Raw genomic sequence first — 288358 nt, forward strand, 5'->3', positions numbered from 1 at the left:
TTGTTTGTGGATGATAGGCCGTCGTCCGGATCTTTTTGCAACCATACATATTACAGAATTCTCTGAAGATCTCTGATTCAAAGGCTGTACCTTGGTCGGTGAGAACCTGTTCCGGATATCCATGGGGTCTACAAAAGTACGTTTGGAACGCTTTGGCTGCTGTTTTTGCTGTCAGATCTTTTACGGGTACTACTACCAAGAAACGTGAATAATGGTCCACGATGGTCAAGGCATAGACATAGCCGGCCCGGCTTGGTGTCAACTTCACGTGGTCCATGGCTACAAGTTCAAGTGGTTGTTTGGTGATTATGGGCTGCAGTGGTGCTCTTTGGTTCTTTTGATCGTTTCTTCTGAGGTTACACGGGCCACAATTTCTGCACCACTGTTCGATTGATTTTCTCATCCCGGCCCAATAAAATCTTTCTCTTAGAAGTACTTCTAACTTTTTCCAACCGAAGTGACCAGCACCATTATGGTAAGCTTCGAGGACCATCTTCACATCTTGTTTAGGCACAATAATCTGCCAAACCAATTCATGTGTTTTCGGATTGGTGTATCTTCTACAGAGCTTCCCTTGATACAGGAACATTTTGCCTCTCTCTTTCCAGAGTTGATGCGTCTCTTCTGGGGCATCCTCATAGGGATATGCACTTTGCTCAGTCAACAGTTCCTTCACCAACTTCACAGCCGGATTGCTGTCTTGGGTGTCAGCCCATCTATGGTGTGCTAACGGATTAAAATTCACCTCTTGTTGTTTCTGATAGGTACTTGACTGATGATGTTTTGCCTTGGGACGATGGAAGGCTGGTAGTTCAATTTCTTCAAGCTCCCCCGTTTCCTCTTCTACATCTCTCAAGTGTGGCATCCGGGATAGGGCATCGGCATTTCCATTCTTGCGACCTGCTCGATACTTGATTATGAAGTTGTAATTAGATAACCGGGCTATCCATCGCTGTTCTAACGCACCTAATTTGGCTGTGTCCAGGTGGGTCAACGGATTGTTGTCAGTATAGACAATAAATTCTGCAGCGGCCAGATAGTGTTTGAAACGCTCCGTCACAGCCCAAACTACTGCCAGTAGTTCCAATTTGAAGGAGCTGTAATTTTCTGAATTTCTTTCAGTAGGCCGGAGCTTTCTACTTGCAAAGGCGATGACTTTCTCCCGACCTTCTTGCTTTTGTGACAGCACCGCTCCTAGTCCCACATTACTGGCATCGGTGTAGAGGATGAAAGGTTTATGGTAATCTGGGTATGCCAGAACCTCTTCTCCGGTTAGTGCCTTCTTTAGTTGTTCAAAGGAGTCTTCCCTTTCGTCGTTCCACTGAAAAGGAGGGTTTCGGTTTGAAGGTTTCTTCGTCTGCCCTACCAAGGTGTCTTGCAAGGGTGCTGCCAACTTGGTAAATCCTTTTATAAATCTGCGATAGTAACCCACCAATCCCAGGAATTGTCTCACTTCTTTTGCGCTGGTAGGTCTTGGCCAATCCCTTATGGCGCTTATTTTCTCGGGATCTGGTGCTACTCCCTCCAAACTCATGATGTGTCCCAGGTACTGTACCTTTGGCTTGAGAAGGTGACATTTGGATGGCTTGACTTTCATGCCATACCTGGATAAGGCTTCGAACACTTCTGCCAGGTCTATTAAGTGTTGTTCGTAAGTCTTTGAGTAGACGATCACATCATCTAGGTACAGGAGGACGGTCTCGAAGTTCTTGTGTCCGAGGCAGCATTCCATCAGCCGCTGGAAGGTACCGGATGCGTTGCAGAGTCCGAACGGCATGCGATTAAATTCACATAGACCCATTGGTGTGGTGAATGCCGTCTTTTCCTTATCTCTCTCAGCCACAGGGACTTGCCAATACCCGCTTGTTAAGTCTAAGGTGGAAAAATAATTAGCAGATTTCAAAGCAGTTAAGGACTCTTCTATCCTAGGCAAGGGGTAGGCGTCTTTATGGGTGATGTTATTAATCTTCCGGTAGTCTACGCACATTCTCATGGTTCCGTCCCTTTTTTTGACAATCACTAGAGGGGCCGCCCAGGGGCTACAGCTGTCTCTTATTACCCCGGCCTGTTTCATTTCCCTCAGCATATCTTTTGCACATTGATAGTGAGCGGGCGGTATGGGTCTATATCTTTCTTTTATTGGGGGATGGTCACCTGTGGGGATTGTGTGTTCTACCCCTTCTATCCGTCCGAAGTCCAATGGGTGTTTACTGAAGACTTGTTCATATTCCGTCACTAGCCTATACACCCCTTGTTTTTGATGGGTAGGTGTTGAATTTATGCCCACGTGTAGCTGTTGGCACCAATCCTCCATTTCTCCATCTGAGCCATTGCCTTCCACCTGACAGGTTGGTTCTAAGGGCTCAATGGTTGTGATGGCATTGTTGTCAACAGTATATAGCTTTGCCATTGTAGCATACCTTGGCAAAGTGACCTCTTCCTCTCCACAGTTCAAAAGTCGTACCGGCACTCGTCCCCGGTGTACCTCGACTATCCCTCGTGCTGTGAGTATAGTGGGCCTGCTGTCGGTGTACACTGGTTCTATTAAGGCTTGATAATCTCGTCCCTTAGTACCAATGGCTGCTCTACACCATACCAGCATTTCTGTTTTTGGTGGGATTACAATAGACGTTGGATCACTTACCCTCACACTGCCGATTTCTCCACCTGCAACTTCTACCTGTTGCCTTAACATCAATACTTTTATTTCCCTCCGGAGAACTCTCTGCTGGCAGGATTGGGCAGTTTCAGCAATTTGCTGTAAGACAGAAATGACTTCGGAAAAGCAGTTCTCTAACACATTCATTCCTATCAATACAGTTGGTTCACAGTTCCGCCGGTCAACATCAACAACAATTATACCCTGTTTCTTCAGTTCTACTTTACCAATCTTTATGGTCATCTCCCTGAATCCTAGTTTCGGTACCAACTTACCATTACTGGCCCATATATCTAGTTCAACATCAGAGGGCCCTTTATCAATATCTGCATCAGCCCAGTACCTCTTATAAAGGATATACGGTATAGATGAAATCTGGGAACCTGTGTCCAGCAAAGCGTTGAGGGGAATTCCGTCCAGCACGATAGGGATAATGGGTCGTCCTCCGATGTACCTGTCGTGCCAGGGTGTTGGGCCTTGAAAGTTCATTCCTGCGAAGCGGCCCGCATTCCCAGGGGATTCCCGTTTAAATCACAATCTCGTGCAAAGTGGCCCGGCTGCTGGCAACGGCGGCAAATGGGCTGTCCATCCGGTTGGTAGCGGTCGCGGGGTCGTCCTCTCCATGTCGGGTATCTCCGGGGTCTCATCCATGGAACATCCTCTCTACAGTTTGCCAACTCCATCTTGTGTCCTCTCATCTCCTGCATGGTTTTAGCCATTGAAGCAACAACATCAGCTAAAGAGTCAAACTTTTGTTGAAGAGCCTCATTAGTACTGGGCCCCAGGGGCTTAGCAATGGCCCCAGACATAGCTGATGTCACTGGCACTCCCTGTTGTTGAGGTGCCTCTGCCATGGGTTGCGCAGGATCCTGATCCCGAGGTGCCTCTGCCAGCTGGAGACGTATAGCGCTCTCCTTTAATTGGGCAAATGTCAATTCAGGGTTCTTAAAAACAAGCATGCTCACATGCCCCCGGTGAGAAGGGGTGTAGAGTCCCTCAATAAATTGATCTCTTAGCAGTTTATCCGCTCCGGTGTTAAAAATGGGTTCAGCCAGTGTAAGTGATTTAAGGGCTTCCTGCAGGTTTAAGGCAAAGTCTCTCACGCCCTCATTAGCTTTTTGTTTGCAACTAAAGAATCGTATTTTAGCTTTGCTGCTGGCCGTGGTTTCAAATGTAGCTTTTAATCCAGCAAATATGCGTTCAACAGTGCCTTTTAGATCAGCTGCCCATGCTGTGACTTCTCGCTTAGCATGGCCACTTAACTGCATCATCAGGAGACTAACACGCTGAACTTCACCCACAGGGAACATGTCAAAATGGGCCAGCATCTTTTCTCTGAAATCGTCAAGGGTATTAGGCTCACCTTCATACATTGGAAGCCATGGGCCACCCGGGGTATATGGCATCAGCACCGGCATGATGGGCGCCACTCCTTGCACCGCTGCGCTGCCGGACTCTTTATTGACACTCTGTCTTTCAGCTGCATTAGCGTTGCTGAGTGCTGCGGCGTCTCCGTGCTGCGACATACTGTGCCCCCTTAGTTAATCCGGACCCTTCCGGTCCTCCGCTTCCGTCGGGATAGTGTAGATTCGTTCCGCTGTGCAGCAGGATCGATTTTCCCCTTGCTCTGATGTCAGAGCGCTCAGCTTGGTGCCGCCCACAATGACACGCCCCCTGCTGCTCCCACCCACCGCGCTCTGTAATGGCGGATTCTGAAGTTTTTCAGTTAGACTGGGGCTCAGGTGATGGCGTAGCTCAATTAACAGTCTCGTGCCTAACGGTTATGAAGTGATTACCTCAGGGGATGGCGGCCATCTTTACTCCATTATAACCAATGGGGAAAAGTCACTTTCAATAGTTTTCAATGGGGAATGGATTTTTCTTTAATAAAGTCAATTTTCAAGATTTTTCATCCCAGTTTTCACAGTTTTGGGCTCCAATCACGGCACACAATACCCGGTATACGGGCTGGCTAGATCCTGTTCGTGACGCCAATTGTGACGCCCAGGAGACCGGGATACCCAGCACCGGACCAATGGAGTCTGTCTCTTGAGGGGGATGTCACGGGTGGCTTGACCCGGTGCTGTGGCCTCAGGCAATGCACAGTGTAAGGGGTATCATGAGGGGACAGGCACTTACTTGATCAGCAGCAGGTTCTCCCAGCGGTGACGATCTCGATCCTGGATAGATGGCTATTGTCCAAATGAAAGACTGAGGCACTGAAACGTTTAACCAGTTTACTTTAACATAAAAGGATTTACAACCAGTCCTGTCACCGGAGTCTGTATGGGAACTCTGAGTTACTTTGACCCTGCCGGGGTCTTCGCCTCTTATTGTGCGCAATTTCTGTGTGGCCCTGCTGCTGTATGTGAACTGGCTGCCGGCCCAATCTGTCCCCTCCGGGTCCTGGTTCGACGGGCAACCCGAGTCCTTTTATCGGTTTACCCCCTCTGGGAGTACCGCTGAACTCTGTGTCTGTTGCTGCATCCGACCCTAGTGAAGCTGATATCACCTCACGTTTTTCCGGTTGCTGTATTATATATAATGAATACAGCCACGGATCCGGTATCCGTCTTTGCGCCTGTTCTGGGTAGTGATTAATGCTACCCGGTTCTCACAATGTCCTTTTTCTCTATCCCTCTTCTCCTCAGGCCGGTGATTTAGGCCTGGTAACAGTCACAGGGCTGTTAGAGATTCAACTGTATGACCTCTCACTTTCAGCTCCTTAGCCCAACTGCCAGTTCTTCTCTCAGACCAGAATGGATCAAGGGGAGTCTCTGGAGCTCCCCCTTCTGGCCGGAGGTGGTAGTGCAGTCTTGCTATTTTAGTATTTGTACTTACTGCCAGTAACTATTTTTGTGGCAAATACCCCTAGGGGTGCCACACACCTATAACTGAAATGTGTTTTGTCTGGATTTTATGTGATTTACAATCACAAAGGAAAAAGTATTTGTGAAGTGTAAAAAAAAAAAGATACATGGTTTACTAAATATCTAAAAAATATAAATTGTTAAACTGTGACGTGCATTCATATTTAGCGCCCCTGATTCAATACTTTGTAGAACCACTTTTCGCTGCAATTACTGCTGCAAGTCTTTGGGGGTCTGTCTCTACCAGCTTTGCGCTGAATTGTTTGTACATTATTCTTTGCAAACTACCTTTAGCTCAGTGAGATTGGATGGAGGCGTCTGTGAACAGCAATTTTCAAGTCTTGTCACAGATTCTCAATGGTATTACTATTTAGGTCTGTGACTGGGCAATTCAAGCACATGAATATGCTTTGATCTAAACCATTCCATTGTAGCTCTGGCAGTATGTTTAGGGTTGTGGTCCTGCAGGAAGTTGAACCTACGCCCAGTCTCAAGTCTTTTGCAGCCTCTAAGTAGGTTTTCCTAGCTCCATCAATCTTCCCATTGACTCTAACCAGCTACCCTGTCCCTGTTCAAGAAAAGCATCACCACATCATGATGCTGCCACCATCATTTTTCACGGTGGGGATGGTGTTTTCAAGGTAATGCTCAGTATTAGTTTTCCACCAAATTTAGCGTTTTGCAGTTAGTCCAAAAAGTTCTACTTTGGTCTCATCTGACCAGAGCACTTTCTTGTACATTCTGTGTTCCTTACATAGCTTTTTGCAAACTGCAAATTAGATTTTTTTATGGCTTGCTTTAAAAAAAATGTCTCTCTCCTTACTACTCTTCCATAAAGTCCAGAATGGTGTAAACAACTAATAGTTTTCTTGTGGACATATTCTCCCACCTGAGCTGTAGATTTCTCTGGCTTCTCCAGTGACCATGGGCCTCTTGGCTGCTTCTGTAATTAGTACTCTCCATGCTTGGGATGTCAGTTTAAGTGGATGGCCATGTCTTGGTAGGTTTGCAGTTGTGCCATACTACTTCCATTTTTGGATGATGGATTGAACAGCGCTTCGTGAGATGTTCAGATGTAGCGCTATTTGTTTTTTTTACATAACCTAACCCTCCTTTACTGTTCTCCACAACTTTTTACCTGACCTGTCCTTAATGAAAATAAATTGTACGCAGGTTGACTCAATTATCTAATTACCGTATATACTCGAGTATAAGCCGAGATTTTCAGCCCAAATTTTAGGGCTGAAAGTGCCCCCCTCGGCTTATACTCGAGTCACGGTAGCGGTGGGGTCGGCAGGTGAGGGGCTGAGGGCGCTGGGGTATACTTACCTAGTCCCAGCGATCCTCGCGCTGTCCCTGCCGTCCCACGGGCTTCGGCGCTGCAGCTTCTTCCTCTCTTCAGCGGTCACGTGGGACCGCTCATTACAGAAATGAATAAGCGGCTCCACCTCCCATAGGGGCGGAGCCGCTTATTCATTTCTCTAATCAGCGGTGCCGGTGACCGCTGATAGAGAAAGAAGCTGCAGCGCCGAAGACAGGAGGGGACAGCGCGAGGATCGCCAGGACTAGGTGAGTATGTTATATTCACCTGTCCTCGTTCCAGCCGCCGGGCGCCGATCCATCTTCCCGGCCGGCGCCTCCATCTTCCCGGCGTCTGCGCTCTCTGACTGATCAGGCAGAGGGCGCGATGACGCATATAGTGTGCGCGGCGCCCTCTGCCTGATCAGTCAGAGCAGAGATGCCGGGAAGATGGAGGCGCCGGAACGAGACGCTGGGAGCTGCAATCAAGGGAGGTGAGTATGTGTTTTTTTTTTTTTATTGCAGCAGTAGCAGCGGCAGCACAGATTAATGTGGAGCATCTATGGGGCACAGTGAACGGTGCAGAGCACCGTATAAGGCACAGCTAGGGGGCACAATGAACGGTGCAGAGCACCGTATAAGGCACAGCTAGGGGGCACAATGAACGGTGCAGAGCACCGTATAAGGCACAGCTAGGGGGCACAATGAACGGTGCAGAGCACCGTATAAGGCACAGCTAGGGGGCACAATGAACGGTGCAGAGCACCGTATAAGGCACAGCTAGGGGGCACAATGAACGGTGCAGAGCACCGTATAAGGCACAGCTAGGGGGCACAGTGAACGGTGCAGAGCACCGTATATGGCACAGCTAGGGGGCACAATGAACGGTGCAGAGCACCGTATAAGGCACAGCTAGGGGGCACAGTGAACGGTGCAGAGCACCGTATATGGCACAGCTAGGGGGCACAATGAACGGTGCAGAGCACCGTATATGGCACAGCTATGGGGCACAGTGAACGGTGCAGAGCACTGTATATGGCACAGCTAGGGGGCACAGTGAACGGTGCAGAGCACTATATGGGGCACAGCTATGGGGAAATATGAATGGTGTAGAGCACTATATGGCACAGCTATGGGGAAATAATGATCTATTTTTATTTTTGAAATTCACCGGTAGTTGCTGCATTTCCACCCTAGGCTTATACTCGAGTCAATAAGTTTTCCCAGTTTTTTGTGGCAAAATTAGGGGGGTCGGCTTATACTCGGGTCGGCTTATACTCGAGTATATACGGTATATGACTTCTGGAGGCAATTGGTCACTCTAGATTTTATTTAGGCCTATCAGACTACAAGGGTAAACTTTCAGCTGAGTCCCTTCACATTGTGCTTTGCCCAACTGGACATAGTCGAAGACAATGTTTTTGTGCCTGTCTGAAAAAAGCACAAACTCAGTTTATTTGAACTCCATTTGTCCTACTGCATACTATAGTTCCACTGGGATGGGGAGGAGGGAGTCTATCTGATTCCCATTTTTCAGGTATTCACATGAACCAATGGAAAGAGCAAACCGCAACATGAATAACCTTACGGAGATATTCTGCTTATGGGGTATATATCTGTGATATATTGTCCTATGGAGCAAGCCAAAATGCTCTGTGTGCTTAAGTATTAATTTAATTATTTTTCATAGGCTCTGTATCACATTTCCATAAGACTGGACAGTTATATGAAACCATAGGTACTGCTAAATAATAAGACTAAGAAAACCGAAAGAAATGAACGGGATACACATGCAAAGTGCAGGAGCACGTTCACACTAGCCATTAAACAGACAAAACCTAAGATAGAAACAAAGTAAACATATGCCTGCTATAAGTTAAAAGCAATAGTGCATATAAATAACATTGGGTACTTAGTAAGCGCAGTTCTTGGAAAAAAAAAAAGGGTAAAAGCCAGCGACAAGGTGAACCTAATAGGAACAAACCTAAACTCTAGAATTAAAACATTAACATGTGTCAAAAATAATTCGGTGTAGAGTTATTCAGGAAACTGAGATAACTGTGAGACAATCCTGTTTAGAGCAGCCATTTTGCGTGTCACCCAGCTCTCCTAGAAAAAGACCTGACTAAGAAGCTGACTGAATTTAACAACTCATCAGACTAAATCATTTGAGGGTAACATCTTGATTTTAGAGGGAAATACCCTTTAAACTGTTTTATTTGACATGAAATACAGCTTCCTGGTCGTATTCCGGGGGATTGATTCATCTCGGAGTGTCTGGGAATACTCGGAGTTTGTGAATCATCTCTACATGATCAGAGTCTGCAGTTATGTCTCATGCGAGGTCATTCTCTTCTCCAGACATAGACTATAAGGTACGAGCTAGACGTCTGTGACGTCCTCAGGCCTCCTTACGTCCTCCGCCTCACTGCCGCATTCCAGGTGATTTTAATTAAAGTACAAGCCATTAATGGAACTACCGAGGACAATGTAATTGGATGCCCTGTAGGCGGCTTTAGTGCGTAGGGGAAGGACACAGCTTAGTATTTATTTAGGTAAATGAGGGGCTTTAATATATTTTGTAGCAGCAATGCCCAGACCTGAACCCAAACACATTGAGTGCTGGCTTATAGCCATATAAAATCAGAGCAACACAAAGCAGCAAGATCTCCTCAGTGTGGATAGGATCCTCTGCTGAACTTTCATTTGTCCTGACTCCATCCACATTAGATCAGTGATCCCCAGCCTGTGGTTGTTGTAAAGCTACCATTCCCATCATGCTGTGAAAGTCTGTGTTGTAAGGGAATAATGGAGCTTGTAGTTTTCAAATTACTGGAGAGTCACATTGGGAAACCTTGCATTAGGTCAGAATTGTCCAAACCTTCAGATTTTGACCACATATCATGTAAGGGGTGTGACTTACGGTGTTGAAAATTGTATGCGGTACTAATTATATAATTAAAATAATTAACATGATGCTGAGTGTCGATGGAGAATAATGGCGGCCACAGCAGCCTTTATTGATTGCAACTAGTGATGAGCGAATATACTCGTTACTCGAGATTTCCCGAGAATGCTTGGGGGTCCTCGGAGTATCTTTTAGTGCTCGGAGATTTCGTTTTTCTTGCCGCAGCTGAATGATTTACATCTGTTAGCTCATCACTAATTACAATATAAAAATAATAAAAACTTAAACCACCCTTCTTTCTGAGGAGATCCTGGAAGGCCAACCAGAAAATACGGGGCAGTACAAACTAAAACACTCCCCAGACACACCACTCCAACTCAGGGTTGACAAACTGTCATAGTACTGCCCACATAACCTTTTCTCTGTTTCCCAGAAGCCATTCCAGCAGAAACTAGCCGCACTGATTAAGGGTCACCATCCCTCTGATGTGCCCAAACTCCAATTAACCAAGACCATCCCTGACCTCCTCACCTCCAGCTTCCATGACTAGACAAACATAACAAATTGAATCCCGCACCACATCACCAAATATGGTCAATGACACCACCAAAATAAAGGGCGGGTGGGAGCGACGTTCACTGGTCCTGAATCCTTGGAAGAAGTGTTGGTCCAGGAGTCCTCCTCTTCTTTATAAAGGCACCCCACATTACTCTTCCCCCTGTGGAGATCAGACTGAACTAAAGGAATCCATCTTGTCTTCTTCCTGAGAAATCTCGCTTACAACAAGATACATTTCTGCTGACTTGACATTTCCTTTTATGGAAGTAATCATGTGTGCATTCCTTCTTTCAATAGCAGCCTTTCATTCACCTTCCAGATGATGTAACTTTCTACTGATAAAGACTGGTATAGATTGTTTATGTAAGAGATAGTGAAATATGAGCGCTTGTGCGCATGTCTGTAAAAGAATAATTCTTTTCTATATAAAGGGAGGGCAAAGCCCAGAGAGAGAGATGTGCTCCTGGGCTTCCCCTGTATATGATCACACAATACCTTGTTTGCGTGTCATTTACTCAGGATCCCTACCTCTAGTAAGCCAGGGACTGAGAAGGACTTAACACCCCTATAACTTTCGCCCAATGAAACCTAATGCCCCTTGTGTGACCTTTCCTTTTAACTCATGCTCCCCTTTTTCCTCCCTCTTCATGCCTACCTGCAATAGCTATACTTAACCCTTTCCTTACCTCCTAATTTCAAACTCCTGTCATGTCCGGGCTTCTACTAACCGCGCCCATTACAGCCATATCTTTCCAACTCTCCTCCAATAGAGGATGTCAGCGTAAATAAGGATGAAACAGTTTTAAATAAAATGACCAATCCTTTTATGCCTCAGGTAGATAAACAGTTACCAGCTGGCGTCTGGTTGTGGGTTAAAGCTCCACTCCAGCGGGTGGGATTTTTTGGCACTCGAGTGGTGCTTCTGCTGTAAGGTCTTTGCCCCCAGTCTTATACTCACCCTCTAGCATCTTCACATTTTTTTCAGCGTGTTCTGGTCCTGCAACGCCATCTTCTTAGCGCACCTTCTTGCTGGCCAAAAATCAGAAGTTACATCACGAGCTCTCAATACAAGTCTATGAAAGCCAGAGGCTCCCATAGATTTGTACTGAGTTGTGACCTCTGGCTTATTCAGCAAACACTGAAGCAGCCGGCAGGTCACCAACTGCCGGAGACTGAGAGGAGCGGCGGTGATAAAATTGCATTAGATATGGAAAATCCACATGTGAAAAATGCATATGTACTCACATGACTGTATCAATAAAATTTAGTCAAAGCCTAATACCAGGAAGTATCAAAAACAAATCAGCTTTAAAGCCTGACAAATCAGCGGACAAAAAAGTATGTAAAAATTGCACTCAAAAACGCAATAAAAAACTTTATTGCATTGTTTAACTGTATTTTTTCACTTTCTTATTCCTTTCTGTGGGTGAAAAAATGGTGCAAAAATTCTAGAAGAAATTACGTGGCTGCTTTTAAAAAATGCAGCAATTTTACAATTCAATCAGAAAAAAGAATGTGCATGAGATTACTGAAATATCATAGCTTTTGCTGTAACCATAAAAACAGCTCCTCTGTCAGTTGAGACACAGGTCTTGAGGTCGGTGTTTCTTCAGACTGTAGCCCATTATCACAGGTAACTAGAATAGGCAGCTGTTTGATTTATGTGACAAGGGCCATTTTTTTACATTCTTGCAAAACACCTTTAATTAATTTCTCACATCTAATCCGTATCTCACACTTTGACAGAAATGTTACTCTGGAGTAACATTTTGGGTCTATGGAATGGCTTCACTTTTGATGAATTTGTCGGTCGGGTGTTACCTGTTCTTTTCCACTCTGGCTCTGCCCAAATTGACCAAGCTGGCTGAAAGTGGCCTGAAAACGCCATAAGTTGCCATATTATTTTTTTGACAACTGAGCGTTGCACAACAATTGTGCGACTTTTCAAAGGGTTTTACACTGGAATGACATAAACATATTGAGGCTATGTGCACACGTAGTCTGGGTCCACTGCGGATTTTCCGCAGCGGATTCCAGCAGATTTGATAAGGGCAGTTGTAAATCCGCTGCGGAAAATGCACAAAGAGGTGACATGCTGCGGATTGTAAACCGCTGCGTTTTTTCCGCAGCATGTGCACAGTGTTTTATGTTCCCATACGTTTACATTGAACTGTAAACGCAGGGGAAACTGCTGCGGATCCGCAGCTGCGAAAACTCTGCGGATCCGCAGCAAAATCCTCATCGTGTGCACATAGCCTTGATGATTCAGTGTCATAATGTAACTCAAGACTCTTCTGGATAAGTGTGCCCATAGTCTCAGGATAATATCCTGCTATGAAATAGGAGTCCGTCCCACCAAGATTGCCACACCAAGACCATCGCCATCTTTCTCCTGCCTAGCAGAGCTGCCATATACCAGAACATACTTTTACTTCTATAATGATTGCACATTATAAGTAACCAGATATAACCATTCCCAGGTACAAGCAAACACAGGTTGGTAGCAATGTCTTCATGCAGTTTATTTGCGGAGAGGATTAACCCTGTGTTATCTTACTGTCCACTTCCAGAAAACTTCACAATCTCTGACATCTGTAGTCCTTTTTTTATCTAGTTCTAAAGACCAGCATCCCAGCAATCTTGGTCATGCATCAATCTGAGCTCAGTGTGATAAGTCAGGGAGTCTGGCTGTCCTGCTCTCCACATGCACAAAGTGTCTGAAAGCTGTGACTCCATTCATTCCCTCTGCAGAACAATGAAGCCCTATGTGCCTCAAGCTGTATGTCCCCCAGCCTTATTTTGTGGATACAGTAAATTTCCCTGCAGGGATGCTGCTGGATGTATATGCTGTCTGCGCAGTACATGAATGCAAGATAGTAAAATCCAACAAGCAGGGTTCTTTATTCTTCTGATTTATTATTGTAGGTATGAAAATTGGCTATTTTTCTGGGTTCCTTTATAATGAACTATATATATATATATTTTTTAATGAACTATATGATTGTAGTTTGCCCATTTGTGAATATTAGAATGTATTAAAGTAGGTAATACACAGCACCCAGTGCAATGGATATTATGACCTATATGCCCTGTTTCCGTGCACTTTCAAGCTGCTCTTTGCTTAAGGCCTCTTACAGATGTCCTTTCTTGTCATGTACGAGAAAAACGGACTGATTATTTTGATCAGAGTATGTTCCAAGTGTCATCCATTCTTCTCGTACCTAGAGAAAAAAAAATAGTTCCTCTACCCTCTCCTATGTTACAGTCCTTGAAAATCGGACAGCACTTGGATGGCATCCAAGTACAGTCCAAATTTTCCACTTTAACATGGACCAATAAACTTGCATTGCTGATTTTGATTCAGCTTTCTTATCGTTAAGAGAGTGCGTTGCAACACATTGTGTGGCCTCCCAGCAGATCTCACAAGCTGGTAACATGGATGCATCCGGCCTGTAGTACATATGTATTCCAGATCATGGGCCTGAAATTATACAAAAATTTGCCCAAATTTTCTGCATGAAACTTGGCTGACTTTTCATATGCCCGTCCAGGGCCGCCATCAGGGCATGACGGCCGTGACTGGCGTATGGGGCCCGGTGAGCAGAGGGGGCCCGCATCGGGCCCCGTCTTATCTGCTCACCGGGCCCCTACCGGCAGCCGCAGGCTGAACCGGGCCCTTAGCGCCGACGCTGCAGCTGTTTAAAGCTATTGACGTGCGGGCGCGGGCCCGCACGTCAATAGTTAACAGTCGCGGCGCCGCCAGCCAATCTGAGGCTGGCAGGCGCTGACGTCAGCCGCAGCGTGCGTGCATGTCGCCGGCGTCTGACATCATTGTCAGTCGCCGGCGAGTGCATGCACGCTGCAGCTGCGTGGAGACTTCGCCCGCCGCAGGACCGCGGCAGGTAAGAAGAACTTTTTTTTTTTTTTTTCTTGAGAGCGGCGATCCGGGGGCCCAGGGAAGAACGCTGGGGCAGAGTGTGCTGGACGCAGAGGGGGCAGAGTGTGCTGGACGCAGAGGGGGCAGAGTGTGCTGGACGCAGAGGGGGCAGAGTGTGCTGGACGCAGAGGGGGCAGAGTGTGCTGGACGCAGAGGGGGCAGAGTGTGCTGGACGCAGAGGGGGCAGAGTGTGCTGGATGCAGAGGGGGCAGAGTGTGCTGGACGCAGAGTGTGCTGGACGCAGAGTGTGCTGGACGCAGAGGGTGCTGGACGCAGAGGGTGCTGGACGCAGAGTGTGCTGGACGCAGAGGGGGCAGAGTGTGCTGGACGCAGATGGGGCAGAGTGTGCTGGACGCAGAGGGGGCAGAGTGTGCTGGACGCAGAGGGGGCAGAGTGTGCTGGACGCAGAGGGGGCAGAGTGTGCTGGACGCAGAGGGGGCAGAGTGTGCTGGACGCAGAGGGGGCAGGATGGATACGATGGAGACAGATGGGGCAGGATGGGGAGATCATATGGGGCAGAATGGATACTCATGAGGGCTGGATGGGAGAACATATGGCTGGAGCCTGCAATGAGATACACGGGGGCTAGGATGGCGAATATTACCATAGGGGCTAATTAAGGGATATTATTATTGCAGTGATGTATTTATTTTATTTTTTGAGTATACTGTTTTAAATGGGGGGAGGTCCTGTTACTGTGCAGAGTGATACTATGTCACCTTCTTTATGTGGTGTAATGTAGAGGCTGTGAAAATTAAGTAATGTATTCTGCAAGTGGAACTCAAGATAACTGTGTTATTTCTGCAGAGACGAGTCCTGGCTGGAAGAAATGATGGCGGTCTGTGCTGGATGAAAGATGAAGGACTTCACCTAGAGACGTCACTGGTGAGTCAGTGTTAACTATACACTGACACTATACACTGTATACTATATACAGAGCTCCTGTGTATAATGTCACCGGTGATCACTGTATTACCTGTAGACACTGCTTACTAATTACAGATCTCCTGTGTATAATGGCACTGATGGTGATAGTATTGTGGTTTGTTTTTTTTTATTACTGATCAGTATTGTAGTATTCAGTCACAATGTGGTGGTAATATGCGGTCTGGTCATGGTGTTGTGGTATTTGTTCCTTGTGTTTGATATTATTCGGTCACTGTGGTGGTAATATGTCATCTGGTCATAGTGCTGTGGTATTTGTTCCTTGTATGTAGTATTATAGGTCATTTTAAAAATTGAAAAATAAATAAAAATATACCTAAATTGTATTGCATATTTTAACAAATATTTAGTAGGTTACAGTAGAGTAGGGCCCGGCCAAAAGTGTCTACCGTGTTCTGGTGGCGGCTTAAAAAATCTTTTGGCCAAAACAAAAGCTGCCGGCTATATGTGTGATCTGGTGATGGGAACTGTTAATGTGTGATAGGTGAGAAGTGAAGATTTTCCAAGAGATGGCGGTGGGACTGTGGACAGTTCGAGGGGTGGAGCCTGGAGGCGGGGCTGGGGTGGAGCCTGGGCGGAGTCTCAAGGGGGCCCTGAAAATTTTGCCAGTATGGGGCCCCGAAATTTCTAGTGGCAGCCCTGTGCCCGTCTGCAGGAACCCTTGCAGTTCAGTAAAATTGCCCTTGGACGGGTTTGTTTGCTAGTCCAGAAAAAGCGCCATATCGGACCTCGTCTGTTAGCTCACCTCCAGTGACGTGCATGACCTGTAAGGCTACTTTCACACTAGTGTTGTTTGGCCTCCGTCGCAATGCGTCGTTTTGGAGAAAAAAACGCATCCTGCAAAGTTGCCGCAGGATGCGTTTTTCTCCATAAACTTGCATTAGCGACGCATTGCGACGTATGGCCACACGTTGCATTCGTTGTGAGACGGATGCGTCGTGTTTTGCCAGACCGTCGGCACAAAAAAAGTTGCATGTAACGTTTTTTTTGTGCGTCGTGTCTGCCATTTCCGACCGCGCATGCGCGGCTGGAACTCCGCCCCCTCCTCCCCGGACCTTACAATGGGGCAGCGGATGTGTTGTAAAACTGCATCCACTGCCCCCGTTGTTCATTTTTTCGCAGTTTGCGTCGGTACGTCGGGCTGACGCATGGCGACGGCCCCGTACCGACGCTAGTGTGAAAGTAGCCTAATACGACGCTCCACCTGTGGACAGGAGTGGCAGACTTTTGGGACTTTTCTGTGTGGGATGCTGTTTATCTAAAATCCTAAAATGAATATATCTTTCATTTAGAAAGAAATTTCTGGCTCTGAATTTCTTTCCATGAATATGTTGCTTCCCGTTACGACCGAATACCCCGGTGCTCTATATAATTATTGATAGTATCAGTATTTGGAGAATGGATCCATCACATCTTGTGTCCTCCATCACTAGCACAGCCAGCATTGTCCCCGTCACCTCCTGCCTCCATGTGACTGAGGTGGATCCCTTCACCTTCCTCCCCAGTCACACGTGTGTGATTTCATTTACAGTTTACCAGAGACAAAGCGGTTTAGGATAATTGCATTAAGCAGCCGCCTGTGGGACTTTGGGTTATTAGACTTAGGCCTAATTGGCTCCACAGACGGGAGCCGCTCATTGAGGAGGTGGGAGCAGCGCTGACCGCCCCTCTCTGGCGCTGGGGAACACCCTGCAGCTCATTTAGGAGGGGCTTCCCATTGGAGTAGTTTTGGGGTTTTTCAAAGTCAGCTCGCATCCTAGCAGCTCCACTTCACATGGTCCCTTCTCCTGTGAGCCATGCAGCCCCTCCAGGAGACCCCCGTGCTGCTGCCAGCCTGCCTCCTCCTCACCTTCATCTCTACTCATGGATTTAATCTGGACGTGGAGCGGCCGGCGGTGTACTCCGGACCAGAGGGCAGCTTATTTGGGTATTCCACGGATTTCTACTTCCCGGATACAGAGAGGTTAGTTATACTGATCAATACCAGAAATTACCCCGGGATGTGAGTCTTTACCTGTCATTTATATAGCACCAACATATTCCACGGCGCTGTACAGATAATTTTCTCACCTTTGTCAATGTCTGTCCCCGAGGGGCTCACGATCTAATTTCCCCATCTCGCACAGGCAGAGCCCGACATTAACCCTTTGCAGCCTCTGTTGGCTCTTGGCATTGTGTTGTTAGACTGTTCACATCCTTCGTAAATCCCGTTGACAAATAAGTGTGAAAATCCCTGGTGGAGGAGAGCAGCCTGGGCCATGTAGTTCTCCTGGCTCACAGTGTGTGCGGTGCCTGTTTGTGATTTTAGTATTTGTTTGTTTGATCTTCGCAGAACTTTTGAGTCTTTTTGTTCTTCTGTTGCCACCCTGTGTCCTCCCGCCCCTGATTCTGTTCCGTTACTTACACACTCCCTTCCATAGTCTCATTTCCCTTCTCTCCCCACCACCAATACATTTTCTTTTTTTTCTTCATGCTTCCTCTCTTGCAGACATTGCCTCTACCTTTTTCCTCCCCTCGGTGTGTATGTATGTGTGTATATATTATGTGTATGTATATATATATATATATATATATATATATATATTATAATATAATTTTTATTTTTTTTTTACACACTCCTGTATGTCTCGCCCCCTCCTATTACTGCTTACTAGTAAACTCCTGGGCAAGTCCTATCTTTTGTGTCTGGATTTGGAGAGGGATCCTGCTCTCCCCATCTGTTTGATATTACCTGGTGACGACCCAATTCCCAGTTTCCTGTAGTTTTTAGGTACAACTAGAGTCTGTGAGAGAGAATATTTTACGGAGCGCTGATGGCTATAAACTTCATATTTTGACCCCAATGTTTTCATCCTATTGGCAATGCAGGGCTTTAGGTGTTTTATGTAGTGACTACGTGGTTATTGTACTACTGGGCAGTGCCAGGCATTAAAGTGGCAATCGCCCTGCATTATTTTTTGGGGTTGGTTCACACTGGTGGGAAAAGTCCGTGGCACATCCCCATATTACTTTCAATGCGCTGTAAACTGTGATGCTACAGATTTGATAATCTCGGCAGCACGTGGGTGAGACGGACTGACCCAGATGATTGGTGCTGTGATCTGTGCATGGACAGTCTGCAGTATATGCGTTACATGCAGGAACGGACATGCCATTGGTGCAACGTATGGGGCCACGTCTACTGTCAAAGCAGGTGGAGTTGTGCATTATGATGAGCTATAAGACTGAAGACTGCTCCTATATTCTTGCACAGGGGCTGCTTCTGTCTGTCCACCTTTGGTTACGTGTGGCCATTGTAGGCTGGAGAGGACCCTGTACAAGAACAGTATATAAGCCCTTTGCAGTCCAATAATAATGCACAATTCCACCTGAATTTGGGGGTGGACGTGGGCCCCCTACCTCTTGGGGCCCCTGTGTGTCTGCATTGGTTGGACCAATGGTTTGTTTGCCCCTTTGGGTGGATATGCCCTAAAACACAGTTCTATAAATTTCAAGAGCGCCTATTGGTTGCAGTCAGAGAACCTGACAGCATATTTTCCTTATTTGTGAAGGTAGTGGTGTCTGTGTAGATGTTGTCCCCTAATACAACTACAGTGTGTCCCTAAAGTCATGGTGTACTTTTATGGTTTACATTTTGGCGCCCTTTCTCTGGCCCAATCATATTAGACCTGTTCATTAGGAAAGATAACAAGAACCAATTAAACACAAACTCATTTAAGCTGTTGCTGAGCCCCCAATCAGATTAACCCCTGATAAAAAAGAACTCTGATTTATACACTGGTATAAAGTGCACCATGACTTTATGGACACACTGTATTTTGTAGAGATCTGATGTGCCGGTCGTGAGAAATCTAGCATGGAATACATATGCAAATTTGCCTGTAAGTGCACGGACACGCCCTCAGTGCACTTCTAGCCTGATTTGCACATGTAGTGTAGATGATTAGCAAATTAAATGGCTATAAAATAGGGATCAGATTTTTTTTTTTTTTTGGGGGGGTGACAGGCGCCTTTTTAGCCATATCACAACTTCCATATGTAAAAAATGTGCCAGTGGGTTCAGTTTACCACATCTATAGCAAATGTAATCGCTCTTCGTGATTTTAACGCTCATCTGTGGGCTGTAATATTACGCGATGACTCCTACCTTCTAAGAAAATCAAAGGTATTGTCATCTAGTACTAACTGTACTGTGCCCAGTCAGCTCTGTGGGCGCAGGACCTGAGGGAAGCGAGGGCTTCTCAATACAGCTCAGAGCCACATGAGGAAAGTGAGTAATAATGTTTAACAGGACAGCGCTTCCTGAAACCGGACACGCAGCAACAGTGAGGATTGTGTCCAGCCCCTGTATGGCACCCACAGGAATCCTGAGTCAACTGTTCACTGAGCTAATACAGACGTTGTGAATGGGAATCTACACTGTGTGATCTACAACGTATTATTGCCACTGAAGAACTGTAATATTTTTGCTGACAAAATATTTTTCAAAAGTTCATTCTTAATCGTGCTTTATCAGCGGTAATTACATCTTTGTATTTTCAGAATTGTTCTGAGCTACGATGTTTTTCTGGAGGACACCCTAGATTGCAACATTAAAAAGTTAACTTTCGACGTGGTATTACTCTAACACCCTTCGTGTTTTGCTGATTCCCCAAAGTTTGTGAAAGTCACCATTGGCTGCAACTTTGGTATAAATTGCTGCAGTGTTCGGGCTCATTCAGATGTTGGCATTTCTTGTATGACTTCTAGCCTTGTTCTTCATGGATAGAACTTGGGCCTAATTATAATCTATGGAGACCAGAAGTGGTGCACCAATTTCTATTACGATTTTCCTCTGATTGTTCCACTCCTGATTTTTTTTTTTCTGATCTGAGAAAATGGCAAATTTCTTACCAAACTCCCTAGGGTGGAGCTTACACAAGGACGTTTGAGTGAGTCCTTACGCTGGGTTCACATTGCGTTAATGGGAAAGCGCTAACGGACAGCGTTGCAACGCGTCCGTTAGCGCGCCCATTCACAGCAATGGGAACGCGCAGCACTAGCGCGTGCCATGCTCGGCACGCGCTATGCGACGCGTCTGTGTTTTCTGGCGCGCCGCGGACGCTGCTTGCAGCGTCCGAGGCGCGCCCGCGGTCCGTTCCCCGCTCTCGCAGATCGGGGATCTGCGAGAGCGGGGACGTTACCGCGACCCCGGGACGCGGCCCCATTAAAAACATTGCGTTAGCGCAACCCGCTAGCGCTAAACGGGTTGCACTAACGCAATATGAACCTAGCCGGGCTCCTTTTGACTTGCGAGACATACGGCCGTGTCTCGCAGGTTAAAACCCTCCTCTGGCGCCGGCACTTGGGAGCGGAGCATGCAGCTCCATGTGTTGCTGTGCGGCCGCACGCTCAACTCTGCAGTGCAGGCTCCAGAGGAGGGTTTTAAGCTGGGAGACGTATGTCTCGCAAGTGAAAAGGAGTCCATAGGCTCTGTTCAAATGTTCCTTGGCCTATAGAATCTTTTCCGATATAATCGAAACCTCTTTTTGTCGATTGTACCTTCAAGCTGCCAACATTACTGCAACTTAAAATCAATTCAGTTTATTTTAATCAGTCTTTAGTGTCTGTGAAATAGTCATAGAAATTTCTGTCACAAAATCTGAAGCGTGTGATGAGGATTAAGGTGGAGTGGACAGGCAACTTTGGCACCTTAATAAGTCTGGATGTTAACTATGGATGTTGCATGTTATGCAATAATCATGTTTATACCAACCTGTTATGTAAAATAGCTGAACGTAAGCTACAACTAGTTCCAACAACTGACTATCATGCATTGACAACCCCTTTAATAAATCGACAGCAAAGAACAAGTGCTGGCCTTAATAATAAGCAAATGTAAACTTCATGAATTAATCACGTGCATAAAAAATACATGAAGAAATTGTGACAATGTGCATCGGAATGTTGGATCATGCTTGGAAGCCTTTGCTGGACTTGATCTGACTCCATCACTAGGCTGCGAGTGTGGGGCTCCTTAGGCAGCGTTTCTATGGATGTACAACCAACACACAGAATGAGCAATGGATGGCACAAATCAATATGGACATTCACTCCTTAAAGAACATCCGAAAAATACGCAGGTGGCACGTATGTTCTGGGTATACGGTGCTCAGCACTGATAAGCAATCCAGAGTAAATACGATGAAACAAGAAAAGAAAACAGTGCGGCACACTCCACCTCTGCACCCTCCCGCTGACCTGATGCCCTAATGGATGATTTATACATTTTTCTTCAATAAAGAGCACGATTTCACAGCTTCAAAAATCAGGGTGAGTGCCGTACTGTTTTCTTGTTTCATCGTTTCTATGGATGTCTTTATTGACCAGTACTCACATGAAGTGATTTATCGGATAGCTTAACTCGCCTGCAGATTCCTGGAGAAGTTTATTGTGAAGCTGAACTCTTGTGTTATGTAATAGCAGTAGGTAAAAAGACTATTCTGAACCAGAGAGAGATGTGGAGATATGAACCTCTGAACATGGCTGACATACACCAACTGGGGAAGAAGGGAGGGGTTACTTACATCAGAGCTGGGCTACAGGGAGAGAGGGAGGACAAACTTCTACACAGGAAACCTGATTGCGTAGCCATTTACCAGAAACCATACAATGATAATACAATACTGTATAACTCCCAAGCTGTGGGAGAATAATGCAGAACTGGTGGCTTGTTTCTATTATACTTTTTCTCTGAATGTTCTACTCATCGTTTTGCCTTACAAATACGAAGATAAAATACTGACCGTGTGACCATGGTCTTAACCCAGTGACTCTGGAGATGGCAAATTACTCCACCATACAAACTGTGCTCCACTGGGAACCGCTGACTTCTGACAGCCCAGGTACTGACCACTGTAAAAGGTAAGATGTCATGGCTGCAGGACATTATGAAGAAGCCTGCATCAATAAACACAAAATATTGTTAACCCATTCTCTGATACTTGACAGAAGGGTATCCATGACTCCTAGTAGCTTCAGATGCTACTTACCGTATATACTCGAGAATAAGCCGAGATTTCAGCCCATTTTGGGGGGCTGAGAGTCCCCCTCTCAGCTTATACTCGAGTCATACCCAGGGATCGGCGGGGGAACGGGGGCTGTCTAATAATACTCACCTGCTCCTGGTGCGGACTCTGCAGGTCCCTGTCTCCCCAGCGCCCCAGCTTCTTCCTGTATTGAGCGGCATAGGTGTGGAGTCGCATATTCATTACTGTAATGAGCGGTAACTGTGACCGCTCAATACAGAAAGAAGCTGCAGCGCCGGGGAAGCAGGGACTGCACCGTGCCAGGAGCAGGTGAGTATAACGGGGAGGGGAGCGCAGTGCTGCACGATATTTACCTGCTCCTCGTTCCAGGCACCGCTCCATCTTCAGCGTCTTCTGCAGTGACGCTCAGGTCAGAGGGCGCGGTGACGTGGTTAGTGTGCGCCCTCTGCCTGAACGTCAGTGCTGAAGATGGAGCGGCGTCGGAACTATGTCAGGTGTATTTTGAAAGTGCTGGGGGCCTGAGCAACGGAGAGGTGAGTGTGTGTGGTTTTTTTTTTTTTTTTTTTTTTTTTTTTTTATTATCGCAGCAACAGCAAATGGAACAAGTGTCTGTATGGAGCATTTTATGGGGCCATAACATTTGTTCAGCACTATATGGGGCAAGTGTCTGTATGGAGCATCTTATGGGGCCATTATTAACCTTTATGCAGGATTATATGGGGCATATTTTAATATGGAGCATCTTATGGGGCCATCATGAACTGTATGGAGCATTATATGGGGCTCCTGATTCAATATGGATATGCAAAAACACTTAACCTACTGATGTCTCAATTAATTTTACTTTTATTGGTATCTATTTTTACTTTTGAAATTTACCGGTAGCTGCTGCATTTTCCACCCTAGGCTTATACTCGAGTCATTAAGTTTTCAGTTTTTTTTTTTTTTTTTGTGGCAAAATTAGGGGAGTCGGCTTATACTCGGGTATATACGGTAATTTCAGGTCAAAGCACCTGAAGACCCACCTCTTCCAGCAAGACTACAACCTGCAGTAATCACCGATCGACCAAACCACTGCACGACCAGCTCTACCCTCACCTACTGTATCCTCACCCATCCCTTGTAGATTGTGAGCCTTCGCGGGCAGGGTCCTCTCTCCTCCTGTACCAGTTGTGATTTGTATTGTTCAATATTATTGTACCTGTTTTTATTATGTATACCCCTCCTCACATGTAAAGCGCCATGGAATAAATGGAATAATAATAATAATTTTTTTCTTAACCCTTCCCCACACACGACCCCCACCCCAAATACTTGTTACAGTGACCATCCCAAAATAAACATTACAACTTAAATTGGATTAAATGGCCACAGCAGCTTTTTTAACTTTTATTAAAACAGTTTAACAATAATAAAGTCCAGAAAAATGATGGTCCTCTAAGCCTCCAAAACACATAAGCCAAAATATCCAAAAGCCCACCATGGCCCCAGGTCAAGTCTTGCCCCCAGCCGCCATACACCAGCTCGGGGGCAGCTAACAACCAACCTGGCTGAACCACTGACCAAATAAAAAAAAAAAAAAAAAAAATTAAATATATAAATAAATATATATATATATATATATATATATATATATATATATATATATATATATATATATATATATATATATATTTTTTTTTTTTTTATTTTTTTTTTGTAAATTGTATATGGGGCCTATCCTATTCTGACTGGAGCAATATATGGGTCCATCATTTTGTATGGGGGACTATACTGTCTGGTTTTTGAGCTACTGATATCACTCATGTAAAGGTACCGTCACACATAGCGACGCTGCAGCGATACCGACAACGATCCGGATCGCTGCAGTGTCGCTGGAGAGCTGTCACACAGACAGCTCTCCAGCGACCAACGATCCCGAGGTCCCCGGTAACCAGGGTAAACATCGGGTAACTAAGCGCAGGGCCGCGCTTAGTAACCCGATGTTTACCCTGGTTACCATCCTAAAAAGTAAAAAAACAAACGCTACATACTTACCTACAGCCCTCTGTCCTCGGCGCTCTGCTTCTCTGGTCTGGCTGTGAGCGCCGGGCAGCCAGAAAGCAGAGCGATGACGTCACCGCTCTGCTTTCCGGCTGACCGACGCTCACAGCTAGAGCAGGAGGAGTGCAGAGCACAGCGCTGGAGGACAGACGGCTGTAGGTAAGTATGTAGTGTTTGTTTTTTTACTTTTAGGATGGTAACCAGGGTAAACATCGGGTTACTAAGCGCGGCCCTGCGCTTAGTTACCCCATGTTTACCCTGGTTACCAGCGAAGACATCGCTGAATCGGTGTCACACACGCCGATTCAGCGATGTCTACGGGGAGTCCAGCGACGAAATAAAGTTCTGGACTTTCTTCCCCGACCAGCGATCTCCCAGCAGGGGCCTGATCGCTGCTGCCTGTCACACTGGACGATATCGCTAGCGAGGACGCTGCAACGTCACGGATCGCTAGCGATATCGTCTAGTGTGACAGTACCTTAATGTAAGAAGTGAAATCTTTGGCATTGTACTATACCTATATTTCTCTGCTGTACCTGTGCATCATGAATTGTGGGATGTGTTAAAGGGGCACACTGAGTCTTTTACCTTGAGTCCATGAAAACCTGGAGCCGATCCTGCCTACCATTGTGCTTCCCACCAGGAGAGAACAGGGAAGCTATGTCCACTTTTTCACTGATTAATGATGCAATTAGATCAGTCTGTAACTGGGGACCGAACCTTTGTGGGAACTTTTTCCTGATTGTCCGGCAATCTCCTTACAAACAAACAAACAATCAAATAAATCGACTATTTGTTGGGTGATCAGAAGTTTACATTCAATTGAATCATGATCAGTAACATGTCGCTGTTTGACTATAACAAGTCGCTGTATGGAGACAGAACCACAATTTTTATCAGTTTGTTCCCAGCATTGTTTCTGTCCATGTAAACCGTCTCTAATGGACTTGTTTATTGACCTGAAATCTGCCTGTGCAAATGCATCATAAGATGGCCAAGTGCTGCGATCGGCTACTGACGTCATTCCTATACTCCAATGAATGAAGCTGGAGGGGGGGGATTGAAGTCCAGTATTCTAGCAGTCGGTGGAGGTCTTTCTATGTATAACTGATCGTTTATGTTGACTGAGAACACTATAAATCCTAAAAATGATACAAAGACTACAGGTTTCTGTTCTGACATTTTCTTTTGCATGTTGAACTGCGTGTTCATTAATATAAAGCTATGAGGCTATGCTTACTATATTGGGTATTTTATATTTTGCCATTTTTAGAATCCCACAATTTTCTGTTGAAGCTCTTAATCTTCTTTGAAGTTCTTGACCACATAGGATTGGCCTATTCCTGTGGGTAACGTCTCTTGAAGTGGTAGAAATAACTGAACCCCAATCTGTAATTCTTTGCCACAAAATTGGTATCTTAAATCTGAGGTAATGCTGAGGGTAGAAATTTTGAGAATATATCTGGCTGTCTAGTAGGGCTTCCACATTTGTAAGGAATGTCTATGAATAGACCTGTAATGTGATCGGCGCTCCATGCCATTCATTGCTCCCTGTAAGATGCTGGGATTCCTTGTATGCCTTTTCTAATTTCATCTGAATATCTCCTCCTGTAAAGAGTGAGTAATGACGTGCACACGGGTCTTTAGACCCGCCAGGTCATTTATCTTGTGGCCTGTACTCTTCTCTTGCAGATATCAAGACTACAATTCCTCTTCCTAGAGGGTCTGTGTGCTTGCTTTGTCTGGCTGGTAGCATTTTTGACAAGAGGCAATAAAACATATGACCCTGGTTGCTTTACTACTTCTTTAGGAATGTACTTTCTTATCAGTACAAAATGAATGATTTTTCTCCACAACATACCTGGGTTATTTGCTTTTCTTTAAATGTTGGCCACTTTTTGGTATGATGCATAGTTCCCATGAAGCATAATGTATGGTTATAGAGAATATAATATAGATAAAATATATCTTCACATTGGTAGGATCAGGTTAGAAAGGTCTATAAAGCCCATTTAGATGAGCTGATTAATCTGTAACGAGTGTTCACTAAACCACACGTTTGCTAACTATTGGCATCGGCTTTAAAGTTATTATTATTTATTGTTATAGCGCCATTTATTCCATGGCGCTTTACATGTAAGGAGGGGTATACATAATAAAAACAAGTACAATAATCTTAAACAATACAAGTCACAACTGGCACAGGAGGAGAGAGGACCCTGCCCGCGAAAGCTCACAATCTACAAGGGATGGGTGAGGATACAGTAGGCGAGGGTAGAGCTGGTCGTGCAGCGGTTTGGTCGATCGGTGGTTACTGCAGGTTGTAGGCTTGTCGGAAGAGGTGGGTCTTCAGGCTCTTTTTGACGGTTTCGATGGTAGGTGAGAGTCTGATATGTTGGGGTAGAGAGTTCCAGGGTAGGGGTGATGCGCGAGAGAAATCTTGTATGCGATTGTGGGAAGAGGAGATAAGAGGGGAGTAGAAAAGGAGATCTTGTGAGGATAGGAGGTTGCGTGCAGGATAGTACCGGGAGACTAGGTCACAGATGTATGGAGGAGACAGGTTGTGGATGGCTTTGTATGTCATGGTTAGGGTTTTGTACTGGAGTCTCTGGGTAATGGGGAGCCAGTGAAGGGATTGACAGAGGGGAGAAGCTGGGGAATAGCCGGGGGACAGGTGGATTAAGGTACATTCACACTAAACGACGCTGCAGCGATCCAGACAACGATCCGGATCGCTGCAGCGTCGCTGTTTGGTCGCTGGAGAGCTGTCAAACAGACAGCTCTCCAGCGACCAACGATGCCGGTAGCCAGGGTAAACATCGGGTTACTAAGCGCAGGGCCGCGATTAGTAACCCGATGTTTACCCTGGATACCATCCTAAAAGTAAAAAAAACAAACGCTTCATACTTACCTTCCGCTGTCTGTCCCCGGCGCTGTGCTTCTCTGTACTGGCTGTGAGCACAGCGGCCGGAAAGCAGAGCGGTGACGTCACCGCTCTGCTTTCCGGCCGCTGTGCTCACAGTGAGTGCAGGAAAGCACAGCGCCGAGGGACAGACAGCGGAAGGTAAGTATGAAGCGTTTGTTTTTTTTTACTTTTAGGATGGTATCCAGGGTAAACATCAGGTTACTAAGCGCGGCCCTGCGCTTAGTAACCCGATGTTTACCCTGGTTACCAGCGAAGACATCGCTGAATCGGTGTCACACACGCCGATTCAGCAATGTCAGCGGGAGAGCCAGCGACCAAAGAAAGTGCTGGCCCTCTAGCCCCGACCACCGACATCACAGCAGGATTCTGATCGCTGCTGCGTGTCACACTGAACGATATCGCTAGGCAGGACGCTGCAACGTCACGGATCACTAGCGATGTCGTTTAGTGTGAAGGTACCTTTAGTCGGGCAGCAGAGTTTGGAATAGATTGGAGGGGTGCAAGAGTGTTTGAGGAGAGGCCACAGAGCAGGAGGTTGCAGTAGTCAAGGCGAGAGATGATGACAATGCCCAACGATCAAGCAAAATTCTCATCCATCTGATGTTTGGATTAATGCCTGCAGTAAAATCATCGTTCTTGCAGTACATTGTCCTGTGGTAAGAAAGCAATGATATTCCATGCGCACTGAACAAACGCCGATACAGTTTAGAGTAGCGATAGATCTGTGGGACGCCAGGCGACTGCCACCTGGTAGCTACTCTACTGATTCCTATGCATGGTGAGCTAGGAGAGATTGCCGTCAGTCGAACCATAGTTTGGCCAACAGCTATCTGATGTGTAAAGCCAAGTTGTGCCAAGAATAGACTTGGAATGAAGCAGAGACAACTGTTTTTAAGATGCCAGTTTTTTTTTCTCTAGTATCCCCCCACGACAGCACACCTGGAGGATGTTACCCCTTTCCTAATAGGGACAGGAAATGACAAGAGGTTAAATAACCCCTCCCTCATCCTCCCCTCAGTGTTCTTTCCTGTCCCTACTAGGGATGAAGAGGTCATCCCAGGTGCACTGTGCCGGCAGCGGTCACCGGGGGGAATACAGATAATCTGGCCGGGCAGCTGGGATCAGACTTACGTCCATTCCCTGTCGCTGCTCCCGTCTCCTCCGACTCGGGACTCCTTCGCCACCATTCCGCGCCTGCGGGTAAGGTCTGGGGCGTTCTTCGGCTGGAGGCCTCTCTGAGCTCTCCAGCCCTTCTCCTCCTCCGCACCGCGCGCGCGTGTGTGGGTACTTCCGGTCTGAAGCCGGCGGCCGGATGTGACGTCAGACGCCGGCCGGCTTCTCTGAATCAGGAAGTTCCTCGTGCGTTCCAGCCAGGAACGCTAGGAGATAGCATGGAAGACGTCGGCATTCTCCCCCCACGTACTTCCGGACACCGGAGGAGGAGGTCCTCATCCAGGAGGACAGGTGCTGCGTCCGGTCGCCTATATATTCAGGCCCTGGACAGGAAGACATCGCAGGTAGGACCACTGTGTGGTGAAGACTATGGAGATGTCTGCTTCCTCGCGCTCTGCACCTGCAGAACACAGCACCATCCCGGCCCCAGTGAGTAGTCTGGCCCCGGGTGTCCATTCCCTGATGTGGGTTGTAGTCTTATGATTCCTTCTCCACTTTCTTTTTAGGGGGACAAGGAACCCACATCAGGAAGCAAAACAAAAACTACCCGCAAATGCGCAGTTTGTATGAAGAAGCTGTCCTCTTCATACAAGAAATCATTGTGCAAAGAATGCACAGACAAAATTATCAGCGAGGAACGGCCATCCCTGATAGAGGAGATTAAAACCTTAATCCAGCAGGAGATTAAAACATCTCTGGCCACTCTTTCTCAGCCTACACCATCTCCTAGTGCCCCTCCTGAGGCTAAGAAAAGGAAACTTAATCCACAGGAGGAAGAGCAGGAGGACTCTCAGGGAGAGACGTCGGACGAACCCCCAGAGGAGGGTGAATTATCCCTGGACTCTGAAACTGTCCAGCAAGAGAGATACTACTTCTCTTCATCTGATATAGAAGAACTCCTTACGGCTGTAAGGAAAACTAAGGGTACCGTCACACAGTGCAATTTTCATCGCTACGACGGTACGATCCGTGACGCTCCAGCGTCGTAGACTGCTGTCACACTTTGCAATCTACGACGCTGGAGCGATAATTTCATGACGTATGTGCGATGTAGAAGCCGTTGGTTACTATGCGCACATCGTATACGATATATGTTACACCATGCAATCATGCCGCCACAGCGGGACACTAGACGACGAAAGAAAGTTTCAAACGATCTGCTACGACGTACGATTCTCAGCAGGGTCCCTGATCGCAGGAGCGTGTCAGACATTGCGATATCGCTCGAACGTCACAGATATATCGCTCGAACGTCACGAATCGTGCCGTCGTAGCGATCAAAATTTCACTGTGTGACGGTACCCTATGGAGGTTGAGGAAGAGAAGACGGCACAGTCCGTGCAAGAAGAGATGTTTGGAGGACTTCGTTCTAGGAAGCGTCAGGTGTTTCCTATTCACCAAAACATCCGAGATTTAGTTCTGGATGAGTGGGAATCCCCAGAAAAGAAGCTGACTACTCCAGCGGAAATTAAAGACAGATTTCCTGTGGATGCCGAGACAGCGTCATGCTGGTCAGAAGTCCCAAAAGTGGACGTCCAGATTGCCAGAGTAGCCAAAAAGACCACGCTACCATTCGAGGATGCCTCCCAACTGAGAGACCCTCTGGAACGTAAGATGGACGGACTACTAAGGAAGTCGTGGGAAACGTCAGCATCTTTACTGAACATCAATTCAGTATCCACTTGCGTGGCTAGATCGATGCATCGCTGGCTGGGGCAGCTAGAGGAGCACTTGTCCTCAGGTACTCCGAGAGAAGATATTCTAGCCTCCTTGCCTATCTTCCAGAAAGCAACAGGCTTTTTAGCAGATGCTTCTGCAGAATCCGTGAGAGTGATGGCGAGATCATCCGCACTGTCAAACTCGGTAAGGCGTGCACTCTGGCTAAGATCCTGGTCTGGGGATATGACTTCCAAGATGAGGCTGTGTTCTATTCCCTTTAAAGGAAAGTATATGTTTGGACCAGCCTTGGATGACCTTTTGGAGAAGGCTTCAGACAAGAAAAAGACCTTACCAGAACCTAGAAACCCTAGGAAAAGACCCTTCCGCACTCAGCAGGAGCATACTCCTCAATACAGAGGAAAGGGTAAAACAGGTCGCTGGAGCTATCCGAAAGGAGGGAAAGACAGGAATCTTTTTCTTTCACAACCCCAAAACCAGAGAAAGCAATGACGCAGTCATAGTGGGGGGTCGGATTTCGAACTTCCTCCCAGTCTGGCAAGAGATCGGTGTGGATCAGTGGACCTTAAGATTGGTCAAAGAGGGGATGAAAATAGAGTTTACATCATATCCCCAAAAAAGAATGAAAACTACAACTGTTGTGAATTCTGTGGCTGAGTTCACTTCTGTGGTCACAAGTGGTATTGCAGTCTCTGGGCTTCCTCCCTCAGGTGTTTTGGTGAGCTCGTTGGCTGCCTTGCTATTTAGCTCCACCTGAGTCTGTCTTCCTTGCTCCTTGTCAATGTTCCTGTGTTGGATCTGAGCTACTGCATCTTTCCTTGGGCCTGCTGCTCTGCTAGATAAGTGCTTCTAGTTTGTTTTCTGTTTTTTCTGTCCAGCTTGCTATTAACTTTTGCTGGAAGCTCTGAGAAGCAAAGGGGTGCACCGCCGTGCTGTTAGTTCGGGCACGGTGGGTCTTTTTGCCCCTTTGCGTGGTTTTCGTTTTAGGGTTTTTTGTAGACTGCATAGTTCTCTTTGCTATCCTCGCTCTGTCTAGAATATCGGGCCTCACTTTGCTGAATCTATTTCATTCCTACGTTTGTCTTTTCATCTTGCTAACAGTCATTATATGTGGGGGGCTGCCTATTCCTTTGGGGTATTTCTCTGAGGTAAGTCAGGCTTGTATTTCTATCTTCAGGCTAGTCAGCTCCTCAGGCAGTGCCGAGTTGCATAGGTAGTTATAGGCGCAATCCACTGCTGCTTATAGTTGTGTGAGGATAGATCAGGTACTGCAGTCTACAGAGATTCCACGTCTCAGAGCTTGTCCTATTGTTTTTGGTTATTGCCAGATCTCTGTATGTGCGCTGATTACTGCACGCTGTGTTGCCTTATTGCCAGCCATAACATACAACGTTATCAACACCGAAGCTACAGTCCACCCTGATAACTGGGATAGAAGATCTCTTAATCAACAAAGTGATCTCCACAGTCCCAAAAGACGAAAGAAACAAGGGCCATTATTCCAGCCTATTTCTGATAAGGAAACCAAACGGAACCCATCGGATGATAATCAATCTGAAACCGCTGAATCAATATGTAACCTACAAAAGATTCAGAATGGAGTCCGTCAGATCGACAGTACCCTTAATAGGGCAAGACTTCGTCATGGCAACCATCGACTTACAGGACGCATATTATCACGTCCCAGTCCATCCAACCTATCGGAAATTTCTAAGGTTTGCAGTCACCAGAGGAGAAGTTATAGACCACTTCCAGTTCAATGTCCTCCCATTCGGACTATCATCAGCTCCAAGGATCTTTACAAAGGTCATGTCCGAGGTGATGGCGTACATCAGAAGTCGACGGATATGCATAATCCCATACCTCGACGACCTCTTGGTAGTGGCTCCCACGGTTCCAATTCTACAGGAACATCTTCAAACAACAGTCCAGATCCTGTCATCTCTGGGTTGGGTGATAAACCCCAAAAAATCGGATATGGTTCCGTCCACAACGAAGATCTTTTTAGGGGTCTTATTAGACTCCCACAGACAAACATCTTTCTTGCCCGAACAAAAACGGTCCCTGCTTACATCAAGGATAAGAACATTGCGGGACAAGAAGAGAGTATCTCTAAGATGGGCCATGTCGGTTCTAGGTACCATGACATCTTGCATCCAGATGGTGGCATGGGCTCAAGCCCACACCAGGATACTTCAGACTCATATTCTGTCAAGCTGGGACGGATCCCCAGGTTCTCTAGACAAAAAGATCCGGATACCACCGCATGTAAAGTCCTCATTAACATGGTGGCTACAAAAAGAGAACTTAATGAGAGGAGTTCCCTGGTTGCAGGTCCCAGCAGTGACCATAACAGTAGATGCCAGTGGAAAAGGTTGGGGAGCTATGGTAGACCAGCACATATTCCAGGGATTCTGGTCAGCCGAAATAACACAACAATCCTCGAATTACAAAGAGCTAAAAGCAGTAGAAGAAGTTCTCAAAGCGGCGGTAACTCTTGTACAAAATTCCCACTTAAAAATATACTCAGACAACATGACAACAGTTGCCCACCTTCGCCACCAGGGAAGTACAAGACACGAAGATCTAAAAAGAATATCAGCAAGAATATTTTCGTGGGCCGAAGAACATGTTCTCTCCATATCCGCCCTACACATAAAAGGGGAGATAAACGTACAAGCCGACTTCCTGAGCAGAACAGAGGTCCATCCAGGAGAATGGAGCCTAAACCCAGAAGTCTTTCAGATACTAGTCAAAAGATGGGGACAGCCAGAAGTGGACTTGTTCGCGAACAGTCAGAACGCAAAGGTAGACCAGTTCTTCTCGCTAGATCCGATGAATCCGGGGTTAGCTGTGGACGCATTGGTCCAGCCATGGACATTCTCGCTAGCATACGCGTTCCCGCCATTGCCGATCCTACCAAAAGTCCTGCAGAAAATAAGGGCAGAAAAACTCAAGGTGATCCTAGTGGCTCCACTTTGGCCCAAAAGAGGTTGGTTTGGGGCCCTCATCAGTCTAAAGATAGATGGGCCAATAGCACTTCCACCGGTCAAAGACCTTCTCTACCAGGGGCCAATACTGCATCCAGATCCCGAGAGGCTACACCTAAATGCCTGGCTTCTGAATTCTCAATTCTGAGAACTAGAGGACTATCAAAGAGAGTAATTGAAACATTACAAAAAAGTCGCAAAACGGTAACTAATTCTATTTACCAAAAGATCTGGAAGACGTTCATCACGTGGTGTGCTCCTGAGCAACCTAACCCAGATAAACCAAACCTAGCCAATATCCTGGATTTTCTACAAGATGGGCTGGAGAAGGGTCTCGGACCCAGCACCCTCAAGGTACAAGTGGCAGCCTTGAGCTCTTATTTTGACCAGTCTTTAGCCAACCATAGATGGGTAAGAAGATTCATGACGGCGGCATCCCGCATATCTCCAAGACCCATAAATATAGTTCCATCCTGGGACCTGAATATAGTCCTGAAAGGACTTACACTGCCACCATTTGAACCCTTATCTTCCATAACCATGGATAAACTCGCTTGGAAAACCACCTTCCTGGTAGCTATAACAACAGCCAGAAGAGTGGGTGAACTACAAGCCCTATCAATCAACGAGCCCTACATGAAGATTCTTCAGGACAGGCTTATCCTACGATTAGACCCATCCTTTCTCCCAAAGGTCGTCTCCGATTTCCACAAATCGCAGGAGATAATTCTTCCATCATTCTATCAAGAACCAAAGAATGAGGAAGAGGAACATTTCCATACTTTGGATGTTCGAAGAATGGTACTCTATTATCTTCATGCATCAGAAAAGATTAGAAAAGATCAAAATCTGTTTATTCATCTTCTCGGCCAGAATAAGGGGAAGAAGACTTCCAGATCCACAATTGCAAATTGGATCAAAAGAGCAATCCTGGAGGCTTATCAAATTCAAGGCCTTCCACCACCAGGAAAGCTTACAGCCCATTCTACTAGAGCAACAGCTGTCTCCTGGGCCGAGAAAGCCAGTGCTTCCATCGAGCAAATATGCAGAGCGGCCACGTGGTCCTCGGTCCATACGTTCTCCAAACATTACAGGCTTGACCTGATGTCAAAAGAAGACTTAGCCTTCGGAGAAAAAGTCCTTAGTGCTGTAGTCCCTCCCTAAAAATTACTCTTGGGTACTGCTCCAGGTGTGCTGTCGTGGGGGGTTACTAGAGAAAATAGAATTATTCTTACCGTTAATTCGGTTTCTAGTAACCCACCACGACAGCAGGAGTAATCCCTCCCTTTGCTTAATATACGTTCTGAAAAGAATAAATATAATTTGAAGCATTCATTCTCCTGTGGTCCTTTATAATAACACTGAGGGGAGGATGAGGGAGGGGTTATTTAACCTCTTGTCATTTCCTGTCCCTATTAGGAAAGGGGTAACATCCTCCAGGTGTGCTGTCGTGGTGGGTTACTAGAAACCGAATTAACGGTAAGAATAATTCTATTTTTTTTTTTTTGTTTGGATGGTTTCCTCCAACAAATCTATTTTTCACCCTTTTTTTGAAAGCAGCCTTTAAGCGCATTTGTATTCTTTTCCTCCCATTAATTTCTATGTGAACTACCAAACTTGTTGAGTCACCTTATTGGCCAATTCATGCCTCCCTGTGTGAACTAATGGAGAGGTGTTTTATGGGTAGTAACCCCTCACCCACACCTCCTTCCCACTAGATCAGGGGTGAGGAACCTCCAACCCGCTGGCAGATTCCCAGGGACCGCAGTGCTCAGGCTTGTGGACCCATTTCCCTGGCCACCATACCTTAGTTTTGTCTTGCACTGCAAGCACACGCATGCAGTGCCAGGGTCAAGACGTTCTTTGTGGGTGAGGTTAGTGCCTGTTGCTCTCCAGTCCCACAGATTAAGATGGCTTCATATGTACCTATTTTTAAATTGATAGTTTTGTACAGCCCCCATGGAAGGTATGCATATCCAAATGGCACATGGCAGAAAAAATGGTTACCTACCTCTTCACTAGATAATGGCTCCTTGTTCTTGGGATTGATTCATGTCCCACCACCAGAATCATATCTGTCTCACATTTGACACATCCTATGGACAACCTCTTTAACCCCTTCCCGACCTTTGACGCCACGTAGGCGTCATGAAAGTCGGTGCCATTCCGACCCATGACGCCTATGCGGCGTCATGGAAAGATCGCGTCCCTGCAGATCGGGTGAAAGGGTTAACTCCCATTTCACCCGATCTGCAGGGACAGGGGGAGTGGTAGTTTAGCCCAGGGGGGGTGGCTTCACCCCCTCGTGGCTACGATCGCTCTGATTGGCTGTTGAAAGTGAAACTGCCAATCAGAGCGATTTGTAATATTTCACCCATTATAACGGGTGAAATATTACAATCCAGCCATGGCCGATGCTGAAATATCATCGGCCATGGCTGGAAATACTAGTGTGCCCCCACCCCACCCCTCCGATCGCCCCCCCACCCCCCCGATCTGGCCGGTACACTGCTCCGGCTCCCCTCCGTCCAGTGCTCCGCTCCCCCCCGTGCTCGTGTCCGCTCCCCCCCGTGCTCGTGTCCGCTCCCCCCCGTGCTCGTGTCCGCTCCCCCCGTGCTCCAATCACCCCCCCGTGCTCCAATCACCCCCCCTGCACTCCGATCCACCCCCCCCCCCCGTGCTCCGTTCCACCCCCCCGTGCTCCGTTCCAGCCCCCCCGTGCTCCGTTCCACGCCCCCCGCGCTCCGTTCCACCCCTCCCGCGCTCCGATTCCCCCCCCCCGTGCTCCGATTCCCCCCCCCGTGGTCCCCCCCCACCCTATCATACTTACCGATCCAGCCGTGGTCCCGTCCGTCTTCTCCCGGGCGCCACCATCTTCCAAAATGGCGGGCGCATGCGCAGTGCGCCCGCCGAATCTGCCGGCCGGCAGATTCGTTCCAAAGTGCATTTTGATCACTGAGATAGATTATATCTCAGTGATCAAAATAAAAAAAATAATAAATGACCCCCCCCCCTTTGTCACCCCCATAGGTAGGGACAATAAAAAAATAAAGAATTTTTTTTTTTTTCCACTAATGTTAGAATAGGGTTAGGGGTAGGGTTAGGGGTAGGGTTAGGGTTAAGGTTAGGGGTAGGGTTAGGGTTAGGGCTAGGGTTAGGGTTAGGAATGTGCACACGTATTCTGGTCCTCTGCGGATTTTTCCGCTGCGGATTTGATAAATCCGCAGTGCTAAACCGCTGCGGATTTATGGCGGATTAACCGCGTTTTTTTCTGCGCATTTCACTGCGGTTTTACAATTGCGATTTTCTATTGGAGCAGTTGTAAAACCGCTGCGGAATCCGCACAAAGAAGTGACATGCTGCGGAATGTAAACCGCTGCATTTCCGTGCAGTTTTTCCGCAGCATGTGTACAGCGATTTTTGTTTCCCATAGGTTTACATTGAACTGTACACTCATGGGAAACTGCTGCGGATCCGCAGCGTGTGCACATACCTTTAGAATTAGGCTATGTGCACACGGTGCGGATTTGGCTGCGGATTCGCAGCAGTGTTCCATCAGGTTTACAGTACCATGTAAACATATGGAAACCAAATCCGCTGTGCCCATGGTGCGGAAAATACCGCGCGGGAACGCTGCGTTGTATTTTCCGCAGCATGTCAATTCTTTGTGCGGATTCCGCAGCGTTTTACACCTGTTCCTCAATAGGAATCCGCAGGTGAAATCCGCACAAAAAACACTGGAAATCCGCGGAAAATCCGCAGGTAAAACGCAGTGCCTTTTACCCGCGGATTTTTCAAAAATGGTGCGAAAATATCTCACACGAATCCGCAACGTGGGCACATAGCCTTAGGATTAGGGTTGTGGTTATGGTTAGGGGTGTGTTGGGGTTAGGGTTGTGGTTAGGGGTGTGTTGGGGTTAGGGTTGTGATTAGGGTTATGGCTACAGTTGGGATTAGGGTTAGGGGTGTGTTGGGGTTAGTGTTGGAGGTAGAATTGAGGGGTTACCACTGTTTAGGCACATCAGGGGTCTCCAAACGCAACATGGCGCCACCATTGATTCCAGCCAATCTCGTATTCAAAAAGTCAAATGGTGCTCCCTCACTTCCGAGCCCTGACGTGTGCCCAAACAGTGGTTTACCCCCACATATGGGGTATCAGCGTACTCAGGAGAAACTGGACAACAACTTTTGGGGTCCAATTTCTCCTATTACCCTTGGGAAAATAAAAAATTGCAGGCTAAAAGATCATTTTTGAGAAAATAATTTTTTTTTTTATTTTCATGGCTCTGCGTTATAAACTTCTGTGAAGCACTTGGGGGTTCAAAGTCCTCACCACACATCTAGATTAGTTCCTTTGGGGGTCTAGTTTCCAAAATGGTGTCATTTCTGGGGAATCTCCAATGTTTAAGCACACAGGGGCTCTCCAAACGTGACATGGTGTCCGCTAATGATTGGAGCTAATTTTCCATTTAAAAAGCCAAATGGCGTGCCATCCCTTCCGAGCCCTGCCGTGCGCCCAAACAGTGGTTTACCCCCACATATGGGGTATCAGCGTACTCAGGACAAACTGGACAACAATATTTGGGGTCCAATTTCTCCCATTATCCTTGGCAAAATAGGAAATTCCAGGCTAAAAAATCATTTTTGAGGAAAGAAAAATTATTTTTTATTTTCATGGCTCTGCGTTATAAACTTCTGTGAAGCACCTGGGGGTTTAAAGTGCTCAATATGCATCTAGATAAGTTCCTTGGGGGGTCTAGTTTCCAAAATGGGGTCACTTGTGGGGGAGCTCCAATGTTTAGGCACACAGGGGGCTCTCCAAACGCGACATGGTGTCCGCTAACAATTGGAGCTAATTTTCCATTCAAAAAGTCAAATGGCGCGCCTTCCCTTCCGAGACCTGCCGTGTGCCCAAACAGTGGTTTACCCCCACATATGAGGTATCGGCGTACTCGGGAGAAATTGCCCAACAAATTTTATGATCCATTTTATCCTACTGCCCATGTGAAAATGAAAAAATTGAGGCGAAAATAATTTTTTTGTGAAAAAAAAGTACTTTTTCATTTTTACAGATCAATTTGTGAAGCACCTGAGGGTTTAAAGTGCTCACTAGGCATCTAAATAAGTTCCTTGGGGGGTCTAGTTTCCAAAATGGGGTCACTTGTGGGGGACCGCCAATGTTTAGGCACACAGGAGCTATCCAAACGCGACATGGTGTCCGCTAACGATGGAAATAATTTTTCATTCAAAAAGTCAAATGGCGCTCCTTCCCTTCCGAGCCTTACCATGTGCCCAAACAGTGGTTTACCCCCACATGTGAGGTATTGGTGTACTCAGGAGAAATTGCCCAACACATTTTAGGATCCATTTTATCCTGTTGCCCATGTGAAAATGAAAAAATTGAGGCTAAAAGAATTTTTTTTGTGAAAAGTACTTTTTCATTTTTACGGATCAATTTGTGAAGCACCTGGGGGTTCAAAGTGCTCACTATGCATCTAGATAAGTTCCTTGGGGCGTCTAGTTTCCAAAATGGGGTCACTTGTGGGGGAGCTCCAATTTTTAGGCACACGGGGGCTCTCCAAACGTGACATGGTGTCCGCTAAAGAGTGGAGCCAATTTTTGATTCAAAAAGTCAAATGGCGCTCCTTCCCTTCCAAGCCCTGCCGTGCGCCCAAACAGTGGTTTACCCCCACATATGAGGTATCAGCGTACTCAGGACAAATTGGACAACAACTTTCGTGGTTCAGTTTCTCCTTTTACCATTGGGAAAATAAAAAAATTGTTGCTAAAAGATAATTTTTGTGACTAAAAAGTTAAATGTTCATTTTTTCCTTCCATGTTGCTTCTGCTGCTGTGAAGCACCTGAAGGGTTAATAAACTTCTTGAATGTGGTTTTGAGTACCTTGAGGGGTGCAGTTTTTAGAATGGTGTCACTTTTGGGTATTTTCAGCCATATAGACCCCTCAAACTGACTTCAAATGTGAGGTGGTCCCTAAAAAAAATGGTTTTGTAAATTTCGTTGTAAAAATGACAAATCGCTGGTCAAATTTTAACCCTTATAACTTCCTAACAAAAAAAAATTTTGTTTCCAAAATTGTGCTGATGTAAAGTAAACATGTGGGAAATGTTATTTATTAACTATTTTGTGTCACATATCTCTCTGGTTTAACAGAATAAAAATTCAAAATGTGAAAATTGCGAAATTTTCAAAATTTTCGCCAAATTTCCGTGTTTATCACAAATAAATGCAGAATTTATTGACCTAAATTTACCACTAACATGAAGCCCAATATGTCACGAAAAAACAATCTCAGAACCGCTAGGATCCGTTGAAGCGTTCCTGAGTTATTACCTCATAAAGGGACACTGGTCAGAATTGCAAAAAACGGCAAGGTCTTTAAGGTCAAAATAGGCTGGGTCTTGAAGGGGTTAAAGTTGGCAGATTGACAGGGACTGGTTTACTTACACATTATCCATGGATACCACAAAAGTCTTCCTCTGTGGTGGAGCAGACACTTATTACATGGTCGCCTAATTATTTTAATGTGATGCCAGATGATATTGAGCTGCAAGTTCAGCAGTTTCCTATGGGAAATAAAGGTGCAAAGAACATTTTGTGCTAGTTAATTGCTTTCTCATAGGAAAATGCTTAAAGTTGTGGCATGATTTTGCAGTTACATTACATTCCCACAATGAGTATTTGCTGAGTTATTGATGTTCATACCCAAGAGAAAAACAACCTAAAATGAGCATATACCCTGTAACAAGTAATGGTACATGTAAATAACATGCAGTAATGGTTAATACGATTTTGATCAAAAAGTGTAAGACATCCCACCGTGCCAAGGTGTACCAAATTGTGACCAATCCTTTGCTGAAATGCCTAGTTCAAAAAGGGAGACACGTCCATGAGCTAGGCATTTCATCTATATACAGTGGGGGAAATAAGTATTTGATCCCTTGCTGATTTTGTAAGTTAGCCCACTGACAAAGACCTGAACAGTCTATACTTTTTAAGGGTAGGTTAATTTTATAATTGAGAGAGAATATTTAAAAATAAAATCCAGAAAATCACATTGTATACATTTTTTATATAAATGTATTTGCATTTTGCAGTGTGAAGTAAGTATTTGATCCGCTACCAACCATTAATAGTTCTGCCTTACATAGTTACCTTTTATAAAAGGCTCCTGTCCACAGACTCTAATAATCAGTCAGACTCTAACCTCTACAACATGGGCAAGACCAAAGAGCTTTCTAAGGAATATATTGCTCCAAATATTAAAAAAAAAATAAAAAAAATGCTCACCTCTCGTTGCTTGTCGCTGCTCTGTTCTGGACTCAGTATTGCATCTTCCTGCTCTCTGTGCTGTGACTGCTCAGGCAGAGGGCGCACACTGGTGACGTTCACGTGCCCTCTGACCTGAATGTCAGTCAGAGGATGGAAGACTCTGGAGCCGGAAGAGGTAAATATTGCAAGTTCTGGGGCCCGCTGCAGGGGTGTCTACGAACAGGGGCCGGCACCAAGTTCCTATAGCACGTCGGTGACCCCGATGGTGAGTGGGCCCCCTGGTCTGCTCAGGGCCCCGGCACTTGCCCGGGTGCTGACGCCAGCCCTGGTCTTTGGTATTTAACCCCTTACCGGCATCGGACGTACTATACCGTCCGATGCCGGCTCCCCTGCTTTGATGCAGGGCTCCGCGGTAAGCCCGCATCAAAGCCGGGACATGTCAGCAGTTTTGAACAGCTGACATGTGCCCGTAATGGGCGCGGGCAGAATCGCCATCTGCCCGCACCTATTAACTAGTTAAATGCCGCTGTCAAACGCAGACAGCGGCATTTAATTATCGCTTCCGGCCGGGCGGCCGGAAATGATGTCATCGCCGACCCCCGTCACAGGGGTCGGCGATGCTTGTATATTGTAACCATAGAGGTCCTTGAGACCTCTATGGTTACTGATGACCGGTGGCTGTGAGCGCCACCCTGTGGTCGGCGCTCACAGCACACCTCCATTTCTGCTACATAGCAGCGATCAGCATATCGCTGCTATGTAGCAGAGCCGATCGCGTTGTGCCTGCTTCTAGCCTCCCATGGAGGCTATTAAAGCATGGCAAAAGTAAAAAAAAAAAAAAAAAAAAGTTTAAAAAAATGTGAAAAAAAAACAAAAAAACATAAGTTTAAATCACCCCCCCTTTCGCCCCAATCAAAAAAAATCAATAAAAAAAATATCAAATCTACGCATATTTGGTATCGCCGCGCTCAGAATCGCCCGATCTATCAATTAAAAAAAAAAAAAGCATTAACCTGATCGCTAAACAGCGTAGCGGGAAAAAAATTTGAAACACCAGAATTACGTTTTTTTGGTCGCCGCGACATTGCATTAAAATGCAATAACGGGCGATCAAAAGAACGTATCTGCACTGAAATGCTATCATTAAAAACGTCATCTCGGCACGCAAAAAGTAAGCCCTCAACCGACCCCAGATCATAAAAAATGGAGACGCTACGAGTATCGGAAAATGGCGCAATTTTTTTTTTTTTTAGCAAAGTTTGGAATTTTTTTCACCACTTAGATAAAAAATAACCTAGTCATGTTAGGTGTCTATGAACTCGTTCTGACCTGGAGAATCATAATGGCAGGTCATTTTTAGCATTTAGTGAACCTAGCAAAAAAGCCAAACAAAAAATCAATGTGGGATTGCACTTTTTTTGCAATTTCACCGCACTTGGAAATTTTTTCCTGTTTTCTAGTACACGACATGCTAAAACAAATGATGTCGTTCAAAAGTACAACTCGTCCCGCAAAAAATAAGCCCCCACATGGCCAAATTGACGGAAAAATAAAAAAGTTATGGCTCTGGGAAGGAGGGGAGCGAAAAACGAACACTGAAAAACGAAAAATCCCCTGGTCATGAAGGGGTTAACTTGCCATGTTTGGAGGAAGAGAAATGCTGCCTCTGACCCAAAGAACACGATCCCCACTGTCGAGCATGGAGGTGGAAACATTGTTTTGGGTGTTTCTCTGCTGAGGGCACAAGGCTTCTTCACCGCATCAATGGGAGAATGGATTGAGCCATGTACCATAAAATCCTTTCCTCCACCAGGACATTAAAAATGGGTCGTGGCTGGGTCTTCCAGCAAGACAATGACCCAAAACATACAGCCAAGACAACAGAGTGGCTCAAAAACAAGCACATTAAGGTCATGAAGTGGCCTAGCCAGTCTCCAGACCTTAATCCCATAGAAAACCTATGGAGGGAGTTGAGGCTCCGAGTTTCCAAGCGACAGCTTCAAAATCTTAATGATTTAGAGATGATCTGCAAAGAGGAGTGGACCAAAATTTCTCCTGACATGTGCGTAAACCTCATCAACTAAAAAAAAAATGTATGACTGCTGTACTTGCCAACAAGGGTTTTGCCACCAAGTATTAAGTCTTGTTTGCCAGAGGGATGAAACACTTATTTCTCACTGTAAAATGCAAATTTATATAATTTATGCAATGTGATTTTCTGGATTTTATTTTTAATATTCTGTCTCAATGTTAAAATTAACCTACCCTTAAAATTTTAGACTGTTCATGTCTTTGTCAATGGGTAAACTTACAAAATGGGCAAAGGATCAAGTACTTATTTCCCCCACTGTAGCTTCCCATGGGCATGTGTGAACAGTTGGGCTTGTATCCTGCTCAGTCCTTATCTACAGTGACACTAGTTGACACTATGAGGTTTTAATGCTAGAGATGGGATAGGACTGTCCTGATTGGGTACATCTTGTCGCGGTGGAATGGCTTTGTTTTTTTTTTTTTTTTTTTTTTTTAAATGGCGGTAGCGATGTGCACTGTTACTTATACTATAAAAATTTACGGTTTTTCTTTTTTTTTCTCTGTGAAATGGCCAGTGTAAGGCTGGTTTCACACTTGCGTTTTGATCTGCAGCGTTTTAAACGCAAACGCATTTGGTGCAAAAACGCGTTTAAACGCTGCGTTTTTTAGGCGCATGCGTTTTTGCATGTTTTAACGCAAATGCGGCGTTTTGATGCGTTTACAAGCGTTTTTTCCTGCGTTTGCGTTTTTGAAACACATGATAAGAAGTGTGTGACAGCTGCCAATCATCAAAATCAACTAGAAAACCCACTATAAACAGAAATACTTAGGGTTAGGATCCCTAGTAACCTAGGGATCCTAACTCTACCACTCTACCGGGGTGGCTTATCAGTGTGTATTCTTGTTTTTCTATAAAAACGCATGCGTTGCAAAAACGCGTCAAAACGCATGCAAAAAAAAATGCATGTTTTTAATGTTAAGTATAGGAAAAAAACACCAAAAAAAAAAACCACAAATGTGAAACCAGCCTTAGTGTTCTAATTGCACGTTTACCAGCTGATGCTCTGGCTCATGTCCTTGGTTTTGCGGAGTCTTTTGATGTTGTAGATTTACTTTAGTTGTGCTGATTAGTTAAATTTGTGTTTTTTTTTTAATATATCTAAAGCCTACTGATGGGGGGGGGGGGGGGGAAGGGGGAATGCAGTGATTACAAGACTGTACTTTGAGTTTCCTAAATTGCTTTCATTGATAAGTGCATATAAACTAACTAGATGGTGGCCCGATTCTAACGCATCTGGTATTCTAGAATATGTATTTATGTATGTATATAGCAGCCACATAGTATATAGCACAGGTCATGTAGTATATAGAAGACAAATACTACGTGGCCTATGCTATATACTATGTGGCTGCTATATACATACATATTGTAGAATACCCGATGCGTTAATACAGGTCAAGCAATATATAACACAGCCCACGCAGTATATAGCAGCCACGCGGTATCTAACACAGCCCACGTCGTATACAGCAGTGTGGGCACCATATCCCTGTTAAAAAAAAAAAAATAAAAAAAAAAAATTAAAATTATAAGTTATATACTCACCCCTGTAATCCACCGAAGCTCCGGCGATACGCGCGTGGCTGCCGCCATCTTCCGTTCCCAGGATGCATTGCAAAATTACCCAGATGACTTGGCGGTCTTCTGGGTAATTTTGCAGTTCATCGCCGGGAACGGAAGATGGCGACAGGCAGACCACGGGGGGTGGGAATAGCAGGTTTTTAGTGTTTTTATTATTTTTAACATTACATTTTTTTTTTTTTACTATTGATGCCGCATAGGCAGCATCAATAGTAAAAAGTTGGACACAGGGTTAATATCAGTGGTTACGGAGTGCGTTACCCGCGGCATAACACGGTCCATTACCGCTGGCATTAACCCTGTGTGAGCGGTGACTGTATGGGAGTATGCGGGTGTCGGGCACTGACTGCGGGGAGTAAGGAGCTGCCATTTTCTTCTGGACTGTGCCCATCGCTGATTGGTCGTGGCTGTTTTGCTCGACCAGTCAGCGACTTGGGTTTCCATGACAGACAGAGGCTGCGACCAATGGATATCTGTGACAAAGACAGACAGAAGGACAGACCTAAAGATGGAAGTGACCCTTAGACAATTATGTAATAGATGGTATAATATTAAAGCGCCACTGCAGCTTTTTTTTTTTTTTGCAATATAAATTTCAGTGTTGGAGTGTTGTTACTAATGGCTTGGAACTTACCCTAGTAATATATTTACCAGCCGCTTTCTTCATCTATCGGCGCCGCTCCAGTGAGTCTCTACTGGGTCCTGCAATTAAAGGGAGGCCGGCATGACCAAGTTTGGGTGTGAAACAGTTACTTTAAAGGGGTTTGGCCATTGCAATTAAGAAAAAGGAGTGGTAGGGGGTCGTCACCAGGTGGATTGGTCATATGGGTAGATGGGTTTATAAGGTGACTTCCATTAGCTTGAGGGTAGCCATTTAAAGGCTCCACCTCCATTGCTCATAAGGCGAGAAGAAACTTGCCAGGTCCGGCATCAAGAGCCCCCTCTCAGGAACATCCAGGCCAGGTCCGGCATTGCGTCAGGAGCCCCCTCTCAGGACCATCCAGGCCAGGTCAAGGACCATCCTCTATTTTATTATGGTTGATTTGTTCTTGTTTGCTTTAATAAAGCATGCTGTGGCCAATTTAATCCATCCCAGTGTGTAGTCTGTTTATTTTAGAGGGGGTTAAGTTAGTTGTAACATCATGCTTGACTTGCCAATATCCCTTGTCATGTTCCTATGTGCCATCTTATGACTGCAGCTTCTGAATCTTACTGAAAGTCGGATTTAAGTCACAAATTCTCAATGTTAGGCTGGGGTCACACTTGTGAGTGTGATGCGAGAAACTCTCGCATCGATACCCGGCACTGCCGCTGGCACTCGGGACCGGAGTTTGATGCAGCATGTATTTCTATGCAGCTGAACGCTCCGGTGGCAGTGCCGGGTATTGATGCGAGTGACTCGTGTGAGTTTGTCGCATAACACTAGCAGGTGTGACCCCGGTCTTAAGGTACCTTCACACATAACGATATTGTTAACGATATCGTTGCTTTTTGTGACGTAGCAACGATATCGTTAATGAAATCGTTGTGTGACAGCGACCAATGATCAGGCCCCTGCTGGGAGATCGTTGGTCGCTGAAGAAAGTCCAGAACTTTATTTCGTCGCTGGACTCCTGCTGACATTGCTGGATCGGCGTGTGTGACGCCGATCCAGCGATGTCTTCACTGGTAACCAGGGTAAACATCGGGTAACTAAGCGCAGGGCCGCGCTTAGTAACCCGATGTTTACCCTGGTTACCATGCTAAAAGTAAAAAAAAAAACAAACACTAGATACTTGCCTAACGCTGTCTGTCCTCCAGCGCTGTGCTCTGCACTCCTCCTGTACTGGCTGTGAGCCGGAAAGCAGAGCGGTGACGTCACCGCTCTGCTTTCCGGCTCACAGCCAGTACAGGAGGAGAGCAGAGAAGCAGAGCGCAGCGCTGGAGGACAGACAGCGTTAGGCAAGTATCTAGTGTTTTTTTTTTTTTTACTTTTAGCATGGTAACCAGGGTAAACATCGGGTTACTAAGCGCGGCCCTGCGCTTAGTTACCCGATGTTTACCCTGGTTACCGGCATCGTTGGTCGCTGGAGAGCGGTCTGTGTGACAGCTCTCCAGCGACCAAACAGCGACGCTGCAGCGATCCGGATCGTTGTCTGTATCGCTGCAGCGTCGCTTAATGTGAAGGGGCCTTTAGTCTGAGGGTCTTTTGCCCTCGTTGTGGCTCTGAGACTTGCATTGATTAGTGACTTACGGGATCACTGAGCAAACACTGGAGCGATACGGCAGATGACAACTTGCAGAAGCCTGACTGTAGCGGCTGGTGAGTTGAAGAATAGGGGCAGAGATTAGTGACTCCACTCCAGCAGTAAAATAAAAAAGAAATGCCTCTGGAGTGGTGCTTTAAAATGGTTGTGGTGGATCTGGAGAAATTGGTACAATAGAGTAATGTACCTGCCAGGGCCGGACTGGCCATCAGGCATTTCTGGTAAATGCCAGAAGGGCCGGTGGCAGTCGTGGGCCGCTCACCAGCGCCACCACATTCAACTATACCGTCATCTATGACTCTGGTACAGTTGAATGCAATGATGGAGTAGAGAGCGTCTTCTGATGCTTCCTCTCCCATCATTCCCCGCTCTGCCTCTGACACTGCAGGTGCATGATGACGTCATATCATTGCGCTCCTGCTGTGTTGGGCGGGCAGACTGCAGCTGCTGAGACTGGAACCGGGAGCAGCGTGGACACAAGGAAAGGTGAGGAGAGTGTTTTTTTTTTTTTTTTTTTTTTTTTTTTAAATATATCAATGAGTGATAACTGGATTGTGGGGCTATGGGGGGGGGGTGGCTGTATTACATTCTATGGGGGCTGGCTGTGCTGTATTACTATGGGGGAGGGCTGTATTACATTCTATAAGGGAGGGCTGTATTACATTCTATGGGGGAGGGCTGTATTCTATGGGGAGGTGGGCTGTATTATGCTCTGAGGGGGCTATCATATATTATATATGCAGGGGCTGCATTATATTCTCTGGGGGGTTACATTGTACTCAGTGGGCTACAACATATTCTGTGGGGTGGCTGCATTATACTCTGGGGTGTTATCATTATACTATGTGGGCTGCATTATACTGTATCGAGGACTATGGGGAATACATTATACTATATGAAGAACTATGGGGTGCATTATACTATGGGAAGTGAATTGTACTACATGGATGACAATGGCGGGGCATTATACTATATGGAGGACTGAGGTGCACATTATAATATATGGAGGACTATGGGGTGTATTGTACTAAACAAGCAAAATGCTGCTTATTCATCGAGTGATTGGATTGTTTATGTGGGAACAGAAATCCTTGTTCTCAGCAGCACATCGCTGGTGTAAACTGTAGGTGTGCTGCTAACATGATACTGTATGGGAACAGATTGAAGGGAACAGAACAATGATCTAATTGTGATTCTTTCTCAGTTGGTGTAAAGAGGCCAGAAAACAAGCGAACGACTTCACTATTGTCGATCACACTCGTTTAGCAGCCTGAGATCAGCGCATGTAAATACAGCAGAAATGCTTCGCAGGGAGATCAGGTAAAAATGATGACAGTTGTATTTAGCGCCTGGGAATAGCGCTAACTCTACTGCTTTTCCCAGCCACCAGAGCATTTAATTCTGGTATGTGTAATGATTTTTAGGGTTGATGTCAGCTGCGTAATGTCAGCTGCTATCAATCCCTGGTGTAAGTAATGGAGAGGTGTCTATCGGACATCCCCACTACTAGCCCAGACCTGGTGAGACTCAGCGACTCTGAAGAGTGGTGACGGCACTAACAGTACCACTCTTCACAGTTGCTGAGCTCAGCGCAAGACCCGAAATATCTGAAGAGCGGTGACGTTACTGAGATACTGATGTCACCGCTCTTCAGAGTCACCGGGTCTCGTGCTGCGCAGCAGAACCAAAAGTGGCTGTAGGCAAAGTTTATGGAGCATCAGAATGAGGTTCCATAACCTTTGGTCATCTCATCCCTTCATTATCTACGAGATCCAGTTATGTAGGTAAAGTAGCGGCTTTTCTTGGTACTGCAACTAATGGCAATAAATAGGACTGAGCTGTAATGCTGGATACAGCTGATTGTTATATAGTCGTATTACACTCCCCTCACTTCTTGTAACCTACAAGTGTACAAAGATATTATACAGTCACGATGTGACAAGTGGGCCTGTCTAACTTCAAATGCCAGGGCTGAATTTGAATCCCAGTCCGGCCCTGGTACCTGCCGTTTTGTCATTATTTACATTACTACATATTGTTACATTTGCGTTGCTGTTTGTTCTGTGTTTTCTCTAGGGTGGTCTTGGTAATGATATCTGCTTAAAAGGTGGTAAATCATAGAAGTAGCTATAGGGGGTGCATAAGTAATAACACCTGCTGCCTAAGAGACGCCACCAGTAATGGCACATGGTAGGTGGGGGGGGGGGGGGGGGTCTGGTTTGATGATTTTTTTTTTTTATTTTATTTAACTTGGTGCCCTATAACCTAAAGCGAGATAATGCCAACTTGTACTTTGGGACTCTAGTGCTAAGATTGTGTTGATGTAAATCTAAAAAAATAAAATTAGCCATAACCTTTTCATGGAAGATTCCCAGATAGTTTTGTTGCAAGAAGGTTTGTTTTCAGAAACTGATACTTCTGATGCACATTTCCCATAAACTGTGCAGTTTACAATTGTCAGAACTTCTTCCTTTTATGGGATCATAAACTAGAAAGCAAATTGGAAACTGATCTGGCTAGTGGTCTAAGTGTGAATTTGCCCATCTAGATGACTTATGGTTTTATTTATTGTATTCTGAACACTTTATTAAAATGGTCTTTTTATTTGAAGGCCCTTAGCAGCAATATTCCTGAGCGAATTTTGCTTCCTTGTACTAGCAGGACAATTTTAGCCTTTACTTTTCGAAGAGTGTAGCAAACTGTGAGTAGCTCTTAAACAGCTGGAGATGGGTCTTGCTGAAGCAAGATTTTTTTGTTGTTGTTTTTTTTTTGACTGTTCCTCAGCACTGAACAGCTGTGGAAAAGTAGTATTTAAAGGGTTTTTGGGAATAGAGAAAAATGACTGAGGGTAGGTGCACATGGGCAGTAAACGCTGCGGGTTGGACGCTGCTTACTTGCGCAGCGTCCAACCCGCAGCAACCAGATGTTATAGCCTAGTGGATGGGATTTCAAGAAATCCCATGCCCGCTATGCGTCCAGAGTCCCCTGCGGAGACTGACATGCGGAGCATCTTTCCAGACTGCAGCATGTCTATTTATCTTGCGTAGATGCTCAGTCTCCACAAGATAAATATCACCCACACAATGTATCGAATGCGGTCAATCCGCATAGTTCAATAAACACATGCGGATTCTCCTGTATTCAATAGCCGGCAGCGCTCTGGATGGAGAGGACATGTGCTACTTCAAAAGCGATGCCAAATACTGAACGTCTGCACATACCCTAAAGGAAATGACGTTGGGCATAACTTGTTAAATACTACTTAAATTAGAAAAATGCAAATCCTATTTGACCAGAAAGATAAACCAAAATGGAATTCAAATGGCTCCAGTCTTAAGGTACCTTCACACTCAGCAACTTTACAACGAGAACGACAACGATCCGTGACGTTGCAGCGTCCTGGATAGCGATCTCGTGTTTGACACGCAGCAGCGATCTGGATCCCGCTGTGCCATCGCTGGTCGGAGCTAGAAGTCAAGAACTTTATTTCGTCGTCAGGTCGGCGTGTATCGTCATGTTTGACATCAAAAGCAACGATGCCAGCAACGTTTTACATGGAGCGAACAACCAGCGAGAACGATAAGTGAGTCGCTGTTGCGTCACTGGATCGCTCCTGCATCGTTCTGGAGCTGCTGTGTTTGACGTCTCTACAGCGACCTAAACAGTGACGCTGCAGCGATCGGCTCGTTGTCTATATCGCTGCAGCGTCGCTGAGTGTGACGGTACCTTTATTAAATTGACAAACCTGTTCCAGAATTTGATCAGATTATGATCAGAATGATCTGACCGAGGTTTCCCTAGCCTAATCACAAAAAGAGCCCAGGAAGCCAGTGTTCGGATGTTGGCTGAGAAGGTCCACACTGCGTTGGTCCGGCTACCACAAAGTACTAATCTGGATGTTGGGCCAGGGATCTTTTTGCTCCTCTACTCTTAAATGTGCCTATTGGGCACTGTTGCCAGAGTGTAAATGTTCTGGACCTGTTGCACCTGGTGTGTGTAAACAAAAGTGGAACACGTAGCCAATGTGCTACTTTAATTCATGCAGACGTTGCTCAAATCTGCTTGTATCCATCTTCGGCTACAAAATTGCCTAACCTGTAGTTGTCATTGACAAGAAATTTTCAAGCAAGTGTTGTACTAATGTTTTGAGAATCGAATGTCATATTTTTTTATTTTTTATTTTTTTTTACCTTCACTTTTTGTTATGCACGTGGGAATTCTGTCTTTCCACAAGGCTAGAAGCCCTCTGATTAACCAGGCAATTAGTTACACATTTCTCTTTGTGTAAGGCAGATAATGTCTAGTTGAGGCCAGGTTACAAACCTTGCCTGGGATGAAGCCGTGGGAACTGTCTGATTTAGTTATCAGTTGTCAGGGGCCCCAAAGGGAAATTTGACATCAACACATTGCCACTGTACAGCGCGAGACATGCAACGTGCTGGTACCGAGGCTCTACCCATTGAGAGCTTCTGTGATTCCTATAACTTATCCCTCCTGTGACACACTGGGTGGCCAACGTTTGGCCCACTTCACACTTCAGATGTTTTTCCTTTCATCCTGTTACTTGCATGCGTAGACTGTTAATGGAGAGTAGCTCCACTTTTGCAATTTTAAACTACTTTCGCATTATCAGTTTTATAAAGTCAACATTGATTTTGTAAAATTGCTACCAATGTTAATAGAATGTTTATCATTGTAACTTCCTTATTACCGTAATTACAGTTCATCTTGAGTTTTTTTATATGCATTGTTCGTGGCTTCTTCTTTTTTTTTTTTTTTTGTGATTTTGCGTTAACTACTGATCCAAAGATTGACATACAGCCGTGTGAGTGTGAACCAGGACTTGGAGGTCTATCACCAATTTTTCTATTGTGACATTAAACTGAATCTGCCAAACATCCAACATCCCAAACTGTATAATGTTATGAAACCTAATGTCATCCACACCTGGATTTGTGCCTACCTTAAAGCGACTGTCGCCCTCCGGGATGCTTTTAAGCTACAGTATTTAGTATTACTATGGGTGATAGAATTGTTGACATAGTCCTACCTTTATGCCTCATAGCTGCTGTCTTGTTGCTGAGAAATACTTTTAATCTTTCATGTTAATTAGTTCTTCCAGGCTCTGGGGCGTGCGGTGTGTGGAAGAGAACTCTGCCTCCGGTATTAACTGTGTACCACCCCCCCTTTCCATGCCTGTCACTGTGCCGTGTGATGTGAAGTTGTGGCACCAGAATCGCACGTGATTGTGTACCCCTTCCTCTTTGCAATGGGCGTTGACCTAATTGTTCCTCTGTGCAGGAGAGTCACTGTTGCTGAAGTAGCAGTGACTCGCCGATGCAGAAGAACAGCGATGAGACACTGCCCATTGCAGGGCAGAAAGGGTACGCATAATCGCGTGTGGTTCTGGTGCCACAACTTCACATCATATGGCACTGTGACAAATTAACATCAGAGGCAGAGTTCTCTTCCACACACCGCACGCCCCAGAGCCTGGAAGAACTAATTAACATGCAAGATTAAAAGTATTTCTCAGCAACAAGACAGCAGCTATGAGGCAGACAAGTGGGACTATTTTAACCATTCTATTACCTGTATGTCCATAGTAAATCTAAGATGAGCTAAGCCCACCGGCATCAGAGGCTTATCTACAGCATTCTGTAATGCTGTAGATGGGCCCCCGATGTATCCTGAAAGATGAGAAAAAGAGGTTTTATTATACTCACCCAGGGGCGGTCCCGATGCGGTCCGGGTCCTCCATCTTCTTACGATGACGTCCTCTTCTTGTCTTCACTCTGCGGCTCCAGCGCAGGCGTACTTTGTCTGCCCTGTTGAGGGCAGAGCAAAGTACTGCAGTGCGCAGGCGCCGGGGCCTCTAACTTTTCCCTGCGCACTGCAGTACTTTGCTCTGCCCTCAACAGGGCAGACAAAGTACGCCTGCGCTGGAGCCACAGCATGAAGTCAATAGGACGTCATCGTAAGAAGGTGGGAGGCCCCGGACCGTGACGCCCATCGGATTGGACCGCCCGCCCAGGTGAGTATAATCTAGAAAGCTGTAGATAAGCCCCTGATGCTGGTGGGCTTAGCTCATCTTGGATTTTGGGGGTGACCGATTCCTGTTAAGCCTTATCAGAGCTCTTCCCAAGCTTCTGCCTCCCTGGATCTGCTCTCCACCCTTCCCTGGATCTGCTCTCCACCCTTCCCAACCTCCTCTGCTTGACTGACAGCTCACTAGCTTTTTAGTTATGCCTGATTTTAAAGGAGGGGCAGAGAAGGTAAGTTATGGGAGAGGCTTGATCACAGCCAAAGCACTTGTTATGTTTGCATATAAATTAACAATGCAGTTTTTTTTGTAAGTGAGAAAATGATTGCATGATTACAAGTATGGGTAACAGGTTTAATGTGTGAGTAAATCATTCTGGCAGATTTGCTTTTTAATTATTTGTACGGTCCTTTTTTCCTATGTAGTTGAGAGAGCAAAAATTGGTAGATTGATGCAGTGGGCCAGAGAGAGGCCCAATGAACTCTTGTTCTCCACCTGATAAATGGAGGGGCCTGTGGAAGTGTTAACAAAGCTATTCTTAGCAAATATATGGTGTGAACTTTGTCACATCCCAGTTTCCATCAGGGGCCTATGAATTCATGCTTAACTTTGGGCCGGCGCTAGAGGATTTATTTTTGACCAACTCTTTGGCTCTTGGGATGAGTAGTTTGGCAAGGAGTTGGTGCGATTGTTAATATTAATTGAGCAGCAGAGCATGGTGTGATTTCTGATTTGAATATTCTGTAGTGGTGCATTGTATTTATTTATTTATTTTTTTAACAATACAATTTTGGAAACCTCAACAAAACTCATCATATACATCTGTGAACTGAACCTAGATCAGCGGAAAAGTGTGTGTAACCCTTCCCTGCCTACAGAGCCTTTCTTCCATAGCAGAATGTTTGCACAGACCTTTAGCTCAGTCTCTGGATATTTTATAAGCTCTTGTTGCTGTAACTAATCAAACGCGGCAAGTGTTGGCAGAAGGAGTGAGCTTCTGCGTGTAAGAAAACATTCTTCCATAAATGCCTATAGAGCTATACCGGTCTCGGGGCAGTCATCCATCCCTGATTAAAAATATAGAAGTTTTGTGTGACTGCAATACATGCTCGTGGTCAGTCACCCTGTGCACTTCCTAGAGACAGTCCAAAGATTCCTAGAAACCCCTTTCCTTGTAAGGCATTTACAATACACCTGATCCACCACAAAGGAAGGGAAGTCACAATGGCAATGTTTGTAGGTGAAGATATGATGTTTGTTGTAGAAAACATCGATCATGTCGATCCTTGTTTATTACTTTTAATGCTTTCATTAACTTAAGGTACCGTCACATTAAGCGACGCTGCAGCGATCTAGACAACGATGCCGATCGCTGCAGCGTCGCTGTTTGGTCGCTGGAGAGCTGTCACACAGACAGCTCTCCAGCAACCAACGATGCCGAAGTCCCCGGGTAACCAGGGTAAACATCGGGTTACTAAAGCGCCGGGCCGCGCTTAGTAACCCGATGTTTACCCTGGTTACCATTGTAAAAGTAAAAAAAAAAACAACAAACACTACATACTTACATTCCTGTCGCGTCCCCCAGCGTCAGCTTCCCTGCACTGTGTAAGCGCGCTGGCCGGAAAGCAGAGCGGTGACGTCACCGCTGTGCTCTGCTTTACGGCCGGCCGGCGCTGACACTGGGGGACGCAGGAAAGCTGACTCTGAGGAACGGGACAGGAATGTAAGTATGTAGTGTGGGTTTTTTTTTTTTTTTTTTTACTTTTACAATGGTAACCAGGGTAAACATTGGGTTACTAAGCGCGGCCCTGCGCTTGGTAACCCGATGTTTACCCTGGTTACCAGTGAAGACATCGCTGAATCGGCGTCACACGCCGATTCAGCAATGTCAGCGGGTGATCCAGCGACTAAATAAAGTCCTGGACTTTCCCCAGCGACCAACGATCTCCGAGCAGGGGCCTGATCGTTGGTCGCTGTCACGCATAACGATTTCGTTAATGATATCGTTGCTACGTCACAAAAAAGCAACGATATCGTTAACGATATCGTTATGTGTGACGGTACCTTAAGTTTCATTTATGAGAACCTCAAGTATACTTGGTGATGTCATTGGTTGTGCACACGCCTATGGCAGCATGTTGTTTGTTTAGGTTCCCCAGCATTGTGAAGAAAATCTTGACGTCAGCATATGTCCATTTGTGTTCGTGAGTTCCCCATTTCTGGCACCCACAACCACGTACTAGTTTCATATGATACTAATTGGTTTCTCAGAGGAATTTCTACAAATATGTGGAGAACATACAACCTCAATGAGACCATATTATGGTCAGATTTGAAAACATTAGTCTAAAGCTTGCATATACAGTACTTAGTTTTCTTAACCTCTAGATTTCTGCCGATTTGGCATATGGTCTAGGGCTTCGTTCACATATCCAGTTGTTAATCCTTTGTAATGTTTTCAGTGCTCTAAAGAAAAAAAAATAATAAAAAAAAAATCCATTGTAATACAGATTACGATCATTTCCTATAGACTTTAAATGTTAAATGGATAGCTATTGGATCCGTGTGTGTTTTTTTTTTTTTTTTTTTTTTTTTTTTTTTTTTTTTTTTTTCTCTTTTATGGGAGGGTGGATAAAGTAATTGTGCAAATTATATTCTAGATAATGCTGGGGGAAAAAAACGGATTGCAGTCAAGCAGAACACATTTTTATCCACGGTCAAATGAATGGATCCTGTACTGATTTTTTCTTTTATCCTACGAAGTTTCCAAACAATATTTAAAAAAAACAAACAAACAACCCACCCCCCCAAAACTGGAAAGTTCTAGTTTGTGGAACATCGTGACTGTCTCCTTTGACAGCAGATGTTGAGTGAAGAGGCATTGGACACGTGGGATTTTAATACGACCAATGCTTTTCTCCTGGTTGGAGGTGAGGCCTCCATAGACATTAGGTTAAAGTTGATGAAGATGAAAATGTTCAACCAAAAGGATCATTGTTTCTTAACTATTTACCGACAATCTTCTTCTTTCTCTGGCTGGAGCTATATGGCGACTTTAGCCACAATCTGTCATGCGACAAAAGTTGACTGATGTTGCTGATACATGGCAGTGCAATACAGGCGACCATGAGGATAATGCGGCAAACAAGTCACCAAAAATCTGACGCAGTTAGACTATTTGCAACTTGTTTAAAACAGAACTTTTGGGACCACGTTCAGTTGAATTGCGCTTCAATGTAGTAGCAGTGTGAGGGGCAGCGCCAGGGCCATAGTCGTGTCTGAGCATATCTGATTATGCGTGCCCTGGCCTCCCAACACATATATAAACAATGTCCCTTTTCTTGCATACCTTCTTCTGCACAGTCGGGGTCCCATCGGGGCTGCTGAAGTTTGGCTGCTGGTGTTGTTGAGCACAGACAGTCCAATTTTTAATCTAACGAAGAACTTTACTTGGTTTCAATCGCAGCACATCCACATCAGTTACAGCATCGGCACAGGGTATGGCATCGTTCACATCTGTTACTTTTCCTGTGTCTTCACTTATTCCTTCCAGGGGTTCCCCGGGTCGTATGAACTGTTCGGTACTGTAGCGTCCTCCCTGTCCAGCATAACAACTCTTAGGAGTTCCCTTGTCTGTTTCGCACCCAGACAGAAGGGCTTCAGCCCATGTAGATAGCTGCCACATATTCGGAGCGACTTGCGTCTTTATCCTGCTGCAATTCTTTACTGTAACTCTCTAACCCACTGGCACTGGACGGCTGGGCCCTCTTCATAGAATGCTGCATAGCTGCTGCACTGTCCTGGGCTTTTAAGCCCCTCGGGACGCCTGGGGCTCCCTGGGCCTCTGAGCTTTCTCAGTTCCCAGTCTTCACTAAACTAGAATCAGGAAATGTTTCGGTCTTACCCACAGCTGGCTCCTCCTATAGTTAACTATGCACACTATGGTGTCCAATCTAGTGTCCCAACTGAGGTACTTCACTTTCCCTAAAATAAAGTAGTATACACTGTAAGTACACAAAATGGCATAGTAAATCTGATATTATAGCAGCAAAAAGGTACATAACAGCAATTGTAATCATATACGTGGCATTCGTATTCTACAATGAGAACCAAGTCGGTTCTTAAAGGGGTAGGGGCGAGTACCAGTCCTTAAAGCCCTTTACAGCTGCACATAGTGAATTTTGATTGCAAGACGGGGGCCTTGGTCAAACGTCACCATGTAACCCCGGTCTTAATCTATTGTGTGGGGGACCTATAAACTGCTGCCCAGGGGTGTATGGTGACTGCATGTTCCCATCCCACCATGTTTATGGCGGAGATGGGATAATTGTCATCTCGTGTATATGGCCGGATTTAATGGAAACCACTGAGCCTTTGGTAAATGTGCTTTGTATAGGAATTTTATGTTGGACTGGAAAAATATTTTTCTTCTAACATGTGAATGTTATATATCTGGGCCTGGCTTACACTTCTGGTTTAAGACTCTGCCAGAGCACTGAGTTGTAAGAAAATCTGTTCTGGAAGAGGGTCTGGAGAAAGATTTATTTAAAGATGTTAACTCTTTTGTTGCTAACTTTCCATGTGTGCGTGTGAAAAATGGCCACATGTAGTGGCTTCGGTTCAGCCTTGCACACAATATGGTCATTTGTGTCTGTGTGATTGTCTGGGATGAAATATTTGCATTGCAGGAATAATACAGATGTTAGTTACACCACAGGTGCTAACCCCTTTTAAAAGAAAAGTTGGATTCTGCACACATATACAGAATATAATGAGACCGATGCTTTCACAATGGAGCAATGGAAACCTCCTATTGTACAGTACAACCTGGCCATGACTATAACCGTGTTCTTGAGGCCTTAGGACCCACAGAGAAACATCAGTAATGCAATCGATGCTAATCATTTAATCGAACGTAGTTAACTGGGGAATATAGATTTCCTTCCGTAGAATGTCCAGATACACGGCGGTCGTGGCCATCTGTCAAGATATTCTGCGTGACAATGCACGAGATAAGCGTTTGCATTCATTATTTTACTTATTTACAGAACGCCATTAATTCCAGAGTGCTTTACAGACCTCAGATGGATTATCTGCATGTTCTTTTTAATTGGGAGGGTCCGAATTGTGGAAAATACATTTGCCACAAGTTTTTGGCTCTTAAAACTATTTGACAAATCCACATGGAGTCCCTATATGATGGCACACGAAGGCCCAATACATTATGTATGGTATGTTTTTGGTGTTGCGTTCCTTTTGTCTTGTGTTATTGCTTGCCATTTGGGCACAAAATTAATCATTGCGTGGATCTGACAGTGTGTGGTTAAAAAAAACAAAAAAAAAAAACAAACAAAAAAAAAACACTTTCCTCTTGTCTTGAACTGTTAATGGCTTTTGGTGCTGAAAGTCGCAACAATTGTGCCAAATCTTTGGCATAATCAAAGAAAAAAAAAAAATCGGGGGAGACATGGACTGGAGCGAAGTTGTGCCAAATTTTGCAACTGGTGAATCATGTTAAAACACCTAGCCAGACTCTGCCACAAAATGGACAACTAAGCAGGTGAGCACACGTAAATAGAATTGGGTTAATACACAAAAGGTGCAAAAACAATGATGAATCAGAGCCAAAGTCCCTAGAAAAACAGAAATAGTGTTTTTTTTTTTTTTGTTGTTTTTTTTTTATGTATAAATAAATTAAAATAAAAAAATAAACTGCAAAGTTAATCATTGATGGCACATGGATTGTATGTGGCTGACTTGAATTGATACTTTTCATCTGTGACACTGAGATAAAAAAACAAAAAAAAACAAAGCGAACTGGAACGTCTCCATGGTTTTTGCATGGACACATAATCAGCAAGAAGAAAACAAACGATGGACATGTGATATATAGATAAACTGAATGAGGCATGAACACTGATCCATTATACAGCTGTGGATCCTGACTTCTGAAATAATTTTAAATATGAAAACTCTTAAGATCTTAGGTGTTTCCAATGATGATCGCTGTTTAATAACTACTAACTTATCCATTTACTAACTGGATTTTACTCTAATGGTGGATATGGACGATTGGCTATATACATATCGCTTGGCATTGTTAATTTGATTGTCCCCGTGCAGCATCTTGTGATTAGCAGCTCATATTCTGTTTAATTCGGGTAATGTGCTGCTAATAAAGGTTATTTTATACTGCCATAGGATATATTTTATCAACACATGTGTTTTTTGCATTTTTACATGGGCTGTTAGTCCGGAATAAACACTGTTTTGCCGAAAAAAATTTTTATTTTTTTTTTTTTCTTCTCCCCCCACCTAAATGCACCATCACTTTTCAGTGTTCCACATTTAAATATGATGCACGTAAGCGGTGAATTCATGATTTTTTGTTTTTTGGAAACCTTTGAAGATATGGACACCTTGAACTTTGGATTATTAATCATCCTTTGATCTCATTCAGAGGACTCTTCAACCCACAACTGCAAGTAATTAACAATAATGGTGGTTGCACTCTGTTGGTGGCATTACGATATCTGTCATCTAGTTGGTATTTAACCAAGGTGGGCTTGTTTTGAAATAAGATATCTAAATGTTTCAATTGGGTTTGACAAGTTGGTTTTGTACAGTTAAAACAATATTTCCACTAATTTATAAATGAGCTGGGATAATATTATTGGCATAAAATTTAGGTTTTGACATTTATGGCTGGCACAGTATGCCGAACTGCGTCTCTAGTTTCAACGATCACACAGCCCTCACGCAACTAAATGATTTTCTTGTAGTTATACACAAATTTCCTATATGGCTGAAATATTATCTGTGTAGTACAAGAATATACCATGTTTTAGCATACTTTCTAAAGGATAATGGAAGCTGATTTCATGGCCTCAATGCCTGCTACAAATGGTGTTCACAAATTCCAAAAGATGGTGGTGTCCTCCACTGTAATGTGTATATATATATATATGTATATATATATATATATATATATATATATATATATATATATATATATATATTACAGTGGGGCAAAAAAGTATTTAGTCAGTCAGCAATAGTGCAAGTTCCACCACTTAAAAAGATGAGAGGCGTCTGTAATTCACATCATAGGTAGACCTCAACTATGGGAGACAAACTGAGAAAAAAAATCCAGAAAATCACATTGTCTGTTTTTTTTATCATTTTTTTTTTTGCATTTTATGGTGGAAAATAAGTATTTGGTCAGAAACAAACAATCAAGATTTCTGGCTCTCACAGACCTGTAACTTCTTCTTTAAGAGTCTCCTCTTTCCTCCACTCATTACCTGTAGTAATGGCACCTGTTTAAACTTGTTATCAGTATAAAAAGACACCTGTGCACACCCTCAAACAGTCTGACTTCAAACTCCACTATGGTGAAGACCAAAGAGCTGTCAAAGGACACCAGAAACAAAATTGTAGCCCTGCTCCAGGCTGGGAAGACTGAATCTGCAATAGCCAACCAGCTTGGAGTGAAGAAATCAACAGTGGGGGCAATAATTAGAAAATGGAAGACATACAAGACCACTGATAATCTCCCTCGATCTGGGGCTCCACGCAAAATCCCACCCCGTGGGGTCAGAATGATCACAAGAACGGTGAACAAAAATCCCAGAACCACGCGGGGGGACCTAGTGAATGAACTGCAGAGAGCTGGGACCAATGTAACAAGGCCTACCATAAGTAACACACTACGCCACCATGGACTCAGATCCTGCAGTGCCAGACGTGTCCCACTGCTTAAGCCAGTACATGTCCGGGCCCGTCTGAAGTTTGCTAGAGAGCATTTGGATGATCCAGAGGAGTTTTGGGAGAATGTCCTATGGTCTGATGAAACCAAACTGGAATTGTTTGGTAGAAACACAACTTGTCGTGTTTGGAGGAAAAAGAATACTGAGTTGCATCCATCAAACACCATACCTACTGTAAAGCATGGTGGTGGAAACATCATGCTTTGGGGCTGTTTCTCTGCAAAGGGGCCAGGACGACTGATCCGGGTACATGAAAGAATGAATGGAGCCATGTATCGTGAGATTTTGAGTGCAAACCTCCTTCCATCAGCAAGGGCATTGAAGATGAAACGTGGCTGGGTCTTTCAACTTGACAATGATCCAAAGCACACCGCCAGGGCAACGAAGGAGTGGCTTCGTAAGAAGCATTTCAAGGTCCTGGAGTGGCCTAGCCAGTCTCCAGATCTCAACCCTATAGAAAACCTTTGCAGGGAGTTGAAAGTCCGTGTTGCCAAGCGAAAAGCCAAAAACATCACTGCTCTAGAGGAGATCTGCATGGAGGAATGGGCCAACATACCAACAACAGTGTGTGGCAACCTTGTGAAGACTTACAGAAAACGTTTGACCTCTGTCATTGCCAACAAAGGATATATTACAAAGTATTGAGATGAAATTTTGTTCCTGACCAAATACTTATTTTCCACCATAATATGCAAATAAAATGTTAAAAAAACAGACAATGTGATTTTCTGGATTTTTTTTTTCTCAGTTTGTCTCCCATAGTTGAGGTCTACCTATGATGTAAATTGCAGACGCCTCTCATCTTTTTAAGTGGTGGAACTTGCACTATTGCTGACTGACTAAATACTTTTTTGCCCCACTGTGTATGTATGTATGTGTATGTATATATATATATATATATATATATATATATATATATATATATATATATATATATATATATATATATATATATATATATATATATATATATATATATATATATATATATATATAAATATATATAATTTTTTTTTTTTTTTTTTACACCTTGAATTTCAAGGGTCAATTAAATTTTAGAGGCTCAATTTTCCCAATACTTTTGAACCTCTCTCCCTCTATCTCTGTATACAGAAGCCTCCTGTCCATCACTGAACAGGGTGATACTGATGTTGACAACCTTGTTTCCTGCCACTTTCTGGAGGTCAAAAGGACATTAAGTAGGATTGGCCAGGAAATGGTAAGGCCAATGGTTTTCTGAGCTCAACAGACCCCAGGAAGGATTTTCTTTTGATGGCAGATTAGAATGAAATTCCAGTTCAGGACTAAAACAACCTGTTTAAGCCTCTACATCATTTGTTCATATGTGACCGCTGCTGCGTTGATGCACAAACTCTCCACAAAATCTGCAAAGAGAAGATTTCCACTAAAGCAAAAAAATTATCAAATTGTAAATCTATCTGGTTTTGCCATACATACAGTATATTAAACTAATGTTTAGGAAGGCGTGCACAAGAGGTGAATTCAGGGGACAGTATAGTTGAACATTGAGTCTCCACAACTCGCCAATGTGCCGTCATACCGTGAATTGTCAGGTTCCATAAGCCCATAGCTATTTACACCTTGATATTGGTATAAGGACAATCAAGTTAATAAAGAACAAGGGTGCATTCACATATTCTTTGTGCACATTATTGTGCGGTCCTTTTTTAAAAATTTTTAATGGACAGCACAAATCATTTATCGATAAGCAGATCGATTTGCGCATCGCCAGTCTATTGTCCAGGTCAGTGCTCTTTGGCCATGGGTAGGAGCTGGGTGAATTTCCTGAGCTTCCAGGTTCCCCGCCATGGTGTTTTGAATTGCCAGCCTGGCATGACATCTGTTGTGTGGTGTGCAAGGCACAGGTGACATCTCACCGGCTTGACTATAATAATAATCTTTATTTTTATATAGCGCTAACATATTCCGCAGCGCTTTACAGTTTTGCACACATTATCATCACTGTCCCCAATGGGGCTCACAATCTAGAATTTCTATCAGTATGTCTTTGGAATGTGGGAGGAAACCGGAGTGCCCGGAGAAAACCCACGCAAACACGGAGAGAACATACAAACTCTTTGCAGATGTTGTCCTGGGTGGGATTAGAACCCAGGACCCCAGCGCTGCAAGGCTGCTGTGCTAACCACTGCGCCACCGTGCTGCCACACGTGACTAATCTTAACATGATCATGGCGGATTAGGAAATTCATGTTGCTACTGTCTACTGCTAGAGAACATTGACCTGGAATGTACATTACATGGGAATCCGTGAAAAATTAATGACGTGTTTTTTAAAAAAAAAAAAAAAAAAAAAATTTTTTCCTTAGTGTTTTTAGTGTTTCATCCTCTTTTATCTGATCCGTTGCAAAGTAAATGGATTAAAAAAAAATGGATGGGGGGAAAAAAGACGCAAAATTGACACGAAGAATGGTCAGATTTTCACACATGTAAAAATTGAAATGGAGGTGGCAATGTAGCCTAATCCTCAGTATGAAATTGTTGGTGTAGTAAAACCCTAAGCCATCTTGTTGGAGCTATTGTAGGGCATCATGGAAAGCGGTAATAGAGTTTGAGGCCAAAAGGTGGTATTGCTTAGAACTAAACCTCCTGTGATATAACAATTGTGCGCTAGTCTTCAGAGTCTGTAGACTGTGACTTCATGTGGAATTAGACGTAGCTGCCCAACACTGCGGGTGCCTACAGCTTTTATGTATATCCGAAGAGCTGTTTTCTGTAAAAGCACAAAGATCTGAATGTGATTGAGTGAACAGATTATTGATTATGTCTATGTAAATAATTAGCAGTGCAAATCCTTTCCCTTTTAGTCTAGGCAACCAAGAAATTTGACCCTCTCCATGATGAATTTCATGGCTTGCTCTGCCAGCATTATTCATGCTTGCTTCTCGCTTTTCAAAGTATCATATGAAAATCTGTTTTTGTTGCGGTTGGTTCCAATCAAGTGGGGTGCCGTGAAGGTCTCTGGCTGGAGTAAAACAAAGGCATGTTAAATTAACTGCATAGCTACCTGCCAAGGGAGGATCACAGGGTTTTAGTCCAGTTTGTAGGATCTGATTTCTTGACATGCAATCAAAGTGAAGACTGTCCAGAAAAAGACCCTTATAGCCCCATTAGGGGTTGTTGAAGTTGCGGTCATGCATATATGTTTGTAATACACCGTGTGGCATATTTACCAAAACTGTCTAATCCATAGGCCACGAAAGCTTGGGCTAGACAGTCTGAGAATGTCACATTTATCATACTGGTTCATAATGGTTGATAAATTTTAGACCTTTCGTGTAACTGTACACCACCTCTTTGTTGTTTTTTACCATGTTCTGTGAGGGTTTTTTTTTTTTTTTTATAGGGGGCAGGGCGTTACCTTCATGTTAATGCACTTTGCTGATTTTAAGCCACACATGTTCCATCTCAATGAGGCCCCACTAAGGAATGAAGAGAAGGATTACCTCTGTGGTGTGATGTGCATGGAAGACCTCCATAGCAACTCGTCTCCACCCAGCAGCTCAGTCACTTGTAAATTAAGAGGTAGATCTGTAGAGGTGTGAATTGTTAAAAAGGCATGATATGTCATATAAATGGTGTTATCCCGTGTACACAGGACTTGTTGAGCACCTTGAACACCGGGTCATGGGGTTTTCCTTGGAATTCATCAATGCAGAATTAACAGACCGCAATTATAGATGCCTTGGTTAGGCTGCTATTTATTGGGATTGCATGGATATTAATGATTTCCAATTCCATTAGTAAGCATAGCAAACTGTTCCTCTCCAGATGTTGATATCTGTCGGATGCGGAAATGAGGCCTGCAAAACATATGTATAACATTCTTAAAAATGAATATATCTGATACTGCAAGTGTATTACAAGTGTTGATGCAGTGGGTTTGATGCTATGTTTTTCTATAGAGCATAGATCTAAATGCCTAAAACTGCATGGTACCATATGCAGTCATGTCTTGAAAGGCACGGATTGTGGATAACTGTTCAATTTGAAAGCGGTTGATAGAATTTTAATGACTATTACATTAATAATTTGGAGATCTACACGTGCGGTTTTGCTTTTTCTGTGTAAAACTACAGTAGTGTTTTTTTCTGTTTTTTTTTTTTTTTTTGGAGGGTGGCTTTTAGTACACATTTCTTTTGCTGTACAGGGTCTCTTTTGAGTCTTAAACATTTATACAACACTAGATGGTAGTCGATTCTAACGCATCGGGCATTCTAGAATATGTATGTAGTTTATTTATGAAGATTATTCAAATAATTGAATACACAGGATTCCCCCGATCCAGGTGAGGCATTTACCGATGCTCCTCGCGACGCTCCGGTCCCAAGAGTGCATTGCAGTCTCGCGAGATGACGACGTAGCGGTCTTGAGAGACCGCACGTCATCATCTCGCGAGATCGCAATGCATGGAGCGGTCACCGGAGCGTCTTGAGGAGCGGGAAAGGCCTGTTCTGGATCCGGATGGTGAGTATATAACGATTTTTTTTAATTTTTTTAATTATTTTTAACATTAGATCTTTTTACTATTGATGTTGCATAGGCAGCATCAATAGTAAAAAGTTGGTCACACCGGGTTAATAGCAGTGTTAACTGAGTGCGTTACACCGCGGCATAACGTGGTCCGTTAACGCTGCCATTAACCCTGTGTGAGCGCTGACTGGAGGGGAGTATGGAGCGGGCACTGACTGCAGGGAGTAGGGAGGGACTAATTCTCGGCCGGACTGTGCTTGTCAATGATTGGTCGCGGCCTGGCTGCCGTGACCAAACAGCGACGTGGGATTTCTGGGACAGACAGACGGAAGTGACCTTTAGACAATTAAGGGCAGCACGGTGGCACAGTGGTTAGCACAGCAGCCTTGCAGCGCTGGAGTCCTGGGTTCAAGCCCCACTAAGGACAACATCTGCAAAGAGTTTGTATGTTCTCTCCGTGTTTGCGTGGGTTTCCTCCCACATTCCAAAGACATACTGATAGGGAATTTAGATTGTGAGCCCCAATGGGGACAGCAATGATAATGTGTGTAAAGCGCTGCGGAATATGTTAGCCCTATATAAAAATAAAGATTATTATTAATGCAATTCTTGTGGGTTTTATATGGGTCATATTGTCCATAAAATTAGGGGGTTACCTTCTGACCACTGGTAACCCCATTGCTTAATTCATTTGTACAGGAGACTGCCACTTCATGCATTTGAAATGGTAGCGATGGTTATGCATCAGTAGCTGAACACATTGCTGAAATATAAGGGGATGCGTGTACACAGGAAGCATCTGCAGATAAGCATCCACAGTGTATTATAGTAGCTTCACTTTGTGTGCAATCTTACAAAATCTTTAAGTACCCTAGTATTAAGAATTTAAAACCCTTACCAATTTATGCATCAGATGTAAACCCCCCCACCCTCTTTCCCCCCCCCCCCAAAAAAAAAAAAAAAATTACCATCTTCAAGACATACATATATGCTAGCCACCTTAGGGAGAGACCCAAGTTGGGCTAAATGTAGCGGGACGAAAGAGACCGAAAAGCCCTCTACTTAAAGGAAATACATAGTGGATGCTTTCCTGAAACGGAAAGTACTTGCAAGCAGCATAATACAAAGAATAGCAGGTTTACCCAGAATCCTTTGCAGTAGGCGGAGCTATGCAAAAGCCCGAAACACGTGTCCACAGGTAGGAATTGGTTGGCTGTGTAAATTTAGAAACTGCAGCATTGCACGCTTGGCGGTTCCAAGCGCTGTGGATTAGACTGGGGTGGAAAGAGATGATTTGCATAGCTCCGCCTACTGCAAAGGATTCTGGGTAAACCTGCTATTCTTTGTATTATGCTGCTTGCAAGTACTTTCCGTTTCAGGAAAGCATCCACTATGCATCTTCAAGACCGTGTGGAATGTACAACTTTAACCATTTAAGCAATGAAATTCACAGTGATATTAATGGGATCTTCAACTGTGGGAGGTCTGCAGCAGAAGTTAGAAATGACCTGTATTCTTTAGTGATGTGTTGTTGTAACGCTCCCTATTCTAGAAGGCGTCATGACCCCTCCACCAACATTTGGGTGGATTAATACTTGTGTTCAAGCTTCCCCTCTGTCGGGGCGATAAGTGGAGTTTCTCCTTTTATTTCTATATGCAGAAGACCATCCGCTATTTACCACTTATGTTCTTATTGGCAGCAGTCTTGTGCGAATAGTTAAGCTGCTCTTGGCAGGAAATAACTACTTTGATGGCACAAGTTGTTCAGAAAATACCAAAGTATGGGTGAGACTGTAAGGAAAGTATGAGAGGGGTACACCCAGCCACACATGGAAGAGGAGAATGCATTGTGCCTGCAAATTCCATGTGTGCGCCTGTCAGGAGTAGACTGATCCGAAGCTGTGCTTATTCACTTCTAAACATTTGAAGACCATTTTGGCCTGAAATCGCCCATTGTAACATCATATAGCATTACAAAGCAACCTGTTCATGGGGCAACTTGTTTTTGTGGCAAAAAGTGTTTGGGATCACCTAACTGCTGCCATATATCTTGCGCTTGTATGGAGTTGCTTATAGTCCTCGGTGGTACTCATTGTGGTCTCATACAGTAAAAATGTCTACATTTCCAATAAGCCTTGTATTAGACTCCCAAATTGTTCTCCTTGTGAGCATTAAATTCATCCAACAAAAACAAACAGGCTGCATAATGGAGGTGATCAGCCAAGGCACTAGACTTGACATGGGCCAATAACTGGACCCGTGAGGCCTAACATTATAGAAGAAAGTATATCTAGTAGGTTGGCAAGTTTCATGCTCTGAACCAACTGTCTTCTGAATTAGTAGGCAGCTAATGCTTGGCTTGTGTGCAAACGCTCACACCCTGCCACCATGCACATTATATGGGCAGTACGGGGCATGTTGGGTTTTCCATATCTGATCCTTTTTAATTGTGTAAGAGCAGCTTCTACCATAATCTCCTTCTGCCAGGGGCTTGGTAGCTCCCATGTGTATAAACATTTTAAAATTGTCTGATTTTAATTTCTATCCATCGAAAAGGACAGTTCCGTCAATTTTGTTAGAATTTAACTGACTCGCGTGTAAGGGGATGTCTCAATTGACGCGCACCAGATCCTTTATTCTCACAGTAGCTTCCAGGTGTCTAGCAATAGCTTATTTCCCTCTCTCCCTCTAAATATTTCTGGAGTTTTTTTGTTTTTCTTAAGTCATCGAACAGGTAGGGCAACAATACACACATTTTTTTTGCTTTCCATTTGTTGTAAGTAATTTTAAATATAAGGTGCAATTGGAACCATAGAAAAATAAATTGCCGTGAAAACCCTCCATGCCTCGTACCAGCAGCTAGAGGGTTAAACGCGAGCTCTTCCTGTGTATGTTTTTCTCTGCAGTCACGACACTGAACATTTCCTGCGACCATAATGACAGGATGTAAACTGGAGGCACAGACACCGCCAGCTATGTACCTGGTGTATTATGATGCCCGAGATTTAGAACTTTCACTTGTCTGAAGACTGATGGAGAACCTCAACTTCTACTTCTGGTCCATTATGCTATAATAAAATCTTATCTATAGTTCATCCTACACACTCATTTCTTTACACTCTGATCAGACAGCTGTCCAGGAAAGGGTGAAACAAGAAAATAAAAAGCCCTAAGATTACTCAAGACCTTACATAGCTGGCTGCAGACTTCTGCTTTGAAACTTCACCATGTGTAGAGATTTAAGGGTGGAAAAAAAAAGTTTACAGTGTCATAAAATGCTATTTTGAAGTGGGAGGGGGGAACCTAAACAATCCTAAATATATGCAGCCGGTACATGGAATGTAAGGACAATCCTGAACTCCGCTGGTAGGAATCTGATTAAACTTTTATAATACGGTAGCAAATATATATATATTTTTTCACATATCACAGATTTGTTCAATAAATTTCTGCATTTGAATATCAGTAACCTTCCTCTGAATGTGGCCAGTCTTATACAGTGCATGCAATTCTGCAAGTACCATACAGATGAATGTTAAAGTTACAGCAAGTTTTACTTTTTCTGCTAAAAAAAAATACGCATGTGAATAATCCCAAAGAGATAAAGGGTAAATATTCAGCAGAAATTGGCTCCATTCACCACTCCATGTTTCTGGGTTCAAACATGATTAGCATGACTGTTGTTTGCAAGCAGCAGATGTGAATATACCCATTAAAATCAGTTGGCAAGTGACAGAAAGAAAGCTGTGAAACTCGTGCATATGTCTACATACCCTCCAACTTCATAAGCCCGGTGGAGTTTTGACCACACCCTGTGCACACCCAAGTCCATGCCCTATTAACATTTCTTTCTCCCCCGGCAGGAGGAGATGTCAAGAGGGATGGTGGTAGTGAGGGAGATTCAGCAGACTCCTGGGATGGCTTCGGAGAAGAAGTGGAGACAATGTAGGACTTGGACCCGTGGAGGCACTTGCAAGAGCAAAATGGCTGTAGTTCTATGTTGTCTCCACCTCTTCTCACACCGCATTGCTTTCACTTGCTTGTGAATAAAGTACAGACACCTGAAATTGAGTGCTGCCTCCTTTCTTCTTGGACATTCATGCTGCACTATTTTCTGGCTGGCAACCCTTGCACTGTTTCAACCACATCGGTTGTTCCAGGCACTATCTCGATTAGGTGCATTTGGACCCGCTTCTCTGCCTGGTGCTGGGGCGTACAACACTCTACCCACTGGAAATACATTGTTATATATACAATGTATCTCTGTACATGTACAACCTGCTTCTGGGTTCATTGCTTGCAATAGAGGTCAAGATAACCAAATTCTCCTATCTACATGATTATTAGCTGTGGCTCATTGCTAGAACTGCAGCTTGTAAAACATGGAGATGTGAGTTGGTTATGGGGAGACCAAACACAAGAGGGAGGGAAGCGGTAAATATATTTTCTTCACTGAACATGGAAATGGCACTGGCCCCTGAGGAGAAGCTTCAGAGTGATGAAGATGTGAAAGAGAACAGTATAGGTTCAGTCAGTAAAGAAGCCAGGAAAAAAAGTTTTTAAGGGACGTGGGACTGAGCCCTCAAATGTTTAGGCTTGGAACCCACAGTGCCGTTACTGCAGGTGTCCAATAACCATGCCATGATGTAGAAAAAACTTCTGGAACTACTGGAACATTCCAGAAGACTGATGGTCTACTTGTTGGGGTGGGCCAGGGCGGTAGTCATGGCTGAGAGCAATCCCTGTATCACACCCTGGCCTCTCCCCACAGTACAATAGTACCTCTTCTTCGGCATACCTGCGCCATCAGGTTCCTCTCTGGGCTTCTGAAGGCTCCTTGTCGTCGGTATCGCACAAAGACACAGTCCAGCTCAACTTTAACAACTGCTTTACTGGGTTCTTTGCACAGAATATCCACATTCTTCCCAGCATCAACATCTGCATTCACACCAAGCAACTCCTATCCTGTCCCTGTCCTTCTCTCTGTCGCTAAGCTCGCTTCCGTGACGGACCATACTTTTCGATCTCTTGGGGTCCTCTGTTCAGCCTTACTCCATTTGGGGACCCCCTCAGCCATTTCACACTGGTTCTGAGGGCGTTGGCCCATGTAATAAGCTGCCACACGATGAGCGACCTGCCCATACTGCTTAGTCTTTTCTAGCAACTGCAGTCCCACTAATAATGCACCGCTAGAATTTTCTGTTGCTCCTTCTGATGAGGTCCTGGCCAGAGATGCTATATGGCTGGGCCTTACACTTCTAACGATGTAGCCCAGGGCTGACTAGCCCAAGTGAGCTGCATGGGTTCCCTGGCCCCAACTAACTTCTATAAGGAAGTCCTCCTTGTATTATCCACCGTGGCCCTCCTATATTAACTATTTGCTACTTGTAATCCCAAACTCTGTGCCCCATCTTGTGGCTTAACCAAGCACTGCACTTTCCCTACAATAAGACAATATACATTGTGCAGCAGCTGAAATACTGACATAAGTACACTTGTCACAGATAATATAACTTACGGTATTAAACAGCAATATGCATACAATGGTAATCGCATTTAACCAAGACTTAATTAAAGGGATAGGGGCGCACCTCAGTCCTTGTAATCCCTTAAGGCCCCTTCACATTAAGCGACGCTGCAGCAATACCGACAACGATCTGGATCGCTGCAGCGTCGCTGTTTGGTCGCTGGAGAGCTGTCATACAGACAGCTCTCCAGCGACCAACGATGCCGGTAACCAGGGTAAACATCGGGTAACAGCGCAGGGCCGCGCTTAGTAACCCGATGTTTACCCTGGTTACCATCCTAAAAGTAAAAAAAAACAAACATTACATACTTACCTACAGCCGTCTGTGCTCTGCACTCCTCCTGTACTGTCTGTGTGAGCACAGCGGCCGGAAAGCAGAGCGGTGACGTCACCGCTCTGCTTTCAGGCTGATCGACGCTCACAGACAGTACAGGAGGAGTGCAGAGCACAGCGCTGGAGGACAGACAGCGTTAGGTAAGTATGTAGTGTTTTTTTTTTTTTACTTTTAGGATGGTAACCAGGGTAAACATCGGGTTACTAAGCGCGGCCCTGCGCTTAGTTACCCGATGTTTACCCTGGTTACCAGTGAAGACATCGCTGGATCGGTGTCACACGCCGATCCAGCGATGTCAGCAGGAGTCCAGCGACGAAATAAAGTTCTGGACTTTATTCAGCGACCAACGATCTCCCAGCAGGGGCCTGATCGTTGGTCGCTGTCACACAGAACGATTTCATTAACGATATCGTTGCTACGTCACAAAAAGCAACGATATCGTTAACAATATCGTTATGTGTGAAGGTACCTTTACATACTCTTGACTGAAAGTTTCTTTATTGTGTTTGGAATTTCCTGCAATAAGAAATACACTTTTCGTTACATCAATATGAGCACCAAGTTTTTCTACATCATAACTGATGGCTGAACACTTCCTCAAGGGAATCCACAATGAAGTGCAGGGCTCATTGATGAGAACCAGTGAGTCATTGAGAACCAGAGGGTTTTTTTTTTTTTTTGTTTTTCTCGTCAGTACAAAAATCACTTTGTAGAGACAACAGTATATTACATTTGTGCAAATAAACGAAAAGAAAAAAAAATGGAGGCACCGCAAACCACTAATAAGTTTAAAAACCATTTATTGACACAATTCATAGAAAATTACCATCCGTTTTTATAAATGTGTTGCGGTAAGGAGAAATGATTGAGAGCAACAAGTAGATCCAGCATGTCAAACAGCACAAAAGGTGCAATACACCTACGTAATCAAGCTCCGTGTACCATATATATAGTGAAGGGCAAGATAGCCAGAAGTATGAAATTGCATACCCATAGTAAGGGAGGATCAGTATTGGCCTGCCAGCATGGCCCCGACGTGCGTTTCGCTTGTAGCTTTCTCAAGGGGAGGTATCAAAATTTGTGCAAATATGTTGCAATTTTTAGGAAGTTGCAAAAAATATCTAAGATACAAAAATCCTAAACCTACACCCACAATGGTGTACAAGCGAGAGAACGAGAATAAATAAGTGGAAAGGCTTTAAAATTATTTAAAGAATTAGGGATAAGACATGGAAAAACTAGCCAAAAAAGGGCAAATGAATAAATTAATTGGGTCCAAACTTTTTCTTTAAAAAAAAAAAAAAAAAAAAATACAGCAAATGCATAACCCTGAAAGTGATGGTGATCTAGTGAGATGTTTTGGCTGCCTGCTGTAGGTCTGTGGTTTCCCACACCTGTTGCTTTTCCTAATATTTGTAGCCTTCAAGGACAGGCCCTGTTTGTATATATCCCCTGTTCTGTGTTGTAACAAGTAACCCTTCCTGTCCTTTTGGCTACATCACAATAAGAAACTAAAATGTCTCGTCTGTAGGAGAAGCTAATTAGGATCTTGTTTCCTTCAATTAGTTTTTCTTGGTAACTTAATTTTAATACAATACATTCTTGTAAATGAGGGCTTAATACATATATTTTTATGCTACGTTTAACACATCTGTTGCTCCTTGTCTTGACAAGTCCATATTCTAATATTGGCTTACTTTCTACGGTTTCTATCGGCAGGTTAAAGGTCGAGGGACAGCTGGTTGTTGGCAATGAATGTGTTAAGTTTGCAATGTGAATAAATACTCAACGGAGAGTATGTAATGGAGAGATGACTTTGGGAATGGATGGTGAGCACCACACAATCTTTAACTACTTGGCAATGTTCACCATACTACGTGCTATAGAAGGGAAAAAAGAAACTAAACCTCTGCAAATCTGAATGTAACTCGCTGGATTTTTCTGCCGTTTCATCAGATATTTTCCACCTTCAATTTTATATCCTCTGTGAATGAACCATGCTCACTAAAGGAATATCTTTCAAGAGTAACTAAACTTATACTTCAGTAATAAAGCTATAACCATGTTCTTCAGTACCTAATTTTGCTTCCTTTCCTCCCCAACAGCATGCTGCAGTTCTGTTTCAATTCCGCATTTACTCTCCTTTTAGAAGCTGCTTTCACCTGCTGCTCGTCAAGATCCATATGCTATGTTCAACAAGTCTGTGTATGGTTAAGTACAGGGGAGGGGAACTGAGAGGCTTGGACAGGAAAAACCTTCTACAATACTGCATAAATAAAATATATACAGACTTTGCTAAGCGGCAGTTAAAAGCAGCTTTTGAAAAGGCGTGATTTTGGAGTGGGGGAAGCAAAATAAGGTTATATATATATATATATATATATATATATATATATATATATATATATATATATATATATATATATATATTTATATATATATATATATATATTTATATATTATATATATCTCTATCTTACAAAAACATAACTTTTGCTAAGTCTGGAAGAGAATCAAAACTGAACTTATATTTAAGTCCTATATGTCCCTATTCTCTGGTTATGACCAGGACTGTGTAAAATATGCAATATTTGGAGATGGTTTGATACTGGGTTTTTGGGCCAAAGTAAAAATCGAATCGTTACTTAAACCAAATTCTAGAACTTTCATGTAAACATTCTCTTGTAAAAATGTATCAAAATGGTTTTCTTTTTGATCCCATGACCTGAAAAAGCATTGGCATGTGTATGGACCAGAAGTCGCTGTCACAATAGGTTTTTGGAGCCTCGTTCTGTGGCTCCATTGGTATTGTTTGAAGTAAATGGCCCTGTGTAAACGGCAAAGTGGAGTGATGATGTTACCCAGAAGGGGTGAAAATTGTCAATCGGTGCAAATACTTACCATCTCATACATGATTTAGGATGATTTTTAGGGGGGGAAATTACTGAGACTTCTGCAAGATTGTTAGAATGTTTATTCCTGCACCTTTTTCCACAGTATGTAAGCAGGGTTGCTGAATCGCCATTGGCATACCAGGCCTGTCTAATCTGAAACATCTGAATGGAGGCTAGATCTTCTCATGGCTATCCCCATCATAGAACATGTGCTATGAATTTCCTCTGTTGGTTGAAAACCCCTTTTTTAGATTGCAATCATTTTCCTGAAAATTTAAAGTGATAGTCCGCTACTTTAGCATTGATGACATATCCCTAGAATAGGTCCTCAATGTCTGATCAGTCGGGGTTGGATACCTGGCACCTCCGCTGATCAGCTGTTAACTGTGTCGGCGGTGGTTGCTGGAAGTACTCGCAGAACTGGTCGTCTTCTAGTAGTGGCTACGGCAGGGAACTGCACATCTGCCTTTAATCGAGTCAATAGGAGATAGATGTGTAATACCCTGGGCAGCTACTATCAGAAGACTGCAGCTCCGCAAGTGAGTACTTCCGGTAGGTGCTGCAGACCCCTATAACTGCTGATCGGCAGGGGTGCTGGGTGTCGGACCCCGACCGTTCAGACACTGATGACCTATCCTAAGGATAGATCATCAATACTAAAGTAGTGAACAACTTCTGTAAGTCTCTGTAACTAAAGCCGCATTGAGCTGATGGCTGGAGATCACTTGTTATGCCCAGTAACCCAGTAGAAGTTGGATTTCATTTGTTTGGTCTATGTGGTGACCTTTAATCTTCTCTTAAATTTCCTGTTCCACTTAAGGTACCGTATCTTTTTTTTTTTTTTTTTTTTTTTTCTGTGAGAACACATGATGGTGAGATAACAAGCTGCCTTCCTATGCTCTTTTTAGACATGCAGAAAAAAAAGCTTTTTAATGCCAACATAGTTCTCAATTTGCAGAGATACTATAGATTACAAATTTTCGCAGTCCTATCCTATAGGTGGAATTTCCACACAAACCATTGATATTGTATGTTTCCTTATCTTTCTGTATGTTCTGTTACTATGAAGATAGTGGTTTTTTTAATGCAATGAAGGATTGTATCAAAAGAAAAATTGTATTGTCCAATCATTAGAGCAGGGGTCTCAAACTGCGTTCCTCGAAGGCTGCAAGCCATGCATGTTTTTCAAGATTTCCTTAGCATTGCACAAGTTGCTGGGATCATTCTCTGCAGGTGATAATTTAATCACCTGTGCAATACAAGGAAATCCTGAAAACATGACCTGTTTGCGGCCCTTGAGGAATGCAGTTTGAGACCGTATGCTTAACTACCTAATCTCCTGCAGATAATAACAGTGATTTTGCCAAAACTACACTAAGCAGCCTAGTAAGTGACACATATCACTGGAATCTGGGTCTCTGTATCTACATCATGCTACTCTTAAGTTTAGGTAGCAAAAACTTGATGACCTATTCCCATTTAATGAAAAACTTTGAAAACCTCATAGATTGTTCAGAGATGTTTTCCTGTAGAATAAATGATTCTTGGGGAAGACTTGGCCTTTTGCACAGGGATTCCAATGGTGTATGCAACTTTTTTTTTTTTTTTTCTTCTTCTTTCATACTGTTATGGAATTCAACAAACCTGAAACCAAAGGCTTTGAGACCGAGTGGAGGGCTCTGGGAAAGCCACATTATGGCTCAGCACAAAACATAACAACAGTATAGCAATGTGCACGAGTGCACCCCCCACCTCGTATAAGGGCAAGACATTAAGATCAGACATGCTTGTTATGATGAGATTGGACGTCCTTGTATTTCTTTTCTTTGAAGATGGAAGGGGACTGGACAACCCCTTTAAGAACAAAGCCTCATGAATCCTTACAGCGTGCACACTGTAAAGATTATCCAGTGTTGCTGCGGAGTCGGTTTTCCTCAGAAGACCAGACAACCCCTTTTAAAGGGACTCTGTCACCAGAATTTGGAGGGAACAATTTTCAGCCCCAGGGGCGGAGTTTTCGGGTGTTTGATTCACCCTTTCCTTACCCGCTGGCTGCATGCTGGCTGCAATATTGGATTGAAGTTCATTCTCTGTCCTCCGTAGTACACGCCTGCGCAAGGCAATCTTGCCTTGTGCAGGCATGTACTATGGAGGACAGAGAATGAAGTTCAATCCAATATTGCAGCCAGCAGGTAAGGAAAGGGTGAATCAAACACCTGAAAACCCCGCCTCCATGGCTGGACATTGTTCCCTCCAAATTCAGGTGACAGAGTCCCTTTAATGACAGATGAGTAGATCCTTCACCTTGATGGCGCTACATGATGGATGAGTCTGATTGGCTATGGATTTACTGGTGGGCTTGTACACAGCAGCCAGTCTGAACACTGCGCTTCAGCAGCCACAATGTTTTTTTTTTTTTTTTTTTTTTTTTAATATATATAAAGTGTTTTCCAGAATAAATTGATACTTTGTGATTTCTATTTTTTTTAATCCCGCATGCCAGGTCTGTTTACGCTGAGTAACAAAGCACAGTGGGCGTGAGATTTGTAGAAATCCCATCCACTTTGCTGGACTGTAAGATGCTGCGTTTCTGACACGGCAAAAATGGTGTCAAAAACTCTGTAAAATCTCATTGTGCGCACACCGCCTTACTCTAATATAATCTGCCAAAGGAACAACTATACAGTGAGCAATTCTATAACCTTAAAGGGTAAAAAAAAGCATAAATCCTATGCCTCCCAACTAGTGCAGGAAACTGTACGGATGGCGGTACCGGCTGGGCACACCTTGTGTTGGATCTCCACTTACATGTAGCCTGCAGCTGTACGACCACAATGCCTCCCGCCACCCTTCACACCCAGTAAAGCAGCTGTGTCCATGTGACCTCTGCTGACTATTTTGCTTGGAATCAATTTGAGAAGTTTTGTGTTTTTAGGTTAGTTGTCATGACAACAGGGAAACAGCTGGATGAAAGGGGCACATTGTATGAACACAGGAATCGGGCCAGTGGGGATCCCATGACTTAAAACGATAAGTGTGCGGTAGAAAAAAAACCAAACATGAATAATGCTTAAAAAAAAAACTTTTTAAAATTTCCTTCCCTTTATAAAAGGAACATGTCAAAATAATAAAAATGCAGGCCTTATGTTGGAGAAGGAAGATCTGAACAATTTACACTCAATTTTATGAGCAAAGATGTGCTACAACCTGTGTTTTAATCATTTTCCTCTTCTCATTCTCGGCTTCTGATTTTATTCGGTGACTGTCAGTCTTGCTTATAGAAGTGTGCATATGGAGTAGCTGTAAATCACTGATAGGACCACCCACTTAACTAAAAAGATCAAAATAAGGCAAAGCTAAACTTTGTAAAATATGATGCGTGTGTGTATATATATGTATATATATATATATATATATATATATATATATATATATATATATATATATATATATATATCTATATTTTTTTTTTTTTTTTTCTGTCCCATAAAACTAACATCCATCTTTTCTCCCTCCTCCTACCCTATGACCTGCTGCCTGCAGATTAGTTTGCACTTTCAATGTTCCCTTTAATATATATATTAGAATTTACTCCATACCATTACGCAGTGGTCTTGAGATGCTTTCTTATTTCTAGAAGGAATCCCTCTGTAGGAACGCCGCCTTATTCTGCGGCTCGCCACCTTTTGAAGTTTCGCTCTTCCGTAGCATTCCAGAACTCCCCTATCTGTATCTCTCTGGTCATGTAACAGCTGTAGGAAGCTTTGGCAGTAGGTTACTGGTTTGGCTCTTGGCGTGTTTTTTGTGGCGAGTTACACAAGGGGATGATACGTGTTCTTCTTGGCAGAAATGCAACTTTTGTGGGGATTGATGCCGAGCAGTTGCAGTGAAAAAAGGCCGAAGAGATTCCCCCTCGTGCATCCTAACACCCCCCTTAATGGCACGGTATTCAGATTCCAGGCGTCTCTGCTCATATTTGTGTGTCCCCAGGTGACCCATAAATGGGAACGTGGCATGTTCTCTGCTGTGAATGTATAGACACTTAAGCTGCTCCTGAATTTAGTTTCCTGACCTAGAAGTAACTTCTCTTACGGATTAGGAGTGGATAAATATTTTGGACTAATATGTCAACTTGCAATCATGGTCCCCGTCTGTATTTGAGTTTTGGCGCACGCGAGAGTCTAATGCTTCATTTTAAATGCTACCTTTATCACTGTCGAAAAAAAACCATTATTGCTTCACAATACAGTACGTGTTCCCCGGCTAGCCAGATAGTAGAGACCTTCCCATAACCTATCAATGTGATATACAAACTACTGTGGCCAGCACATCTGTAAATGAAGATAAGAAAATCACTTTGAATTCCTGATGAACTGATGTTGGGTTGTGTTCACACTTCCATGAGCTGGTCAAGATCTGTTGTAAAACACAACCGACGCTTCAGTGATTAGAGTTCAAAGGTTTTGCAGTCATTGCGTGTGGGATCACGACTGACCAGGGTGCCGAGTTCATGAACGCTTTGGCCCTCAATCATCTGTGTTTTTTCGCCCAAATTCTGGCTTGAAATGCCTTGATGAGTATGTACAAAAATTTTGCAACTAGAGTTGTGCTAAATATTTAATGACTTTTGGCTACAACATGCCAATTTTGCCCAGATTTGCCAAAATAAGTGAAATGGGGGTTGACTCCATAGTTCATCAAATTCATGTTAAGCAATGGCATTCCTTATGCCAGAAATTAAGATTGGTGGCGTGGCACCCCAAGACTTAAATAAAATAAATCACCAGACAGATTCCCTTTATTTAGAGGAGTCATGTACTAGCCATTCACACCCAGACACAGTCCTAACCTAGTTGTCCATTTTTCTTCCTTGCATGCTCCTTTATCCAGGATGTCTGGTTTATGGCGTAGAGGTGTGAGGAGGCCAGGGTGGTAGGTTGTGATGAGGAGCTGTTGCATTCCCACACCCTGGCCCCCACAAAGTCCTGTCTGCTGTGTGTGACATGTGCGCAGTAGCACACTCACATTAGACTCAAGAGTTTCTTCTGATTCTGTAAATTCAGCTCCAGATTCCCGGTTCACACAAACACCTCCAGACTCCATGTCCATACTTAACAGTACAAGTTTACTTGTATACTAGTGTCTTCAGGAAGGAAGTTGTATCAAGAACCCTGTTTTCATGTCTCTTCTGACAATCTCTGTCCAGCAGACGCACCTGTCTCTTCTGTGGCATTTGTGCCCCTAGGTCCACCAACTTTTTCCCATTCCCCCTGTCCGGTTTCAATTGGAAAAGGTAAAAGCCGCTCTCATTTCTGCCTAATCCCAGCCGTAGGCCCCGCATTCTCTTTGGAATGATTACTTCTTTATATGGTGACAACTCATAGTAACATAGTAAGGCCGAAAAAAAAAATTTGTCCATCCAGTTCAGCCCATAACTCGCGCGCTGCTTAGCCTGGGGCCCCTTATTGCCTCAGCAAACATCACCCCTGCGGGTATCTATGTGTCCTCTCTAACTGCTACATCACTTTTGTCTCTACTAAACAGGAAGTCTCGCACTATAGCTCACTGCTCTGCACTACTCCCATCTATAACTTCTCCCAGCCTGGAAAACCCCTTATTCTTACTAAGTTTATTCTAACACTCGCATTCCCTATCTATATTATGCCTCACTAAACTATTCTCAATATTGACCTATTCTACCACCTCCTATATTCTCTCTTCCCCTAATCCTATACAGAATACATGTACATACACATTAAAGGTAACCTGTCACCCCGAAAATCGCGGGTGAGGTAAGCCCACCGGCATCAGGGGCTTATCTACAGCATTCTGTAATGCTGTAGATAAGCCCCCGATGTTACCTGAAAGAGGAGAAAAAGACGTTAGAGTATACTCACCCAGGGGCAGTCCTGCTGCTGGTCCGGTCGGATGGGTGTCTCTGGTCCGCTGCGGCGCCTCCCATCTTCATTCCATGACGTCCTCTTCTTGTCTTCACGCCACGGCTCCGGCGCAGGCGTACTTTGTCTGCCCTGTTAAGGGCAGAACAAAGTACTGCAGTGCGCAGGCACCGGAAAGGTCAGAGAGGCCCGGCGCCTGCGCACTTCAGCCACGGCTCCGGCGCAGGCGTACTTTGTCTGCCCTGTTGAGGTACTGAAGATCAGAAGAGGACATCTTGGAATGAAGATGGGAGGTGCTGCAGCGAACCAGAGACGCCCATCCGACCGGACCGCAGCGGGACCGCCCCTGGGTGAGTATAATCTAACATCTTTTTCTCCTCTTTCAGGTAACATCGGGGGCTTATCTACAGCATTACAGAATGCTGTAGATAAGCCCCTGATGCCGGTGGGGTTACCTCACCCACGATTTTCGGAGTGACAGGTTCCCTTTAAAATAACAGTAAACTAAAACATTCATAAAGCTCTACGGAACAGCACATATTTAATGTGAACATTGTTTGAGGGGGAAGCATATAATGGCCTCTGTCATCCCCTTACAGGCTGTCTTGCTGCTGACCTGTGTGCTCCTCACAGACCTGTTGCTGTATTGTGTATGTTGGCAGGTGATTGTGGTTTGGAGCTTGTCCTATCTAAATGTTTTTGCTGTGAAGACTTTAACTCCAGCGCTGCTAGAGCAGCCTGCACCCTGTTGTAGCACTGAACCTTAGGCTATGCATAATTATTATCCAAGAAGTGTTCCCTGCATTGCTTTTGTAATAAAGCATTTTCACGGAAATTCTTTGCATTGGTATAATCTGTGCTCTGCAGGGATCCGGCTATGGTCATTGCAAAATCAATGTTGCCTCAAAGGGGTTGTCCACTACTAGGAAAACCACTTCTCATTCCCCGTATTTGACCCTGATTTTAAAATAAATAAATAAAAATAACGCCTATACTCTCCTCCAGTGACTGCACCGTGCTGGCGCTCGCGTTCCTGGGGATCACTTGCGGTGGTTGTGACAGGTGATCCAAGAGCCCAATCAGTGCTAACGTCACCGTCTCCGCCTTCAGACGTATGTGTGATTTAACAGGGAAGTGAGTGGCCGGCCGCAGCGCTTGCTTCCTCTTGATTAGGTATACATCCGAAGGTGGGGATTGTGATGCCAGCACGGATTGGGAGCAGGGATTACTTGTCATAACAGACGCACGTTAGTCCCATGAACACAACTGCTGACACTGTAGCGGAGTGTTCTTAATTTTGGGGGAATGAGAAGGGGTTTTCCAAGCAGTTGACAACTCTTTAATCAAGTGATGTTACGGAGATTGTCCGTCAACTTATTAAAAAAAAAAAAAAGTGTGATTGGGCGCACACGTTTATTTTTTTTTTTTGCCAATATATTTCAAGAATCAAATGTGCATCACTCTTGAGTCAAGTTGTCATCCAATTATGACTGAAGGGATAAAAATGTGACCACAAATACAATATAGGGAGAGTATAGGCAGGAGGTACTCCTGCAGTAATGGTGGGAGGTCACACTGGGTGGTCGCTGTTACAGTAGAAGGAAGAAAAAGGGCAGGCAGAGAAGATGCTGCGAAATATAGCTTGGAAGCAGTCCCTTTTTTTATCTAAACAGGAAATGTTCCTGATGAGAAAAGTGGTTACAAACATCATCTGAAATCCATAAAATCCAATATACCCCATTACCAGCAGACTAAAGACACAGGCTATTTACGGTACTTTTTTAAAACTTGCTGGATAAAAGCTTTTCAGAAATGTGAATAAGAGAATATAATATTGTACATGTTCTTTAAAATTTCTCGTGTGTAAAATAAGCAAAAGGAGCCAAATGTACATGGACTCTACTGCTGTTGTTGCATTAATATAGTTACTGTTACAAAGCATGCCTTGCAAACTTGTAGATCAATATCTTTAATTGACAGATGTACAGCTATCTAAATTTGTAGTGTAGCTTCCCTAGAATTCCAGGATTTGTTAGCACTGATGTACTACAATGGCATTTCCCATTGTATTCACTTCCTTGTTAAGGGTACCGTCACACAGTGAAATTTTGATCGCTACAACGGTACGATCCGTGACGCTCCAGCGTCGTAACAATATCGCTCCAGCGTCGTAGACTGCTGTCACACTTTGCAATGTACGACGCTGGAGCGATAATTTCATGACTTATGTGCGATGTAGAAGCCGTTGGTTACTATGCGCACATCGTATACGATATATGTTACACCATGCGATCATGCCGCCACAGCGGGACACTAGACGACGAAAGAAAGTTTCAAACGATCTGCTACGACGTACGATTCTCAGCGGGGTCCCTGATCGCAGGAGCGTGTCAGACATTGCGATATCGCTCGAACGTCACAGATATATCGCTCGAACGTCACGAATCGTGCCGTCGTAGCGATCAAAATTTCACTGTGTGACGGTACCCTAAGACTTGGGACATTTTTTTTCTGTACACAGATTTCATCTCGGCCAGAATTCTTTACATTGTTGTGTTGATTGGGGTTCCATGTCTCCCCCTCTTTTCCGAAGCCCAGGGTTACGATCCAGACGCTCTCCATAGGATCATGTTGCCATTTCCGTCTTTTCAGTTGAGATTGCTGTTTAGTAAAGAAAAAGAACAATGCATTTCTGGACATTAACCCTCCCTAAGCAGGTTTCTTAGTTTTCAGCCTCTTCGTCAACACAATGCATTCAGAATCGGGGAAGGATGTTCATTTTGGCAGCTGATTGTTGCTATGCTGATGCAGTGGCCCAAGCACGTCTCTGGATTCCAGGGGAAATAGGAAGCTTGGCTGTTTCCCGTAGGGAGGAGACTGTCTAGGTTATCTTAATGAAGTTGGTGATTGATATATGCACTGATTTTCAAGTGCTTAATTACTTTTTGGAAGACCCTTGATAAAATATAATTTTGAAGGTTGGTATTAAAAATTTGTGATCTCTTTCCTCCTTCTAGAAATAGACTTATGTTAACATAAGCCTCCAGGTGTGAACATTACATGGCTCATCATAAGGCTATTGCTTGGATGGCGTGGTACATATTGATAAAATACTTTTAATTGTAGTCCTTTTTAAGAGGTGTGGTAGATCGACTCACTCGGTTACTTAAAGAGGTAGTCATAAGAACATTTTCCGTTTTTTGTTTTCTACTGGTTTATCACCTGTATTGCATAAACCAGTCCAAAATTACCGTAGGTAAACAAACACTGCCCTCCTGGCATAGCAGGAAAAACAAAATGGCATGCAGTACAATCTGTGTGGTGAGGGGATATGCCTGCTCAGTGCAACAAAAACAAGGTTCAGTCCTCTTTAACACTAGCACAGATTTGGAGCTCTCATCTCCAGATACACCTAGCACTGAATGAATCCAAAGGCTCTGCATTTACCTTCTGGACCAAACCCTGGGGTGGAGATATGGTCAACAACCTCCCACCCACTCTTCATATATTTACAAAAACCCAGCCTTTATTATGGCCAATTAGTCCCTCTCCGCTCTTGCCATGCTGAAGCATTTTTTTCTAGGTTCATAGAACTGAAACGAACATCCTGAGTGACATTTCTCCACTACAGTATTTTACTAGTGACTGTCTCGCATATCCTTCCCCCATCCCTCTGCCCAAAGCTGGGGGTTATGGCACCTTCAGTGACAGTCTAGACAAAGCATCTGTGTTGCCGTGTAGTTTCTCTCTATGCTCTACAAGGAAGCTGAAGTCCTGGAGCACTAGAAACCACCTAGTCACCAGGGCATTCTTTTTCCTTTCTCTCATCCATCTCAGAAGTACATGGCTTGACACTAACCTGAACCTTCCGCCTAACAGTTAGTACCTCAGAATTCTTGGCCTTTAAATGGGCAGTTGACACTTTCTCCACAATGGCATTCTTTTCACAGGAGGACAGTTTCCTACTTTGGTGAAAAACACGCAATCCTATACCACTCTATTTTCTGGTACAACACGTCTCCTAAACCCGACCTCTGAGGTGTCTGTCTGGACCATGAACTCTTTATTGAAGTCAAGTGTGACCAAGGCCAGCTGAGTACACAGGGCGAGCTTCAACTCTTGGAACGCCAACTCTGCTTCGGAAGATCACTTGGCCATCAATGTTTTAGTGCCTTTAAGGAGGTCGGTCAGGGGTGCGGCTATCATGGTGAAATTCAGTACGATTTTCTTCTCCATCGCTGGTAGACCTTGGCATTTCCGTCACCCATCTTTTCAAACACTTCGTATAGCACCTGCCACTTGGCTAGAAATTTACTTGTGACAGTGGGAATCTGAGCCAATGCCTCATCTCCAGGGTTAAACTGTCTCATCCTTGCTGATCGATTGTAGCCTCTTGTCCTGAAGGAGGCTCTTTCATAATCTGCATCACTTTCACTATCCTTCCCTGCAGCTGGTCCACATGCTCGATTTATGATCTGGGGAGGGTGTAACCTCTGCTTCCCAGGTCTCCTTGGCAGTATCCAGAAGTCCACGAGGGTTCTGGCCATGCAACAGGTCAAATGGAGAAGGGCCTGTAGAGGCCCGAGTGACTTCTCTAAGTAAAAACAGCAGATTCAGGACTAGGCAATCCCAGTCTAGGCTATCCTTCTCCATGACCTTCTTGAGCATTGACTTAAATGTTTTGTTGAACCTCTCCCCCAGGCCGAGGGTCTGCGGATCATTCACCGATGTCATGAATTGCATAATATGAAGAGCCTTACACAAATCCCTCATCGATTTAGACATGGTCCATCAAAATCTCCTCTGGCGGGCACGTCTGGGGAAAAATATGGACTTTCGGTATACTCTGGGAGGAGGAGTTTCTATTGGTGATCTCTGGTCGACTTAACTAGGGGTCTGACAAGATCCATAGCAATTCGGTCAAATGGGACCTCTATAATGGGTTATGGCATTGGGGGACTACAAAAGTGAGACTCGAGCAGTAAGCTGACAGGTGGGATAGGATCGCCAATGGTTAAACTCTGTTACATCCAGGCCAATAGAACCTCTAAAGCTCTTGAGATTTGTCTAAACCCAGCCAGGTTGAACACCCTACACCTATAGGATCTCGCTACTAACAGTTGCTTTATAAACTCTCACCAACTCCTCCCTCAGTTTAGTTACTCTGTATAGCAAGTCCTAATTTACTGTAAGGTATGGAAACCTGGTGTAGGTTCCCCTTGCTCTTGAACGACTCCATTTAGAACAGTAACATTATCAAACACTTATTTTAAATGTAAGGTCCTTCATTTGAGCAGTCTCAAAGTTTTTCACAGGCCACCCATAACTCAGGATTATCTGCCTCCAAGGACACTGTCCTTCTCCCCCACAAGGACACAGAAGTGAAACCCGTCAGACTCTAGGGTGGTGACCCATCTTTTATCCTAGCTCTGTCTCCTTCCCCCACAAGTCCCAAAACAAAAGTCACGGCCTATTATAGTGGGGTGCAATAAGTCCTGGACAAGCTGACCTCGGACTCGATACCTTGGGCTGTTTCAATGTTTACTCTAGCCACAGGATAGTCTTTAGCATCCCTGTGGATGTAGCTGATGCCAACTTTCTTCCCAGGGATCGGCTGGAGGAGGAGTGTGGCGCTCACTAGGGTCACTAAACTCCCAGTTTAGCAGTCTAGTCCCATTGAGACCATTCACTTTTTTTATGGGACAAGCTTGTGGCACCTCGCTGAGTGAACAGTTCACACTGCAGGCCGGATAAGTACAGGTCCTTCTCAAAAAATTAGCATATAGTGTTAAATTTCATTATTTACCATAATGTAATGATTACAATTAAACTTTCATATATTATAGATTCATTATCCACCAACTGAAATTTGTCAGGTCTTTTATTGTTTTAATACTGATGATTTTGGCATACAACTCCTGATAACCCAAAAAACCTGTCTCAATAAATTAGCATATCAAGAAAAGGTTCTCTAAACGACCTATTACCCTAATCTTCTGAATCAACTAATTAACTCTAAACACATGCAAAAGATACCTGAGGCTTTTATAAACTCCCTGCCTGGTTCATTACTCAAAACCCCCATCATGGGTAAGACTAGCGACCTGACAGATGTCAAGAAGGCCATCATTGACACCCTCAAGCAAGAGGGTAAGACCCAGAAAGAAATTTCTCAACAAATAGGCTGTTCCCAGAGTGCTGTATCAAGGCACCTCAATGGTAAGTCTGTTGGAAGGAAACAATGTGGCAGAAAACGCTGTACAACGAGAAGAGGAGACCGGACCCTGAGGAAGATTGTGGAGAAGGACCGATTCCAGACCTTGGGGAACCTGAGGAAGCAGTGGACTGAGTCTGGTGTGGAAACATCCAGAGCCACCGTGCACAGGCGTGTGCAGGAAATGGGCTACAGGTGCCGCATTCCCCAGGTAAAGCCACTTTTGAGCTACAGAGAAGCAGCACTGGACTGTTGCTAAGTGGTCCCAAGTACTTTTTTCTGATGAAAGCAAATTTTGCATGTCATTCGGAAATCAAGGTGCCAGAGTCTGGAGGAAGACTGGGGAGAAGGAAATGCCAAAATGCCTGAAGTCCAGTGTCAAGTACCCACAGTCAGTGATGGTGTGGGGTGCCATGTCAGCTGCTGGTGTTGGTCCACTGTGTTTCATCAAGGGCAGGGTCAATGCAGCTAGCTATCAGGAGATTTTGGAGCACTTCATGCTTCCATCGGCTGAAATGCTTTATGGAGATGATGATTTCATTTTTCAGCACGACCTGGCACCTGCTCACAGTGCCAAAACCACTGGTAAATGGTTTACTGACCATGGTATTACTGTGCTCAATTGGCCTGCCAACTCTCCTGACCTGAACCCCATAGAGAATCTGTGGGATATTGTGAAGAGAAAGTTGAGACGCAGGACCCAACACTCTGGATGAGCTTAAGGCCGCTATTGAAGCATCCTGGGCCTCCATAACATCTCGGCAGTGTCACAGGCTGATTGCCTTCATGCCACGCCGCATTGAAGCAGTCATTTCTGCCAAACGATTCCCGACCAAGTATTGAGTGCATAACTGAACATTATTATTTGATGGTTTTTTTGTTTGTTATTAAAAAACACTTATTTGATTGGATGGGTGAAATATGCTAATTTATTGAGACAGGTTTTTTGGGTTATCAGGAGTTGTATGCCAAAATCATCAGTATTAAAACAATAAAAGACCTGACAAATTTCAGTTGGTGGATAATGAATCTATAATATATGAAAGTTTAATTGTAATCATTACATTATGGTAAATAATGAAATTTAACACTATATGCTAATTTTTTGAGAAGGACCTGTATAGTATGAACAGCAACGTCACGGGCTACAGTCAATCTGCTCAGAGGTCAACAGGCGGCAATATGGCTTAGGCTGTGACATTTTCAGCATAGAATATTGTCAGCTGGGACCATTTGGCACGATCTCACCCCTGCTCCTTTTGGCCCTTTGCCCCATGTTGGGACCTTCCACTATGGAGTGGATTGCCTACTCAAAGAACCCTCAACCCCCTTCTTCCCGATGCCTTTTGACCAGTCCGATCAGGTTTTCGGTGTTTCGGGAAACCCTGGGCAACCCAAGTCTGTAATAACCTCAAAAGGGAGTGCCCAAACCGGTCCATCACCATACGCTCTTTTATCTGCGCGGAGGTAGAGGATTCTGTCTGCAACCATTTTTAACCAGGTGCTGTAGATCAAACCTTTGTTAGCAAGGGGGTTTGTCAGTGATGAGCCCAGTAGTGGCCCTGTTGTGCCCTGACAGTCAGTCACCCCCCAAGCTCGACCATTTAATTTTCAATTTCACATATGCTTTGGCGTCTTGTAAAGCTTTGCCATAGTAAGCTTTCTGGGGCTCCTTTTTAAATATGGTGCTGGCACTTCAGGCCAGAGTTTCTCCCTCTCCCCCTTTTTAAAAACTGTCAAAAAGTCTGAGGTCACGCAGGGTCACTTTCTGCAGGGCTCCTCTTTAAAGCCTTCCAGATGGAAAAATAATCAGCTGACCTTGGAGTCGCCACTGCCACTGTAAGGAGGAGAGCCAGCCTCATCGTGCCTTGTCCGTGACGGGTTTGGAACAATCGTTGCTGTCACCCAAGCGGCAGGGGTGAGAGTTTAGTGCCCTGGACAGACCTTTGAACTTGAGATCAGGGGGTGTGAAGGGTATAAAAGGGAACAGGGACCCAGGCGGTGGAAAGCTGTAGTGTGCGGAGGCAGAGTGAGAGCCCTCCTGCGCTCAACAGTCAGGACACAGTAGGCTTAAGTCAGAGAGGCCAACGGAGACTTACCGGAGACTGTAGGAAGAGACGTCTTCTAAGAACCCTGACATCCACTCCCGCGGTATCGCTGAGCGTGAGTGGGCCCTCCCCATGACCAGACCACAGAGGGTGCTGTTCGAGACTCAAGATCCCGGCCATAAACAGAGTGCGGCTGTTGTACATAGACTCTCCCGTCCATATTAGCGTTGTGCCGACGCTTAAGAAGGACTGTCCTCTCTCCATTGAGACTCATCATGGAACTAGGACCCGCGAAAGGACATTCCAGGACCCTCGCCGACACCTGAACCCAGGACCCATCTCCGACAAGGACGCACCGGATTCAAGTGTTCACGCCGGAACGCCACTGCTATCTTCAGAGACTTGTCCTCAACACCGATTGGCTGATAAGTTTGATACCTTTGTACTTTCCTCAACCCTCTATTGCCCCTGCTATACCTACGTCCACCAAACGCCATTTTAGTATCCTTATCGCCCCCATTTACTCTATCCCTGCGTGGAGTAAGTGTATGTTTCCACATGGCATAATACATCAGGATTTGCTGCAGATTGGATGCTGCATACAGGCACAGCATCCAATCCGCAGCGTCCAGATGTTACAGCATAGTAGAGGGGATTTTATGAAATCCCTTCTCCACTATGTGCCCACGGATGCATCAGTCAGCCCTGTGTTCACACACATGCTACGCGTCTTTCTAGACTGCAGAATGTCTATTTTGCGGAGACACTCCATCTCCGCAAGATAAATAACCCGGTCTATGAATACGATGCGGTGGGTCCGCATGTATTCAATGAACACATCCAGAATCGCCGCATGTACAACAGGGGGCGGCGCTTTCGGCAGAGCGTGTTATTCATTGCTTCCAAAGTACTACATTTCCTGACCGTGGAAACATAGCCTTAGGCTAGGGTCACATTGCGTTAGCGCAACCCGCTAGCGCTAAACGGATTGCACTAACGCAATGTTTTTAATGGGGCCGCGTCCCGGGGTCGGGGTAACGTCCCCGCTCTCGCAGATCCCCGATCTGCGAGAGCGGGGAACGGACCGTGGGCGCGCCTCGGACGCTGCAAGCAGCGTCCGCGGCGCGCCAGGAAACACCGGCGCGTCGCTAGCGCGTGCCGAACATGGCACGAGCTAGTGCTGCGCGTTCCCATTGCCGTGAATGGGCGCGCTAACGGACGCGTTGCACGGCGTTAATTTCGCTGTGCAACGCTGTCCGTTAGCGCTTTCCCATTAACGCAATGGGAACCAAGCCTTACGCTGTTCCATTAAAATCCCATATTAACCCTTGTTCTGCCTCCGACGGTTACTGCATCCTGATACCTGCTCACAGCACAAACCACCTCTGTGAGCAAATCAATGTGCTTCTGCTTTTGTCGGTGCTGCTGTTGCTGGAACTTACATAAGCAGCTTGTCTCCTGTTATGCCAGCTGTTGCTGATGGGCTTGCACCAGGTGTTTAATCAGATCCTCCATGCTGTCGAACATTGGTTGCTGGCTTATGGCCGCCTTAATCCAGGACATGCAGTACCTCTGTAGCAGTCATACGTGTTCCCTGGAAATGCTGTCCGCACTTCTAACACCAATTGTAGTAAATTAAGCAGCTGAGCAAGTTAGAGGTAGTCACCGGAATACTTTCCATTTAAGTTTTCAACTTTACCTAATTTTGGACTGGTTTATGAAGTACGGTTTTAATAAACACTGCCCTTCAGGTAAATCAGAAAAAAAAAAAATGGCATACACTACAATCTGTGTGGCTATGGGATATGCCTCCTCAGGGGAACAAAAAACAGGTTCAGTTCTTTAACGCGAGCATAACTCTGGAGCCCTCATCTCCAGACACACTGAATTAATTCATTTACCTTTTGGACCACACCCTGGGGTGGAGATATGAACCGCCTCCCACACACTCTTCAGCTGTTCACAAAAAACCCAGAGCTTAGTATGGCCGATTTAACCCTTTCAACAGATGTTAACCTCAGTGACATAAACCTGGAAAAATGCTCCAGCATACTGAGCGATGCACATCTCCTCTCCAGTATTTTGCTAGTGACCTGTTTCACAGGGTGTTTAATGGCGCCTCTTTTCTTTAAATATTAAGTCTAGAATGCTGGAGATACATTAAAAAAAATCTTGACGGAAAGTGATAAATTGCCTGCCGATCCAGCACTGCAAGTCTTTATTTTCTGTCCTGAAGTCAAGATGTTCCAACTACCCTCTCTTGACTACTGCAGCCAATCATTGGTCTCAGCTGTGATAGTAGCATGACTTGTCATGCGAATGGTTGCAGCAGTCATGGAGTATAGTCCAGACATTATTGCTGCAGGACTGATATCAAAGTCCAGTAAGATCATCAGGGTGGAAGGCAATTTTACCAAATAAGTAAAGGCCCCTGAAGATGGTGAAGATAGGTGATAATGTACTGAACTCTGGGAGCCACATTGATCCCTAGATTGATGCTAAGAAATGCCCTGCAGAAATGGACCATTGGATGCACATGTGCCTTACAGCTCTAATTCTTGCCAGTTTGCCAGAAATCGCTGAGCATTGACTTTTTCTATCAATTGAGAATAATAAGTTTCAGCATCTCCATTTTAAGGTAGTCAAACAAAGCAGTCATGTTCTGAATGACATGACTGTTTTCATCCTAAGTCATGTGACAAACCTCATTAGTGTGGATATTGCCTTTTAGGATTGCTACTTACTGTAGGTGGCACTAGAATTCTAGTGCTCTTCCTCTGACGAGACACATTCATATTTCCCAGTGGAGCATTGTGGCTGAAGTCTCCTCACCTCGGCATGTCAGACTTGACATGTTGCTCTCCGCAAGAAAGAATATTGCCCCTGATTTCCCAGTCACACCTCTCCCCAGCCAAATCGGGTCTCTCACTACTTTGCACTGATAGTGTCTACAACTTAAGATTTTTGGCTTTTATCTGAAGTCATGTGATGAGGATCGTTAAAGTCAATATTGACTTTTAGGATTGCTACTTCCTGTAGGTGGCGCTAGAGTTCTAGCCCTCTTCCTCTCTCATATAGACAATTTGCATGCTTTCATACTGGAACATTATGATTTGAAGTATTGCTAGTTTATCTCTTCCTGGCTCTATAGCTTGGTCTTGATTATTGCTGAGATGCCCAATATTTTGGCATAAACTACTCTGGCCTACAATCATTGCACTGAAAATGAAATCCAACATAGCAGAACGACTTTCACATATTAGATGAGGAACATTTCATAAATTAACTGAGGGTTTTTTGGGAGGCTAAATTACATATTTTGATATGTAAAGTAGAATTTAGACTGTTAACATGGGCCGGCATAAGCCAATTAGTAGTCAAATCCAATCATGATCCCATTGGCCTGCCCTTAGTTAATGGGGAATTCCCGTCAGACATCATATCCATAAATCAAGATAACTCTTGGCATTGTGGGTCTTCCAGAGTGGGGTCTAGTCTAGGGCACCAATGCTTCCATTTGTAATTTCTGTGGGAGAAGTCTCAGCTAGTTAACCTTCAAGGGGCACATACGCAATGTTATTCAGCAGGGTATCTGTTGTATAACTTGGGGTAGATGTAGAATAGATCTTTATGCAGAGAAGCCGCTGATACTTGGAATTCTTTTCTCTATGTAATGTTATGTGTAAGTGATCACTGACTTGCACATCAGAGAATATCGTGCCATTGTGCTTTCATGAGACGGACACAAGGCTCTGTTCATATGGACGAGCGTCATTGCCTCAAGCAAAATTTTCTGCACAATTAATGTGTAATGAAGATTCCTTTTCTTTGAGATTTTCCATTTGTTGGAACTGATTTGAGATGTGGTTCAGTGTTTGTAGTAACTTTTTGTAGTGCGTTTCTTTGGAAGTCACAGGCATCTGACATGTGGTGATGAGCGAATATTGCTCCCTTGTGAACAGGCAACAGATATTTAATATTTACTGCAGTCAAAGAAAAAATGTAAGATTCCGAACATTGAACCTGGTGTCCTATATGGCTGAATTAAATGCCAAATGATAGTTTATTAGTAAATAAAATTTTTCTATATATATATATATATATATATATAATATTTTATTCCTATTGCCTTTCACTGCAATGACTTAAAGGAGCTCTATTAATTTTCATTACCTGCTTGAGGTTAGCACTTTGCAGCTGCTATGAGATAATGCTCCTAATAGAGTGCACCTGTGACTCCTCCGAGTCCTTCTTCTCCACACGTTAAAGGACCGTCTGTTTGGTTGCAGAACTATATTAGTTGGAGTTAGAGGGGGAATTAAGATTCTGGTTTGAACACCTGTTTATGCATCAAAGGAGCCTTCTTAAGTAATAAGCCATGCATGACAAAAGGTAATTGGCTGGGGATAGGGGCTGTTATTGACGTCCAGTTGATGCCTCCACCCACCCCCTGACAACGTTTTCCATTTTCCTGGTGAACTCTGAATGTGAGGTTTTTATATAGTGTCATGAATGGGGATTTAGATCTCTATGGCTTCTTCTGTCTGTTTCCAGCTGTTTTTAATATTTACAGAATAACATTTGCTTTTTCGGGCTATCCAGTCTTACATATCCTTAGTCCATTACTTTTTTATATTGGGCTACACAATCCCATCTGTTCAGTACAAATTGTTATACAGATGCCAAATCAATGACTCTTCCACCTCGACCGAATGGAGACTGCAGGAATTGCGAATTCCAACTTCATATACCTTTTGGCAGGGATTACCAATGTTTTATTTCAGTTGAGCGGACTTCTTAGAAGTGGAATGCTTTTCGAATGTTTTTATGTTCCTGGTCCTTTCATAGTATTGGGTAATTTCTTTTTCTTCTTTATAAAAGGGCACAAAACCCAATGTATAAGGTTTATGAAAGAGCTGCTAATATCATTCACATGCCATTGTATGGTTTCCTGAACTGTAGATATGTGAGAGTTCATGGGGTTTAGACAGTTGTCTGATTTTACTGACCGCCATATCTTTGAAGAGTATTAAGTTGCGGGATGTTATTCACATATACCGTAAGTATAGGCAAAGCCATATATGTGCCATGCTGCAACAGATAGCTGGGACCCCCACTGGGCACAACAAGAGGATAGCTAAGGTAAAATACATTAGGGTAGCTGCAGCCCCCTGCACAGCCGGCTGAGCCAGAATGGCCACTGGGCAGGGAACCGCTGAGGAGGACACGGTGTGAAAGCAGCGCTGCAGCCTCTTTATTCTCAGGACTGGTGGAAGTTCCTGAGGTTGGATCTGTAGTGATCATTAAAAGATTGCATATCCAGGTGATGGGTCACTGATCACATGCTGAAACTATGAAACCCCCTGTATTAATTGTTTTGTACAGGACATTAAAATGGTTATACCAATGGAGATCTATTTCATTGCTGGGACAATAAGGGTATGTGCACACGTATAAGTATTTTGGTGCAGAATTGTCTGCAACTAATTTTGCTCTATTTTATTTATTTATTTTTTTGGGGGTGCAGATTTTCCCCAACTCATTAGTATAAATGAAATGTGCTTTTTAAAAAAAAAAAAAACTCACAGAAATCACATGCTGCATATTTAAATCTGCACGTCCCAAAAAGACCGAGATTCTTATTCATTTTTCTGGCATCGTGAAACCCTTCAGGTTTTGCGACAAATGTGCAATGCGTTCGCTGTCCCTATTCTGCAGTATTGTGCACTGACTGCCATCAGTCATGCAATTGAATGCCCACAGAACCAATTTAATAGGAAGGTGAATAACTTATTGATAGGATTTCCTCCCTCCCTCTAAAAACATAATACCTGAAGGAACATGGGACAAGCATAGGACACTGTATAGGACACTGTAAAACTTGCAAGCACATGTAGCAGTTGGTCTGGTGTGACCTTGAGACCAGAGATGTAACAGACTATACTCTTGGAACCATGAGCCTTAGAGGGAGCCCACCTACCGTTTGTCATCTGTCTTCTAATATGGCAGAGAGAACTGTGGGCCCCTTCAGGCACGAGCGACTAGGTGTGAATCCTGCCTCAGCCCCCATAATAGGCAGGCTTCTTCCGAAGGCCCAAATGCTGCAGGGCTCAAGTGCACACCACAAGTCTCCATGCTGCTATTCTAAACACTTTTTTTTTTATTAAGGTTTATCTGGCTATCGATGTGAATACTTTTCTGCCCAATGATGACAGAAGTATTCTAGGAGTGATACCTTTATTGGCTAACCAGAAAATGTTTGCAAGCCTTCATCAGGTACCACTTCTAGAATACTTCTGTCCTCATTGGGCAGAAAAGTATTCACATCGATTTTTTTTTTTTTCTGGCTAACACGGTACCACAATACAATTTGTTATTGTACATATCTGGCTATCCAAATTTTCCAAAAGTGTACCAATATAGAGCTCCATTACTTCCAGTATTCTGCGATGGAGACCCTTTCTCAACCGGTAAGTTGATATTATGGATCAAATTCACTTCCCATTAGACATATTTAAGATTTCATTTTTTTTAAAGCTAGTCTTAGCCTTTTAAATGGCGAACGAGGAGACCTCAATGATGACATTGACTTGTAACGGCAATGTATATTCTCCAGGTTTACACTTTTTTTTTTTCCCCTTTTTGGTCTCACTTTTACATCTCACATTTACTCCTTCAGCGTCAGCATCCTGATTGGAGCTCCCAAGGCGAATACAACTCAACCACAGGTCATCGAAGGAGGAGCTGTGTATTACTGCCCATGGGAAAGGAATGCTAATGACTGCACGCCAATCGAATTTGACAAAGAAGGTAATTTCTAACACAATTCTGCTGCACAATGCAAAAATATACAAGTTATTGAAAAAGGTGGTGTTTGTTTTTTTTTTTATGCAGTATTTTTTTAAACTTAAAGATGGGAGTAAAACCTTTTTTTTCCTTTTTAGAACTATATAGCTTTGCTTACAATGCCGACCTTTTTACACTTGTTACTGTTAAAAATCTAGTCATATGAGCACCTTTTTTCTGTCCATTGAAGCTCAATGTTGGTCAAAAATGGATGAGATTAATCTTTTGTAACTGAAGGAACATTGGTTCAAGTCGATCAGATTTAATCAGAGTGATCATGAGATCTACTTTAACATGGTTCTAATATAATAAACTGGTGTCATTTTAAGATTATCTTCTAGCCATTATGTATAGCTTGGACCCCATAACGCTGGTCAAAGTAAAAAAAAAAATAAAAAATTCAGTAGCCTCTTTCTAGGTTCATAGATGTTGTAAATCGCTCTTCGTGATCTGTTGAGCCTTTCTCATTTTACCAGTTCTTTCTTGAGTAAACCTCATTTGGAGAATTGCCTCCAGGGGAGCTTTGCTCCGTGTCATCACATCAAGGCTGTTGAGCTCACCTCTCAGGTTGTTCTGTTTTGAAGGTGTGCATGTAGAACAAGCTGTCACAACTTTGGCATAAGCACTTTTAAACTACAGATGACATCACTGTGATTTGTATTAAGCACCCTGCTCTGAAGTCATCTGTTCTGTAACATTACTGGCAATTAGAAATGAAAATTCTATAAATTTTAAAACTTTTGAACTTTTTGTGATGATGATTCAGGCCCAAAGCAGTATCGAGACAGCATTTCTCCAGTTACATCTCCATTTCCAGATAATTGCCCGACAGCTGGAGAAATTAGCAGAACCTTAGATCTATTTTTGCTCAACAAGTAGACTAGAGGGTCCACCACTATCCTACAAGTTTAGTCTGCTAGTATTACATGATCCTAGCAGTGATCACTTAATAGATTTGTCAACAGATCAAGCTTTTGTCAACTTTTTCTCCTCTTAAAAAATAAACAAAAAAATAAATGTCAAAATGTCAGCTGGATTATTTTTATTTTTTTTACTTTGAAGTCTATGGGAAAAGGATCCATTTTTTTGTTTGCTGGAAGTAGAAAAATTAAATACCTTTAACAGTATGTACTACTGGACATTTGAACTTTTTCAAGTAATCCTCTATTTGAAACTGATCCTGTATGCAAAGTAAAAAACTTGACTTTCTTCTCATTGCCTAATATAATGGTTCCCCAAATATAATCCGTATCCTGTCTTAAAAGGTCAGTAATAAACTACGGTATAACTACTAGGAAATCCTGAAAACCTGACCTGTGGACACTGGATTTTCGGAAACCGTCAACTAGAGGGTCACAATTCCGAGATGACCACTGTGGCTTTAAATGGTGTTGAATGTTGTGTCTGATGCTGTTTTCCACACTCCTATTCTTGTATAGTCTCAATAAACTATTTGTGTATTTATAGGCAACCGCAAGCATACCTTCTACTCTGCTGATGGGAGTTCAACTACACGGGAACAGGTGGATTTTAAATCCGGACAATGGTTCGGAGCAACTGTCCGCTCACATGACAAGTATATACTGGTACATATCACTTTCTGCTCTTCATCACTGTCATAGATGTGGCTAAAAAGGTTGGGAAATCTGAAACAAAACTGCTTTTTCATAACCAAGCTTTGTATAAAAACTAATAAACGCCAAAACCGCAAATGTTGTAGCTTCTTTTGCAAACGGCACAAAGACTTACAAATGTATCAAACTAAAATGTAATTTGGTAGGAAGACTTGGTAATAATACACGTTGTTTTTATTCTGTTTTGTATTTTTGCTTTTTTCTTAAGTTACTGTACAATTCTTTTTTTCCTTTTTTTGTTATAGGCCTGTGCTCCTAGATACAGCTGGAGAACAATAAAGCAGAATGTATCTAGTGACATGGTGGGAACTTGCTACTTGTCTTTTGACAATTTCACCAACATTTTGGAATATTCCCCTTGTCGCACAGGTAGGTGATGGTCTACCAGTTGGTTATTGGTCCACACCTTTCCAGTTATTTGTGATTTTTGCTTTTGTCTTCAGATTTTATGATTGTCTAATTTGTTTTTTTTTTTTTTTTTTTTTTTTTTTTAAATTAGATTATGAATCTGAAAAAGGGCAGGGATACTGCCAAGGTGGCTTTGCAGCTGAATTTACAAAAGTAAGTTAGTTTAAATCATTATTTAGCATTCAATGCTTATTATGTAAAATTTATAGAAGCGCTGATTAACTTTCCAGGACTTTAAATGTTTAAAATGTATTTTTTTAATTTTTTTTCGTGAATATAAAACTAGAGTGGAAAAATACTCCTGGGAGGACCTGGAAGCTATTTCTGGCAAGGTAACCTTCTAAAGTCATGTTGTTATAGCAAATACTGGGCTTTATTATTACCAACTCTGATAGTTTATGGCAGGCCTCTAGTATTTTCTTCAATAGTTTGCCATTCATTTTATTTTTAACTCGGGAGGAGGGGGGGTGGCGGCTTTTATTTGTTTGGAAAATATAAAAATAAATTCCAAATTTTCACATTGCCATTGCTTGCTTGTCTTCCATAATAGCTCATTTTTATAGCAATCTGTAACTGTAGGAGGTGTGTAAAGGAGCTGTGCAGCCTTGGGGTACAAGTGTTCAGTCACTTTGTGAATGCAGACTTGTGGATCTTCACATTGCAACACTGGGCACTGTGTGGATTCTCCAGCGGGGCGGGCACCGTACTGGAAGTATGTGATTTGTATACATGTTGTCACTTGCCGACTAGACGTGCACGGCCTCGCTCAATGAAATGAACGTCTAGTTCGAATGTGGCTGGAAGTATGGAAATTGCAAACTTTGTGCTCACTTGACAACCCACTCCTGGCACCAGAAAATCCTCACGCACATGTTGTGCGCATTCACAATTCTGCAGTCACATACTGATTAACTGCAGACTTGTAGTCTATGGCCATATAACCCCTTTAATATTGCTAAAAATAAAGCGTTTTACCTTGCATCCGATATCTGTAGGCTGTGTAATACATCCCCCTCCCCTTCCCCATAACAAGCTGCTTTATGATGCTTTATCATAAGGAATATGAGAATTCAATGGGTGCTTTTAAAAATCTGAATTTCATCAAAAATCCCAAGAGTTTCTTTGGTAGGCCAGAGTCACACTGCCGTACAACACGGCCGGGTGCTATGTGATAAAACATCCTATAGCACTCGCCCAGTGTTATTCTTGGGGGCAGCTCAGATCTGCGATTATTTTCTCATGCCAAATCTGCATGCGAGAACTATTGTAGCATGCTGCGATTGGCACCAAGACTCTCCTCACTCGCACCCATATAAGTCTACGGGTACGAGCGAAACAATGCACAGCACTCTGATATCACCCGAATTGTGTGCGATATACGCTGACAGCAGAGGAGATGGAGAAATTACTTTCTCTGTCTCCTCCACAGCTGTGCTGCGATCCTCTGTGCGAGAAGTTTGGAGCACAGTAGCGTGACACTCTGCTCCTGCTCGCAACAGGGGATGAGCCGAAGGTCATTAGCATATCACATCTCATGCCATACACTGGGGTGCCTCCAGCCTTACGTAAAAATCTTAAACCTTTCTTTTTGTTTTGTCTTTCTTTTTTTTTTTTTTTTTTTTTTCTTTGCTTCTTCTCAAAATAAAGTACAAAAAATACATCCAAAACTAAACCAATTCAAGTAAATCAAACTTGCCAACATCTTCTCAAAGTTCTGTTCACCGTTCATTTTTGGTAGCCAGGAGTCAATTTGCACTAATGTGAATAATGTTGCCTTTCGTGTAGGTCAGGTTTTTGCTGCTACTCCGGCTGACATCGAGAAGGACTTCTACAGTGAATATTTTATCCTGGAAATCAAAGGACAAATGCAGACCCGCCAGGTTTATCAAACGTATGACGACAGTTACATGGGTAGGTGTCATACCATAATATATATATATATATATATATATATATATATATATATATATATATATATATATATATATATATATATATATATATATATATATATATATATATAAATTTTTTTTTTTTTTTTGGTCTTATAGCAGCAATATTACTATTTTGCATCCTAGGATCATGAGACTTAACTTATTGACAAGTACTCTGCAGCAGCCAATAAGTGTGTATGGAGCGGCAAAGTTCTGATCTGTACAGTGCAAACATCCGTCCATTGCCAGAGCAGATGGTAGTAGCTATTTGGTGGGGGTGCCTGGTGTCGAGCCAGTCCCCCACCAGTGCATCAATTGGTCCTTCACTACTGTTTTAAGGCCACGTTCACATTATCAGTATTTGAGCAGTATTGTACATCAGTATTTGTATGTAAGGAGGCAACGAACGTCATGTGCTTCCCCCATCTGAACATTATTCACATTCATTACATGCATTTCCATAAGGTTTATAAATGTTAATGTGTTCATTTTCTGCAAAGTGAGTGTATTTTTATGTATAGAATTAGGGATAGAATAGAAGGTAGTATAGGACAAAAGTGGGATTAGAATAGAGGGGACATACTAGAGATGGGGAATAAGAGTATTCGCTTAGGTATAGTCAGCATAGGGGTTTTCCAGACTGGGAGGAGTTAGAGTAGTGTAGTTAAGAACATTGGGTATATAGAGGATATACTTCCTAGTTAGACAGCAGAACCTGGGTTGCCTTGCCCAGGGCAAGAGGCAGTTGAGTAGCAGCAGGGGACTGAGACAGTCTAACAGCCATGGGGATAAGGTTGCTTCGGCAAGAAGAGGCCCCAGGCTGTGTCGTGCAGGCGGTCACCAGCTTAATCAGGACTAACCTAAAGAGGATCTGAAGCTTACAGCAGGGATTGGATGAAGCTGAGCGTATGAGCCTGCTACCTTATAATTTGAAGCTGGACCAGGTGAATGGCAGGAAGCTGGTGGGCCTGAAAGCACGGAAGGGACAGAGATTGTCCGGGAAGAGCAGAGATTGCTAAGAAGACAGGGAAGTCTTGGGAATGTCACTCTGTAAGTACTGTGCCGCATCTATACTGCAAACCCTGTTGATTACGAAAGTTGAACTGTTTGGAATGAACAATGAGTCAGAAGTGATTTGTGAGACCCGTGGATCGGGAGCCGGAGTGACAGAAGATGAGAGGGTTCCAACAACTACTGTGAGTGTCCTGTTGCATACATTACAAACGTTGCAGAAGGAACATTATATTTCATCTGTGAGGCGCCGGGGTGTGGGAACTACAGCTTGTTGCCATCACTACCACCCTGGCTGCCTTACATGTACACCAAAACTAAGAGTGGGTGAAAAATGCAGAAGTGGTGATGTGTTTCTATTATACTTTTCCTTTGATTGTCCCACTCCTGATTTTTGGCTTACAAATACTGATGGAAAATGCTGACCAAATGCTGAATGTGTGAACGTGGCTTAACAAGACTTGGGGCAAGGGTCCGTGTACATTTTTAGCACATTATAAAATGTTTTAGTAACAAGACTTCTTTGTATATGTATATATGTGTACATATATATCTCTATCTCCCACTTCCGGCTGTTTGTCTGTAACGGAAATCCCACGTCGCTGATTGGTCGCGCCCGGCCGGGCGCGACCAATCAGCGATATTGGGGCGGGATTTAAACACCGCTTCACTTTTTACGATTTTTGCTGCCTATGCAGCATCAATAGTAAAAAGATATAATGTTAAAAATAATAATAAAAAAAAAACATTATTCTCACCTTCCTGCGTCCGCACCAGCTTTTCCCACTCCTCGCGATGCTCCGGTCCCAAGAAAGCATTGCAGCAATGACCCCAGATGACCCGTGTCATCACGGGTTATTGCCACAAGGCATTACTGGGAACGGAGCGTCGCGAGGAGCATCGCTAAAGGCCTGGCCTGGATCCAGGGGCCGCCGGATGGAGAGTATATAACTTTTATTTTAATTTTTATTTTAATTCTTTTTTTTCACAGGGATATGGTGCCCACATTGTTATATGCTACGTGGGCTGTGTTATATGCTTCGTGGGCTTTTATAAGCTGCGTGGGCAGTCAGACTCTTTTTCCCGGGGCCCTCATAAACCTGGAGCTGGCCCTGGCTTCACTAATTGGTCACGCCCGGCCGGCTGCGACCAATCAGCGACAGACGCAGTCTGGCCGCAAATTGGCACGGGATTTGAACCACGTTTCGCTGATTGGTCACGCCCGGCTGGCCGAATCCTGTGTATTCGTAAATAGACTACATACATATTCTAGAATACCCGATACGTTAGAATCGGGCCACCATCTAGTATATTTATATTGCTCCATCCACGGGCAGCATGTATCGGGCACGCTGCATGATTTCAGCCATAAATGTTTGACTCAAACCCTGCTGCGTCTCAGACAAAAGCTTACTTTAAAAGCCGCTGGGAAACTAGTTTCCGAGGCGGGTTACTGGCGGCTTCTCCCTCTGCCCTGGAGTGACAGGTCTCTTCCTGCCTGTGTGTATAGGGAATGACCGGTCACTCCAGGTCAGCGGCTGGGGATTTTAAAGTCTGTTTTACTCTAAAACTCTTCAAACACAAATGGCTGAACTCATACAGCCGATCTACGGCAGGATATAGCAGCGGTCATGTTGTCCTTTAATACAACAATGTGTCTCTAGGTGTCAATTCCCCCTATGTTTGACATTATACATAAAGTGCCCTTAGATGTCCGTTGCCTACGACAGACCGTAGAGCTTTATAGGCATCCGGTTGCATAAGGCAGGGCCATAGCTCGCATTGTACTCTGTTATGGTAGTCTGATCGTCATGCACCTTTGAGTATGATTAAAGCCTAAACAAGTCATGTTCAGATGCATTTACAGACGCCCAAACTCACAATGTCGGATTTATCAATGCATTTATAGCTTAAAACCCTAGAGTCAAATTCTCGGTGGTTAAAGCTGCTCATGGGCCTAGTTCAGATCCCAAATATGGACTACTTGACTCCTTCTGTCTGGTCCTGGGTGTGAAGGTAGAAGGCCCAATACAATTTCCTTTCCTAACTACAGAATACCTTTGTCCAGCATTCCCCGGATATATACTACATAGCAACACCATATTTGTCCTTTTATAAAACCTTCCGTCTTTCCGCTATTGTGAAGGACATGATCAATTGCACTTTTAGAATGGTGCAGTCCCTTGTGATCTGTAGCCTTCTCCCCGGGTGGTGCCATAGCCAACAATTGGCACTTGATGTGCACTGTGCCTGAATGGCTACAGAACAAGCAGACTATTAACAGAAAAAGACTGGAAAGCAAATCCCTCTATTCTGCTGGTGCATGGCCAACAATGGTGGCACACAGCAGGCTTTCTGTCTGGAGTACATGATGATCTATGGCGAGTGATGCATAGAAATGTGTGGACAATAGAGAAGTGTGTCTGCAGTGTTTGGTGGCAGGAAGATCCACTCAGTCACTGGGTGATCTCCTTACCGGGCTACAGAAATTGGCTTCTCATTCTAAAGTTCGTAACAAATGCTAGACATGGGTTAATTAACTCCTAAGTGTGTGTATTTATTTTTTAAATTATGACCATTTTTAGTTGTTTTTTTTTTTTAAAATACATTTTATTACCATGTGGTAGGTGTTAAAACACAGAATTCAGGAATGTCACTAAGGCTACTTTCACACTAGCGTTGTTTGCTGTACGTCGCAATGCGTCGTTTTGGAGAAAAAAACGCATCCTGCAAATGTGCCCGCAGGGTGCGTTTTTTTCTCCATAGACTTGCATTAGCAACGCATTGCGACGTATGGCCACACATCGCATCTGTCGTGCGACGGATGCGTCGTGTTTTGGCGGACCCTCGGCACAAAAACGTTACATGTAACGTTTTTGTGCGTCGAGTCCGCCATTTTCGACCGCGCATGCGCGGCCGGAACTCCGCCCCCTCCTCCCCGGAACTCACAATGGGCAGCTGATGCGTTGTAGAACTGCATCCGCTGCCCACTTTGTGCTACATTAACACACTGTCCGTCGGGCCGACGGTTTGCCATGGCCTGTACCGACAGACTAGTGTGAAAATAGCCTAACCAGGCTGCGTGCTGCTCTTTACCTGCAATTAATGTTTTATCACCAGGACATTATTATTGCTGTGACTAGCTGGCACGCAAACAAGTCATTTGACCACGCCCCTTCCTTTGATAAGCAGCTCACTGTCAATAAACTATGTACAGTAGGATTAGCCTTCTCAGCTCTGCTTCATCCTATATCTAAGGCCCCTTCACATCTACCAGTTTCCAGTAAGTGTGAAATCCGTGTTTGTTTGTTTTTTTCTTTTTTTTTTTTTTTTTCCACGTCTACCACACGTGCCCATTATACCTTTGGTGATCTTCACATGTGTTTTCACATGAACAATGTGTGCTTGTGAACCACAAGGAGACATGTCTGTTTTTTATTTTTTGTTTTTTTCTGGCAGCGTGGATGACTAGGGCCAATTCAAGTCAATGGGTCCGTGAAAATCACATACAGCACACAGATGGCGTCCATGTGCTGTTCATATGCTGTACGTGTTTAACCTTGCGAAATATAGGAGAAGCTTTGCAATTTCATTCATTCTTTATGCATTTCAGAAAATTACTGATGGCACACAGACGCCAGTACTGTTTTTTTTTTTTTTTTTTCCTTTGTTTGCTTTTTTTTTTTTTTTTTTTTTTTTCTGGTACTGATTTTATACGGATGTGTGAAGGGGGCCTTAGAACTCTGTCACCACTGCTGCACCCAGTAAACGAAGTGATACAATATTGGATTCTGGGTCCTTTTTTTTTTTTTTTTTTTTTTTACATTATGCTGCTCTCATATGCGGCAACAAAATCTAGATCTAATGTGAACTCGGGCCATATGTTTTGAATGGTTTAAAATTTACACATTTTGTTTTTCTTTTTAGGATATTCTGTAACAGTTGGAGAATTTAGTGGGGATGATACTGAAGGTGAGTCTTAAATATATATATTTTGCTTCCCTTTGTAAGCATGTAGTAATTTTGGTGATAGTTTACTAATATGCTTAATTTTTCCCATCCAAATAGATTTTGTGGTTGCAGTTCCCAAAGGAAACAATACTTATGGATATGTAAGCAATCAAATTTAAATTACCGTATACAGTTCATAAAATTCATGGTGCTGTGGACGTTAGTCATGTATGTAAGGTTTTGCTTCCCTCTTTGGAGCTCATGTTCATAGCCATATGGGGAAAAAAACTGCAATGCGGTTTTCAACTGAGCATGTCGCTATGTTATTCTCCGAGTAGTGTTTTAATGGGAGAATATTTCTGTAATATAGTGTAGTATGGAGACCCAATATATCCCGACTCAAAAAAAAAAAAAAGAAAAAAATTAACTTTTTATTTTTAAGCTCTTTAGATTTGTTACTTTAACCATCATATTAAAAACAAGAAGTGGCAAACTGCAAAAATGTCTGATTGCAAAATCGTTGTCATTTTCCAGTTAAATGTTGCTCAATAGCATTGGTTCACTTATCTTATCAGTAAGTCTCAAAATACAAAATTACCACTGAAAAGTATATATTTTTTTTTTTTTGTCTCCTTTTGAAGGTTACCATTCTGAATGGGACAAATCTAAAGTCCCTTTATAATTTCTCAGGAGAGCAGGTAAGTGATTGAACTGCAGGCGTGCGTTTTAAAAAAAAAATAAAATAAAATGTTAGACTTTCCAAGGCCCTTTTAAAAATAAAAATCCAAGAATACAACTATGGCTTAAGATGGCGTAAACCTCCTGTATTGCACGGGTCTGGTGATTACAGTACACAGCTGAATATCAAAATGTTAACTCCTGCTTTCTTCTCTATAGATGGCCACATACTTTGGATATTCATTGGCTGCCACTGATGTCAATGGTGATGGGTAAGTTAGACAGGAATAATATAGGGAGGGCGGTAATGTCACGATGGGGGCAGGCATGCGGTGCTGTTGTTGCCTAATGGCATCCTGTGATAATCTATTTTATTTTTGCATCAGGTGACTCATGTGCTTGACGCCTACGCTTATATGCATTGTTTTTGTCCCAGCCCAGATTTTGCTCTTCAAGAGTCTCATTTGCCCGTTGTTGTCTTCGACGTTGTGCCTTTGCTGCTTTCCTTTCATAGTCATTGGCGTACTATTTATGAGGAGCCATGTTGGCGTTATTTGCTTTTTAAAGGAGTTTTCCCACGAACAAAAGTTCATCTTAAGAATTGTCTCTCTGACCGTGTACCGAACATACCACAGCTCCTGGGCAAGGAAGGAAGCAAAAGACAATACTGAAATTACAGCAGGAGATCACGGAGGATAGATTTCGTGAGGTAAAATATATTTTTTAAAAAGTCAGTAAAATATTTCACCTCACAAAAATGAATCCACTGATCCCCTGCTGTAATGTCAGTATTCCTTTGCTTCCTCCCCTGCCCAGGAGATGTGGTATGCTCCATACATGGTCAGGCACAGACAATTTTTTAAATGAACTTTTGTTCTTGGGAAAACCCCTTTAATGTGACCGCCTTCCTCTGCCTGTAGACCGGTCGCGCATATGCCGCCGGGATCAGCCGAATGATTCACTGCATTTGCGTGTAATTCGCGCAAGCGCAGTAAATCAGACTGCTGCCATCTTTGTGCAGACAGATAGCGGCGGTCACACTTAACTGTGCATGCACTCCTCCTGTACAAAGATGGCGACAATCGGTGAATCATTCGGCTGATCCCCTGCGTCAGCGTATTCATGAGTGTTCCGCTGGTAGTACCGTGTGAGTTGCGTACGGCGTGGTGCGATGGTGTTCCGCTGGTGGTACTGCGCAATAGGATGGTATGAGCAGCAGTTTCCATATTGACACCATCACTTGGGTGTCCCAATATGGCGGTCGGTGAACTTCCTCCGCTTGGAATTCTGGGATACAGTGACATCTGGACAGAACAGGAAATGAAAAATTACAAGGCAATTATATAAATAGATTAATCTTATGCCTAGTGTTTTTAATAAGTTTTCCAATGTGTGTAAAGTATTATGTGCAGGCAATCGGTAAACGTTGTGGGTTGGATGCTGCATGCTTGTGCAGTGTACAGATATTTGAAGACACCAAAGAGCACAGTGAGGTAAAAAATACTCTGTTGTAAAAAAAAATCACAGTAATAAGCAAGTGCTAGTCAAAAGATGGAAAAAAAACAGGGTATTTAGTTGATACTTTTTTTGCAAAAAATTTATACTAAGCTGCTCCACCAATCGTCAAGGTATACTCGTATAGAGCAGTCCTATCTAATGTATATAATCCCTATCTGATGTATTTAAAACCTGATCATCTGTATAGTACCTGTATAAGCAGGGTTCAGAGAAGGAACGTCCATGTGGACCTGCTAGATGGAACAGCTTCAGTGCAAATGACCCACAAAGGAGTGGTGGACCCCAGATATTAGTGTCCAGATATTACATAGAAGGATGGGATTCCAAGAAATCCTCGGCACACTGTGTTCAGAGACGCCCGAGGTTCACCCTCGGAGACGGACATGTGACGCATCTCTACAGCATGTCGAATTCTCTTGTCTCCACAAGAGAAATTTCACCCACAGAAATTATTACACGCGTGAATGCACACGGTTCAGTGAACAAATGCGGATTCACCTGCATTCAATAGACTGCAACGCTTTGGATACAGTGATCATGCTATGTCCAAATCGCTGCCTCTTCCGAATCGTATGCACCTGGCCTTATCCCTTACACTCGCTCCATTGCTTGACTCCCTTGTATTTTTGCAGGCTGGATGACCTACTTATTGGAGCCCCATTATTCATGGAGAAAACTCATGATGGACGAACTCAGGAAGTGGGTCGGGTCTATTTGTATCTGCAGGGTTACAATATGTCCAATATCCCATCCCTGGTCTTGACCGGACTGCAGGAATATGGTCGTTTTGGCGTTTCCATTGCTGTTTTAGGAGACTTGGACCAAGATGGCTTCAATGGTATATGTGCACACTATGATATTCAATTTGATCGTTTACTTAAATCCCTTTCTTAGGAGCTGTCTCCAAGGGCATGACTGGACTATGGTGCTTAGAAATATGTCTAGACACTTCTGCAGTATTATGGATGATTTCGGTATTTCGCTACCATATGGTGGCATACTTGTCTAATAATCCATCATAAACTAGATGTCTTAATTGTAAAGAAAAATAATCTTCGACCTGCGGCTCTTCAGGTCATTACAAAACTAAAACTCTCGGCATAATGAGACTGATAAGAGAATTTTTTTTTCTCTTTCCAGATATTGCCATTGGTGCTCCCTTTGATGGTAAAGATAAAAACGGAATGGTGTTCATCTTCAATGGTAACTCGAAGGGACTAAGTCCTAAACCATCTCAAGTACTGGAAGGAATGTGGGGCTCTTCTCTGGCTCCTTCCTTCTTTGGATTCTCCATTAGAGGAGGAAAAGATCTTGATGGCAATGGCTACCCAGGTACAGTGTGCAAAACTGTGTTTTTTGTGTTGGGTTTTTTTTTTTTTTTAGTCTTCCGATCAAAAATGTTCTTCAGTATAAGAATCTAAACTAATAAATGGATAAAAAAAATGCCCATACCGCGATTGTGGACCTTCCCTTTTTTAGTCAACAATGTTTAAAGTTGCCATCTACTTCACATTAACATAACTCCTATTTCTGAATAAAAAAATTCTGATAACAGAACCTTCTACCATGTAAAGCAATGGTCTCATTTTTTTTCTCTAGACCTTATAGTGGGTGCCTTTGGTGTTGACAAAGCTTTGGTTTACCGGTAAGTAATTTGTTACTTAATTTCCATTTTATAGATGAAGAAAAAGAAACCCGTGAGGGTTTCAATTCTTTTGTTTAAAAGTGCCAGACTGCATAATTTTGCTTGTGATCTTTCAGTTAAGTATTGCTTGATAGGATTGGTTCACTTTACAGTGATAATTTTGTGTTTTCACGCTCTTTAATGGGCTGCGTTGTACAGTGGCTCCATTCCTGCAAATTTTGTCTAGTTTGTGCTCCCGAAATGATGTAAAAAACAGTGTTACCACATCTACGTAGGTATATTTTGCACAAGGTTTTTTTTTTTGTGAATCTATTAAGGAGCCATATATTGAGGATGAGATTGGATTCTGTCTTGTTCAATCAGAAAATCTTTCCTCAAACTCCCAGTTTGGCAACAGATTTTTGCCACTGAAGTCTCTGTAAACGTGTACATACCCACAATAGTCAGACCCTGAACCATATCTTTTGTATGAAAGCATCTAATGAGTCTGTGCCGAGGTCATTGATGTGAGAGGAGAAGCGGTGTCCGCTGTGAGAACACAGTATGCACCAATCTGCTCTGCATGGGTGTTACCTTCCATTGTAGTATGAAACTAAAAAGCTCGTGTAAATTTTATTTATTTTTTTCAAATTCAACATCGCCTTCAGCCTTCAACACAGGTCACAATTCTCTCTTCCTCTACCTGAGATTCTGTGCAGGCAATTACTTAATTACCCGGGGTCGTCTCATCAGAGTGTGGTGTATGTGCTAATCTTTAGGTCAGCTCGGACATGGTCATCAAGAACTTAAAGGGGTTTCCCCACAAAGTAAATTTTAATTACCGTAATAGATCTTGAAATAAAAATAAGTTTCAGATTTGGATGTTTAAAAAAAAAAAAAAAAAAAAAAAAAAAATGTTCCTGTGCTGAGATATTTTAAGAGTATACAGACATTACCGCACTGAATCACTGCTGTGTTGGTGTGTGTGTGTGTGGGTTTTTTTTTTTTTTGTGTGAGGTAAAACCATTTCCCTGCTTGTTTTTAAGCAATGTTTTACCTCACATAATCAGCTGTGAACCCATGCTGTAACGTCTCTTGCGTCCTCCCCTTCCCAGGAGATGTGGTATGATCAGACCATGTTCCTGTATAGTCAGACACTGCCATTACACAGCAGGGGCACATTTATAAGATTATCTCAGCACAGGAACATTTTATTTAAACACATCCAATTGTGGAATTTATTATTATTCCAAGATCGATTTGATTAAAATGTAACTTTGTTCATGAGAAAACCCCCTTTAAGGCATGTGCTCTTCCTCTTATGTGACGACCCCAAGCCATGATTTGTCGCCTGTGATTATTCTCTGATTGGGCGAGAGAAAAGTGACTTGTAAAGGTCTGAAGTCTGACAGCGGGTGGGTAAATAAGGACACGGCCAGAGCTGGAAGTGTAGTATCCACCCATTGCACTTGTGATTGCATTGCTCTTCTATTTGCAAATTAAATTTAAAGGGCCTTTACAAAACATGCTTTTCGTTGGGGTCTATAATTTCCTTATGACTGCTACGATACATCCCTCGATTGCTGCTAAAGGGAAACTATGTAGCAGATATTTCCTCCCCAAAAAAATACTGCTATGGCACTTTTCAACCTCAAATTTTAAAAAACTACTTTTTAAAAGAATTGTAATAGGTTGAGCACTGTGGACAGAAGTAAAAAAATAGTTTGAACTAATTTTACAGCAATCATTCTTTGTTTTTTAGGGGACGTCCTATCGTCCATGCTAGTGCATCTTTGTCCATTTCCTCAGCAATGATTAACCCTGAAGAGAAGACCTGTATGATGGAGGGCACGGACATCCCTGTGTCCTGGTGAGTCTTCAGTTTTTGTTTTGTTTTTTTTTTTTTTTGCTTTTTACGCACCTCACATTTTAGAAATTGTAGTATCTGAGGCCAGACTAGACGGTGTATTGGCAGATTTTATATTAGGAGAACATGGCGTAAGCCATTGTTGGGTGTTGCTTTGTTTGCTATTTTTTGCTGTTATCGCTGCCCATTCCTAGGGATCCCCTTTGGTCTCCTTGATTATTGCTGTTTAGATTTCCAAGAATTGTCTATATGCACTCTTTAGTGCTGTGATTAGATAGGTTGTGTGCAGAAAGTGGCTTTCTAGCTCCCAACTCGGTGATATATTATGGTGTATCAGAGAATCGCATGCTTTAGCGTATCGTGTGGTTGCGCTTTATTTTGTTTAAAAAAAATAAAAAAAAATCGTGCAGATTCTTGTTAGTCCTCCATTCATTAGCTGCTTTAAAATAAATAAATCTGTTTTTGATCAGGCCATAACCTTTCTTCGACCGCTGACCGTGTAGGAGTTCATGGTTAACTCTTGAGTTGGTGTCTCATAGTATTGGTTCTGCTTTCCATCTGATGGTTCGCGGGGTCACCATTATCTGTCTACAAGCGGCTCTTGATTAGGTCATTTGCTTATATGCTAGAAATCTGTATTTTAAGAACACAGCGGTTTTGGTTGTTGCTAGGTAATGGGGGTGGGGGGAAGCTTGGCAGCATGCCTTAGGGCTCAATGAATGAACAATTGTGGAGGGGTCTAGAAAACATCTGCTTAACCTCTATACAGCTGATGACGTTTAGATGATGTCTATTAAGGTCTTCAATAGATGAAGATTTGTATTAGGTGGGTTTACGGTAATTCTTCTCTTGGTATTCAGTGCTACCTGCCAAATTTCTTAGGCTACGTTCACATTAGCGTCGCGTCGCTGTTGCGTCGGTGACGCAGCGGCGACGCACGGAAAAACGCGCGCAAAAACGCGCGCGTTTTGCGACGCGTGCGTCGTTTTTTGACGAAATCGGACGCACAGAAAATGCAACTTGTAGCGTTTTCTTGCGTCCGACGCTAGCGTCTAAAACGACGCACGTGTCGGAAAACGCGTGCAAAAAGACGCACGCGTCCCCTATGTTAAACATAGGGGCGCGTCGCCGCTGCGTCGCCGACGCAACAGCGACGCGACGCTAATGTGAACGTAGCCTTAGATTATCCCAGTAGTTCGAGTACGATGCCCAAAGTATATGTGCAGAGATCAGATACATGCCAGATTTCCTCTGCGTTTTACGGTGCCAGCATTGTGGATGTGATTTTCCAAAGGTTAATTGACTTGCTGCAGGAAAATTTTGCTGTAGATTATTACTTCGGATTTCACCTTTTGCAATGGAAAAGGTGAAATGTGTGACAAATCCACAGCATTTACTCCTCAAAGAAATCCTGTGGGCAGTGGGCACATACCCGCTACAGTAACAGTGTGGCTTGTATACCGTGTGCAGAACTTTGCAGTTCTAGCTTTGTACCATGGGTGAATCCTATAGCCACGTGACATAGTAAAAACCTAAAGACTCTTTCACATGTCCTTATCTTTCCGATACCAGAAAAAAGTGTTGGAGATGTGTACGTGCATGTCATACTTGTGGCATATGTGTGCCGCCCGTATGCTGCATTGGTGTGACACGTATCGGCTCCTGGGAGTCATTAGCACTGTTAGTTTTGTTCCTTGGCACAGGGTGCCTCTCCATTACTAACCGGTGGGCTTAATGTCACCAAGCAATACCAATGTGACATCAACCCCACAAATATGAACTCCACTTGCCTCCGCCATAGGGCAAATGGGAAGAGCTGGGCAAAGCGGCTGAATTAGTACATCTATTAGATGTGCCTTTTCTGAGTGGCTGCTATATTTAGGCTGGTGGGCCAATATCCATGGCCCCTTACCAGTCTGAGAATACCAGCCCCTAGCTGTCTGCTTTAACAAGGCTGGTTGTCAAAAATGGGGGGGGGGGGGAACCCAACACCAATTTATTTAATCATTTAACCCCTTCCCGACCTTTGACTCGGCATATGCATCATGAAAATCTGTACCAATCCGACCAGTGACGCAGCATATGCGTCATGGTCGGATCGCGCTCCTGCAGGTCAGGTGAAAGGGTTAACTGTAACTTCACCCTACTTACAGAGACAGGGGGAGTGGTACTTGAGCCCGTGGCTATGATCACTCTGGCTGTTGAAAGTGACATTTCACTTTCAATCAGAGCGATAGTAATATTTCACCAATGAAAATTGATGAAATATTACAATTTAGCCATGGTCGATGCTGCAATAGCATCAGCTGTGGCTGGAGACTGCGATCTGCCCCCGCCACCGATCTCCTCCCCTCAGTCCTGTCATCTGCTGTCCTCCGCTTCCCTCCATCCTCCTGTCCGCTCCCCCCGCAGTCCGATCCCACCCCCGTATACTTGCTGAGCTCCGATGTCCCTACCGGTGTACGTCCGTCTTCGCCATGGACGCCACCATCTTCCAAAATGGCGGGTGCATGCGCAGTGCGCTCGCCGAATCTGCCGGCAGATTCGTTCCAGGTACATTTTGATCGCTGTGATAGGTTATATGACAGCGATCAAAATAAAAAAATAAAGCCCCCCCTTTATCGCCCCCATAGGTAGGGACAATAAAAAAGAAAATATATTTCCTTTTATTTTTCCACTAGCATTAGGGTTAGAACAAAGGTTAGGGTTTGGGTTGCAACTAGGGTTAGGGGTTGCAACTAGGGTATGTGCACACGGTGCGGATTTGGCTGCGGATCCGCAGCGGATTGGCCGCTGTGGATTCGTAGCAGTTTTCCATCACGTTTACAGTGCCATGTAAACCTCTGGAAAACCAAATCCGCTGTGTCCATGGTGTGGAAAATACCATGCGGAAATGCTGTGTTGTATTTTCCGCAACATCTCAATTCTTTGTGCGGATTCCGCAGCGTTTTACACCTGTTCCTCAATAGGAATCCGCAGGTGAAATCCGCACAAAAAACACTGGAAATCCATGGTAAATATGCAGGTAAACCGCGGTGCATTTTACCTGCGGATTTTTCAAAAACTGCGGAAAAATCCTCACACGAATCCGCAACGTGGGCACATAGCATTAGGTTTGGGAAAAAGGGTTAAGATTAGGGTCAGGGTTTGTTGGGGTTAGTGTTGGAGTTAGAATTGAGGGGTTTCCACTGTTTAGGCACATCAGGGGTCTCCAAACGTGATATGGCACCACCGTTGATTCCAGCCAATCTTGCGTTCAAAAAGTCAAATGGTGCGCTCACTCCCTTCCGAGCCCCAACGTGCGCCCAAACGGTGGTTTACCCAAACATATGGGTTATCACGTACTCAGGAAAAATTGCACAACAACTTTGGGTGTCTAATTTCTCCTGTTACCCTTGGGAAAATAAAAAAAAATGTGGGCTAATAACCTATTTTTGTGGGAAAAAAATATTTTATATTTTCACGGCTCTGCGTTATAAACTTCTGTGAAGAACTTGGGGGTTCAAAGTGCTCACCACACATCTTGATAAGTTCCTTCGGGGGTCTAGTTTCCAAAATGGGGTCACTTGTGGGGGGTTTCTACTGTTTAGGCACATCAGGGGCTCTGCAAACGTGACATGACGCCCGCAGACCATTCCATCAAAAGCTGCATTCCAAAACGTCACTACTTCCCTTCCAAGCCCTGATGTGTGCCCAAACAGTGGTTTCCCCCCACATATGGGGTATCCGCGTACTCAGGACAAACAGGACAACCACATTTGGGGTCCAATTTCTCCTGTTACTCTTGTGAAAATAAAAAATTGCAGGATAAAAAATAATTTTTGAGGAAAGAAAAATTATTTTATATTCTCACGGCTCTGCCTTATAAACTTCTGTGAAGCACTTGGGGGTTCAAAGTGCTCCTCACACATCTAGATTAGTTTCTTGGAAGGTCTAGTTTCCAAAATGGGGTCACATGTGGGGGAGCTCCAATGTTTAGGCACACAGGGGCTCTCCAAACGCGACATGGTGTCCGCTAACGATTGGAGCTAATTTTTCATTCAAAAAGTCAAATGGCGCGCCTTTCCTTCCGAGTCTTGCCGTGCGCCAAAACAGTGGTTTCTGACCACATATGAGGTATCTGTGCACTCAGGAGAAATTGCCCAACAAATTTTAGGATACATTTTATCCTGTTGCCCGTGTAAAAATGAAAAAACTGAGGCTAAAAGAAATTTTTTTGTGGAGAAAAAAAAAGTACTTTTTCATTTTTACGGATCAATTTGTGAAGCACCTGGGGGTTCAAAGTGCTCACTATGCATCTAGATAAGTTCCTTGGGGGTCTAATTTACAAAATGGGGTCACTTGTGTGGGAGCGCCAATGTTTAGGCACACAGGGGCTCTCCAAACGCGACATGGTGTCCGCTAAAGATTGGAGTAAATTTTTAATTCAAAAAGTCAAATGGCGCTCCTTCCCTTCCAAGCCCTGTTGTGCACCCAAACAGTGGTTTCCCCCCACATATGGGGTATCGGCGTACTCAGTACAAATTTTACAATAAATTTTGGGGTCCAGTTTCTCCTTTTACCCTACGGAAAATAAAAAAAAAATTGTTGCTAAAAGATCATTTTTGTGACTAAAAAGTTAAATGTTCATTTTTTCCTTCCATGTTGCTTCTGCTGCTGTGAAGCACCTGAAGGGTTAATAAGGTACTCAAAACCACATTCAAGAAGTTTGAGGGGGGTGCAGTTTTTAGAATGGTGTCACTTTTGGGTATTTTCAGCCATATATACCCCTCAACCTAACTTCAAATGTGAGGTGGTCCCTAAAAAAAAAAAAAAATGGTTTTGTAAATTTTGTTATAAAAGTGAGAAATCCCTGGTCAAATTTTATTCTTTATAACTTCCTAGCAAAAAAAAAAATTGTTTCCAAAATTGTGCTTATGTAAAGTAGACATGTGAGTAATGTTGTTTATTAACTATTTTGTGTCACATAACTGGTTTAACAAAATAAAAATTCAAAATTTAGAAAATTGCAAAATTTTCGCCAAATTTCCAATTTTTTATTTTTTTTTCCCCCCCACAAATAATGCAAAAATTATTCACCAAAATTTACTACTAACATGAAGCCCAATATGTCACAAAAAAACTGTCTCAGAATCGCTTGGATCTGTTGAAGGGTTCAGAGTTATTACCTCATAAAAGGACACTGTTCAGAATTGCAATAAATGGCCAGGTCATGAAGGTCGAAATAGGCTGGGTCATGAAGGGGTTAAATAATCAAAAGACCGTATGGAGACCCCTCTATTCTTAATAACAAGCCTTGCTAATGCTGAAAGCTGAGGGTTGCATCATAAGACTTGCTTGACATTAAACCGATACCTTGGCAAACTGACTGAGATGTCTCTCCATGTACAAGGGCCAAGAGGATGCCTGTAAAACCCCTTTAAAAACGGAATCCTGGATATAGGCTTTGCAGGAACCTTTACTGAAGAACAGCCAATTGTATGAAGCTCCACCTATCCGCATGGGGTTCTCTGCATAATCCATACGCAAATGTTCTTTCGAGGCCTAAACTAATTGACCCAGGACCCATTTTACTTGTTTGGGTTTATGCCAGACACATCTCATACTGCAGAAACAAATGGAAGTGTGTTGAGTTTAATTGCCTGCATAAAAATGCTTCGGGTGCATTTTACTACTTGATGCGTTCATGTTGACGTCTAACATCTGGATTGTTTCATGTTTCTGTTCCTTGCAGTGTAAACCTCAGTTTCTGTCTGAACGCTTCAGGAAAGCATGTACCTAATACAATCGGTGAGTATGGACTGTTGACTAGACTCGGACTAGCATAATTTTGTCCTGAGCAATGCTTGATTTTTCTTGGGTTGTGGATATCTTCCAGGAATTAATGTTGAGTTGCAGCTGGACTCAATGAAGCAGAGAGGAGCCGTGAAGAGAATGCTGTTCTTAAAATCCGGCCTGCCCCACCTGACCCAAAGTGTTCTACTGCACAATGGAGGCCAGGAACAGTGTAGTGAAATGAAAATCTACCTTAAGGTATGTATATCTTTCTACTACTCTCACTTTATTCTAGGGTTGTATAAGAAGCTCCGATGACTGGCTCTGTATCTGGGAGATGAGAATTCTTAGTGAAATCTTGACCGTTTCTAGCTGTAATATTCGGGCACTCTATGGCAGTACTTTTTTTTTTTTCTCGGTCTCCCATGACAGCACTACGGAGAGGGGATCCGCCCTTCAGGGACAGGAAACCTACAGATAAAAGGGCGGTACCTCTCCCTCGCATCAGTTGGTTTCCTGTCCCTGAACAGGGAACCTCTTTCCGGTGGTACCTGTTATGAAGACCGATGGACCGGGCGGTCGAGTTCCGGCAGCGAGGAGGCTGCTGCCGCGGCTTGTCCGGCTCCTGAAGCCGCCACCGCTGGAACCGAGGGGTTCTTCAGGGTGAGCGGAGGGAGAACGCTGCCGATTCTGATGAGAGGAAGGGGCGCTGGATCACCCGGAGCTCCTGTGCCGATAAGCGCACGCTCCGGGTGTACTAAGATGGCCGCCGCTCCGGAAATGCGGCAGGACTTCCGGGTCATCGCCGCGCGCATGCGCGGTAGCTTCTCTTCTCCCTGGAGGACGTGACGCAGGACCGGAAGTGCGGGGAACGCCGGAGGTGGCGCCAAATACAAATAGGGAGATGGTGCACACATAGTTGTCGCACCATCTCCCTGTAAATCATGGAAGACAGCGATCCACAGGAGCTGCAGCCGAGGCAGCAGCACCATAAGACAGACCCTAAGAGCGCTAGGAGTGGGTCTAGCAGCCGTTCTACACAGCGCAGCAGGTCTGCTGCGAAGACTAATTCACCTCCTCGGGAACCTTCCATTCCAGACCCAGGGCCCCCTCCAGAACCGGTACCTGCCTGCACGTCCGAATGGTGAGTTGATCTTCGTGAATGTATATATTATAATAGGGCTCCCTCTTCTCCCTTAATAGGGAAAGAAGAAGTTGGAGAAAAGGAAAAACAAACCCTGCCCCATCTGTGACAAAGCTTTACCAGTAGCCTGGGACAAAAAGCTTTGTAAATCATGTATCCAGCGTGTGCTATGTGAGGAGACTCCCGACTTTGCATCCGAGCTAAAAAATATTATTAGATCTGAGGTTCAGAATGCTGTATCTTCCTCCAAAAAAGGGAAAGATAAAGTAAAGGAAACAGTACAATCCCACTCTGTCCGATCCTCATCTGAAGACGCAGATTCGGACGATTCTGACTCCTCCCTATCCTCCTCCGAGGAAGATTCAGGCCGACATTGTTTTCCACTCGAGGAAGTGGATGCCTTAGTGAGAGCCGTTAGGGCTACTATGGGGGTGGAGGAGCCTAAACCTGACAAAACAGCCCAAGACGTAATGTTTGGTAGCTTGGGACAAAAAAAACGGAAAACCTTTCCCTTAAATCCCAATGTCCAATCCCTAATTAAAAAAGAATGGGAAAAACCAGATAGGAGAAACTCTTCGGTGCCCTCGCTTAAAAGGAAGTATCCCTTCGAAGATGATGCATCCACTTCCTGGGATAAGGCACCAAAGTTGGATGTAGCGGTGGCAAAAGCCTTGAAAAAATTTGCGCTCCCGTTCGAGGACATGGGTACCCTCAGAGACCCTTTAGATAAGAAAGCAGACACATTTCTTAAAGGGGCATGGGAATCGGCTGGGGGTAGCTTGAGGCCTACTGTTGCGGCTACCTGCACCTCCAGATCTCTGATGGTGTGGATTGATCAATTAGAGAGTCAAATTAGAGACGGGCTACCCAGGAATAAATTACTGGATTCTATCCCTGCAATTAGAGCAGCAGCAGCATTCCTGGCGGACTCCTCGGCAGACTCCGTACGGTTAACATCTAAGGCCGCTGCTCTCTCCAACGCAGCCAGAAGAACCTAATGGCTCAAAAGCTGGCCTGGGGATCTCCAGACAAAGCTAAAGCTATGTTCTATTCCGTGTGAAGGAAATTTTCTGTTTGGAGAGACCCTGGATGACATCCTCCAAAAAGCAGGAGACAAAAAGAAGGGGTTTCCAAATCTGGGCCCAGTCCCATTCAGGCAGTCCTTTCGGAATCGGAGATTTTTCCGCCGCAGACCCCCCAGGGAGCAGAATAAATGGGAAGAAGGCAGGAGAAGGGATAGAGGTTACCTCTTTGGCAACACCTCTCGCGACAAAAAACCCTCCAAATGACATTGTGCCTACGGTAGGGGGAAGACTCACATCATTCCTTCCCGCCTGGAAGAAAATATCCAACACCTGGATTCTAAACATCATACAGTACGGTCTAAAAATAGATTTTATTTCTTTTCCTCCCCGGAAGTACATAGAAACGAAAATAAGATCTTCAGTGGCAGAACAAGCAGCTTTAGAGAAAGCAAAAATCTGTGATTCAAGAAATCCCTCCTCAGGAAGTAGGAGAAGGGTTTTTCTCTCCTCTTTTTTTAGTACCAAAACCCAACGGGTCCTTTCGGACCATTATAAATCTAAAAAACCTGAACAAATACGTAAAAAATTACAAATTCAAAAGGGAAACAATAAAGTCCACCATAAAAATCCTGTTTCCGAATTGCTACATGGTCGTGATAGACCTAACCGATGCATATTATCATGTGCCCATCCACAATCAGTCTCAAAAATTCCTGAGATTGGCAGTTCCCATAAAAGAACAATTAAGATTTTTTCAGTACAGAGCCCTTCCGTTCGCAATCTCTATATCTCCTCGAATATTCACGAAGGTAATAGCGGAAATGATGGCCCACATAAGGGAACAAAATATATTAACCCCTTCCCGACCTTTGACGCATACGCTGCGTCATGAAAGTCGGTGCCATTCCGACCCATGACGCAGCATATGCATCATGGAAAGATCGCGTCCCTGCAGATCGGGTGAAAGGGTTAACTCCCATTTCACCTGATCTGCAGGGACAGGGGGAGTGGTAGTTTAGCCCAGGGGGGGTGGCTTCACCCCCTCGTGGCTACGATCGCTCTGATTGGCTGTTGAAAGTGAAACTGCCAATCAGAGCGATTTGTAATATTTCACCTAAAAAAATGGTGAAATATTACAATCCAGCCATGGCCGATGCTGCAATATCATCGGCCATGGCTGGACACACTAATGTGCACCCACCCCACTCCTCCGATCGCCCCCCCAGCCCCCCGATCTGTGGTCTGCTCCCCTCGGTCCTGTGCTCCACTCCCCCGTCCTCCTGCCCGCTCCCCCCGTGCTCCAATCACACCCCCCGTGCTCCAATCAAACCCCCCCGCACTCCGATTCCCCCCCCCCCCCCCGCACAGCGATTTTTTTTTTTTTTTTTTTTTTTTTTTTTTTTTTTTTTTTTTTTTTTTTTTTTCTTCACCCCCCCCCCCCCGTGCCCTGATCTCCCCCCCCCTTATACTTACCTGGCCTCCCAGGGACCGTCCGTCTTCTTTCCTGGGCGCCGCCATCTTCCAAAATGGCGGGCGCATGTACAGTGCGCCCGCCGAATCTGCCGGCCGGCAGATTCGTTCCAGAGTGAATTTTGATCACTGAGATAGGTTATATCTCAGTGATCAAAATAAAAAAAAAAGTAAATGACCCCCCCCCCCCCCTCCCTTTGTCACCCCCATAGGTAGGGACAATAAAAAAATAATTTTTTTTTTCCACTAAGGTTGGGGTAAGAACTAGGGTTAGGGGTAGGGTTAGGGTTAGGGCTAGGGTTAGGGTTTCGGTATGTGCACACGTATTCTGGTCCTCTGCGGATTTTTCCGCTGCGGATTTGATAAATCCGCAGTGCTAAACCGCTGCGGATTTATGGCGGATTTACCATGTTTTTTCTGCGCATTTCAATGCGGTTTTACAACAGCGATTTTCTATTTGAGCAGTTGTAAAACCGCTGCGGAATCCGCAGAAAGAAGTGACATGCTGCGGAATGTAAACCGCTGCGTTTCCGTGCAGTTTTTCTGCAGCATGTGTACAGCGATTTTTGTTTTCCATAGGTTTGCATTGAACTGTAAACTCATGGGAAACTGCTGCGGATCCGCAGCGTTTTCCGCAGCGTGTGCACATACCTTTAGAATTAGGCTATGTGCACATGGTGCGGATTGGCCGCTGCGGATCCGCAGCAGAGTTCCATCAGGTTTACAGTACCATGTAAACATATGGAAAGCCAAATCTGCTGTGCCCATGATGCGGAAAATACCGCGCGGAAACGCTGCGTTGTATTTTCCGCAGCATGTCAATTCTTTGTGCAGATTCCGCAGCGTTTTACACCTGTTCCTCAATAGGAATCCGCAGGTGAAATCCGGACAAAAAACACTGGAAATCCGCGGTAAGTCCGCAGGTAAAACGCAGTGCCTTTTACCCGCGGATTTTTCTAAAATGGTGCTGAAAAATCTCATACGAATCCGCAACGTTGGCACATAGCCTTAGGGCTAGGGTTGGGTTGGAATTAGGGTTGTGGTTAGGGGTGTGTTGGGGTTACGGGTGTGTTGGGGTTAGGGTTGTGATTAGGGTTACGGCTACAGTTGGGATAAGGGTTAGGGGTGTGTTGGAGTTAGAATTGAGGGGTTTCCACTGTTTAGGCACATCAGGGGTCTCCAAACGCAACATGGCGCCACCATTGATTCCAGCCAATCTTGTATTCAAAAAGTCAAATGGTGCTCCCTCACTTCCGAGCCCCGACGTGTGCCCAAACAGTGGTTTACCCCCACATATGGGGTACCAGCATACTCAGGACAAACTGCGCAACAATTACTGGGGTCCAATTTCTCCTGATACCCTTGTGAAAATAAAGAAATGCTTGCTAAAACATCATTTTTGAGGAAAGAAAAATGATTTTTTATTTTCACGGCTCTGCGTTGTAAACGTCTGTGAAGCATTTGGGGGTTCAAAGTGCTCACCACATATCTAGATAAGTTCCTTGGGGGGTCTAGTTTCTAAAATGGGGTCACTTGTGGGGGGTTTCTACTGTTTAGGCACACCAGGGGCTCTGCAAACGCAATGTGACGCCCGCAGACCATTCCATCAAAGTCTGCATTTCAAAAGTCACTACTTCCCTTCTGAGCCCCGACGTGTGCCCAAACAGTGGTTTACCCCCACACATGGGGTATCGGCGTACTCAGGAGAAACTGGACAACAACTTTTGGGGTCAAATTTCTCCTGTTACCCTTTGTAAAATAAAATATTGCAGGCTAAAAGATCATTTTTGAGAAAATAATTTTTTTTTTTTTATTTTCATGGCTCTGCGTTATAAACTTCTGTGAAGCACCTGGGGGTTTAAAGTGCTCAATATGCATCTAGATAAGTTCCTTGGGGGGTCTAGTTTCCAAAATGGGGTCACTTGTGGGGGAGCTCCAATGCATAGGCACACAGGGGCTCTCCAAACGCGACATGGTGTCCGCTAACAATTGGAGCTAATTTTCCATTCAAAAAGTCAAATGGCGCTCCTTCCCTTCCGAGCCTTACCATGTGCCCAAACAGTGGTTTACCCCCACATATGAGGTATCGGCGTACTCAGGAGAAATTGCCCAACACATTTTAGGATCCATTTTATCCTGTTGCCCATGTGAAAATGAAAAAATTGAGGCTAAAAGAATTTTTTTGTGAAAAAAAAGTACTTTTTCATTTTTACGGATCAATTTGTGAAGCACCTGGGGGTTCAAAGTGCTCACTATGCATCTAGATAAGTTCCTTGGGGCGTCTAGTTTCCAAAATGGGGTCACTTGTGGGGGAGCTCCAATTTTTAGGCACACAGGGGCTCTCCAAACGTGACATGGTGTCCGCTAAAGAGTGGAGCCAATTTTTGATTCAAAAAGTCAAATGGCGCTCCTTCCCTTCCAAGCCCTGCCGTGCGCCCAAACAGTGGTTTACCCCCACATATGAGGTATCAGCGTACTCAGGACAAATTGGACAACAACTTTCGTGGTTCAGTTTCTCCTTTTACCATTGGGAAAATAAAAAAATTGTTGCTAAAAGATAATTTTTGTGACTAAAAAGTTAAATATTCATTTTTTCCTTCCATGTTGCTTCTGCTGCTGTGAAGCACCTGAAGGGTTAATAAACTTCTTGAATGTGGTTTTGAGTACCTTGAGGGGTGCAGTTTTTAGAATGGTGTCACTTTTGGGTATTTTCAGCCATATAGACCCCTCAAACTGACTTCAAATGTGAGGTGGTCCCTAAAAAAAATGGTTTTGTAAATTTCGTTGTAAAAATGACAAATCGCTGGTCAAATTTTAACCCTTATAACTTCCTAACAAAAAAAAAATTTTGTTTCCAAAATTGTGCTGATGTAAAGTAAACATGTGGGAAATGTTATTAACTATTTTGTGTCACATATCTCTCTGGTTTAACAGAATAAAAATTCAAAATGTGAAAATTGCGAAATTTTCAAAATTTTCGCCAAATTTCCATTTTTATCACAAATAAACGCAGAATTTATTGACCTAAATTTACCACTAACATGAAGCCCAATATGTCACGAAAAAACAATCTCAGAACCGCTAGGATCCTTTGAGGCGTTCCTGAGTTATTACCTCATAAAGGGACACTGGTCAGAATTGCAAAAAACGGCAAGGTCTTTAAGGTCAAAATAGGCTGGGTCATGAAGGGGTTAATAGTCCCTTACCTAGACGACTTTCTCATCGTAAGCAACTCTGCCCAAAGTTGCAAAGAACAGAGGGACCGGGTAATGACTATCTTGACGGACTTGGGGTGGCTCATAAACTTAAAAAAATCAAAGTTGGAACCCTGTCAAGTACAGGAGTTCCTAGGTCTGACATTAGACTCCCGGGTCCAAGAATGCCGACTTCCAAACCCCAAAAAAGACAACATATTAGCCATGATAGCGCGAACCTTTCACCATCCTTCCATGACTCTAAGGAGAGCAATGTCACTACTAGGCTCTCTGTCCTCATGCCTACCAGCGATACCCTTCGCACAGTTCCACACAAGAGAACTTCAGTGGCACGTACTCGAATTGCAGTCAATACTAAAGGACAAATTGGAAAGTCGAATCACCCTGAATTCCTCAGTTATTCATTCCCTACGTTGGTGGGCAGAAAGCCAAAACTTATCAAAGGGAGTTCCTTGGGTGACACAAATATCCCGGGTGATAACAACCGATGCGAGTCCCACAGGGTGGGGGGCTCACATGGGGGACAGAGTGGCTCAGGGAACCTGGTCAGTTCAGGAAATATCAGCATCCTCAAATCAAAAAGAACTTTGGGCAGTGCTTCAGGCTCTTCTTTCTTTTCTGACCTATATTCAGGGACATCATGTCCGAATCTTTTCGGACAACAAAGTGACTGTAGCGTATATAAACCACCAGGGAGGAACAAGGTCTCAGGCACTCATGAGTTCTTCAGCCAAAATTTTCAACCTTGCAGAAGAAAATCTACTATCCCTCTCTGCGCTACACATTCAGGGTTCAAACAACGAGAGAGCAGATTACCTGAGTCAATCGCTGTTAAAACAAGGCGAGTGGTCCCTAAACCAATCCATCTACGATCAGATCACAAAAATGTGGGGAGCACCGACAATAGATCTATTCGCCAATTACAAAAACAAAAAGGTGAACAAATTCTGCTCACTGAACCCGGTAGGGAATCCACAGGCTCTAGATGCCTTTATGATTCCGTGGACTCAAAAATTAACTTATGCTTTTCCTCCAACTATTCTGATCCCGGCAGTCATTCGGAAAGTCAGAGAGGACAAAGCGAAAATGATCCTTATAGCTTTGTTTTGGCCAAAAAGGACGTGGTTCTCCTGGCTGAGGATGCTTTCGGTCTCGGACCCATGGGTCCTGCCGAATATACCAGACCTTCTACATCAAGGGCCGATCTTCCACCCACAGGAATCGAACTTACATTTGACAGCCTGGTTTTTGAACGGGGACTATTAAAAGAAAGGGGTTTCTTAGATAACTTAGTCACCACGTTGTTAAAAAGTAGAAAACCCATCACTACTAGAATATATGGGAAAACTTGGAAAACATTCCTAAAATACTGGAGTTCCTACAAAAAGGTCTGGAACAGGGGTTGTCGGTTAGTACTCTTAAAGTACAAATAGCAGCTCTAGGAGCACTCTATAATCATAATATTGCGGCCAACCCATGGATAATTAGATTTGTTAAGGCGGTGACAAGATCAAAGCCATTAGTCGCTCAGAAAGTGCCCTCATGGGACTTAAATTTAGTCCTCTCGGCGTTAACGGGTCCTCCATTCGAACCCATAGAGACGATTCCCATTAAAACTCTATCACTTAAAACCATTCTCTTGGTAGCGTTAACATCCGCACGCAGAATAAGTGACATTCAAGCCTTATCCTCTAATCCACCCTTCACTAAAATATTAGATGATCGAGTCACTCTTAGACCTGACCCGGCCTATTTGCCAAAAGTGGCATCAAAATTCCATAGGTCACAAGAAGTCTCCCTGCCATCCTTTTGTCCAAACCCAAAAAATGAGAAAGAGCAGAACTTCCATAATCTAGACGTCAGAAGGTGCCTAATCCAATATTTAGATTCCACCAGAGAGTATAGGAAGGAAGGCTCTCTGTTTGTCTGTTTCCAGGGTCCCAGAAAAGGATTTGGGGCATCCAAGGGTACTTTGGCGAGGTGGATAAAGGAGGCGATAGTCTTGGCATATTCATCCTCGGGGAATGAGATCCCAGATGGTATAAGAGCACATTCCACAAGAGCAGTAGCTACATCATGGGCTGAGAGGTCAGAGGTATCAATAGAGCAAATCTGTAAAGCGGCCACCTGGTCATCACCATCGACCTTTTTTAGACACTATAGATTAAATCTAGCCTCTGTGTCTGACTTAACCTTCGGACGAAGGGTTCTCGAGGCGGTGGTCCCTCCCTAAGCTTAGTCTCTGCAATTCTCTCCGTAGTGCTGTCATGGGAGACCGAGAAAGTCGTAGTTACTCACCGATAACGGTGTTTCTCGGAGCCCATGACAGCACTCGCTTATTCCCTCCCATCACGTGTGCGGTGAGCACCTTTAATTACATATAATTTATATAGTGTATATAGTATGAGTATAGGCACGGGGTTCCTCTTTTAAGAAATGTTGTAATATGATTTTTTCTCTGTTGTAAACTAACCTGGAGGTCCTCCGATGCTCTGTAAACCAACTGATGCGAGGGAGAGGTACCGCCCTTTTATCTGTAGGTTTCCTGTCCCTGAAGGGCAGATCCCCTCTCCGTAGTGCTGTCATGGGCTCCGACAAACACCGTTATCGGTGAGTAACTACGACTTTTTTTTTTTTTTAATATTGGTGTACTCAGAAATGCAACAGGTGGATGGAGGATTGTAGTGGCTTTGCCCCCAGTAGAAAATTTGCAACTGATGAATCAGACAAACATCTCTTAACTATTCCTTCCCACAAAGCAGAAAACTGAGAACAAAACAGGTCAGCACATGAATTGGATACAAAAACCGAAAACCTGTACAAAACTAGATAAATAACCGCTGTGAAGGGTCCTCATGGAAACCATGCTAATTGCCCATTTTATGGTAGTTATGATTGTCCTGCTGTTCCGCATTAAAACCATTTTGAAACTTTAAAACTGTGAATCGAATGTTTATACGCTGCAGAATGCTATTCTTTTTTGACTTGGTCATATGCATTTTATACAAATCATTGATATAGATGATTGCTTTAAAAATGAGACCTGTCCACAAAAGGCTGCTTTTCGATATGACCACAGAATATTGATGTGACCATCCAGTCTTAATTGAAAACTTGACAAATATGTAGACAACAGTAACTATTCAGGCACCGGACGAGTGTTCTAGTCCCTCATTTTTAACATTTTAAAAATGTCTAGGCTTTTTGTAATCCTTTTTTTTAAAATAGCACTTTATTGAGAGCAATTTTTTGAAGTCACAGGTACACCTCCTCCTCTGTCAGCACTGTTCTTTTTTTTTTTTTTTTAACCAATCAAATTTTTATTGAATAAAAGATTTGCAATAACAACAAAGTAAGAAACAGGGGGAAGGGAATCAGGGAAAGGTTGTCACCATTAACCGTTTATCAAAGGTCTGTAAACACAATAACTCCAGAGACATAAAGGAGTACAATGTTGTAAAACGGTACCAAACATAATGCTTTTCACTTAACTAGAAGGGGCAGGAAGAAGTGAGTCAGGTAGAGACACAAAGGAGGATGAAATCCAAGGATCCCACCACGTGAAAGCCTTGTTTTTTTTGGAGAGACAGTCAGCTGTGATCAATTCGTAGCTTAGGTGCAAATAAACCCTTACAATTAATTCATCTCTAGAGGGGACTATAGGGGATTTCCAATATTTTGTAATACATTGTCTCGCTGCAACAAGGATATTAGAGATTATGGGTTGAAGGGGCCGAGGGAAGTTCAGAAGTGATATCCCCAGGACGGCAAGGGGACCTGTTAAGTCGAGCGGAAAATGGGTGATCTCTACTAAGATGGACTCGACCTGCCGCCAGAACAACTGAAGACATGGGCATTCCCACCAAACGTGAGCTAGCAAACCATGGAAATTGCAGCCTTTCCAGCATCGGGGGGAGGAAGAGTGATGGAATTTGGCCAATTTGACAGGAGTAAAGTACCATTGGAGATGAATTTTTTTTTAATTTTGCTCCAGGTGGCCAATACAAGAAGAAAATTTGGTCGGGTGTATCATAGCGAAGTACCAGTCATCCAGGGGGGGGCCCAAATGAGAGAGCTTCTTCCCAGGAGGACATAAAGGGGAGTTTGTCTGCTATATCATGTGATAGAACAGCCTTGTAAATGATTGAGATGCCATGGGGAATCAAGGTATTTGGTCTGATGAATCTTTGAATTGGAGTCTCCTCCCCCGAGGGGGAAGTGGGCGCCCCGAATAGGCTGCAGCGTTTCAGAAGGCTGCGCAGTTGGAAATATTGAAAACGGCACCCGCCAGATAGAGTAGCGGGCAGCTAGATCCGGGAATGGGATCAGGCCATCGGAATTGTATAAGTCACGTACCCAGAGAATCCCACACCCCCTCCAGGCAGAGAGAGAGACAGACCATCAATAGCAGACTCCAGAGCACGAAGGGATACATAATGGCATAAAAATGAGAAATGAGTAGGGCATAATTCTGACCAAATTTTAATAGCAGAGTGTATCGATCTAAGAAAGGAGCCACGAGGGACAAAACGGAGCAAACAAAGTTCCAACGGTATTTTAACCCCTTACCGGCATCGGACGTACTATACCGTCCGATGCCCGCTCCCCTGCTTTGATGCAGGGCTCCGCGGTGAGCCCGCACCAAAGCCGGGACATGTCAGCTGTTTTGAACAGCTGACATGTGCCCGTAATAGGCGCGGGCAGAATCGCGATCTGCCCGCACCTATTAACTAGTTAAATGCCGCTGTCAAACGCAGACAGCGGCATTTAACTACCGCTTCCGGCTGGGCGGCCGGAAATGACGTCATCACCGACCCCCGTCACATGATCGGGGGTCGGCGATGCTTGTGAATGGTAACCATAGAGGTCCTTGAGACCTCTATGGTTACTGATTGCCCGTCGCTGTGAGCGCCAACCTGTGGTCGGCGCTCACAGCACACGTGCAATTCTGCTACATAGCGGCGATCAGCAGATCGCTGCTATGTAGCAGAGCCGATCGGGTTGTGCCTGCTTCTAGCCTCTCATGGAGGCTATTGAAGCATGGCAAAAGTTTAAAAAAAAAAGTTTTAAACTTTTATGTTTTTTTTATTTTTTTCACATTTTTTTAATCACCCCCCTTTCGCCCCAATCAAAATAAATCAATAAAAAAATATCAAATCTACGCATATTTGGTATCGCCGCGCTCAGAATCGCCCGATCTATCAAATAAAAAAAAGTATTAACCTGATCGCTAAACAGCGTAGCGGGAAAAAAACTCGAAACGCCAGAATTACGTTTTTTTGGTCGCCGCGACATTGCATTAAAATGCAATAACGGGCGATCAAAAGAACGTATCTGCACCGAAATGCTATAATTAAAAACGTCATCTCGGCACGCAAAAAATAAGCCCTCAACCGACCCCAGATGATGAAAAATGGAGACGCTACGAGTATCGGAAAATGGCGCAATTTTTTTTTTTTTTTTTTAGCAAAGTTTGGAATTTTTTTTCACCACTTAGATAAAAAATAACCTAGTCATGTTTGGCGTCTATGAACTCGTAATGACCTGGAGAATCATAATGGCAGGTAATTTTTAGCATTTAGTGAACCTAGCAAAAAAGCCAAACAAAAAACCAATGTGGGATTGCACTTTTTTTGCAATTTCACCGCACTTGGAATTTTTTTCCCGTTTTCTAGTACACGACATGCTAAAACCAATGATGTCGTTCAAAAGTACAACTCGTCCCGCAAAAAATAAGCCCTCACATGGCCAAATTGACGGAAAAATAAAAAAGTTATGGCTCTGGGAAGGAGGGGAGCGAAAAACGAACACGGAAAAACGAAAAATCCCCCGGTCATGAAGGGGTTAAGAGACTGTCTGGGGGCGTAGTTTGATTCAATGTTAAACCACATGAGCGATGAGCCTCCCTCCCACCAAGTTTTGATGGGTTCTAGAAGAGCAGCTTTATGATATGATTGAACCTTAGGGGCTCCGAGACAACCCTTCAGATATGGGAGTGACATTAGCGATCACTTAATTCTATGGGGTTTGCCATTCCAGATGAAGCGATCAATCGACGATTGAAATGCTGAAATATAGCTAGATGGGACCGTGAGGGGGAGACACCTAAAAAGATAAATAAGTTTAGGGAGAATTGGCATCTTACAGGTTTGAATTCTAGCCATCCATGACAGGTGAGAATTAGAGAATTGGTCTATATCTTTTTTGATTTCAGAGAGGGTTGCGTCACAGTTAACATGGACAATGCTTTTGGTGTGGGTTATCTGGATACCTAAATGGGTAAATCCAAGGGGAGACCAAATAAAGGGGTGTTTAGATTGGATATGCCGTTGGAGAGAGGATGGGAGGAACAGAGGGAAGATTATGGATTTGGAGAAGTTTAGTTTATAATATGAAGCCTCAGCAAATTGAGTAAGAATATTGGAGACCGCATTAAGAGAGTCAAGGGGAGCAGAACAGGTCAGGACTAAGTCATCGGCGTATAGGCCAATTTTATGTTCGCGATCTCCCACCCTTATCCCCCGTATGTCAGGGCACTGCCTCACAATAGCAGCAAGAGGCTCCATGATGAGAGCAAAGATGATGGGGGAGAGAGGGCAGCCCTGGCGAGTGCCATTAGAGATAGGAAAGACTCTGGATTTGAAACCGGCCGAGCGGACAGAGGCACAGGGATTAGAATAAAGGGCCATAATTGTCAGCACTGTTCTTCTAGTCTGTAGCAAACGTTCAGTCTGTGACTTGGGAACACTCAATAGAGAAGTCCTAGGCCATCAGCATTTTTGTAAAGAGAAAAAGTGCGATAAATATGCATGACCTGCTGCAGGTGATTTGACTATGCAATTGCTTCATCATTGTCGACGTCCTTCAGCTCAATCTCGAGCCATGGCAACTTGATGGATGAAAGCTCTGTAGGAAAATCGATCGTGTGCAAGCCCTAGATAGGTCCACCAGGGTCTTCTCCGACGGTATCTGGTCTTCGTCTTCAGCTTCTTCCTTCTATTCTTCAAACCATGATGTCCAAATGTTCTATTTGGATATGGAAAGGAGGGGGGTCACCATACTGAGGAACATCTCAAAGTCCAGCCTAAAGGTACCGTCACACTAGACGATATCGCTAGCGATCCGTGACGTTGCAGCGTCCTGGCTAGCGATATCGTCCAGTGTGACAGGCAGCAGCGATCAGGCCCCTGCTGTTCTGTCGCTGGTCGGGGAAGAAAGTCCAGAACTTTGTTTCGTCGCTGGACTCCCCGCAGACATCGCTGAATCGGCGTGTGTGACACCGATTCAGCGATGTCTTCGCTGGTAACCAGGGTAAACATCGGGTTACTAAGCGCAGGGCCGCGCTTAGTAACCCGATGTTTACCCTGGTTACCATCGTTAAAGTAAAAAAAACAACCGCTACATACTTACCTACCGCTGTCTGTCCTCGGCGCTCTGCTTCTCTGGTCTGGCTGTGAGCACAGCGGCCGGAAAGCAGAGCGGTGACGTCACCGCTCTGCTTTCTGGCTGCCCGGCGCTCACAGCCAGAGCAGAGAAGCAGAGCGCCGAGGACAGACAGCGGTAGGTAAGTATGTAGCATTTGTTTTTTTTTACTTTTAGGATGGTATCCAGGGTAAACATCGGGTTACTAAGCGCGGCCCTGCGCTTAGTAACCCGATGTTTACCCTGGTTACCGGGGACCTCGGGATCGTTGGTCGCTGGAGAGCTATCTGTGTGACAGCTCTCCAGCGACCAAACAGCGACGCTGCAGCGATCCGGATCGTTGTCGGTATCGCTGCAGCGTCGCTTAGTGTGACGGTACCTTAACTTGTTAATGAGATTAAAGTATAATGTTGATTGCAGGAAAATTTTCGTGGTTGCATGAAACCAGAAGTAAAGGTTCTAATTTTATATGAATCTCCCTTCTGGGACTTTGTTTCCAAAACTCACAAATTGTGCAGCTAAGCTTTCCTCTTATTTTTCTAAAGATATGTGTCGATTATTTTCCTTAGGCTCACCATAGTGCTTAACTGGCATGGAAATTTCCTGAACCTAAAACATGTAATATATATTTTTTTTATTGGTTTTAAATGATGTATGTGAGGAATGCAAAAGAAAAGCAAATCCAAGATCCATAAATATGGCTGCAGACCAAGCAGTAAATGCTTTGAACTAGCGAAGATTCTGATCTGTCAGCATGTGGACAGCTGTTCAGTTCTACATGTTTGTTATGGTAAAAGCCCAAGGTAGATGGATGGAGCCAAAGTCTGTCGAAGGTTGAAACGTAGGGGCTTTACTGCTATTTTAGATTGTGATTTTATTTTTTTTATTTTTTTTCAATTATAAATATACCTTTTTTTTTTTTTTTTTTCTTCTTTTTTTAGAACGAGTCTGAGTTTCGGGACAAGCTTTCTCCAATTTTCATCTCTCTGAACTTCTCCTTGGATGCGCAGGCTCCAACTGATGCCCATGGACTGCTGCCAATTTTCAACTACCGGACTAAGCACCACATAGAGCAGAAGGTTAGGTGGTGGCGAAATTATTCTTGTTGCTGGATGTTAATCTGCTCATGTTATGTAATTTTTCATAAAACATATTGGGCTTTTTTTTTATCTTGTGTATGTCAGGAGTAGTCCCTTAATCCCTATCAAGGTATGCCAGTGCAAAACCTTTACTGCACAATTAAAATTAAGAAATCATTAAAAAAATTGCGTTTTTTAGTTTTTGACTTAACCCCTTCATGACCATGGGAGTTTTCATTTTTCCGTGTTCGTTTTTCACTCCCCTCCTTCCCAGAGCCATAACTTTTTTTTTTTATTTTTCCGTCAATTTGGCCATGTGAGGGCTTATTTTTTGCGGGACGAGTTGTACTTTTGAACGACATCATTGGTTTTAGCATGTCGTGTACTAGAAAACGGGAAAAAAATTCCAAGTGCGGTGAAATTGCAAAAAAAGTGCAGTCCCACACTTGTTTTTGTTTTGGCTTTTTTGCTAGGTTCACTAAATGCTAAAACTGACTTGACATTATGATTCTCCAGGTCAGTACGAGTTCGTAGACACATAACATGACTAGGTTATTTGTTATCTAAGTGGTGAAAAAAAAATTCCAAACTTTGCTAAAAAAAAAAAAAATTGCGCCATTTTCCGATACTCGTAGCGTCAACATTTTTCGTGATCTGGGGTCAGTTGAGGGCTTATTTTTTGTGTGCCGAGATGAAGTTTTTAATGATAGCATTTCGGTGCAGATACGTTCTTTTGATCGCCCGTTATTACATTTTAATGCAATGTCGCGGCAACCAAAAAAACATAATTCTGGTGTTTCTAATTTTTTTCCCGCCACGCTGTTTAGCGATCAGGTTAATGCTTTTTTTTTTAAATTGATCGGGCTATTCTGAGCGCGGCGATACCAAATGTGTAGATTTTATTTTTTTTTTTATTGATTTATTTTGATTGGGGCGAAAGGGGGGTGATTTAAACTTTTATATATATATTTTTTTTTTTTTTTAACATTTTTTCAACTTTTTTTTTTTTACTTTTGCCATGCTTCAATAGCCTCCATGGGAGGCTAGAAGCAGGCACAACGCGATCGCCTCTGCTACATAGCAGCGATCTGCTGATCGCTGCTATGTAGCAGAAATGGAGGTGTGCTGTGAGCGCCGACCACAGGGTGGCGCTCACAGCCACCGGCGATCAGTAACCATAGAGGTCTCAAGGACCTCTATGGTTACAATGGAGACGCATCGCCGACCCCCGATCATGTGACGGGGGTCGGCGATGACGTCATTTCCGGCCGCCCGGCCAGAAGCGGTAGTTAAATGCCGCTGTCTGCGTTTGACAGCGGCATTTAACTAGTTAATAGGTGCGGGTAGATCGCGATTCTGCCCGCGCCTATTACGGGCACATGTCATCTGTTCAAAACAGCTGACATGTCCCGGCTTTGGTGTGGGCTCACCGCGGAGCCCTGCATCAAAGCAGGGGATCTGACCTCAGACGTACTATCCCGTCCGAGGTCAGAAAGGGGTTAATAGTGGCTTATGGATAATATTGACGTATGCATAGAGTTTTCCTATTGCATACGCCGAACAATGATATATAAACATAGCTTTAATCTGGGGACAATACAGGATACCCTCCAATTTTTAAAGAAGTAAAATGGGGACGGATTATGTGGAAACATTTTAGGCCACATCCATTTACAGCTTCATATATAAAATGTTAGAAAGTGATTTATTTCTGTAAAAACAAAACCTAAACCATCATGGTAAAATTTTTCTTTAAGCTTTTAATCCTATGATTTTTCAGTAGATTGAATGACACTATCCAGTTTTCCATACAAACTACAATTTGTTCCGCAACAAAAAAAACCCTAACAAGCTTATGGCTATGCAGGTAGAAAAATATAAAAGCTTTATGGCTTTTGAAAAGAAGAGGAGGGAAAATTAAACCATAAAAGAAAATCAGCGGAGGCGACAGGTTAAAGGGGTTGTCCAGGCTTGGGACAACAATCTGCAGTCTGTGACCGCAGGTTGAGGAGTTGTAACCATATGTAGTGCGCACACTGTCACGAATCCCTGGGATTGCTGATGTGAGCAGGTGGTCAAATGCCTAATAAATCTGGAGATAAAAATATATATGTAAATCTTTATATCTATCCTGGGATACAGTCTGGTCCTCTCTCCCTAGATTCAATCTCACCTTAGCATGTTTGGTAGCAGCCTTAACTGCAGTCACAGAAGATTCTCATATCTTCTGCAACACAGCTTGGGGCTCACATGTACGCTGCTGCCTACTGTGCTAGAGGGTGTCAGTCCAAATCCTGGAGAAGACTAGGCTTTAAGGAAAAGAGACTTTGTGCATATGTAATGTTTCACATTGCTATGTTGTACAGACTGTCCTGACTTAAGTTAAAGTCCTACATCCCAACTGAGCTCCATTCAGCCAGACAATACCGAATTGAGGAGAGATTTCCCACTGTCCTGGGAAGCCGGGAACTTGTCTTGACTTCTGCTGTGTCCTTAAATGGACTCTTTCAGCACAGAATGACTGTTCAAACCAAGTACAGGCAATCTGTGTATCATGGTGATGCCAATCTTTTAAATACACCTTCCCACCTGCTTGCTTTCCCTCGATCTCCACCCTCCATCTTCTTTGACAGATCTACCATCATAGAGCCAAAAAAGAGAAGACATAAATGGAAACAAGCAGGTGGTAAGGTGTATTTAAAGGATTGGCCCACCATAATGCACCAAGCTCATGTACTAGGTTTTAAGTCATTCTGTGCTGACAGTTCCTTTTAAGAACCTAGCTGAAGTCAGGACATGGTCCTGACCTCCTTTGACTGTGGGAAATCTCCCCTCAAGGTCTGTCCTGCTGAATTAGGATGGTTGGCTTGTAGGAATGCAAAACTGTATATGTGTTGGAAAAAGTTAGCATACAGTGGGTGCGGAAAGTATTCAGACCCCTTTAAATTTTTCACTGTTTCATTGCAGCCATTTGGTAAATTCCCAAATTTTTTTTTTATTTTTTCTCATTAATGTGCACTCTGCACCCCATGTTGACTGAAAAAACACAGAAATGTAGTAATTTTTCAAATTTATTAAATAAAAACTGAAATATCACATGGTCCTAAGTATTCAAACCCTTTGCTCAGTATTGAGTAGAAGCCCCCTTTTGAGCTAGTACAGCCATGAGTCTTCTAGGGAATGACTCAACAAGTTTTTCACACCTGGATTTGGGGATCCTCTGCCATCCTTCCTTGCAAATCCCCTCCAGTTCCATCAGGTTGAATGGTGAATGTTGGTGGACAGCCATTTTCAGGTCTCTTCTGAGATGCTCAACTAGGTTTAGGTCAGGGCTCTGGCTGGGCCAGTCAAGAATGGTCAGAGTTGTTCTGAAGTAGTCCTTTGTTGTTTTAGCTGTGTGCTTGGGGTCATTGTCTTGTTGGAAGGTGAATCTTCAGCCAAGTCTGAGGTCCAGAGCACTCTGGAAGAGGTTTTCATCCAGGATATCTCTGTACTTGGCCGCCTTCAAGTTTCCTTCAATGGCAACCAGTCATTCTATCCCTGCAGTTGAAAAACACCCCCATAGCATGATGCTGCCACCACCATGTTTCACTGTTGGGATTGTATTGGGCAGGTGATGAGCAGTGCCTGTTTTTCTCCACACACAACTCTTAGAATTATCACCATAAAGGTCTACCTTCATCTCATCAGACCAGAGAATTGTATTTCTCATAGTCTGGGAGTCCTTCATGTGTTTTTAGCAAACTGTCAGCTTTCACTGAGGAGAGGCTTCCATCAGGCCACTCTGCCATAAAGGCCCGGTTGGTGGAGGGCTACAGTGACAGTTGACTTTGTGGAGCTTTCTCCCGTCTCCCTACTGCATCTCTGGAGCTCAGCCACAGTGATCTTGGGGTTCTTCTTTACCTCTCACCAAGGCTCTTCTCCCACGATTTCTCAGTTTGGCTGGATGGACAGGTCTAGGAAGACTTCTGGTGGTACTAAACTTCATTCATTTAAGGATTATGAAGGTCACTGTGCTCTTAAAGGGAACCTGTCACCCCCCAAAATCGAGGGTGAGCTAAGTCCACCGGCATCAAGGGCTTATCTACAGCATTCTGTAATCCTGTAGATAAGCCCCCGATGTATCCTTAAAAGATGAGAAAAAGAGGTTATATTATACTCACGCGGGCCGTCCGATCCAGTGGGCATCGCGGTCCCGTCTGGCACCTCCCATCTTCATAGGAGGACTTCCTCTTCTTGTCTTCACGCTGCTGCTCTGGCGCAGGAATACTTTGTCTGCCCTGTTGCAGTGCGTAGGCGTCGGGAAAGGTCAGTGTCCCGGTGCCTGCGCACTGCAGTACTTTGCTCTGCCCTCAACAGGGCAGACAAAGTATGCCTGCGCCGGAGCCGCAGTCTAAAGCACAGAAGAAAACATTTTTGATGAAGATGGGGGACACCAGACCGGACCGCGACACCCATTGGACCCAACCGGGACCGCCCCTGGGTGAGTAAGATCTAACCTCTTTTTCTCATCTTTTAGGATACATCGTGGGCTTATCTACCGCATTCCAGAATGCTGTAGATAAGCCCCTGATGCTGGTGGGCTTAGCTCACCCTCGATTTTGGGGGTGACAGGTTCCCTTTTAAAACCTCAAGTACTCCAGAAATTCTGTTGTAACCTTGGTTAGATCTGTATCTTGCTACAATTCTGTCTGAGCTCCTTTGACCTTATGATTCTCATTTGGTCCGACATGCACTGTGAGCTGTGAGGTCTTACATAGCACTTGATTTGGAAAGGCAAACATCTGTCTATCAGTTTAATTAAACACAGCTGGACTCCAATGAAGGAGTAGAACCATCTCAAGGAGGATCACAAGGAAATGGACAGCATATGATTTAAATTATTGTCCGAGCAAAGGGTCTGAATACTTATGTCCATGTGATATTTCAGTTTTTCTTTTTTAAATTTACAAAAATGTCTACATTTTGTTTTGGGATTTTTTCAGTCAAGATGGGTTGCAGAGGGTACATTAATGAGAAAAAAATGAACTTTTTTGAATATACCAAATGGCTGCAATAAAACAGAGTGAAAAATTTAAAGGTGTCTGAATTCTTTCCGTACCCACTGTATATCAGAGAAATCTCTGCATGCATGCATGCTTGTAGGCCTGTAGGCCATTACCCATCATCTACCAAATGTACAGGAGAACAAGACCTAAAACTAGAAATGCATGTTTCAATTAAATTTCTAATCACTGGGCAGCAGTGAAATCTTTAGTAAGTAATGTGATAATTAACTCGTGTACGGGCACATGAGATTATCAAACTAGTCACGTGTAATCACTGGAGTATAGCATCACCAGATTAGATATCCTTAAATGGCAGCTACTCTTTATTTGATGCCTAAAACAGAAGGGTTGTGCTTCCTCCTCTGATTCTCCTAGCAATGATTACTTTTCAGCTGCATTATATATAATTGTACATTGTACCTGAAACTAAATGGCTTTTTTCCCCATTTCTGCTCCTTGCATATTGTCAGTCCAGCCATCTAAATGGTGTGAGATTAGTTTACTATGCTTAGTAATGCTGCACTTCCTTAGCCACTAGTCTGTCTCCGATTGTTTAGGCCGAGCTGGAGTTGCTCAGAAATTGCAAGCTAATGCATGAAGTCTTATATTGCTGCCATAATCAGAATTTTTCACCAAAAAATTATTTACTGGAAAACCTTTTAACCTTCGTCAGGCTGCATAATTTTACAATGTTAACAGGCTGCAGAGGTACAATTGTACCTTCATATATATTTTATTGAAATTTGGCCAATATATTCTGGACCAAAACTGCAGAGATGTCACGAAATTTCAGCCCTCTATGGCTTTTCGAAAAAAAAAGTTATTGCAATTTTAAACGGAATAGTTACAATTGTACCTACTCAACCGGACGAAGGTTAATGGACTTATAGTTTAAGTTCCGCTGGTTTTATTTTTTCATAGGAGTAAATATACTTAACGCATGATGTATTCATCTTTGGCAGGCTCAGATTCAGCTGGACTGTGATAATAATATCTGTGTCCCAGACTTGAAGCTCAATGTTACCAGGTAGGTCTAATGTTTATTCTTCAGCCTGTACATATTAGCCGATGGGTTTTTACAAATATTTTTTTTATGATCTAATAAGTTGGTGAATCTTTCAGCTTATACGTGCTGCACAATCTATGGGCAGCATGTATCGGGCACCGGCTGCGGCATTGAGCAGGGGGTTGGACACAATGACCTTAGAGGACCCTTCCAACTCTGACATTCTATGATTTTATGATCTCAGCCGGGTATGTTCGACTCTGAAACGCTGCAGTGTTATAGAGAAACATACTTTAAAAGGTGACTAGGTCCACAAGCGCCATCGCTCCACCTACTTCCCTGGATCACCGGTTTCTGCCGCCATGCGTTACAAGATAAAAAATACTGAATAACCTAGTTCAAAGTATACCAAGAGGAGTGCGGGCCCTGCTGACTAACTTACAATCTGAGATTGCTGATACGTTGGTTACAATTAACCATGTGTGAGAATTTGGATAGTTTATTAATGGGTGTGACTAAAATGTAAAACTTTTAAACACTTTTTTTTTTTTTTTTTTTTTTTTATAGCCACAGATGGCATAAATAAATAATAATTTGATATATTGCACTTCTCACACTGTGGATCTCTGTGCCGTGAGAGACCACTATGCATAGACTGTCTCAGGCTTTCCCAATCCGAGCATAACCACTTCATGTTTTTCTATGAGGCTGTCCCACTCCGGTCAGGAGACATGCGGCCGATGCGTTCATTGCAGTCCATGATCGGACAAAGACCCATGCATGTTTGCATGAGCCCTTAGAGTTTGGATGCAAGTAATGGCAATTTGTGTAGGTATCTATAAGTATATTGTACATTTTGTAGGTGAACAAAGTGGAGTGTTTTGAGCATTTTTTTTCTTTGGAGGGGGAATCCATGTATTTACACACTAACAAGGTAGTTGGCATAGCGTTAACTCTGGGGGCCAGCAGCAATAGAGGGTCCACCACAACCAGAAGAGAGGCATATGTAGTGATCACTGTGGACGTGACTACCCTAGTCTAAGTTGGATCTCAGGCGTTTTTAAATGTTTCTATTGGCACTTACGGTTATTTGTTACACCCTTGTTGAAATCCTGATTTGTGGTAGATTTTCTGAATTTTTAGTTATTCAAGCTCTGAAGTATAAGCGGATGTGTAACTCGTGTTGGGTGTTTTCCTTAAGTCGTGCTGCCTGGTTTTCAGCCTTGTGTTCTTATGACTCAGTTCTTCTCTGTTGGAATAAATTAATGGACTTTGCTATGTAATTTTCACTTACAAGGATCTTATTCTTTACTGTTGCAGTGATAGAAAATCTGTGTATCTTGGGGACGACAACTCCTTGGTCTTAATGTTTAACGCTGTAAATGATGGTGAAGGTGGTGCTTATGAGGCCGAGCTCTACGTCATCTTGCCCCCAGAGGCGGAGTACAGTGGCATTCTGAGAAATGAAGTAAGACTCCTCGGTGTTTAGCCTTTTGTCTGTGTAGTGTGTGTGATTGTGTATTGGCACATTGAAGTGGTGTCAAAGTAATAATTCTAAATTTCACATTTATTAAATGAATGTTTGTCACACAGCGTTTCCATAATTCTGAATTTAATCTCTTTAGCCTAGATAGTAAATTTATTGCTAATTCCTTTTAAAACCCTTCCAGTATGTGAAAAATGTACACCCCCTCTATTTACTGTTGGAAAAATTACCATATTTCTGTATCTGTTGGTCCAACACAGTCATTTTTAGTGATGAGCGAATATACTCGTTACTCGAGCTTTCCAGAGCACGCTTGGGTGTCCTGCGAGTATTTTTTAGTGCTCGGAGATTTAGTTGTTTTTTTTTTTTGCCGCAGCTGGATGATTTACAGCTAATAGCCAGCTTTATTACATGTTGGGATTCCCTAGCAACCAGGTAACCCCCCCATGTACTTAGCCTGGCTAAAAGCTGTAAATCATTCAGCTGCAGCGCTGAAAACGAAATCTCCGAGCACTAAAAAATACTCTGAGGACACCAGAGCGTGCACGAGAAATCTCGAGCAACGAGTACATTCACTCATCACTATTAGTTTTCTATCCCCCCCAATCAATGAATTGTGATAATATTGCTTGGGCCATATGGCTGTAGCTTATTGTTTCACTTTTTCTGCTTTATTAATGCTGTATTTTGTGTTTACACCTGAATCTCAATTTTTTTGCATTTTATTCTCATCTCCACAGAATCCCTCTGTTGTGAACTGTCGCTATGAGCTGCAGAATGAAACTCGTTTTGCTATATGTGACCTTGGAAACCCTATGAAACCTATGACCAATGTAGGTAGATTTAAAAGAATGGGCACCTTCAGGGGATTGATTTTTTTTTTTTTTTTTGTATTCTTAAATGGATGTATTTTTGGCTGCAAATCATTTTTGCAATAGGGGTCTTGAAAATTTTTCACATAGTCCAGTCTATAGGCTCAGTATGTGTTTTTTTTTTTTTTTTTTTTTTTTCCCCTCTCCTCTGCTTTTGTAAAATGGCAAACACTGACCACTGTTTTTTCTGAGCCATTATGGGCTTTTAAAAGTTTTAAAAGAAATTATGGCAGCCTGGAGGGTTCTCCGTTGGTGTCATGAATTTGACCTCCAGCTTGTTTGTGCCAAACCCTTCCGGGTGCAATTGGCCCCGAAAATTTGGCACAGTGCAAGAGGACCGACGGTTCCAATGTGACCGGTGGGAGATCTGAAGATGTGGCGATTTTATATAATTGCGCTTATTACACTCTTAGGTCGGGAGTGATCCTAGAGCATAAGGGATTTTACATTCAGGAAGAAAAACTTCCGTGTGAATAGAATTTCCCAATGAAAACTGTGAGAACAAGCAAATTTTTTTTTAGCTTGATTCGCTCACCGTAACGAACAATGTGCACTGTGATGACACGGATAATCTGAAGTGTCGGTGTGTTCAGTGTTCAAATCTCAAGTATTTATAGTTGTACCCAAAATAAAGGTAAGTGAATGCACCCAAACGATAAAATATAGAAATATCTATTATCCACTTGGGAAAAAACAGCAATAAAGTAAAGAGAGGAGGCAATAGAGATCAGAGTAGAGCCAGGCAGACAATAGGTACATGTGTACAATAGAGGGTAAATCTGACCATATTACAGAACAAGGTCACCATAATGTGGTAGGGCCATCTAGTGGGCAAATAAATGACGAACTTGATAATGCGCTATTAATGCAGTAAAGTGCAAGAAGAAAATCACAATAGTCTTGGCAACCAGATGGTGACACACATCACATAGGTGTTCCTACTGTGTGTAATGCAGATGCAGGTAGAAAAGAAATAATTCAGACCTGCCCTGGTGCTACGCTGATCTCTATTTTCTCCCCTCTTAATTACTTTTAGCATTTGGGTGTCTTCACGTCCCTTTCTTTTGGGTATATATGCTTTTTGGAAGCATCCCCTTTAATTATTGGTCATATATAGGTATTATAAGTTGAATGAAATAAATGATCAAAAAACATTTTTTTTCCCTTGATACCGAGTAGTATAAGGTATTTAGATTGTAATCATTCATCCCAATTAATTTTAAGTTGTTCTTTCTCCCCAGACTCTAATCCTCTAAAAATTACTTTGATCTTGACCCTAATTTGTTCCGCCTAAAATACCCTATTGCCACCTATCTGGTTTTATAGATGATTATGCCTGGAATACTCCTATTAATGCCCTTTTTCGCTATACTGTACTTGGAAAACCTTGTACAAGCTTATTCCATTTCTCTTTTCATCTAGCTGTGGGGTGGACTGAGGTTCACTGTTCCTCATCTTCGTGATTCCAGTCACAAAGTGCAGTTTGACTGTCAGATTCGCAGGTAGGTGTATATATATTTGGTGCGTCACCTTGCTGCTTTATTTCATCCACCTGCTTGGTTATACAATGGGTATGGAAAGTATTCAGACCTCTTTAAATTTTTCACTGTTTGTTACATTGCAGCCATTTGGTAAATTCAAAAAAGTTCATTTTTTTTCACATTAATGTACACTCTGCACCCCATCTTGTCTGGGGGGAAAAAACAAATATACCAATTTTTGCAGATTTAAAAAAAAAAAAATAAAATAAAAGGAAAACAGAAATATCACATTGTCATAAGTATTTAGACCCTTTGCTCAGACACTAATATTTAAGTCACATGCTGTCCATTTCCTTGTGATCCTCCTGGAGATGGTTCTACTCCTTCATTGGAGTCCAGCTGTGTTTAATTAAACTGATAGACAAATGTGTGCCTTTCCAAATCAAGTCCTATGTAAGACCTCACAGCTCACAGTGCATGTCGGACCAAATGACAATCATGAGGTCAAAGGAACTGGCCAAGGAGCTCAGACAGAATTGTGGCAAGGCACAGATCTGGCCAAGGTTACAAAAGAATTTCTGCAGTACTCAAGGTTCCTAAGAGCACAGTGGCCTCCATAATCTTTACATGGAAGAAGTTTGGGACCACCAGAAGTCTTCCTAGACCTGTCCGTCCAGCCAAATTGAGAAATCGTGGTGAGAGGTGTAAAGAAGAACCCCAAGATCACTGTGGCTGAGCTCCTGAGATGCAGTAGGGAAATGGGAGAAAGTTCCACAAAGTCAACTATCACTGCAGCCCTCCACCAGTCTGGCCTCTATGGCAGGGTGGCCCGACTGAAGCCTCTCCTCAGTGCAAGACATATGAAAGCCCACATAGTTTGCTAAAAACACAAGAAGGACTCCCAGACTATAAGAAATAAGATTCTCTGGTCTGAGATGAAAATAGACCTTTTTGGTGATCATTCTAAGCGGTATATGTGGAGAAAACTAGGCACTGCTCATCCCCTGCCCAGTACAATCCCAACAGTGAAACATGGTGGTGGCAGCATCATGTTATGGGGGTGTTTTTCAGCTGCAGGGACAGGACGACTGGTTGTCATTGAAGGAAACATGAAGGCGGCCAAGTACAGAGATATCCTGGATGAAAACCTCTTCCAGAGTGCTCTGGACCTCAGACTTGGCCGAAGGTTCACCTTCCAACAAGACAATGACCCTAAGCATACAGCTAAAATAACAAAGGAGTGGCTTCAGAACAACTGTGACCATTCCTGACTGGCCCAGCCAGAGCCCTGACCTAAACCCAATTGAGCATCTCTGGAGAGACCTGAAAATGGCTGTCCACCAACATTCACCATCCAACCTGATGGAACTGGAGACGATCTGCAAGGAGGAATGGCAGAAGATCCCCAAATCCAGGTGTGAAAGTGTTGCATAATTCCCAAAAGACTCATGGCTGTTCTAGCTCAAAAGGTGCTTCTACTTAATACTGAGCAAAGGGTCTGAGCATTTATGACCATGGGATATTTCAGTTTTTCTTTTTTACTAAATTTGCAAAAAGTCAACATTTCTGTTTTTTTTTAATTTCCCAAGTCAAGATGGGGTGCAGAGTGTACATTAACGAGAAAAAATGAACATATTTGAATTTACCAAATGGCTGCAATGAAACAGTGAAAAATTTTAAAAAGGTCTCAATACTTTCCGTACCCACTGTACCTTTATTGTTGTAGCTGTTAATGTGTGTTTTTATAATATGGATACATGTTCAGGCATCAGCTTAATGTAGTTGATGCAATGGACCCAATTCATCGGTTTGTGTCTTTTTTTTTTTTTTTGTGCAAAGTTTGGTGGCTCTATGTCCCCTCCGCCAATCATTTGAAAAATGGAGCCAAGAGAAGGAGTCCTGCTCTGTCACAGCCTGAGAAATTCATTAGAATTTACACCCTTAGGCTGTGTGCACACGTTGCATTTTTTTTCTCATTTTTTTTCGCTATAAAAACGCATACATATGCATCCTATCATTTAGAATGCATTCTGCAATTTTTGTGCACATGATGTGTAAAAAAACGCAGCATGTTCCTTAATTTTGTGGGTTTTTTTTTGCGTTTTTCCCGCTATATAATGCATTGAGAAAGCTCCGGAAAAAACGCGAAAAAAACACATGCAGTTTTCTTGCAGAAAATGTCTGGTTTTCTTCAGGAATTTTCTGCAAGAAATTCTTACGTGTGCACATACCCTTAAAGTAGCAGTAATTGTAGCACAAATCTACTCCAGACAATGAGTGCTGTAATCGTCCACCTATGGGGCTCTCCAGCTGACAGATGAGCGAAATTCCGTGAAGTACAATCCTCTTAATGAACTTTGTGCATCCGACTCCAGTGGATACGGCATCAAGACGCCAATCTTAATTTAATAGACTCTCAGGTGTTTGGCAAAAAAAAGTTTTTGGAGAAGTTACCGCACAAAAATATTCCACAGTACATTGGCTGTGGTAGTCAGGCTTTAATTTGATGTACGCAGTGTAGCTCATGCTGCAAATTGTACCACTGCAGAGCATTGCAGCAGCCCAACATGGTGCAGTAGGGACTACAGTGATATGTACAGTGACTGAGAAATATCAGTTAGCTCACATTCAGCAACTTCATCTGTATAGATCTTTTGTATCCCCTTCTCTTTTACAGCAAGAATGCTAATAACTCCCAGAGTGAGCTTGTGCAGCTAACCATCGGTGTGGAAGCAAAGACCTCTGTATCATTTTTTGGGTAAGTTAGCATATTATATTTGTCTATAGTCTCTCCATACTATAACCTCTTTGGTCCTACTGTGTCTCAATTGTGCAGTTAAAGGGAATCTGGAAAACTGCTTTATTAGTTGGAATCGGGGTCTCTGTCCCTACGTCATGCTACTATGTATCACATCCCACATCAAAGGGAGAGATATGGCATGCGCAGCACATGTACGGCGCATGTTGTGAAGGGATTAAAACTAAGAACCCCGTAATGAAATCTGTGACCTGTTAGCCCGGACATGTCGCCCTTTTTCCTCTCCAATGTCCTGGTTCTGGATGTAAGGTAACTGGCTGCAATAGGAGCCTCACCCCTCCTTGTCTAAAATATTGCAAAAATATTGTTAAAGGGATTGTCCAGCCTTGGGCTGTGACTGTGTACTTACTTGTGAATCCTCACATCGCATGCACTGAGGGGGTTCCCCTAGGGCAGGGGGGGTCGTCATGTGACTGTAAGAATGCAATTTGCATACTTCTGGCCACATTCCAACTAGCCTGTGTCCGGCCTTCCTCAATAGACTTGCATTGAGTGAGGGCGCGCCCACCTAGTTGGCATGTGACCGCATGTATCATAGTGACCTCATACTTGTACCTGAAGGCCGGACTACCCCTTTAACCCCTTCACCCCCGGAGCTTTTTCCGCTTTTTCATTTTCGTTTTTTGCTCCCCTCCTTCCCAGAGCCATAACTTTTTTATTTTTCCGTCAATATGGCCATGTGAGGGCTTATTTTTTGCGGGACGAGATGTACTTTTGAACGATACCATTGGTTTTACCATGCCATGTAACAAAAACGGGAAAAAAATTCCAAGTGTGATGAAATTGCAAAAAAAAGTGCAATCTCACACTTGTTTTTTGTTTGGCTTTTTTGCTAGGTTCACCAAATGCTAAAACTAATCTGCCATTATGATTCTCCAGGTCATTACGAGTTCATAGACACCTAACATGTCTAGGTTACTTTTTTATCTAAGTGGTGAAAAAAAATTCCAAAGTTTGCTAAAAAAAAAAATTGTGCGATTTTCCGATACCCGTAGCGTCTCCAATTTTCACGATCTGGGGTCAGGTGAGGGCTTATTTTTTGCGTGCCGAGCTGGCATTTTTAATGATACCATTTTGGTGTAGATACGTTCTTTTGATCGCCCGTTATTGCATTTTAATGCAATGTTGCGGCGACCAAAAAAACGTAATTTTGGCGTTTTGATTTTTTTCTCGCTACGCCATTTAGCGGTCAGGTTAATCCTTTGTTTTTATTGATAGATCGGGCGATTCTGAACGCGGTGATACCAAATATGTGTATGTTTGATTTTTTTTTAATTGTTTTATTTTGATTGGGGCGAAAGGGGGGTGATTTGAACTTTAAAAAAAAAATATATATATATATATATATATATATATATATATATATATATATATATATATAATCACTTTTTTTCTAAATTTTGGCATGCTTCAATAGCCTCCATAGGAGGCTAGAAGCATGCACAACTCGATCGGCTCTGCTACATAGAGGTGAAGTACAGATCACCTCTATGTAGCAGAAATGCAGAATTGCTTTGAACGCCGACCACAAGGTGGCGCTCAAAGCAATCAGCCATCAAGAACCATAGAGGTCTCAAGGAGACCGCTGGTTGTTATGGCAATGCACTGCTGACCCCCGATCATGTGACAGGGGTCAGCAGTGCGAGCACCTCCGGCCGCGCGGCCGGGAGCGCTAGTTAAATGCCGCTGTCAGCACTTGACGGCGGCATTTAACTAGTTAATGGGCGCGGGCGGATCGCGATTCCGCTCGCGCTCATTGCGCGCACATGTCAGCTGTACAAAACAGCTGACATGTCGTGGCTTTGAGGTGGGCTCACCGCCGGAGCCCACCTCAAAGCAGGGGATCTGCCAGCTGACGTACTATTCCGTCAGCTGGCAGAAAGGGGTTAAGCAATGTCTTTTAAATTAAGACCCACCACATTGGCAGGACATTAACTCTTGTGCTGTCTGCAAGTTTCTGACAACACTACATGCAGAAAATCCTGCTGATTGATGCCCAGTGCGGTCAGTGTTTCTCAATTTTAATTTTTCATTTTTAGAATACAGGATGACTTCATTAAGCCTTGCACACATTTCACCTTCAAAGCTGAAGAAAAGTCACCATTTAAAAATGTGGAAAAGCCTGAGAAAACAAAAATGTAGATACTTATTGCCCAATCCTGATAACAGCCAGAACATCTGCATTCAAGCTGTCAATCCCAGTATAAGGGGCCATGACATGGGCTTTTGTTCATTCATGGAAGCTTCTCCATACAATATCCTGCCCTCCAGCTAAGGCCGGTCAATATTTGTATTAGATAATGATCATTGTCACTTCAAAAGATCATGACTCTTCCTCCAAGTGACTGACATGCTGGTAACTGCCAGGTGAAGGTGACCCAAGGTCCTCATGTTACTCCTGCTTAACCCTTCTTTTCCATAATCCTTACAGATTTTGAGCATGTCTTGGAATATGTTCACAAAACTTTTTTTTTTTTTAACATGAAAGATGCCTGACATGTACCCCGTGCTTTTACTGACCAGTGTGAATTTAAAATCTGCGTTGAATAAGTGTTGGGATGAATATTGCAAAAAAAATATAATGTGAAGCTCATTGACTCTCATTGGGGCCCTGTTAAAGATTTCTCAAATTATCATAGGTCTTTAAATAATCTTCTGATGACACATTCTCTTTAAATCAAAACTGTGGTTTTTTTTTTTAAGTTTATTTAGAAAACCTATTTGCAAGTATTCCCTCCCCCCACACCCCCTCCCATCTCTACTACTTGTAGTATTACAAGCTGTATGAAAGATAAAATTAGAACTCTTGCAATTAGCCCCAGTGGCCAATTTCTGTTTCAGGAAATCTTCATGTAAATTAGCAGCAACGAATTGGCTTCATGCCTATCTTTTGTATGGAGGCATATAATGAGCGTGTGCAAAGGGTGTTGTGAAGGGCGGAATACCAGGGTCAGCTGTGATTGGTGGATCCTGTGTGATCAGTTGTGTATAGAGATGTCATTGTAATCCTGCCTCTGATAAGGAGCCTGCTGAAAACTGTTCCTGAAGGGACTGGAAGTAAGAGCCTTAAAAAGCCCTAGTCTGACTGAAAAATGCAATATTTCTATTATTATTATTATTATTATTATTATTATTATTATTATTATTATTATTATTATTATTATTATTATTATTATTATTATTATTATTATTATTATTATTATTATTATTATTATTATTATTATTATTATTATTATTATTATTATTATTATTTTTATTTTTTTTTTATTTTTTTTTTTTTAAGAAAGATAATGATATTGCAAATAAAAATTACAATTTTTAAAATGCACGTAAATGCAGAAAGCTGAATAAAATGGGTCATTTTCTGACTCATTCCCATTAAGAAAAAAAAAAATGCTGGTCTTCTCATATTGGCCAAAGGAGCTCCGCGGCTCTGGGTCTCGGGTGTGACAGCCTCTCCTGTGCCCACTTTAGTTATATCATGGAATAAGCCTATTCCATGTGCAAACCTGAGGCATTCAATACGGAAAAAGTCCAAAGGTCTGTGGATTTCTACAGCTGTTTCAAGTCTGTCAGAAAAAAATGGAATCTTTTAGAAAGATTTGCGGATGGATTCGATCATTGTAAGACAAAAAAAGTGTATGTTTGTGTGCGTGTGTGTGTACATATATGTATATATATATATATATATATATATATATATATATATATTTACACAGAGCAAAAGTTTGGACACGCCTTCTCATTGAAAGATTTTTCTGTATTTTCATGACTGAAGTTTGTAAATTCACACCGAAGGCATCAGAAGTATGAAATAACACATGTGGAGTTATATACTTAAAGTGTGAAACAACTGAAAATGTCTTATATTCTAGGTTCTTCAAAGTAGCCACCTTTTGCTTTGATGACTGCTTTGCACACTCTTGGCATTCTCTTGATGAGCTTCAAGAGGTAGTCACAGGGAATGGTTTTCATTTCACAGGTGTGCCCTGTCAGGTTTAATAAGTGGGATTTCTTGCCTTATAAATGGGGTTGGGACCATCAGTTGTATTGTGCAGAAAACTTTGAAAGTGTCCCCAAGTGCAGTGGCAAAAACCACCAAGCGCTACAAAGAAACTAGCTCACATGAGGACTGCCCCAGGAAAGGAAGACCAAGAGTCACCTCTGCTTCTGAGGATAAGTTTATACCGAGTCACCAGCCTCAGAAATCGCAGGTTAACAGCAGCTCAGATTAGAGACCAGGTCAATGCCACACAGAGTTCTAGCAGCAGACACATCTCTACAACAACTGTTAAGAGAAGACTTTGTGCAGCAGGCCTTCATGGTAAAATAGCTGCTAGGATACCACTGCTAAGGACAGGCAACAAGCAGAAGAGACTTGTTTGGGCTAAAGAACACAAGGAATGGACATTAGACCAGTGGAAATCTGTGCTTTGGTCTGATGACTCCAAATTTGAGATCTTTGGTTCCAACCACCGTGTCTTTGTGTGACGCAGAAAAGGTGAACGGATGGACTCTACATGCCTGGTTCCCACCGTGAAGCATGGAGGAGGAGGTGTGATGGTGTGGGGGTGCTTTGCTGGTGACACTATTGGGGATTTATTCAAAATTGAATGCATACTGAACCAGCATAGCTACCACAGCATCTTGCAGCAGCATGCTATTCCATCCGGTTTGCGTTTAGTTGGACCATCATTTATTTTTCAACTGGACAATGACCCCCAAACACACCTCCAGGCTGTGTAAGGGCTATATGACCAAGAAGGAGAGTGATGGGGTGCTACGCCAGATGACCTGGCCTCCACAGTCAACAGACCTGAACCTCATCAAGAGAATGCCAAGAGTGTGCAAAGCTGCCATCAAAGCAAAAGGTGGCTACTTTGAAGAACCTAGAATATAAGACCTATTTTCAGTTGTTTCACACTTTATGATTCCACATGTGTTAATTCATGGTTTTGATGCCTTCAGTGTGAATTTACAATTTTCATAGTCGTGAAAATACAGAAAAATCTTTAAATGAGAAGGTGTCCAAACTTTTGGTCTGGTGTGTGTGTGTGTGTGTGTGTGTGTATATGTATTAAAAATTTGCTATTACTAGGAAGGGGGTTAAATTGGCATTCTTCCCATTTATTACTGGTCATTTGTTTTGTCTTCCTATGGCTGTAACTTTGTTTTTATTAATGGCTCCGGTTGGCTTGTAGCTCTTCCTGGGGCGGGTCAGCCACCTTTTCTTCACCTCATGAGGGCCAACTTCCTGTCATTGATAATGCCTCAACCAACTGTAAACAAAAGCTGCCATTAAATAGGTAATCCCAGTGAGGACTTTTTTCACAATAAAGTCTATGTACAAGGTTGACTATGGCCTCTGGAAACTCTACATCATCACTGCCCTGAATGGACAGTATGCCGAGTGGATTTATGATTTTTTTTTTTTTTTTTTTTGGGAATCTGGTTGATCTTCTTGTCATAACTGTACTGGATGTCTGGCTATAAAACTCTTTTGACAGCTCAATAAAGGCTTGATCGCATTAGAGTTTTAAGTGAAAAAGTAATTTTCATTTTGACCATAGTTTGATCTGGCACAAAAGCGATCAAGGGAACATTAAAGAGGTTTGACCAAATTGATGGGTAACATATCGCTAGGATACGCTATCTTGTTCATTATTGGTGGTGGGCTTCATTTAGAGTTCGATGTGATCCTGTGACCGAGTGGGCTGCAGCACTGGTGGAGCGCATTGGTCCTTATAATCTTGGTGTAGGAGCAGTGCCCCCAACCACAGTCGAATCGCCATAGGTTAGAAAAGCTAGATATGTCTCAAGTATGCACAAGATAATACGTCATCAGATGACGCTGATGTACTTATTTTGAAAGGTCGTGTTTTGTTGTTTTTTTTGTGAAGAGGTTGTTGCCTAATATTAAAATGTGCATTTTTAAGTTCAGCTTGACTCCAAAAATGCTCATTTTAATTTACGTATTCCAACCATTCTGAGTTAGATTTTAAAAGTGAGTACATCAGCCTTATCAGGTCTTAAATATCAGTTAATGAATACAGTTGTTAAAATCGGTGACAGATTTTATTCAGACTCCCATGACAGCACCACGAGAGAGGGGATCCGCCCATTAGGAACAGGAAACCTACAGATACAAAAGGGCGGCACCTCTCCCACGTATCAGTTGGTTCCCTGTTACTAAAGGGACTGGAGACTCTGAAGCTTGTCCTTAATGCAAAGCTATTGCACATTTCCCACTTTAATCAGGCTAGAGAAAGTTGCCTATATTTGCCTGTACTATTGATTTGTGCAAAGTTTGCTGAAAGTCCAGTTCCCATGGAAGACATGTCACTGAGTGGTAAAGTGATGCCCTTGCCTTAGGTTGCATGCAGTCTTTAGAATCTGCTGTGACAAAAAGCCTCTTCCTGCTATGTGACCTGGCAAAGAAACCAGTTTAAGCATCAAAGATTCCTTGAGAGTCTTGACACTACTAAGCTTGAATGTGTTCCTATAGAATTTTCAAGGATCCCAGGCCGGCCTATTCAGGTAGCGGGTGGGGGGTGTGTGTGGAGATCCTGGAGACATCACGGTGGTCCTGGCAGGGCTGCATGGCGGTGACATTCACGGCAGGGAGCAGTCGCCGGTGGTGTTCTGTCTCCAGGGCCAGCGCGGGGTAAGTACAGGTAGGTATATTCCCCTGGTATCTCCTCCTTCCGGGCGGGCTTGTGCTGCTGCGGGCTGTGTTCTGTGCGGCGGCATTGTGGTGGTGCCACCTGGTATATCGTGGGCTAGCCGGGCTTCCCACGATGTTCTCAGCGCTGACAGGAAGCGCTGCGGGCCAGGGTGACGTCTGGGGGCGGAGCTGGAGTCTACTTCCGGGTCTCGGGGTTCCGCGAATGCACGGTGTCTCCAAGATGGCGGCGCCCACCAGGATTTGCACGCCGCTCACTCAGACCCCCAGACGATCTCCTGCACCTGGAGGGAGGCAGACAACAAATCAGGGGAGAGCGCTTGGCTTGTCTGCTGACCGGAGGAGGGGTTATATAAACAGGCTCCAGGGTCCCTTGCTCCTGGCCTCAAAACCGTGAGGTATGGGAATTAATGGCGATCGAGTTAGCAGTTTAAAAAACTCCTCATATACGTATCTGCAGGGACACCACGTCCGGATCCTCTCGGACAACAAGGTGGCAGTGGCTTATGTAAATCATCAAGGTGGAACACTCTCCCGAAGCTCTGATGCAGGTCACAGATCGCCTGTTCCAAATAGCAGAGACAAATGTTCAATCTTTGACTGCTCTTCACATCAAAGGGATAGAGAATGTAAAAGCAGACTTTCTCGGCTGCAATACGCTAAGATAAGCAGAATGGTCTCTAAATGGAGACCTTTTCAATCAGATTGTCCACCGATGGGGTCAGCCAGTGGTGGATCGGTTTGCCACCAGAGACAACAAAAAAGTAAAAATATTTTGCTCTCTGAATCCCAGGGAGAATCCTCTGGCGGTGGATGCATTCCTAGTAAAATGGGATTTAACTTTGGCTTACGCCATTGAACCTGTTACTTCTAGTGGTGAGGAAAATCAGGGAAGATCGAGCGAAAGTCATTCTAATTGCCCCTTTCTGGCCCAGGAGAACCTGGTTCGCATGGCTCAGGACAATATCGGTAGGCGATCCTTGGGTACTACCAGATATTCCAAACTTTGTTTTCCAGGGACTGATCTGCCATCCACAAGTGAGGGGACTCCATTTAACTGCTTGGAGTTTGAGCAGTCATTGTTAAAGGACAGAGGCTTCTCGCCGAATTTTATAGATACCCTTCTAAAAAGTAGGAAGCAGATGACAACAAAAATCTACTCTAGAACCTGGAGAAAGTTCTTGGCCTCTTCAGATTTCAACATCAAAGAAGGGGTGCCGTACGCCAGATCTTAGAGTTTCTGCAGAGGGGGTTAGAATTAAATCTTTCCACAAGTACACTGAGAGTACAGGTCTCAGCCCTGGGTGCCCTGTACTCTTGTAATAGTGCCAATAACTATTGGGTGTCGAGGTTCATTAAGGCAGTCGGTAGAGCTAGGCCTTTGCATAAAACAAGACTGTACTATGGGACCTAAATCTAGTTCTTTCATCTCTGATGAAACCCTCTTTGAACCCTTACAAGAAGCCTCAATCAAAATGTTGTCCCTTTAAAACAGCTTTTCTGGTTGCTATAACATCGGCTCGACGGATAGGAGACATCCAGGCACTTTCCAGACTTCCCCCTTAGGCTACGTTCACATTGCGTTAGTGCAATCCGTTTAGCGCATACGCTAATGGAATGCGCTAACGCAATGTACAAAAAGGATTGCGTTTAGCGATCCCGCTAGCGCAGATGCTTGATCTGCGCTAGCGAGAACTGACCCAAAAACGCTGCAAGCCGCGTTCGAGGTCCGTCAGAAAATAACAGGACATCGCTAATGCATGCCAAAAATGGCATACGTTAGCGATGCGTTAGATACATTGCGGTCAATGGGTGCGCTAACGGATCCGTTACATTGCGTTAGTGGCGCTATGTAACGGATTCCGTTAGTGGACTGCCACTAACGCAATGTGAACCCAGCCTTATACAGCATTCTTACAGGATAGGGTGGTCCTCAGGCCGGACCCAGCTTACTTGACAAAGGTAGCGTCCCAATTTCATAGGTCACAGGAAATAGTTCTATCTTTTATCCCTAATCCTTCTAACCCTAAAGAAAAAGAGCTCCAAAAATTAATGTTAGAAGATGCCTTCTACAATATATCTGTCACTGATTGGAAGAAAGATAATGCGCTATTCTTATCCTTCCAAGGTTCTGGGAAAGGGGTTAAGGTACCGTCACGCTAGACGATATCGCTAGCGATCCGTGACGTTGCAGCGTCCTCGCTAGCGATATCGTCCAGTGTGACAGGCAGCAGCGATCAGGCCCCTGCTGTGCTGTCGCTGGTCGGGGAAGAAAGTCCAGAACTTTATTTGGTCGCTGGACTCCCCGCAGACATCGCTGAATCGGCGTGTGTGACACCGATTCAGCGATGTCTTCACTGGTAACCAGGGTAAACATCGGGTAACTAAGCGCAGGGCCGCGCTTAGTAACCCGATGTTTACCCTGGTTACCATCCTAAAAGTGAAAAAAAAAAACAAACACTACATACTTACCTACCGCTGTCTGTCCTCCAGCGCTGTGCTCTGCACTCCTCCTGTACTGGCTGTGAGTGTCGGTCAGCCGGAAAGCAGAGCGGTGACGTCACCGCTCTGCTTTCCGGCCGCTGTGCTCACACAAACAGTACAGGAGGAGTGCAGAGCACAGCGCTGGAGGACAGACTGCTGTAGGTAAGTATGTAGTGTTTTTTTTTTTTTTTTTTTACTTTTAGGATGGTAACCAGGGTAAACATCGGGTTACTAAGCGCGGCCCTGCGCTTAGTTACCCGATGTTTACCCTGGTTACCGGCATCGTTGGTCGCTGGAGAGCGGTCTGTGTGACAGCTCTCCAGCGACCAAACAGCGACGCTGCAGCGATCCGGATCGTTGTCGGTATCGCTGCAGCGTCGCTTAGTGTGACGGTACCTTTAGAGTATCAAAATATACACTAGCCAAATGGATTAGGGAAGCCACTTCTCTGGCTTACACAGCAGGTGGGGGTCCGGCTCCGCAGAATCTGAAGGTGCATTCCACCTGAGCCATGGCATCATCCTGGGCAGAAAGGTCTGGAGTGTCAATCGATCAGATATGTAAGGTGGCCACATGGTCATCCCCTTCCACCTTTTTCAAACTCCATCGGTTGGACTTGGGGTTCTCTTCAGATCTCACCTTCGGGTTTAGGGTGTTGCAGGCTATAGTCCCTCCCTAAGGTGGCTTACATCTCTGTAAATCTCTCGTGGTGCTGTCATGGGAGTCCGAATAAAGCATTAAGCTACTTACCGGTAGCGGCATTTTTTGGAGGCCCATGACCGCACCCTTAGTTCCCTCCCTTTTCACATAGGGGGGTTGCACTTCCTTAAAATGTTAATTATAAAAAATAAAAAATAAAAATTTCTCATGGGTGATATCTGGATTGTTACTTTATTAAAGATATCGTATTTGATTGTATATAATGTTTGTATATGCTTGTCATTAACCGCAGTAGTCCTCTCAGGCTCTGTAATACAACTGATACGTGGGAGAGGTGCCGCCCTTTTGTATCTGTAGGTTTCCTCTTCCTAATGGGCGGATCCCTCTCGCGTGGTGCTGTCATGGGCCTCTGAAAAATGCCGCTACCGGGAAGTAGCTTAATGCTTTCTTAGCTGACCATTCAACTAAAATAGAGGCACTTGATTTCATTAAAATGCACCCGTTCATTTGTTTGTATGTATATAGGGATGCTTTGACTGTCCTTCAACAGACACGAAATGATGAATTGTGACATGTCTGTGCTATTCTTGTGGGAGATAGATATTGGTTGGTTCTAGGCCCAGTAGTGACTGCATTTTTTTTTTTTTTATATTTTCTATTCAGGGTTTCAAAACCTGACATCGTAATCTTTCCGCTCGCAAACTGGAAGCCGAGCAAACAGTTCATCCAAGCAGAAGACGCAGGTCCAGAGGTCAATCATGTGTATGAGGTACAAGCATAATGTTTGTTTTGCACGAAGGAAGAATTAAGAATGACCATATTAACATGCAGCTAACCTGTACACGCAGTTGTGAATTTACATTTTAGCTCTTTTATGTTCCCAGCTGGCAAATCTAGGGCCAAGTTCCATCAGTCATGGAGTCTTAACACTTAGCTGCCCCATAGTTCACAACCAAGAACAAACGATGTATGTCATGAACTACTCTGTGCAAGGACTGGGGAACTGTACAACAAGTCAGCCGCTCAACCCATTTCAGCTGCAGGTAGGAACAAGCTCTGTGTAACACGGTACATGTGGGTGGTGGTGACTTTCGATTTTAACACTGATAATCTGTTCTGTTCTTTGAAAATGTGGTCATATATAAATCAAAGTTGCCGACCGCCACTCTTAAAGTCCGTTTACATTGTACCATTATTGTTAAAGGGTGTTCATAAGAACGCTGATCTCATGAGAATCATACACTGTAAGCAGGCTACCGCTCACTCGTCGGGTGAAATGATCTTGCACAAAAGAGCATTCTTGCTGGCGAGACTTAAGGCCACTTAGGCAATCTATTCCAGATTTTTCATTTGAAGTGTGGTTTACCTGTGTAAATGGACTAATAAACGACCTTCAACCAGAAAGTATGTTGGCATTTAACACTTCACCTGTAACAGTGTAAATGCTCCTTCCTCTATCTAGAACAGGTTTTAGTACCATCCTATACTATATATGCTGGCCATCCTCTTTGTGAGGACCGCCCACCTATACATACATTGGCAGGTGTTCTGAGCCTCTATTGTCCAGAAGATGGTGGGTAAAAGGATCCGCCATATTGGATTTTCACATGCCCAATGTTTTGTGAGACATAAGCCACTAAAAGAGGAGTCTGTCAGTAGCCTGTTGAAAATAGGGAAATGGAAATATTTTGGGAAGAGTAGCAGTTGCTGGACCTACCTTTATGCATACAGCAATGATGGCTGTATGGTCAGTCTTCTGATCCCATGAGCTTTCGTAAACTCCAATACTATGATCTACTTATTTTTTTTTTTCCTTAATACTTAACTTTTCCTTTTCTTTTTAGTATTCCTCAGCAGAACAAAATCCATCTGGCCATCATATAGAACGTCGTGACACATCTCGAGTTTCTGCCGGAGGATCACTTCTTCTAGTAAGTTTCTGAATGTCACACCATATATTTCCTTGGATGTCCTTGTACTTACCGATCTGTAAGGACCATAATCCAACCTTTAGTTAAACAAAAAAAAAAACTCTTTTGGATGTGCAAAATGACAAACCTTGTTGGCATATCCGTTTTGTCAAGATTAAATCCTCTATTTCAACATGTGGTTGGTTTAATTAGTGTTTGTTTGGTTTTTTTTTTTATTCTAAAGATACTTCCCCTTTTAACTTTAGCGCTGTGTAATTTACTATTAATAACATAATGGTGTAAATGAATCATGGAATTGTCTGTAGAATGTGTGTGTTTTGTGGATAGTTGTAGAATGTGGATTTGTTCAGGTCATTAATGTTTAATTCAATTATTGTAATAAAATGATTAACAAACTCTTATATATAAAAGCTTATGTCTGTGTAGATTACTTTTCTACTGTTGTAACTGTATGTGATCCATTCTATGCTTCTTTTTACAGAAATGCGCTCCGCCTCATTCGGATTGTTTCTACCTTCGATGTGATGTCGGGCCGTTGGAGAAGCTGCGACGAGCCATACTTAAGGTTCATTTCCGTGTCTGGGCCAACACTTTTGTACAGGTAACACATTCCAGTCTCCCCTCTAGTAGTCTGTAAGCAGTCTACAGTTCTCTATACTGTGAGCCTCAATTTAGGGTTGTCGAAGTTGTTTCCATTTTTTTTTCTTTTGACAATTCGGAAGTTCTTGGTGGGAAAACTTTACTCAAAGCAGCTAGTGCCACCTAGTGGAATACATATAAAAACTCTCTATCTTATTTATTTATTTTGCGATTTTGTATTTTTAGTAACATGCAGTGATCAATCCTTGATTTCCTGTTTGTTTTTTGTTTTCCCCCAGAATGAGAACCAAGGCTTTGCGCTGCAATGTGATGTAGCATATCAAATTCATCGACTTCCTTACAAAATTCTACCTGAATCATATCCTCAGGGAACACACCACGTAAGTTAGGAAAAGTTGGTCAAATAATGGTAATAAGAGATACAAGTTTAGAGCAGTTATGGAGATTCGCCCCACTAGTGGTTGGTGCTGCGTCTATCACTTGAAAGACATCTGAAATATACGGGCCATACACGACACAGTGGTACAAATCGTCTGTAAGTGGGTTAGAGGAATAATTATGTGGCGATTATTTAGATGCATACCCGTCCATGTAATTTATGAATGGACTGCATTATCCACAACAAAGGTGGTCCAAAATGGAGTGCACCTCCCTATCTACGTGCAATATTAAGGTATATAGTCATTTATAGAGTGTGGTGTTTGACTTTTGAGACCATGTGCTTGAGTCATCATTTGAATTTTTTTATTTTTAAGTCTCCTTTCTTTTTTTTTGTCCTGTGATACACATTCTTCAAAATGAATTTTGTCCAAAGTCTATAATGCTCTTTGTTTTAGTTTAACTTGTTTTGCGCCTTTTTAGCTCAACAAGTCTCATGTTCCACAAAAATGTTGCAAAATTTGCACAAAAATAGTGCGTATAAAAATGATGCACATAACCTCACTACAAAGGGGAACTAAAGTACATGTACTCAAAAAGGTCGCAATTGATGGATCGGCTGGAAACCTCTCTCAAAACGCCAAACTTGAACCACACTGACAAACAAAAAACAAATGGGCAGTCGCTTATAAAAACTAAATTTAAAAAGGAAAAAAAAGGGGGTGCAAATACAATATTGAATTGGGCCCTTCATGAATACATGCTATATCACGACGGATATATTCTCAAGCAGCAGATTTGTTGCAGATATTGGAGACTGAATCTTCATTCTAAGATAAATGGGACAGTTACAAAAATTTCAGCGAAGAATTATCTGTGTACTCTAGGTGTATGGGCACACTATTTTTTTGGTAAAGCTTAGACGACCAAATGTCTTTTTGAGCATTTTTTTCAGCATCTTTGTCTCAAAGTGGTTCCTTCGTTATTTTTAATGGCTTTAAAAAAGATAAATAAATTGAAAAGTCCAGTAAAAAGGCACCTCAAAAACAATGATAAAATGCTTAATTGTATTCTTCCTTACATAGCGAAAAATGTGTTGGGGGAAGTGGAATGATTTGAAGCAGAGAATAAAAATAAGTTTTGCCTTTTTAAGTCTATGTTCACATAAGCAGAACTTTATTTTAATGCAATGACACACTTTTTTCATTTTTTATTTAATTTTTTAGGTAAATACAACCATTCACTGGCTGAAACCAGAGAGCAGTTATGGCGTTCCTCTATGGATTATAATACTGGCCATCTTAATTGGTCTGTTGCTGCTTGCCTTGCTTATATATGTTTTGTATAAGGTGAGTTCATAGAAACGCCTAGTGCGGTGTTCTAGACATTAATCTATAAAAGTTTTTCTTTGAATTGTAAAAGGGAAAATTGAGTTACATTTAGCACAGAAGAACGCTGATATTGTTGTATTTCTTGCTGTTGCTAGTTGTATAGACAGGATCATACATTACACTATGTAACATCTTGGATAACATTAAAGGGGTTTTCCTGGAGAAGAAAAAAAACATTGCTGCTTTTTTTTTTTTTTTTTTTTTCCCAAAATTTCAAATTGATGTCTCTTTGAGCCCTATTCTTGTCAATCAGATACAAGATATAAACCGAAGTGAGACTTTTTTTTTTTTTTTTTAAGAAGGCAGCCATGTTTTCCACATCTTAAATAACTCCTCCTTTTAAAGACATGTCACCAGGCCAATATTCGCCAATTTTTGCTCCTTTTATTCCCACTGCTCCCCTGAGCATTCCATTAAACTGAATACTGGGGGATGGGTAATAAAATAAACGCAAAGTTGTCCACTTTTGACGTGATGATGGGTCCACTTTACTGACATTAAAAAAAAAAATGAAAATGGCTTGTAATGAATAATTTCTAAACGAATAATCTAAAGATTGTGTCATAATGATCTATGGCAGATCTTGTGGTTATCTAGTAGATGTACTGCCATGTCTCCTGTGACTGCAGCCTCCGCACCCTTTGAAATGGTGGTTCTGGGGACCCCAGGATTGGAGCTAGATGCAGGCCCTTCATTTTGTAGACGCATTGGATATTCCAGCTCTTTTGATCCAGGAATTCAGACAGTTTCAGAGCAGTTCTTGCCAGCTTTAGGGTATGTGCAGACAATCGGTATACGCTGCGGGTTGGACATTGCATACTTGTAAAGCGTCCAACCCTCAGCGTCCAAATGTTACAGCATAGTGGATGGGATTTTAGGAAATCCCATGTCCACTGTGTCCAGAGACAGACGCTGATCACCCGCGGAGACTGACATGCGGCGCGTCTCTCCAGACCGCAGCATGCCTATTTTATCCTGCAGATAAATTTCTCCAGTGCAATGTATTGGACTTTGTGATTCTGTACGGTTCAGTGATCACATGCGGACTCGACCGGCGATCAATAGCCAGCAGCACTTTGGATGCAGTGGAGATGTCCTGCATCCAAAGCGCTGCCAATTCCAGATAATCTGCCCATACCCTTATAGTAAAGTGCTTGCGCGCTGCACTTTTTGCTTCAGAGACTGGCCCTTGCTGTCAGACTGCAGAGTTGGATGGTAATCAAGGTAATGAGACTGAAAAATGGAGGGATTTGATTTTGACATTTCAGATTATAGGATTTTTAGTAGCAAGAAAACTACAAAGTTTAGTTCAGCTATTAAGATGACACCGTAACGTTAATGTACCTACTGCTGAATTATCTTATTCATTATTCATTCTGTTTTATGTATGAGGAGAAATGTAATCTGTCTATCTAATTTATCTACAATTTTAACTATTCATGTTTGTGGTTTCTGCACAGCTTGGCTTCTTTAAACGCTCCTTGCCATATGGAACTGCTATGGAAAAAGCTGAACTCAAACCTCAGGCTGCTTCAGAGGCCTAGACTGCGCCTACAGCCTCATCCCTTGCACTGCCAAAGAATCTTCGAAAGGGAAGGTGAAAGAACAGTCATGGCTTTTTTTTTTTCTTTTGTTATGACATTGACACTACATTGTCTGAGAAGGAGTGAGACCATCATGATCTATGAAATTCACAACCTGTGCTTGTTTTGAAAGGACCTGATGCCACTGGGGAAATATGACTGAACCACTCAGGCTTCTACTGAAGGTGAACTACTTGAGGTCATTGCGGAGACAGGTGTTTTTTTTTTTTTAAATTTCTTTATTTTTATTTAAGACTAAACCAAAATCCTGACTTTCCCTTGAGCCCGTCCAAAACAAGAATGTAGGTGGAGAACGTGCTGGTCCATCTTGACCCTAACCACTGTTTTGGTGCTGGTTATCACCTGATCTTTTTTGGTTCTCTTATGAAGTTGCCTTTGGACATCATCACGAGCTGAGCTGCCTCCCTCAGCATTAAATATTACTTCTCTACTCAAGAGAAGACGGATTCCCAGAGAAAAGGGACTGCATATGTAAAGATGGAAACCAAAGAACCGTTTTGAAATATTGGATGGAAAAATTTTTTAAGTGATCGTTGAGCTGAAACTTGTTTAACTTATTGAGATTTTATCACATCATTTGTGTGTGCTTCGATGTGTAAGATATAGGAAAATGGAAGCTGTCTTCTCCTTGTGACACAGGCACATTGGGAAAACTTACATCTGAGTTTGACGAATTTCAACTCTTTGGATAGGTATATAGCACACAACTGCAAAAATAAAAAAAAAAGTGTACAGAATGTTAACTGAGGCCACAATCTCCTATTTAAATCCTGTACCTGAGGCCACTCGTGAGGGGTCACGATTAACGCTTGCTTGCTCCTTTTTTTAGGCATTTACCGCTAATGTCCCCCCAGATACTATCTTATGAAATTAATTTGCCAAAGATATGCCAAAAGGAATAGGCAAGACTAGGTAAAATGCATCCAGCCTGTATTTGCAAGGTGATGCTTCTCTGGTGCTAAGATCCTCAGTTATGATGGGTGTGCGTGCAGATTACATGGGGAGGTTCTTAGAGTAGCAATGCTCAGTAAATACATGTTGTAGGCTAATATAGCCATAGAAATATGAAGTACCAAGGATGGTGCATCTATCTGAAGCCCTACAGCTTTGGGCAGATGCAAAAGGTAAAGACTTGGTTGGAGGACCAGGCAGTCAGTATTTAAGATATATATTTATATATAAAGTACCAAGAGCCCCAAAGAATCTACTTTTTTTGTTGTTGTTAGGACTAATCGGACTTTATACCAAAGATACAAGTGCCTTATAAGTATATTGCAGCAGGTTGTCCATAAATCTGGCTGAGCACTGATTCTGTTATCTTTTTGTAAAAGACTCATGACCACTGCATTGCTTGAACAGTCAGTCGCGCATCTTGGTGCTTTTCTGTGTTGCTTGGTTCCATGCCATTAAGTGTTAAACACGTGGACACAAGGGCTTTGCTGATATTTAAAAGGTGTTGCAAGTGCAATAAATGTGTTTTTAGCTATTTTATTGAAATTGATTTTTACTATGTAATGCATATGAAGTGGAATATGGGGTTGGCTATTCCGTGTATGTATTGTTAATGTCTTTTGTGTTACTTTTTTCTCTGAACCACTTTTGTGGCAGAATTTGCACATTTCCTGTGATGACAAATCTGGGGTTTTTTATCTTTTTTTTTTTTTTTTTTAAATTAGCTATTTTTGAGGCACTGGAGAGGAGCTGGATTTGTCACTGGCAGCTGGCAAAATTACATGTAGTGTAAAGCTTGGTCAAGTTTTTAATACATACCACAGACTTGGGTTACCATCTCATCCCTTTTAAAACTGGGTAAGGAATTTTATAGACATTTAGTTTAAAATTGATAGGCACCCAAATGTGCCCCTTTTTATTATATAAAAGTCCTCTTTTTGGAATTATTGATTTTTTTTTTACCTTGTATATTTTTCCCTGTTAATTATGTACAGTAGGCAAACTCAAACCCATAATGGATATATCCACAGTGGATATTGTTTTTTTACCACTGGATAAGAATAACAAAATCCATGCTATTTTCACGTGGATTTGTCATGAATTTCATCTTTTGCTTTGAAAAGGGTGACATCGTGAATGGCAATCTGCGCTGCAGCTCAATTTATGTTTTTAAATCCACAGCATGTCAATTTCCGCGTTGGATTTTCCAGCAGAGTGGGGATGACATTTGGTAAAAGAAATCCCCTTCGCTCTGCTGCCTGTTTAATACGCTTCAGAGCTTACACCTACCAATTTGTAAAGAAACTCTGCAGCTCATCCCTATAAATAAAGTATGTCCTACAAGGGTACCTGCAGAGCTACCACTAGTATAGTTCCTTTGACGCTCTATTTTAGTCACCTCCCTTTCCATTTTGTTGCCCCAGAACCTCAAAGAACAATTTTTCGACCTAGGCAACATGTAGTGAGTGGTGAATAAAGAACTTTGCTTCTAATCCTAATACGCAAAATGGAGAAAGCTAGGCTTCTCCATGGATGGTGCCCTCGCCACGCTTGAAAAAAATAAATTGTCCGAGTTCTGTGTGTGGTTGTCAGGCTGGGATCACACATGCGAGAAATACGTCGGGAGTCTCGCATGGTAATACCTGGCATTGCCGCCGTCACTCAGGAGCGGAGAGTGCGGACGCGTATCAATACATGGAGCCTCACACTCTGCTCCTGAGTGACGGCGGCAATATCGGGTATTACCATGAGAGACTCGGACGTATTTCTCGCATGTGTGATCCCGGCCTCAGGGTGACCCTGCTCTTACCTACACTGTAGCTGCCTGGAAACAAAGTAATTAATCTAACACTATGCAATTCTGCTTCTCTCATGTATAGCCAACCCTGTGGGGCTCATTCGAAGAGTGTCCTATCTTGTTGTACAATTGTCAGCTCTTCAAGAAAAAAAAAATTCTGTTTGTGCCGTTACAAATATTATTCCTGTGTCTGTTTTTTTTTTCCTTTTGCCTTTTCTCCCATATTGGGTGATTTTTATATTTCGATTTCCTTTCATCATTTTATCCCAGGGATGATTCCTGTTGGCTCCTTTTCTGCTGGATCAGACTGGTATGAGCTGAGCTATTAGAAACGGAGGTGACTAGACACCCAAAAGGATTGATTATGAATTGTCTGTGTTATGAGGGGGGTTGGCTGCCTTTCTCAGGGGTATCCTACTGTAATAAAATGTTTAAAATACAATGGTCTCTGGTGATTTCCTTGTTTTACACTCCTGGCAATGGTGACACATTCTTACACTGAATGCAGACTTCATCCAATATGTCTCTATTCTGACAGCAATGTGCTATTTCAGCTGTCGCTGCATCCTTGTGCTGCTTGATGGCAGGATTTTCTATTTTAAACATGTTGCTCTTCTTTTTCTCCATCACTCCTTCCCTTCTAAGTTGAATGGAACTTTTCTTTTTTAAATCACAAAAAAAAAGAAAAATCTTTCACAATAAGGAAATTTCTCAAACTTCCAAGTTTGGATTTGCATGACTAAATTGCCACAGATTTGGAATAATTTCACTCCAGTTATGAAAGCTAGTGCAGCACCCCAGAGTCCTGGTCGTTGCAGTAATGTCACTCTGCCACTAAGGGGAGTGATGTTATGTCTGATTGCACTAAAGGAGTTCACCTGACCAGGTATCAGTCACACATTACATTTCACACTCCGGCCACCAGGGGGAGCAAAAGGCACTATGTATTAGGCCACTCCTCACACTTTGGTAAAACTGGGGGTTGGACAGGAAGTGAGAGAGAACGCAGCCTGGGAGAGCTCCAGGGAGGACCTGTCAGGAGTGGGTTCCTGGCAGGTACCTAGCAGAAAGGACAGATCGTTACGGAGCCGCGCCTGCACTACCTTGCGGCGGCATCCTAAGGAAGGACACGAAGCGAAGGATATTGTGGAGAAGTGAGAAACGAGATAACAGCACAAGGAGATACACCAGTAGGAGTCGTGCCCCGAGATCGGCAACATCCTACTGAGGCACGTAGCCGGTGGCCGGAACGCCGAGGAAGTAACAGACTTCAAGCATTACTTCAAATAGCGGCAGGACAGTTGATTATAGGTTGGCTGTCTACCTTACATCACCTAAGCAGACATAGGGGGCAATTGTGGGAGAGGGGCATCTCTAGGGTCCCAGAATAACTCCAGGCCTTCCCGTCAAATGGGTGCGTCCTAGCCAGATAAACTTGGGGGACGGAGAGAACGAACGAATACGAAAGTTGTGAGGGCTATCACGTGGTGCTCAGCAGAGAAGGACTACAACACACAGGCGCTGGTTGGTAGGCACTGATCTCCACCTGCAAAGGGAACTCTGGATGTGCCTTCAGACCCGCCGGACTCAGCTAGCCCTGTTAGCAGTTCTCTGCATTGCGGATCCCGAAGTCTTCAGTTAAAAGGTAAAGAGACTGCAACCCTGTGTCCTCGTTATTAACTGCGCCTCACATCATCGCCACCTACACTACTGGGAAGCCCTGGGGATATATTTCACCTGTGGGAAGGTATTCCATATAGCTGCCATTACATCACCACAGTGAACCCCTCAATAGCGTCGGTCACCCTGACCAAATACCACAGGTGGCGTCACGAACCCTTGACAAACTTTCATCACCCTTTCATTGGACGCCCCTTAGCAGGGTCACGGACCAGGTCCAGCCACCGTGACAACCCCAGCAGCCGAGACAGAGAGGACCGGTACAGAGTTCCCCATGGCCCTGCGTCTGGGGGCGCTCCACTTGTCCTTTGCTACATTTGCCTTTTGAAGGGGTTGTTCACTCTTACCTTACAAGTCTGAAGTCAATCCTCGCATAACGTGTGCTGTGAGGATTTTCCGTTGCCGGGAGTGGCAGTCATGTGATCGCAAGTATGTGACTTGCATCCACATTCCAATTAGATTGGCGTGGCCTCGCTCAATACAAGTGTAAAGACCGTTTCTGGCCTTACTCAAGTCATAATGTGGCTGAGAGTATCCATATCACTTACTTGTGGTCAAATGACCATCATTCCCTGTGCCGGCAACAGATAATCCTAAGCACGCAATGTCAAGATACTCAAGTCTGTAGTCACATAGAATGACTGCTGAGTTATAGTTTTAGAATGGACAACTCCTTTAAAAAAAAAAAAAAAAAAAAAAAAAACACTGGATCGGGAATTGTCTAGAGGAAAGCTGCATCGTGGAGGTTTATGACCATATAATTCATGAAGGAGAATGCTTGCACGTCCCACTTTTTGCTGTGGCTTTTTGCTTTTACATAACTTGCATATGAACTCTTACACACTGCAAAATAGTGTATATGAACCCTATAAGCCAGTGTAAGAGGTGTGGACAATCACTGTCGTGTTGCTATCCCTGAAGACTCCAATCGCCTTATGGGAATAAATGTTAATTATAATCACAATATATGTAAAAGATGCTTTAGGATGAAATAATATAAGGTATTATAAAGTATAGTGATGTAATACATGACAGAGATGGGTGTTTGCAGTGTTTTCAGAGAATGAAGTTGAAAGGTTACATCTACCCAGCAACAGACTGTAGAGTTAGAGAGCGTTAATATTGGGACTAGAGCACAGGGGCAGGCCTCAGTGTTGGGGCAAGTGAGTTACTTCCTGACACACGTCTCCCTCTGACTAACCAAGTAGCAGTAGGATGTGTCTGCGAGCAGTGCTGCTGTTTGGGTTAATTGCACCAAATGAGACGAAGGGACAAGGAAGCAGTGCGCCCTGGAACTGACTGTGGCCTTCTACTTTAAAGGAGTCCTTTGGATAGGATGACATGTCACGAGAAACCCTGAGCTTGCTAAACACCAAAGGTAACTGACCTAAACAGGACTAAGTTTGTGGGAACTATTGGGTGTTTGAAAGTGATGGGACGCGCACTGCTGAGCAGGTAGAGAGACCTGCTGATCAGGACTGTAGTGACAAGCTATGCTAGTAGAACAAAACTCTGAGCTATACTGGCCCGGGAATAGACTACAGTGGAAGGATAGTGTGTATGTGTTACACTGTAAAATAAATGTCTATATAAGATGTTGTACCCTCTACCCTTTGTACATAACTCTTATCAAGTTCAGTAAAGACCTCCTTGTTTGAACAGAAGTCTCCATTATTAATCTGTGGAACTTGTGGACCTGGGCAGTCAATACTATTGGCTACCTGTGGGCGGTACAAGCACAAATCCCTCACAACATGAACACCCAGCCAGCTTGATGGAGCATCAGCTCAGTTATGACTCCCGCTCTCACACTTTACACTAGCATAAGATAACCCTACAGTTTTGCTGAGCAAAAAAGTACACCCACACAGTAAACAGCAGGATAAAAAGGCAGCAAATTCTGGGCAATTTCATAACAGGAATGTTACGATTTTCCACAATTTTTGCCCTAAGCATTGCCAAGGTGAAAATATCCTCACACTGCCCAAGTTAACGAATGGTGTGGATGGTTGAGATGTTACATGGCCTCCACGTTGCTTGTGACTTTATTAATATAGTGGACATGTTGTCTGCAGGCCAGGCTACTGAGATGCAAATGCTGCTGCTTTTTCAAAATGACTAAACAAAAAAATATCTTTAAATTTCAATTATTATATTATACTAGATGGTGGCCCGATTCTAACGGATTGGGTATTCTAGAATATGCATGTCCACGTAGTGTATTGCACAGCCCACGTAGTATATTGCACAGCCCACGTAGTATACAGCACAGAGCCACGTAGTATATTGCCCAGTTACGTAGTATATTGCCCAGTCACGTAGTATATTGCCCAGCTACGTAGTATATTGCCCAGTCACGCAGTATATTGCCCAGTCACGTAGTATATTGCCCAGCTACGTAGTATATTGCCCAGCCACGTATGTCACAGGTTAAAAAATAAAAAATTAAACATATACTCCCCTTCCGAGGGAGCCCTTGTAGTCATGTCGCCTGTGTGCGGTGCACTCGGCAGCTTCCGGTCCCAGGGTTGGTAGCGCAGGACCCGTGATAATGCCGCGGTCACATGACTGTGACGTCATGGCAGGTCCTTCTCGCGCAGGCGGGCAGGACCTGTGATGAGGTCGCGGTCACATGACTGTGACGTCATGGTAGGTCCTTGTTGCATACCATCCTTGCCACCGGAACGTGTCGCTTGCATGGAGCGGTTACCGGAGCGTCGCAAGGAGCGGGAAAGGCGGCGGAAGGTGAGTATATGATTATTTTTTATTTTTTTATTTTTAACATTAGATCCTTTTACTATTGACGCTCCATAGGCAGCATTAATAGTAAAAACGTGGTCACACAGGGTTAATAGCGGCAGTAACAGAGTGTTACCCGCGGCATAACGCGGTCTGTTAACGCTGGCATTAACCCTATGTGAGCAGTGACTGCGGGGAGTATGGAGCGGATGCCGGGCACTGACTGCAGGGGAGTAGGGAGGGAATAATCGGACTGTGGCCATCGCTGATTGGTCACGGCAGCCATGACAGGTAGCTGGCGAGACCAATCAGCGACTTGGATTCCATGACAGACAGAGGCTGCAACCAATTAATATCCATGACAGACAGGAGGACGGAAGTGACCCTTAGACAATTATATAGTAGATACACAGTGGAATGTGTAAAAGTTTGGGCACCCCTTGTCAAAATTGCTGTTAACAGATAAGCAAGTTGAAGATGAAATGAACTCTAAATGGGCTAAAGTTAGGGCCCCTGCTACCCATCTGGTTTCCTTCCTCTTATGCACTATGGTTATGTCTTGTCTTTGCAATGCTTCAGATTATTAATGTGCTTGACTACTTGTGTCACTGTCTGTGCCCTATTGTAATGGCACCTTTTCTGCACAGCACTTTGATTGGATTTGTTCTATGACACTTTAAAAATGCCTGACTTTGAAAATTATATTTTTTATATAATCTGCACTTTATCTTACATGGGCTTATTTTCCATTTAGGATTTAAACACACCAACTTGCCAGTAAAAACATTACTGTTTGAAGCTTTTATATAATATGGTTGTATTTGGCATTATTTTGGTATATTTAATTAGCCAGTGCATCTGTATATACACTTTTTAGCACTTGGTCCTTGTTTATTGAATAGTAATCTTGGCATATTTTGGTTTCCTTTTGGCACTTCCCTATTTCAGGTTAGGCTTGTTTGAAGGTTTGGTTTTTACTATCATGAGTTCTGTAGCAGTCTTTGCCTTTTTTTTTGTTTTCCCCTATTTTATATCTTTGTACCAATAAAGAAAGTTAAAAAAAAAAAAAAAAAAAAAAAAATTTAACCCCTTCATGACCCAGCCTATTTTGACCTTACAGACCTTGCCGTTTTTTGCAATTCTGACCAGTGTCCCTTTATGAGGTAATAACTCAGGAACGCTTCAACGGATCCTAGCGGTTCTGAGATTGTTTTTTCGTGACATATTGGGCTTCATGTTAGTGGTAAATTTAGGTCAATAAATTCTGCGTTTATTTGTGATAAAAATGGAAATTTGGCGAAAATTTTGAAAATTTCGCAATTTTCACATTTTGAATTTTTATTCTGTTAAACCAGAGAGATATGTGACACAAAATAGTTAATAAATAACATTTCCCACATGTTTACTTTACATCAGCACAATTTTGGAAACAAAATTTTTTTTGTTAGGAAGTTATAAGGGTTAAAATTTGACCAGCGATTTGTCATTTTTACAACGAAGTTTACAAAACCATTTTTTTTTAGGGACCACCTCACATTTGAAGTCAGTTTGAGGGGTCTATATGGCTGAAAATACCCAAAAGTGACACCATTCTAAAAACTGCACCCCTCAAGGTACTCAAAACCACATTCAAGAAGTTTATTAACCCTTCAGGTGCTTCACAGCAGCAGAAGCAACATGGAAGGAAAAAATGAACATTTAACTTTTTAGTCACAAAAATTATCTTTTAGCAACAATTTTTTTATTTTTCCAATGGTAAAAGGAGAAACTGAACCACGAAAGTTGTTGTCCAATTTGTCCTGAGTACGCTGATACCTCATATGTGGGGGTAAACCACTGGGCACATGGTAAGGCTCGGAAGGGAAGGAGCGCCATTTGACTTTTTGAATGGAAAATTATCTCCATCGTTAGCGGACACCATGTCGCGTTTGGAGAGCCCCTGTGTGCCTAAACATTGGCGCTCCCCCACAAGTGACTCCATTTTGGAAACTAGACCCCCCAAGGAACTTATTTAGATGCCTAGTGAGCACTTTAAACCCTCAGGTGCTTCACAAATTGATCTGTAAAAATGAAAAAGTACTTTTTTTTCACAAAAAAATTATTTTCGCCTCAATTTTTTCATTTTCACATGGGCAGTAGGATAAAATGGATCATAAAATTTGTTGGGCAATTTCTCCCGAGTACGCCGATACCTCATATGTGGGGGTAAACCACTGTTTGGGCACTCGGCAGGGCTCGGAAGGGAAGGCGCGCCATTTGACTTTTTGAATGGAAAATTAGCTCCAATTGTTAGCGGACACCATGTCGCGTTTGGAGAGCCCCTGTGTGCCTAAACATTGGAGCTCCCCCACAAGTGACCCCATTTTGGAAACTAGACCCCCCAAGGAACTTATCTAGATGCATATTGAGCACTTTAAACCCCCAGGTGCTTCACAGAAGTTTATAACGCAGAGCCATGAAAATAAAAAATAATTTTTCTTTCCTCAAAAATGATTTTTTAGCCTGGAATTTCCTATTTTGCCAAGGATAATAGGATAAATTGGACCCCAAATATTGTTGTCCAGTTTGTCCTGAGTACGCTGATACCCCATATGTGGGGGTAAACCACTGTTTGGGCGCACGGCAGGGCTCGGAAGGGATGGCACGCCATTTGGCTTTTTAAATGGAAAATTAGCTCCAATCATTAGCGGACACCATGTCACGTTTGGAGAGCCCCTGTGTGCCTAAACATTGGAGATCCCCCAGAAATGACCCCATTTTGGAAACTAGACCCCCAAAGGAACTAATCTAGATGTGTGGTGAGGACTTTGAACCCCCAAGTGCTTCACAGAAGTTTATAACGCAGAGCCATGAAAATAAAATAAAAAAATTATTTTCTCAAAAATGATCTTTTAGCCTGCAATTTTTTATTTTCCCAAGGGTAACAGGAGAAATTTGACCCCAAAAGTTGTTGTCCAGTTTCTCCAGAGTACGCTGATACCCCATATGTGGGGGTAAATCACTGTTTGGGCACATGCCGAGGCTCGGAAGTGAAGTAGTGACGTTTTGAAATGCAGACTTTGATGGAATGCTCTGTGGGCGTCACGTTGCGTTTGCAGAGCCCCTGATGTGGCTTAACAGTAGAAACCCCCCACAAGTGACCCCATTTTGGAAACTAGACCCCGAAAGGAACTTATCTAGATGTGTGGTGAGCACTTTGAACCCCCAAGTGCTTCATAGAAGTTTATAATGCAGAGCCGTGAAAATAAAAAATCATTTTTCTTTCCTCAAAAATGATGTTTTAGCAAGCATTTTTTTAGATTCACAAGGGTAACAGGAGAAATTGGACCCCAGTAATTGTTGCGCAGTTTATCCTGAGTACACTGATACCCCATATGTGGGGGTAAACCACTGTTTGGGCACACGTCAGGGCTCGGAAGTGAGGGAGCACCATTTGACTTTTTGAATACGAGATTGGCTGGAATCAATGGTGGCGCCATGTTGCGTTTGGAGACCCCTGATGTGCCTAAACAGTGGTAACCCCTCAATTCTACCTCCAACACTAACCCCAACACACCCCTAACCCTAATCCCAACTGTAGCCATAACCCTAATCACAACCCTAACCACAACCCTAATTCCAACCCTAACCCTAAGGTTATGTGCCCACGTTGTGGATTCGTGTGAGATATTTCCGCACCATTTTTGAAAAATCCGCGGGTAAAAGGCACTGCGTTTTACCTGCGGATTTTCCGCGGATTTCCAGTGTTTTTTTTGTGCGGATTTCACCTGCGGATTCCTATTGAGGAACAGGTGTAAAACGCCGCGGAATCCGCACGAAGAATTGACATGCTGCGGAAAATACAACGCAGCGTTTTCGCGCGGTATTTTCTGCACCATGGGCACAGCGGATTTGGTTTTTCATATGTTTACATGGTACTGTAAACCTGATGGAATACTGCTGCGAATCCGCAGCGGCCAATCCACAGCCAAATCCGCACCGTGTGCACATAGCCTAATTCTAAAGGTATGTGCACACTGCGGAAAACGCTGCAGATCCGCAGCAGTTTCCCATGAGTTTACAGTTCAATGTAGACCTATGGGAAACAAAAATCGCTGTACACATGCTGCGGAAAAACTGCACGGAAACGCAGCGGTTTACATTCCGCAGCATGTCACTTCTTTGTGCAGATTCCGCAGCGGTTTTACAACTGCTCAAATAGAAAATCGCAATTGTAAAACCGCAGTGAAATGCGCAGAAAAAAATGCGGTAAATCCGCCGCGGTTTAGCACTGCGGATTTATCAAATCCGCAGCGGAAAAATCCGCAGAGGACCAGAATACGTGTGCACATACCGAAACCCTAGCCCTACCCCTACCCCTAACCCTAACCCTACCCCTAACCCTATTCTAACATTAGTGGAAAAAAAAAATTTCTTTATTTTTTTTATTGTCCCTACCTATGGGGGTGACAAAGGGGGGGGGGGGTCATTTATTATTTTTTTTATTTTGATCACTGAGATAGATTATATCTCAGTGATCAAAATGCACTTTGGAACGAATCTGCCGGCCGGCAGATTCGGCGGGCGCACTGCGCATGCGCCCGCCATTTTGGAAGATGGCGGCGCCCAGGGAGAAGACGGACGGGACCCCGGCAGGATCGGTAAGTATGATGGGGTGAGGGGGGACCACGGGGGGGGGGGGGGGATCGGAGCACGGGGGGGGAATCGGAGCGCGGCAGGCGTGGAACGGAGCACGGGGGGGCGTGGAACGGAGCACGGGGGGGTGGAACGGAGCACGGGGGGGGATCGGAATGCGGGGGGGTGATTGGAGCACGGGGGGGTGATTGGAGCACGGGGGGAGCGGACAAGAGCACGGGGGGGAGCGGAGCACTGGATGGAGGGGAGCCGGAGCAGTGTACCGGCCAGACCGGGGGGCGATCGGTGGGGTGGGGGCACATTAGTATTTCCAGCCATGGCCGATGATATTGCAGCATCGGCCATGGCTGGATTGTAATATTTCACCAGTTATAATTGGTGAAATATTACAAATCGCTCTGATTGGCAGTTTCACTTTCAACAGCCAATCAGAGCAATCGTAGCCACGAGGGGGTGAAGCCACCCCCCCTGGGCTAAACTACCACTCCCCCTGTCCCTGCAGATCGGGTGAAATGGGAGTTAACCCTTTCACCCGGCCTGCAGGGACGCGATCTTTCCATGACGCCACATAGGCGTCATGGGTCGGATTGGCACCGACTTTCATGACGCCTACGTGGCGTCATGGGTCGGGAAGGGGTTAACTGGTCTGAAGCTTCCCTTCTTAGGTTTCTGTTATAATTTGAAAGTGCCCACTGTACCTTGTGCATTATTTTTGGGGCTAAAGTTAAAGATGACCTAAAAGAAACGTAATATAGTCAAAGAAAATTGTTAAATTTTAAAAATTAAAAGAAAAATGGGCTAATGCAAAAGTTTTCAGCACCCTGCATGTTTAGTACCTAGTAGTACCCACAAATCCCCCCCCCAGCCCATTTTTGAAATTCAGCTTGTAAACGCTTTTTGTAACCAGCCAAGAGTCTTTCATTTCTTGTTTTGAGGGATTTTCATCCATTCTTCGTTTGGAAAATTCTTCTAATTTCAGTGCTGTGAGATTCTTGGGTCGTCTTGCATATACTGCTATTTTGAGGTCTAACTATAGAATCCAGACCGACGGTCATTGTACAATATTCAGCTTGTGCCTTTTGAGGTAGACTATTGTAGACTTCTGACGTGTTTAGGATCATTATCCATTTATAGAAGACATCCTCATTTCAACTTTAGCTTTTATTTCAGATGGTGTTCTGTTTGCATCAAGAATTGGTTGAAATTTCATTGAATCTATACTTCCCTCTACTAGTTAAAAGTTCCCCATGCCATTGGCTCCAACACAACCCCAAAGCACGATTGTTCAATCGCTATGCTTAATGGTTGACGCAATGTTCTTTTTCCTGAAATTGTGTGCTGTTTTTTTCTCCACATGTGTTCAAAGACTTCTATTGTAAGCAAGTATTTGGTCAGATTAGGTTAAAAAGTGCATCAAGCTCGTTTAGATGTTCTTTTGCATACTTCTGACTTGAAATTATATGGTGAGGACATACGAGAGGGTTTCTTCTGATGACTCTTCCATGAAGGCAATATTTGTGTAGGTGTCACTGGAGTTGTGGTACATTGCTCTACTGTTCAGAGTCTGCTAAAGCTTTCTGAAGGTCTTTTAAAGTCAAGTGGCAGTCCTGATTTGCCTCTTAAGTAACCATACGAGCAGCTCACTGAAATTTAGCTTGGTCTTCCAGACCTTATCTTGACCTCCACTGTTTCTGTAAACTGCCATTTCTTAATTGCATTTAAAACTGAGGAAAATGCAACCTGAAATGGCTTTGCTAGCTTCTTATAGCCTTCTCCTGCTTTGTGGACCTCCACCATTTTCATTGTACTAGGCAGTTGCTTAGAAGAATCCATGGCTGCTGTTTTTTGGCACAAGGTCTGAGAAAGCTGGGTTTTTATAAAGCTAGGAAAGGCCAGGTGATGCAAATTTCTTAACGATGATGGTGAAAGAGCCATAACCCTAACAGGCTAAATAAAGGTTTTTCTCCACAACGGAAATTTAACATGTAGAAGAAATCTCAGTGATGGATGAGACATTAGTATAAGGCTTGGGTTACTTGCACGTCAAGATGGGAGATTAATATGCTTGACATTAGGCCAGCTTCTGCACTGTGGAGTGAAAACAGCCAAGAGAGCTCGAAGCAGAAATTAAAATACTTAATCCATGCGAGAAGGTATAGAGTACATACAGTCCTGTGGGGAGCATTAATGTAGCACTAAAAATGAAAACCCCATTGGAGGGGGTATTGCAGTAATTAGCTTGGAACAGAAATTGCTAAATTAAATGGTTATTATTACCCTAAACAAAGATTCCGGGACTGGAAATCTTATTTCCAGTTAAACTTTTTCCTTTTAAAGATTTTTTTTTTTCATGCTGATACAATGTCCTAGTGATCCTATTGGAAATGTCAACCAGTTTAGTGGAATCCTGCTCTTGGGTAGAGGGCATAATCATCTGTTTTAAGTATTACCCAGCACTGATCCATCCAATAAATTGCATTTGAGAAAAGAAAAAATGTGATTTTAAAAGTGCATCTCCCCACCTGCTTTTTTTCCTTCACTACCATTGTCTGTCGCATGGTGGTAATACAGCACAATGTCCATGTGAAAGTCTGCCCTCCAGCTGTGCCTCATCAGTTGGCTCTTTCAGGTGGGTCATCTGACAGTCTGACAATTGAGATTTACCATCCAATGTGAAGGTTTACCTTAAGTGAGATGGATTAGTCTTTTAAATTGAAATCTTGAGCAGCAGTAATGTTAGTGGAAGAAGCAATTTCTGTGAGTCCTTTGACAAGATCTAGGAAAGTCTCTTCATATTTGAGAGATTCCACACAATCAAGGAACTTGGGGATATTGAATGGGAAGATAACTATTCCTTTATCTCGATGGATGTAAATTCATTATATTCCAACATGGATCACGAAATGGGGGTAAATGTGGTAGGTTTTTATTTAGCAAAGACTGATATGCTTCCCGAACAAAGATTTTCTGTTAAAGGGTCTGAAATTCTTGAACACAATGTGTTCATTTTTGAAGGCGTACTGTACTTACAGTTGCTTGGCACCGCGACTGGGACTCGTCATCACTTTCTAAGCCTGTTTTCAATGACAAAATAAGGCTTTATAAGCGCTTCCTAGATGATCAGATTATTATATAGAAGGGGACAGAGGAGGAAGCAGCACAATTAATAAAGGAGCTCAATAATAACGCCTGGTGGATTACCTTTACATCACAAATTAATAAAGAAAAAATGGTGTTTCTTGACCTAGAAATCAGCCATAGTGGGAAAAAAATTATTACAAAAACGCACTTCATAAGAGGATTCAAATGGCTTTTTAGATTTCTACAGGGCACAATACAAGTGGAAAGTTAATATACCCCACAGCCAATTTTTTTCGTATCAGAATTGTACAAGAGAATCTGATTATGTAACTCAGTCTAAAACTTAAAAAAGGAAAATTTAAGTAAAAAAGATATAAAAATTTGATAAATGGTGCATATAGGGATAACAAACATTCCTCCTGTGTTTTTATTTTAAAAGGAGAAACCAGGAAGGGGGATAATTTGAATATAGGTAAAGAAAAAAGTGATGATCGCTGGAAATTGAATTTTGTGACAATATTCAATAAGGGAAATAGTCATAAGAACTGTGCTTTCAAAATGTTGGTAGATCTTGAAGCGTGACCCTGTTTTGGGAAAACATCTCCCTGATAAACCAGGGATTACTTATAGACGGGGAAAACTTTGAAAAATTTGGTGGCCCCCAGTAAATTAAAAAAAAAAGTTGGATTCAAAAAGAAGAAAACATTAATAAAAGTAAGGATCAAATTTTATGTAGTGTTCTTCAAGGGACCAGAGTTTTTAAATGCAACTCCAAAAAATGTTGCACCTGTGTGATCCTAGATCACGGAGCTAAAATTATCAAATGCAATAATACTGGTAATGTCTTTGAGATCTCACAAAGACTCACCTGTAATAGTTGTATATGTCATCACATGCAGATGCGGTTTGCAATATGTGGGACGCTGCAGTTCCGCATTAATGGACACAGAAAGAGAGCAAAAAATGGCTTTTTAAAAGTCTCTCCAGGCATCCGCTAATTAAACATAACATTTTTAACATAAAAGTATAAAAGAAACTGCGGTGGGTCAGATACCCTCTGGTGTTGCAAACAGGAATGGTCTCTTAAAACGGAAAGAAACATTTATTCAGTCACAGTACCACGAGAGAGGGGATCCACACTTCAGGGACAGGAAACCTACAGACATAAAAGGGCGGCACCTCTCTCCAGCATCAGTCCTTGACAGGCGAACCTCTTCAGACAGGCCTTATGAAGAAGGTTGACGAAAAGATTACCCAGTCCTGGCAGGCCGATTCAGGTAGCGGGGTCCCCTACCTCGGACTGTCCAGGACGCTGGAAGCACCACACAGCAGGGGAACTGCATGTCAGGTGTCAACAGAGAGAAGCAGCCTTCAGAGGGGCTTACTTCTTAGTGGCCCGTCGCCACAGGTGCCTGGTGAGTATATGGTGCCTGCTTCTGGGGCCGTGCCTGGCGGGGCCTTTCGGGGCTGGTCGCGTCCTGGTGAGGTGTGTGCATCGATCCGGGTGGCGGCTGGCATTTTCGGTGGTGCATGGGCTCGCCGTGACCGGAAGGGGCGATCCCTGGTGAGGCGACCAGCAGTACAGCCTGATGACGCGGCCGGGCATGCGCGGTAGAGCCGTGCCGGCTGATAGCATCTCCCTGAATATCTGAGGCCGGACGTGATAGGCGGTGAAAATGGAGGTGCGGCCGGGCCTTGGGAGGCCCTATTGTCAGCTGGGGTCGTGGCTTTGGGAGGGGGAGGCCAGTCTTCAGCATGGTGCCGGGCAGGTCACATGGAAATCCTGCTGACCCCCATCCGGGGGCGGTACCGTTGGGGGCATATATAAGATGCTACTTGATGTCTCAGACCCATTTTTTCAAAATGGAGTCACCGGAGCAAGAAGCAACGCAGCCTGAGAAGCGGCAGCAGCCTCAGCCTGTAGAAGAGACCCATGCTATCTCTCAGCGTTGATCTAGTGGCAGTAGTCGCTCTAGTGGAGTTAAGAGTATTCAGAAGTCGAGACCAAACAAGTCCTCAAGCCGTAAAGCATCGCCGGCTAGGAAGGACCCCCCACTAGCTACGGTACCATTCACTACGCATCTGGGTAAGTGATCTACGTGAAAGTTCACTTAGTGATCTTCTGTTCCTCCTTATGTTGCCTCTCTCCTTATTAGGGGAGAAAATGTTCCAGAAAAAACAAACACAGGGAGTGGGCTGAGTGTGTGGAACCACTCCCAGATGGTCATGAGAAAAGGTTGTCTAAACCTTGTATACAACACTTAATAGAGGAGGAGGCCCCTGACCTTATTTCCACCTAAGGGATATGGTTAGACAAGAAATCAGGGGTTCTATTAAATCCATATCCCACAAGACAGATTTTAAGAGGGGGGAAAAAAATCAGATCCCCAGTTTCGGATTTTGGTTCAGACTCGGGTGAACTAAGCTCATATTCCTTTCCATATTCCTCTTCATCCATGGACGCTGAGTCGAGTCAGTCCTGTTTACCACTAGATAGTTAATCGCCTTGTTAAAGCGATAAACAACACAATGGGGATTGAGGAGCCCCAGTCAGTGGTCCATGCAGGACATAATGTTTAAAGGGTTAGATATAAAATCCCGTAGATCTTTCCCGGTGATTGATAAGATAAACACGTTAATTACAAGGAAATGGAAGAAGCCTGATAGGAAAGGTTCGCTCCCACCAGCATTTAAGAGGAGGTATCCATTTGAGGAAGATGCATCATCCTCATGGGATAACGCCCCGAAACTAGACGCGGCAGTAGCCAAGGAGTGCAAAAGGACCTCGCTTCCATTTGAGGATTTAGGGAATCTAAAAGACCCATTAGACAGGCTGATGTTTTTCTTAAGGGTGCTTGGGAAGCAGTAGCAGGATCTCTGAGACCAGCAATTGCGGCTACTTGTACAGCACGATCACTATTGGTATGGCTTGACCACCTAGAGGATCAACTCAAAAACAAAGTCCCTAGAAATGAGATCCTATCCTCCCTTCCTATAATTCAGGAGGCAGCAGCTTTTCTTTCAGATGCCTCGGCAGATTCTGTATAATTGGCAGCCAGATCTTCAGCCCTTTCTCATGCAGCCCACAGGGCTTTATGGATAAAGTATTGGTCAGGAGATTTGCAGGCCAGATCAAAGCTATATGGCATTCCGTGAGGGGGCACACTTGTTTGGGCCAGTACTTGATGAACTGTTAGAAAAGCCGGGCAAAAATAAGATTCCCCTTCCTAGGAAGACCCTCATACAAACGGGATTACAATAGAGGATGGTTTAACCACAGAAGATCAAATAGAGATAGATCCAGATATGACGGTAACAGGAAAAGAGGTAGAGAATATATATTTAAAACCTCTCGGGACTATAAAAAGCCTCAATGACTGCTAGACCCAGGTGGGGGGCAGACTTTCAGCCTTCTACCCTGTCTGGTTGAATATTTCCAATAGCCCGTGGGTCCTCAGCATTATTGCAACTGGTCTAAAGTTCGAGTTCCAAAAGATTCCTCAAAACAGATTTTGTCTAACACCCATACGCACCCAGGAACTTCAACAAAAAGGAGTGCTGATTAAAGTGCCCACAGTACAGAGAGGTAAGGGGTTTTATTCCCCCCTCTTTCTGATTAAAAAAACCTGATGGATCCTTCCGTACTATCATAATTTAAAGGGCCTAAATAAGTATCTACTGGTTCCTTCCTTCAAAATGGAGTCTGTAAAGACGGCAATAAAACTTATGTTTAACAATTGCTTCATGGTTGTCTTAGATTTGAAAAAAGCCTATTATCATTTCCCAATACATGCAGACCACCAACAATTTCTTAGAGTGGCAGTTTCAATTAATGATACGATAGAGTATTTTCAATATCGAGCTCTTCCCTTTGGAGTCGCGGTCGCACCCCGTGTATTTACGAAGATAATGGTAGAGGTCATGGCACACCTTCATGAACAGGACATTTTAATAATTCCCTACCTAGATGACTAATTGTGGGACATTATGAATCACATTGCACGGACCAATTGGGGAAGGTGACATCAGTATTGCAGAAATTGGGGTGGATCATTAATCTTAAAAAATCTCGTTTACAACCCTCTAAAGTACAGAAGTTTCTGGGTCTTGTTGTAGACTCTAGCGGGCAGGAATGTTGTCTTCCAGATGCAAAAGTGGATAGTATCCAACGGCTGGCAACCGGAGTGATTAATTATGTCAGTCTCTGTAAGAGGGGCAATGTCACTGTTAGGATCACTCATCATGTATCCCGGCGGTTCTCTGGGCTCAATATCACACCAGAACACTACAGTGGGAAGTTTTACATAACACCCGTCACCTAAGAGGCCATCTTGACAGTAAATTTTCACTATCCACTGAATCTATATAATCTTTACATTGGTGGACACACATACCAAATATACATAAGGGTGTTCCCTGGACAAATAATGTATCCCGAATAATAACTACAGCTGCTAGTCCCAGGGGATGGGGGGCACACATGGAGAATAGTTGGGTCCAGGGACTGTGGTCTCAATCCGAGCAGAATTCATCGTCTAACCTAAAAGAATTATTAGTGGTAGAACGCGCTTTAAGTAATTTCCTTATACCCCTACAGGGTAGACATGTCAGGCTTTTCTCAGATAACCAGGTGACCATAGCCTATATTAACCATCAAGGAGGTACTCGGTCGGGTTAGTTAATGGAAGTTGCGGATCGTATTTTTCAGATGGCCGAAAATCATCTACTATCTTGCGGCTCTTCACATAAAAGGAAAGCTCAATGTCGTGGCCGACTACCTAAGCCGCAACAAACTCGGACAGGGAGATTGGACACTGAATCAGACCATCTTCAACCAGATCGTACAATTATGGGGGTGCCCAGACATAGACCTTTTCGCAAACTGGGAAAACAGAAAGCTACATCGATTCTGCTCCTTAAACCCCAGGAAAAACCCATATGCGGTGGATGCTCTCCTAATCTCATGGCACTTCAATCTCGCTTATGCCTTTCCCCCTCTAAACTTAATTCCGATAGTTCTGAGGAAGATACGGGAAGACAGAGCACGGGTAATTATGGTAGCCCCGTTCTGGCCCAGAAGATCATGGTTTCCTTGGCTGAAGAAGAGATCTCTCCCAGGGCCCAATTCTCCATCTACGAGTGGCCAATTTACATCTAGTGGCATGGAATTTGAGCGGTCATTACTAAAGGCGAAAGGGTTTTCTCAAGACCTTTTTCACACATTACTAAAGAGTAGAAAGGTGTCTACAACAAACATTTGTTAGAATTTGGAAAAAGTTCTTAGAGGTCTCAGGGGCACATATTGGCCAAAAAGTCTGTATTAAATTTTTTTTGGAATTCTTACAGAAGGGATTAGAAATGGGTTTAGCCACAAGCACTCTCAAGGTCCAAGTTGTCGGCTCTGGGGGCGCTGTACAATAGTAATTTAGCCAGCAATCACTGGATAGCTAGGTTCTTCAAGGTGGTAACTAGGTCCAGGCCAGTCATTAAGCAAAAATTGGTTCCATGGGGCTTAAATTTTGTGCTCTCCGCTCTAATGGAAGCGCCATTTGAACCTATTGATACTGTCCAAATTAAAATCCTATCTTTTAAAACTGCCCTTTTAGTCACGCTCACATCCGCAAGAAGGGTTAGCGATCTACAAGCCCTGTCTAGACAGCCTCCATACATGCAGTTTAGAGAAGATAGTCATTATGAAACCTGATCCTCTTTACCTTCCAAAAGTAGCTTCAAAACTTCATAGATTGCAGGAAGTTGTTCTACCTTCGTTCTGTCCTAATCCCACCAATGATGATAAAGAATGAAAATTCCATTCTCTAGATGTAAAAAGGTGTCTTCTTAGATATATTTCAGCTACGAGCTCTTGGAAGAAAGATAATTCCCTATTTGTATCCTTTCAGGGAGTAAGAAAGGGGCTTAGTGTCCAAAAACACACTAGCAGGTGGCATGCAGATCCCGGAAGGTATAAAAGCTCACTCCACTCGAGCCATGGCTACTTCCTGGGCGGAGAGATCATAGGTGTCGATTGAAACATTTGTAAGGCAGCCACATGGTCTTCTCCATCTACTTTCCTTAAACACTATAGACTAGATCTGGATACCTCCTCCGATCTCACATTTGGGAGAAGGATGCTTGAGGCAGTTGTCCCTCCCTAGTCTTTTACTTCTCTGAAAGTCTCTCGTTGTGATTTCATGGTGACTGAATAAATACGTAAGCTACTTACCGGTTGCGGTGTTTTTCAGGAGCCCATGACAGCACCCTTATATTCCATACCCTCTCTTCTTGTATGGATCAATACTTCCTTTTTCCTTTTAAGTACTAAGTTTACTCACAGGGTGAATTGTACCATATTTTACATTGATTATGTGCTACTAACCAGGGAGGTCCTCTCATGCTCTGTAATCCAACTAATGTGTGAGAGAGGTGCCACCATTTTATGGCCGTAGGTTTCCTGTCCCTGAAGTGCGGATCCCCTCTCTCGTGGTGCTGTAATGGGCTCCTGAAAAACACTGCTACCAGTAAGTAGCTTAAGTATTTTGGATATATTGTTTGGGAACATTATGTCCAAATGGATTGAATGATATCATAGAGAGAGTTTAAACGTTTCTTTTTTCCTATGTTTTTTTTTTTTCATCAATGTTGACAAGGCTGGATCAATCAGTGGGTGTGTTCCTGAACTTGGGTCACACCCCAAAACAAGTTTCTGAGGCTGGGATAAAAGGTTTGCTGCTATAAATGCGATAGAATTTTATACTAGTAAGATTTGTACTGTGATTTTATGATACCTGAAGGATATATACTGTATCCGAAACACGTTGTATCTCCTCTATTTTAATATGAAATATCATCTTTGGATGGGAATCCTGGGAAGCGCTGCCATTCATGGGCTGGATGTGCTCTTTTTATTTTTAAGCGCAGCCGCCTGTCCCATGAAAGTGTAGACTGCCTAACTTTCATCAAGATGAACAAGTCCTGAATCTCCAAGGACTTTTGCACCCCAATCGCAGACTGTACAGACTAGGTGATATTGCATTTTTTTAGTGTGCTGCATTAATGCCACGTAACTGCACTCTGATTTCTTGTGTGGCTGCTGCTGCTGCTGCTGCTGCTCATGTTAACACAAAAATTTGTGGCTATGTGAACAGTCATGGGTGGTCTACATCTGCTGGGTTGGTTGTAGTGGAAGACATGTCTGGTTGGGTCTCCTTCATGTGTGTTGCCTGTAGCAGTAGGCCTCCGAGACTGTCAGGACTCCTCTACCTGTGTTACTATCCTTAAATTTTTCTGACAATTGTAGTCTACAAAACTGATGTTTGTGCCACCCGAGTGTGGCTCAGCATGAAAGCAGGTAGAGGTGTTGCATGTGGTATCACGGTTTCCAGCAAAGGAGGCCTACACCAATCCCTCTCCCACCTCGTCTTAAGGTACCTTCACACATAACGATATCGTTAACGATATCGTTGCTATTTGTGACGTAGCAACGATATCGTTAATGAAATCGTTATGTGTGACAGCGACCAACGATCAGGCCCCTGCTGGGAGATCGTTGGTCGCTGAATAAAGTCCAGAACTTTATTTCGTCGCTGGACTCCTGCTGACATCGCTGGATCGGCGTGTGTGACACCGATCCAGCGATGTCTTCACTGGTAACCAGGGTAAACATCGGGTAACTAAGCGCAGTGCCGCGCTTAGTAACCCGATGTTTACCCTGGTTACCATGCTAAAAGTAAAAAAAAACAAACAGTACATACTTACCTACCGCTGTCTGTCCTCCAGCGCTGTGCTCTGCTCTCCTCCTGCTCTGGCTGTGAGCCGGAAAGCAGAGCGGTGACGTCACCACTCTGCTTTCCGGCTCACAGACAGTACAGGAGGAGAGCAGAGAAGCAGAGCGCAGCGCCGGAGGACAGACAGCGGTAGGTAAGTATGTACTGTTTGTTTTTTTTAACTTTTAGCATGGTAACCAGGGTAAACATCGGGTTACTAAGCGCGGCCCTGCGCTTAGTTACCCGATGTTTACCCTGGTTACCGGCATCGTTGGTCGCTGGAGAGCGGTCTGTGTGACAGCTCTCCAGCGACCAAACAGCGACGCTGCAGCGATCCGGATCGTTGTCGGTATCGCTGCAGCGTCGCTTAATGTGAAGGGGCCTTTACTGTGACGTTCAATTGAAAGCTGTAAATGCTGTTCCAGACCTCGATACCTCATGCCGGGCTGATTGCTGCAGTGTCATGCTAAAATTTGCACTGTGGGTGAATTAAGGCCACTTTCCTGGTGTCAGTCCCTCATTTCATGTGTTTCGCAGCACTTGAGGCCATTCTAAAGTGTTGTTCATGTGTTTGTTTTTGCCTCCCATTGACATGAATGGCATTCGGTTATGTTTGGCAAATATTGCAAATTCGGCGATTGTAATCTGAACCGAACATTGAAATATTCACTTATCTCTACTCTTAAACTCAGGAAGTCAGTTGTCTCTCAAGGGAGAACGTGTCCTGCTAAGTGTTAAAGGGACACTGTCACCTGAATTTGGAGGGAACAATCTTCAGCCATGGAGGCGGGGTTTTCGGGTGTTTGATTCACCCTTTCCTTACCCGCTGGCTGCATGCTGGCTGCAATATTGGATTGACCTTCATTCTCTGTCCTCCATAGTACATGCCTGTGCAAGGCAAGATTGCTTTGTGCAGGCGTGTACTACGGAGGACAGAGAATGAACTTCAATCCAATATTGCAGCCAGCATGCAGCCAGCGGGTAAGGAAAGGGTGAATCAAACACCCAAAAACCCCGCCTCCATGGCTGAAGATTGTTCCCTCCAAATTCAGGTGACAGTGTCACTTTAATTAATAAGCGGTCTGACCCCAACTCTAAAGAAGGGCAATATTGCTGTTAGAAACTCCTAACCTACGGTGTTCCAGTAGTAACATGGTCACAGATATACACACCTCTGGGTTGCCATAAAAGATCTGATTCTGTTAATCTATAGAAGCTTCACGCTGTATATAACAAAGCTCATTTTCATCTATACAAGAGAACTGTGTAAATGTATTGTCATACAACAGAGTAACTGTATCTTACATATACCATTTACGGGGGAACTCTGCCAAGATCCTTAATGACACTGTCTGATCAGTTCAGATGTTGGGAGTCTCGTCTTTTATCTTTACAGCACATCATATAAAGGGGGAAGAGAATTGCAAGCAAACCTATAACAAGCTTTCGCTTGAACCCATGTAGTCAATATCTTGACACAAGACTATCATTCTGGTGGCCCTGGCTTCAGCATGGTGAGTTAGTGAGCTAATCCGCTGTTAACACAGATCCTAGAAGATACAGTAGGTCGGTTCCAATCTTCCCAAGATGGCTTCCAAGTTCCATAGCATTCAGAGTGTGCACCCTTCTTCCCGTGCTAATCCCAGGAAGCACAATAAGAAAGTGCTCCTCATCAAGCAATATGTAAGGTTGCGATACGATCTTCACCTTGCATCTTCTATACACACTATAGACTTGATCTCGGATCTTCTGTTGCCTTTTTCTTTTAGGATAAGGGTTCTATAGACTATGGTAACGCCTTAAGTTTAAAGTTTCTCTGTAAATATCTCAGGTGGTACTTTCATGGGTGATGGGAAAACACTAAATTATCAGTAATGTGATTTTCCTGAGCCCATGACGGCACCCTTATATTCCCTCCCGTCAATGGTAAAAGGTGATGACTTCATTTTCTTTGTGGTGGTTGATTCATGTGGTGTGTTAAAAGAAGAATCATGGTATTTAGAATTAAGTAGTGTCCTCTTATGCTCTGTAAACAACAGAGGTGGTGGAGAGGCATGGCACTCTATTTCTGAAGATTTCCTATCCTTAAGGGTGGATCCTCTCTCAGGTGGTGCTGTCATGGGCTAAGGAAATTCACATTACTAGTTAAAAACTTTGTATTTCTCTCTTCCTTTTTGTCTACCTGCCTTCTGACTCTAGGTCACTGATGTTTCACTGACTTGCCAGTCGGAAACAGGAGGCAGGCAACTAGTGGGGAATATGGAGATAGGCAGGAAAGCGGTAAGTGCAAGGTCGACCCACTGCACTGGAAACAGAATACAATTTCAACTGTAGATTTCTCTAAAACCGCAAAATAGATATCTACAAGGAAGGTAAAGGATTTACTCAGCATTACAGCATCTCTGCATACAGTGGCTTGCAAAAGTAATCACTCCCTTGGCTTTTTTGCTATTTTGTTAAATTACAACCTGTGTTTAAATTGTTTTGTAAACCGATTTTAGGTGTGATGTATCAGATCAGCACTAAATAGTCTACTCTAAAATGCTGAACTGTGAAAAATATAGGCTTAAATTTGTGATCAAATAACTAACAATTGGCATGCGCATATGTATTAAAACCTTTTTCTATGAAGCCTCAAATTTTCTGGTGCAAGCAATTACCTTTATAAGTCACATGCTTAGTGAAAGGATGGCCACCTGTGTGCATTCTAATATCACATGGTCTGTCAGTATATACATGAAAGCAGGTGAGCGGATACAGTAACGGTCGGAGGCAGAGCAAGTGTTAACAGAGGAATTTAATCTGACAGCGTTACTCCACACAGGGAGGGGATAAATGGAACATAGGGCAGAAAACTGTAGACTGTTAACTTAAAGGCAACAGGTATATGAATAGACAAAGAAAAGTTCAAAAGCATCAAACGTATCAATCCGGCGTTGATAAGGAGTAGTCTCGGAGATGGTCACGGTGGCGTTCTGGCCTGAATGCTTGAAGAATCCAGTGTCATCCTGGTATGGAAAGGGCCCTGAATTCTGGTGTAGTCGTTGGTCCTGGACTGTCCGGTTGCAGGTTCTGGGTCCAAGGGGAAGATTCACTGAAAGAGGAATAGTCCTTTCTCTTAAGTACCGAAAAAGTACGGGAGCGGGTATGTCAGGTAGCCGCGCTCTGTCTGCGGCCTGGTGGTGTGTCCACTATTGTCTGGCTGCAGGGAGGAACCACTCACGGTGGGTAACACTACGGGAGTCGGCACGGTCAGTTTTCTGGAAGCGTCTGCGCCTGTGGTCTCCGGTAAACTGGCGTAGGCCCTCTGGCTTAGGCCTATTTCGTCCTGACCATGCTGTGCAGGAAGTCTCGCACTCTGTTCCCACACACTATCGCCCAAACTGAACTGGTTCCCACATATTGTTACCCTTTTATGTCCTCCATGCCCCCTGCTCTTAAGTTCAAAAATCTGTTCGGGGAACTAAGCTCTCCCCCCTGCAACACAGGTGACAGCACCGATGGTTCCGGACTTGTTCCGGAAAAGGCATGCTGCGGCCGTCTCTCCTCCTTAAATACACACCTTTTCTGAAAGGTCACAGAGGCTGCAACACCATTAAGCAAGAGACCCCACTAACCAAACACCATGAAGGCCTAGGAGATCTCCAAACAAGTCAGGGACAAAGATGTTGAAGTACAAGTCAGGGTTGGGTTCTATAAAAAGAAAAATTATTTCCAGTCTCTAATGATTTCTTGGAGCCCCATCAAATCCATTATCAAAAGTAAAGAACATGGTACCATAACAAACCCTGAGAGGGCTGCTCACTAAAATGTTCTGCCCGGGCAGGGAGGGTATTAAGCAGAGAAGCAGTATTGAGACCAAAAGTATCCCTGGAGGGGCTGCAGATTTCCTAAACAGAGACTCGAGTATCTGTCATACGACCACAATAAGCATACACTCTATGAAGGTAGCCTTTATGGAAAAGTGGGCAGAAAAAAAATATTTTACTTACATAGAAAAATTGTAAGGCTTGTTTTGAGTTTGCCAAAAGACACGTGGGATACTCCTCAAATGTATGGAGGAAGGTGCTGTGATCAGATGACACCAAAATTTAACTTTTTGTCCACCAAAGTAAACACCGGTGCCAAACCAACACTACTAATCACCCCAACGATACAATCCTCACAGCATGATGCTAGCACCACCAGGTTTCACTGTGGGGATGTTTTTTGGCAGCAGGGACAGGAAAAATTGTATGAGTCGAGGGCAAAGATGGATGGTGCAAACTACAAGTATATTAAGGCTAGGGTCAGATTGCGTTAGTGCAATCCGTTTAGTGCCTAGCGCTAGCGGATTGCGCTAACGCAATGTGTTGTAAAGGGGTCGCATTAAACGTCCCCGCTCTCACAGATCTCTGACCTGCGAGAGCGGGGAACGGACCGCGGGCGCGCCACAAAACACCGGCACATCGCTAGCACGTGCCGAAAATGGCATGCGCTAGTGATACGCGTCCCCATTGCTGTTAATGGGCGCGCTAACGCACGCGTTGCACGGCATTAATTTCGCCGTGCAACGCTGTCCGTTAGCGCGGTCCCATTAACGCAATGGGAACCTAGCCTTAGCAAAACCAGTTTCTCTCAGTGATTTGAGACTGAGACGGAGGTTCACCTTCCAACAAGACAATGACCCAAAGCACTCTGCTAAAGCAATACTCGGATCTAAAATATTTTGGAGTGGCCAAGTCAAAGCCTACACCTTAATCCAATTGAGAATCTGTGGTCAGATTTGAAGACTGCTGTTCTCCACAGGAAACCATCTAACTTGAAGGAGCTGGAGCAGTTTTTACCTTGAGGAATGGACAAAAATTTCAGGGGCAAGATGTGGGAAGCTCATGGAGACTTAAGGTACCTTCACACATAACGATATCGTTAACTAAATCGTTGCAACGTCACGCTTTTGGTGACGTAGCAACGATCCCGCTAACAATCTCGTTATGTGTGACAGCGACCAACGATCAGGCCCCTGCTGGGAGATCGTTGGTCGCTGGGGAATGATCAGGACCATTTTTTTTTTTGTCGCTGATCACCCGCTGTCATCGCTGGATCGGCATGTGTGACGCCGATCCAGCGATGTGTTCACTTGTAACCAGGGTAAATATCGGGTTACTAAGCGCAGGGCCGCGCTTAGTAACCCAATATTTACCCTGGTTACCATTGTAAAAGTTAAAAAAAACAAACAGTAGATACTCACATTCTGATGTCTGTCATCCACAGGGTTAAAACTGCATTCGGCAGGAGCGCTGCTAATGCACGCGCTTCGGCCGAGAGCTTCCCTGCACTGACTGTCAGCGCCGCTAGTAAAGCAGAGCACAGCGGTGACGTCATTGCTGTGCTCTGCTTTGCGGCCAGCGCTGACAGTCAGTGCGGGAAGCTGACGGCGGGGGACGTGACAGACATCGGAATGTGAGTATGTAGTGTGTTTTTTTTTTTAACTTTTACAATGGTAACCAGGGTAAATATCGGGTTACTAAGCGCGGCTTAGTAACCCGATGTTTACCCTGGTTACCCGGGGACTTCGGCATCGTTGAAGACAGTTTCAACAATGCCGAAGTCTTTCCCCTGATCGTTGGTCGCTGGAGAGAGCTGTCTGTGTGACAGCTCCCCAGCGACCACACAACGACTTACCAACGATCACAGCCAGGTCGTATCGCTGGTCGTGATCGTTGGTAAGTCGTTTAGTGTAACGGTACCTTTATTCAATGCAACTTGCAGCTGTAATTGCAGCAAAAAGAGGCTCTACAAAGTACTGCATTAGGGCGTGAATAGTTACGCACACTGAAGTTTTCAGTTAAGGTACCGTCACACTAGACGATATCGCTAGCGATCCGTGACGTTGCAGCGTCCTGGCTAGCGATATCGTCCAGTGTGACAGGCAGCAGCGATCAGGCCCCTGCTGTGATATCGCTGGTCGGGGAAGAAAGTCCAGAACTTTGTTTCGTCGCTGGATCTCCCGCTGACATCGCTGAATCGGCGTGCGTGACGCCGATTCAGCGATGTCTTCGCTGGTAACCAGGGTAAACATCGGGTTACTAAGCGCAGGGCCGCGCTTAGTAACCCGATGTTTACCCTGGTTACCATCGTTAAAGTAAAAAAAACAACCACTACATACTTACCTACCGCTGTCTGTCCCCGGCGCTCAGCTTCTCTGCTCTGGCTGTGAGCACAGCGGCTGGAAAGCAGAGCGGTGACGTCACCGCTCTGCTTTCCGGCCCCTGTGCTTACACAGGGCAGAGAAGCACAGCGCAGGGGACAGACAGCGGTAGATAAGTATGTAGTGGTTGTTTTTTTTTACTTTAACGATGGTAACCAGGGTAAACATCGGGTTACTAAGCGCGGCCCTGCGCTTAGTAACCCGATGTTTACCCTGGTTACCGGCATCGTTGGTCGCTGGAGAGCGGTCTGTGTGACAGCTCTCCAGCGACCAAACAGCAACGCTGCAGCGATCAGGATCGTTGTCGGTATCACTGCAGCGTCGCTTAGTGTGACGGTACCTTTAGTTTGTCCTATTTGTTTGCTTCCCAATAAAGAAAACCAAATGTTCAGAGTTGTAGGTATATTCTTTACATGACCTAACAAAAACCCTAAACAGAGGGGGAAAAAAACACAAAGCCTAGGAAATTCCAGGTTCTGAGGTAGCAAAACGTGAAAAATGCCAAGGGAGGGGAAATATTCGTTTGAAGTATAAAAATGATTATTATACCTAGCTTAAATGTTAGTTTTACTGAATGCTTTGCTCCTATACTGCTCTGTTCCTGAGATATGATCTTCCTGGCTGTATGTAAATCTTGTATTTTTAGCTAGCTGACTGGGTGAGATCCTGAAGAAGATGCATATAGAGAAGAGTTGAGAATCGCACCCCATGTGGCTGAAAAGACTACATTTATATGCAGAGAAGCATGGCCATATTTTTTTTTTTCTTTCTTTTCTGGAGAAACTCGGGAACAAAAGAATAACCTTGCCAGATTTAAGTGAAGAGCAGTATATACTATACATTAAAGTGACAGGTCTTCATTAAAGGAAATGGGGCACTTATTACAGACAGATTTCAAGTTTGTGGTGTTTATTTTTTATCATTTTTAAATTGTTCTATAGGCTGCATATGCTGTTTTAGACAGTAACTTCCTTTGTTTAAAAAAAAAAAAGTTTACAGCAGTTTTTTATGAGCCAGGATTGCAATAACAGGTAACTCCTGTTCCAAATAAAATTGTAAAATTCAAATACGTGCACAGAAGAGCCACTCTAATACCTTAAATATCAAAGCAGATCTCTCTTTATTACCCCATAACCTCATCTTATATAGGCTTTTAGCATTCAAGTACAACCCCTGGCAAAAATTATGGAATCACCGGCCTTGGAGGATATTCAATCAGTTGTTTTAATTTTGTAGATAAAAAGCAGATCACAGACATGGCACAAAACTAAAGTCATTTCAAATGGCAACTTTCTGGCTTTAAGAAACACTAAAAGAAATCAAGAACAAAAAATGTGGGAGTCAGTAATGGTTACTTTTTTTAACCAAGCAAAGGGGAAAAATTATGGAATCACCCTGTAAATTTTCATACCCAAAACTAACACCTGCATCAAATTTAGATCTGCTCGTTAGTCTGCATCTAAAAATGAGTGATCACCTTGGAGAGCTGTTGTACCAAGTGGACTGACATGAATTATGGTTCCAACACGAGAGATTTCATTTGAAACAAGGGAGAGGATTATCAAACACTTAAAAGAGGATACAGCATCATGCAATGTTGCAAAAGATGTTGGTTGTTCACAGTCAGCTGTGTCTAAAATCTGGATCAAATACAAATAACATGGGAAGGTTGTTAAAGGCAAACATACTGGTGGACCAAGGAAAATATCCAAGCGTCATGACCAGAAACTTAAAGCATTATGTCTCCAAAACAGGAAATGCACAACAAAACAAATGAGGAACGAATGGGTGGAAACTGGAGTCAACGTCTGGGCCTGAACTGTAAGAAACCGCTTAAAGGAAATGGGATTTACATACAGAAAAGCTAAATGAAAACCATCATTAACATCTAGACAGAAAAAAACAAGGTTACAATGGGCTAAGGAAAAGCAATCGTGGACTGTGGATGACTGGATGAAAGTCATATTCAGTAATGAATCACAAATCTGCATTGGGCAAGGTGATGATGCTGGAACTTTTGTTTGGTGCCGTTCCAATGAGATTTATAAAGATGACTGCCTGAAGAGAACATGCACATTTCCACAGTCATTAATGATATGGGGCTGCATGTCAGGTAAAGGGCACGGGGAGATGGCTGTCATTACATCTTCAATAAATGCACAAGTTTATGTTGATATTTTGGACACTTTTCTTATCCCATCATCTGAAAGGATGTTTGGGGATGATGAAATCATTTTTCAAGATGATAATGCATCCTGTCATAGAGCAAAAATTGTGAACATTCCTTGAAAAAAGACACATAAGGTCAATGTCATGGCCTGCAAATAGTCCGGATCTCAATCCAATTGAAAATCTTTGGTGGAAGTTGAAGAAAATGGTCCATGACAAGGCTCCAACCTGCAAAGCTGATCTGGCAACAGCAATCAGAGAAAGTTGGAGCCAGATTGAGGAAGAGTATTGTTCGACACTCATTAAGTCCATGCCTCAGAGACTGCAAGCTGTTATAAAAAGCCAGAGGTGGTGCAACAAAATAGTAGTGATGTTTTGGAGTGTTTTTTTGCTTGTTTGTTTTTCATGATTCCGTAATTTTTTCCTCAGAATTGAGTGATTCCCTATTTTTTCCCCTAGGCATGGTTAAAAAAGTAACCATTACTGACTAACACATATTTTGTTCTTGATTTCTTTTAGTGTTTCTTAAAGCCAGAAAGTTGCCATTTGAAATGACTTTAGTTTTGTGCCATGTCTGTGATCTGCTTTTTTTCTACAAAATTAAACAACTGAATGAACATCCTCCAAGGCCGGTGATTCCATAATTTTTGCCAGGGGGTGTATTGTAACAATATAATTGGCTCATCTGATCTCTAAATGTGTTGGCATTAGTACACATACATTGGCTAAAGGTGATTCTGATTACACCAAGCTGAAAAGTTAACTTGTGTCTCTACTCCTTAGTTTTGTTTATCCAAGTTCTCTATGTTTTCTCGAAGTCCGTCACACAAAGACATTCCTAAGGAACGCCTTATCACAAAACACACACACTGGCTTAAACTCCATCTTGGATAGCAGAATATAAAATACTAGATGGTGGCCCGATTCTAACGCATTGGGTATTCTAGAATATGCATTTCCACGTAGTATATTGCCCAGTCACATAGTATATTGCCCAGCCACGTAGTATATTGCACAGCAACGTAGTATATTGCCCAGCCACGTATGTAACCGGTTCAAAAAGACTTAAAATAAAAAATAAACATATACTCACCATCCGAGGGCCCCTTGTAGTCCTGGCGCTTGTGTGTGGTGCACGCGGCAGCTTCCGGTCCCAGGGTTGGTATGAGCACAGGACCTGTGATGACGTCACGGTCACATGACCGTGACATCATGGAAGGTCCTTCTCGCATAGCAGCCTTGCCACCGGAACCTGCCGCTTACACTGCCAAGGAGAGGACATGACGGCAGAGAGTGAGAATAACCTTTCTTTTTTTTAATTATTATTATTATTTGTAACATTAGATCTTTTTACTATTGATGCTGCATACGCATCATCAATAGTAAAAAGTTGGTCACACAGTGTTAATAGCTGCGTTAATGGAGTGCGTTACACTGCGGTCCATTAACGCTGGCATTAACCCTGTGTGAGGGCTGACTGGAGGGGAGTATGGAGTGGGCACTGACTGCGGGGAGTAAGGAGCGACTATTTTTCCACTGGACTGTGCCAGTCACTGATTGGTCGTGGCAAGACAGCTACGACCAATCAGCGAATAGGATTTCCATGACAGACAGAGGCCGCGACCAATGAATATCTGGGACAGACAGAAAGACGGAAGTGACCCTTAGACTATTATTTAGTAGATGGAGAATATTCACAGTAGTCAGGATAGATTAATATAAATCCTGTCTTTATCAGCAAGGACAATATTCTAATATAACCCGTATAGTCTACAGATATTAACAGCTGGTTAGAAAATACTATTTAAAACATAGCTTTTATTATTAAACGCTAAAACCACTATATTACCACATAGATACAAAGTGCCGGTGCTCACAACATAGTGCAAAATAAAACCAAAAGACAATATTGGCAAACCACACATATGCCTCCTCTCAGGGATAATTACATTTTAGCCCTTTTCTAGGTATAGAAAAGGTGAGCAATGCTCACCGATATATGCTGATAAGATGTCAGTACCCCCCTGATGAATATGATTATGAAACGTTGGGAGACATCAGCTCTAAAGGGATTGAGGAACGGAGTGCTACGTTGCACCTACCAAACATAAAGATCCCTGGCACTCTGAAAAGGCACCGCTGGGAAGACCCGGTCCCATGGATGAGTATAAACCTTAATATATTCTGATATAAATCCATTTGATACACCAATTGAACATATACCTATCAATGTATGAAAAAGGGTATATATGTATTCCGGGAGTATCTATGGTTTAAAACATAAGAGAGGTTCTTGTATCCCTCTGTTATATTTTGGAGCTTGCGTTTTATGTGTAAACACCATATGCAGTAATAAGTGACAGTAAGGGGATCCGCTGGTTTTTCTTGGCATCTGCCAGCATGTGTATTTGTTTGTTGGTCTAAACCAGACAGACTTTGGTCACATTATTAAGGCTACGTTCACATTAGCGTTGCGCCGCCGTGCGTCGGCGACGCAACGCGCGACGCACGCTAAAACGCGCGCAAAAACGCGCGCGTCGTTTTCCGACGAAAATCGGACGCACAGAAAATGCTACATGTAGCGTTTTCTTGCGTCCGACGCTAGCGTCGGAAACGACGCACGTGGCGAAAAACGCCACCAAAACGACGCACGCGTCCCCTATGTTAAACATAGGGGCGCGTCGCCGCTGCGTCGCCGCTGCGTCGCCGGCGCAACAGCGACGCACATTGGCGGAACGCCAATGTGAACGTAGCCTAAGTGGACTGTGGGGTGACATTTATAGCATTCTCTCCGTGTTCAGGGAAGGTGCTGAAAAAACGCCCCACAGAGATGATAAGCAGTAATAAAGGGGACTGATGTAGAATCTCCACTATCTGCTATACCTAGAAAAGGGCTAAAATGTAATTATCCCTGAGAGGAGGCATATGTGTGGTTTGCCAATATTGTCTTTTGGTTTTATTTTGCACTATGTTGTGAGCACCGGCACTTTGTATCTATGTGGTAATATAGTGGTTTTAGCGTTTAATAATAAAAGCTATGTTTTAAATAGTATTTTCTAACCAGCTGTTAATATCTATTAATATAAATCCTGCTCTTACTGGTCCAATATTAATCCAATTGTTGATCAAACTCTACACTGAAAGTTTTATGGGTGTGTGAAAGTTATGCAGCATTGAGATACCATCTGTGCTTTTTCTTAACGACTGACCGATAATATTCTGACTCCATAGCTAGGCTTGAAATTTGTGGGCTCTTGAGACTGTTTCTATGGATGTCTAGTATAAATCAATATTCACACACATTTTATTTTTAAGATGAATTCTTGGAGTTATGCACAATTACAATAGGTAAAAGACTATTTTGAACCAGAGCTAGGTATCAAGGTGATGCTCATTCGAGTATGGCTGACTACACTGGCACTGGAGGAAGAAGGGAGGGGTTACTGACACCAAAGTTGGGAAAACAGGGTGAGAGACAGGACAAACTTCTAAAAGGGGCAAACCATATTGAATATCAATGTAACAGCAACAATACACTGACAATACAATACTGTATGTATCCCAATTCAAAGTAGATAAAATCCAAGAAGTTTATTAGATTAATACAAACAATAATAGCCATTCATGTTGGCAACAGGGAGGGGAGTAGGTATGGAGACACACTGGTACAGCAAAGGAGATGGACATGGACTCAAAGTATCCAGGGGTAGAGCAGATCAGGACTCCTAAATAGGAAATCCATAACATCAACAAAGTTAATAAATGGGTCACCCAAAACATATATAGACTTGATACATTAGTCTTGCTCAGCCATAATGACTGGCACAGTCCTTGCGTCTCCTCGCTGGCTGGGTGTTTTGGGTGACCCAATTATTGACTTCGTTGATGTCATGGATTTCCTATATGAGTTTTGATCTGCTCTACCCCTGGATACTTTCGAGTCTCCTTTGCTGTACCAGTGTGTCTCCACACCTACTCCCCTCCCTGTTGACAACATGTATGGTTCTTATCGGTTGTATTAACATAATAAACTTCTTGGATTTTATCTACTTTGTGGTGGTTCATGTACTCCATTTTCTCTGGTGTTTCTCAATTTTATGGGAGTATTCCATCTGTTTATGTAAATCTTGCATTAATGCATTTACCCTGGGAGCGAGGCGTTGGTCCTCCTCGGCCGTGGTATTTTGGATTGCTTTTTGTGACTTTGTATCTACAGTATGTATCTGGAGCGCCCCGTCAGGGCAAGGGGGTACTTGGTACCAGGTCCTTCGGTTCACACGGGGATGTCACGGAGGCTGACCCGGTCTGTGGCCCTGGGACGTCCGTATGAAAGGGGGAAAGGTCTTTAAAGGGATGAAGTTTATGTTCATGACGCCACCTGTGGTATTCGGTCAGGGTGACCGACGCTGCTTTAAGGGGTCCGCTGGGGTGATGTTATGGCAGCTAGATTGTATCCCTTCCCACAGGTGAGGTATATCCCCAGGGCTTCCCAGTGTGCTGATGGTGAATGGCGCAATGAAGAACGAGGAAACAAGGTTGCAGTCTCTTTACCTTTACTGAAGACTTCAGCATCCACAGTCCAGAGCACCAGATCACAGGGCAGGCAGAGTCCGGCCGGTTTGAAGGCAAGTCCAGAGTCCCCTTGTCCAGGTGGAAATCAGTAGCCTTCCCTTGCGCTGCAGTGGTGTAGTCCCTTACTGCCTATGGCTTCACATAAGGGTCTCACAGATGTGGTGTTTTGCTCTCTCTGTCCCCCGTATAGGATAGGATAAAACCCGTATGAGGCGTTTTTTGGTGGAATTTCGCCATAAAAACGCTATAAATCCGCTAAAAAACACTAACATTATGCATCCTATCATTTAGAATGCATTCCGCATTTTTTGTGCATATGTTAGCGTTTTTTTCCGCAAAAAAAACGCATACCGCAAAAAATCCGGACATGCTCTATCTTTTTGCGGATTTTCTGCGGATTTCCTATCAAAATGGACATTCCGGAAAAATCCGCAAAAATTCCACAAAAAATCCACGCAAAAACGCGTCAAAAACATGCAAATTCCGCGAGAAATCCGCGAGAAAAAACCACGTGGATTTCTGGCAGAATTCTCCAGATTTTGTCAGGAAAAAATCCTGACGTGTGCACATACCCTAACTGGTGACTTGAGCCTGTTTATGGGGTCTTTTAGATAACCCAGCTCTGTGGGTGTCACCGTGCCTCCTGGGTGTAGGTGCGGACAGGTAATCTGCAATTGGCTGTCTTGCTGGTCTCTGAAATAAGGCGTAGAAGTCCTTACTCCCTCGGTGTTCCAGCTACCTGGATTCTGCTCCTCAGAAGGAGGCAGGCTGTTCGGGTATGGTCCCCTTCTGGTATCCTCTCCTTTGCTTCGACTTCCTTCACGCTCGCTGCAATACAATTCTGCCTTTCAGTGTCTCTGGGAGCTGCAGCTCTGAGGGCATGCACAGCTCCGTTAACCTTCTGTCCTCCTCAGACTACTGTCTGGATCTTTCTGTGTCAGGAACTAACTAACTTTCCCTACAGTCTACCAGTTATATATATATATATATATATATATATATAATTGTCTAAGGGTTTTTCCGTCTGTCTGTCTGTCTGTCCTGGAAATCCCGCCTCTCTGAATCAGCGACGGGCACAGCATCGTCGTAGAAATCCCGCGTCTCTGATTGGTCGAGGCCGCCAGGCCTCGACCAATCAGCGATGAGCACAGCGACGATGATGTCATAAAGGACGTAGATATCCCGCGTCTCTGATTGGTCGAGGCGAGGATTGGCCTCGACCAATCCGCAACGGGCACAGCGACGATGATGTCATAAAGGACGTAGAAATCCCACGTTTCTGATTCAGCGACGGGCACAGTCTGCTGCGAATTCTGGAATCATCATTGTCCTCCACTGCTGTCAAGTGCCACCATTGTGTAGGGTGCGTGCCTGCGTCTCCCTGTATGTAGAATGGGTCGTAAACGAAAATTCGCCAATGAGGATGACAGAAAAGCAGCAGCAGCAGCAAGAAAACGACAACATCGGGAACAGGAGACATCACAACAAACTGATGCCAGACAAGCCCAGGATGTGGAATCTCACAGACAACGTCGCCAACAGGAGACAACACAAGAAACTGACGCCAGACAAGCCCAGGATGTGGAATCTCACAGACAACGTCGCCAACAGGAGACAACACAAGAAACTGACGCCAGACAAGCCCAGGATGTGCAATCTCACAGACAACGTCGCCAACAGGAGACACCACAAGAAACTGATGCCAGACAAGCCCAGGATGCGGAATCTCACAGACAACGTCGCCAACAGGAGACACCACAAGAAACTGATGCCAGACAAGCCCAGGATGCAGAATCTCACAGACAACGTCGCCAACAGGAGACACCACAAGAAACTGATGCCAGACAAGCCCAGGATGTGAAATCTCACAGACAACGTCGCCAACAGGAGACACCACAAGAAACTGCCGCCAGACAAGCCCAGGATGTGGAATCTCACAGACAACGTCGCCAACAGGAGACACCACAAGAAACTGCCGCCAGACAAGCCCAGGATGTGGAATCTCACAGACAACGTTGCCAACAAGAGACACCACAACAAACTGCCGCCAGACAAGCCCAGGATACAGAATCTCACAGACAACGTCGCCAACAGGAGACACCACAAGAAACTGCCGCCAGACAAGCCCAGGATACGGAATCTCACAGACACCGTCGTCAACCGGAGACACCACAACAAACTGTTGTGCAACAGGAACAACATGATCACCAAATTCATAAAAAACGAATGCTCTACCAACTAAGGCACGACCAGGACAATATTCAACAACTTGCACATTATGTAACAGACAATGAAAGTACAATTCATGAACACTACTGTGGGAATATGAATGCAGTTTGCTCTAAATGCGACTCTCTGAATTTCATTGATGAAAAACCATCTGACAGTTTACTCAATGCTGCCAAAAAGGAAAAGTTATGCTACCGAGACCTCACTACTCAGATCTGTTTGAGCAGTTAATGAAAGGAATGCATCAACATAGTAGAAATTTTATGGAAAATATCAGAAGCATCAACAGTTCTCATGCGTTTGCTTCATTCGGTGCCAACATTGCACCGCCCCCTGGATTCGGACCTTATTGTTTTAAAATTCACGGCCAGATGTACCATCGCACTGGAACACTTCACCCAGAAATAGGACAACCACCAAAATTTGCACAATTATACATCATTAATACAAATGAGGCTACAGAACAAAGGATGAACCTAAAAGAAAACGAAAAGTGTGATGCTGAACTGATGAACCAAATTGCTGTACATTTACAAAAAATAAGCCCATTTGCTGCCGCATATCGCATGCTAAAAGACGTTCAAGCTGAGGAGGAACAGAGGGCTATACAAAATGGTACTGAAATGCCTTCTATTGTCATGGCCATTAAACAAGAACGTAAACAGGATCCCCGACTTTACAACAAACCACGTGTAAGTGAGGTCGCAGTTGTTTTTCAAAACGATGATGGAGAACCTCCTTTTCAAAGGGATATATTAGTCCATCTTAAGCCAGACCAAAACAATCCTTTGGTTCCTAAGACACAACGAATTAGCATTTTGCACAGCAACCTTGATGCTCTTCTGCATCTGCTATTCTTTCCAAGAGGTGAACAACGGTGGCATGAAAACCTAAACCAACAAGGAACTTCAAGAAGAATTACACAGCTGCAATACTACAGTTTTCGTCTGTCTGTCCGAAATTACTTCAATCCTATTTTAAACGGTGGGAAACTGACAAAACAGTACTTAATTGACGCATATGTTAAAATTGAAGCTAATCGTCTAAATTTCATAAGAATGAACCAAAAACAACTTAAAGTTGAAGACTACTGCGTTCTTCAAGAACATTTGCAAAAACAATCAATTGAAAAGGGAATTCCAATTGGAAAAACAGTAATCCTCCCGTCGTCGTTTGAAGGTAGCCCCCGCAACAGCGTTATCAAGATGCAATGGCAATAGTAACAAAGTTTGGAAGACCTGACATTTTTGTGACAATGACCTGTAATCCTAAATGGCCAGAAATGACTGAAAATCTAGAACCCTGGCAAAAAGTTGAACACAGGCCGGACTTAGTCGCACGCATATTTCGACTGAAACTCATCAGTCTTTTGAAAGACATCAAAAATGGACTTTTTGGAACAGTCGTAGCAATGGTACACGTCATAGAGTTTCAGAAACGAGGTCTCCCACATGCGCATATACTAATTATCTTAGACACGGATTCCAAGATTCGTACGGAGGAAGAAATCGACAATATAGTGTGGGCTGAAATTCCTAACCAAGAAAAGTATCCAGAACTGTATAATATTGTAGTCTCTCATATGGTTCATGGCCCATGCGCTGTAGCAAATCCAAAAAGTCCATGCATGGAAAACAGAAAGTGTACAAAAGGGTTTCCAAAGGAGTTGAAACAGCACACTGTTAAAGACTTGGATGGCTACCAATCCTACCGGCGACAACACATTGATAACATTGCTTGCAACAATAAAATTATAAATAACTCATGGATAGTCCCATACAACCCGTACTTATCAAAATGCTACAACTGTCACATCAACATAGAAGTCTGTGCTTCAATAAAAAGTGTAAAATATCTCTTCAAGTACATCTACAAGGGGCATGACAAAGCTAACATCGAAATACAACAGAAAACAGTCAATCACGATGAATCATCAACTTTTGTTGACTCAAGATATGTCAGTGCTCCAGAAGCAGCTTGGAGGACATTTGCGTTTCCAATGCATTCACAGTCCCATGCCATTATACGTTTAGCTATTCATTTACCAAATCAACAGCAGCTTTATTTCTTTGAAGATGCTGAAGTCAAAGATGTCTCAAAAACTTTAAGCACGACATCAACATTAATGGAATGGTTTTTGCTGAACCAACGTAACGAAAACGCAAGGCAGTATTTGTACCGAGAGATTCCAGAGCATTACGTTTGGAATAAAACTTGGAATCCAAGACCACGAGGAGTTAGCAGAATAATTGGACGCATGTATACTGTTAGTGTCAAGGATCAAGAAAGATATTTCCTTCGGCTGTTACTACTACATATCAAAGGAGCTAAAACGTATGACGATTTGAAAACAGTTAACGGAGTATTGCACGATACATTTAAAGCTGCAGCTTTGGCCTTAGGACTTCTATTGGATGATACTGTGTGGAAACTTACTTTAGAAGACGCAGTTACTCTACATATGCCTAAGCAACTTCGTGAATTGTTTTCCTACATCTGTGTATTTGGACCGCCTACAAATCCAGCTCAACTTTGGACAAATTTTAAAGAACATCTAATCGAGGACTACTGCCTACGTCTTCACAGCAGAAGTGGAAGTTGTCAAAATTGCGAATCGTATGCCATGCAAAATGTCCAAAATATCTTACTACTACATGGAAAAACGTTTTCAGATTTTAATTTGCCCCAGCCTGTCATTCAAGTTCCACAAGTTCCAGAGTATGACGAAGCTTATGAATTATTGCTGGCAACAGAGAAGACAAACTCCTTAAATGAACAAGAACGGATTGCATATGACACTATTGTGAGCGCTATAGAAAACCAAGCAGATGCAAGGCCAAAATGTTTCTTTATTGACGGTCCAGGAGGGAGCGGTAAAACATACCTCTATGAAGCTTTAATGCATCACGTTAGAGGGTTGGGGAAAGTCGTATTGCCATCGGCTACAACAGGGATTGCAGCAAACCTTTTACGAGGAGGTCGCACTATCCATTCACTCTTTGGGATACCAGTTCCAGTCAACGAAATCTCTATTTCCAGAATAAAACAAGACACATTTGCAGGAAGACTGTTAAAAAATGCACATGTTTTCATACTTGACGAGTGCACCATGGCACCCAAATACGCTTTTAGCTTAATTGACAGACTTCTGCGTGAAGTAATGACTACAAATGTTGCTGAAAAAAATAAAATTCCGTTTGGAGGTAAAGTTTTTGTCATTGGTGGAGATTTTAGGCAATGCCTTCCAGTCATACTAAATGGAACAAGAACAGATGTTATCGAGTCCAGCTTAAAAATGGCTGACCTTTGGAAACAGTTCAATAAACTCCAACTAATTAACAATATGCGATCTTCGGACCCAGAGTATAGCAACTGGCTTCTTAAACTTGGCAACGGTGAACTTGGCAACCAATACAACCTTGGAGAAGATATTATTGAAATACCAGAATACATGTTGTGCACTGACTGCATCGTAACTGATGTTTTTGGACAATGCATTGAAATTGATGTGAACGACCAAAGCAGTGTTGAGAGGGCCTCTTCTCATGCAATTCTCTGTCCCAAGAATGATGCCGTGGCTCTGCTAAATTCCCGTGTGATGGATAGACTGCCTGGTGAGTATAAGTTGTATAAAAGTGATGATTCAGTGGATGTAGACAATGAAGATGAACGAGAGCATTATCCAGTTGAATTTTTAAATCGTCTTACGCCATCAGGAATGCCATCCCACAGACTTCAACTGAAAGTTGGAACAATCATAATGTTGCTGCGGAATCTAAATACGAAAAACGGTCTATGTAATGGAACTCGCCTTATTGTTACTGGACTCCATTCTCACGTCATTCAAGCAAGAGTGATCACTTGATCAGCAAAAGGAGATGAAGTGTTCATTCCACGCATTGATTTATGTCCTTCAGACACGGGTCTTCCATTTAGGCTTCGGCGTCGACAGTTTCCAATAAAACCAGCTTTTGCCATGACAATAAACAAGTCACAAGGTCAAACTCTACACCGTGTTGGCATATATCTACCGCAGCCCGTTTTTGGTCATGGACAACTCTACGTTGCATTTTCAAGAGTTAAAATGAGATCCAACGTCAAGGTGCAAGTTCTTCCTACCCCTTTACAAGGAAAGTTGCTTATAGGTAGTCAAAAGGTATTCACAAGAAATGTGGTGTACAAAAATATTTTGGCTTGATATTGTTAATAAATATATTATAGTGTCAATGTCCTTCTTTTGTCCGATGATTTATTTAAATACAGTTACAGTTCATGTAATGTGGTTTATATATTTTGATGATCTGTTTCATAATTTCATTCAATTGTGTTAAGTTCTATGATGTAGATGTCATAATGGTTGCCATGGCGACAATGTAATAAAGGTTGCCTCAACCAATCAGCGACGGGCACAGTCTGCCGCAAATTCTGGAATCATCATTGTCCATATACTACGGGGACATGCATATTCTAGAATACCCGATGCGTTAGATTCGGGCCACAATCTAGTATATATATATATATATATATATATATATATATATGTATATATATATATATATATATATAGAGTGGGGCAAAAAAGTATTTAGTCAGTCAGCAATAGTGCAAGTTCCACCACTTAAAAAGATGAAAGGCGTCTGTAATTTACATCATAGGTAGACCTCAACTATGGGAGACAAACTGAGAAATAAAAATCCAGAAAATCACATTGTCTGTTTTTTTAACATTTTATTTGCATATTATGGTGGAAAATAAGTATTTGGTCAGAAACAAACAATCAAGATTTCTGGCTCTCACAGACCTGTAACTTCTTCTTTAAGAGTCTCCTCTTTCCTCCACTCATTACCTGTAGTAATGGCACCTGTTTAAACTTGTTATCAGTATAAAAAGAAACCCGTGCACACCCTCAAACAGTCTGACTCCAAACTCCACTATGGTGAAGACCAAAGAGCTGTCAAAGGACACAGAAACAAAATTGTAGCCCTGCACCAGGCTGGGAAGACTGAATCTGCAATAGCCAACCAGCTTGGAGTGAAGAAATCAACAGTGGGAGCAATAATTAGAAAATGGAAGACATACAAGACCACTGATAATCTCCCTCGATCTGGGGCTCCACGCAAAATCCCACCCCGTGGGGTCAGAATGATCACAAGAACGGTGAGCAAAAATCCCAGAACCACGCGGGGGGACCTAGTGAATGAACTGCAGAGAGCTGGGACCAATGTAACAAGGCCTACCATAAGTAACACACTATGCCACCATGGACTCAGATCCTGCAGTGCCAGACGTGTTCCAATGCTTAAGCCAGTACATGTCCGGGCCCGTCTGAAGTTTGCTAGAGAGCATTTGGATGATCCAGAGGAGTTTTGGGAGAATGTCCTATGGTCTGATGAAACCAAACTGGAACTGTTTGGTAGAAACACAACTTGTCGTGTTTGGAGGAAAAAGAATACTGAGTTGCATCCATCAAACACCATACCTACTGTAAAGCATGGTGGTGGAAACATCATGCTTTGGGGCTGTTTCTCTGCAAAGGGGCCAGGACGACTGATCCGGGTACATGAAAGAATGAATGGGGCCATGTATCGTGAGATTTTGAGTGCAAACCTCCTTCCATCAGCAAGGGCATTGAAGATGAAACGTGGCTGGGTCTTTCAACATGACAATGATCCAAAGCACACCGCCAGGGCAACGAAGGAGTGGCTTCGTAAGAAGCATTTCAAGGTCCTGGAGTGGCCTAGCCAGTCTCCAGATCTCAACCCTATGGAAAACCTTTGGAGGGAGTTGAAAGTCTGTGTTGCCAAGCGAAAAGTCAAAAACATCACTGCTCTAGAGGAGATCTGCATGGAGGAATGGGCCAACATACCAACAACAGTGTGTGGCAACCTTGTGAAGACTTACAGAAAACGTTTGACCTCTGTCATTGCCAACAAAGGATATATTACAAAGTATTGAGATGAAATTTTGTTTCTGACCAAATACTTATTTTCCACCATCATATGCAAATAAAATGTTAAAAAAACAAACAATGTGATTTTCTGGATTTTTTTTTCTCAGTTTGTCTCCCATGGTTGAGGTCTACCTATGATGTAAATTACAGACGCCTCTCATCTTTTTAAGTGGTGGAACTTGCACTATTGCTGACTGACTAAATACTTTTTTGCCCCACTGTATATATATATATATATATATATATATATATATATATATATATATAAATAAAAATGTGAAAGTCTAATGAGCTTGGGTGCTCCCTACTTTATGGGCATACTTTTTTTCTTTTTTTATGCTTGATTGAAGTATTTTTGCCCATGGTGAACCCCTTGTAGTTATATGTATGGTGGTGCCCTCCACGCTCTCTTTTTTCTTCTTATGTCTATACTCCAGTCACACCCAGAGCTGCAGTCACTATTCTGTTCTTGCATTATGTCTAGACTCCAGTCACACCCAGAGCTGCGGTCACTATTCTGTTCTTGCATTATGCCAAGTCTCCAATCACATCCAGAGCTGCAGTCACTATTCTCTTGGTATATTATGTTTATATTAAAGTTACACCCAGAGGTGCAGTCACTATTATGTTCTTGCATTATGTCTATACTCCGGTCACATCCAGAGCTGCAGTGACTATTCTGTTGGTATATTATGTCTACACTCCAGTTACACCCAGAGCTACAGTGACATTATGTGTATACTCCAGTCACAATAGTGTCATATGCAATCCGTTGTTGTTCATTTAAGGAGTTTGTCTTCTCTGTTGCCAGCAATAATTCATAAGCTTCGTCATACTCTGGAACTTGTGGAACTTGAATGACAGGCTGGGGCAAATTAAAGTCTGAAAACGTTTTTCCATGTAGTAGTAAGATATTTTGGACATTTTGAATGGCATATGATTCGCAATTTTGACAACTTCCACTTCTGCTGTGAAGACGTAGGCAGTAGTCCTCGATTAGATGTTCTTTAAAATTTGTCCAAAGTTGAGCTGGATTTGTAGGCGGTCCAAATACACAGATGTAGGCAAACAATTCACGAAGTTGCTTAGGCATATGTAGAGTAACTGCGTCTTCTAAAGTAAGTTTCCACACAGTATCATCCAATAGAAGTCCTAAGGCCAAAGCTGCAGCTTTAAATGCATCGTGCAATACTCCGTTATCTGTTTTCAAATCGTCATACGTTTTAGCTCCTTTGATATGTAGTAGTAACAGCCGAAGGCAATAGCTTTCTTGATCCTTGACACTAACAGTATACATGCGTCCAATTATTCTGCTAACTCCTCGTGGTCTTGGATTCCAAGTTTTATTCCAAACGTAATGCTCTGGAATCTCTCGGTACAAATACTGCCTTACGTTTTCGTCACGTTGGTTCAGCAAAAACCATTCCATTAATGTTGATGTCGTGCTTAAAGTTTTTGAGACATCTTTGACTTCAGCATCGTCAAAGAAATAAAGCTGCTGTTGATTTGGTAAATGAATAGCTAAACGTATAATGGCATGGGACTGTGAATGCATTGGAAACGCAAATGTCCTCCAAGCTGCTTCTGGAGCACTGACATATCTTGAGTCAACAAAAGTTGATGATTCATCGTGATTGACTGTTTTCTGTTGTATTTCGATGTTAGCTTTGTCATGCCCCTTGTAGATGTACTTGAAGAGATATTTTACACTTTTTATTGAAGCACAGACTTCTATGTTGATGTGACAGTTGTAGCATTTTGATAAGTACGGGTTGTATGGGACTATCCATGAGTTATTTATAATTTTATTGTTGCAAGCAATGTTATCAATGTGTTGTCGCCGGTAGGATGGGTAGCCATCCAAGTCTTTAACAGTGTGCTGTTTCAACTCCTTTGGAAACCCTTTTGTACACTTTCCGTTTTCCATGCATGGACTTTTTGGATTTGCTACAGCGCATGGGCCATGAACCATATGAGAGACTACAATATTATACAGTTCTGGATACTTTTCTTGGTTAGGAATTTCAGCCCACACTATATTGTCGATTTCTTCCTCCGTACGAATCTTGGAATCCGTGTCTAAGATAATTAGTATATGCGCATGTGGGAGACCTCGTTTCTGAAACTCTATGACGTGTACCATTGCTACGACTGTTCCAAAAAGTTCATTTTTGATGTCTTTCAAAAGGCTGATGAGTTTCAGTCGAAATACGCGTGCGACTAAGTCCGGCCTGTGTTCAACTTTTTGCCAGGGTTCTAGATTTTCGGTCATTTCTGGCCATTTAGGATTACAGGTCATTGTCACAAAAATGTCAGGTCTTCCAAACTTTGTTACTATTGCCATTGCATCTTGATAACGCTGTTGCATGTTGCGGGGGCTACCTTCAAATGACGACGGGAGGATTACTGTTTTTCCAATTGGAATTCCCTTTTCAATTGATTGTTTTTGCAAATGTTCTTGAAGAACACAGTAGTCTTCAACTTTAAGTTGTTTTTGGTTCATTCTTATGAAATTTAGACGATTAGCTTCAATTTTAACATATGCGTCAACTAAATACTGTTTTGTCAGTTTCCCACTGTTTAAAATAGGATTGAAGTAATTTCGGACAGACAGACGAAAACTGTAGTATTGCAGCTGTGTAATTCTTCTTGAAGTTCCTTGTTGGTTTAGGTTTTCATGCCACCCTTGTTCACCTCTTGGAAAGAATAGCAGATGCAGAAGAGCATCAAGGTTGCTGTGCAAAATGCTAATTCGTTGTGTCTTAGGAACCAAAGGGTTGTTTTGGTTTGGCTTAAGATGGACTAATATATCCCTTTGAAAAGGAGGTTCTCCATCATCGTTTTGAAAAACAACTGCGACTTCACTTACACGTGGTTTGTTGTAAAGTCGGGGATCCTGTTTACGTTCTTGTTTAATGGCCATGACAATAGAAGGCATTTCAGTACCATTTTGTATAGCCCTCTGTTCCTCCTCAGCTTGAACGTCTTTTAGCATGCGATATGCGGCAGCAAATGGGCTTATTTTTTGTAAATGTACAGCAATTTGGTTCATCAGTTCAGCATCACACTTTTCGTTTTCTTTTAGGTTCATCCTTTGTTCTGTAGCCTCAATTGTATCAATGATGTATAATTGTGCAAATTTTGGTGGTTGTCCTATTTCTGGGTGAAGTGTTCCAGTGCGATGGTAGATCTGGCCGTGAATTTTAAAACAATAAGGTCCGAATCCAGGGGGTGGTGCAATGTTGGCACCGAATGAAGCAAACGCATGAGAACTGTTGATGCTTCTGATATTTTCCATAAAATTTCTACTATGTTGATGCATTCCTTTCATTAACTGCTCAAACAGATCTGAGTAGTGAGGTGTCGGTAGCATAACTTTTCCTTTTTGGCAGCATTGAGTAAACTGATTGTCAGATGGTTTTTCATCAATGAAATTCAGAGAGTCGCATTTAGAGCAAACTGCATTCATATTCCCACAGTAGTGTTCATGAATTGTACTTTCATTGTCTGTTACATAATGTGCAAGTTGTTGAATATTGTCCTGGTCGTGCCTTAGTTGGTAGAGCATTCGTTTTTTATGAATTTGGCGATCATGTTGTTCCTGTTGCACAACAGTTTGTTGTGGTGTCTCCGGTTGACGACGGTGTCTGTGAGATTCCGTATCCTGGGCTTGTCTGGCGGCAGTTTCTTGTGGTGTCTCCTGTTGGCGACGTTGTCTGTGAGATTCCACATCCTGGGCTTGTCTGGCGGCAGTTTCTTGTGGTGTCTCCTGTTGGCGACGTTGTCTGTGAGATTCCGAATCCTGGGCTTGTCTGGCGGCAGTTTGTTGTGGTGTCTCCTGTTGGCAACGTTGTCTGTGAGATTCCACATCCTGGGCTTGTCTGGCGGCAGTTTCTTGTGGTGTCTCCTGTTGGCGACGTTGTCTGTGAGATTCCACATCCTGGGCTTGTCTGGCGGCAGTTTCTTGTGGTGTCTCCTGTTGGCGACGTTGTCTGTGAGATTCCGCATCCTGGGCTTGTCTGGCATCAGTTTCTTGTGGTGTCTCCTGTTGGCGATGTTGTCTGTGAGATTCCACATCCTGGGCTTGTCTGGCATCAGTTTCTTGTGGTGTCTCCTGTTTGCGACATTGTCTGTGAGATTCCGCATCCTGGGCTTGTCTGGCGTCAGTTTCTTGTGGTGTCTCCTGTTGGCGACGTTGTCTATGAGATTCCGCATCCTGGGCTTGTCTGGCGTCAGTTTCTTGTGGTGTCTCCTGTTGGCGACGTTGTCTGTGAGATTCCACATCCTGGGCTTGTCTGGTGTCAGTTTCTTGTGGTGTCTCCTGTTGGCGTCGTTGTCTGTGAGATTCCGCATCCTGGGCTTGTCTGGCGTCAGTTTCTTGTGGTGTCTCCTGTTGGCGACGTTGTCTGTGAGATTCCACATCCTGGGCTTGTCTGGCGTCAGTTTCTTGTGGTGTCTCCTGTTGGCGACGTTGTCTGTGAGATTCCACATCCTGGGCTTGTCTGGCGTCAGTTTGTTGTGATGTCTCCTGTTCCCGATGTTGTCGTTTTCTTGCTGCTGCTTTTCTGTCATCCTCATTGGCGTATTTTCGTTTACGACCCATTCTACATACAGGGAGACGCAGGCACGCACCCTACACAATGGCGGCACTTGACAGCAGTGGAGGACAATGATGATTCCAGAATTTGCAGCAGACTGTGCCCGTCGCTGAATCAGAAACGTGGGATTTCTACGTCCTTTATGACATCATCGTCTGGCGGCCTCGACCAGTCAGAGACGCGGGATTTCTACGTCGATACTGTGCCCGTCGCTGATTGGTCGAGGCCTGGCGGCCTCGACCAATCAGAGACGCGGGATTTCCAGGACAGACACAGACGGAAAAACCCTTAGACAATTATATATATAGATAGAAGATAGGGAGTGACCTGATAAATAGGAGCAGAAGCTCCCCCTGGTGGCCTGGAGTGTGAATGTGTTGCATGTTTGTGATACCTGGATGCAGTTATCCTTTCTTGCCTCCAAACGTAGCATCACTCTCCCCGAGAGGAAAGCAATAACACTGCGACGACCAGGACCCTGGGGTGCCACACTGCCCCCCCTGTTAAATCCAGTACTCCCGGCCTGGGAAAAGAAGAACAACAATACATGTTAGCAAAAAGACATACAATTTTTGAAATCCTATAAACGTATAAAGCAAATTAATAATATAGCTAAAGCTTCCCTTTATGGGAGATGAGGACACTTGAACTTTGCATGAACTATTTACATTGTAAGCATACTTTCACGGATAGGAAACTTTAATAAATCAATATGATTATTAACCAACTATTAAGTGCCATGACCCTCATGGGTAAACTAACTGTTAAGTGCAAAATCTTCATCAAACCCCCGCGGGTTACTTTATTCTCTCCATTTTATCAAAAGTGCATCAGGATATCAGCTACATACTATCAGCTATATAAAACACCATTCTAACTAAATTGAAATCTCAGCTTTCATCACTCTTAACTATATTAACTCTTTGACAGATAGACTTGTATGTTGCAAGACAGACAGTTAATATATTAAAGTGCAACTAGTAAACATTCCCTTTAAGGGTTCAAACAATATTCAAGTCCTTTTAATGAGGTAGTGCAAATGTATCAATCACATTAATATTCAAGTCAATCAAAACTTTAGAACAGCAGCAACAATGCGAGGGACCCGTCATTAACCCTCAACTTTGTTCTTGGTTGGGCTACAAGGCGTGTATCCAGACCTGGAATCCTGCCGCGCCAAACTGGTTTTTCTTCAGGTCTCAGGAAAACAAATCAGTGCTCACAACAATGTTAGAAGCAGTCTTTTAAAACTTATTTAGTAAAACCAGTAGGAAGCACCTTTAAGAAGGTGCAAACTATTTACAAGCAAAGTCTTGACCATGCACAGTTCATGATTCAGCTTTTTAAGGCAACTTGTGCAAACATGTGCAAAACATGGGACCCCTTTAAGAAGAAACCCTGGTAGGGTTCATGAACTTTTAAACAGCAACAGACGTTTTAAACTTGCAGAAGATGAACATGTAACTATTTACAGTCATTTTTAGATTTGTTGTATTGCATTATAGCAGTTTCCAAGGCACCAGGCGGTATCAAACGCATCTTGGCCCGGAAAGATTTGTATCCAGATCCTCATCTGATGCAATATCAATGTCATGGGTTTGCCTCTCATGTATGGTCAAGTCATTAGCGGCTATCAAAGTTTGCGTGGCTTGAGTACATATATCATCTATTGCAGTTGCAACAGCAGTTGTCTCAGTGGTGGTGATTATGCACACAGTGATAGTAGTGTTGGTTTGAGGAGTTGCAGACTCTGTAACTGGAGGAATAGTGGTGGTATCAACTTTGACACTGGGTGGCGCTGTGGTGGGTGCTCGTTTCCTAACATTTCGAGTGCACCAGCCCTTTTCATTCCAGTGTCGGGTGTAGGTCACATGATCCCCTCGGTACAGATCCTGTTCAGGATGGCCCTCCCGAAGATGAGATTCCACATCGCTGCAGGTGACATAGACCTTCGTCGGTAGCGTGGATTCCTGAATGAAACCCCAACCCCTTTTAGGGTAAAAGGCCACTACTACACCCCATCTTGCTGAGCTTTTGTCACCTCGCTGGGTGTAGTGGGTCTGCCCTTTGCGTTGGGACTCACTCCCTTTATCCTCCTTCCATTTTAGTATCAGACGTCGGTTATATTCCTCCCAGGTGAGGGCTTCAATATGGGACCCCGCTGGTTGGGCCTCCCCACGGGACCCGATTGGTTCGGCCCTCGGATTGTCCCATTGAAAAACCACCCCCTTGGGGCTCACCTCCAGTGGTGTGCCCATGGTTGCAGGGGCGCGGTCAGTGAGTGAGGGGAAGAGCGGTCGCTGAAGCGGGATTGGTGAACGGTGCAGGGTCGCTTTCTGTACCTGCGTCTGATGTGGTTCCACCAATGCCGGTCTGCTCTGCTGACGAGGATTGTGGAGTCGGCGGCGGCACAGATTGCGACTCCTCCAGTGCGTTCTTCCTGCACAGGACCGACTTCCATTTCTTCACAGCGGTCAGTTCTGTGTCCAGGAGCTGGCGGCTCAGCTCCTCCACCTGCGGCTCCGGGAAGTCTGCGTCCTCCAGCAGCAGTGGGTCCCGGTCCTCTTCGGGTTGCCCAGAATACTCCTGGATCCCATCGTCATCCTTCGGGTACCTGCTGGTCGCCATCTCTTCCTCCTGGTCTATGGCCACACACGCAGTCTGCTCCTCCATTTCTTGGGGGCGGGGCTCCTTTTCCTTGTTCCCATCAATGCAGATCAGGAGGCGGACCTCTTTGGCAGATAGGCAAGTCCTCATTGAGTAATAGCATTCATAGGGGGCGTTCATCACTGTTCGTGCCACTTTGCTAGTCTCCTCCCATGATGGCACGCCCTTCTCCTACGCTCCTCGTGGTGCTGTAATGGTGACTGTTTTGGCAGCAATTTTGGCGGTCTTTTGCGATACACAGTCTTTCAATAAATCAGAGTTCAGGAACAAATCTGGCACAGTCTTTAGGTGCACATGACCCGATTCACGGGGTTTAGTAGATCCTGTTCGTGATGCTGAAGTTTGGAGCACCCTGTCAGGGCAAGGGGCTACTCAGTACCGGGTCCTTCGGTTCACAGGGGGATGTCACGGTGGCTGACCCGGTCCGTGGCCCTGGGACGTCCGTATAAAAGGGGGAAAAGTCTTTAAAGGGATTAAGTTTGTTTGTGGCTCCACCTGTGGTATTCGGTCAGGGTAACAGACCCTGCTTTAAAGGGTCCGCTGGGGTGATGTTATGGCAGCTACATGGTAAACCTTCCCACAGGTGAAGTATATCCCCAGGGCTTCCCAGTGTGTAGATATTGAATGGTGAATGGCACCATGAAGAATGAAGACACAAGGTTGCAGTCTCTTTACCTTTACTGAAGACTTCAGCATCCACAGTCCAGAGCACCAGATCACAGGGCAGGCAGAGTCCGGCCGGTTTGAAGGCAAGTCCAGAGTCCCCTTGTCCAGGTGGAAATCAGTAAGTAGCCTTCCCTTGCGCTGCAGTGGTGTAGTCCCTTACTGCCTATGGCTTCACATAAGGGTCTCACAGATGTGGTGTTTTGCTCTCTCTGTCCCCCGTATCGGATAGGACAAAACCTGTATGACTGGTGACTTGAGCCTGTCTATGTGGTCTCTTAGATAACCCAGCTCTGTGGGTGACACCGTGCCTCCTGGGTGTAGGTGCGGACAGGTAATCTGCAATTAGCTGTCTTGCTGGTCTCTGAAATAAGGCGTAGAAGTCCTTACTCCCTCGGTGTTCCAGCTACCTGGATTCTGCTCCTCAGAAGGAGGTAGGCTGTTCGGGTATGGTCTCCTTCTGGTATCCTCTCCTTTGCTTCGACTTCCTTCATGCTCGCTGCAATACAATTCTGCCTTTGTCTCTGGGAGCTGCAGCTCTGAGGGCATGCACAGCTCCGTTAACCTTCTGTCCTCCTCAGACTACTGTCTAGAACTTTTGTGTCAGGAACTGACTAACTTTCCCTGCAGACTACCAGTTATATATATATATGGGTAGTGACCTAATAAATAGGAGCAGAAGCTCCCCCTGGTGGCCTGGAGTGTGAATGTGTTGCATGTTTGTGATACCTGGATGCAGCTATCCTTTCTTGCCTCCAAACGTAGCATCACTCTCCCCGAGAGGAAAGCAATACCACTGCGACGACCAGGACCCTGGGGCGCCGCATATCCCAATTCGCAGGACATGACAAATGGAAGGTGACACATGGGAAAAAATGATTATTACAGTAACAATGAGCATACCTATATATAAATATCACAAATTTTGAGACCATAGAGAAGTGTTCTAAATCGCAGTCCAATATGCTAACCAGATTAATTACTGTTTTTGGTATAAATGGTATTACCACATGTCAAACATTTTACCAGTTGGTGCAGTAGATTCTAACAAAAGCAACAGATTCAGCAATCATGATCTGTATGTTTTTGAGTCTGTGTATTAGGCCGGGGTCACACTAGACCGTAATACGGACGAGTGCAATGCGATAAAAAAATCGCATAGCACTCGTCCCAATGTTAATCAATGGGGCAGCTCCCATCATCCGATATTTTCTCGGCCGTATTCAGGATCCGAGTGAAATCGCAGCATGCTGCGATTGTCAGCGTTTCTCGGCCGAGAATCGCCAATGAAAGTCTATGGAAGCCCCAAAAATAGGGATTACACACGGACCAGCAGTGTGACTTGCGAGAAATACGCAGCGCTGTTACAGAGAAAAGCCGGCAATTCAGTGCGGTGTACAGTAAAATCACACTGACAGCTTCCAGTAGAATAGGTAGAATAAATATGTACACATAGAATAGGTATACAGTGGGGCAAAAAAGTATTTAGTCAGTCAGCAATAGTGCAAGTTCCACCACTTAAAAAGATGAGAGGCGTCTGCAATTTACATCATAGGTAGACCTCAACTATGGGAGACAAACAGAGACAAAAATCCAGAAAATCACATTGTCTGTTTTTTTTAACAATTTATTTGCATATTATGGTGGAAAATAAGTATTTGGTCAGAAACAAACAATCAAGATTTCTGGCTCTCACAGACCTGTAACTTCTTCTTTAAGAGTCTCCTCTTTCCTCCACTCATTACCTGTAGTAATGGCACCTGTTTAAACTTGTTATCAGTATAAAAAGACACCTGTGCACACCCTCAAACAGTCTGACTCCAAACTCCGCTATGGTGAAGACCAAAGAGCTGTCAAAGGACACCAGAAACAAAATTGTAGCCCTGCACCAGGCTGGGAAGACTGAATCTGCAATAGCCAACCAGCTTGGAGTGAAGAAATCAACAGTGGGAGCAATAATTAGAAAATGGAAGACATACAAGACCACTGATAATCTCCCTCGATCTGGGGCTCCACGCAAAATCCCACCCCGTGGGGTCAGAATGATCACAAGAACGGTGAGCAAAAATCCCAGAACCACGCGGGGGACCTAGTGAATGAACTGCAGAGAGCTGGGACCAATGTAACAAGGCCTACCATAAGTAACACACTACGCCACCATGGACTCAGATCCTGCAGTGCCAGACGTGTCCCACTGCTTAAGCCAGTACATGTCCGGGCCCGTCTGAAGTTTGCTAGAGAGCATTTGGATGATCCAGAGGAGTTTTGGGAGAATGTCCTATGGTCTGATGAAACCAAACTGGAACTGTTTGGTAGAAACACAACTTGTCGTGTTTGGAGGAAAAAGAATACTGAGTTGCATCCATCAAACACCATACCTACTGTAAAGCATGGTGGTGGAAACATCATGCTTTGGGGCTGTTTCTCTGCAAAGGGGTCAGGACGACTGATCCGGGTACATGAAAGAATTAATGGGGTCATGTATCGTGAGATTTTGAGTGCAAACCTCCTTCCATCAGCAAGGGCATTGAAGATGAAACGTGGCTGGGTCTTTCAACATGACAATGATCCAAAGCACACCGCCAGGGCAACGAAGGAGTGGCTTCGTAAGAAGCATTTCAAGGTCCTGGAGTGGCCTAGCCAGTCTCCAGATCTCAACCCTATAGAAAACCTTTGGAGGGAGTTGAAAGTCCGTGTTGCCAAGCGAAAAGCCAAAAACATCACTGCTCTAGAGGAAATCTGCATGGAGGAATGGGCCAACATACCAACAACAGTGTGTGGCAACCTTGTGAAGACTTACAGAAAACGTTTGACCTCTGTCATTGCCAACAAAGGATATATTACAAAGTATTGAGATGAAATTTTGTTTCTGACCAAATACTTATTTTCCACCATAATATGCAAATAAAATGTTAAAAAAACAGACAATGTGATTTTCTGGATTTTTTTTTCTCAGTTTGTCTCCCACAGTTGAGGTCTACCTATGATGTAAATTACAGACGCCTCTCATCTTTTTAAGTGGTGGAACTTGCACTATTGCTGACTGACTAAATACTTTTTTGCCCCACTGTATATATATATATATATATATATATATATATATATATATATATATATATATATATATATATATATGTCAGTAGACACATATATGTATATATATTATTCCTTCATACAGCCGCGATATAGCAAAAAGCCGGTAATTCAATTACCGGCTTTTGCTTTCTCCTTCCTAAAACCCGACATGATTTGAGATCTGGTTTACATACAGTAAACCATGTCTTCTCTCCATTTTTTTTGCATAATCCACACTACTAATGTTAGTAGTGTGTATCTGCAAAATTTGGCCGTTCTAGCTCTTAAAATAAAGGGTTAAATGGCGGAAAAAATTGGCGTGGGCTCCCGCGCAATTTTCTCCGCCAGAGTAGTAAAGCCAGTGACTGAGGGCAGATATTAATAGCCTGGAGAGGGTCCACGGTTATTGGCCCCCCCCTGGCTAAAAACACCTGCCCCCAGCCACCCCAGAAAAGGCACATCTGGAAGATGCGCCTATTCTGGCACTTGGCCACTCTCTTCCCATTCCCGTGTAGCGGTAGGATATGGGGTAATGAAGGGTTAATGCCACCTTGCTATTGTAAGGTGACATTAAGCCAAATTAATAATGGAGAGGCGTCAATTATGACACCTATCCATTATTAATCCAATTGAATGAAAGGGTTAAATAAAAGACAAACACATTATTAAAAATTATTTTAATGAAATAAAAACAATGGTTGTTGGAGTATTTTATTCTACGCCCAATCCAGTCACTGAAGACCCTCGTTCTGAAAGTAAAAAAAACATAATAAACCAACAATATCCTTACCCTCCGCAGATCTGTAACGTCCAACGATGTAAATCCATCTGAAGGGGTTAAAACATTTTGCAGCAAGGAGTTCCGCTAATGCAGGCTGCTCCTTGCTGCAAAACACCGGGGAATGAGGCTAAATATAGATCAATGATCTATATTTAGCTTCATTTGCGGTGAGGCGCCCTCTGCTGGCTGTTCATAGATCGTGGGAACTTACCTAGAAAGCTTCCACTCCTTGCTGCAAAATGTTTTAACCCCTTCAGAAGGATTTACATCGTTGGACGTTACAGATCTGCGGAGGGTAAGGATATTGTTGGTTTATTATGTTTTTTTTACTTTCAGAACGAGGGTCTTCACGAGGTGGCATTAACCCTTCATTACCCCATATCCCACCGCTACACGGGAATGGGAAGAGAGTGGCCAAGTGCCAGAACAGGCGCATCTTCCAGATGTGCCTTTTCTGGGGTGGCTGGGGGAAGGTGTTTTTAGCCAGGGGGGGGCCAATAACCGTGGACCCTCTCCAGGCTATTAATATCTGCCCTCAGTCACTGGCTTTACTACTCTGGCGGAGAAAATTGCGCGGGAGCCCACGCCAATTTTTTCCGCCATTTAACCCTTTATTTTAAGAGCTAAAATGGCCAAATTTTGCATAGACACACTACTGACATTAGTAGTGTGGATTATGCAAAAAAAATGGAGAGAAGACATGGTTTACTGTATGTAAACCAGGTCTCAAATCATGTCGGGTTTTAGGAAGGAGAAAGCAGAAGCCGGCAATTGAATTACCGGCTTTCTGCTATATCGCGCTGGATGAAATATTAATATATATACATATATGTGTCTACTGACATATATATATATATATATATATATATATATATATATATATATATATAGACAGTATATATGTTTGTTTTTTTTGACACATGGATCCCTTGTATTGGCGTATGTTGGTTTTGCAAGCCTGCGATAAAAACACGCAGTACGGATGCCATACGGATGTCATACGGATCATTTGATGCGAGAAAATCGCATCCTCGCACTGCACTCGGATCACTGTTTTGTAAAAATTTTTGCGATTCTCCTACGTCAAAAACGGACCGTTTTTTTATACGTTGTGTGTGTCCCCGGCCTTAGAAGAATTAATTGAAAGGGGGAGTGTTCAAAATAATAATAGCGTAGAGTTCAGGAGTAAAGATGAGCGAATTTGCTCTGGTTCCCTCTTACTCGACAAGCTATAGCGCTTGCCGAATAAGCTGCAGAGGGAACCCAGCTTCCTGGATTGCGCTGGCCGATCAACTGATCGGCACCGCAGCTGCATGTGTTGGCTGCGGAGTTGATCGGCCAGCCCAATCCAGGAAGCTGGGTTCCCTCTGCAGCTTATTTGGCAAGTGCTCATCTCTATTTAGGAGTTCAATTAGTGAGGTCAATCGTTCTGTGAAGAAAAGGTGGCCCTTATTTAAGGGTGAAACCAGGACATGTTGTACATGCATTTCTCCTTGAAAGCCTGAGAAATCTGGGTCGCTCGAGACCTTGTTCAGAAGAACAGCATACTTTGATCAAAAAGTTGATTGGAGAGGGTAAACATTATAAAGAAGTGCAGACAATGATCGGCTGTTCAGCTAAGATGATCTCCAAGGCTTTAAAATGGAAAGAGACTACATTTTGAATGGATGGAAGAATAGCCAGAATGGCTCAGCCAATAATCAGCTCCAGGATGATGGTCCGTATTTGCTGTGGATTGGACGCTGCGCACAGCATAGTGGAGGGGATTTTATGAAATCCTATCAAAGACGCAGGTGGCAGACCTGCGTATTCTCACATGCGGCGCCTCTTTATAGACTACAGCATGTTTATTTATCTTGCGGAGATGCTCAGTCAGCACCGTCCTATGTATAGGATGCGGTGATTCCCCATGTGTTCAATGAAATCACCGTGCATACAAAAGCCGGCAGCGCTTTGAACAGAGCAGGTATCTGCTGCTTTCAAAGCGCTGCCTTAACGGAATGTGGAAACATACCCTTAGAAGATGTCTGAGTGAAGCTAATCTCTTAGCAAGAAATCCCCACAAAGTCCCACTGTTATAAAACAAAACTAAACAAAAAAATGACGTACTGAAGTAGATATGATTTGCCAAAGAACACATCAACGGGCCTAAAGATAAATGGAGAAACATTTTGTGGACTGATGAAAGTAAAATTGTTCTTTTTGGGTCCAAGGGCTCCAGACAGTTCGAGAGACGACCCTCGAATTCTGTATTCAGGGCATTCAAGGTTCAAGCCACAGTACACTCTGAAGACAGTGAAGCATGGTGGTGCAAGCATCATGGGCATGTTTGTCTTACTATGGACCTATTTACCACATACCAGGGGTCATGGACCAGTTTTCATATATTAAAGTACTTGAAGAGGTCATGTTGCCTTGCTCTGAAGAGGATATACCCTTGAAGTGGGTGTTTCAACAAGACAACAATCCTAAACACACCAGTAAACGAGCAAAATCTTGGTTCCAGTCCAAACGAAATTGAGGTTATGGAGTTGCCAGCCTAATCCCGGACCTTAATGCAATAGAACATTTATGGGGTGACATAAAAAATTCAATTTCTGAGGCAAAGCCAACAAATGACAAAAAAAATGTGGGATGTAGTCCAAGCATCCTGGGCTGGAATAATAGTTGACAGGTGTCAGAAGTTGGTTGACTCTATGCAACATAGATGTGAAGCAGTTCTAAAACATGTTTGGGCATGTTAGGTTAGGCTATGGGTTGAACTAGATGAACTAGATGGACTAAAGGTACCTTCACACATAACGATATTGTTAACGATATCGTTGCTATTTGTGACGTAGCAACGATATCGTTAATGAAATCGTTCTGTGTGACAGCGACCAACGATCAGGCCCCTGCTGGGAGATCGTTGGTCGCTGAATAAAGTCCAGAACTTTATTTCGTCGCTGGACTCCCTGGAGACATCGCTGGATCGGCGTGTGTGACACCGATCCAGCGATGTCTTCACTGGTAACCAGGGTAAACATCGGGTAACTAAGCGCAGGGCCGCGCTTAGTAACCCGATGTTTACCCTGGTTACCATGCTAAAAGTAAAAAAAAACAAACACTAGATACTTACCTACAGCCGTCTGTCCTCCAGCGCTGTGCTCTGCACTCCTCCTGTACTGTCTGTGAGCCGGAAAGCAGAGCGGTGACGTCACCGCTCTGCTTTCCGGCTCACAGCCAGTACAGGAGGAGTGCAGAGAAGCAGAGCGCAGCGCTGGAGGACAGACAGCGGTAGGTAAGTATCTAGTGTTTGTTTTTTTTAACTTTTAGCATGGTATCCAGGGTAAACATCGGGTTACTAAGCGCGGCCCTGTTTACCCTGGTTACCGGCATCGTTGGTCGCTGGAGAGCTGTCTGTGTGACAGCTCTCCAGCGACCAAACAGCGAGGCTGCAGCGATCCGGATCGTTGTCGGTATCGCTGCAGCGTCGCTTAATGTGAAGGGGCCTTAAGTGCAAGCTTTCGAGACTACACAGGTCTCTTCATCAGGAAAAGTCTTTGCCTGATGAAGAGACCTGTGTAGTCTCGAAAGCTTGCAATTTGTTACCATCTTTTCAGTGAGCCATTAAAAGGTATCAACCACTGAGGACTCTCAATTCTAAATATTTTTCTATCTACTGGCTAACACGTTACCAAGATATATATCTTTCCTATGAGAAAGTGATGATAATAAATGTGTGACACCCAGTTTAGTAGTAATGAAGTTGGTCCAGCAATCTGACCATGGGAACCAGAACCCGAAATAAAAGCACCACTGAACAATAAATTCAGATGTGGCAGAGAAGAATATTAAAGAAATATAAAAAAAAAAATAGCAATAAAGTGCAAGTGAATATTATATGACATATATAAATCAAGTAAGCAATGAAGCAAATTACTGTACAATACAATTATACCAAATAAGCCATGTATAATATAAGCGAGAAGATCCGGTCCATAGTATGGGATCCAGAAATCAGAGATCTATCATAGGAATGTCAGTGGGGGCAAGCCCCACGCATATCGCTGCTGTGGAGCAGCTTTACCAGGGAAAGGAGATCGGAGAAGGTGGAGAAACCTTTTTTTGCCACCAGTGAAAAAAAAATTGATGACACTGATGAAACTCTGTCTGTTTTTCTCAAACATCAAAAAATAAAAGTAGATGTCTAAATAAGGCCTAAAGCTGCACTTACACTTAAATATAATTGTGAAAGCGTGTTCATAAAACCACTCTTTTCATAAATCCTTGCAGTGTAAACGGGCTGCTGATCACCGCATGAATGAGGAAAATGCTTGCTCATTAGTTGAAAAGATCTTTTGCGCAGTGCAAAAGATCATCCTGGTTGATGCATCTCCCTCTCTACACTGGAGTCATGGTGCCGATCTATTACAGAACGTTCAGTGGGTATCGTTTCGGTTTCTCTGTAAACAGACTATAAAACAACTGCTGATCAGTATAGGTTTATCGATCGGCAGTTGTATCATGCTACCAAGGTTGTCAATCATCCCGAAATTCCAGAACAGTCCATAAAAATAGGGCACATTTTTTTCCATACCCGTAAAAATGTTTTAAGGCGTCCTTGTTTATTTTGAAGCTTAAGAAACTTATCCAGATTATTTTGACTATAAATATCATCATTTAAGTTTTCAGTGAATGCATCTGATGTCTTCATATCAGAATTATGGGCTGTAGATATGCATCCCCTATAATCATATTGGTTTATTATAGTTTTCCATTGTGTCCATAAGTAAATATTGTCCGTTCGTTATTTTTTTTGAGTAGCTGTCCAGAAAAAATAAAATATCAAGTTGACAGCCCTGCGTGCCACCTGTCGGTCAGTGTAAACAATCAGGAGCTCTGGGGTATTTGCACCCAATCTTATTTTTAGTGCTGCCTTTAAGCTACTTTTAGAATTTAGTATATAAAAAAAGCAAAGTCACTCTTGATAGTTAACGGGGGATCTTCAAGTAGGTCATGTGCAAAATATTTTATATTCAGTTTAGTAGGAAACCCGAGGTGGTAATTTATAATAGTCACCTGCAACAGTTAATTCTGTCAATTCTTTCAATTAGTTGTTTAAAAGTGCCGCTTATTAGGAGCCTGCTCCTTTCCGCCTTGCACTCGGGAGGCCTCTGCTGGAACCTGCTCGCTGGGACACGGATACTTTTACAAGTGTCAGCAAAAGTTGTTGAGGAATATGCTTAAACAGCCAAAGGCAGTCTCTATCCAAATACATAGCCCAGAGTTGCTTCTCTCACACAACTTTGCTCTCACAACTGCCATGTCAGCTGGGACCAAAAATTCTCCAAGTAGCCTCTGACCCCCCTGGATATCAAGTGCTTGCACACATTTGCTAAGGAGAAATAACAGCAGGCGGGAGATCCTGGGAAGATTCTCTGAGCTGGTGACACAGAACCTGGAAGGAATAAGTCAGAAACCAAGTCTTAAATCGTATCATTGGCTCCCAAGTTCAACTCCCAGTGGTTCTCTATTTGAGGTTACGTCTCGGAAAACTGAAGACTCGAGGCTGGAATTGGCTTCCTTACAGTCCTCCCAGAACGGAGCCACCTACAGGTAACATGTCTGCCTTTCCTAGGTGTGATACTGTTGTACTGAGCCATATATTCCGAGCTCCTTCCTGCAGACATATTCTCCAGCACTGTGCAGACTATCGTCACTGTTCCTGTTCACAACTTAAATTCTCTATTTATACTTTTTATTTTTTGGCGAAATCTGCATCGACATCCACAGCCTAAATTGACCGGCTTCAATTTTCAAATCCTCAGCACCGATCAATTCATGCTGTAATTTTCTCCACATGATGTGTGAGATTTTGTGAAATGCCATTCCCAATGTTGATTCTTTAATTTTCCAGATTTTCCGTCTGTTGTGTGTATGCCCCATATGAACATACGCTAGATATAAGTTGCATGGGTTTAGTGTTCGGAGATTATTTATGTCCTATTTTGTTGAATTTTTGATTTTCAATACAGGAGCTGCTTTTACACTTTCGGTGTGCCTGGATCTAAATACTCGACCATACTGATGAGTCTCCTGGCCTGAAGTGCCTGCCTGATATATGCCTATGAACCTTGGGACGGGAGGCCCAGTCATTGGGTCAGGCATTCTGATCCGAGCCAAATCAATCGGCCTTCTGTCTATGCAGATTTTATATTGTGCTTCACTTTGGTTTGTGACCCTGCGCCAATTCCAGCCACTATAAATTATATACTTTAGCAAACTCTAAGGCAGGAGTCCCCAACCTGAGGCTTGGGAGACACATGTGGCTCATGGCTGTCTACCAGCTTTCTGCATGTGCACCAGATCTTGCAAACAGCTATGCAGAGAAGGTCTCTAGATGGGCGCACTTTTATGACAGCATAGAATGAGTGGGGGGAGATGTGGTGATGCTGCCAGTTAGACTGGTACTTGAAGTGGGGTGCAATTGTGTGGCGAGTATGATTGCCGTAAAAATGCTGAACAGGAGTAAAGCGGGCACCCCTGATGTTAATATATTACTAGTGATGAGCGAATATACTCGCTGCGTGGGTTTTCCCGAGCACGCTCGGGTGATCTCCAAGTATTTGTAACTGCTCGGAGATTTAGTTTTTGTTGACGCAGCTGCATGATTTACAGCTGATAGATGTCTTTCATACATGTGGGGATTCCCTAGCAACCAGGCAACCCCCACATGTACTCAGGCTGTCTAACAGCCGCAAATCATGCAGCTGCGTCAACAAAAACGAAATCTCCGAGCAGTTACAAATACTCTGAGACCACCCGAGCCTGCTCGGGAAAAACTTAGCAACGAGTATACTCACTCATCACTGTATATTACCCAAAGTCAGGTTGTGCCTATTGTGAGAACTTTGGCTGTCTTTTTACCAGGCTCTGGGAGTCACTACTGTGGAAGGAGGGGGAGGGGGGATCGCTGAATGTGTCTAGCGTCCATCTCTGAACTGAATGTGGCTCTCACATTATATAAGGACTAGATTGTGGCCCGATTCTAATGCATCGGGTATTCTAGAATATGCATGTCCCCGTAGTATATGGACAATGATGATTCCAGAATTCGCGGCAGACTGTGCCCGTCGATGATTGGTCGAGGCAACCTTTATGACATCATCGTCGCCATGGCAACCATTATGACGTCTATGTCGATACTGTGCCCGTCGCTGATTGGTCGAGGCAAATTCGTGGCAGACTGTGCCCGTCGCTGATTGGTCGAGGCCTGGCGGCCTCGACCAATGAGAGACGCGGGATTTCCAGGACGGACAGACAGACAGACAGAAAAACCCTTAGACAATTATATATATACTAGATGGCAGCCCGATTCTAAAGAATCGGGAGTCTAGAATCCATATATACTTGAAATTCGGCAGGAGCTTGAAGAGCAACATCACTGGGCCCGCCTCCACGCAGTAGAAACTTGCTGTGAGGTAAAAATTCAAAAATCACACCAAAATGGCGGGCGGAGTGTGTCACAGTACGGCACGTTTCTGATTGGTCGCTCGCAGCAGGCGGCAACCAATCAGACACTGGACACTGTTGACGTCACTTATCTCCGGACATTAGCTCCGGACATTAGCTCCGGACATTAGCTCCGGACATTAGCTCCGGACATTACCTCCGGACATTAGCTCCGGACAAAGCCACGGAAGTTGGCACAAATTGCAGGAAGTAGTATTCTAGGCAATTATATATAACAGAGGTCCCCAACTCCAGTCCTCAAGGCCCACCAACATGTCATGTTTTCAGGATTTCCTTAGTCTTGCCCAGGTAATAATTGCATCACCTGTGCAATGCAAAGGAAATCCTGAAAACATGACCTGTTGGTGGGCCTTGAGGACTGGAGTTGGGGACCTCTGATATATAAGATAGATGAGGACCACTGTTATGTGCAAAAATGTTACATATTTTTCACCACATTTTGTCTGCAGGCATCTCCAGCAAAATGTGCAATAGTAATTTGCTGATGATCGCATTTTTTGCACTATTTCTTTTTCTGTAATCTTTTTTTCTGCAGCTTTGATGCAACGTTTTTAATATTTTCTTTTGTATTTTTAGTGTAGGAACCCTGGGATTCTGCGCTTTACTATGCAATGGCACAGTTCAATAACTTTCTTCTTTTATGCACAGTCGGGAGTGAGGGGAGGGTGGTAGGCACTGAATCCAATGATGTATCACTTTGTGTCAGAACGGCTGCACCCAGTAAACTGAGTTTTTAGATTAAGCAATACAGTGGAACTGAGAAAGCTGACCCCGCCCACACCAGGCTCTGTATATACAATGTCAATAGACATTGAGCTGCCTATCACAGGAGGGGGGCGTGTCAGACTAGCATGCGGCGCTACTGTATCACAGCAATGATAAGCTCCTGGTGCTAAAACTACCATTGGAAGCAAACAAAACCACTGAGCTTGATAAGAGACGCATCACTGAAATCTGTATTTTAACCCTTACCTCATGCTGTCTTCAGATTACATAGCAAATACCTGCTGATGGATTCCCTTTAATTGTTCTACTGAACTTTGTTTAGATTTCTAATATAACATGGTATCAGAATACTTTTGCATTTGATCATACTTACCATATACGCCATTTCAAACTCATTAACAAACCTGATGCAGTTGAAAACTCCTACCATACGAGGTTGCTATGGTCCAGCTGTCACAGAGCTCCCATCCTACAGCCCTCAGTGAACGCATTTTGACAGCTTGACAAGTTGTACCGCATGGAGAGCTAGGCAATGTGCTTGTTTCTGCATTGAATAAGGTCGTACTATGAGCGGTGCCCCTGACACATTTGCCTAATTACAGTTGCTATTAGTGCCCTAACAGAAAACAAAGTCGTGCTTCTAATGAAACGGAGATACTGTTTCTATCGCACACACCCTTGGCTCTGCTATATATACAGCGGGGGAAGTAAGTATGGAGAGGACTAAGGTTTATCACAGGTGCACTTCAACTGTGAGAGACAGAATCTAAAAACAAATCCAGAAAATCAGATCGTGTGATTTTTACATAATGAAATTGCATTTTATTGCAAGAATTCTGACTCATAGACCTTTTTTTCTGTAAGAAGACCTCCTACTCTGCACTGATGTATTAATTCCACCTGTTTGAACTCGTTACTGGTATAAAAGAAACCTGTCCACACAATCAATCAATCAATCAACCCCAATCCAACCTCTCCACCATGGCCAAGACCTAAGAGCTGTCTAAGGACACCAGGGACAAAATTGTAGACCTACACAAGGCTGGGAAGGGCTACAGGACATTAGGGAAGCAGCTTGGTGAGAAGCCAACAATGGTTAGTATAACAATTATTAGAAAATGGAAGAAACACAAGATGACTGTGAATATTTCTTGATCTGGGGCCTATATTATGAGAGTCTGCTACATCTTGCTAGAGCATTGGTTATGTGACCTTGTGTTGCTAAGCCTGTAACTTTTTCTGTGATTTCTTTTTTTGAAATTTTGTTCTATGTTAGCCCTTTGTTTGCGTTTTATACACTATTATACACTATTGTTGATTTTGTCCTTTGAATATTGTTCCCTAATCTTGGGAATAAGGTTGTCAGACTATTGCGCCGGTTTTATGGATTCTTAAAAAGACCTACCAAACCAAACCAAAATTTTTTTTTAAAGGGAAAAATGCTAATAAACATTATTTCCTTCATAATGACATGTAATTAATGCAAAATAGAAAAACAAATTATACGTCCCCTTTAGCATATGTTCACACGGAGCGTTTTGGCTTTATTTTTTACTTTAATATTTGTGAGGGCTCTCATTCCTACTTTTGGGAGGACCCTCCCTCATGCCAAATAGTTAGCCAGCATAAATACATGTGGGGGTTGCCTGGTTGCAAGGGAATCCCCACACTTATGCTGGCTAACAGATGTAAATCATCCAGCTGCGGCAAAAAAAACGAAAACTCCGAGCACTAAAAAATTCTCTGAGGACCCCCGAGCGTGCTCAAGAAATCTAGAGTAACGAGTATACTCGCTCATCACTATTCATCAATTATGGGCACTGAGCACGCTGACTGCACTTGGGCACACAAATTGTCAAGATCCGCTGTTTTCACACATCAGTTTTTGCCGTCAGTCACAATCCGGCGAATTTTGAAAAAAACGGATCCGGCAATAGTTGCCGCTGGATCTGTTTTTTTCTCATAGACTTGTATTAGCGATGGATGGTCTCACGTTGCATACGTTTTTTGACGGATCCGTCGAAAAAATATTTTTTCCAGCGGGCGGAGAAAACGGACATAGTAACATTTTTTTGTGTCCATCGAAAAAACAGGCAGCGGTGGATCTGTCGCCTTCTATGGTTTGCTAGAATGGAAGCCTATGGCGCCGGATCCATCAAATGACAGAATCCGGCGACGGATTCCGTTTTTTTTTTAACTGAGCATGCTCTGACTTTTTTTTATTAGGATCCAATTAGCTGGATCAGCTAGTCGAGTCTGGCAAAAAAACGGATCCGTCGCATCAGTTTTTCACAATCTGCGACGGATCCGTTTTTTTCAACATTCGACGGATTGAGCCTGATGGCAAAAAACTGATTTGTGAAAGCAGCCTAAGGTGAGGAGACTTTTAAGCTGCAATGCTCCTCTGGGAAATTAAACATGCAAATTGTCTCTTTAGAGAGGAAGAGGACTAGAACTATAGTGCCACCTATTGAAAGTAGCAATCCTAAAAGTCAGTCGACCCTTTAATGAGCCTTGCCATATGACTTAGGATAAAAGTCAAACTTTTAGGATTGCTACTTCCAATAGGTGGCACTAGAGTTCTAGTCCTCTTCCTCTCTGAAGAGATAATTTGCATATATAATTTCCCAGAGGAGCATTGCAAGGCTTAAAAGTCTCATCACTTTGGCATGTCAGGCTTGACTTGCCACTCTCTGCAAGGAGAAACATTACCCCCTGAATCCTGGTCAGATGTCTCTCAAACAGCCAAATCAGATCTCACACTGACTAGGTGCAAAGAGTCAAACATCTTGAGTGCTGGTTCTTGGCTTTCTGGCATTGCCACTTTGGTGACTTAAGCCGGTTGCAGCTTTTGGGGGACAGCTAGGAGGAATCGGGAGGGCGATCCTTGAAGCTGTGGATGATGAGAGTCAAGCTTCAATTCTCTGGGACCGGTGATACCCGGTCAAAGATGGATTCAGGATTGACATCGCTGAAGATAAGAAGATGCATTTTCCTGTAGGATATTTGGTCAACATGGTGTTTTATGAAACCCTGAAGATTCGGAAGTCTGAGATAATATACCTGCAAGAGGGAAGGCAGGTACTGTTGTGCTCAAAAGTTTACATACCCCAGCAGAATTTTTGCTTTCCTGGCCTTTTTTCAGAGAATATGAATGATAACACCAAAACTTTTTCTCCACTCATGGTTAGTGGTTGGGTGAAGCCATTAATTGTCAAACTACTGTTTTTTCTCTTTTTAAATCATAATGACAACCCAAAACATCCAAATGACCCTGATCAAAAGTTCACATACCCCATTTCTTAATACCGTGTATTGCCCCCTCTAACATCAATAACAGCTTGAAGTCTTTTGCGGTAGTTGTGGATGAGGTTCTTTATTTTCTCAGATGGTAAAGCTGCCCACTCTTCTTGGCAAAGTGTCTCCAGTTCCTGTAAATTCCTTGGCTGGCTAGCATGAACTGCACGCTTGAGATCTCCCTAGAGTGTCTCAATGATATTGAGGTCAGGAGACTGAGATGGCCACTCCAGAACCTTAATTTTGTTCTGCTGTAGCCAATGACAGGTTGACTTGTGCTTTGGATCGTTATCATGTTGGAACATCAAAGTACGTCCCATGCGCAGCTTTCGGGCTGATAAGTGCAAATTTGCCTCCAGTATTTGCTGATGACGTGCTGCATTCATCTTTCCTTCAACTTTGACCAAGTTTCCTGTGCCTCTGTAGCTCACACATCCCCAAATCATCAGCGATCCACCTCCGTGCTTTACAGTAGGAATGGTGTTCCTTTCATCATAGGCCTTGCTGACCTCTCTCCAAATGTAACATTTATGGTTGTGGCCAAAAAGTTCAATTTTGGTCTCATCACTCCAAATTACTTTGTTCCACAAGTTTTGAGGCTTGTCTCTGTGCTGTTTTGCGTATTGTAGGTGACATACTTTATGGCATTTGCGCAGTAATGGCTTTCTTCTGGCGACTGGACCATGCAGCCCATTTTTCTTCAAGTTACTCCTTATTGTGCATCTTGAAACAGTCACACCACTAGTTTTCATAGAGTCCTGTATTTCAGCTGATGTTATTTGTGGGATTTTCTTTGCATCCCAAACAATTTTCCTGGCAGTTGTGGACGACATTTTTTTGGTCTACCTGACCATGGTTTTGTTTTTACTGAACTACTGATTTTCCATTTGTTAATCAGTTTGAATGCTGCTGACTGGCATTATTAATTCATTGTATATCTTTTGCATCCCTTTCCTGTTTTATACAGTTCAACTACCATTTCCCATAGATTGATTGACAATTCTTTTGCTTTCCCCATAATTCACAATCTAGAAATGTCAGTGGCTGGATGAAAGATGAATGAGTCTGTCTGGATTCCAGAAACTCACTCAGCTTTTAGTCACACACACCGATTACAATCAAACAGGTCACAGGTGAGGATGTTACCTTTAGTAGCTATTCAAACCCCTTTGTGTCAACTTCTGTGCATGTTATCAGGCCAAAATCACCAGGGTATGTGAACTTTTGATCAGACTCATTTGGATGTTTTGAGTTGTCATTATGATTTAACCCTCCGTCACATACAATATCGGTTCTAACGAGTTCACATACAATGTGACTGTCAGGCGCATGCTAGAAAAATACCTATAATATCTAATGTTTGCAATTTCAGTGCTCTAAAAGTGATCAGTGACCTTCATAGGGATGTAATAAAAGAGACTACACATAATCAGGTGCAAAAAAAAACCATTTACTCAATATAAACGTAATAACTTTGATATACACAAATTTCAAAACTCCTGAGAAGCACACATTCATTTGTAAGAAAATCTGCCTTATTTATATGAAATATCCACAAACCTTTCTCTATCCATTCATAAAACAAGCTAAAGAAACAATAGTAATGACTAAAAACATTACATACCAACCTTATAAAGTGTGATGTGTTCGGGACCAATGAGCCTGAGAAGCCAGCACAGCTATATCTTCCTTCCTGAAGCTCTGCAGACCAACTGTGGTATCAGGTTTCACACAGCAGCTAGAGCCAGGAGACTATCTAGAGGGAGGGGGTTTCCTGAAAATCTGGTGAGAAGGGAGAAATGAAAGTAAAAGAGCTGCGCCTGTCAGGCCTATTGTATGTGACGGAGGGTTAAAAAGAGCAAACTCAGTAGTTTGACAATAAATGGCTTCACCCAACCACTAACCATGAGTGGAGAAAAAGCTTTGGTGTTACCATTCATATTCTCTGAAAAAGAGGTCAAGAAAACAAAAATTCTGCCGGGGTATGTAAACGTTTGAGAACAATTGTATGTGTTGTGCTATCTTCTATGGCTGGTTGGCAGAATTTGGTTACTGCCCTGAAAAATGGAGTTGCAAATCCTTTGCTGGAAGGTCTTACCTTTACTGTGCTTTACGCTAAGGGGGATGTCCCACTTATAGTTTGCATGCACAACCCTTTTGTTTCCCTGGATGACATTACTTTATTTTTAAAGAGACATTGCATTTATGTCCAGGGCTCTGGACCGGGAAATACACATTTTTTGAGAGATTTGGGACAGATCCCCAAAGTCCGGGATGCAACCATTTCCCACTACTTAATTTTTCAATTGGGAATAATAATGTTTTTTTTGTTTTTTTTCTCGGGTGCCCTGATGTACTGCAAGAGGTATAAGAATGTCGGGAATACCCAGGATAGTTGAGGGGAGATGCCAACTTACAGAATTGCAGTGGTTCTGGCCATATGGCAAAAGACTGCACAAATCCAGTTATATGCAATGCTTGTGGTGAGGAGGGCCATAGGTATCGGGACTGTAAGACCAGAACCAGTCCTAGGTCTTATGCTGAAATATCAGGTGATGCGCCAGTGCCCCTGCTGCTGTTGTGCACATTCCACAGGTTATAATCCAGGTGTTAATGAGGAACCTGAGCCTCGTGAAATCATGGATGGACATGAGGAGGTCTTGTCCCAAACAGAATCTCCCTGTCCAGAGGCAGCGAGTTTGGAACTTGCTGAAGTTGTGTGAACTCCCTTATCAAAAAATCACATAGACAACATAATTTGTCTTGCAGGAAATAAATAATTAGAAGGAATTGGCATATTTTAGAGCGGGATGCTGAACTATCAGACATTGTTTCGAGTTTTCCTTTAATCTCTTGTAGATGCAGTACAAATTTGAGGGACATAACGGGATGAGAACTAAACCAAAGGATTGGTTAAGGGGATGTATCTCGAAGGGGAACTTTAAGTGCAGACATTGTTCCTTTTGTCACTATCATATTACATGACGTACTTTAATTGTTGGATCAGTTTCACTTCCGGTATGGGATCTTATTTCCTACAGGACGAAATATGTTGTCTATGTGATTTTTTGCCCCTGCAAATATTTTTACATCAGTTAAACAATATGGCTATTGTTTGTGAGGTTTTGGGAGCATTTCAACTCTACATGTAGAGGTAAAGGTGTTCCCCATTTGAATAATCATGTGAGAGAGTTTCATGGATAGAATCCAGAGGTTCTACAATTTGTGGGTTTAGAAAAGGTGGTTTTACCACTGCAGGGAGGTGATCTTCACAGACTTCTCCTTAGGAAGGAAGCAAGGTGGATAATGCAGACATGAGCATTAGATGCCACCTGCTTGGATGATAGAATTGATATGTCCGTTTTTCTGTAATTCCGATATGGTATAATATGTCATGCTTTGCCCTTTAACAGGTTGAGTGTTTTGTGTAAAAAAAAAAAAAATTTTTATTATGTTCAGTCTAATAGATGGGCGGTTTTCCCTTCACTTTGTATACAAGGTGATTTGTCAAGGAAGGGGTTGTACCTGTTCCATGTATATAGACCCCGCCACTTCCTCTGACCTCTAGGACCCATAGAAGTGCAATCGCGTGAAACGGTCATCGTCTGATCATTCCACTCTCTACCCCCCTGCTGAAGATGTTTTAATTTTTGCAATAAATGTTGGATTTTATGGATCGGTGAGTGCGCTCCACTTTTCTCTTCATTACATGGACGAAGCTGGTTGGGGTAAATTAGATCCAAATCCAGAAGGACAACTAACCTAAATTATATCAAACAGATGAATGCTGATATCTTCTGTCTTCAGAAATGTGAGATTGTGGACTCTAAGGCTATGTTCACACTTTGCGGATTCCACTGCGGATTTTTCCGCAGCAGAATTCCAAAATCTGCAGTGAAAACCCGTTGCGGTTTTTACTGTGGATTTATCGCGGTTTTTACTGCGGTTTCTTCTGCGGATTTTCATCTGCAGTTTCCTATTGGAGCAGGTGAAAATCCGCAGAAAAGAAGTGACATGCTGCGGAATGTAATCCGCAGCGTTTCCGCGCGGATTTTTCTGCAGCATGTGCACAGCGTTTTTTGTTTCCCATAGGTTTACATTGTAATGTAATCTCATGGGAAACTGCTGCGGATCCGCAGCGGTCAAATCCGCTGCGGATCCGCAGTAAAATCCGCAAAGTGTGAACATAGCCTAAAGCTGATAAGGACTGGCCTTATGGACAGCATGTCTGGTCCGACTGACATTGACTTTTAGGATTGCTACTTCTATTAAGTGGCACTAGAGTTCTAGTCCTCTTTTCCCCAATTTGCATATCCCTGACTTCACATCAATGTTTTCAAGGCTGGTATGGAAGTCTATCCTCTTCATCAGTGAGTTCTGCTTTTTCTTGGACACAATGATCGACAGATATTGGGCTGGAGACCATGTAGGCAAAGCCAAGAAGACAGAAAAAAAATAGCAGCAAAACACAAGTCCTGATTCTGGACCCGTGGAAGCGCATACCACGTGAAACGGCCGTAGTCCATTAACCTAACCAGTTCGTCTTGCAACTCTCCTGCCCTCTGTAACCATGTCCACACCACGTTGTTGAAATAAAGGACAAGGATTGTTGTTTTTTTTATTGGAAGACTTGTGTGGTGCTGCTATTTTCTTTCTGTCTGGATTTCCACTCATGTTTTTTCAAGCAAGCACGCCTTATTCCAGTGGATTACCGTTTGGTGGGGTTGTCGACTCAGCTCATCCTACTGGACTCTGCTAGACTGCTCAAACAGTGAGTACTCACCTGTTTCTTTGTGCCATTCAGTTTTTTTCTTGTTTTTTTTATGGAAAGCCAAGAAGAGGTCTTCATGACAGAACATCACACTAGTCCTACTCCGGGAATGATGGTTTGCCCATGAACATTTAGAACATTTCTCAGACAAACATCAACAGCTCACCCCCCCCCCCCCCCTCGATCGCAGCCAAGGCATGTAAGTGCAGGGATTAGCTAGCGGCGCTCATGGCCTCAGCACTAAAGCTGTGGTAGATGGCCGTTAAGGCCAGTGATTGGCTGCAGCTGTCATATATAGATGGCATCGATCCAGAATCTAATAAATTGCTAAAGCAGTTATGTGTTGTAGATGGGACATGGAGCATCAGGGGGTCATCCCTTTAGGGGAGTTGCAGAAGAATATATCAGTGTTAGTAACCATCACAAAGCTGTGCCATGTAAAAATATTAAAACCATGGCTAAGGGCACAATATTTAGAGTCACTGTTGGACTTCACTAGAAAGAATAGATTTGGTCTAGGTTGACGACATATCCAGGTTAGAAAATGATCAACTTGCTGCTCGGAGCATCATGGGTCTCAATCATTTTTGTAATGTAGGGTAATTTGGCAACACAAATTCTCTTAGACACTGAAATTACTCTGGTAAGTGCTGTCAGATTGTAGAGCTCAATTTCAATGTGTGAGGTCTTAACAACAGCTATAGTCAGAAATAGCACCCGTATCAACAGTCAAAGAGACAGCTGGAGTCCTCAAACACCCTGAACAGAGCCTATGGACAACACATCGCTAAAAGTAATAGATACAAAGAGGAAGCATAGAAGATACCTGGAGTCCATTTTTTGCTGAAATAGATTAGCTTCCCAAACATCGAAAAGTAGAAATATTAATATATTTGGCAAAGTGTTCAAGTGTAACTCAAAATAATGTTGAAACCAATACCCTGTTGGTGATCCCTTTCATTGCTCTTAATGCCTTAATTTTAACTATGCTTTATTTATAGCAAAGCTAGTTATCAGTGATGGCAGCTTGGCTGAAATTCTGAAGAAAGTCGGAGTAGGTTTAAGGGTACCGTCACACAGTGCCATTTCGATCGCTACGACGGTACGATTCGTGACGTTCCAGCGATATCGTTACGATATCGCTGTGTCTGACACGCAGCAGCGATCAGGGATCCTGCTGAGAATCGTACGTCGTAGCAGATCGCATGGAACTTTCTTTCGTCGCTGGATCTCCCGCTGTCATCGCTAGATCGGTGTGTGTGACACCGATCTAGCGATGCGATCTAGCGATGCGTTCGCTTGTAACCAGGGTAAACATCGGGTTCCTAAGCGCAGGGCCGCGCTTAGTAACCCGATGTTTACCCTGGTTACCAGCGTAAATGTAAAAAAAAAAAACAGTACATACTTACATTCCGGTGTCCGTCAGGTCCCTTGCCGTCTGCTTCCCGCACTCAGTGACTGCCGGCCGTAAAGTGAAAGCAGAGCACAGCGGTGACGTCACCGCTGTGCTCTGCTTTCACTTTACGGCCGGCAGTCACTGAGTGCGGAAAGCAGACGGCAAGGGACAGATACCGGAATGTAAGTATGTGCTGTTTGGTTTTTTTTACGCTGGTAAACAGGGAAAACATCGGGTTACTAAGCGCGGTCCTGCGCTTAGTAACCCGATGTTTACCCTGGTTACCCGGGGACCTCGGCATCGTTGGTCGCTGGAGAGCTGTCTGTGTGACAGCTCCCCAGCGACCACACTACGATTAACCTACGATCACGGCCAGGTCGTATCGCTGGTCGTGATCGTAGGTAAATCGTATAGTGTGACGGTACCCTTACTCTACGATGTAGCAGCCACACATGGCAATCTTTGGACATTCAACTTATCAGTGCATATTCAGATACATTTCCCCCCCCTTTTTTTTTACAAAGTCCAAATGATCCTCAGTTAAAGAATCACTGCCATTAAATTTTTTATCCTATTAACCCCTTTACCCCCAAGGGTGGTTTGCACGTTAATGACCGGGCCAATTTTTACAATTCTGACCACTGTCCTTTTATGAGGTTATAACTCTGGAACGCTTCAACGGATCCCAGTGATTCTGACATTGTTTTCTCGTGACATATTGTACTTCATGAGAGTGGTAAAAATTCTTTGATAGTACCTACGTTTATTTGTGAAAAAAAACGGAAATTTGGCGAAAATTTTGAAAATTTCGCAATTTTCCAACTTTGAATTTTTATGCAATTAAATCACAGAGATATGTCACACAAAATACTTAATAAGTAACATTTCCCACATGTCTACTTTACATCAGCACAATTTTGGAACCAAAATTTTTTTTGTTAAAGAGTTATAAGGGTTAAAAGTTGACCAGCAATTTCTCGTTTTTACAACACCATTTTTTTTAGGGACCACATCTCATTTGAAGTCATTTTGAGGGGTCTATATGATAGAAAATACCCAAGTGTGACACCATTCTAAAAACTTCACCCCTCAAGGTGCTCAAAACCATATTCAAGAAGTTTATTAACCCTTCTGGTGATTCACAGGAATTTTTGGAATGTTTAAATAAAAATGAACATTTAACTTTTTTTCACAAAAAATTTACTTCAGCTCCAATTTGTTTTATTTTACCAAGGGTAACGGGAGAAAATGGACCCGAAAAGTTGTTGTACAATTTGTCCTGAGTACACCGATACCCCATATGTGGGGGTAAACCACTGTTTGGGCACATGACAGAGCTCGGAAGCAAAGGAGCGCCATTTGACTTTTCAATGCAAAATTGACTGGAATCGAGATGGGACACCATGTTGCGTTTGGAGAGCCCCTGATGTGCCTAAACATTGAAATCCCCCACAAGTGACACCATTTTGGAAAGTAGACCCCCTAAGGAACTTATCTAGTGGTGTGGTGAGCACTTTGACCCACCAAGTGCTTCACAGAAGTTTATAATGCAGAACCGTAAAACTAAAAAATCATATTTTTTCACAAAAATTATCTTTTCGCCCACAATTTTTTTATTTTCCCAAGGGTAAGAGTAGAAATTGGACCCCAAAAGTTGTTGTACAATTTGTCCCGAGTACGCTGATACCCCATATGTGGGGTAAACCACTGTTTGGGCGCGTGGGAGAGCTCGGAAGGGAAGGAGCGCCATTTGACTTTTCAATGCAAAATTGACAGGAATTGAGATGGGACGCCATGTTGCGTTTGGAGAGCCACTGATGTGCCTAAACATTGAAACCCCCCACAAGTGACACCATTTTGGAAAGTAGACCCCCTAAGGAACTTATCTAGATGTGTTTTGAGCGCTTTGACCCACCAAGAGCTTCACAGAAGTTTATAATACAGAGCCGTAAAAATAAAACAAAAAATTTTTCCCACAAAAATAATTTTTTTAGCCCCCAATTTTGCATTTTCCCGAGGGTAACAGGAGAAATTGGACCCCAAAATTTGTTGCCCAATTTGTCCTGAGCGCGATGATACACCATATGTGGGGGGAACCACTGTTTGGGCGCATGGGAGGGCTCGGAAGGGAAGGAGCGCCATTTGGAATGCAGACTTAGATGGAATGGTCTGCAGGTGTCACATTGCGTTTGCAGAGCCCCTAACGTACCTAAACAGTAGAAACCCCCACAAGTGACACCATTTTGGAAACTAGACCCCCTAAGGAACTTATCTAGATGTGTTGTGAGAGCTTTGAACCCTCAAGTGTTTCACTACAGTGTGTAACGCAGAGCCGTGAAAATAAAAAAAAAACTTTCCCCCCAAAATTATTTTTTAGCCCCCAGTTTTGTATTTTCCCGGGGGTAAGAGGAGAAATTCGACCCCAAAAGTTGTTGTCCTATTTGTCCTGAGTACGCTGATACTGCATATGTTGGGGTAAACCCCTGTTTGGGCGCACGGGAGAGCTTGGAAGGGAAGAAGCACTGTTTTACTTTTTCAATGCAGAATTGGCTGGAATTGAGATCGGATGCCATGTCGTGTTTGGAGAGCCCCTGATGTGCCTAAACAGTGGAAACCCCCCCAATTATAACTGAAACCCTAATCCAAACACACCCCTAACCCTAATCCCAACGGTAACCCTAACCACACCCCTAACCCTAATCCCAACCCTATCCCCAACTGTAATCTAAACCCTAACCGTAACTGTAGCCCCAACCCTAACCCTAACTTTAGCCCCAACCCTAACTTTAGCCCCAACCCTAACCGTAGCCATAACCCTAACCCTAGCCCTAACCATAACCCTAGCCCTAACCCTAGCCCTAACCCTAGCCCTAACCCTAGCCCTAGCCCTAACCCTAGCCCTAACCCTAGCCCTAGCCCTAACCCTAACCCTAGCCCTAACCCTAATAGGAGAATGGAAATAAATACATTTTTCTTAATTTTTTTATGTTTCCCTAACTAAGGGGGTGATGAAGGGGGGTTTGATTTACTTTTATAGCGGGTTTTTTAGCGGATTTTTATGATTGGCAGCCGTCACACACTGAAAGACGCTTTTTATTGCAAAAAATATTTTTTGCGTTACCACATTTTGAGAGCTATAATTTTTCCACATTTTGGTCCACAGAGTCATGTGAGGTCTTCTTTTTTGCGGGACGAGTTGACGTTTTTATTGGTAACATTTTCGGGCACATGACATTTTTTGATCGCTTTTTATTCCGATTTTTGTGAGGCAGAATGACCAAAAACCAGCTATTCATGAATTTCTTTTGGGGGAGGCGTTTATACCGTTCCGCGTTTGGTAAAATTGATAAATCAGTTTTATTCTTCGGGTCAGTACAATTACAGCGATACCTCATTTATATCATTTTTTTATGTTTTGGCGCTTTTATATGATAAAAACTATTTTATAGAAAAAATAATTATTTTTGCATCGCTTTATTCTCAGGACTATAACTTTTTTATTTTTTTGCTGATGATGCTGTATTGTGGCTCGTTTTTTGCGGGACAAGATGACGTTTTCAGCGGTACCATGGTTATTTATATCTGTCTTTTTGATCGCGTGTTATTCTACTTTTTGTTCGGCGGTATGATAATAAAGCGTTGTTTTTTGCATCATTTTTTTTTTTTTTCTTACGGTGTTTACTGAAGGGGTTAACTAGTGGGCCAGTTTTATTGGTCGGGCCGTTACGGACGCGGCGATACTAAATATGTGTACTTTTATTGTTTTTTTTTTTTATTTAGATAAAGAAATGCATTTATGGGAATAATATATATATATTTTTTTCATTATTTAAGAATATTTTTTTTTATTTTTTTTTACACATTTGGAAATTTTTTTAAAAACTTTTTTACTTTGTCCCATGGGGGGACATCACAGATCGGTGATCTGACAGTTTGCACAGCACTCTGTCAGATCACCGATCTGACTTACAGCAGTGCAGGCATCACAGTGCGTTGCTGCGGGGGGCTCAGGGAAGCCCGCAGGGAGCCCCCTCCCTGCGTGATGCTTCCCTGTACCTCCGGCACATCGCGATCATGTTTGATCGCGGTGTGCTGGGGGTTAATGTGCCGGGGGCGGTCCGTGACCGCTCCTGGCACATAGTGCCGGATGTCAGCTGCGATAGGCAGTTGACACCCGGCCGCGATCGGCCGCGCTCCCCCAGCGAGCGCGGCCGATCGCGTATGACGTACTATCCCGTCGGTGGTCATAGGGGCCCACCCCACCTCGACGGGATAGTACGTCTGATGTCAGAAAGGGGTTAATATATTGCAGTCACCATATTATATAGCATTGTATACTTACAATTGCTCATTTTGCCTTTCTACCCAATTAATTCTTCACATTTCCATTATGACATCATGTAATCAAAATCTGATGTCATGTGATCAAAAAGTTTCCCTGTATGAGTCACAAGTCACTGCAAAAGTCCCTGGCAAGGGGAGGAGGGAGCAGCTGGGTCAGGATTTGAAGAGGGGAATGATAACCGAAGGCAAAAGAGACTTCCTGTTTCTACATAGAGCAAAGAGAATAATTATCTGGGTAGACAGGCAAAGTGAGCAATTGTAAGTACACAGTGCTGTATAATATGATGACTGCAATATATTAAGAGGAAAAAACTTTGATTGGAATCGGAAAGTAAAATGTAATGCTTGCATTTAACTCTATATGTTATATACGTGAAACCAAATAAGTTCTGTTTAATTTGGCACTGTTAATTTGATATTTGCCCCTCAAACTGTCCCATACCTATAGGATTTTTTCTCTAGTACCCAATCCCATCTTGCATTCTAGTCTGTTTGTTGATGAGCACTGTCATTAAGCATCATCTGTCTGGCTGTTTTACTTGACTTGATCAATGAAAAATCATACAAACACAGCAGACTCACTAAAGTGTAATTTGGGCTGCTTTTATATTATGACTCGGACCACTGTTGGGCACGGACAGAAAAGGGTCTCTGTGCAAGAACAATATATGGGCGATTTGCAGTCCAATAGCTCATCATAATGCAAAATTCCACCTGCTTTGGAGATAGAAATGCCCCTCTTACCTCTTGGACCCACTTGTTGCACCAATGATATGTCCACCCCTGATGTGGACTGAACGAGGATTCGCTCCAATATCATTCAATGGTGCTAATTCTCTGTGTTTCCGACTGAAATAAGTAACATGCCATTTATAGCTCTGGAGAATTTTATTTTTGTTGCAATTTTTAATGCGTGAACAAGGTTCCAGAAACTCCATTTGCAGGCATGGGATGCACAATTAATTCTGATTTACATGTGGATTTTGAAACCTGCTGTTATTGGTGGGATCGGCCAACCATCTCCTGACTTATGATGTTTGAGGAGACACCAGGATGGGGCAGATAAAATTTTAATATATTCCTTTTTGCTCTAAGAAGAGAGAAGCTGCTGCCATAATTATCTGGCAGCAGCTTTCACCTCTCTCCCCATTAGAAACACATGAATGCTCAGCCGAGCACTTATGTATATGGGAGATGACGGTCTGCCGAAACAAAAGTGTGCATGGCCTGCTTTAGGCTAGGTTCAGATTGCGTTTTAGCAGTCCGTTAGACGGACTGCGTTACACCGTTGCATAACGCTGTGTAACGCAGTCCTTTAACAATGCCATTTAGCTCTATTTCAGGCGCATCGCTAGCGCACGCCCAAAATGGGCGTGCGCTAGCGATGTGCTGTCATTGAGTGATGGACCCTGGGACGCGGGCTGCAGCGTTTCCGGGTCCGTCCCTGCTAGCGCAGATAGAGCACCTGCTAGCTCTATCTGCACTAGCGATATGACATATCGACACTTGCATTAAGGCATGTGTTGAACGAGCTGCTGTTAATGCAGTGTGAACCTAGCTTTAGCATTACTACTAATAAAATACATAGCATCATTCAGTAAATACGTGACAATTTAATGATGGGATCTAGTAGCAGAATGTGGTCTGCAAGCAAAGTGACCCAAACGGGCAGTTTCACAAATGAAGCTCAATGCATCACAATCTTTGGAACTGCAGAATCTAAGGGGGTATCTAGGACTTTACAAAAAAACATGTAAAAAAAATGTACCTAAGCACTAAGGCACGTAATTGCAACTTACCTTCCTGTTGTGCACAGCGCTGTCCTTCCCTGGCACAAAGCAATAACATTGTGTTCCTGCCGGGATTGAGTTGCCTCTGCTGATGCAACGGGAGCGGGCCTCCGAGGTCATTCTGATTGACAGCCGACTCCTCAAGTTAGGCAACGGGGATCCTGCTGTCAATCAGAATGACCTCGGAAGTCCTGCCCCGTCTACAGAGCGGACTGGAAAAGAAGCCTCAGCTCTGTAGATGTGACATCAGCAGAGGCTTCTGAATCCTCGGCAGGAGCGATCTGTGACCGCTCTGTGTTGGGCAGAACGGCGCTGTGGACAACAGGCAGGTAAGCTGCAATTACCTGTCTGTTAGCGCTTAGGTACATTTTTTTTGTAAAGTCCCAGATATCACTTTGAGGGTATGTTCCCACTGTCAGTAAACGCTGCGGGTTGGACGCTGCGTATATCCGCAGCGCCCAACCCGCAGCGGCCAGATGTTACAGCATAGCAGGTGGGATTTCAAGGAATCCCTTGTCCACTATGCATGTACTGACGCCTGCGGCTTACCTGCGTAGACGGACATGCGGCACGTCTTTCCAGATTGCAACATGCTTATTTATCTTGCGGAGATGCGAGTCTCTGCAAGATAAAGATCACCCGTCCAATGTATTGGACAAGGTGATTCCGCACGGTTCAATGAACACATGCGGAATCACCTGTATCCAAAAGTCGGCAGCGCTTTGGACGCGGCAGACATGTGCTTTAATATTAGAAATGTTATCTTTGGTTTTGGGACATTTTCGTGAACAAAGGCTGAGAAGTCACACTCTGGACACAAGCAGAGATCCTTTTAGAAGACATTTCTATCAGTCGTTCTGGGTAAACATATCATTAGATATATGGAAATAAAAATAGTTCAAGGAACTCTAGCCCTTCTAACATCATCTTACGACCGCTGTCGCTCTCTGCTGCCCCTGATTCGATTACACCAGCAGCTCCAGTATTGTAAACTCATTATCAGCTTTGTAAATGGGAGGTTTCAGAAGCTTTAAATAGCAAAGAGTTATTTGTGGCATGAGGATAGGGAGCTGTCACGTGTCTTCAGCTCCATCTGTGGACCACAAATCTACAAGCGTCCCCAGGGGAAACTCTCACACTCAGTACAGATCCTTCTTTCCATATTAACACAGTCTCCCAATGCCGCAGAGGAAGAGCATCCTACAGACAGGAACAGTTTAGAATTAATGGGAGCCAGAATAGGTTTGGTTCTGGAGACAAAAAATAATATGCAATATGAAGGTGCCCAGTGTATATAGTCCCAATTTACCTTAAAGGGAACTGTTCTTCTGATTCATGTGGTCTGAACTAGAGGCAGAATGACTGAGTCTGGCTGAATTATTGCAGATGTCTACAGTATGTGTTCAACTTTGATATGCCGTGGCGTTTTAGAGAAAACTTGATTTGGTAGGTCAGCTGGAGACTGTGTCTTGGATGACTAGGCCAAGAGGCTGGTCCTCATTGCCTTCTCCCCGCCCCTACTCCTTTGACTGACAGGTCTGTCCCAATGCACACAATTAAACAAAAAGCTGCCAGTTTAGAGCAGTGGGGAGGGGGAAAGCTACCAGGGGTATCTTCCTTGACTGGAGTCAGTCCAGGCTGGACAGAATATCTTTCTTTGTCTCCAACCTCACGACCACAAGAATAAAAGTTGGAGTAATAAAGTGGGTGAGAATAAATTTACAACAGAACTATCTTGCTCAAAATTGAAACTCCCTGAGTGTTTTGACTTTTTGAAAGATATTTTTGCTGCTGTCTTGATGAAATTAGGAACATTTTTGAGTACAAGTCTGGAGTTACTTTCCAGATGAGATCAATACTAATTATGGCCCATTTCCGATAGCCCTGTAGTTTTCCATATTTTTAGGCATTTAGCTCCGAATTTTCCTGATGGTCTAGGGCTCCTTAGGGGTTAATTTCTAACATACCTTTCATGTCCTGAGATAGTTACGTTTTATTATTATCATTACAGGTGGTCTTGGTGGGTAGTGAAGTTTAAAAGGTCTAACATTTTTTTTATTTTTTTTAAAAAGCATCACACATGTCCACCTGTATTGTGTGAAAATGGTAAAACCCATTAATTCCACTGGAGCTGAGCTGCAGTACCAGACACAACCTATGGACAGCTGTGGCGCTATTGTAGAAGAAAGCAGCCAAGTTTTTTTTAGTCCTGCACAATCCCGTTAATGCCAACAACTAGTAATCTAGTCAGCTATCACTATCCCCCTCTCCATAAACGTGTATTATCGGCTTAACTGAGTATGCATGCACGGAACTGGGAGACAAGTCACTGTCAAAATCATCTTGCTGTAGAAAGGAGAACTCGATTCGATCTACCCACATTCATGTATATTTGCATCATTATCTGGCATAGAGATACTTTTTGCAGAGTTGAGTAGGGGACAGAGAGAAACTTTTTTTATGGTTTGTTTTGTTTGGTAAAACCTATATTGCAGATACATTATAAACCATAACAACAAAAAATTCAAAATACTGCACTTTCTATGTCTGCCACTAGAGGGCGCACATTACCAGGTATTTTGCTATAGAAGTTCAGACTGATATGGTGAATATTGGGCACAATCTCCTCCGTATTTAGTGAATATTTAATAAAACCATTCAAAGATTAAAAACTGAAAAAAAAAATTGAAGGCAGAATACAGGATAGCAGGATATGGTCTGCCAGTGCCCTGGGGAAGGCAAGTATTTTTTTGGCCCCTAAGCTATTGGACATACAATGTCAAAAATAATGTTATATATTATTATATATTACATTTTTATTTTTTTAAATCTTAATAAAAAAAAATTGTTATGGAATTATTATCTTATCCTAGTGCTTATCTTAACTAACACTAGCACTATCCAAAAAACTTATTCTAGTCCTAACACTTGTTAGGGTTGAAAACAAAAATGTCAAATCTTATTTATTTTTTTAAGTTGTCACTTTTTTTAAATTGTGGCAGCGTCTCCTATAGGTTTCTGTCTCTCCCCTTACAGAATACACATGACGAGAGGTGCGGCCTTTGTCATCTCAGGTGCTGCCCATGCAGGACGTAGCAGTCGAGATAAGTTTCTCACCAGCTGCTGTGCTCCCCATAGACGGTGACAAAGCTCGCGTCATTATAAGGACAGCTTTCTTTCTGCTGCTGCCCTCTCTGTGGGGCCAACCCTAGATGTGCAAGCATTTGTGGCTGCTTTAATCATCTAGTTTGCCGGCTGCTGGGCAGGCACCCACTGCGACACTCCACCGCTCCAAGAAGATGTGACAGTGGAGGCAGTTGGTAACATTTTTGGGGCACTCCCTCTTACAACCCTCTAGATGCCGCGATTAATAGCAATCATGGCACCCAGAGGGTTATACATGTTAGGGGGTGGCACCGGACATGACTGTTACAGTAGGAACTCTGCTACCAGCTCCTATGCCCACGTGTTTACAGGGCGTACTAGTATGTCCACTTGCAGGAACTACTCAGATAATAATACATTCCAGTACTAAGTGCATCAACCTCTTCACCCCGAGCCATTTTTCATTTTTTTTGTTTTTTTCCTCCCCTTCTTCCTAGAGCCATAACTTTTTTTTTTTTTATATTTCTGTCAGTGTAGCCATAGGAGGGCTTGTTTTTTGCGGGACGAGTTGTACTTTTGAATGACACCATTGATTTTACCATAAAGAGAGAAGAATTTCAAGTGCAGTGAAATTGCAAAAAAAAGTTCAGTTGTATTTTTGTGTTTATTTACCATGCTAACTAATGGTAAACCTGACCTGGAAATATGATTCCCAAGGATAGCATGAGTACGCAGATTCCAAGCATGTATAGTTTATTTTTTATTTAAGTAGTGAAAAAAATTCTGAAATTTGTACGAAAATTTTTTTTTTTGCTTTCATCACCATTTACTGACATCCATAGTGTTTCCATTTTTGGGGATCTGGAGCTGGGTGAAGGCTTATTTTTTGCACTCTGAGCTGACATTTTTATTGATGCCATTTTGGGGTCGTTACGATGCTTTGATCACTTTTTATTGCATTTTATTGCAATATTGTGGAGGCCAAAAACGTTGATCTGGAGTTTCAATTTTTTTTTCTCGCTATGCAGCTTTGCAATCAGGTTCATTTATTTTATATTTTGGTAGATCTGACTTTTCTGAAGGCAGCGATACCAAATATGTTTTTTTTAATTGTTTTATTTTCAATGTGGCCAAAGGGGGGGTGATTTGAACTATTTCTTTCTTCATAGTTTTAAAAAACTTTTTTTTGCACTCTTTACTTTTTTGGATAGTCCCCTTAGTAGACTTGAAGTTGCAATGGTCCAATCCCTTGTGCTATACATAGCAAGGCATTGATATTTAGAACAGAAATGACGATCTCCTATGAACGCAGGCCATGAGCTGGTGTAACAGGCCAGATTAATCCCCCCGCCCAGAATATACCTGGGGTTAAAGTGGCCTAGGCCAGATTATACCCCGGGTATATTCTGGCCTAGCCCAAACTATACCCCGGGGTATAAATTGGACTAGTCCAGTTTATACCCCTCTGGGCCAGAATATACCGGTATTCACAGGAGGATCGTAATGACAGGAACGGGGGTCTTCTCCAGATCCACGGATGTCATGACAACCCCTCAGCGCCCCTGATCACGTGACAGGTGTGATTAATGACATGCTTCTGACCAGCACGTGTTAAGCCCCACTTTCAGAGATTGACAGCAGGTTTTACCTGGTTAACAGCTGCCAGGGGAGCTCCAATCCACCCAAGGCTGTTAAAGGCATATGACAGCTGCCTTTTACGGGAATGATGCAGACTCAACATCGGAGCCCGTATCAAAGTCAGGGACATGACATATGACGTAAATATATATGTCGTGAAAGGGATACATAGCTTGTTTAGAGACACAGGATCGTTCTACCAATGAAAATATGCTGTCAATAAAGATAATTTTTAAGCATACGTAATAATAATCTCCTCCAATGAACAAGTGGAGCGCCCCTGCGGTCAGTGGGGTACTCCGTACCGGGTCTTTCAGTTCTCAAGGGGGATGTCACGGTGGCTGACCCGGTCCGTGGCCCGTGGGACGTCCGTTGTAAGAGGGAAAGGTCTTTAAAGGGGAAATGTTTGTGACGCCACCTGTGGTACTCGGTCAGGGTGACCGACGCTGCTTAGGGGTCCACTGGGGTGATGTTATGGCAGCTAGATGGTATACCTTCCCACTGGTGAAGTGTGTCCCCAGGGCTTCCCAGTGTATAGATGGTGGATGGTGTGAGACACAGTGAATAACGAGGACACAAGGTTGCAGTCTCTTTACCTTTTACTGAAGGCTTCAGCATCCACAGTCCAGAGCACAGATCACAGGGCAGGCAGAGTCCGGCCGGTATGGAGGCACATCCAGAGTCCCCTTATCCAGGTGGAAATCAGTAGCCTTCCTCTAGCCTGGGTGTTGTAGTACCTTACTGCTGAGCCTCTCATAAGGTCCTCACAACTGTTGTAGATGTTCTGGATGTTATGTCTCTTTCTCCCCCTGATGGATAGGACAAACCCGTATGACTGGTGGCTTCAAGCTTTTTACAGGGACTCTAGCACACCCTGACCCCTGAGAGTTGCCACCGAGCCTCCTTGGTATGGGGTGGATCAGTAACTTGCAATTAGCTGTCCTGCCGGTCTCTGGAGCAAGGCATAAAGGACTGTTGCTCCCTCGGTGTTCTGGCTACCGGATCCTGCGCCTCAGAAAGAGGCAGCCTGTGCAGGGCAGAACTCCTTCTGGTTTCCACTCCTTTTGCTAAGACTTCTTCTCACTCTCTACAATACAGTTCTCTGTTCGTGTCCTTTCTTAGGAACCGCCGCACGTTGGGCAGGCGCAGCTCCGTGACCTTCTGTCTAGGCCTCTGACAAGATCCCACCCCTGTCAGGGACCAACTACCTGAGCAGAGCTCAGATAGCAGTTAACTGGGTGAAGCCCAGCCAGCTTCTGCCTAACTTCCTATCCAGACCACCAGTTTTACCTAATTGTGAAGAGTGCCTTAATAAATAGGAGCATAGCTCCCCCTGGTGGACTGGAGTATGAAATGTGTTGTATGTTGGTGTTACCTGGTAAAGAGATCTCCTTTATTGCCTACAAATGTAACATCACTCCCCCCTGGAGGAGAATGATATTACTGCAACGACCAGAACCCTGGGGCGCTGCACAAGCGTTTTGCTCCTTTGTTGGTGATTGGCTGCCTGTTTAGACTGGCCACTATTCGGGAAACGAGCATTACTAGGAATGCTTGTTCCTATCGGCAAGTGGAAATGGACCCATAGAAAACAACTTGGCGACAAGCCCCTTGACTCCATCAATGGATCTGTAGAGGGGAAAAGACGACATGCTAGTGACTTCTAGTAATGTGGCTGCTCAGAACAGTCCACTATTATTTTTTACTCAACTCTTTTATGGGGTTGCAAACCATATAATCTGTTGGGGTTATACAATTGAGTATTATTAAATGCAGTGGCAGTAAAAAATGGGCCTTCATCCAGAATTACATATAGATTTCACATAGAAACTGATTTCATAAATGTTCACTTATACAGAGTTCACATCTTGATATATCAAGTAAAACTCCTGTGTTAGTACTTTTAAGTGGAAGTGACACACAGGAGTAAGATATTTTTTTCCTGCAGAGATGACAATGTTAGAGACGGCAATATGCCTGAAGGTCAATGTGAAAGGTTTTGCGTTACGGATCTAAGCAGGGAAAATCAATCAAGATATTGACTTGGAATGAGAGAAAAGCGGATAAGTGTAATGTGAGAATGAAGACAGACTTATGCTATATCAGGCACATCTTCCAGTGCACACAAAGCACCCTGGCAAGCAAATTGAGAAAATGTTATGTATTATGGAGGTAATTGGCTCCCTTGGAAAGATTCAATAACCCTTATAGTAACTGCTTTCATTCGTGCAACCTGTTCAAAATAAAGTGATTACGGCCCCATTTACATTTTCCTGGATCCATGCTGGGCTGATCATTGTGTTTACTACTTCGTTTCCAATTACGTAATTCATAACTTCATAAACACAGTACAATGTTGATGGAAAACATCTAGCGAAATTAATATGGCTGGTACTTGGACTCTACAGAAAACGCGTGCTGCTATTATTGATGATGGCACTACAGAGCTACTGGATGGGATTGGAGGCAAAGGAAAAACACTTCCAACATGTCTGTTTCCATAGGGTACATTAGTACTGAAGGAGTGCAACTGGGCCTGGTGGCCTAGGAATGGACGGTTTGCACCCCAGAACCTATAAATGGCAACTACAAGCCCACAGTCATTAGTCTGTCAGTATTCAAACATGACAATTCATTATATTATGGTAATATAGCTTCTCTACATATGCATAAATATTTTTAGTATAGACACAGGAGAATGGGGAGTATACAGGTTAAAATAGTACATTTTATTATACAAATTATCATAAAAAACATTGGCCAGCCTGCAGCATATGAACAGGCACATCGGGTACAATAACATATTATTATTATTTATTGTTATAGCGCCATTTATTCCATGGCGCTTTACATGTAAAGAAGGGTATACATAATAAAAACAAGTACAATAATCTTAAACAATACAAGTCATAACTGGTACAGGAGGAGAGAGGACCCTGCCCGCGAAGGCTCACAATCTACAAGGGATGGGTGGGAATACAATAGGCATATGTGTGAGTTGTGCTCCAGGTAAGAACAGCCAAATGCCAGCCCATAGGTCTTTATATACCATATGCAGATTAAGCGAAACGTGCGTCGGGGTTCTGCCATCTGGCACCTTTGGCCTGCCTTGGCTTCCTGCACTTGTGGTAAGCGATGCCTCCTCTAACCATACATTTACTGCTACCTGGCTACATGTGTTGGATTTTCAGTATCAATATCTGGGCGGAATCTTTTGAGCCTTACTTGAAGGCCAGAGCGGATTCCGATGGTTTTCATACTTCTCCTGCGTAGCTCTCCAAGCATTAGTTCATGGGCCAATTTTTTCAGGTACAATCGTCTATGGAGTGGTTCAAGCTGGTTTTCAAGGTAAATGATTTGTGAATTTATACCACCCAAATTTAGCATAACGAAAAATATGACCATTGGCCAGCGTTTGGTGTTTCTACTGACGCTGAAAGTTGAGCACATCTGATCAGCTGAATCAACACCCCCTTTGGTTTCATTATAAAAATGTAATAATCTCTGGTTTTTGTTGTGCTTCAGATTTAGGATCGATGGCAGCATCATTATGAAGCGTTGAGAGAAGTACATTTTTTTTTTCGCATGGTACATAGGAAACCAAAACCTTTCCATCATGGAATGCAAACATACTGCTGTACTGTTTTCTCCCTGTCACAGTAACAAGCTGTGGCGGCAATTCTTTTTTATTTTTTCTTACAGTTCCGACATATGAAAGCTTCTGTGTTTTTAGATAATCAATAAGATCACAATTTGAAAACCAATTATCAGCAGTTATATTGCGACCTGATCCAAATAAGGCCTCAGACATTCTGTTCACAATATCCGTGGGTTTGTTGCTGACACAGTAAGGTAAGGACCATCTGGCTGTTTTCCAGCATAAATTTCAATGTTGTATGTGTAGGTCTTACTGGCATCAACAAGGGCATACATTTTTATTCCGTATTTGCTAGGTTTTGATGGTATGTATTAACGAAATGCGCATCTGCTATGAAAACCAGGGAGCATTTCGTCAGTTGTGACATTTGCCCCAGGGCGATAGTTTATCTTACAGTTTTCCACAAATTTTTGGAATACATCGCGAATTGGAGCAAGCTGGTCATATGTTTTACGTTCGTTCGGGTAGTTCTGTCATCAAACCGAAGGCAACGAATTAGAATCTTGAATCTTTTTAGAGACATCACAAGGCTAAATTTTTCAATTCCATCACTTTCTATACCCCAAAGTTCCTCCAAACTTTGCCGATTTGCCCTATAAGCTCCTGCAAGGTATAATAATCCATAAAATGCACGCAGTTCGATTTCATCCGTGGGTTTCAGGATTCTGTCACAGATGAACTTGTGCTTTATATTGTCTATATATGTATTAGTGTATATGACAATAGAGTCCAGAATGTCATCTGTGAAAAAAGTATTCCAGCATTCAGCTGCAGTTTTTGCATTACGTGCTATTCCCATAACTGCAGGAAGGTGAGTGATAATGTTATGAGGTTCCATACTTTTTTTATGGGTGGATTCTTGTTCCATTTGGTTTTTTTATCTTTCCCAAATAAGATTCTATATCTTCTTCCTCCTCATCACTGTCACCATCTTGCTCTGTTTCAGAATTTAGTTCACAGACTTCCACCTCATCATGAGAATCAATCTCACTTTCTTCAAAATCCTCATTCATTGTGGGGTCTGCATCATCATCATCTAACAGCATGTTTCTCACTTCCTCAACATGATGGGGTTTTGAAAGATCATACATTTCCTTCTCCATTTCAGAAGATTATCTGAAGCAAGAGAGAGAATATGCATTAGTGAACAATGTGCCTGAGAAGCACACTTTCATTTGTAAGGATGGTTTCACATTTGCGTTTTTTTTTTTGCGTTTTTGCATGCGTTTTGTTGCAGAAATGCAACATGTAGTAATTTTAGCGGCGTTTAGCGGCGTTTTTTTGCCGCGAAAAAAACGCATGCATTTTTTCGCGGTAAAAAAACCCATAGATGTGTATGTAAACGCATGCGTTTTTAAGCACATGCATTTGCATGCGTTTTTAGAGAAAAACACAAGAATACACAATTATAAGCCATCCCCCAACCCTAAACCTAACCCTAAAACACAAACTCCAACCCAAACTGTAACACAAACTGTAACACAAACTCTAACCCTAACCCTAGGGATCCTAACCCTAACACAAACCCTAACCCTAGGGATCCTAACCCTAACACAAACCCTAACCCTAACACACAAACTCTAACACAAACTGTAACACAGACTCTAACCCTAATCCTAACCCTAGGGATCCTAATCCTAACCCTATCACTAACCCTAATCCTAACCCTAGGGATCCTAACCCTAACCCTAACACAAACCCTAACCCTATCCCTAACCCTAGGGATCCTAACCCTAACCCTAACACAAACCCTAACCCTAAAAAACAAACTGTAACACAAACTGTAACACAAACTGTAACACAAACTGTAACACAAACTGTAACACAAACTCTAACACAAACTCTAACACAAACTCTAACACAAACTCTAACACAAACCCTAACACAAACCCTAACCCTAACCCTAGGGATCCTAACCCTAACCCTAACACAAACCCTAACCCTAAAACACAAACTGTAACACAAACTGTAACACAAACTGTAACACAAACTGTAACACAAACTGTAACACAAACTAACACAAACCCTAACCCAAACTGTAACCCTAACCCTAGCCCTAACCCTAGCCCTAACCCTAACCCTAGGGATCCCAACCCTAACCCTAGGGATCCTAACCCTAACCCCTAGGGTTAGGGTTAGGATCCCTAGGGTTAGGGTTACGATTAGAGTTAGCGTTTGTGTTAGGGTTAGGATCCCTAGGGTTAGAGTTTGTGTTTTAGGGTTAGGGTTAGAGTTTGTGTTAGGGTTAGGGTTTGTGTTAGGGTTAGGGTTTGTGTTAGGGTTAGGGTTTGTGTTAGGGTTAGAGTTTGTGTTAGGGTTAGGGTTAGGATCCCTAGGGTTAGGGTTTGTGTTAGGGTTAGAGTTTGTGTTAGGGTTAGGGTTAGGATCCCTAGGGTTAGGGTTAGGGTTTGTGTTAGGGTTAGGATCCCTAGGGTTAGGGTTAGGGTTTGTGTTAGGGTTAGGATCCCTAGGGTTAGGGTTAGGGTTAGGGTTTGTGTTAGGGTTAGGGTTAGGATCCCTAGGGTTAGGGTTAGGGTTTGTGTTAGGGTTAGGATCTCTAGGGTTAGGGTTAGGGTTTGTGTTAGGGTTAGGGTTAGGATCCCTAGGGTTAGGGTTAGGGTTTGTGTTAGGGTTAGGATCCCTAGGGTTAGGGTTAGGGTTTGTGTTAGGGTTAGGATCCCTAGGGTTAGGGTTAGGGTTTGTGTTAGGGTTAGGATCCCTAGGGTTAGGGTTAGAGTTTGGGTTAGGGTTAGAGTTTGTGTTAGGGTTAGGGTTAGGGTTAGGATCCCTAGGGTTAGGGTTAGGGTTAGAGTTTGGGTTAGGGTTAGGATCCCTAGGGTTAGGGTTAGGGTTAGGGTTTGTGTTAGGGTTAGGATCCCTAGGGTTAGGGTTTGTGTTAGGGTTAGGATCCCTAGGGTTAGGGTTTGTGTTAGGGTTAGGGTTAGGATCCCTAGGGTTAGGGTTAGGGTTTGTGTTAGGGTTAGGATCCTTAGGGTTAGGGTTAGGGTTAGGGTTTGTGTTAGGGTTAGGATCCCTAGGGTTAGGGTTAGAGTTTGGGTTAGGGTTAGGGTTAGAGTTTGTGTTAGGGTTAGGGTTAGGATCCCTAGGGTTAGGGTTAGGGTTAGGATCCCTAGGGTTACTAGGGATCCTAACCCTAACCCTAAGTATTTATGTTTATAGTGGGTTTTCTAGTTGATTTTGATGATTGGCAGCTGTCACACACTTCTCATCATGCGTTTCAAAAACACGTTTAAACGCAAAAAACGCATGTGCTTAAAAAACGCTGCGCTTAAACGCGTTTAAACGCGTTTTTGCACCAAATGCGTTTGCGTTTAAAACGCTGCGTTTTAAAACGCAAGTGTGAAACCAGCCTAAGAAAATCTGCCTTATTTATATGAAATATCCACAAACCTTTCTCTATCCATTCATAAAACAATCTAAATAAACAATAGCAATGACTAAAAACATTACATACCAACCTTATAAAGTGTGATGTGTTCGGGACCAATGAGCCTGAGAAGCCAGCATAGCTATATCTTCCTTCCTGAAGCTCTGCAGACCAACTGTGGTATCAGGTTTCACACAGCAGCTAGAGCCAGAAGACTATCTAGAGGGAGGGGGTTTCCTGAGAATCTGGTGAGAAGGGAGAAATGAAAGTAGAAGAGCTGCGCCTGTCAGATCCATTGTTCCTGACGAAGGGTTAATGACTGAGCCAATTTTTACAATTCTGACCACTGTCATTTTATGAGGTTATAACGCTGGAATGCTTTAACGGATCCTGCTGATTCTGAGATTGTTTTTTTTTTCGTGACATATTGTACTTCATGTTAGTGGTAACTAGTGTTGAGCGATACCGTCCGATACTTGAAAGTATCGGTATCGGATAGTATCGGCCGATACCCGAAAAGTATCGAATATCGCCGATACCGATATCCGATACCAATACAAGTCAATGGGACACCAAGTATCGGAAGGTATCCTGATGGTTCCCAGGGTCTGAAGGAGAGGAAACTCTCCTTCAGGCCCTGGGATCCATATTAATGTGTAAAATAAAGAATTAAAATAAAAAATATTGATATATTCACCTCTCCGGCGGCCCCTGGACATCACCGCGGGTAACCGGCAGGCTTCTTTGTTTAAAATGAGCACGTTTAGGACCTGAGAATGACGTCGCGGCTTCTGATTGGTCGCGTGCCGCTCATGTGACCGCCACGCGACCAATCAGAAGCCGCGACGTCATTCGCAGGTCCTAAATTCCTAGAATGAGGAGTTTAGTGCCTGAGAATGACGTCGCGGCTTGTGATTAGTCGCGTGGCGGTCACATGAGCGGCACGCGACCAATCAGAAGCCGCGACGTCATTCTCAGGTCCTAAACGCGCTCATTTTAAACAAAGAAGCCTGCCGGTTACCAGCGGTGATGTCCAGGGGCCGCCGGAGAGGTGAATATATCAATATTTTTTATTTTAATTCTTTATTTTACACATCACTATGGATCCGATACCGATTCCCGATACGACAGAAGTATCGGAACTCGGTATCGGAATTCCGATACCGCAAGTATCGGCCGATACCCGATACTTGCGGTATCGGAATGCTCAACACTAGTGGTAACATTTCTTCGATATTATTTGCAATTATTTATGAAAAAAATGGAAATATGGCGAAAATGTTAAACATTTTGCAATTTTCAAACTTTGTATTTTTATGCCCTTAAATCAGAGAGATATGTCACGAAAAATAGTTAATAAATAACATTTCCCACATGTCTACTTTACATCAGCACAATTTTGGAAACAACATTTTTTTTTGTTAGGGAGTTATAAGGGTTTAAAGTTGACCAGCAATTTCTCATTTTTACAACACCATTTTTTTTAGAGACAACATCACATTTGAAATCATTTTGAGGGGTCTATATGATAGAAAACAACCAAGTGTGACACCATTCTAAAAACTGCACCCCTCAAGGTGCTCAAAGCCACATTCAAGAAGTTTATTAACCCTTTACTTGGTTCACAGGAACTGAAACAATGTGGAAGGAAAAAATGAACATTTAACTTTTTTTTAAAACATTTTACTTCAGAACCATTTTTTTTTTATTTTCACAAATGTGAAAACAGAAATTTAACCATAAATTTTGTTGTGCAATTTCTCCTGAATACACCGATACCCCATATGTGGGGGTAAACCACTGTTTGGGCGCACCGCAGAGCTTGGAAGAGAAGGAGTGCCGTTTTACTTTTTCAATGTAGAATTGGCTGGAATTGAGATCGGACGCCATGTCGCGTTTGGAGAGCTCCTGATGTGCCTAAACAGTAGAAACCCCCCATAAGTGACCCCATTTTGGAAACTAGACCCCCCAAGGAACTTATCTAGATGTGTGCTGAGAACTTTGAATGCCCAAATGCTTCACAGAAGTTTATAATGCAGAGTCGTGAAAATAAAAAAAAATTTTTCCACAAAAAAGATTTTTTTAGCCCCCAAGTTTTTATTTTCACAAGTGTAACAAGAGAAATTGGACCCCAAAAGTTGTTGTCCAATTTGTCCTGAGTATGCTGGTACCCCATATGTGAGGGTAAACCACTGTTTGGGCGCACGGCAGAGCTCGGAAGGGAGGGAGCACCATTTGACTTTTTGAGCGCAAAATTGGCTGTCGTGTTTGGAGACCCCCTGATGTACTTAAACAGTGGAAACCCCCCAATTCTAACTCCAACCCTAACCCCAACACACCCCTAACCCTAATCCCAACCCAATCCATAATCCTAATCACAACCCTAACGATATTCACAACCCTATCCCCAAAACAACCCTAATCTCAACCCTAACCATAACCCTAATCAAAACTCTAAATCCAACACACCCCTAATCCTAATCTTAACCCTAACCTCAAACCTAACCCTAATCCCAATACACCCCTAACCCTAATCCCAACCCTAGTCTTAACCCTAATCCCAAACCTAATCCTAATCCCAAACGTAACCCTAATGCCAATCCTATCCCTAATACCAACCCTAATCCAAACCCTAACCCTAATCCCAACTCTAACCCTAACTTTAGCCGCAACCCTAGCCCTAACTTTAGCCCCAACCCTAGTCCTAACTTTAGCCCTAGCCCTAACCCGAACCCTAGCTCTAACCCTAACTTTAGCCCCAACCCTAACCCTAACTTTAGCCCTAACCCAAACCCTAGCCCTAACCCTAACTTTAGCCCCAACCCTAACCCTAAATTTAACCCTAACCCTAGCCCTAACTTGAGCCCCAACCCTAACCCTAGCCCTAAGGCTACTTTCACACTTGCGTCGTGTGGCATCCGTTGCAATCCATTGTTTTGGACAAAAAACGGATCCTGCAAATGTGCCCGCAGGATGCCTTTTTTGCCCATAGACTTGTATTGCCATCGTGCACTGGATCCGCTGTGTTTTGGCGGACCGTTGTCACAAAAAAAGTTCAATGTAACCTTTTTTTGTACGTCGCTTCCGCCATTTCCGCGCATGCGTGGCCGTAACTCTGCCCCCTCCTCCCCAGGACATAGAATGGGCAGCAGAAGCATTGAAAAACTGCATCCACTGCCCACGTTGTGCACAATTTTCACAACGTGCGTCGGTACGTGGGGCCGACGCAAGTGTGAAAGAAGCCCAACCCTAGCCCTAACCCTAGCCCTAACGTTAACCCTAAATTTAGCCCCAACCCTAACCCTAATTTTAGCCCCAACTCCTCTCTCCTGCCGGCCGGCAGATGGCAGGTGCACTGCGCATGCGCCTGCCATTTTCTTTCCCGATGAAGAAGCCGGCAGGCAGGAGGGGACGCAGGAGGACCCAGGGACACCGGTAAGTATAGCAGGGTCCCCAAATCCCCCTATTTCTCTGTCCTCTGATGTGCGATCACATCAGAGGACAGAGAATGACAGATCGCTTTTTTTTTTTGCGACCGCCGGTAAACAGTTAATTACCAGCGATCGCAAAACAGGGATCGGTAAAAACCGACCCCGATCATGTTCTTTGGGGTCTCGGCTACCCTACCGGCAATCGCAACTCGGGGGTCGATAAAAAAACCCCGAATCATGTTCTCTGGGGTCTCGGCTGCCCCCGGCAACCGAGACCCCAGAGAAAATCCGACTCTGGGGGGCGCTATTCACTTTTTCCACAGTGCCGTTAATAACCGGCGCTGTTGTTTAAGTACCCTTAATTGCCACCGTTAAAAGGCGTATCGGCGGTCGTTAAGGGGTTAATCTACATATAGACCTATGTTTTTTTTTTTCTATACATTGAAGAACAGAGGCAGAACGGAGGATAAGGTACATATACCAAGATGGGGCCAAAGATAAGGGACATATACCAAGATGGGGGATGTACTGTGTATACCAAGATAGGGCACAGAATAAGGGCTATATATCAGGATGGAGGATATATATACCAAGATCGGGCCCAGAATAAGACACATATCTACCAGGATGGCGATATGCATACCAAGAAGGGGCCAAGGATAAGGGATCTATACTAAGGATGGTAAAATGATATATATTAGGACAGGGCCAGGATGAGGGACATACAGTATATATCAGGTCCGTTGGATTCTAGTTACACCATTGACAATGAATATTGGCAGTTTCACTATAGCACACTGTACACAGTAGCATCCTATGTAAGGCCATCTGTGCATGGACCTTTGCCTGAGTAATATTTGTAATATCTGCAATTTCATACAGCATATGCATTATGGTATATTGTGCTAGAGGCGTAATGTAAGGAACACAGCAATGCCTGCAATGTGTCTTCCTCATATGAATATACAGTACTTGTGTCCACATCTACCCCTGATAATGAGAGATAATAGGTTGCTTAGTTATTGCTTGTTAGTAATACCCTTCTTTGTTAATTGTATGAAAAAAATCTAAATTATTGCTTTCCAAATTGGGAACAATTTTCTATGGGGACAATATTTTAGCATGATGGCAAATATCTGTAAATATATGTCCCCTTCCCCAGCAAGTGGGTACCCCAATAGCAAACAATATGGGTGCACTCATTATCTCAATGATGGAGGTGATCTTTGAAGCGACAACAGTTAACTGGCAATTTCCATATTTTTCATAGTAGCTAGTCATCCATTGAACTCAGAGGATACAATAATCCTCTACAAGAGACACACACTTGAAAAAGTCATGGAGTCATCTTAATTGAATGTGTCTAATGTGTTCATTTCCAGGGTCTACTTGCTGAATGATGTCTCTCAGCACTATGTTGAGACCAGTTTAAATTACAGGGGTCAATGGAGGAATGAGAGGCACGAGAGCCTTCCTCCTATTACCATGGTGTGTGAACAATGGCATATCAGGATGTGAATGTAATTATGGTATGTGTCTTCCTGATGCTTGCTGGCTCAGTAAATCTGGTATGTTATTTCTGCCTCATTTTCCTAAACATCTATTATTTGTAATCAGCCGGCTGTGATATCAGTGCTGCTAGCAATCTGCCCTCTCCGGAGAAGTCCTTTGCTTAATCATCACTACCACATACAGTATGATGCTTGCAGATGCAGAGTGTATATATATATATATATATATATATATATAAAATATGGTGGCCCCTTGATATAACTTGCCCCTGGTAAATGTATATATATACATATACCAGGGGCAAGTTATATCATGGCGCCGCCATATTTTCTATGAGATTGTTGTCACAAGAAGAACTTTCATTCTCAGTGGTTCTAAAGTGGTTGCAACCGGCTTTATTATCCTATCCCATGACAAAATAAGCATCAACAGTTTAAAAAAAGCATAGAAAAAGTTCAAGGGTAACTCTCCTCAGGTGTCCTGCAAGGTTTTTTTTGTGTCTCTGGTCCAGTCTACTTTAGGCCTTCTTCAAATGTCTGTACAAAAATGTCTGTGCATGTCTTCAAATGTCTGTGTCACGGCCACTCCTTCTGGGGCCGTACCTGCTGCGGGACCACCGCCGCTCCCCCCACTCTTATTTACCCGCTGCGGTGCGCTCCTCCTGCAGGCGCGCGTCCTCTAGGCGCGCGTCCTCTCCTTCATTTTTCTCCGCTCCCTGGTTCTCGTCGGCTGCGCGTGCGCACCGCCCACTCCAGCACTTCCTCTTTCTGATTTCCAGACGCTCTGTATCTCCTCTCTGTGATCCTGGAGGACCGTGACCCGGAAGTCCTTCAGCACTCCATGTATTAAAGGCAATTCCTTCCTCTGCTCCTTGCCTGTCTGTCATTTGTGCTTCTGTGACTCAGGTCCACCTTTGTCTTTGCACTGCCTGTTCTGAGTCTCCGCTCCGTCCAGCCAGTTCAGCTTCTCTGCCTTTCCCAGGCTTCCTTGTCTCCTCGTTCAGTCCAGCCTTCCCAGTGTCTGCTCCATACTCTGTTAGTCTGGTATCTCTGTCCTGTCCTGCTTCCTTTGCGTCTTCCCCTTCCCAGTGCTCTTTTGGTCTCGCCTGTACTCGGCTCTTACCAAACTGTACTTCATCTTACCCCGCTCTGTCCGTCCTATGCCCAGCTTCTCTATTTTGTACCTCCTACTACCTGTCTCCGGGTTCCAGCTTCTGCGGCAATAGTCTCCCTTGGGTCTGTCTCTAATGCTTCCTGTATAGGGGTGGTCTACCTGGTCAGCTCACCCTTGGGAGGTTCGTTGTCGTGGATCTGCGGGTCCACTCCAGGTGTTCCAAAAGATCTTACAGCCTGTACAAAACACATATGTGAAAAACCGGTACCAGTGTCATCAGTGTTTTCCATCAGTGTCACCCGTGTGTCCGTTTTGGCCATCAGTGTTTTTCCGATATAGATATAGAAATAAATGGCAAAGCTTCTATACTTTACAATGTTAAACATTGACAGAGCACAGACTGTACACAGATGGCATCCATGTGCTGTATGTGTTTTTAATCGACCCATAGACTTATATAGACCCTTGTCATCCGTGCTGCCGGAAAAAACTGACATGGTCCGTGTAAACACACAGGCATGTGGGCAGCCCCATAAGTTATAATGGGTAGGTGCTGTATCAGTGAAGAAAACGGATGTCACACATACTGGAAACACAGACGTGTGAAGGAGGGCTTACACATAAACTCCTTGGGTATGTTTCCACGTTCAGGTTTTTTTGTGCAGTATTTGAAGCCAAAGCCATGACTTGATCTGGAAGACATCTGTAAATAGAAGATTGAGACTTTTTTTTCTTCTGTCTCTGGATTCTGGATGATTGTGTATATGGCAGGGCCGTACTGGCCATCTGGCAATTCTGGCAAATTCCAGTAGGGCCTTTCTGGTCATGGGCTGCCTTGTCTCCTACGTTGTTAACAGAATCAGTGTTCTCAAGATACCCATACTGTTAAGAGTTGTGACGAGCACAAAGTCACTGACTCAGTCACCCCAGCAGGCCACGGTAATCATTAGAAATAGAAATATTGATCTTGTAGTAAATCTTACCTTCCTCCATCCAGGGTAATATTAGTAATATATCCCATCTAGTTCTTGGGGACGGGGACAACATGGGCCTGTGTGATTTGAAATGCCAGGGCTGAATTTCTCCATCGTCTCATTGGGGGACACAGGACTGTGGGTGTATGCTAAAAAAAAGTTAGCTCCTCCTCCATAGTATACACCTTGACACTGGCCCTGACAGCTCCAGTTTATGTTTAGTGTCCGTAGGAGGCACATCTCTGGGTTTTCCCAGATGCTTTTTTCTCTGAAGATAAGACAGGGGCAACGGACCTTTTTGAAGGGGTCCGATCTCCCCAAACCAACAACGGGCGAGCACGTGGAGTGTCGCCTCCACGTATCCTCTCCCGCGACGAGGGACCTTGTTTGCCGGACTTATAACCTGACCACCCTGAGGTAATGAAACCCTAGGTTGTACAGGCTTGTATTCTTTGTCCGTGCAGCCTCCACTTCATCACCAATGCATTTCGACTATGGTGCTTAAAGGAGGCAGACGTGCCTCTCCTCACCTTCTGAAGGGTGTAAGGAGTTAGGGTGCCTGCACCGTCTTTCCATATATATTTATATATATAAGGATTTACTTATGAATTCTTATATGCCTCTTTTGTAACCTTATGTGTTGTCAAGAGGCTGCGGGGGCTCCTGCTTCATTGCGCGGTCCGTTACTATAAAACGCCATACTGCACCCAGCATGGTGCTGCTTTCCGGATATTCTTCCATAGCAAAGACATGGGTGGAAGTGCCACCCCTATCGGCTTTTTCTGGCGGCCCATTGCATTATGGTCTCTGTAGTTTTCTGCAGGGACATGGGCGGAAGTCCCGCCCCCTTTGGCGTCTACTTCCGGTGGCAGGCACCCAGCTTTCCTGGGAGAGCGCAGGAATGGGGAAAAAATCAAGTCCCCTGCTTCGGCCTATCCTCGGACCGTATGCCGGTAACTCCTCCCCCTTTTTTCTGCCTCAGGCATATCCGCCCTGTAATCTTCTATATAAGGGAGGTTTTTCGCACAGAGCATGGTTCGGTGTTGCGTTCAGGACTTCGGGGGCACAGGACTGGGGTAAGTGCTACTTCCCTCAGCCTGACAGCAGTTTTTTGCTCTAGACCTAGTATCTCATAAAGGTACAGTTCATAGCAGCAGCAGCAATAGTCATCATGTCTAGAAAGTCTAAGACTCACACAGTCCTGTATACCTCATGCATTACCTGTCAGGCTTCTTTTCTGCATGCGCAAATTAACCATCTCTGTGAAGCTTGCGATTCCCAACGCGCTCAGGAGCCTCCGCCTCCCATCCCGCCTGCTACCCTGCCAGGTGTACCTGTACCTGAGACTGCGGTATCTCCCCCTGAGTGGGTTATATCCTTAACGCAATCTATGGCGTCCCTAACAAAGGCGGTTGAGTCCCTTCAAGCCCCTGTCAGGGACATTCATCCGCCTGTTTCGGAAAGATCCTCCGATTCTCAGGATCCTCCGGGCCTGCAGGGGCCGTGCTCCCTCTAGGCAGATGCGGGGAAAAAGAACCCACACAGCATCTCCCGGTCCGTCAGGTGCATCAGCATCTTTGAATTCCGTCTCTCAATCTCCCTCACCTGTGGGAGTGAGTGAACATGGTTCGGACTATGACTCAGATGGGTCTTTTGATTTAGAAGCTCCTGATTATCAGGAATCAGTTGACAGTCTCATTGAGGCCGTTAACCAGTCTTTGGGAGTAGAGGATGTAGCCACCTTGCCTTCAGGTCATAAGGTGTCTTTCAAAAAGTTCAAGCAACCTCATAAGGTGTTTTCTACTCATCCTGAGTTTGAGGATTTAGTTCAACGTCACATGGAGCGACCGGATAAACGTTTCTTAGGCCAGAAGGCCCTAGGTGCAAGGTATCATTTCGCACCAGAGCTTTGTAAAAAATGGGCAGAATCCCCTTCAGTGGATCCCCCCGTGTCCCGTTTGGCCTCTAACACGCTGCTGTCTCTTCCTAATGGGTCGGCTATTAAGGATCCGACTGATCGGCTCATAGAGAGTCTAGCTCCGTCTGTGTTTGAGGCTTCAGGTTCAGCCCTCGCGCCGTCTTTTGCGGCGACATGGGTTGCCAAAGCTATGATAGCTTGGTCAGAGTCCGTAACTAAGACTCTTCAGGATAGGGAGTTTCCTGTAGAAGTGATAGAGATGTCAAATCAGATATCTTTAGCAGGAAATTATCTGATTAATGCATCCTTGGATGCGGCAAATTGTTCAGCATTGGATGCTGCAAATGCTATTGCTATCAAAAGGGCTCTATGGCTAAGAAATTGGCGGGCGGACTCTACTTCAAAAAAGTCCCTTACATCCCTCCCTTATCAAGGTGGCCGACTATTTGACGCAAAATTGGATCAGCTTATATCTGATACCACTGGAGGAAAGAGTAATTTCCTTCCTCAACAAAAGGTTAAGCAACCTTTTCGTCGCCAATTTCAAGCAAGGTTTAAGTTCTTTCATAACTCCCGGTGGTCTGCAGCGCCAAGCGCAGGTCCTCCAAGTCGGTCTAACCAAGACAGGGAGCACCAGGTCTCATATAGGGCCAATCCATTGGCAAGAATGCGGTATCAACCGTCAAGATCTAGGGGATCTAGATATCCTCGGTCTTCGGCTAAATGACTGGAGGCAGCCTCATGTCATTTCCAACAGAGTAGGCGGTCGCCTACTACTGTTCCATCAGTCCTGGCTATCAGTCGTTCACGACAGATGGGTAAGAGAACTGGTGGTTTCAGGGTACAAAATAGAGTTTTTCTCTCTCCTTCCAGGCCGTTTTTTTCCGTCCAGTCTTCCCAGTTCAAAAACCCGTCTAAAGAGCTTTATTCAGAGCAGTCGAGTCTCTTCAGTCCAACGGGGTCATTGTCCCCGTTCCAAAGGAAGAAAGGTTCCAAGGATTCTATTCAAATCTGTTTACGGTTCCCAAAAAGGATGGGACCGTAAGACCCATTCTGGACCTAAAGTGTTTGAACAAATTCGTCAGCACTCGTCACTTCCGTATGGAATCTCTCCGCTCGGTCATTGCGGCTATGGAAAGGGGAGAATTCCTAGCTTCCATAGATATTCAAGACGCCTATCTGCACGTCCCTATATTTCTCCCACATCAAAGATTTCTATGGTTTTCCATAGGCAAATGACACTTCCAATTCACAGCATTACCTTTCGGACTCGCCACTGCTCCCAGGGTGTTCACGAAGGTGATGGCAACGGTGGTGTCCATCCTGCACTCTCGGGGCATAGTCATTCTGCCATACTTAGACGATCTCTTAGTCAAAGGGTCAACTTTTCAGGCATGCAAGGACAACCTCAACATCACTTTGGACACTCTAGCTCGCCTAGGGTGGCTGGTCAACTTAAAGAAGTCATCTCTAGTACCATCTCGAAAGATTTCTTTTTTAGGGATGATCTTCGACACCTCTCGGGGTCTAACTATTCTACCCCAGGACAAAATACTTTGTCTCCGGCAGGAGGTAAAAATCCTTCGGCAGCCGAGTTTCCACTCAATCCGGTTCTGCATGAAGGTCTTGGGAAGGATGGTGGCGGCTATATAAGCAGTTCCATTCGCCCAATTCCATCTTCGTCCACTCCAACAGGCACCTCTGTCAGCCTGGGACAGGAGTCCCCTTTCTCTCAATCTCAGGTGTCGTCTGTCTCCAGGGGTCAGGCAATCCCTGATATGGTGGATGAGGAGTTCCTCTTTGCTGCAGGGGAAAGCCTTTCCTCCAGTTCATTGGCTGGTGGTCACTACAGACGCCAGTCTTCTCGGTTGGGGAGCAGTGTTTCACCAACACACGGCACAGGGTTGTTGGTCCCCAAGGGAATCAACCCTTCCAATCAATCTGTTGGAGATAAGAGCAATTTGGCTGGCTCTGCAGCACTTTCACCATCTTCTGGTGGGTCGCCCGGTTCGGATCCAATTGGACAATGCCACGGCTGTGGCCTACGTAAATCATCAGGGGGGCACTCGCAGCAGGTCAGCCATGCGTGAGGTAGGGCAAGTCCTCCGCTGGGCCGAGAACAATCACTCCGTGATCTCGGCAGTTTACATCCCGGGCAAGGAGAACTGAGCAGTGGACTTTCTGAGCTGGCAGGGTCTTGCGTCCGGGGAATGGTCTCTTCACCCCGATGTTTTTCGGCAGATATGCCAACGCTGGGGAATCCCGGACGTGGATCTAATGGCCACCGGGTCGAATGACAAAGTACCCAGGTTCGTCGCACGGTATCGAGATCCAAGAGCAATTGCCATAGACGCACTAGTTCTGTCTTGGAACCAATTTCGTCTTCCATATCTGTTTCCCCCTCTGGCGCTGCTCTCAAAGGTAGTCAGGAAGATCAAGTCAGAGGGAGTTCCAGCAATCCTAGTCGCCCCGGATTGGCCTCGGAGGTCATGGTACGCAGACCTAGTTTAGCTGATCGCCGGGGTTCCTTGGCAGCTACCAATGCAGCCAGATCTTCTGTCGCAGGGGCCGATATTCCACCAGAACTTAGAAGCCCTGCGTTTGACGGCTTGGCCGTTGAATCTTGGATTCTGACCCAGGCCAGTTTTTCTGAAAAGGTAGCTTCCACTATGATTAATGCTCGAAAGACAGTATCAGCACGCATTTACCACCACACCTGGAATGTCTTTCTCTCATGGTGCAGGAAGAAGAGTCTTCCTCCTCTACGGTTCTCCATTCCTAATGTTCTAGCTTTTCTCCAAGCTGGTCTAGACTCAGGTCTCGCACCAAGTACCCTTAGGAGGCAAATATAAGCCTTATCGATTCTTTTCCAGCGCAGGATCGCTACCAATCTGCAAGTAAAAACTTTTTTGCAGGGAGTCTCTCACATAGTCCCTCCTTACAAAGCTCCGCTAGGAGCTTGGGACCTTAACTTGGTCTTGAGTGCTCTTCAGGAAGCTCCATTTGAGCCCCTCCAAGACGTCTTTAATGTACCTTTCTTGGAAGGTTTTGTTTCTGGTAGCTATAACTTTCATTAGGCGGGTATCGGAATTAGCGGCCTTGTCCTGTCAGGCGCCGTTTCTACAATTTCATCAGGATAAGGTGGTGCTGAGACCAGCACCTTCCTTTCTGCCAAAAGTAGTTTCCTCATTCCACATCAATGAGGACATTGTCTTGCCTTCTTTTTGTCCTGCGCCAACACACCGGGTGGAAAAAGCTCTCCATACTCTGGATTTGGTGAGAGCTCTGAGAAGATACGTTTCACAGACCGCTTCTTTTCGAAAGACGGATGCCCTGTTCGTCCTTCCTGTGGGTCATAGAAAGGGACTCGCAGCTTCTAGGTCGACCTTAGCCAGATGGATACGAGCCAATATTCAGGAGGCCTACCGTATCAAGGGTGCAGCCATCCCGGCTGGGATCAGGGCACACTCTACTCGGGCGGTAGGGGCTTCCTGGGCGCTTTGGCACCAAGCTTCAGCAGAGCAGGTTTGCAAAGCGGCAACTTGGTCCAGCCTGCACACCTTCTCTAAACATTATAATATCCACACTCAGGCCTCTGCTGATGCAAGTTTGGGAAGGAGAATTCTGCAGGCTGCAGTATCGCACCTATAGGCGGTAAGTGCCTAGGGGTTTATTCCAGTGAGTTTTTTCTTCCCACCCTGGGACTGCTTTGGGACATCCCACAGTCCTGTGTCCTCCAATGAGACGATGGAGAAACAGGGATTTTTGTGTTACTCACCGTAAAATCCTTTTCTCCGAGTCGTTCATTGGGGGACACAGCTCCCTCCCTATTCATCTTGTTATTTGTCTACAGTAGTATTATTCTAGACATGTTGTCTTTGCTCTAATGCTGTTTTGTTTTCTCTATCTCCTACTGCTTGTGCACCAAACTGGAGCTGTCAGGGCCAGTGTCAAGGTGTATACTATGGAGGAGGAGCTAACTTTTTTCTGTCTACTTAGTGTCAGCCTCCTAGCGGCAGTATCATACACCCACAGTCCTGTGTCCCCCAATGAACGACTCGGAGAAAAGGATTTTACGGTGAGTAACACAAAAATCCCTGTTTCAGCCCCAGTCCGTATCTTGTATATGGTGCTGAATTAGTGCTGTATGTAGCGTAATAGGAAGCATGAACAGCACTTCCTCCTCCTGACGCAGGGGTTATGTGATTACTGGGACTGGTGAGGAAGCATGAGCCGCTGGGTCCCAGGAGACCCAGTCAGCTCTGCTATACAGCCAGAAGGCTGGATTTCTCATGTAACTGGGCCTAATATACAAGCCCTAGTTACAGGGGAAATCAGATTAAATAAAGAAAGTATTTAAATGTTGAAACGCCCACCCCGCCAAAGGACTTTTATGACCTTATGTTGGCACAATATGTGAAAATAAAAAGAAATGAAAAGAAAATACATAAATAAAAAGCAGTAAAGAAAATACATTAAATAAAGCTGCTGCCAGTCCAAGTAGCTGTTCCTATCCCTGCCCCAATCTGAAAAAAACATGTCCAGTAAATAAAAATAATTGTTATGGAAATGATAATAAAATTTAAGACACATTTTAGTGGTCCTTTTGTAGTTGTATAAAAAATGTTCAAAACAGACATGTACAGTATTTACTTTATTTTCCCACCAATATTGCTCAATCCGACACCCCATGACCAAAAAAATATGCAAAAATTATTTGACTATCCGAAAGAGAAAACGTTCCAGCTCTTTAAACAGCATATGTTAAAAAGCGAAACAACAATGCGCCTGGTAAGGAACATAAAAAATTGCCTTGTCTTGAACTGGTTAAGATTAATCGGTGTTTGTTTTGGAGTGTCCTTACACCATACACTTTCCTGAATGTTACACGCCTTAATAATTCATAAGATGAAATAATAACTCAGTATTACATTCTATCTCATGTGTGTTCCATAGTTGGCTGCTAGAGGGCGCCAATACACCTTGCAACCATTTTTCCGCCATGTGGACCACCTTAAGGGCAAATTAGTTGTACACTAAGAAAACGGATCTGGTCATTGAACACGGAATGTGAAATTATTATTCAAGGCATTAAAATACCATCATAAGGAATTGCCTGAAAGTCTGTGTTTTTGTATGTATGTGTTTCCATTTCTATAATTCCTGGATGATTGTGTAGGTTACAATAGGCAAATGATTTCTGCTTGTAGCATTTATATTTTCCATTGACACTTGTTTTTATTTGCACCCACTATATATGAAATAGGAGATGCATGCAAGGAGCTTATGTCCCTTCTATAAGAAGAGGACCCAATGTTCAAGAACAGTATATGGGCCCCTTGCCATCTAATAGCTCATCGTAATGCCCAAGTCCACATGATTTGGAGGTGGAAGGGGACCCCCTTACCTCTGGAGCCCTTATACAGTTGTACAAAGGGTATGTCCGCTCCTGGCCCCTACGGCGTGCACCACACAAACAATCCAAGTGCAAACTCTAATACTGTAAAACATACAAAAATATACAACCCCCAAAACTACACGCTCTATACAATGGTGCACACTGCAAACTCTGTCAGTGCCACGTATACATATATACCCAGTGCGGGAAAGAAAAGTGCAGGCATAAGGTACGGACATGGGGGACTGGCATAGGGACATGACATTCTTAACCCATTCAGTACATGGCAATATTTTATTACTGAGGCAGAGAACCAACTAACAAGCCTACAAATCAACCTTTGAGTATTTTTTTTTAAGGGCAGCTTTTATATGTTCCTAGAGCCTCCGCATATGACATCACAACCAGATCCACTAAATAAATGTTCTGTTATTCTGAATACTCAACAATAAGCTAAACTGTACTTCAAGCTAAAACTTTTCTCTACATGCAGCAACCAAAGTCTATGTTCCCCTATTACAGAGCGGGAAGGCTTCTGCTTCAGCCAGTTGTCTGGCAGCCAAACACAGGATTGTTAGTAAAATAAAGGCGAGGAATGACTGATCTCCTGCGGCTCATAAAACAGGCCAACATCTGCAAAGAGTTTGTAATTTCTTCCGGTGTTTGCGTGGGTTTCCTCCGGGTACTCCGGTTTCCTCCCACATTCCAAAGACATACTGATAGGGAATTTAGACTGTGAGCCCCAATGAGGACAGCGATGATAGATAATGTATGTAAAGAGCTGCGGAATAAGATGGCGCAATATAAGCATAATAAATAAATAAATGCCTCTTCAAATATTTCCCAGTTTTAATTTTAATACAAGGGTACAACAAAATACTGTGTTTTTTTCTGGCAAACAGAAATGACCATTATTCAAGCAGAAAATGCTTTAGGTTTACAAAACTCCTGAGAAACCCCTGAAGCATCTTCTACTTTCTTTTTAGAATTTTTTTTTGTTATTTCAGCATTTACTGGGTGTTCTATTGTTATTTTTTAAAATCCATTAAACAATGAAGATAACACTAGAATTCTTTAAACAAATGTACTGACAAAATGCTCAGACGCTTGAACGTCTTTTTAGCCTTCTCATTGACTTCTATTGGTGAAGTAAAATCTAGAGAAAAAATACTGTGTCGTATCCTGACAAAGGGGTCAGTGCGACTTTGAAACGTGTTGATATACGTCTTTGTAAAACTTTCAAGTGAGAACACTGATCTCTGGCATCTTCAACTAGCAGCGAGGCACTATCTAACCTTTATCACCTACTGAAATGTAAAGTATTGGACATCTTCCTAGGGGAAAAGGCGAGAAGAATGGGCATATTACTACTTATAAAAACGTTTGGTTTCTTCGAAATCTTGAAGCATTTCAAAGACATTCAAAATCCTGAACATATCCACAGTTCGATGTTTTCCTATACAAATTAATACACTAGTCTTTTGATCATGTTAATAACATCGGAAAAAGACGCAGTATTAACATACCCTAAGAGCAAATGGCATGAAAAGAGAGACCCGTGGCTTTAATACTCTGTCATGGCAATGACTATAGAAAGGAAGGAAAGTAAGCGATGCCAGGGTGCACTTAATTAATCTCTGCTTCATGTTAGTGTGGTGGTTGTTGACATACAAGACCCTCTTGCATATTAGGAGCATAAGCTTCTCTTTTCTGCATGCACAATCATTGTCCACACAACTGTCTGCAGCTGAGACCTTGGTTCCTCATATATATGAGCTATGGTTACCTATTTCCTCAGCTTCTCCAGAACAACTTCCTGTACTATGTCCCCTTCCCTTCACTGCTAGGCCTTTAACAGCCGCAAAAGGCGTGGTGGTTCGCCTGCGGCTCTTAACCAGTACAATCCCGCTGTCAATCACTGACAGCAAGATTTAACACGTCCCATCTGGCTGAATCTCATTCATCCTGTCCATTGACGCCCTTGTCACGTGATCGTGGGGCGCGCTGATAGGTTGTCATGACAGCCTGCAGAAGACCCTCGTGCCTGTCATTAGCCTCTTGTGAACACTGCCTCATGGCCAGAGTTCATATAAGATCATGATTTCTGCTATCCATAGCCATGCTGAAGCCCAAGTGATCTGATAATTGCAGCTTCATGTCGCCTACGTGGTCTATTAAATAAAGTAACAAGTAAAAAACAAAGTTTTTTAAAATATGAAAAAAAAAAAAAAACACAAGTTCAAGTCACCCCCTTTTTGCCTCATTGAAAATAAAAAAAATAAATAAAGAATAAACATATTTGGTATCACTGTGTTCAGAAATGTCCTATCTGTCAAAATATAAAATAAATTAATCTGTTCGGTAAAACTTAACGAGAAATAAAATCTAGTTGCCTAAATCAAGTTTTTTTGGCCACAGCAACATTGCAACAAAATGCAATAAGAGGCAATCAAAACTTTGTATCTAAACCAAAATGGTATCAATAAAAATGTCAGCTCAGGGCTCAAAAAAATAAGGCTCAAATCCCAAAAATGAAAACGTTATGGGTCTTGAAAAATGGCGACAAGCGAAAAAAGTTTTCATGCTACTTTACAACATGGTAAAGAGAAAACCCGAAAAACAATTGTGGAATTCCACTTTTTTGCAATTTCACTGCACTTGGAGTTTGTTCCCGCTTTCCAGCATACTATACAGTAAAGTCAATGTTGTCATTCAAAAGTGCAACTCGACCTGCAAAAATAAGCCCTCATATGGCTATATTGATGGACAAATGAAAAAGTTATGGCTCTTGATGAATGAGAGGAAAACAAAAAAGGAAAATGGCCCATGGATGAAGGGCAACCCTTCAATCCCTTCTTGATCTGAATGTTTGCCCCTGAGAAACTGGAGCAAACCCCCTTAACACAGTACAAACATAAGTTGGCTGACAGCTCTACTACAGCTTAAAGAGGTTGTCCACTACTTTTACATCACTGATCTATCCCTGGGATAGGTCATCAATGATTGATTGGCCAGGGTCGGACTCCCATCACCCCCACCGATCAACTGTTATCCGTGTTGGTGGCTGCCACCGGCAGGAAGTACTTACTTGCTGAGCTGGTCAATACTGGGTGGCGGTTGTCGTACCCGGACCGATCAGACATTGATGACCTATCCCAATGATAGGTCATAAATGTAAAAGTACAATTCTGGGACATTACAAAAGGAGGAATATGTTTACTGTTCACGTGAGAGAAAACTCACTTTCACTGAGCAGAAAATTTTTTTATTACATCTAATCTCTATCTATTTACATTTTTAATGGCATAGAAAAGTCATAAGTCAAACATTTCGGCACATACCATTTTTGTGTGAAAATGTTAGACTTTTTACCCTTCTCTCCTATTTTAGAAATTGGAGAAAAAAGCAGTCATGGGTTACATGAAGGGGACATGGTCCACTGTGGTCCAGCAAGTTTACTGTTGGTCTAGAATAGGACAGACAAGACGTACTTCCAAAGTAAAACCTAGATATTAGAACAAGTCAAAGTAATCCTGTGTTCTCTCTGTGCTCCTGAATCAATCCAAGTAGTAGCAATCATAGCAGATTACCGATACAGAATCCCCTCACAATTTGACATTTACTTATGAACAATGGAGTAAACCAAAATTGTATTTCAAGCTAAAACTTATGTCCTCTCCTGAATCATTACATGTTAAAAGTCTTTCTTGTCCTATTACAGACAGGGCAGAGAGGGTGGCTTGTGCTTCAGTCAATCTTCTTACAGCCAGACAAAGGATTGTGAGAAAAATAAAGGGTGGCCTAACTGATCCCTTGAGGCACATGAAGATAACGTCTTCACAAATTGCAATAAAAGACCAAAAATGAAGACAAAAAGACCTAAAGGAAAAAGATTAATTACTGGGGTTTTCATTATTTTTTCTACATTTTCTATGTTTAGTGTTCCTTTGAAAGAAAAGGTACTCTCACTGCCAAGAGACAAGCTTTATTAAATCTAATAATGTTTCTTTATAAATTCTTAGAGCATAAAATGGCTGACTCTTTTGGCACAAGCCATTTTTGCCCCCCAATTTGTGACTTTTTACCCATCTCATCACTTTTTGAAATTGGTGGGTAAAGTTATTATTATTATTATACATTTTTATAGCGCCATTTATTCCATGGCGCTTTACATGTGAATACGAGGCAAATATAGACAAATACATTAGACATGAGCAGATAACAGGCACACGGGTACATAAGGAGGGAGGACCCTGCCCGCGAGGGCTCACAGTCTGCAGGGGATGGGTGATGAAACACTAGGAGAGGGTAGGGCAGGTTGCGCGGCGGTTCAGTAACTTCAGGAAAAGTAACCAGTTTTTTGCAGAAAGTGAGATGACTCACCCTAGGTCAACAAATTTACTATCTTTCTGGGCTCCAACAGTCTAGACATGCTTCAAAAACCAATCCTAGTTATCAGAACAAAGTAATCTGGTGTTCTTAAGGTACCGTTACACTAAACGACTTACCAACGATCACGACCAGCGATAGGACCTGGCCGTGATCGTTGGAAAGTCCTTGTGTGGTCGCTGGAGAGCTGTCACACAGACAACTCTCCAGCGACCAACGATGCTGAAGTCCCCGGGTAAACATCGGGTTACTAAGCGCAGGGCCGCGCTTAGTAACCCGATGTTTACCCTGGATACCATTGTAAATGTAAAAAAAAAAACACTACATACTCACATTCCGGTGTCTGTCATGTCCCTCACCGTCAGCTTCCCGCACTGACTGTGAGCGCCGGTGGGCAGTAAAGCAGAGCACAGCGGTGACATCACCGCTGTGCTTTACGGCCAGCGCTCACAGTCAGTGCGGGAAGCTGAAGGCGAGGGACGTGACAGACACCGGAATGTGAGTATGTAGTGTTTTTTTTTTTACATTTACAATGGTAACCAGGGTAAATATTGGGTTACTAAGCGCGGCCCTGCGCTTAGTAACCCAATATTTACCCTGGTTACCAGTGAACACATCGCTGGATCGGCGTCACACACGCCGATCCAGCGATGACAGCGGGTGATCCAGCGACAAAATAAAGTTCTGGCCTTCTAGCTCTGACCAGCGATGTCACAGCAGGATCCAGATCGCTGCTGCGTGTCAAACACAACGAGATCGCTATCCAGGACACTGCAACGTCACTGATCGCTATTGTTATTGTTCAAAAGTTGCTGAGTGTGACGGTACCTTTAGAGTACCACTGAACTGATACACATGGTAGTACTCACAGTAGTAGATTACTGTCACAGTAAGGCTGGTTTCACATTTGCGTTTTTTTTTGCGGTAAAAAACGCAAAAAAACGCATGCGTTTTTCCCCCCTATATTTTACATTAAAAACGTATGCGTTTTTTTGCATGCATTTTGACGCGTTTTTGCAACGCATGCGTTTTTCTCTGTATGCGTTGTGTTGTAGAAATGCAACATGTAGTAATTTTTGCGGCGTTTTTTTTTTGCCGCAAAAAAACGCATGCGTTTTTTCGCGGCAAAAAAACCTATTGATGTCTATGTAAACGCATGTGTTGTTAAGCACATGCATTTGTTTGCGTTAAAAACACATGCGTTTTTATTGAAAAAAGCCAGAAAACACACTGATATGCCACCCCCCACCATAAAGGTGATAAAGGACCCTAACCCTACCCTTACCCCTACCCCTAACCCTAACCCTAAAGGGATCCTAACCCTAACCCTACCCCTAACCCTAACCCTAAAGGGATCCTAACCCTAACCCTAACCCTAACCCTAAAGGGATCCTAACCCTAACCCTACCCCTAACCCTAACCCTAAAGGAATCCTAACCCTAACCCTAACCCTACCCCTAACCCTAATCCCTTTAGGGTTAGGGTTAGGATCCCTTTAGGCTTAGGGTTAGGGTTAGGATCCCTTTAGGGTTAGGGTTAGGGTTATGATCCCTACCCCTAACCCTACCCCTAACCCTAACCCTAATCCCTTTAGGGTTAGGGTTAGGATCCCTTTAGGGTTAGGGGTAGGGTTAGGGTTAGGATCCCTTTGGGGTTAGGGTTAGGGCTATGATCCCTACCCCTAACCCTAACCCTAACTATTTCTGTTTATAGTGGGTTTTTTACTTTATTTTGATGATTGGCAGCTGTCACACATTTCTCAGCATGCGTTTAAAAAACGCAAACGCATGAAAAAACGCATGTAAACGCGTCAAAACGCTGCGTTTTTTTCACCACATGCAATAACGCATGCGTAAAAAAACGCAGCAATTGCACGCGTTTACATGCGTTTTTTCACCATGCGTTTTTTAAAAAAACGCATGTGTTTTGAAACGCAAGTGTGAAACCAGCCTAAGATTGCATAAATCATATATAACTCTTTTAGTAGTAGGCCTGAAATAAGAGGCTGATACCGATACTTTGCACTGTGAACACAAGGCTGTAACTTTTCTTCTTGTTGCTCCTGTTCTTCACTTAGGCAGCTTTGGTGTGTGGACCCAACTAAGGCAAACAAACCACTTTTCTTCAGTGCTCTGAATCCTATTTCCATCTGTTTTTGATCCATATGTCCAGTTTTTTCATATGGAAAAAACTGATGGAAATTTCCCTAATTTATGCTAGCAACCAGTCAGTAAAAAGTGGACAGCACCTGAACCCATTCACATCAATGTACAAGTTTGGTCTGCAAATTGGAAAAAAGTTGGACAATCCTGACTCCATAAGCAAGTAAGTGTGAGGCTCTGGAGAAAGTTTTAATGTGCTCTGTATTGAATTGGAACTGCCACCCCAAATCCCTATACTTTGTTGGCGAAAATGGAGTAAAGATGCCAAAAGTTGCAATATTTTTATACAACCTAGTATATCACAAAAATGTTGTGACTTTTCAAAGCTTTTTATGCCAGTTTTATGGCATAAAATCTTTGTTGAATAGGCGCCACAGCCTTTTCAAAACATATTTCCTCTGTAAAGCCAAAGCCTTCCAAAGTCAAACAGATACAGCTGCAATCATAAATCTGATTACCGTTTCCCTTTAAATATAACTTTTTTTCAGTTTTGACATTCAACAAAAAAAAAAGTGTATAAAGTTTTACTGATTTATAGCATTCTAGAACAGAATCAGTGCAATTTTATTAGGCTTGATAGGTAGGATTCAAATATCTGCACCTGGCCCATCACAGGATCGGAAAGGTACTCCGATTTTATGATCTAGAATGTGTTTCTTAAGTGGGGAATATTATACAAGGATAAGCTATATGCTGTACAAATGTAAGGAGCCAAGTGTAAGCAAAAGCAGTGTATTCCCAGTTAAGTATGCAGTGTATATATGAGTACATGACTTACATGCAAATATGTGAAAGGGACAGAATGCTGACTATCTCCGTACACTAATGCGAATATGTTAGTCCTATATAGATAATGGGAAATAATGAAAAAGAGAAACTAAGTAAATGAACAGTAAGTTACTCAAAGCCATATCTAAAAAGGCTAAAAAATACAAAAGCAGGTGCGAGGAAAAAGAATAATACATATCATTGTTTCTGTTCTTTCTGCTGCATATCAACAAATACGTCTTTATATTGTAATTCCTGCATTTCTTGACATCAAAGAAGAATGTCTCCATATTCCTCCCTAAAAAAAATGGCAAAAAAAAAAACCTTATTGAAACACTGTCATCATAAAGCAAAGATTTTCAGCCAGAAAGCAAGAACAGATTTTTCTCTTTAAACAGAAATGCCAACGTATGCAGAAGTTTTCGTAGAAATCAGAGATTATTATAAGTGATAGAGGAATGAATATGGTATATTGCTGTAGAAAAAGATCACAACATGACTTTTCCCTTCATAAGATTTATGCGCCTTAGCTTTTACTTTTAAGTCTGTGCAGATTACACTATAGATAATAATAAGTTTGTGGAATACGTTTTAGAATACAAGTACTGCAGGCTCCCAGGTGCATTCCATGTAATGGTTGGGGGTTAGTAGAAACAGTTCTCCTTATTAATATGCATAATCTATTGATATATACATTGATATATATATATATATATATATATATATATATATATACCGTATTTTCCGGCGTATAAGACGACTTTTTAACCCCTGAAAACAGTCCCAAAAGTCGGGGGTCGTCTTAAACGCCGGTTACGGCTGCAGGGAGCGATCCTGGATGGTTCCCAGGGTCTGGAGGAGAGGAGACTCTCCTTCAGGCCGTGGGATCCATATTCATGTAAAAAATAAAGAATAAAAACAAAAAATATGGATATACTCACCCCTCCAACGGACCCTGGCTCTCAGCGGTGCAAGCGTCTACCTCCGTTCCTAAGAATGCAGTGAGTGAAGGACCTGTGATGACGTCGCGGTCACGCGACCGGTCATGCGACCGAGACGTCATCGCAGGTCCTTCACTCACTGCATTCTTAGGAACGGAGGCAGACGCTTGCACCGCTGAGAGCCAGGGTCCGTCCGAGGGTGAGTATATCCATATTTTTAATTTTATTCTTTATTTTTTACATGAATATGGATCCCAGGGCCTGAAGGAGAGTCTCCTCTCCTCCAGACCCTGGGAACCACACGCCGTATAAGATGACTGAGCATATAAGAAAACACCTGTCTTATACGGTGGGAATATCCCAAATTCCACATTTTATATGGAAAAGTTGGGGGTCGTCTTATACGCCCAATCATCTAATACACCAGAAAATACTGTATATACACACAGTGGGTACGGAAAGTATTCAGACCCCTTAAAATTTTTCACTCTTTGTTTCATTGCAGCCATTTGATAATTTCAAAAAACTTCATTTTTTTCTCATTAACCCCTTTCTGACCTCGGACGGGATAGTACGTCCGAGGTCAGAGCCCCCGCTCTGATGCGGGCTCCGGCGGTGAGCCCGCATCAAAGCCAGGACATGTCAGCTGTTTTGAACAGCTGACATGTGCCCACAATAGCGGCGGGTGAAATCGCGATTCACCTGCCGCTGTTAACTAGTTAAATGCTGCTGTCAAATGCTGACAGTGACATTTAACCGGCGCTTCCGGCTGGGTGGCCAGAAATGAGCGCAACGCTGACCCCCGTTACATGATCAGGGGTCAGCGATGCTTCTGTATAGTAACCATAGAGGTCCTTGAGACCTCTATGGTTACTGATCCCTGGTAGCTGTGAGCACCACCCTGTGGACGGCGCTCATAGCACACCTGCAATAAATCAATTAAAAAAAATCAATCCTACACATATTTGGTATCGCGGCATTCAGAATCGCTCGATCTGTCAATAAAAAAAAGCATTAACCTGATCGCTAAACAGCGTAGCGAGAGAAAAAAATCAAAACTCCAGAATTACGTTTTTTTGGTCGCTATGACATTGCATTAAAATGCAATAACGGGCGATCAAAAGAACGTATCTGCACCGAAATGTTATCATTAAATATGACAGCTCGGCACGCAAAAAAAAGCCCTCACCCAACCCCAGATCATGAAAAATTGAGACGCTACGGGTATCGGAAAATGGCAATTTTTTTAAATTTTTTTTAGCAAAGTTTGGAATTTTTTTTCACCACTAAGATAAAAAATAACCTAGTCATGTTTGGTGTCTGTGAACTCATAATGACCTGGAGAATCATAAAGGCAGGTCAGTTTTAGCATTTAGTGAACCTAGCAAAAAAGCCAAACAAAAAACCAGTGTGGGACTGCACGTTTTTTGCAATTTCACTGCACTTGGAATTTTATTCCCGTTTTCTAGTACACGACATGCTAAAATCAATGATGTCGTTCAAACGTACAACTTGTTTCACCAAAAATAAGCCCTCACATGGGCATATTGACGGAAAAATAAAAAAGTTATGGCTCTGGGAAGGAGGGGAGCGAAAAACGAACACGGAAAAATGGAAACTCCAAGGTCATGAATGTTATTAATGTACACTCTGCACCCCATCTTGACTTACAAAAGCAGAAATGTAGAAATTTTTGCAAATTTATTAAAAAAGAAAAACTGAAATACCACATGGTCATACGTATTCAGACCCTTTGCTCAGATACTAATATTTAAGTCACATGTTGTCCATTTTCTTGTGATCCTCCTTGAGATGGTTCTACTCCTTCCTTCATTGGAGTCCAGCTGTGTTTAATTAAACTGACTTGATTTGGGAAGGCACACACCTGTCTATATAAGACCTCACAGCTCACAGTGCATGTCAGACCAAATGAGAATCATGAGGTCAAAGGAACTGGGAAAGGAGCTCAGAGACAGAATTGTGCAAGGCACAGATCTGGCCAAGGTTACAAAAGAATTTCTGCAGTACTCAAGGTTCCTAAAAGCACAGTGACCTCCATAATCCTTAAATGGAAGAAGTTTGGGACCACAGGAAGCCTTCCTAAACCTGACCGTCCAGCCAAACTGAGCAATCGTGGGAGAAGAACCTTGGTGAGAGAGGTAAAGAAGAACCCCAAGATCACTGTGGCTGATCTCCAGAGATGCAGTAGGGAGATGGGAGAAAGTTCCACAAAGTCAACTATCATTGCAGCCCTCTACCAGTCGGGCCTTTATGGCAGAGTGACCCAACGGAAGCCTCTCCTCAGTGCAAGATATATGAAAGTCTGCATAGAGTTTGCTAAAAAAACACATGAAGGATTTCCAGACTATGAGCAATAAGAATCTCTGGTCTGATTAGACGAAGATAGACCTTTTTGGTGATAATTCTAAGCAGCATGTGTTTAGAAAACCAGGCACTGCTCATCACCTGCCCAATACAATCCCAACAGTGAAACATGGTGGTGGCAGCATCATGCTATGGTGGTGTTTTTCAGTTGCAGGGATAGGATTACTGGTTGCCATTGAAGGAAACATGAATGCGGCCAAGTACAGAGATATCCTGGATGAAAACCTCTTCCAGAGTGCTCTGGACCTCAGACTTGACTGAAGGTTTACCTTCCAACAAGACAATGACCCTAAGCACACAGCTAAAATAACAAAGGAGTGGCTTCAGAACAACTCTGTGACCATTCTTGACTGCTCCAGCCTGTGTCCTGACCTAAAACCAATTGAGCCTTTCTGGAAAGACCTGGAAATGGCTGTCCACCAACGTTCACATCCAACCTGACGGAAGTGGAGAGGATTTGAAAGGAAGAATAGCAGAGGATTCCTAAATCTAGGTGTGAAAAACTTGTTGCATCATTCCCAAGAAGACTCATGGCCGTACTACCTCAAAAGGATGCTTCTACTCAATACTGACCAAAGGGTCTGAATATTTACGACCATTTTGATATTTCACTTTTTCTTTTTTAATAAATTTACAAAAAATTTTACATTTCTTTTTTTTCAATCAAGACGGGGTGCAGAGTGTACATTAATGAGAAAAAATGAACTTATAGTTGTCGCTATACTTTCCGTATCCACTGTGTTATATATATATATATATATATGTATGTATATATATGTGTATATATATATATATATATATATATATATATATACAGTTAGGGCCAGAAATATTTGGACAGTGACACAAGTTTTGTTATTTTAGCTGTTTACAAAAACATGTTCAGAAATACAATTATATATATAATATGGGCTGAAAGTGCACACTCCCAGCTGCAATATGATAGTTTCCACATCCAAATCGGAGAAAGGGTTTAGGAATCATAGCTCTGTAATGCATAGCGTCCTCTTTTTCAAGGGACCAAAAGTAATTGGACAATGGACTCTAAGGGCTGCAATTAACTCTGAAGGCGTCTCCCTCGTTAACCTGTAATCAATGAAGTAGTTAAAAGGTCAGGGGTGGATTCCAGGTGTGTGGTTTTGCATTTCGAAGCTGTTGCTGTGAGCAGACAACATGCGGTCAAAGGAACTCTCAATTGAGGTGAAGCAGAACATCCTGAGGCTGAAAAAAAAGAAAAAATCCATCAGAGAGATAGCAGACATGCTTGGAGTAGCAAAATCAACAGTTGGGTACATTCTGAGAAAAAAGGAATTGACTGGTGAGCTTGGGAACTCAAAAAGGCCTGGGCGTCCACGGATGACAACAGTGGTGGATGATCGCCGCATACTTAATTTGGTGAAGAAGAACCCGTTCACAACATCAACTGAAGTCCAGAACACTCTCAGTGAAGTAGGTGTATCTGTCTCTAAGTCAACAGTAAAGAGAAGACTCCATGACAGTAAATACAAAGGGTTCACATCTAGATGCAAACCATTCATCAATACCAAAAATAGACAGGCCAGAGTTAAATTTGCAGAAAAACACCTCAAGAAGCCAGCTCAGTTCTGGAAAAGTATTCTATGGACAGATGAGACAAAGATCAACCTGTACCAGAATGATGGGAAGAAAAAAGTTTGGAGAAGAAAGGGAACGGCACATGATCCAAGGCACACCACATCCTCTGTAAAACATGGTGGAGGCAACGTGATGGCATGGGCATGCATGGCTTTCAATGGCACTGGGTCACTTGTGTTTATTGATGACATAAGAGCAGACAAGAGTAGCCGGATGAATTCTGAAGTGTACCGGGATATACTTTCAGCCCAGATTCAGCCAAATGCTGCAAAGTTGATTGTTCATAGTACAGATGGACAATGACCCCAAGCATACAGCCAAAGCTACCCAGGAGTTCATGAGTGCCAAAAAGTGGAACATTCTGCAATGGCCAAGTCAATCTCCAGATCTAAACCCAATTGAGCATGCATTTCACTTGCTCAAATCCAGACTTAAGATGGAAAGACCCACAAACAAGCAAGACCTGAAGGCTGCGGCTGTAAAGGCCTGGTAAAGCATTAAGAAGGAGGAAACCCAGCGTTTGGTGATGTCCATGGGTTCCAGATTTAAGGCAGTGATTGCCTCCAAAGGATTTGCAACAAAATATTGAAAATAAAAATATTTTGTTTGGGTTATGTTTATTTGTCCAATTACTTTTGACCTCCTAAAATGTGGAGCGTTTGTAAAGAAATGTGTACAATTCCTACATTTTCTATCAGATATTTTTGTTCAACCTTCAAATTAAACGTTACAATCTGCACTTGAATTCTGTTGTAGAGGTTTCATTTCAAATCCAATGTGGTGGCATGCAGAGCCCAACTCGCGAAAATTGTGTCACTGTCCAAATATTTCTGGCCCTAACTATATATATATATATAGCTCTGGCAAAAATTAAGATAATTAAGAGAGAGACCACTGCAAAATGTTCAGTTTGTCTGATTTGCTGATTTTTTCTTTTTATAGGTACCATATATACTCGAGTATAAGCCAAGATTTTCAGCCCACTTTTTTGGGGTGAAAGTAACCCTCTTGGCTTATACTCGAGTCATACCCAGGGGTCGGCAGGGGAGGGGGAGCGGAGGGGGAGCGGAGGGGGAGCGGAGCTGTGTAATAATTAGTGTTGAGCGATACCTTCCGATATCCAGAAGTATCGGTATCGGATTGGATCGGCCGATATCCAAAAATTATCGGATATTGCCGATACCGATACCCGATACCAATGCAAGTCAATGGGACACAAATATTGGAATGTAAATAAGCCCTTTCTGTCCTTCCGCATCCTGTTCCGGAGGGGGGAAGAGTGTGGGCAGGTGTGTGGGCGGACACTGTGCGTGTCTGTGTGTGCGGGGGGGTCTGTGCGGGCCTGCTGGGGGCTCTGTACGGGTCTGCCAGGGCTCTGTGCGGGCTGCCGGAGCTCTGTGTGGGCCTGCCGGGCTCTGTGCACTGTGCGGGGGCTTTGTGCAGGCTACCGGGGCTCTGTGCGGGCTGCCGGGGCTCTGTGCAGCGTGCCGGGGCTCTGTGCTTTTGTGCAGGCATCGTCTGATGGGACTACAAGTCCCATCGGACGATGCCTACTACAGTGACAGTGAATGACACATTAGCCAATGATAGGACAGTAGTAGTCCCATCATCCGGCTAATGTGTTGAATGAAAAAAAAAACCATACATACTACATACATACTACATACATGCTACATACATGCTACATATATACTACATACAAGACATTCATACATTGCATACAATACATACATACAGACATACAGTACATTAAACATAGAGTTCATAGTCACCATTACTTGTCACTTTGTTCCCCGAAGCCAGTATCATCTGTAAAAAAATATGAAAATAACAAACAACCAATATACTCCCTGTCCGCAGAAATCCACGAGTGTCCCATGACGATCTCCCGTGGAGAACAGCAGCATCAGCTGATGCGACTGCTCTCCAGGGGCTCCAGGAACACAATGACGGGAGGAAGGTATCCTTCCGTACTGTATTCCTCCGCCGCTGTAAAAAAAAAAATAGCCCCCTGACGAAGGCTGACGCCGAAACATGCGTCGGGGAGTGGCACATCCAAGAGACGGCAGCACCACAGGTAATACCTGCTCCAGGCCCATTACTTCCTTATATTGACTGTTAATTTCATGTGTTACCATTTGTGGCCTGTATTTATTCAGCAGGTACCTGCATTTACTTTCCTGTTACCAGCGTAATTGTTGGTGGCCGCACATTTGCACCTTGTATTTATATACATTTGTATCCTGGCCGCACTTTTTAGCACTGGTTGCACCTTATGCCGATGTATTTCAAATCACACACATTTTTTATGGCATTTGTAACTTTTTTGTGCACCTTAGCCCATTCAGTACCTTAGGCCATCTCGTAAAGGTGCACTGCCATTTATGATACATTGCACCTTGTTTCTTTTGTGCAATTTATTTCTTTTTTGTGTGTATTTATAATTTTCAGTTCTGTGGGGATTTATATATATATATATATATATATATATATATATATTTAATTTTGTATCACTCCTTTATCATATTATAGCAGGACTGTTTATTGCTCCGTCTTCTTGGTATTGTGCCTTCTTTTTGGTTTTCTTTCCCCCCTACCATTTGGTGTATTCACTTACATAATAAATTTATTTGAATTCATTATTTGGGCATTAGTTCGGTTTTTTGTGTTCTTTTTTCTTTTGTATATTTCTTCCGATTTGTCCTTTATTTCGTCCATTATGGGATACATCTAAACCATATATGTAAATTGAATATTTTGTTTTTACTACTACACTAAGAGCATTAGGTATTTACGTATCCCTTGCCTTGAACTTCTATTTATCTGGATGATATTGTTGTGTACAGTTCAGACTGGGAAAGTCACATACCAGAGGTACAGGCGGTGATAGATTCTCTCCGACAAGCAGGGCTAACCGCCAACCCAAAGAAGTGTTCCATAGGAACATAGGTTTGAGGAAGCTTGGTACTTGAGTTATGTCATTGGGAGAGGAGTCCTCAAACCCCAGGTAAACAAAGTGTAGGCAATTCATAGCTGGCCCAGTCCCCTCACAACAAAGCAGATAAAAGCGTTTTTGGTCTTAGTGGGATATTTACAGGTAATTTATTCACAACTTTGAAACTTTGTCCGCGCCTTTAGCAGACTGCTTGAAAGGGAGGGAGTCTGTGATAGTTCCTAGCTAAAAATGAATCTTTACCTGCACCTTCCTGTGTTCCGTATCTTCAGCTCACTTTTCATGAACCACATAAATGAAGTGCCTATGATTGCCTCTTTTACTGTAGTTGTCCCCAGCCTCGCTGACTTGTTTCTTATCAGACCCGGACATATACACACTCTTCGCTAAAGTTCACATGGACCAGAGGGTGTCACTTCTTTCCTTGCACCAAAACTAGATTCTTAATTAAACTTCCTTTTCTTGTCACTAACCCACAATCCCTAATCCTTTTCCCCAATCTGGGTCAGCCCTACAGTTAACCCTGTCTTTCCCCACCAACAGGAACTGCAGGCCCAGAATGATAACTATTAAATACAACACAGTACAGTAGAATACTTGTAAAATACATTTTCATACATTTAACCACCAGGGGCTGTCAGAGGACTGGAGCACCATCCTCACCACCCTCACAGGCAGTTGAATAAGAGCTCCACTGCAAAATTGCAGGCAGGTATATTTTTACCTGAAACGATCATGCAAAAATGATTGTTTGAAGAGGTAGTGCCGGGCTATTCCTGTCCTTTCTGGTCCCTGGCCAGCTTCTCCTAACTCCACTCTGGGTGATTGACAGGTCTCTCATGTGCGTACATGTAAGATATCAAGCAGGAACGCGGGATGCAGTGACAGACTGGAGGCAGAGCAAGGGTAAACAGGTTTATTTAAAGGGGAGATACTCCACACAGGGAGGCAAAGAGTTAACAGTATTACAGGCACGGTAAAAGGCAGCAGTTCAAACACAACAATTGGGAAGTAAAAGTATATGGAAGTTCTCATACTGCAGCTCCTGATGCGCGCTAAATTGCGCTGGCAATGGCGGGCGCAGCGCCTCCCCCTGGAGAGTACTGTAGTCGCTGGTTCCATCTTCTAGCGGCAGTAGTCGGTCTCTGGTACCTCTCACTGAGCCTAGTCCATATACTAATGTGGCTATTAACCCCTTCATGACCCAGCCTATTTTGACCTTAATGACCTCGCCATTTTTTGCAATTCTGACTAGTGTCCCTTTATGAGGTAATAACTCAGGAAGGCTTCAACGGATCCTAGCGATTCTGAGATCGTTTTTTCATGACATATTGTGCTTCATGTTAGTGGTAAATTTAGGTCAATAATTTTTGTGTTTATTTGTGGAAAAATTGGAAATTTGGCAAAAATGTAGAAAATTTCACAATTTTCAAAATTTGAATTTGTATTCTGTTAAACCAGAGAGTTATGTGACACAAAATATTTAATAAATAAAATTTCCCACATGTCTACTTTACATGAGCACAATTTTGGAAACGATTTTTTTTTTTTGCTAGGAAGTTATAAGGGTTAAAATTTGACCAGCGTTTTCTAATTTTTACAACAAAATTTACAAAACCATTTTTTTAGGGACCACCTCACATTTGAAGTCCGTTTCAGGGGTCTATATGTCTGAAAATACCCAAAAGTGACACCATTCTAAAAACTGCACCCCTCAAGGTGCTCAAAACCACATTCATGAAGTTTATTAACCCTTCAGGTGTTTCACAGCAGCAGAAGCAGCATGGAAGGAAAAAATGAACATTTAACTGTTTAGTCACAAAAATTACCTTTTAGCAGCAATTTTTTTTATTTTCCCAAAGGTAAAAGGAGAGGCTGGACCCTGAAATTTGTAAACCTCATATGTGGGGGGGGGGGGGGGGGGTTGAACACTGTTTGGGCACATGGCAAGGCTCGGAAGGGAAGGAGCGCCATTTGACTTTTTGAATGAAAAAGTGGCTCCAATCTTTAGCGGACACCATGTTGCGTTTGGAGAGCCCCTGTGTGCCTAAACATTGGAGCTTCCCCACAAGTGACCCCATTTTGGAAACTAGACCCCCAAGGAACTTATCTAGATACATAGTGAGCACTTTAAACCCCCAGGTGCTTCAGAAATTGATCCACCAATATGAAAAAGTACTTTTTTTCACAAACATTTTTTTTAGCCTCAATTTTTTTCTTTTTCACATGGGCAACAGGATAAAATGGATCCCAAAATTTGTTGGACAATTTCTCCTGAGTACACCGATACCTCATATGTGGGGATAAACCACTGTTTGGGTGCATGGCAGTGCTCGGAAGGGAAGGAGCGCCATTTGACTTTATGAATGAAAAATTTGCTCCAATCATTAGCGGACACCATGTCGCATTTGGAGAGCCCCTGTGTGCCTTAACATTGGAGCTCCCCCACAATTGGAGCTCCCCCATTTTGGAAACTAGACCTCCCAAGGAATTAATCTAGATGTGTGTTGAGCACTTTGAACCCCAATGTGCTTCACAGAAGTTTATAACACAGAGCCGTGAAAATAAAAAATCATTTTTCTTTCCTCAATAGGGTCTATCACAGTAATCAAAATGTACCTGGAATGAATTAATGAATCTGCCGGCCGGCAGATTCAGCAGGCGCACTGTGCATGCGCCCGCCATTTCGGGAGATGGTGGCACCCATGGGGGAAGACGGATGGACACCGGGACTAGGGAGGAACGGAGGATGGGATCGGACTGCGAGGGGAGCGGAGGACAGGACGGAGGGGAGAGGAGGGCAGTGGAGGACATGGCGGAGGGGAGGAAAGACTGACGGCAGCAGATCACTGCCATCAGTCAGTGGCGGGGGCAGATCACAGTCTCCAGCCGTGGCCGATGCAGCATCGGCCATGGCTTCATTGTAAGATTTCACCAAGTTTCATTGGTGAAATATTACAATTGCTCTGATTGACTATTTCACTTTTAACAGCCAATCAGAGCGATTGTAGCCACGGGGGGCAAAGCCACCCCCCTGGTGTCAAGTATAGGTCCCACTGTACCTGCTGGTTGGGTGACCTTTCATTGACCCCGGTCACCTGACCCACAGGAATGCGATCATTCTGTAACACAGCATATGCGTCACAGGTTGGATTGGCACTGACTTTCATGACGCATACACTGTGTCACAGGTCGGGAAGGTGTTAAAGGCACGGGCCACAGTCCAATGCGAGCCCAACGTGGCTCATTAACTATCTTAAATGGGGGGTAGTCAGGTAACAGATGGTCAGGACAGCTATTCTCTCCCCACGTCAGGATGCAAGTCTCAGTCCCTTGTGTGATCTCTCTTGGGGCCAACGCATGTACGGTACTCATGGTCATTTTGTGTACAGCACCTGGTACTTTCTGGTTATCACTAGGCACACACTGCATATCCCTCTCTCCCTGGACCCCACTGTTGGCGGCAGGTGATGCTGGTCTCTTTGGCGCTGGTGCTCACGACCGGAGCACTCCTCTCTAAGTCTGTTGTGGCACCCGGCTCAGCTCTGCTCTGTGTGCACGACTCTGCACACCTCTGTTCTGCACGGCTCTGATCCACTCTGCCCGGCTCTGCAGCGGTCTCTCTCTCTTGCTTGCTACTGTGCACGCCTGTCTCTGCAAGGGACAGGGCCCCCTCAATGTGGCCTGCTACAGAGCCAGTCCTCTCTGAGGGCAAGGGAGACCGAGCACACCACTCACTGCTCTGCATACTGCTATGCTCTCGCCCGCAACTCTCCTCTTGCGCACGCTTTCTCCTCTCTGGCTGCGCTCCCTTTTTTGGCTTGTAGGATGCTAGCAGGTGCATATGATGCAGTGACACACAGGAGACAGAGCAAGGATTAACAGGTTCTTTATATATATATAGGAACAGTAATGGTACAAGAAGGGGGTAAAGGATGTGATTAAGAAGATGGGGAAAGTCAAATGCAATAGAATATAACAGGTTAACTTATCAGTCTCTGTGCGCTGGAGGAAGGTGGCTGGAAAATCCCTTGGCGACGCCGCAGGTGGATTGAGATGTCCTGTAGATGAGCGATGCACTTTCTCCTTGCGACGATGAATCCTTCAGGTTCTTCGGCACATGATCTCCTGATCCGTGCACATGGTGTAGAGGTGATGGTTGGTGGCACAGAAGAAGAAGCAGAAAGTTCAGTAGGCAAGGCCACAGTAGAAGCACACAGTCCAGCGGACACAGCCACAAGCATGGGCTGGTACTTAGCAGGCACCGCAAAGATGGGACTAAGCAGTGTCTCCATGGTGTCCACGGTGGTGGGCGGAGCCAAGGTGCATCTCTGTGGGCTGAGGCTAGGATGTGTCGGCAGTCTGGCAAGCTGGGGGTATAGGCACAGCTAGCGGGCGTGGGTCCGTGGTGAGGGAGTCAACCATCTCACTACTCACAAGCTTGTTCCCTGCCAAATGTCCCATCTTCCCGCTCAAACTGCTACTTAAGATGGACCCGCCCCAATCAGTCAGGTGTCCAGAGCTGCTCTGGTCAGCAATCTCTTCCCCCCTGAAACACTAGTGACAGCCCTGACCGGTTCTGGCCCAGATATGCAGGCAGGAGAGACCGTTAGTTTGGCTCTCCTCCTTACACTCCCCCACTCTTTTTCCTCGCCATTCCACGGGCGAGACTCTTCGAGACTGTATGACCGTCTTTTCTTTTCCTGTGTGAATTGTTGCCATACAAAATTTTCTTGGTCATAGCGATTGGGGGGCTTGCCAGCTGTTGTTCGTTCGGAGCATCTCAGATCAGGAGAACTAGTGGAGCTCTCTTGTGGGGCTGAATCCGGCTGTGGGGGAAGAGCTATGGGGGAGCTTGCATCCTCTGGCTCTAACCTCTCGGAGCTTAATCCTGCACCACCTCCTTCGTACTCTGCATATACTGGCGTATGGACCATCTTAGGAGCCTCGGGCTCCTCTTCTACTCGAACAGGGTTCTTAGACAAGCAGGGTCGGAGCATATTCCGATGAATTCGAGTGGGGGCATCTTCTTTTTTTTCAGGTTAGACTTCGTAGACAGGTCACTTTATACTAACTCTTCTCTTTACCCAATATGGGTCTTTCTCCCAACGATTTTCCAGTTTGTCTCAAGGACGCTTCTCCCGCACTAAGACTCGGTCTCCAGCTTGAAACTCTGTTGCTTTAGCATGTCCTAGCTCCTGTAATCTTGTCTGGACCAACCGATGTAAGGTCTGCTGGCAGTGTCGATGTCCTCGAACCCAGGAGGACACCCCCATGGGTAGTTCTCTTCTGGGTCCAATGCCAACTCAATGATTCCTTTTCCTTCTCAACAGAACAGAAGAGAGTAAGGTGTACATCCTATGGTTTGATGTATTTGATTATTATATACCCACACTAGTTCAGAACCGAACTCTGGCCACCGGGCCTTCTGATCTTCCTCTAGAGTTCATAACATCTTAACATCTTAACATCTGAATCGTTCACATGCACCATTACCTTGAGGGTGGTACGGTGTGGTGCGGAACTTGTCAATCTGTTACAGATGGTGCAATTCATCCATTACGTTTCCCAAGAAACAAGCTCCCTGATCGGAGTGAATTCTGTTCGGACACCCATAGGGTTGAATGAAGTTCTTGCATATTGCATACGCAGTGGACTCTGCAATCTGATCCCATGTAGGGATGTTTTGTGAAATGATCCACCATTACCAGGCAATGTTCATAGCCCTGATGGGCCGGGCCGATGGTTAGATAGTCTATTGTCAAGACTTACAGAGGAGCGGAGGTTATAATGGACTGAACGGGAGCCTTCTGCTCTGGTGGCTTAGCCAGCTGACATGTCCGACACTTCCTACAGGCCTCGTCCACTTTCGCCTTCGATTGGGGATGGAAGATGAACCATTGTAGCCATTGGAAGGTCTCTTCTGAACCAAAGTGAGTTCCTTGCTCGTGTGCATCAACCGCAATCTCAGATAATGATGTTGTTGGAACGAACACTTGCTAGGTCACATTCAGCTCAGTCCACAGTTGCACTTTCCGATATAGTAAACAGTTCTTCATCTGTAGTTGTTCCCACTGTCATAGGATCCACATCTCCGGGAACAAGGTACAACTTTCTGACAAGCTTGGAAGTCTCTGCGAAGCCATACATCGTCTTAACAAAGCCAGTTCGCCATCTGCCTGTTGAAGCTGAACCCACTCATCTCGAGTTTGTCCCAGTATATTGTCTTGGACTGAGGTATGTGTTGTGAATTCCGCTCTTGGGCTCCCTCCGGTGGTTGTAAGTGGCACTTTTGTGAGTCCTGCTCTTGGGCTCCCTCTTGTGGTTTCAAGTGGTATGGCTGCTCCTTGGAGTTAGCTGTCATCAGCTGCCTCCACTTATCGTCTCTTCTGCTCGGCTATTTAGGCCTGGCTGTTCCTTCAGCCAGTGCCACTTGTAAATGGTTCCTGGTTGGATTCACATCTCTTTGGATTTCCCTGTTATCTTGACCAGTTCAGCAAAGCTAAGTTTTTGCTTGCGCTTTTCTGTTCACAGATTGTGGACTTATCCGTTTAGTGCTTTCTATGTTTGTCCAGCGTTATCAGTATGAATTAATTCTGTCTTGCTGGAAGCTCTGGGAAGCAGATTTACCCTCCACACCTTTAGTCAGGTGTGGAGATTTTTTTGTAAACTCTGCGTGGATTTTTGTAGTGTTTTATACTGACCGCACAGTATTCCATCCTGTCCTATCTATCAAGCTAGACTGGCCTCCTGTGCTCATCCTGGTTTCATTCTGTGTATGTCTTTTTCCTCTCCACTCACAGTCATTATTTGTGGGGGGCTAATCTATCCTTTGGGGATTTTCTCTGAGGCAAGATAGTTTTTCTGCTTCTGTCTTTAGGGGTAGTTAGCTCTTAGGCTGTGACGAGATGCCTAGGGAGAGTTAGGAGCATTCCACGGCTACTTCTAGTCTCGTCGGTGTGTAGAATGAATGGTTGTGGGAAATCTGCGTAAGCCAGGATAGGAGCTTCGGTGAGTGCTTTTTTGAGATCTTGAAAGGCCTCTTCTTGAGACTCCTCCCAGCAGATCTTCTAGTTCTTGGCTCCAGAGGGTACCTTTTTCAACAGTTCCTGTAAGAGCTTTGCCCACCGAGCGAGGTTCTTCACAAACCGCCTGTAATAATGGGTCAGTCCCAGGAACGCCCGCACATCCTTTATGGTCTCTGGAGTGGGCCGGTCTTGAATCACGGCGATCTTTGCTCTGGATGGCTCTACTCCTTCAGCAGAAACGACATGGCCCAAGTTTTCAATTTGTGTGCGGAACAACTTGCATTTCTGGGGCTTTACTTTTAGTCTGTGCTTCTGAAGGCGCGCCGCCAACACTTGTTCCAGGTGTCACAGAAGAAAGCCACAAAGACTATAATGTCATTCAGGTAGATGAGCGTTGATTCAAAGTTCAAGTCCCCTAGACAGCTCCTTATGAGACATTGAAAAGTTCCGGGAGCGTTGGCTAGGCCGAATGGCATGTGGTTGAACTCGCACAGACCCATGGGGAGAATGAAGGCAGTCTTTGCTCGATCCTGTTCAGACATGGGGACTTGCCAGTAGCCACTGGTGAGGTCCAGAATAGAAAAGAACCTCAATCCGGAGCAGCGGGTACGAGTCCCTCACCATACAGGCTTTGAGTTTTCGGTAATCCACACAAAAACACAAGGTGCCATCTTTTTTTCGTAACAACACAATTGGGGCAGCACACAGACTTTGGCTCTCCTGGATCACACTGGCCTGCAACATCTGATTCAACATGCTCTTCACTTCTTGATGGTACCGCTCTAGTATGGGCGCGGTACTTCCTGTTGGTATTTTGTGCTTAATGGCCATGGTGCAGCCAAAATCATCTTCATAGAGGGCGAAGACTTTCTTATACTTTGCCAGCAGAGCTTCTACCTGTTGCACCTGAGCGGGTTCGAGTTCGGCCAGTTCAGCCCGCATTTGTTTCAATATGGGTCGGCCCTCATTGATGTAACGCGGTTCTGACACTGAAATGGAGTTCACAGACACAGTCTAGAGGTCTCCAGGTTGTACCTCCAATTGCACTGTTTGAGGGGGCATTACTTCTTCAGGTAGGTTCATTATTCGGGCCACCACACTTCTGGGGACGACAGTAATGTCCTGATATCCTAAGTTAATGCACTGCATCGGTACGGACCTTCCCTTACAATGGCCAATGTATGTGCCACTAGAAGTCTCGTGGGTAGCTGTTCAGAAGAGGATGGTTCGAATTGGACCTCAACCCCCTCCAGGGGGACACAAGCACGAATGGGCAGGGCAGCACTGTTTGTCCTGGTGGAAGAACAATTTTGGTAGAGGCAGGGACAATTACTTTTCCTAACACTCCTCCCTCACAGTTAGACTCCTGTACTTGTGCCACTAGGTCTAATTGTTGGAAAATTCTTCTCTGTGGTGTATGTGGGCCCCACTGTTTCAAAGTCTCATTGGAGGGGTCTCTGAGGAGAATGCTTCCAAACTCTTTCAGCACATTCATCCCCAAGGTGACAATGGGTCCATAATTCACCTCTCCCTGTGTCCGTACCACGCCTTTCCATCCCAGGTCTTTCCCACAGATAGACACTTGCATCCATACCACCCCTGCAACCAGCATGGGTAGTTGATTGGCTGCCATTAACTTTATCTCAGAGACCTATTGGGGCCGGTTTGCCCAGGGAAAATGTTTCCGGTAATAAGCCTCTGGCATCGTTGTCACCTGCGAGCCCATGTCCACCAGGCATCGCACTGCACGTCCATCTATTTCTGCCCATATCACGGGTCATGTTGACACTAAACTTGCGGAACTTCCACTATTCTTCCTCACGTGTTCTGGCTCTGGGCAGCGAGACGTCACTCTTCCATGGCGAGTGCACTCCCATGCAATGTGTCCACACTTTCCGCAATTGTAACGAGTGATGAGCCTTGGCCGGCAAAATATTCTGGATTCAAGGTGAGGCTCCGGACCTTCCCTGCCCTCTGGAGGATTACTGGTAGGCTCTGTTTTTCTCTTGAAAAACAGCCAGTTCTACTTTTACACTCATAAGGTCTCTCCTCAGTTCTTCCACCCATTGGCGTTCTGCAATAGCATTTACAGACACCCCA

At 43.5% G+C, this 288358-nt stretch overlaps 1 protein-coding gene and 1 pseudogene across 1 annotated transcript; both read left to right on the forward strand.

The window, feature by feature from the left end:
* Positions 1 to 16898: 16898 nt before the first annotated feature.
* ITGA5 (integrin subunit alpha 5) lies at positions 16899 to 159994 on the forward strand. Its single transcript, XM_069758712.1, has 30 exons — positions 16899 to 17139; positions 94141 to 94271; positions 95775 to 95893; positions 96187 to 96310; positions 96441 to 96502; positions 96636 to 96681; positions 98135 to 98260; positions 103222 to 103266; positions 103363 to 103406; positions 103887 to 103943; positions 104143 to 104195; positions 106074 to 106279; positions 106582 to 106773; positions 107041 to 107086; positions 108828 to 108935; positions 114667 to 114722; positions 114811 to 114965; positions 129925 to 130062; positions 136073 to 136137; positions 137437 to 137584; positions 138343 to 138435; positions 139897 to 139976; positions 142633 to 142713; positions 153263 to 153368; positions 153484 to 153642; positions 154444 to 154530; positions 155012 to 155131; positions 155409 to 155510; positions 156735 to 156857; positions 158360 to 159994. Exons 1-30 carry the CDS (start codon positions 16973 to 16975, stop codon positions 158441 to 158443), a joined length of 3123 nt encoding a protein of 1040 aa, XP_069614813.1. The 5' UTR covers positions 16899 to 16972; the 3' UTR covers positions 158444 to 159994.
* A 33166-nt stretch (positions 159995 to 193160) lies between these two features.
* LOC138671741 (uncharacterized) lies at positions 193161 to 199692 on the forward strand (annotated as a pseudogene).
* The last annotated feature ends 88666 nt before the right edge of the window (positions 199693 to 288358 follow it).

The sequence above is a fragment of the Ranitomeya imitator genome, chromosome 3, assembly GCF_032444005.1.
Source record: "Ranitomeya imitator isolate aRanImi1 chromosome 3, aRanImi1.pri, whole genome shotgun sequence".
NCBI classification, from domain to species: Eukaryota; Metazoa; Chordata; class Amphibia; order Anura; family Dendrobatidae; genus Ranitomeya; species Ranitomeya imitator.

What these genes read in the sequence shown, in the direction of transcription:
- ITGA5 (XM_069758712.1), top strand. Translation starts at nt 16,973, where the DNA reads ATGCAGCCCCTCCAGGAGACCCCCGTGCTGCTGCCAGCCTGCCTCCTC. An exon ending in ATAATTTCTCAGGAGAGCAG is followed by an intron (nt 103,944 to 104,142) that starts GTAAGTGATTGA and finishes TCTTCTCTATAG; the next exon opens with ATGGCCACATACTTTGGATA. An exon ending in GACAAAGCTTTGGTTTACCG is followed by an intron (nt 107,087 to 108,827) that starts GTAAGTAATTTG and finishes TTTGTTTTTTAG; the next exon opens with GGGACGTCCTATCGTCCATG.